This window comes from Globicephala melas, chromosome 10 (genome assembly GCF_963455315.2).
Source record: "Globicephala melas chromosome 10, mGloMel1.2, whole genome shotgun sequence".
NCBI lineage: Eukaryota > Metazoa > Chordata > Mammalia > Artiodactyla > Delphinidae > Globicephala > Globicephala melas.
The window spans coordinates 7411621-7696512 of record NC_083323.1 but is presented as its reverse complement, the minus strand read 5'-3'; the positions used below and the strand labels follow the sequence as shown (position 1 = coordinate 7696512).

General features: G+C 48.5%; 5 protein-coding genes, 2 non-coding genes and 2 pseudogenes across 12 annotated transcripts; 4 read left to right on the top strand and 5 right to left on the bottom strand.

Annotated features, from left to right (window-relative positions):
- Positions 1-20359: 20359 nt before the first annotated feature.
- On the bottom strand, positions 20360-20466 carry LOC115853089 (U6 spliceosomal RNA). The gene has a single exon (XR_004039409.1). It is a non-coding gene; the product is annotated as a U6 spliceosomal RNA (small nuclear RNA).
- A 31830-nt stretch (positions 20467-52296) lies between these two features.
- Positions 52297-126914, top strand: EP300 (E1A binding protein p300). The gene is made up of 31 exons (XM_030855846.3): positions 52297-53645; positions 75253-75890; positions 81962-82141; positions 83377-83638; positions 84979-85092; positions 86017-86262; positions 90456-90549; positions 91122-91259; positions 93480-93597; positions 94260-94434; positions 96833-96910; positions 97372-97481; positions 99116-99253; positions 99517-99954; positions 101386-101565; positions 101787-101931; positions 104026-104144; positions 105347-105586; positions 106008-106096; positions 108130-108210; positions 110117-110173; positions 110817-110894; positions 114314-114381; positions 115552-115702; positions 115820-115966; positions 116604-116717; positions 117686-117851; positions 118636-118800; positions 120433-120594; positions 123051-123332; positions 123600-126914. Exons 1-31 carry the CDS (start codon positions 53552-53554, stop codon positions 125787-125789), a joined length of 7257 nt encoding a protein of 2418 aa, XP_030711706.1. The 5' UTR covers positions 52297-53551; the 3' UTR covers positions 125790-126914.
- Positions 115291-115393, top strand: LOC115853104 (U6 spliceosomal RNA). Its single transcript, XR_004039421.1, has one exon. It is a non-coding gene; the product is annotated as a U6 spliceosomal RNA (small nuclear RNA).
- Positions 126915-136067: 9153 nt separating the features above from the next.
- Positions 136068-136660, bottom strand: LOC115852573 (glycine cleavage system H protein, mitochondrial-like; annotated as a pseudogene).
- Positions 136661-157423: 20763 nt separating this feature from the next.
- Positions 157424-175810, top strand: L3MBTL2 (L3MBTL histone methyl-lysine binding protein 2). Of its 5 annotated transcripts, none has more exons than XR_009565630.1 (17): positions 157424-157541; positions 159988-160216; positions 161685-161818; positions 163082-163205; positions 164018-164097; positions 165659-165776; positions 166177-166311; positions 166596-166684; positions 169263-169494; positions 169850-169926; positions 170113-170217; positions 170844-170991; positions 171393-171475; positions 171781-172015; positions 172212-172267; positions 172509-173550; positions 173988-174017. XR_009565630.1 is itself a non-coding variant. In XM_030855844.2 (17 exons), exons 1-17 carry the CDS (start codon positions 157518-157520, stop codon positions 174098-174100), a joined length of 2109 nt encoding a protein of 702 aa, XP_030711704.1. In that variant the 5' UTR covers positions 157424-157517; the 3' UTR covers positions 174101-175810. The 5 variants fall into 5 exon arrangements, 1 of the variants encoding a protein (XP_030711704.1); XR_009565631.1 differs by lacking the exon at positions 173988-174017 and having other exon boundaries at positions 172509-172574; positions 173434-173478; XM_030855844.2 differs by lacking the exon at positions 172212-172267 and having other exon boundaries at positions 172509-172574; positions 173434-173550; positions 173988-175810.
- CHADL (chondroadherin like) lies at positions 173412-188307 on the bottom strand. 2 transcript variants are annotated; one of them, XM_060306932.1, is made up of 6 exons: positions 183652-188307; positions 181980-182148; positions 179721-181415; positions 179027-179193; positions 178188-178386; positions 173412-173623 (listed from the first exon to the last, which is right to left on the bottom strand). In XM_060306932.1, the coding sequence occupies exons 1-6, from the start codon at positions 183792-183794 to the stop codon at positions 173597-173599; spliced, it is 2400 nt and encodes a 799-aa protein (XP_060162915.1). In that variant the 5' UTR covers positions 183795-188307; the 3' UTR covers positions 173412-173596. The 2 variants fall into 2 exon arrangements, with proteins under 2 accessions (XP_060162915.1, XP_060162913.1); XM_060306930.1 differs by lacking the exon at positions 173412-173623 and having other exon boundaries at positions 177594-178386.
- A 444-nt stretch (positions 188308-188751) lies between these two features.
- Positions 188752-215069, bottom strand: RANGAP1 (Ran GTPase activating protein 1). Its single transcript, XM_030855838.3, has 16 exons — positions 214351-215069; positions 212113-212262; positions 207813-207940; positions 204932-204991; positions 203343-203522; positions 200996-201130; positions 198900-199058; positions 197778-197891; positions 197313-197412; positions 197143-197227; positions 195934-196072; positions 194808-194927; positions 193084-193186; positions 192072-192160; positions 191680-191801; positions 188752-189663 (listed from the first exon to the last, which is right to left on the bottom strand). Exons 2-16 carry the CDS (start codon positions 212222-212224, stop codon positions 189594-189596), a joined length of 1716 nt encoding a protein of 571 aa, XP_030711698.1. The 5' UTR covers positions 212225-212262; positions 214351-215069; the 3' UTR covers positions 188752-189593.
- A 12049-nt stretch (positions 215070-227118) lies between these two features.
- On the top strand, positions 227119-280730 carry ZC3H7B (zinc finger CCCH-type containing 7B). The gene is made up of 23 exons (XM_030855837.2): positions 227119-227403; positions 247617-247675; positions 250825-250858; positions 250991-251188; positions 252017-252175; positions 254526-254606; positions 255433-255489; positions 260938-260980; positions 261629-261822; positions 262200-262521; positions 263378-263436; positions 264251-264350; positions 266159-266320; positions 267956-268161; positions 269176-269276; positions 270248-270429; positions 272736-272821; positions 276168-276301; positions 276411-276516; positions 276656-276764; positions 276996-277129; positions 277264-277427; positions 277788-280730. The coding sequence occupies exons 2-23, from the start codon at positions 247623-247625 to the stop codon at positions 278032-278034; spliced, it is 2931 nt and encodes a 976-aa protein (XP_030711697.1). The 5' UTR covers positions 227119-227403; positions 247617-247622; the 3' UTR covers positions 278035-280730.
- On the bottom strand, positions 244592-245665 carry LOC115853080 (large ribosomal subunit protein eL31-like; annotated as a pseudogene).
- Positions 280731-284892: the final 4162 nt, after the last annotated feature.

Here is a 284892-nt window from a genome sequence, read left to right as displayed (position 1 = left end):
GTTAATGGGAAATTAAAGCAACCCAAAAAGCAGGACCACTGAGAATTAAAACCATTTAGACATGAAGTTGCTTTTTGTTTTAATTGCTTTTAGGCCTGAAGTTTTAAGGCACTCTACCAGGTAGAGAACCCTAACTTGATGAAGTCCTGGCTGAGGGCAAAAGAAACAAAGTGGGTAGTGGAAGGAGGAATTAATAACTATTAACCTTGTGAGCAGTTACAGACCACATACAGAGGACTATAGCAGCTATACACTCCAGCTGTGCCTTTTAGAGATCATTCTGACATCCTCTCAGACGAGCAACTTCAAGATGATGTGGTAGGGCTTCCCTGGTGGCGCGGTGGTTGGGAGTCCGCCTGCCGATGCAGGAGACGCGGGTTCGTGCCCCGGTCCGGGAAGATCCCACATGCCGCAGAGTGGCTGGGCCCGTGAGCCATGGCCTCTGAACCTGCCCATCCGGAGCCTGTGCTCCGCAACGGGAGAGGCCACAGCAGTGAGAGGCCCGCGTACCGCAAAAAATAAAAAAAAGATGATGTGGTATATCGTAAGATCAATGTCCAGTTGATCAAGATTCTTTAGGACTATATGATGATAGAAAGCAGAAGAGTTAACGTAGCCCTGAGGTAAGACTGTGAGTGTGGCCGTCTGTCCATCACAGGTGAATGCAGTCTGCTTTGAGCCTCCTTCTTGCCCATTGAAAAGAATGCACTTGCCAGATCAATAGCTGCATACCAAGTGCCAGAGGCTGTGTTGCTGCTCTATTACACTAAAGATGCTACATCTGACACAGCAGCTGTGACTAGGGCTACCATTTGGTTATAATAATCCACTGTCATCTACCATGATCCATTTGGCTTTTACAAGGGCTAGACCAGTGAATTAAACAGGATACTAATCTCTACCATTCCACCTAGGATGCAGGAGTGCTTCTGATATATGATGTTGGCCAAGGAAAGAACTCCAACGGTTTCAGGGACTTCTCCTTGACTTTTCCAAACATAAGGGTCCTTATTCGCTAAGTCAAGGAATAAATGTGTGGGTTCTGCTGGCTAATAAGTATATCCATTCTGATTACTCACTCAAAGATTTGGGAAATGACCAGAGGAACATGACTCCAGGTATCACCAGCTTCCATATACCCCCATTCTAACAAGGGAGCCATGATGGTATTTGGGTCTCCTTGTGTCAGTGTCAGCTCAGACCCATATCTAAGAGCCCTCAGAAGATCTTGCCATTCCTCTGTTCCGTATTGTACAGTTACTCTGGTAAATGATTAAAAGTCCTTTTGGAGAAGCTATAGAAGTATATAAGTATATACTACTTGTTGTGGTATTGCAGGGTCCTTTCTTGAGGGGACTTGGCCTCGCCTTCATTTGATGGGTTCTGGGCATAAAAGCCAGCTAATGTCTGCTAAATAGGTGAGAGATTTAGACTTTTCCAGTGTAATGCCTGACATCAGCCATCTGCCAAAGCCATCAATCACCTCAAGATCTCTGCGTTAAAGGCCACCTGATTGCCATTCCCATTTTGCTCCCCATTACGGTCATTGTGCGTGTCTTGCCTCTGTTGATTAAGTGCTACCACTTGGCCTCTGCTATTTCAGAATCCTATCATGCATATTGGCACTAGGGAGCCCAGGTACACAGCTGCATCTTTTATGTAAACCCTGGCCCACAGAGAATGGCTACCATTGAGTTTCTCAACAATGTTGACCTCTCACTGGTACGTTCCATACTGCTTTAGTGAAGACAGTGTCTTCTAGAGATCATGGTCAGGTTCACTGGTTTAACGTAATCCATCCTAACATGCTTACCTCTCTCAGCTTTTGACCTTTTCCTCACACTGGTAAAGCAAGGCCAGCATTACCATCTAATTTTCTGTAGGACATCATTGTTTCTAGGCTTGAAGGGACCATTCCAAAGGGTACCAGAACTGGCTCCAGAAGTCCTTGCCAGAATATTAAATCCTGAATCATGAGAGGGTTCCCCTCACATCAATAAACTCTCCCCATTCCAGCCTTATAATTCCAGGCACCACCCTCCCTGGTCCACCACTAGCAGGATCCATTCCCAGGAATGTTCTTCTTGTTCCTGCTGGAAAATATTAGCCAGGTTCTGAAGCTCTTTGGGGAAAACTTGACCCTAGTTTTTGTCCTAGAATCCTTAAGGGCAGGAAAGGGCAGATCTCAAGGAGGACAAGTATCATCGTGTAAGACATCTGCCTCCAATGAAGCCTTTGCATGGTCTCCAGGTAATGGGAAGCTGATTTCTCCAGTGAAGGGGAGGGGCCGGTCCTGCTGTCCAGGGTGGTTATGGTGAATCTGGGTGCTTTAGGTTCTCAGCTGCATCTACTCAAATGTCACATCCAGGCCTCAGAGCCCCACTCCTTCCCTTTCCAGTCCCTAGCAGAGGAGACTTGCTGGGGCTGTGAGTTCAGCCTCCTTTGTAACTCATAAATAAAATCTTGGGCCTGATTTTCAGCCCTGTTTTTCCTCTGGCTACAGGAGATTAGGGTCTCTTTAGGTGTCACTATGGAGACTTTCTGGCTTTCACATTGTGCTCTGAGTTGATAGTGGACCGACTTGAGCCTATTGTTTTCTTCCTTCTGGGCGGCAGTTAAAAGAGCCAACCAGCCCCACAGTCCTTTTTTTTTTGGCGGGGGGTGCCGCACCACACAGCTTGTGGGATCTTAGTTCCCTGACCAGGGATTGAACCTGAGCCCTCAGCAGTGAGAGCTGAGAGTCCCTAACCACTGGACCACCAGGGAAGTCCCCCCACAATCCTTATAATAATCCATTACCCTCGTGTTTTTCAAGCGATAGCGTCGTTGCAGTTACCAGTGCAGCTTCTTCCACCTGAACCCCATCCCCATCTACCAAAGGTGAGAGTCTTAGTCATTGTGCTGGCCCAGCATGTTTCGGGTTATCACCATCCCACTCAACATCAGTAACAGGGTCCTCATTGCCATCTGACTGGAAAGTGATCCAATCCCAAAATCCCATTCTGAGAGCTTACTTCCTGGAGCCACTTCCGGTAACATCTTGTTTTAGATTCCATCAAATGCAGATTTAGCAGGGAGAAATTAATGGAGGAAATTAATTCCACAGATATTGAAGGACTGAAAAGGTGAGGGTGGAACACAGGTAACACTGAGATAGTAACTGCAGGAAACAGATACCTCCCCTGGGCCTGGGAGGACAAGGGCAAGGGCTGGGATTGTAGAATCTACCCGCCTGGAGGAGGGGCCCATGGAGCATGGAGTTGAGAGCAGGTAGCTTATTCTGAAAATGATTCCATGAAACCCCAGTAAGAGTAGTGGGAAAGGAAGACGGGGACGGTAAGGAAGCTGCTGTACAGGGGGTGTGGTTGATATATGGGGTGCGTTAATGAGTGGTTACCACTGTGGGCAACTAGGGCTCCATCGCAGACTCCCTCTGGGAGGTGTGCAGAGAAGTCCTCAGGATTGTCCTACGTTAGGATTAGGGAAGCATGGTATTTATCCACTAACTTCCAGGGCTGCCCTGGAAGTGTTAACGTCCTGGCACTTCCGTACTTCCCGCATTCTCACTGAGCATGTTCCTGTGCCCCTGAGAAAGTCCTTTAGGTAGAGAGTCTTGGGTGCTTGCACCAGGAAGCCTAGGGGTGCGTAGGAACAACGGGCGCTTTGAGGAAATGGGGGTGGGGTGCAGTGCCGTCATGATGGCTTCGCCGGAGTCCAAGCTCCATGGGCCCCTCTTCCCCTGCTCGCCGCAACTAGAGAAAGCCCGCGCAGCCACGAATACCCAACGCAACCATAAATTAATTAATTAATTTAAAAAGTATTTGGGAAGCACCAAGGCAGCATCTTGGTTGTGCCTGGTATGTGGATGGTTCCTGTCTTCCCTTCCAGGTTCTGTTTCATCTTCAACTTTATTCTGCAAACATTCTCCTGACCAGGGCAGTCCAGGCCCTGTGCTCAGAGGGGGCCATGCATGGATACGAGTCTACCTTCTGTCTCAAAAGAACTCTGATCTTGTTGTCTGAGCGTTGGGACTAGCTTGAACCTTTGTGGATATAGATTTTAGGAATCTTGGTACATCCTCTGCTCTGTTGATATTGAACTCTTCTGTGGTCTCAGACCTGCCATGCAGTTCCACACCTCAGAGCCTTTGCCTGTGATGTTCCTTTGCCCGGGAACGTGGTTCTCCTGTTCCGTCTTCCTGTCCTAACAAACTCCTGCCCTCCCTCAAGACCTAACTGAACTACTCCCTCTTCTTTCTCTGACTTCCCTATACAGGACTGTGGCTTCCTCCTTGGAATAAAAATATGCATAAACACATCTATTATGGCCTGTATTACAAATATTCTTTATAAATCTGTTTTTCTCCAGAGTCTGACCTCCTTTTGGGGCTCATTCATCCCCATATCTTCATTCATTAGTGCAACAAATCTTTTTTGAGTCCCTGCTCATCCCAGGCGTGGGAGCAGCTCAGTCAATGTCTGCTAAAGGGATGAATGAATTGGTGAGCCGTTGCTACCCCATGGATGCTGTGTTGCTAGGTGACAAACTCTAGTGATGATTAGAGAGGAGGGGGGTGATGCTGTTGTGTGAGATGAGAGTCTACACATCTTCCCTCAGGATCAGGGAAACTTCGTGGGTGGAATTTCCACACTTCAGCACTGCCAGCGTGGCAGGGGTGTGGCTGGGCTTCCGACAGCAATCTTCATTGTGCATGCGGAGAGGAAGGACAGGGGGAGGGAGTTGTGTTAGAATCTTTCCAGTATATAAGAGGCTATCTTTCCCGCATCCTTCAAGTTGAGAATCACTGAATTAAAAGCTTTCCAAATAAGAGTAATGAGGAAACTGAGAGGAGTGGATTCAATACAAGAGTCTACACAGCTGCCTGTGAGGACCAGACAGGAAAGTGTAAGTGGGAGCAGCTGATTGGAGGAGAATGAGGCTCATGCCTGGAAGGAGCACTGTTTCTCAGCACAGAGAGACAGTCACCTGGAGGAACTGTGGGCCCCGGTTTGCAAGGTCTTCCAACTTTTCAAGAGAGGCCCCCAAGTCCAGGTTTTAATATGAGATTTCCCAAGTTTTCAATGTTAAAAATAAATCTGGGGGGTTTCCCTGGTGGCGCAGTGGTTAAGAATCTGCCTGCGAGGGCTTCCCTGGTGGCGCAGTGGTTAAGAATCCGCCTGCCAATGCAGGGGACACGGGTTCGAGCTCTGGTCCGGGAAGGTCCCACATGCCACGGAGCAACTAAGCCCGTGGCCACAACTACTGAGCCTGCGCTCTAGAGCCCGTGAGCCACATCTACTAAAGCCCGTGTGCCTAGACCCCGTGCTCCACAACGAGAAGCCACAGCAATAAGAAGCCCGTGCACCACAACAAAGAGTAGCCCCTGCTCTCTGCATCTAGAGAAAGCCCGCACGCAGCAGAGAAGACCCAACGCAGCCAAAAAAACAAAACAAAACAGTAAATCCGGATTTTGCAAAGCCTGGGGTTTTCAGACTCAGTCTCCCCCTGGCCCAATACAGCTCTTTCCTCCAAGCCCCAGGCTGGAGAACACGTTCCCAGGGGACCCTTCCCTGGCATCACTGGCTCTTCTGTTCATTCAACATTAATTAAACCCCAGCTGGGTGCCAGGAGCTGCGTTTGGGGCTGAGAGGACATCGGTGGAGGAGTCTCTGCTCTCGTCAGCTTGCGTGTAACCCCACCGTTGCAGTGTCTCCTTTAATTTATTCTTCCTCTGGTTTGTTGGTTTCTGTGTCTACAACTGGCTCCCCCTCTATTCTGTGAGCATCATGAGGGCAGTAATAGCATTGTGTGTATCTCTGCATTTGGCGTATAAGAGAACAGTAGATGTTCACAAACGAAACCTCCAGGGAACACAGGCCTCAAGTAAAGGAGAGACAGTCCTGTGGATTTGGCAAACAGGTTAGGCAGGATCCAGAGGGCAGAGCTGGACCTTTATGAGAAGGAAGCATTTTGGTTTGGGACTCTGTGCTTCCACTGCAGGGGACCCGGGTTCGAGCCCTGGTTGGGGAACTAAGATCCCACAAGCTGCGGCAGGGCAAAAAAAAAAAAAAAAAAGGAAGCATTTCTAACAATGAGATGGGTGGCTGGCCTGGAGGGAGGTGAGAAGCTCATCATCCCTAGAGGTATCTGAACAGAGATGAGCTGACCGCCCACTAAAGATGCTGGAAAAAGGGGAACCACATTGGGTAAGAGGCTCTGCTAGATGGTTACCTGTTCCTTCTAGCTTCCTTGGTTTGAACGTTGCTGTTTCTGTAACATTTAACTGAGTAAACTACTCAGTTAGGCCACGGAGGCAGTCAAGTGGCTAGGAGCATGGGCTGTGCTTCCAGGCAGACCTGGGTTCAAATCCAGGCTGTGCCACTTTGCTGTGCAGCCATGGGCAGGATGCTTCACCCTCTCTGAGCACAAGTAATGTACTGTTCAGGGGTGCAGGATGCTTCTCACCTCTTCTCCCCTCCAGGGCTCCGACGCAATGACGCACTCCCACAGTGAGTCCAACACAACCAATTTCCCCTCCTGTTTTAGAAAAGAAGATCACTGATAAGCACCAAAGGAAGTAGTTAGCTTGCATCTGCAGGCTAATGTCTTGTGAAAAATCCCCGTCCTTCGGCGTTAGAATCACTGTTAGTATGGTGAAAGGGCCACACGCTATGGGACAAGTGTGTTGGAATTGAGTAGCTTGGAGACATAGCAGCTTTGGATCTTCTTTCCCTCTTGGCTCTGGGCCAGAGGTTCACAGCTGAATGGTGGTGGAACCTATATTACTTCAATCTTTAGTTTTTCTCTTAGTCTCTCTTTTCTGTAATTGCCAAACCCATATACCAGAATCTTCATAGGTTACTTTAGATAAAACACTCTATTGACTTAGGCAGTCTATAACTCCAATCCAGGGTGCTTAGTTAACTGTGTTGAGAATTCCCCTTTGGCCATGGGCCCATATTCCACCTTCCTACTCTCTCCTCCAGAAATAAAGACGGTTAGACCCAGGTGCGGCCTGACTCAACATTCCACCAGGTGTAGTAGAAAAGCTGCAAGTGCATGAGACCAGCCACCTGTCCCACACAGCTCGTCACAGGTAGAAAAGAAAGGGAATGGGCACCTGCCAATCATTTTAAAGGGACCCCGCCCACTAAGAAAATGATTGTCAAGCTCTGACTGTTGGGTTAGCTCCTCTCCCCTTAAGGAGGAGCAAGGAAGGGGCAGAAAGCCTGGAAGTGTTCTTTGGGGGCATTTGGGTGAAGTGCCCTCCTTTCCTGTGGAGGCAGCCGTGAGAGGAGGGGCTTGTAAACAGTCCTTCCCATACTTGCTGCGAGATCATCATCTCTACATCATCATGTAGATCATCATGTGACATCATCATGTAGAGGACTTAGCATGCTGCCTGGCACACGGTGAGCCTTCAAAAAATGTTCATTGGGGGCTTCCCTGGTGGCGCAGTGGTTGAGAGTCCGCCTGCCGATGCAGGGGACGCGGGTTCGTGCCCCGGTCCGGGAAGATCCCACATGCCACGGAGCGGCTGGGCCCGTGAGCCATGGCCGCTGAGCCTGCGCGTCCGGAGCCTGTGCTCCGCAACGGGAGAGGCCACAACAGTGAGAGGCCCGCATATCGCAAAAAAAAAAATTAATTGTAACAAATAGTATTAGCCAACAATTCTTCATAATCCAAATACGTATAAAAATATTCAAATGAAAATATTACCAATATAAAAAACAATAAATGAATAAGTTAACAGAGTCAAACTTCACTATCCATGTCAGGTACTATTATCTGCCCAAACAATAACAATCATGTGATAATAACAGCCCACATATACTGAGTACTTATGATGCATGTATCTTTATCATTCCCATTTTACAGATAAGAAGAATGAAGCTTAGGGGAAGTCAAGTAATACAGCCAAATTTCTGCTGCTAGTGAATTCGCATGTAATCTGGCTTCCGAACCATGCTCTTAAGCGCTGTACTCTACTGATTCACTTATGTTGGGGTGTTTCACTTATCCTGAGAATATACAGCAACTCTGGTAATTCCTATCATTGGTAACTCTGGAGCCCAGCCGGAAGATATACACCTGGGCTTCCCCTTGACTTGGTGTAGAAATTGGGTGATCAGATAACAGTGAAGCCCAGGGGAGGCATTGCTCTAGAAATGACTGGATGGCACAGGGTGGGCAAGGCTCTCCTTTTCCTGACTCTGCTTGTCCCTATTTCTCCTCACATGTTTGTCTCATTCCCTCTGGCCACAGCCAGACCCTCTCCATCTGGTGGGAAAGGCCACTGCTGGCAACCCCCAGCCTACAGCCTCAAAGATTACAACTGGAAAGGAGAACCCTGTTCCTCCTGGTGTTCCTAAGCCAGATGGACTGGAAAGAACTGATTGGCCAAGACTGGGCTACATGCCCCTTTGACCAGTCACTCTGGACTGAGATTGGCACCATTATTGTCCAAACCTTGACTACTGGGCCCAGACCCACAGTTAGGTGGTGGTCAAGTCCCTGGGAGTGACCATCCCACCATGGGATGGGGTAGGGTCAGTCTCCCAGCGGAAAGAGAGGTGCTAGGAAAACAAAAGCAGGCATTCACTACAAGGAGGCGGGCAAATAATGGATCATTTCGGCACACTGTGGTCGGTACCGGGTCCTGTGAGTTTGAACTCCAGGAAGCTGTTGTTCCTCACTGGGGTTGAAGGAAGCTGAGCTGGCTGATGTGGCCTGGCACCTGGGGTGGCATAGCCGAGCAGTGCTTCCCTGCTGTTCCCATTCTCCCCAGAGACCCACCTCCTCTGTGATTCCCCAGCTTCCCCCTCTTGGTGCAGGAAGAGGAGCAACAGATCAGACATAAGAACACTGAAATTTGTGTCTAGCTCTGCCATGCTGGCTGTGTGACCTTGGGCAGGTGGCATCAACAAGGGAGGGGCTTGTACAGCAAGCTGTGGAGAGCAACGCAAGAATGAAGGACCACCACTCGGCTCATGGCTGAGCCTCTCGTTGGACACACCATGCCTCCCTCCTTCTTACGCAGGCCCTTTCCTCTGGTGATCTCTGCATCTGTCTGATAGGCAAGGAGGAAGACAAGAGAGAAAGCATTCTACCTAGCAGTGTGAACCCAGACAGGCACTGGGTGGCCATTTCTATGTGCTTTTTTGAGGTAAAGAAGATCTAATGATAGAGTTTACAGAACACCAAATACAGCCCCAAACTCCTGCCACTTAAGCCAACCTAGGTGGACGAGTATCAGGAGACTAAACAGCTGTGTGGTTGCCTTGGCAACCACATTTGTTAGCCATTAAAACCTCAGAGCCACAACACAGAGAAAACTGCAACCTACCACCTGTTTGCACGTTGAAACCATCAAGCAGAGCCCTGGGTGTTCAGGGAGAGAACCTCTGGGAAGGAGCTGAGTGATTTCCCTTGATACGAGGAGCAGGGAGTGCTGAGCACCCATTCACCAGTGCAGCAAAGAAATAACCCCACGTGACAGCCTGGGCCCCTGCTCAGAGGGGCAGGTCACCTCACTCTGGGATACTGGGGACCGACAGGATTTCGTCTGTCTTGGCTGAACCCATCCAGGTGTGTAGGCAAGAGTTCAGACCTTCCTACACTACAATCAGGTCAGATGCCCTCGTGGACTTGCTGTGTCAGAATGACCAGAGCAATCTGGGGCATGAACCCGTGTCCCCCGCATCGGCAGGCAGACTCTCAACCACTGTGCCACCAGGGAAGCCCACCACCCACTTTTTAACTAGAAAATGCTCTATAACATGGAAGTGGGGACTCACCTATAATCACAACCACTTAATACAATGAGTTTTTCATGGTGCTGGGTTACCTTGTCCCCATATCATTTTGATGTCCGTCCATAGAGCAGATGAACCTTAACCGCTGGGTGGGAAGCCCCTTTCAGATCTGTCCCTGCCCACATCTGACATCAGTTCTGCTCTGTTTTATTCCAAGGCAAAGAGATCCTGCCTCGTCTGAATTCTGAGTTGGCTGTGGATGGGTGAAAACAATCAATTAAGGCCCTGCCATGTAGTTTGGGACGAGCCACTGTACACTGGACCCCAGAAATTCTTCCCCAAATATTCTGGCCCATAAATCAGATTATTGTTCAAGAGCTGTTATGATTTCATTTCTCTCCTTAGAATTAATTTTTTTTTATTTCTTGGTTTTCATTGTAAAATTAATATTACCTTACAGAAGAAAATTTGGTAACTCAACTGTACACTTTTTTGTGTATTTCCTTATAGTCTTTTTTCCCCTTTATTAGGTATATTTATTTTTTAAATATGATTTTACTCATATTGTTCGTGTAATTTTTTTTAATTAATTAATTTATTTTTATTTATGGCTGTGTTAGGTCTTCGTTTCTGTGTGCGGGCTTCCTCTAGTTGCGGCAAGTGGGGGCCCCTCTTCATCGCGGTGCGCGGGCCTCTCACTATCGCGGCCTCTCTTGTTGCGGAGCACAAGCTCCAGACGCGCAGGCTCAGTAATTGTGGCTCACGGGCCCAGTTGCTCCGTGGCATGTGGGATCTTCCCGGACCAGGGCTCGAACCCGTGTCCCCTGCATTGGCAGGTGGACTCTCAACCACTGCGCCACCAGGGAAGCCCGTTCGCGTAATTTTTTATTTTTCTTTTTTAACTTGGCATTATAAAAAAGCATTTTTACTTAGAAAAATAAGCCTTTTTGTAAAACAAGCTTTTACATACATAAGCATGTATAATGGCAGCCACTTCAATTTCACAACCATACTTTTAAAGGCAGCATAGGGAAAAAGTAATTCGTTTTCTCACAGTTTTATGCTATGTGAAGGAAAACTGCACTCACTTTTTATATTGATATTGAGGAGAAAGTCACACTAAAAAGTGTGTATATTCATTTAGTTTTTAAAGTGCTTACAAATAAAGTTTGTTTTAAATGAAACCTTTTTGCATCAAGTAGAGTGACATAATTTTTCATCCTTAATTTTAAATTATGGGAGACTTTCCCACCAAATGGAAAAGCAGCTGTGGTAGGTAATATATGAACAACGTACGCATATATAGTGTGTTTGTGTGTGCCCTTTATAACCACGAGTTAATTTTTTTTCAAATTAATTTTTTTATTGAAGTATAGTTGGTTTACAATGTTGTGTTAGTTTCAGGTGTACAGCAAAGTGATTCAGTCATACATACATTTTTTTTCAGGTTCTTTTCCCTCATAGGTTATTACAAAATATTGAATATAGTTCCCTGTGCTCTACAGTGGGTCCCTGTTGGTTATCTATTTTGTATATAGTAGTGCATACATGTTAATCCCAAACTCCTAATTTACCTCTCCCCCTGCCAGTAGCTACTTTTGCTATTTCATTTCCCTCTACTTCATGAGACAAACATTTTAATTACAATGATTGAATATTTATAAGTATTTAAAAGATATTTATTTGGGACTTCCCTGGTGGCGCAGTGGTTGAGAATCCACCTGCCAATGCAGGGGGCCCGGGTTCGAGCCCTGGTCCAGGAAGATCCCACATGGCACGGAGCAACTAAGCCCGTGCACCACAACTACTGAGCCTACGCTCTAGAGCCCGCGAGCCACAACTACTGAAGCCCGCACGCCTAGAGCCCGTGCTCCACAACAAGAGAAGCCACCGCAACAAGAGAAGCCCACACACCGCAACGAAGAGTAGCCCCGCTCGCCGGAACTGGAGAAGGCCACGCGCAGCAACGAAGACCCAATGAAGCCAAAAATAAATAATAAAATAAATTTATAAAAAGAGAAAAAACACGTGCATAGCCATTAGCTGTTTATAAAGTTCTTGAATGTGTGTGCTCCCTTCCGATTCTCACATCTTTCCATTTTAAAAAAAAAAGATATTTATTCGATATTAAGGTAAGATGCAATTTACAACATCAATGTAAGAATTTAATTTTTAAAATAGATTTGAAGGGTTTACTAATCAGAAATGATATGGCAATAGATGCAACAACTGAAAGTTAACAATTAGAGAACAGCATGATGGGATATCCACTATTTTGACAGCATGCTAAGTAGCCATTGCAAATGAGAATCATAAAGACAGTGTCGCAACATGAAAAACCACTCCTGCTACATTATGTGAAAAAGCAGAACAAGAAATTTCATGTGCCCCTATGATTGGTTAGCACAATGCCTAGCACTCAGGAAGTACTCACTACATATTATTAATTAGTTGTAATAATGTAAAACTATGTATATGCCCCTGGAAGAGACGATGAAAGGACCACACCAAAAATAACTGTGATTTTTGTGCTGAAGGGGTGTAATTTTTTTCACTCTGTAAATTATATTCTCCAAATAAAAATTTGACAATACAAAACCAACAACCCGATTTAAAATGGAATAGAAAAATGGACAGAGGATATGGATAGATGGTTCTCATAGTGAAAAAACGAATGATCCAAGCGAATGAAAAAATGTTCAGTCTGCCTCATAATAAGAGAAACATACGTCATAATTAGCCTGACATACGCTTTTGAAACTATCAGATCGGCACAGTCCAAAGAATTTGAAAACACTGTGTCGCAAGAGTAGAGGGAAACAGCTGCTCTCATACCTTGTTTATGAGACTGTAAGATGGCACAATTTATGGCTAGCAATTTAGCTATATTTACTAAAATTTTAAGTGGATGCACCCTTGATCCACTAATACAGCTTCTAGGAATTTATTCCACAATCTACTTACACTTTTGCCTAACAACATGAAAAAGTCTATATACTGCAGCATCGATCTAATATCAAATGCTAGAAACAGTCTAAATGTCCACTAATAGGGGATTTGCTTAAATAGTCCATACAAAGGATCACTCTATAGCCTTTAAAAGTGGGGTGGGGTGGGCAGGGGCTAAGGGTATTGAAATGAACAGGGTTCAGGGTGTGTTAATGAAGTGATGGGAACGAGGTGTAGAATGGTGTGTCCAGTGTGTTCCCTTTCTGTGAATAAGAAAGGAGCATGTTAATCAGGCACAGACGGTCTCCAGAAAGATGCACAGAAGTCTCTGCAATGGCACCTGGGCCAGAGTGGGACAGAGTCCCTAAGAATGGGAATGACACTTTGCATCATAAATCTTTTTTGTGACTTTTGAATTCTGTAGCTTTCGTACATATAACCAATTCAAAAACTAAAGTAACACCGTATTGATTTTTAAAATTTGAAAATGTTACCACTACTCTTTTTTAAAAAAAAACCATGATCCTCTAAAAGTTTTCTTAATCCAGGCTTGCAGAGGTCACCTGGTTCAGTGGAACAGAAGCGAGAGGGTTTTGAGGTCCCATTTCTGGATCAGCCTCTGACTCAGTGGGTCTCAGTGACTAGTTTCATTCTGAGCCTTCCTTTCTCATCAGTACAGCAGTGGAATTGGTTTAGGTAATCACTAAAGTCCCTTTCACCCTATTATGAGTACCTTTGAAAATATGTTTTACAAATAAGAAGATATCATTCACAAACATTTGTTAAAGCAAACATTTTATTGAAGTATATAGCACACAGGAAAGCACACAGATGGTAAGTGTCCAGCTTGGTGAATAAAGTGAACATACCCAGGTAACAACCCACACCTAGATGGATGGCAGAACATCACCCACACCCCCAGAAAGCCCTCCCAGTCACTACCGGGACCCAGGGCTACCATCCTCCCCACCCCACAGATTACTTTTGCCAGGGACAATTAAAAGCAAATCACTCCAGCACCTAAAACAACTGTTTCCACGTTTGCACTTTTCCTTCCATTCTTTTCAAGATGTAAACAAGTGGTGACGATTGCCAGAAGGCAGTTGACACCCACGTTTGTTTCCACCACCTGCCAATTCTTTGCCATGAGGAATCTAACGGCAGAGAATGGTTAATACTCTTCTCCTTTGCTCTGCCTATTACGATGTTAAAGGGAAAATGCCATTACAGACATTTCTAGACAAATCACACGGGAGCAAAGCAAACACGTGGATGAACGGTCTGGAATGCACCCTCATCAGATAATGGAAAAATCCAGGCTGTCTTCTGGTGCCCTGCACTAACATACCCCGGGGCGGGTGTCCTAGTCCCCCGGGCGGTGGTCCCCCTGCCTGTGCCCGGTGGCCGCCGGCGGGCAGCGCGGAGTGTGTGTTCTGCGCATTCGTGGAATCCGCGGGATTAGCTGGCTTCCCCTGCGCCCCGGTGTTCGCCGCCAGGACCGAGGCAAGACGCGCGCGAGGGGCCTCCGGCAGGAGACGCGGGGTCGCCGGTCCCCGCCAGCCCCACGGCGTGTGATCGAGTGACTTTCATATCAGACTTTCCAGTTCCCGTCTCGGCTTATACGCGTAGCCTCCCCCTGGACGTCCACATTGCTTCTGCTGTGCAGCGTCTGTTGTGTCGAAAGACCTCTGCGGATTTGACGAAAGTTTGCCCAGCAAGGCTACAAAGCCGCCACCCTTGGCTTGAATGGAATGGGTGGGGTGTGGGGGGAGGGGGGAGGGTTTCTGAGGCCCTGCCTGCGCCCCGCCCCGCTCCCACCCCCGGCAGCAGCCGCCAGCCGCGCTGGTCGGCTTGTGTCGTCAGTGATTTACGGCCCGCGGGGCCCAGCTGTTGGCGTGGACGCGGCAGCTGCCCAAGGTTAAGGGGGCCTTATGTGAGGTACTCGAGTCATGGGATGGCCTCAGAGCAGCTGTTCCCTCCCGAGGTCAAGGCGGTGATCATGTTGCCGATCTGCGAGCCAATACCAGCCAGGAAGAGGCTACAGGCCCCCCACCCGGCCACATGCACACACTGACCCCGCTCCAGCTAAGGCCCAGCGCTCTGCTCTGTCTCAGTCTTCTTGGTGGCGCGTTGATGCCGGGCTGGCTGAGCTGAGCGGCTGTTTAGGGGCCGGGGCCCAGCCCTGCGGGAAGATGGTTAGTGGGAGCTGCTCCCCGTGGTCCCCGATTGTCACCCAGCTCAGGCGTGCATCAAGGCAAGGGCTGAGAGCAGAAAGGAACATGCAGCTCTTCACGAAGCCCTTACTGTGTCCCAGCCCCCTGCCAAATGCTTTACTTGCATTTTGTCATCTAACTCTTGAAACAGTCCAGTGAGGTGGATTTGACTAATACACCCCGGAACCTCCTGAAAACTGAGGTTCAGAGAGGTTAAGGAAACTGGCCTAGATCACACAGCTAGCTGCCTGTCTTTGGAGCTGGAGCTTTTAACAACTAAAGTGCCCACTATGTGTCAGGCAGTTTGCACAGGGTACAGTATTCAATCTCCTCATCAACCCTAAAAGGCCATTCAGGAGTGAGGAAGCAGGCCCCGTGTCTTTCCTAAGGTCACTTAGGCAGTGAAGCAGCAGGGCTGAGATTGTCCTTGGCATGCTGAGCACCAAACTCTGCTCCTTTTCCTTCCCCTTCACCAAACTACACCCCCTGCTGCTTCAGGGAGGCTTCAGTGGGGCACACTGTGGACTTTTTGCCAAAGGGGGCAGACAGCTGGGGATGGGCCCTGCTTCCTGCTTGCACCTTCCTGCCCACTCCGCTGCCTGTGACCCACTTGGCCCCTCCCCCTTCTCAAAACACTCTCCTCTCTTGGCCTCAGCTAGTCCTCCTCAGCTTGTCCACATCACATGCATGTCTCCTACCCCACTGTCTGCTATTCGGCCTCCTTTCCTGAACCCCCCTCCTTTCCTCATTCCAGTGATGAAAGGTCCCAGGACTTGATCCTGAATCCTCTTACCCCTCTACTCATCTTTCCAGTAAGAGTTCTCCCATCCCTGTCTGTGGCCCAATAACTTCCAACTTATTTCTCCTGCTCCAGCCTCTCTTCTCCGGGGCACACCCGATTGCCTCCTTGACGTTTTTTTTGTTTTATTTTGTTTTTTTAAAATTTATTTATTTATGGTTGCATTGGGTCTTCGTTGCTGCACGCGGGCTTTCTCTGGTTGCGGCGAGCGGGGGCTACTCTTCGTTGTGGTGCGAGGGCTTATTGCGGTGGCTTCTCTTGTCGAGGAGCACAGGCTCTAGGCGCATGGGCTTCAGTAGTTGCAGCACGAGGGCTCAGTAGTTGTGGCTCATGGGCTCTAGAGCACGGGCTCAGTAGTTGTGGCGCACAGGCTTAGTTGCTCCGTAGCATGTGGGATCTTCCCAGACCGGGGCTCAAACGCATGTCCTGCATTGGCAGGCAGATTCTTAACCACTGTGCCACCGTGGAAGCCCGCCTCCTTGACATTTTTTAACAGCTATATTGCGATGTAATTCACATACCGTACAATTCATCCACTTAGAGTGTACAATTCTATGGCTTTCAGTATATCCACGGACTTGTGCAACCATCACCACTACAGTCAATTTTAGAACATTTTTACCACCCCCAAAAGAAACCCGGTACCCGTTAGCGGTCACTTCCTACTTCCCCCCAACTTCCACAGACCCTGGAAACCACTAATCTGATTTCTGTCTCTATGAATTTGCTTATTTCTGCACATTTCATAAAAATGGGATCATACAGGGAATTCCCTGGCGGTCCAGTGGTTAGGACTCCACACTTTCACTGCTGAGGGCCTGGGTTCAGTCCCTGGTCGGGGGACTAAGATCCCGCAAGCCATTTGGCACGGCCAAAAAAAAACAAAAAACAAGACAGGATCATACAATACATTACCTTTTGTGACTGTAGTGGTGTGGTTTTCTTTTTAACACCTATACTGGGGTATAATTGCTTTACCTTTGTGTTAGTTTCTGCTGTATAACAAAGTGAATCAGCTATACGTATACTTATATCCCCATATCTCGTCCCTCTTGCGTCTCCCTCCCACCCTCCCTATCCCACCCCTCTAGGTGGTCACAAAGCACCGAGGTGATCTCCCTGTGCTATGCGACTGCTTCCCACTAGCTATCTATTTCACATTTGGTAGTGTATATATGTCAATGCCACTGTCTCACTTCATCCCAGCTTACCCTTCGCCCTCCCCGTGTCCTTGAGTCCATTCTCTACAGTGGTGATGTTTTATGCTTTCAAGTTTAATCCAGGGCTTCCCTCGTAGCACAGTGGTTAAGAATCCGCCTGCCAAGCAGGGGGTTCAAGCCCTGGTCCGGGAAGATCCCACATGCCACAGAGTATCTAAGCCCACGAGCCACAACTACTGAGCCCACGTGCTGCAACTACTGAAGCCCGCACGCCTAGAGCCCCTTGCTCTGCAACAAGAGAGGCCACCACAATGACAGACCCATGCACCACAACGGAGAGTAGCCCCCACTCACCGCAACTAGAGAAAGCCCGCGCACAGCAACAAAGACCCAGCACAGCCAAAAATAAATTTAAAAAAAAAAGTTTCATCCATGTTGTAGTATGTATCAGTACCTCATTCCTTTCAATAGCCAAATAATATTCCACTGTATGGGTATACCACATTTTCTTTATCCTTTCATGCACTGGTGGACATTCATGTTGTTTCCACTTTTAGTTATTATGAATAAAGCTTCTGTGAATATTCATGTGTAAGTTTTTCTGTTGATGGATATTTTCATTTCTCTTGGATATATACCTAGGAGTGGAATTGCTGGGTCATATGGCAACTCTATGTTTAACTTTTTGAGGAACTGCTAAACTGTTTTCCACAGAGCTGCACTATTTTACACTCCTACCGTCAATGTATGAGGATTCCAACTTCTCCACAGCCTCACCAACACTTGTTATTGTCTATCTTTGATTATAGCCAACCTAGTGGGCATGAAGTAGTATCTTATTGTGGTTTTGATTTGCATTTCCCTGATGACTAATGATGTTGAAAATGTTTTCATGTGTTTATTGTTGATTTGTACATCTTCTTTAAACAAATATCTGTCCAAATCCTTTGCTCACTTTAAAGTTGAGTTATCTGTTCATTTATTATTGGGTTGTAAATGTTCTTTACATATTCTGGATACATGATTTGCAAATATTTTCTTCTATTCTGTGGAATACCTTTTCACTTTCTTTGTAGTGTCCTTTGAGACACAAAAGTTTTTACTTTTTTTTTGATGTATAGTTGATGTAAAATATTATATAAGTTTCAACTATAAACATAGTGATTCAAAATTTTAAAGGTTGTACTCTACTTATAGTTATTTTAAGGCTTTTAATTTAATTTAATTAATTAATTAATTTATTTTTGGCCACAACACGCAGCATGCAGGATCTTAGGTTCCCAACCAGGGATCGAACCCGTGCCCCCTGCAGTGAAAGCACAGAGTCTTAACCACTGGACCGCCAAGGAACTCCCAAGGGTTTTTAATTTTTGATGAGGTCCAATTTATTTATTTTCTTTTGGGTGTTGTGCTTTACGTGTTATACCTAAGAAACTGTTTCCTAACCCAAGGTCATGGAGATTTAGTCCTATGTTTTCTTCTGAGGGATTTTATAGTTTTTAGCTCTTACATTTAGGTTTATGATCCATTTTGAGTTAATTTTTGTGTATGGTGTGAGGTAGAGGTCCAGCTTCATTATTTTGCTTGTGCATTTCAGTTACCGCAGCAGAATTTCTTAAAAAGATTATTCTTTCCCTCATGAATGGTCTTGACACCCTTGTTGAAAATCAATTAACCATAAATGTACAGTTTATTTCTGAACTGTCAATTCTTGCCCAATGATCTATATGCCTTCGCTTATGCCAGTACCCTCTCAAGTTTTAAAATCAGAAAGTTTGAGTCCTCTAACTGTTTTCTTCTTTTTCAATATTGTTTTATCTATTCTGGGTCCCAGGCATTTTCATTTAAATATTAAGATCAGCTTACCAATTTCGCTTTAAAAAGCCAGCTGGAATCTTGGTGGAGATTGTATTGAATCTGCAAATTAATCAGTCAATCTTAAAATGTTAAGTCTTCTGATCTGTGAATACGTCTTTACATTTATTTACATCTGATCTTAATTCCTTCAACAATGTTTTGCTATTTCCATTGTACAAGTCTTACACATCTTTTTTTAAAGCTACAGCTAAGTATTTTATTCTTTTTGTTGCTATTTTAACTTGAATTGTTTTCTTAATTTCATTTTTGGAATGTTTATTGCTAGCATATAGAAATACAATTGATTTTCATATATTCATCTTGTATCTTGCAACCTTGTTGAACTCATTTATTACTTTTAATAGTTTTTTAGTGAGTTCTTTAGAATTTTCTGTACACAAGATCATGTCATTTTTAAATAGAGATTGTTTTACTTATTCCATTCTAATCTGGATGACTTTTTATTTATTTATTTCATGACCTATAGTTGATTTACAATGTGTTAATTTCTGCTGTACAGCAAAGTGATTCAGTTATACATATATATATTCTTTTTCATATTCTTTTCCATTATGGTTTATCACAAGATATTGAATATAGTTCCCTGTGCTATACAGTAGTACCTTGTTGTTTATCTATTCTATATATAATAGTTTGCATCTGCTAATCCCAAATTCCCAATCTATCCCTCCCCCACCCCCCACTTTGGCAACCACAAGTCTGTTCTCAATCTCTGTGAATCTGTTTCTGTTACGTAGATGAGTTCATTTGTGTCATATTTTAGATTCCACGTATAAGTGATATTATATGGTATTTGTCTTTCTCTTTTTGACTTACTTTGCTTAGTATCATAATCTCTAGGTCCATCTGTGTTGCTGTAAATGGCATTATTTCATTTTTTTTATGGTTGAGTAGTATTCCATTGTATATATGTACCATATCTTCTTCATCCATTCATCTGTCAATGGACATTTAGGTTGTTTCCATGTCTTGGCTATTGTGAATAGTGCTGCTATGAACACAGGGGTGCACATATCTTTTCTTTCCTTTTTTTTTTTTTTTTTTTTGCGGTACCCGGGCCTCTCACTGTTGTGGCCTCTCCCGTTGCAGAGCACAAACTCCGGACGCGCAGGCTTAGCGGCCATGGTTCACAGGCCCAGCCACTCCGCGGCATGTGTGATCTTCCCAGACCGGGGCATGAACCCGTGTCCCTTGCATCGGCAGGCGGACTCTCAACCACTGCGCCACCAGGGAAGCCCTGCACGTATCTTTTTGAAGTAGAGTTTTCTCCGGATACATGCCCAGGAGTGGGATTGCTGGATCACATGGCAACTCCATTTTTAGTTTTTTGAGGAACCTCCATACTGTTTTCCAGAGTGGCTGCATCAATTTACGTTCCCACTAACAATGTAGGAGGGTTCCCTTTTTTCCACACCCTCTCCAGCATTTGTTATTTGTAGATTTTTTTAATGATGGCCATTCTGACCAGTGTGAGGTGGTACCTCACTGTAGTTTTGATTTGAATTTCTCTAATAATTAAAAATATGGAATGCTTTGGGAATTCCCTGGCGATCCAGTGGTTAGGATTCCATGCTTTCACTGCCGAGGGCATGGCCAAAAAAATATATATATGTGGAACGTTTCACGAATTTGTGTGTCATCCTTGCGCAGGGGTCATACTAATCTTCTCTGTATTGTTCCAATTTTAGTATATGTGCTGCTGAAGCGAGTACCTGGATGACTTTTCTTTCTTTTTCTTGTCTGATTACCCTAGCTAGAACCTCCAAAACAACGTTTAATAGGAGGGATGACAGTGGACATCCTTGTCTTGCTCTTGATCTTAGGGGGATGTCATTCAGTCTTTCGCCATTAAGTTTGATTTTAATTATGGGTTTTTCATATATTCCCTTTATTAGGCTGCAGAAACTCCCTTCTATTCTTAGTTTGCTAAGTATTTTTATTATGAAACTGTGTTGGATTTTGTCAGATGCTTTTTTCTGCATCTTTTGAGATGATCAGATGGTCTTTGTCCTTTATTCTATGGATGTGATGTATTACGTTCATTGATTTTCAAACCCCCAAGACCATCTTCAGTATCAATGATTCATAAGAAGGACTCATAGGATTCAGTATGTAGTCATACTCACAGATAAGTTTTATTATATAGTGAAAGGACACAGAGCAAAATCAGCAAAGAGAAACAGCACAAGGGGCAAAGTCCGGAGGAAACCAACACAAGCTTCCAGAGTGCTCTCCCAGGGGAGTCAACATAGGACACGCCTAATCCCTCCAACAAGTCCTGACAACATGTGAAATATTGTCTACCACGGAAGCTCATTTGAAATTCAGTGTCCAGGGTTTTTAATAAAGGCTGGCCATATAGGCATCCTTTGTCTAGCATGTATCAAAATTCCAGACTCCCAGAAGGAAAGCAGGTATTTAGCATAAACCACATGATTTGTATAAATAGTGCAGGCATAGTGAGCTACTCTTACCAGTCCTTAAATTCACATTCCCAGATGCCAGCCAAGGGCCAACCTTGCAAGCAGGCATTTCTAAGGATAGCAGTCTCAAGCTCCACATGTTAATTTTTTTCTGCATAAGATATTAAACCAACCTTGTATTCCTGGGATAAATCCCACTTGTTCATGATGTAATGGTATAATTATATACCATGGTATAATTCTTTTTATATGTTTTTAATTTTTTTTTTATTGAAGTATAGTTGATTTACAATGTTGTACCAATTTCTGCTGTACAGCAAAGTGACTCAGTGATACACATATATTCATTTTTTCCTTTTTATATATTGTTGGATTCATTTTGCTAGTATTTTGTTCAGGATTTTTGTGTCTAAATTTGTAAGGGATGCTGGTCTGTTGTTTTCTTTCCTTGTGATGTCTTTGTCTGGTTTTGGTATCAGAGTAATACTGGCCTCATGCTGTGATTGGGAAGTTTTCCCTCTTCTTCTGTATTTGGAAGGGTTTGTGGAAGATTGGTGTACTAGTTTCCTTTTGCTGCTGTAACAAATTACCACAAACTTAGTGGCTTAAAATAACAAACTTATTCTCTTACAGTTCTGCAGATTCAACATCCAGAAATGACTCTAAAGTGAGAAATCAAGATGTAACAGGACTGGTTCCTTCTGGAAGCTCCAGGAGAGAATCTATCTGCTCCTTGCCTCTTCCAGCTTCTAGAAGCTTCTCGTGGCTATTTCCTCCATCCTCACAGCCAGCTGGGTAGTAGCTTCTTGTTTAGACTCTGCTTCCTTCTTCACATGGCATTCTAACCCTGACTTTTCCATCATCCCTCTTAGAAGGACCTTTGTCACTACATCAGGTCCACTCAGATAATCCGGGATGATCTCCCCATCTCAAGATTCTTAACTTAATCTCATGTGTAAAATCCCTTTGTCATATAAATTAACATTCCTAGATTCTTCCAATTGTGACAGACATGGGTATTTTGGGGAAGACATTATTCAACCTACCATAATTAGTATTAATTCTTCTTTGAATGTTTCATAGAATTCACCAGTGAAGCTATCTGGGACCAGACTTTTTTTGTGGGAAGTTTTTAATTATTAATTTGATGTCTTGTAATTCATGTTTTCAATTTCTTCTTGAGTCAGTTTTGATATTTGCGCTTTTCTAGAATTTGCCCATTTTATCTAAATTATCTAGTTTGTTGGAGTACAGTTGTTCATAGTATTCTTTTTTTTTCCTTATTTCTTTGGCTTTGTGGAGGTATAATTGACAAATCAAATTGTATACATTAAAAATATACAACATGGGACTTTCCTGGCGGTCCAGTGGTTAAGACTCCGTGTTTCCAATGCAGGGGGCACGGGTTCAATCCCTGGCTGGGGAACTAACCTCCCACATGCCTTGTGGTGTGGCAAAAAAATGGGGAAAAAGAAAAAGTATACAACATGATGATTTGACCTATGTATACTTTGTGAAATGATTACCACAATCAGGTTAATTAACACATCCATTACCTCAGTTACCTTTTTTTATGTGTGTGTGGTGAGGGTGCTTAAGATCTATTCTCTTAGCAAACTTCAAGTACACAGAACAATATCATTAGGCAGTTACCATTCTGTACATTAGATCCCCAGGGCTTATTCATCTTATAACTGAAGGCTTGTACCCTCTGATCAGCAGCTCCCCGTATGGTATCCTCTTATAATCTTTCCTATTTCTGTAAGTTTAGTATTAATGTCCTCTCTTTTATTTCTGATTTTAGTCATTTTAACCTTCTCTCCTTTTTTCTTGGTCAGTCTAACTAAAAGTTTATCACTTTTGTTGATCTTTTCAAGGAACCAACTTTGGGTTCTGTTGATGTTCGCTATTGTTTTTCTGCTCTTTGGTTCATTTGTTTCTGCTCTAGTCTTTATTATTTCCTTCCTTCTCCTTGCTTTGAGTTTTATTTGCTCTTTTTTTTCTAGTTCCTTAAGGCAGAAGTTTAAGTAATTGATTTGAGATCTTTCTTCTTTTTAAATATAGGCATTTACAGTTATAAATTTTGCCCTGAGCCCTGCTTTAGCTACATTGTGTACATTTTGGTTCTTGACATTTAAGAGGCAACGTTGTGTAGGGGTTAAGGTCATAAGACCGGGACCCACTCCCTGGGTTGAAATTCAGCTCTGCAACTTATTAGCTGCTTGGCCTTCGGCAAATGCCTCATCTGTAAAATGATATGATAATAATAGTAAATACCTCATAGAATTGTTGTAAGGATTCTATATGTATTAATATACTTAAAGGATGTAGGACAATGCCCAGAAAATAGAAAGCACTTAATAAGTGCTTTTTATTTATTCAAAATAATAAATAGTATTATTTATTCAGCAAATATTTATTGAATTCCCACTATGCAGCAGGCTCAGTTTTCGTCGGAATAGTAAACAAGACTAGGGTACTACTTTCCTGGCATATATGTTCCAGTTGGGAGAGGCAAACAGTAAATTAATTAATTAAGGGAAAGTGCTACATTGAGAAATAAAACAGGGTGATGTGCTACAGATAGGCTGAGGGACTCCTTCAGATTGAAAGAGGTGGTTTAGGGAAAGCCATATCCAAATGAAATCTCTCAAGGACAGAACCTGCCAAGCTGAAGAACAGGCTTACACAGAAGTCTCACAATAAGAACAAGAGTGGAAAGTTTGAGACCCCTCAGGAAGGCTGGAGACCCCTCAGGAAGGCTGGAATGTTTTAAACCCCCCAGGAAGGCTGGAGACAGGATAGAGGAAGAGTGGTGTCAGAGGAAGTCAGTCTGGGACTTTTTTTTTTTTTTTTTGGCTTGCAGGATCTTAGGTCCCCTACCAGGGATTGAACCCCTGCCCCCTGAAGTGGAAGCGCGGAGTCTTAACCACTGGACCGTCAGGGAAGTCCCCAGTCTAGGACTTTTAAATGACTTCATGGGATTCCAGAGTTCTGGCTGTTCCATAATTTTTAAAAATTTTTATTGAAGTATAGTTGATTTACAATGTTGTGTTTAATTTCTACTGTACAGCAAAGTGACTCAGTTATACATATATATATTCTTTTCCATTATGGTTTATCACAGGATATTGAATATAGTTCCTGGTGCTATACAGTAGGACCTAAATATTTGTCCATCCTATATATAATAGTTTGCATCTGCTAATCCCAAACTCCCAGTCCTTCACTCTGCCCACCTCCTTGGCAACCGCAAGTCTGTTCTCTATGTCTGTAAGACTGTTTCCATTTCATAGATATGCTCCTTCGTGTCATATTTTAGATTCCACATGTAGGTGATATCATATGGTATTTGTTTTTCTCTTTCTGACTTTGTTTAGTATGATAGTCTCTAGGTCCATCCATGTTTGCTGCAACCACAACTTTAAAATATTCTCTTATTGGAGGTTGCTTCCCAGTTTGTTGCTATTACAACAATGGCGGCACATCAGGTACATCTCTGTGCAGTCATGTGAGTCTCTCTTTAAGATAGATTCCTAGAGGTGAGGTTGTTGGGTTGCATTACTTTTTAATTGGAAACAATGTTATTAAAAGATAAATAAATGAGAGACCATACAATGAGGAATGGGACCCACTAGGGGCACCGCAGACACTTTCTAGAAGACTCTCATGTGCTGGGTAGTTAAGCCTTCAGGCAGCAAGGAGCTATTGAATAATAAATTAGAATTATCATTTATTGGGACTTCCCTGGTGGAGCAGTGGTTAAGAATCTGCTTGCCAATGCGGGGGACACGGGGTTCGATCCCTGGTCCGGGAAGATCCCCCATGCCACAGAGCAAATAAGCCCGTGCGCCACAACTACTAAGCCTGCACTCTGGAGCCCGCGAGCCACAACTACTGAAGCCCACGTGCCTAGAGCCCGAGCTCCGCAACAAGACAAGCCACTGCAATGAGAAGCCGCGCACCACAACGAAGAGTAGCCTCTGCTGGCCGCAACTAGAGAAAACCTGCGCGCAGCAACGAAGACCCAAAACAGCCACACAAAAAAAAGAAATTAGAATTATCATTTATTAAGAGCTTATCATCTGCCTGGCACTCTGCTTCCTTACATGCAAATTCATATTTCATCCTCGTAAAAATACTCTGCTATAATACTATTGGTATCCATCATTTTACAGCCAAGGAAACTAAGACTAAGTTAAAATAACTTGCCAACGAAAGTCGCACAGCTCATAAGTGGGGTAGCCTGGATTTGAACCTAGGAATCTTGACTCTACTTCTAAGTTTAAGCACTATATCCAGTGGTCAAAGAGGTGGAAATGGGTCAAATGCAGACCGAGAACAAGGTGTCTTCTTCTAGCCATGTGAGAATAGCTTTGAGAGTTTTGAAAGAAATCACTGGTTAAAAAATAAAGAAAGAATTGGTTATCCCTCATGATGCCTTGAATCTACACACGAATCCTATTAGTTGCCTTATAGCGAACATCCTCTCTCCTTTTTTCCTATTGGAATATCACTAAGTGGGCACACGGTCACCCAGAATGAAAATAACATCTCTCACCCTCCTTGCACTAGATGTGACCATGTGTCTAAACTCTTGCTGATGGGATACAAGTAGAAGTGTTATATGGCAGCTTCTAGGAACAGAAAATAAAAGACTGTTGGCGTACCCTTTGCCTACTTCTCCATCTTTTGACAAACTTCTTTCTCCCTGGTCTGCAGATATTAACTTGGTGCCTGAAGCTGAAGGCCACCCATCAGCAATGGAGGGTGACCCAGGGAGCTGGAAGCAGCTGAGCAGGGAATTTCGTGGAGTAGAGAGCTTCTATTCCTGCCCTGGGCTGCAGGCATCTGATATTTTCTATTCTATTCCACCTCATTAAAAAAAAGTTGGCTGTAACCCACTTGACTTCACAACACACTAATGGGTCACAAGTGCCGGCCGCCCTTGAAAGGCAGGTTCCAAATGGGGCAGGAATACTGGAGAACTGGTAGGGAATATTCAGTCATCGTGTGCATTGAGTGCTGTTTTCTGCTTTCAAGAGTCCTCAGAGAGCAGGGCACACACAAACAGAAGCGCTCCAGTCTTCAGCAGAGATAGAAAGGAATGTACTCTGCTGGCAGCCCCCAATCCAAATTGTCCAAGGGTTCCCTAACATGGAGACAATCGGGGCTGAAAGAAGCCCTCTGCTTTGGTATTTCAAACCTAGGCAATTATGAGGAGCGGCTTAGGAGCAGTAGTGAGAGATAAGGCTAACTTTCCCCCAGAGGCCAGGAGCCTGAAGGCAAAAAATGGGATTAAGGAATTTGCCTTCCCACCCTGTTTTAGAAGCATTGAAAGCGGCTGCCATTAAACTCAGCACAGAGGCTCATTTGTAGACCAAACTCTGCCGGCCTAAAAATTTTATCTAGGTGAGGTCTTTGACTGTGGTCATTTGCACATGAAGCAAATAGTCTGGAGGGCTGCTAAGTGTCCCCCCTTAACCGTGGGGGGATAGTTCCAAGACCCACAGTGGATGCCTGAAACCATGGCTAGTACTGAACACTATACATACTGTTTTTTCCAGCATCACTACTCTTGCTCTTTGGGGCCATTATTAAGTGAAATGAGAGTTACCTGAACACAAGCTCTGTGACACCACAGTAGTCGATCTGATCACCGAGAAGGCTACTAAATGTCTAAGGGGCGGGAAGTATATGCAGTGCGGATGCACTGGACAAACAGGTGATTCATGTCCCTGCAGGACAAAGGTACACTGGGCAGGGTTTCATCACACTACTCAGAACGGTGTGCAATTTAAAACTTATGAATTGTTTGTTTCCGGAATTTTCCATTTAATATTTTCGGATGGCATTTGACCTTGGCTAACAGAAACCAGGGAAAGTGCAAGTGAAACTAAAACCGTGGATAAGGGGGTGCTACTGTATTACCCAAGTAACCACCAGTTTGGCCTGAAAACATCTGTGACTACTCAACCCTGAAGCCATTCCCAGGCTACAAACCTGCACCAGAAGTGAAACAGGCACTGAAAACCTTGTGGCCCCAACAGGCATCTCCCCAACACCAACCTCTCCTGTGTCCTTGGGGGATAGTGGACATTTCTCTCATTTTCAGAACAGTCATTTTTATTGTGGTTACCTTGTTCCTACTCCACTAGTACATACCTAAAGACAGTTTGTCTTTTAGCTTATAGGTGGCACCTCTATCTGGACCCAGTGGGTAGTTATAGACTTAGGTTATAGACTTTGAGCTGAACACAGTGGGATTTGGGGAGTTTCTCTATTGGGGATCAGGTGAATGTGTTTCATAAGTGGAGAGAAGAATATATATAGGGTGACCATTTAATTTATCATCCAAACTAGGACACTTCTTTAAAAATTATTTTTAATATTATTTATTCATATGTTAATGAAATTACGTGTGCATGTTTATTTTAATAATATTATTTAGGTATCCTTGACATGTAAAAAACTGCACATGTTTAAAGTGTACAAATTGAAAAGTTTTGACATAGTATATACCTGTATATACCCATGAAACTGTCACCACAATCAAGATAATGAATTTATCCATCACTTCTGCCAAAGCTTCCGTGTGTTCCTTGGTTATCCTCCTCTCCTATCCTTCCTTGTACCCCCCAGCAGGCCACCACCAATCGACTTCTGTCACCATACAGTAGTGTGCACTTTCTAGAAAGTATGTGAATTCTATATAAATGTATATATAAATATAGCATAAATTATTTTATATGGCTTCTTTCACTCAACATAATTATTTTGAGATTCATCTATGTTATTGCAGGTATTGTGAGTGTATTCCTTTTTCTTACTGAAAAGTATTCCATTGTATACATATACCAGAGTTTGTTTATCCATTAACCTCTTTTTTTTTTTTTTTTTTTTCTGTGTTACGCGGGCCTCTCACTGTTGTGGCCTCTCCCGTTGCGGAGCACAGGCTCTGGACGCACAGGCTCAGCCGCCATGGCTCATGGGCCCAGCCGCTCCGCGGCATGTGGGATCCTCCCATACCGGGGCATGAACCCGTGTCCCCTGCATCAGCGGGCTGACTCTCAACCACTGCACCACCAGGGAAGCCCTCCATTAACCTCTTGATGTACATTTGGGTTGTTTCCAGTTTTTGGCTATTACAAAAAGCTGCTCTGAACTGTCAGTATTTGTATGGACATATATGCTTTCTTTTCTCTTGGGTAGATACCTTAAGGGTTTTTTTCACTTTTAATGGGACTTCCCTGGTGGCGCAGTGGTTAAGAATCTGCGTGCCAATGCAGGAGACACGGGTTCAGAGCCCTGGCCTGGGAAGATCCCACATGCCGTGGAGCCATTAAGCCTGTGCGCCACAACTACTGAGCCTGCGTTCTAGAGCCCGTGAGCCACAACTACTGAGCCCGCGTGCCACAACTACTGAAGCCCATGTGCCTAGAGCCCATGCTTCACGACAGAAGCCACCGCAATGAGAAACCCGTGCACCACAATGAAGAGTAGACCTTGCTCACCGCAACTAGAGAAAGCCCGCAAGCAGCAACGAAGACCCAAAGCAGCCAAGAATAAATAAATAAATAAATTTAAGAAAAAAATTGTGGTAAAATATACATAACATAAAATGTATCACTTTAAAAGTTTTTAAGTGTTCAGTGGCATTAAATATATTCACATTGTTGTGCTACCATCACTCTATCAATTTCCAGAACTTTTTCATCATCCCAGATAGAAACTCCTGTACCTATTAAACAATAACTTCCATTTCTCCCACTCCCCAGCCCTTGTAACCACTCTCTGTCTTTATGGATTTGCCTGTTCTAGGTAACTCATATAAATGGAATCATATAGCATTTGTCCTTTTGTGACTGGCTTCTTTCACTTAGCATAATGTTTTCAAGGTTCATCCATGTTGTAGCGTGTATCAGTATTTCATGCTTTTAGTGGCTGAATAGTATTCCATTGTATGTATAGTTCACATTTTGTTTATCCTTCTAGCTGTTGATGGACACTTGATTGTTTCTACCTTTTGGCTATTATGGATAATGCTGCTATGGACATGGGTGTACAGGTATCTGTTTAAGTCCCTGCATTCAATTCTTTGGGGTATATACCTAGAAGTAGAATTGCTGGATCATATGGTAATTTTATGTTTAACTTTTTGAGGAACCACCAAGCTTTTTCCTTTTTTTTTTTTTTTTTGACTTTTGAGTGAAAAGGAATTCTGTTAATAATTATATGGGATAACAGTGTAAACCGTGACTCTCCCATGCAAACTGGGATGTATGGTCATCTTTTGTATATATAGATGTAAGGATGGAATGTGGCAGAGAAAATTGTTTCCTTGTATATGTTCTCTACTTGGTCTGTAAAATTTAGGTGTGCATGTGTCTACTCAGAATGAAATTCATGTTTCCAAGGCTGCCTTGTGGCAAAGGTGTAGTTGTGTAAAAGTGCTCGCCAATGGGATATGTAAAGGCAGCTGAGGTTTCTGGGAAGGGTCCTTATAGGGACCTCCTCCTTCTCCCATTTCCTCCTTCTCCTGACTGGAATGGACGTGCTATGGCTGCTAGATCTCGGAACAGAGATAACTTAGGAAAGGAAGATGGATGGAGCAGAGCGGGTAGAAGGAGCCTGGGTCTCTGCTACCGGCTGGAATCACTAATGCCAACCATGAACTAACTACCTCTGGACTTCTACCAGAGGAAAAAATTAATTCTTGTTTTGTTTGTTTTGAGGTTTTCTGCTCCTAATTCTTACAGGGACTCTCAGTAGCTAGTCACTGATTGTTTTAATGCTCTAAATATGATAGTTACATATTACTGATCTTGGAGTTAAGTTTGTGGAAATCCAACCCATTGCCTTGCTTTCTTTGCTTTGCTCAACACTAGGCTATTTCAAGCTCCCTCACCCATCACACCTCCTCCCTCCTTTTCTCCTCGGCCTTTTGCTCCCCCTTCACGGCAAACAAAGCCCTCAGTCTGGACCCGCACTTCCAGCAGCTTGCTCTCACTGGGGCTGTAGAAGCTGGCGGTGTCCCGAAAGCTGCGGGAGCAGAGGCTCCTCCGGGTTCCCTCACCTGCTCCGCCCGGGGCTCTAACTCTGAAGCTCCTCCTGCCAGCTCTTCGCCATTAGTCCTTGGTCTCTTCATGCCATTAGTCCTTGGTCTCTTCATGCCGTCTCCTGTCACTGTTCACTCTTTGAAAACTCGGCATCTGGGCCCGGGGCAGGGGCAGACAATGGAAGGCAAAGGGGCCAGAGATCTGTGCTCATGGTTGACCAGGGGGTCCGGACGAAAGCCTCAGTTGTCATGAGGATCTCAGCACCTGGGCAATCTTAGTCGTTAACATCCCCTTCAGGGGATGTTACACACACCCACTCCCTCTGCCTTTCAGAAGCATTCAGCCTCCCCATCTGTCCACCCTGAATCTTTCTCCTTTCTCTCGGCCTCACCTTAATCACGCTGCTTTTCCTGCTGCGCTAGGGCCCACAGTCACTCTCTTGCACTATTTATTATCTCTCCAGCCTCACCGGCATCTCTGACTCCTTCCGTGCTCCCAACCCCCGCCCCTGCCTCCTGGAAGGCAGGAGTCAGCAGACTTTCTGTCAAGGACAAGATAGCAAATATTTTAGGCTTTGCGGGCCTTTCTTCCCTTGTAGCAAGAAAGCAGCCATAGACAATAGGTAAACGAATGGGTGGGGCTGTGTTCCAATAAAATTGTATTTACAAAAACTGGCAGCTCTTGTTTGCTGACCCCTGCTCTAGGGCATTATTCTGCCAGGCATTCCTGACTCCCTTCTGGATTTTTAATTTCCTTCTCTATGCCAATTTCTTCTCCACGTTCTACAAATATATTCAAGTATCTGCCTTTTTTTTTTAATGCTGTGGGTTTTATTGTTAGTTTGTTTTTATTTATTTTTATTTTTTATTTTTATTTTTGTGGCAGCATGTGGGATCTTAGTTCCCTAACCAGGGATCAAACCCACGCCCCCTGCAGTGGAAGCAGAGTCTTAACCACTGGACCGCCAGGGAAGCCCCAAGTGTCTGTCTCTTAATGGGAAAATAGCTGAAAGGAGAGAGAGGATGAGTCAAAGGTGAGGGAACACAGAACAGTTTGGGCTGAACTTAAAGGAGAGGGCAAGAGAATGAGAGTGATTTCAACGAACATACATCAAGTGTAAGTCCTTGGGGACTTCCCTGGTGGCGCAGTGGTTAAGAATCCACCTGTCAATGCAGGGGACACGGGTTCGAGTCCTGGTCCGGGAAGATCCCATGTGCTGCGGAGCAACTAAGCCCGTGCACCAAAACTACTGAGCCTGTGCTCTAGAGCCTGTGAGCCACAACTACTGAGCCCACGTGCCACAACTAAGGAAGCCCTAGGGCCCGTGCTCCGCAACAAGAGAAGCTGCTGCAACTAGAGGAAGCCCATGCACAGCAACAAAGACCCAACGCAGCCAAAAAAAAAAAAAGATAAATAAATAAATTTTTTAAAAAATAAGAGCAAGTCCTTGTAATGATCATATCTAAAGCATTGAAATAATAAGAAACCAGCCCTTTTACTAATTAGAGTAGTTTCCAGGGCCACACCAAAGAGAACGTGGATCACTTAGGATTAGGTTTGGCTGGCAGCAATTGGAAAATCCAAAATAACAATGACTTAAACAACATAAGAGTATTTCTTTCTCTAAATAAAAACTGAGAGACACACAGCACATGGAGGGAATGGTTCTCCACAATGACAGGGACCCTGGCTTCTTTTTCTATCCTTTTGCTGTGCCATTTACACCTTCCACTTCCAAGATCACCTCACAGTACAAGGTGGCTGCTTGAGTTCCAGCCACCATCTCTGTCTTCTAGCCATCAGGCAGAAGGAAAAGGTAAAGAGGTGAGCACATGCCCCCTGTGGTGGGCAGTCTCTATAATGACTCCCTGTTATCCCTGTCTCCCAGTATTCACATCTTTGTGTAACACCCTCTCCCTGAGCATGGGCTGGATTTACTTATTCACTTCTAGGGAAGGTAATACAGGAGAAGGGTAGAATATTACTTTCAAGATTATTTCATGAAAAGATGGTGGTTCTGTCTTGGGTGCTTTCTCTCTCTCCTTCTCTGGATGGCTCACTCTGAGGAAATCCAACTGCCGTGTTGTGAGGCTGTCTCATGCAGAGCCTAATTTGAGGGAATTTGGAAATGGATCTTTTTTTTTTCAATTTTTTTTTTTTTTTTTGGAAATGAAATTTTGAGGCCTGCCGATAGCCACATGAGTGAGCTCAGATGCAAATCCTTCTCCCCCCCTCCCCCCCCCCCAACCCTGGTAAAGTCTTGGGATGACTGCAGCCCCAGCTGATACCTTAATTGCAGCCTCTGAGAGAGAACCACCCAGCTAATTTGCTACTGGATTCCTAACCTACAGAAACTTCAAGAAACAAATGTTTCCGGCTTCCCTGGTGGCACAGTGGTTAAGAATCCGCCTGACAATGCAGGGGACACAGGTTCGAGCCCTGGTCCAGAAAGATCCCACATGCTGCGGAGCAACTAAGCCCATGCGCCACAACTACTGAGCCCATGCGCTGCAACTACTGAAGCTTGTGTGCCTAGAGCCCGTGCTCCGCAACAAGAGAAGCCACCACAATGAGAAGCCCACGCACCCCAACAAAGAGTAGCCCCTGCTCGCCACAACTAGAGAAAGCCTGCGTGCAGCAACAAAGACCCAATGCAGCCAAATCATGCTCAAATCACGGGTCTTTGGTGATTAATCTCCAGCCCCGCCCTTCTCCCCAGAAGTGGGTGGGTGAAGATGGAGTTGCAAGTTCCAACTCTCTAATCCCATGGCTGGCTCCTCTGGTAAGGGGCTACCCAAGCTTGGTGGGCTTCTGGTACCTCCTGAAGCTACCCAGGGGGCCCACCAAGAGTACATCATTAGCATAAACTCAGGTATGATTGAAAGGAGCTTATTATGAATAACAAAAGACACTCCTCTCCCCCCATCACTCAGGGTTTTAGGAATTCTGTGCCATGAACTGGAGACAAAGACCAAATATATATTTCTTATATCACAATATCACAGTCCCTTCTCCCTGTGTCCTCACATGGCCTTTTCTCTGTGTGCTCCAATCGCTGGTGTCTCTGCCTCTCCTCATTAGAAGGCTAGTCATATAGGATTAGGGCCCTACCCTAACAGCCTCATTTTAACTTAATCACCTCTTTAAAGAGCTTTTCTCTAAATAAGCTATATTCTGAGATACTGGGCATTGGGACTTTACAAATTTGGGGGGAACACAATTGACCCCATAACATCATCTTGCTCCAGAAATCTTCACCTTCATTTATGCATGATTCATTCAACAAACATGTACTGGACATATGTAGAGATGGCACTGAAAGGCTGCCTAGGGATAGAGAGTGGTATTAGGTGGCCAAGGTCTAAGTCTTGGGGAGCTGAGCACTTTTTTTTTTTAATTTATTTTGGCTGCGCCACGTGGCTTGCAGGATCTTAGTTCCCCGACCAGGGATCAAACCCAGGCCCCCTGCATTGGGAGAGCAGAGTCTTACCTACTGAACCATGAGGGAAGTCCCTCCACTCAGCATTTTGAAGGCAGAGGAGGGCCCAGAAAATGAGATTGGGGAGGAGTGAAGGGCTCCTTTTCTTTCAAGTGGATCCTCCCTCATGCTCTCCTCTGGATCTTCGGTCAGCCTCTTCCCTAAGCCCTTCCTCACTTTGAGCCCCATTCCTGCCTCTTGGGACTCCCCATCCCTCCAGGCATGAGAGTAGCTCTTCTGGTGTCACGTTCCAGTTGGATGTCAGTGGAACCTTCTTCTGCTTGGGTGTCTACTACTTTCCAAGGGGATTAAGGGTAGTGGGGGAGTGCTCTGGACTTTTAACAGGGATGTAAAATCTTAGGCCTTCAGCTGAATCTCTGTATCAGCCATAGCTGTAGCTGTTTCGCTCCTCAGTTACCAAACGGCAAACTCACCTTCTCACCACAGAATTCATTTCTTCCAACTCCATACTGTCTAGTCCAGTGAAAAACACGATTTCCTCTGATTGATATGATTTTGCCCTTTTCCCTAAGAAATGATAAAAATTCCTTAGCCTTTCTGTCCCCAAAACGCATTTGCTTTCCTCCTGGGGATTTTTTTCATAAAAATGATATATGATAACGCCTCCATCTGAGCTACCAGGGAAGGATAGCATCATTCTGGACTAGATCTCTGATTTCCCAAACTTCTCTTCTAATCTAGGGAGGGTTTTGTCCATTCTGCCATAGTATTTTTTTTAATATATTTATTTATTTATTTTTATTTTTGGCTGTGTTGGGTCTTCATTGCTGCGCGTGGGCTTTCTCTAGTTGCAGAGAGCGGGGGCTACTCTTCATTGCGGTGTGTGGGCTTCTCATTGCGGTGGCTTCTCTTGTTGTGGAGCACGAGCTCTAGGCGCGCAGGCTTCAGTAGTTGTGGCACATGGGCTCAGTAGTTGTGGCTCGCAGGCTCTAGAGCTCAGGCTCAGTAGTTGTGGCACACAGGCTTAGCTGCTCTGCAGCATGTGGGATCTTCCCGGACCAGGGCTTCAACTCATGTCCCCTGCATTGGCAGGCGGATTCTTAATCACTGCACCAACAGTGAAGCCCTCTGCCATAGTACTGAAACCAGAGAAGGGGTAGACACCAGGCCTAAGGATGTGGATGAGTTGTGTTCTGATGCTTTATCTTTGCTCTGTGCGGTAGGAAGCAAGGCCATCTACTGAGAGTAAAACGGGAAGGCAAAGGAGTACATAGTTTAGCAGGAAAAAAAAAAAAAAGAAAGATTAGCAATAGTCTTATGGAGACCTGGAGAGAGAGCTGACCAGAGATGCTTGGTAATACTCTCAGCATTGTTGAAGGTCCAGGGAGATGGGTGACCCTGAATTTTAAGCCAGACCAGTTTGCCCCTGCAGCATACAGCTGCCTAGATGCGCCACTGTCTCCTATTCCTGGCTAATAGCACTATTGTCCCCTAACAGGAAACCTCAAGCCCTCAAGGAGCCAGCCATTCAACCACCAACCTTACAGATTCAACTGCCTAAATATTCCTTAAATCCATCCCCTCTACCTTTTCTTTCATCGTATAACAGCTTCCTCATTGGAGTCTCTGCTTCTGTTCTTTCTTCACTCCGCCAGCCTATTACAGTAACTTTCAGATGCTTTCCAAATTCTCAAAAATTTGATTGTGTCACTCCCCTACTTAAAGCCCTCCACTGGTTCCCTGTCATCTGTGGGCTTCGTTCTAAGCGCAGCAGAAGCCACTGGAGGGCTTGGAGCAGTGATTTGATTCAATTAACGTGTTGAAAAGATCACTCTGGCTTCTGCGTGGAAGAACTACTTTGACAGGGGGCAAAAGTAGCAGCAGGAAGACCAGTGAATGCGTCTTCTTATGCAGGTGAAATGGTGGCTTAGACCACATGCTGGCAGTGGGGAAAGAGATAAGGGGAGAGATTTGAGATTTATTTTTAAAATAGAATTGATCACATTTGCCAATGGATTGGGTATAGATTGTGTGGGAGAGGGGGGTTTAGGAAAGACCCCTTACTTCCGGAGACTCGGAAGACCCCGAGTCCTTGGTGCCGGCAGCCCTTTGCCCTTCCCTTTCCCAAGTCATGCCTCTCAGTCTTGTCACTTCTCCACCATCATTGCCAGCTCCTTAAAGGATGTGATTCTTCAAGGCCTATGACTCTCTTCCACTCCAATTGTATCAGCTTTCTCTGGGAAAGCGCACTTACCCCTTAGCTTCTACTCTTAACTATATACTGACATTTTCCGAGTCTACATCTCCATTCATTTTGTGTGGTTTTTTTTTTGTTTGTTTTCTTTTGTTTTTGCGTTACGCAGGTCTCTCACTGTTGTGGCCTCTCCTGTTGCGGAGCACAGGCTCCGGACGCGCAGGCTCAGCGGCCATGGCTCACGGGCCCAGCTGCTCCACGGCATGTGGGATCTTCCCGGACCGGGGCACGAACCCGTGTCCCCTGCATCGGCAGGCGGACTCCCACGCACTGCGCCACCAGGGAAGCCCTACATCTCCATTCTTGACCCATTGTTTATCATGTTCCATACCAGCCTTTCTGTCCACAATAGGCACCTCAAATTGAACGTGTCCAAAATAGAACCTATTCTTTGACCCTCAAGAATGCCCCACTTTCTGTACTCTTTTTTCTTTTTAAATAAAATTTATTTATTTATTTATTTATTTAGGCTGCTTTTGTCCTTTGTTGCTGTGCGTGGCTTTTCTCTAGTTGCGGCGAGCGGGGGCTACTCTTTGTTGTGGTGCGCGGGCTTCTCACTGCAATGGCTTCTCTTGTTGCGGAGCACGGACTCTAGGCACGCGGGCTTCAGTAGTTGTGGCTCATGGGCTCTAGAGCGCAGGCTCAGTAGCTGTGGCGCACGGGCTTAGTTGCTCTGCGGCATGTGGGATCTTCCCGGACCAGGGCTCGAACCTGTGTTCCCTGCATTGGCAGGTGGATTCTTAAGCACTGCGCCACCAGGGAAGCCCTGTACTCTTGATCTCAATGCTTTCACCATCTCCAAATATTTCTCGCTCTCTACTAGTACATCATCATCTTCACCTTTCTCTCCATTAACCCCCATGTGCTGTGAGCCGACAAATTCCATGGTCTTCAAACATGTTTCTCACTCAGTCTTTCTATCCATTTCCAAAGCCACTGACTTACTTCAATTCCACATTATCTCTTGCTTGGATTATTCTTACCTCCATGAACCACTCATTCTCTAGCTTTTCCCTCTGCGTTTCTGATGCTTAGAATTCGTAATTCCCTGGGATTGCTCCACATATGGCTTGGTCAAGGTTCAGGTGGTATCACCAGGAACCAGTCTCATATCTTCTCCCTGTCCTGCTTCCTCTGTGCTGACTCTATTCCTAGGCTCTATTCCATTCCCGTGGTGCTGCCATAACTCTGGGCTTTCTCATTCAAGTCAGCAAATTAAAGACCTAAAATTGAGCCTCATTGGCTCTGATTGACCAGATTTGTGTCATGAACCCATCTTGAACTGATTATTGTGTTCAAGGGTACAGAATGTTATTATTGGCTTAAGACTAGGTCACATGCTCCACCCTTGGTAAGGGGCTGGAAGAAGTTTCACCCGAAGCATCACGGTTGAAAGTGGGGGAGGAATGGTTCCCTTAAAGCAGAACCAGGGTACCATTATCACAAGAAGGCAGATTTGATGTTGAGCATCATCCACTACAAGGTTCCTCTTCCTGTATCCCTTTTCTTACTGAGTGGTACCACCTTTGACTTAACCACCTGAGGTAATCCTTGGCACATCCAATCAAATCCACCAAATGACAAGATTCTAATCAATTTTTCCTTTCTGTCCTCAACAACAGGTTGCTATCAACTGTCTTATATGTTCACAATCATTCATTCCCTCCAACGCATAACAAATTTCCCTGGCCTACTGACTTTGGATTTTGCCACTTGATATGCTTTGGCCAGTGGGATTTAAGTGTATGTGACCTTTGTCACAACTGAGCAGAGCTTTAAACGCAATTGTGTGGCTTGACCGGGGGGCTTTTTCTCCAACCCTCTGCTATGAGAACAACATGTCTCAGAAGGTGGCTGTTCCTTCATCCCGGGTTCCAGAAAGAAAAGATTTGTGCAGCTGCATCTAGCAGAGGGATAGCCAACCTGCAACTTTCATGTTACATGAGGGAAAAATAAGTATATGTTGCCATACGCCATGAGATTTTTTTTTTTTCTTTTTTGCGGTACGCGGGCCTCTCACTGTTGTGGCCTCTCCCGTTGCGGAGCACAGGCTCCGGACGCGCAGGCTCAGCGGCCATGGCTCACGGGCCCAGCCTCCCCGCGGCACGTGGGATCTTCCCGGACCAGGTCATGAACCTGTGTCCCCTGCTTCGGCAGGCGGACTCTCAACCACTGCGCCACCAGGGAAGCCCTGCTATGAGATTTTAAAGTTGTTTGTTATGCAGCATAACTTAGAGAGAGCTGAGTAGTACATACACCTGAATTCAAGTCCTTATCATTTCTACCTGGATCACTATCACCATTCCCCACTCCCACCGCAGCATCCTCCCAGCTATCTTTCTTGCTGGGCATCTGGCCTCCTCCTGCCCATTCCCCACATTGCAGCCACAGGGATCTTTCTAAAGGGCAAATCTGATCACATAACCTCCCTGCTTACCTCCAAAGTTTTACCACTATTTTCAGGATAAAATTCAATCTCCTTCTTTAAGCACACCCCAGCTTTTTAGGAGCTTATCCAGATCTCCAGCCTTATCTACTTCCCTTCCCCACACAGGCACCCATTGCCCCAGTCTCACTTAATCCCATGAAGTTACTGAACGAAGCATTTTAAGTTAGTGGTACCTTCACCCACCCTGCTGGCTCTGCCTACAATGGTCTGCCTGTTACTCATCTAGGTGTCTCTTACTTGTTCATCAAGAAGTAATGAACCTCTAGCCATGTCTTCTGCTGCTTCTTCTGCTTCTTCGTCTTCTTTTTTTTTTTTTTCACCACGACGCACAGCTTGTGAGATCACAGTTCCCCAACCAGGGATTGAACCTGGCCATGAAAGTGCTGAGTCCTAACCACTAGACCACCAAGGAAACCCCTAGCCATGTCTTCTATTATGGAACCCCCTGCCCAAGGTGGATTTAGATCTCCTCTCCCTCCTCTGTGCTCCCACAGCACCCTGTGCCCACCTACTCCTCTTGTAACACGAGGTTCACTAATCTCACTCCTTCCTGGCCCCAAAGTCTCACGAGGTCAAGGACAGGGTCTGGTTTGTCTCTGTGTTCCCTGGGCTTGGTGATCCCTGGTACAAAGTGTGTAGTGATGCTTGGAAGATGATTAAATGATAACATGAACACATGTATTGGATTTTCTACTACGTATGTCCCCGTATCAGCCAATCTTCTACATTGCTACCAGAGTTACCTTCCTATAAACAAGATTGAATTATGTGACTTCCTTGCTAAAGAAAAAAACTGTACTGGCTCCTCTTTGCTCTTACTTAGTTTGTCTCCGTCTACTTTCATCCACTCCTTTGACCTCAGGCACTATTTGTATCCTGATGATACCCAAATTTCCAGCCCAGAACTTTCTCCAGTTTTATATGTAAAACTGCCTATTGTACTTAACCTACTCAGGTAGGGTCTTGCAGGGACCTTAACTTAGAAGAATAGATGTCCATTTTCTTCCTCAAACCTTCTTCTCTCAATAAATAGCGTCATCAGCCACTCATTTGCCCAAACCTGACACCTGGGAGCCACCCTTAAGAGATGGGTCGAGAGCATGAACTTGGCAGCCAGATATATGGCTTCAAATGCTGATTCTGCTACATAGTACCTATGTGACTTCAAGCAAGTTCCTTAACCTCCTTTAAATCTGTACACTCTCATCGTGGCAGACCTACCTCTCCAGATCACCGAGACGGCTGAATGACGGAGTCACGCCAAGTGCTGGGCAGGTACTACCGCGTGGTAAATCCTTACCAAATATTAGCCTTTATTGTTATACTGATCCTCTCTCTCCTTCACCCTGTCATCCAACCACCAGGACTGTAAATTCTATATTCTCAATATCTCTGGAATCTGTCCCATCCTTTCTATCCCCACGGCCACCATCTTGATCCAGCCACCTGTCCTCTATCACCTGATGACGGCAGAAGCTTCCTAACAAGTCTTCTGGACTCCACTCTTGTCCCCTTTCAATCCTTTCCCCATACTTCTACTGTGGCTTTTTCTGAAAACCAACTCTGCTCTTGTCAACTTCCTGCTGAGCTGAACTTCTTTCAGTTCCTCAAATGGACAGAGCTCTGCTCTCCCTCCATAAATGCTGTTTCCTCTGCTGGGGACTGTGGTCTCTGTAAGCCACCTCCACAGGCTGGCTCCCTCTTCTTTCTGCTCCTCACATAAACATCAGGCTGCCTGCTCACCTGCAAGGCTCTGTTAGACACCCCTGCTTTGTGTCACTTTCCTCCAAAGTGCCTCAATGTCCCCTATTATAGCACTCATCACATATCACCCCAATGATGGTTTCAGGGACAGTCACCCATCACTAGACGAGGAGCTCCACAAGGCAAAGTCTTTGTTTTGGTCACCACCATATCTCTAGGATTTAGCACAGAACTGGCCCATAATTGGAGCTCAATACATTTTAAAATTATTTAACTTACTTTTAGGTGATATGTGCACCTAGTAGAAAATCCAAAAGGTGCAAAGGGACATACAGTAAAAAAAAGTCTCTTTCCACCCTAATTCCCCAATCACCCACTATACCTATTTTCTTGAGGATCCTTTCAAGATATTCTTCGCAAATACAAGCATATGTGCATATATACTGTAGTATTATACACAGTATTCTACACCTGGCTATTTTCCTGCTTAACAATGTATCTTGAAAGATATTCCTTTTCAGCTTGTATAAATTTTTTAAAAATCTGCATGTTCCTTTGTAAAGATGCGTCATAAATTATTGAAGCAGTCCTTAGCTGCTAGGTATTTAAGTTGTTTTCAATCTTTTTCTATTATAACAATGTTACCCTGAATAACCTTGAATGTGTCATTTCACACATAAGCGAATACAGACCTTCCTCGACCTTAAGATGGGGTTATGTCCCTATAACCCATCATAAGTTGAAAATATTATAAGTCAAAAATGCATTCAAGGGACTTCCCTGGTGGCGCAGTGGTTAAGAATCCACCTGTCAATTCAGGGGACACGGGTTCGAGCCCTGGTCCAGGAAGATCCCACATGCCATGCAGCGACTAAGCCCATGCACTACAACTACTGAAGCCCCTGTGCCTAAAGCCCGTGCTCCACAACAAGAGAAGCTACGGCAATGAGAAGCCCATGCACTGCAACAAAGAGTAGCCCCCACTCGTCACAACTAGAGAAAGCCCACGTGCAGCAACGAAGACCCAACACAGCCAAAAATAAATAATAATAATAAAAAATAAATTTATTTTTAAAAATGCATTCAGTACATCTAAACCTACAACACATCAAGTTTAGCTGAGCCTACCTTAAACGTGCTCAGAACACTTACATTAGCCTACAGTTGGGCAAAATCATCTAACACAAAGCCTATTTGATAATAAAGTGTCGACTATCTCATGTCATTATATGAATACTGTACTGAAAGTGAAAAACAGAGTGGCTGTCTGGGTCCAGAATGGTTGTAGGTGTATTGGGTGTTTACCCTCATGATCACGTGGCTGCCTGGGAGCCATAGCTGCTGCCCTGCCCAGTGTCCCGAGAGAGCAATTCTCCCAAATACCACTAACTCGGGAAAAGATCCAAATTCAAAATTTGAAGTATGGTTTCTGCTGAATGAGTGTCACTTTCGCACCATCCTAAGGTTGAACCATCGTAAGTTGGGGAACAGCTGTATATCACAGGATAAATTCCTAGAAATGAAATGGCTGAGTCAAACCATACATACATTTCAAAGTGTGTTAGATGTGCCACGCTGATATCATAGAAGTTCACCCATTTACACACCCGTCTGTAATGTACTACTATACATTCTTCACATGGCAGCCAAGAATATCATCAAACTCCTTGATATTTGCCCAATCTGATAATAACAAAAAGAACGCCATCATAGTTTTATCATCTCTTTTCATAATTGAAGGTGAACATCCTATATACTTAAGATCCATTTGCAAAGTTAAAGGACAATGACGAAGTGGGAAATTACAAATCATCAATCAGACAAAGACAAACAAACCAACGGAAAATTGAACAAAAGCTTGAACTGGCACTCCATAAAAGAAGAACTCCTAATAGGCATTAAGGGAAATACAAATTAAAATCACACCAAGACTGCACTGCATTCCCACCAGAGTAGCTAAAATTAAGAAGTCTGACAATACCAAATGTCCTCAATGATGTGGAGCAATAGGAACTCTCATACACTGCTGGCAGGAGTATAAACTGATAAACTGCTCAGAAAAACTGAAGATATGAATGCCCTATATCCCAGAAATTCCAATCCTGGTATCTATACTCCTTGAGAAAGCCTTGCCCATGTATACCAGGAGTTATGTAAATGAATTTCAGAGCAGAATTGTTCCCAATGGAACAAAAATGTAAAATCTTAAATGTCCATCCATAGTAGAATGGAAAAATAAATTGTAGTTTGTTAAAAACAGTGGAAAACCATACAGCAATAGAATGAACAACTCACAACTTCATTCATCCTCATGGCCGAGGTGCATAAAAATGCAAGCTAGAGCTTCCCTGGTGGCGCAGTGGTTGAGAGTCCGCCTGCCGATGCAGGGGACACAGGTTCGTGCCCCGGTCCGGGAAGATCCCACATGCCGCGGAGCGGCTAGGCCCGTGAGCCATGGCCGCTGAGCCTGCGCGTCCGGAGCCTGTGCTCCGCAACGGGAGAGGCCACAACAGTGAGAGGCCCGCGTACCGCAAAAAAAAAAGCAAGCTAAATAAGTCACAAATGAAGAGCATGATTCTCCTTATATAAAGGTCAAAAATGGGTGGAACTAAACTACTGTACAGTGTCTGAGGATGCAAACATAGGAGGAAAAACTATATTAAATAGACTAGGAGGGGGACTTCCCTGGTGGTGCAATGGCTAAGAAGCCGCCTACCAGTGCACGGGACACAGGTTTGTTCCCTGGTCCGGGAAGATCCCACATGCCACAGAGCAACTAAGCCCATGCACCACAACTACTGAGCCTGTGCTCTAGAGCCCATGAGCCACAAGTACTGAGCCTGCGTGCCACAACTGCTGAAGCCCGGGCGCCTAGAGCCCGCGCTCCACAGCAAGAGAAGCCACTGCAATGAGAAGCCTGCGCACCGCAAGGAAGAGTAGTCCCCGCTCGCTGCAACTAGAGAAAGCCCACAAGCAGCAACGAAGACCCAACGCAGCCAAAAATAAATAAATTAAAAAAAAAAAAATAGACTAGGGGGACTTCCCTGGTGGCGCAGTGGTTGAGAATCTGCCTGCCAATTCAGGGGACACAGATTCGAGCCCTGGCCCGGGAAGATCCCACATGCCGTGGAGCAACTAAGCCCATGCACCACAATTACTGAGCCTGCGCTCTAGAGCCCGCAAGCCACAACTACTGAGCCCGCATGCCACAACTACTGAAGTCCGTGCGCCTAGAGCCTGTGCTCTGCAACAAGAGAAGCCACCACAATGAGAAGCCTGCGCACTGCAATGAAGAGTAACCCCTGCTCGCTGCAGCTAGAAAAAGCCCGTACGCAGCGATGAAGACCCAACGCAGCCAAAAATAAATAAATAAATAATATAAATTTATAAAATAAAATAAAAAGACTAGGGAATGATAATGACTGAAGTCAGTGTAGTGGTTACGTCCTCTGAGAAGCAAGGGGTTTGTGATAGGAGAGGCCACCCAGCCAGGGGTAGGGCTGCTAAGATACTGGCTTTATTTGATTTCATTACCTGGATGACGGTTTTACAGAGTGTTGGCTTTGTCTTTAAAATGTATGTATATGTTTCATACACTCCTCTGTGGGTATGATGTATTTCACAATATAAAAATAAAAATAAAGGTTCAGAATAGCATATGTATAATACCACTTAACTAAAAGAAAATAGTTTTAAAAAGGCAAAGAAATATACATTTGTTTCCTCATATGTGCACTGATTAGCTCTAGCTCTGGGAGCATACAGAAGAAACTGGTAACAAAGATTGTCACTGGGGGACAAGAGTAGGACGAAAAAGCTGTCTTTTACAGTGCTAAACCATGTTAATATATTACCTACTTAAAAATACATTTGCATGGGGAATTCCCTGGTGGTCCAGTGGTTACGATCCTCGCTTTCACTGCCGAGGATTCGGGAACTAAAAGCCCACAAGCCACCCAGAGGCTTAAATAAATAAATAAATACAAAAATACATACATACATACATTTGCATAAAAAAAAGTCCTGTTGGTATTTCCTTTCCTGTATTGTTTTAGTTTTCTACTGCTACATTACAAGTTACACAAATTTAGTGGCTTAAAACAACACATATATTTATTATCTCACAGTTTATGTGGGTCAGGAGTCCAGGCATAGCCTAGCTGGGTCCTTACTTCAGCGTCTCCCAGGGCCGCACAAAGTGTCGACTGGGCTACATTTTCATTGGGAGGCTCAAATGAGGAAGAATCTATTTCCAAGCTCATTCAGATGGTTGCAGAATTCATTTCCTTGTAGCTGTATGACTGACGCTCTGGCTTTGTGTTGGCTGATGGCCTCCTGCAGTTCCTCGAGACCACCCAGAGTCCCTTGCCAGGTGAGCTTCCTCAACGTGGCTGCTCTTGATACAGTCATACGTAACACAGCATGATCTGGGAGTGTCACCCCGTTACCTTTGCCATATTCTACTGGTTAGAAGTGAGCCACAGCTTCTGCCCACACTTCAGGGGAGGGAATTACACAGAGGCATGGACACCAGGAGGTGGGAATTATTGCGAGTCACCTTAAGGTTTGTCAGCCACAACTGTTTATTGCTTGGGGAGGGTTATTTGCCCAATGTTTTTCTACTTTTTTTTCCTTTATCTTTTCGCAAGAGCCCTGTGGATACGTTAACCCTTTGTTTGCCACATGAGGTGCCAATTCAAACAATTTTGATAAATTAATACATGACTTCACGAATCTCCTATTAGTTGCTCTACACACTTTTAGCTACGGCAACAGTGACTTCAGGCCTTTACAGAGTCTGTTTCCCTTACCTAGAAAGCTGAGTTGGGTCAAAGCACAGAATTTAATTAATGTTCAAGGATGAGTGAGAATATTGATTTGGACTTGACTTGAAGTTGCTCTGACTATGATTTATGCCAAGATGAGCCAAAGAAGTAGTGCAAAGAATAAACCTGCAATGAGGCTGCAGGTAGGAGAACACGGCAGGTATTTCACCTGAGTCTCATGGACGTGTACCTGAAGTCCTACAGAATGAGATATCTGTAGGTTGGCAGAGTGGGGGACACTGGGTTTGCTGCCTTGTCTGCCTCTAATGACCTCAACACCCCAAAACATCTTATGTCACCAGGTGATACATTCAGCTCCCCAGTAAGCCACTTTACCAGTGGCCATTGTCCAGCTTCTAAGCTTTATGTCTGCTGTGCCAGCTCTGGGCACTCTCCTCTTACCTGTGCCTAGACTACAGAGCCAAAGAGGAGCTGCTCAATTATTTCACAAAAGCCTCTCTTTTTTTTTTTTTTTTTTTTTAACAAAGATAACCACTCTGAATCATTCAAGACTCAGCTCCTCCTAGGCTGTCTCCTAGAGGGACATCACAACTTCCAGGCCAAGGTAGTCATACCATCAACTTTGTGAACCCCTGTGTTAGCCTTCACTACAGAGTATTGTAATTGATCTATTATATTCACATTTCTGTTTCTTTCACTCCATAGCAAGACCCTCCAGGGCAAGGACCGAGTTTGATTTCCCTAAAAACTGTACATCCAGCTGTCCATGGGAGATCTCCATATGGGTTCCCACAAGCACATCACCATGTCCAAAGCTGACCTCACCTGAAGCACCCCCTCTGAGTGTCTGTACAGCATCCAAGCCTCTTTCATTGCATCTTGTATGTTAGATTGTAGTTTCCTGTTCACAAAACTATCTCTCCCATTAAATAGTGAGCAACTGAGGGCAAAACCATGGGAATTTTATTTATCTTCCTATCCCTGGAGCCCAGCACAGTGCCTCCCATATAGGAGTTATTCAATAAATGGTCACTGAACTGAACTGGATATCTGTATCTTCAGGGCCAGGGGCCGTGCGGGAATCTTGAAAATGCTCAGGACACGTTTGTTACATTAGATTCTGGGAAAGGTGCTTCTCTCAGAGCCCTTTGCCCGCCCTCCTTCTCTAGCAGGCTTGGATTAACACTGAGAGCCAATAGTTTGTCACATAGCAACAATAGTAAAGAATGAGCTACTGCCGAATAGAGCAGAACCTTTTCTGCCGCAGACAGCAGAGCAGAGCTATTTTGAGATCTTTTAGGTAGCGTCACAGTCTGATAAACCCACACGTTTTGGTGATAGTTACACTCAACTTAGGAGTACAAGGCATTGAAAACATCTTATTTGTATATCTGTCTCTTTTGTCATCCTTTGGAGCTCCCTTTTAGAATACAAAGTAGCAAATTTTAGGTCATCGTTTTTCTTATTTTGCAGTCAATCAAATTTTTATTTGCAATACTACTAACATATTTTAATATTCCACTGAATTACTGTACAGATGTGCTAATTTATAGATCAAATGACCACAAAACCCAAACAAAAAATCAGGACTTAGGTCTCAGCCCAAACTTCCCAGCATGGCACACAGGGTCCTTTGTGGCCTGGCCAAGCCCACTTTTCTGGTATCCAATCCTTCCTGGCTGTTCTCATTAGCATATGCTCCAGCCTTGGTGAGCAGCGTAGAGGCACCAATGTGACAAGTGCTTTCACTCATGAATTAACCATCCTTGTTTGCCTTGAGAGAGCCCCTATCACTCTGTCCAGGAACTTTACCTCTATGAGTTTCTTTCCAACCAGATAGTGTGCCCAGAGGAGAGGAATAGTGTTTTTCCCATGTTGGAATTCACAATATCCAGCAAAGTGCTGGGCACAGAGAAGATGCTCAGTAAAGGTTGCTTCAGGGTATAAGGAACGCAAGTTCCTCAGTTACCTTAGACTATGCTCGTCCACTTCAGTCTTAATGGTGGGACACTGTGCCTAATGACATGGACAATTACAAGTTCTGTGGCTGCTTTTGTGGCTTTGGCACTCTGTCTTCTGATTTTATAGAAGAGATACTATGAGTGTGTGTTTATGTATAGAACTTTCTTCTTCCTTTATTCATTCATTCATTCATTCATTCAACAAACACTCATCGGCTATGAATTCTGTGGCAGTTCCTGTATGAGGTGCCGGAGATATGAGGAAGCTGCTTCCCACCCTAAGTGTTCAGTGCTAAGAGGCCTGTATGTGATGCTGGAAGACCTGAGCTCAAGCCTTCCCTCTGCCTCAGTTTGGGGTCTCATGAAGGACATTTTACTTGCTTTAGAGCCCCAGTTTCCCAGATCATTAATGAATACAAACATTCTCCTTCTGTTGTAATTATAAACAATCCAGGTCAAGACATTCAAGACTTCAGGAGAGAGGAAGATTGGCTGGCACCCTGATGGACAGAGAAAAAAGACCATCTCTTCTTCAAGGCCAGAAAATCCTTGTCACTGCAGAAAAACAGATGAGGATGGACAGGGAGACCCACCAACCCAGACCAGATTCACAAGTCAATGGTATCCATTAATTTGTTCAAGAAATTTGTGTTGAGTTCTAACTATGCATCAGGTCCTAAATTAGGAGCTGGGGAGAGAGAGATGGACTATATAGTCATCCTTCCTGCTGCCACAGGGAAAGGCCAACAGGGACTGTCACAGTGTGAAATGGGGGGCAGTTTAGAAGTGTAGGATGCTCACCATGGGAGGGCATGGGAGGAGTCGGTAACCTGGACTGGGGGGGGGGATGGGGGAGGACTTTCCAAGAAAAGGGATGTGTGAGCTGAGACCTGAAGGGTGATTGGGAATTAAGTGGGGAAAAGGGATGAGGGCGGTGAGTGTTTCAGACAGAAAGAACGTACGTGTGACTGTCCCAGGGACAGAGAAAGCATGGCACAACAGAATAAAAATAATTCCACTTGCCTGCAAGGAAGGAAGTTGAGAGGAATGAGACAGGTAGGCAAGGGCCATTTCTTGAACATGAAACTTTACCGTAACAGCAAAGAGGAACTATTGAAGGTTTTTGAAAAAACACTTTTTGGTTCTGATTTCACACACCACAAAATTCATAATGTAGAATGAAATCTCCCCAGATCATTGCTCTCACCCCGACACTGGTAACAGTTGGGTGCATATTCACTCTGTTTCTAACCCATTATTATTATTAATTACATTTGTAAAAATAGAGCCATTCTTTACTTGCTGTCCTATAATTTTCTCTTTGTCCTTAGCAATATATGGATATCTTTCTATGTTACTGCATATCTACCTACTAGTTTTTAAATGACTGCATAATATCCCATCATTGTAAAGCTGTTTGTTTTTTACTGTGGTAAAAAATATATATATACACATCTATATTTTAAAACAAAATGTATATATGAAACAAAATTTATCATTTTAACCATTTAAAAAATGTTTAAATAAACGTTGGTAAAATACACATAACAGGGGCTTCCCTGGTGGCGCAGTGGTTGAGAGTCTGCCTGCCGATGCAGGGGACGCGGGCTCGTGCCCAGGTCCGGGAAGATCCCACATGCCGCAGAGCGGCTAGGCCCGTGAGCCATGGCTGCTGAGCCTGCGCGTCCGGAGCCTGTGCTCCGCAACGGGAGAGGCCACAACAGTGAGAGTCCCGCGTACAGCAAAAAAAAGGAAAAAAAAAAAAAAAAGAACAGATCTTATTAAATGTGTGATATTAAAAAAATGTGGAGACTTCCCTTGTGGTCCAGTGGGTAAGACTCTGTGCTCCCACTGCAGGGGTACAGGGTTCAATCCCTGGTCAGGGTAAGATCCCGCATGCCGTGCAGCGCAGCCACAAAAAAAAAAAAGTGTTCTTGCAAATGTCGGCAACACTTTACAAGAGTATATAATATATAAATCAATAATTCCTTGTGAAGGATGTGCGGCCACTTTCACAATCCTGTCCATGTTCACATCTGCAGGAGCAACCCAAGTTCGTGAACCACTTTTCTCTTGATGACAGTGCTTTGGAAAAACTTTGCTGAGGCCACACCTATAAAAGGGTTTTTTTTGTTTTGTTGTGTTTTAAAGATTCATTTATTTATTTATTTTATTTTAAAATTTTTGGCTGCATTGGGTCTTCGTTGCTGCACGCGGGCTTTCTCTAGTTGTGGCGAGCGGGGGGCTACTCTTCATTGTGATGCGTGTGCTTCTCATTGTAGTGGCTTCTCTTGTCACGGAGCACGGGCTCTAGGAACGCGGGCTTCAGTAGTTGCGGCATGTGGGCTCAGTAGTTGTGGCTCACAGGCTCTAGAGTGCAGGCTCAGTAGTTGTGGCGCATGGGCTTAGTTGCTCCGCAGCATGTGGGATCTTCCTGGACCAGGGCTCAAACCTGTGTCCCCTGCATTGGTAGGCAGATTCTTAACCACTGCACCACCAGGGAAGAGCAAGAGTATTTTTTTTTTTTTAATTTTTGTGAATAGGCAATACTTGCACATGGTTCAACATCCTTGATTTGGAAGATAGTTCAGGAAGTAGAATCCACAGGACTTGACTGGGTGTGAGGAAGAAGGAATAGGGAGGACTATGTGGATTCATGGATGGTCCCCAGATATCCAGCTGGACAAATAGAGGGACATAGGAATAAGAAACACAAAACAAGAGGTATAGATCCTGGGGAAAGCGGGCAGGGATGAACTAAGGCTATCGTACCAGTGGGTCATATGGGTAGCATCTCGACCAGACGCAACTGATGGATTCACCCTGGGGTAATACCATTCTTCTCCTATTCTTGTGCCACTCTCTAGGGGTCTCCTTTTGGCAATCAGGGTACCTGGGAAGCTGGATTAGTGATTAGATGTTTCGAGGTGAACAGAGAATGACTTAAAGGAGTTGGACGACCCTGTGAGACGTTTCCTTCTGACTATGGAGAGGCCAGTGTGGTAGCCCAGGAGCAATCGCCAGGCTCTGGGCACTGCTAATCACTTTACATGCAGTGATCTCATTTTCATTCTCCTAGCAACTCTCTGAGTTAGGTAAGACCTTTTCCCTTTTAGAAGGAATGACCAGAAACAACTAAGGTGTATTGTGTACTTACTGTATGCCAGGCACTGTGTTAAGCATTATTCATGAATTATCCTGTTTAGTCTTCACAGCAGTAAAGTAGGTCTAATCAAGAAATCCATTTTCAAAAAAAGAAAAAAAGAAAAAAATCCATTTTCCCAATGAGGAGCCAAGTCACACAGCTGCCAAGTGACAGAGCCGGAATTTAAACCCAGTCCTGGCTGACTTCTCACCTGCCAGGCTCTACTGTCTGGTGTGTCTCCCTTCCCCACTCTCTCCCACCACCCAGCCACCGCACCGTTCTGAATGCTCTCTTCACCTACACGTAGCACTCCACAATTGATTAAATTTTCATTTGATTAGGCTAGATATAATCCAAGCTGAAGATTCAATTCTGTGTTTTTGAAAACATCTGCAGTTTCACCTTGATTGCCTTTTGTGTTGACAACATTCCTCCAGCTACTCCCAATAGGATTGACTTCAGTGTCAAACTCAGGGTAAAGCAGGAGTGCCATGCTTCAGAATTCCCCATTCACAGCAGGCAGAGCCTTCCCTTCCGGGCAGATCCATGGCCCCTGACTCCTCTCTGCAGAATTTTCTCATGAGATGTTCCTCAGATCTTCCTTGATAAGTTTCCTATACCTAGTCCCACAGTATTTGGGGCTAGATGGGCCACGGCTGTTTGAATGCTGTTTAGCCTCAAGCTGCATCCTCTGCAAAACTAGGCAAATCTTTTCCCAAAGGTCAAAAAATCAGATGAGCCACCTCCCACGAGGAAATTACAGGCAAAATTTCCAGGTGTTGTCCACATTTCTTTCCTCTGTCCTCTTGACTGTGAATGTGGGTATAAACTATTAAAGATAATTGAATCATTCCTGAAGGCCAGTTCTGACCTTAGCCCAACATGGTGAATCCATCCTGTAACAACTTTAAGGTTAGTCGGTACTGTCCTTTTCAATTTGCCTGGTTTTCCACTAAAGTTTGGGGTAAATTAGGCCTGAAATCACAGGACAGAATTCATCCTTGCTGGCAACCCGAGTTGCTTCATTAAGATTTTCACTCCTAGGTTTTTATTTATTCTCCTATTCATTCATTTAAAAGGCAATAAACAAAATCAACAAAAATCAAAGTATCCTGGACGACAAGTATACATCACCTAAGGACCATAAGATTTGAAATATGTTTAAAAGCTTTTAACTATCTCCATAGATACTGGTTTGGGGGTTTCCTTGGGGAGATCTTGCCACCAATTTACCCAAGGCCAAACACAGAGGAATCCTGTAACCTGTAGGAATGTGAAAGAATGCTGGCAAGGCCCTCCTCTGCAAAACTGTTATCACACACACCACATTTTATTTATATTCAAGCATTTTCCTTCATCGTTACATTTTTGCTTTTTTCCATCCTTACATTACCTTTAGCATAGTATGTTTTTGCTTTTTTCCCCTAATTACGTTATCTTTAAGGCACTGCCTAAACATGGTCTTTTTTTAAGCTGGTTTGAGAGTGGGTTAAAAGGAACACCCTAAAATGTCATCAGGTCCTGGATGTGGTTCACAAAAATAATTCAAGGCTCCTTTGGTGAGACTGCTAACTGGTAGGGGTAATGTGGATACACGGTGGGTAAGAAATGAATTTAGATCTGGTATTAAAACATCTTCCCACTGCTGTGATTTTTGTTTCCTGGTTATCAAAATAATATATATGTCCATTGTCAAAAAACTAAAATTAAGAGAAAAAGGAAACAACTCGTAATTGGTGTGATTTTTGGATGTGAGCCCTTCCCTTTGGGAAAGCGATGGAGAGGAACGCACTGTCTCTGGCCTGGAATACCGGGCGGCGGGGTTTCCCCTGCCTGGTAAATTCAACCGGCTTCGGAAGTCAGGCCGCCAAAGGGCCCGGGGCGCAGGGCCATCCCCATGGCGTTCCCATTCGGCCACCTGTGCGGCGACTTGTCGTCCTCCCCGAGTAGCTGCCAGCCCCGTCACCCCCAGTTCCCACCGATCTCCTACGCAGAGACCCAACCCAGACACAGTCCCCCGTAAGTGTCCACCGACTGAAAATAGATACCGAGCCCGCCCCTGACCCCCCCCTTCAAATCCTCCCCTTTAAAGGGAGCCACCGGGTGACGCCGGGGGAGTTTGCGGAAGCGCCAACCGCGTTGGGGCCTTGGGCGGATCCCGTGATTGGAGCCGGCCCCGCCCCCGGGTCCTCTTCCCCCATTGTGAGAGCGGCTCGGGCCCAGGCCCCGCCCACTGCCACCTCCCTCTGGAGGCCCAACCCCTCCCCTTTTTTTCACCCCCCCCCCTTGGCTCATTTCCGGCCGCCGCTGCTACCGCTAGCCTGTAAGGAGGATTCGGCAGAGGGAAGAAACAACAGCCGCCATCTTGTTTGTGTGCTAGGCTCGGGGGGAGAGAGGGCGAGAGGGAGCGGGCGAGAGTGGGCAAGCGGGGTGCCGGGCTGAGTGCGAACTGCGGGAGCGAGAGTTCGGAGGAGAGCCGGGACGGAGAGAGGCGGCAGGGGCCGAGACAGTGGCAGGGGGCCCGGGGCGCACGGGTTGAGGCGACCCCCAGCCCCCTTCCGCCGGCACACACCCCCACCGCGGCCCGGGAGCCGGGCCGGCGTCGACGCCTAGGGCGGACCATTACATAACCCCGCGCCCCGCGGCGCCTTCGCCCGCCGCCGAGGGCGGCCCCGAGCGGAGCCCCGGGGGGCGGGCGCTCCCGGCATCTGGCCGCCGGGGGTGGGGGCCGTAGCGGCGGCCGTATTTATTTATTTTCCGCGGGAGGGAGGGCGAAGGAGGAGAGCGCGGCGCGAGAGGAAGCCGCCTGCGCTGCCCGCCAGAGCGGGGCCTCCTCGGTGGCCTCGGCGTCGGCGCGGGCTGGCGGCGCTGCTCGGCCCGGCCCCCTCGGCCCTCTGCGCCGGCGAGCTCCGCGCCCGGCGTTCTCGCCGCGCCTCCGCCGCCCGCCGCGCGATGTGAGGCGGCGGCGCCAGCCTGGCTCTCGGCTCGGGCGAGCTCTCTGCGGCCATTAGTGGCCGGTGCGGCGGCGGCGCGGAGCGCGGCGGCAAGAGGAGGGTTCGGAGGGTGGGGGCTCAGGTCCGGGAGGGGGCACCGGGAGGAGGTGAGTGTCTCTCGTCGCCTCCTCCTCTCCCCCCTTTTCGCCCCCGCCTCCTTGTGGCGATGAGAAGGAGGAGGACAGCGCCGAGGAGGAAGAAGCTGATGGCGGCGGCGGAGCTCCGAGAGACCTCGGCTGGGCAGGGGCCGGCCGTGGCGGGCCGGGGACTGCGCCTCTAGAGCCGCGAGTTCTCGGGGATTCGCCGCAGCGGACGCGCTCGGCGCATTTGTGTGCCTGTGCCCTCCTCCGGGCCTGGGCTCAGGCCCGGCCCCTCGCACTTGCCCCTACCTTTTCTATCGAGCCCGCATCCCTCTTCAGCCACCGCGATCCGGCGAAGAGAAAAAGGAACTTCCCCCACCCCCTGCGGGGGCCGGCGGAGCCCCCCAAGCCCACCCCAGGGATCCGGGCGGGGACCCAGGCCTGAAGAAGAGATTTCCCGGGGATTCTCGTTTTCCTCGCCCGTATCTCCGAAAGAATTAAAAATGGCCGAGAATGTGGTGGAACCGGGGCCGCCTTCAGCCAAGCGGCCTAAACTCTCATCTCCGGCCCTCTCGGCGTCCGCCAGCGATGGCACAGGTTAGTCTTGGGAACCCTGGCCTTCCACCTCCTCCTTAATCTTTTCTCCTCGCAGCTTTATTCGTCCATATTTTCTTTCTCTCTCTTCCTAGTTCTCTGCCTCTTGATTGATTTTAAAGGTGTTTGAATGAACTGGTCGAAGGCGTCCAGTAGCCCAACCATTTTCTTTCCTTCTTAATACATTTATTGCAATACTATGTCATATCGCTGTGTGTTCTGGAATTAGAGGTATTGAGTGGTGCTGCAGAAATGGCCTTTATTGTTGTTCCCATTCAGTTTAATTTTGGAAATGCCAGTGCATTTGAGTGTAAGGGCCTTTTTTGCAATTTTACTTTTTCTGTTGTTGATAAATGAGGAATCGTGAATCCTTTCTTCCTGATCGTACTTGTCCCGTTTCCTCTGCTTTCTACTCTTCAAGAATTTCTCTTTACATGAGATTTTCTGTTGAGGATGAGGATATAAAAAAATCTTGGTTTTATTTATTTGTGTGTGTGTGATCCAGGATTTCAGGTTTGACGTGAAGTTAAACGTCAAACCCGAAATTTGGTATGAATTATTTTATCTACCATTCCCAGCTTTTTTGCCGACCCCCCACACCCCCATTTGCTTTAAAAATCAATATGGAGCGCTGTTCATTTTCCATCTCATTTCTTTGGTGCCAGACCAAAACGTCTGAAACTCTGGGGTTTTTAGGTTGGGAGAGAGGACAGAGGCATTTTCTTTGCAGTTTGCAGTTACTTTCTCTTTGGGGAGGGCTGGATGGGGGGCTAACAGATTTTATGGAGTTATGTACTTGGAAATCAAGATTAAAAGTTGAAAGAGTCCCGATCATGAACTGCAAACATGAACTGATAATACAAGAATTTTAAATGTGCAGTAGGTTTTGTATTTGTGTGTTTTGTCTTTTTTACACTTTAAACATATGTGGAGATCCAGATTTTAGTTTTAAAAAGCGCTTCAAATTTTTTACTTCACTCATTTGTGGACTAGCCCTTTTGTCAAGAGAAATTCGGGGAGACTTCTTTCCATCATTCCCTTCTTACAGTTAGTTTGATGCTATCCTGATGGCCACCGACCTTCTCTTTTGCTGTCTTAGTTGTTTGAGGTGCCAGGGTAATGAAGATGAAGAATGGCTGGCCATCTGACAGTCTACAAGATGTTCCCCCTTACTACGGAGCATCTCTTTAACTCCCTGAGAAAACAGGCTCAACGTCATTCCTCCATCTGCCAGTGAGAGTGCATAATGGAGTTAAATGTACCCTTTGAGTTTGTAGAGAACTTCTAAAGAAGCGTGGTTCTAAGTAGGCTCGTTTCTGTGGGTGAAAAACGTAAGGATATGGCAAATGCTTTGGATTCTTTGCTTTTATAAGAAAGCTGTATCGTGAGTTTAAGGTAACCTGCAAAGATTGAGGATTTTTGCAGAGTTCCTCTGCTTCAGGCTTGTAACGTTGGCAGTACATGAACTTTGATCTGTCCTCATTCCTTGAAGTTTCTGTAGTCTTCAGGGATTTTTTTTTAAAACCTGTGTTTTTTCCTCAGAATTCATACCCATATGGAGTATTGTATTCCTTTGTACTTACTAAAATGTCACTTGGTAGGACTTTTAGATCACCTTTAGACACATTTTTCACCTGTAGATTTTTGTTTTGTTTCTTTAGTTTTTGTGTAATATGGTAATGGATTTTACATTTGAGTTAGCCAGTGACTGGGAATATTGTAGAGAAAACTTTTTACTTGTACTGTTTTGATGACTCCTGATTTGAACAGTTTAGTCTTAGAGTAATGCAAGGTCTGAAAGGGAGGCTGTGCTCTCTTGTTCAGATATTTCTGTTCAGGTGCACTGCTGCAGTCTCCATATTTGATCTGTGTATTTGGTAACTTTAACTCATTTTGGTGCTGTCTCACCTGACTAATGCACAGGAACTGTTTTGCTACTTGAAATATCTTTGAATCATTGTAACAGTGCTAAATGTATCAAGTGGGTTTTTATAATATAAAACCCTCAGCACTGAGATTAATTCAGTCTTAGTCCTAAGAGTTTATCTTTCTCTAAATTTTGTGTAGGTTGTGTAGGTTGATTTTTCTGCCCCCAGGATTCTACTCCCCTTAAGATTCTACTCCAGGAATTCTTTGGTATCCAATTTTTAATGCTAACCAGTTTGGATTTTTTGATGGGGGAAGGGGAGAAATGAGTGTTAAGAATATACTGTCCCCCTGTGAACTTCAAGTTGGGCACCATTACATTTTGATTTTTATTTGCATCTAGCACTGTGTAGTATAAGTTTGCAGTCAACTTTTAACAGAGACTCTTCATTTTTTAAAACATTACATTTTAAACTTGTAATTTCTACATTTTTACTTCTGAGTTGCCGCATATTTTGTAAATGTGAATGTAAATTATTCCTTCGTACTTGATTAATTTTATTTAGAACTGTTCAAAATTATCCCAAAATGCTAGACTCCAGAAACTTTTTTTAAATGATTGAGGCTTGCAGTTTTAGTAGTGTAAGTGTACCTGCCAAGAGTGTTTGCATGTTCCAGTTTTATAGGAAAGAAAATTGGAACCCAGTTGGGTCGACATGCTAAACTAAAGTGTTACAAAACAAATTAGTACTTAAATCCCAAAATTTGATTTTCTAAGGTTATCCACTGATGCAGAATAAAAATGACTTATTTAATTTTCAAAGATTCTTCTAAAAATTTTCTAGGTTGATAAAAATAATTTGAATTACATTTAAGTTTTACATGTTAGAATGGGGAGAAAGACTTACCACTTTTGTATTTTTATGTTCCTGTTTCAATCTTTGCACTTGATACATTGAAAATACTATTTAACTTGGCATGGTTAGATCAAAACTGTTTGAGGAATCAAATGCCTTCCTGTCCTAACACCTCCATTACCACTCCATCATAAAAACCATTTGCAAAAATTTTTTGGTAAAATTATTGACCAGAATAGTTAATACATTGTCCTTCAAATATTTCTTGAACCTGTTTCTGATAATCACCTGTGTGATGGAATGATGAGGATGATATATTGCCTTCATTGCTCACAGGACATGTTTTGTCACTGCTTTGTGAACACTTGATGCTGTATGGGCTGAAAGAACAGACTCTGGAAAGAGGCGTGTCGGCATTAGGATCTGGCATATTTAGTAGGGTAAAAGATTCTTCTGGTCTTGGTATGGTTTTGTGGCCCTGCTGTGTACCCATGTGTCAAAATTGGCTTGGATTTTATGCCCGTTTTCATTTTGAAGGCACAGGGCAGATACATCTGCATTTTGACCCCTAGATTAGTGTACACAATAGATTTTTTTGTGACAGGAATTTTTTTTTAACATCTTTATTGGAGTATAATTGCTTTACAATGTTGTGTTAGTTTTTGCTGTATAACAAAGTGAATCAGCTATATGTATACATATATCCCCATATATCCTCCCTCTTGCGTCTCCCTCCCTATCCAACCCCTCTAGGTGGTCACAAAGCACCGAGCTGATCTCCCTGTGCAGTGCAGCTGCTTCCCACTAGCTATGTTTTACACTTTCAGAACCTTTTTTTTTAGATTCCATGTATATGTGTTAGCATATAGTATTTTTTCTTTCTGACTTACTTCACTCTGTATGACAGACTCTAGGTCCATCCACCTCACTACAAATATCTCAGTTTCATTTCTTTTTATGGCTGAGTGATATTCCATTGGCAAGGATTTTTTAAATGTCAGTTTTACTTTCTCAACACCATTGTGTCTTAGTGGTTTGTCATGTAACTAGAATATTTTTTTTTGGAGATCATTTCTTTGTTAGCTCTTAAACCTGTGATACTGTGTTTTAATTTTATTTTTCGGGCATCAGCGTTTACATGAGAGTTCTGCTTCTGAAGTTTTTGAGTTACTGCTCTTTGGTCCAGCGAGGTATTGCCGACCTCTCTGCTAAATTGCAAAACGTTTTACTAAGTGTCTCGAACTCTGGCAGTTGCTTACTCTCAAGGCTTTGTAAGTTCATTTATAGGGCTTCAAGAAAGCTATCTGTGGTGGATAGTAAGTTAAGGTGACTTGTTACGTTGTAAATCTTGTATGTGTTACAACAAGGGTTCCCTTTTTCAGCTGGAGTTCATATTCTGTTACAGAGGTAAGAAATGTATTCGCATGTCCAGTGATTGGATGATGGGGAGGGAGGAAAAGGTTTCTGCCTTGGTTGCGACATTGTTTTCTCTGTTTTACTTTGCTTTCTACCTTTTCCTTAGTCTATTCTATAAAGTGGGGGGGGGGGGGTAAAACGAGAAGTTGAAAATTAGTGCCTTGTGGTGTTTTTGTAAGGACATTAAGTGGTAAATAAGAAAGAAAACGAGTAAGAAGAATGTTGCAGATACAAGTGGAAGTGTAAAATGCTTCTTCCTGGTATATTTACAAAAACAATTCAAGAGTTATTCTGCCAGTTCTTACACCCAACAATTAATGGAAAAATAAGACAACTTGTTTTGTGTGTTTTTGAAATTTTAGGGTCCCTCTTTAGAGAATTTCTGAAGTTGAATTTTTTTTAGTGTGGCAAGCATTAGAGAAATTAATGGGCAAGTTGAAACTTAAATTATGCCACGTGTAAAATATTTAAAACATTGGCTTTTGCAGATGATTTTTTTTCATGAAATGGATGGTAATTTTCTTCTGAAATTTTAATGGTAAAATATTTTATTGCTCAGGTCTCAAAAAATGTTTAAGAGAATAAACATTGAGGTTTTAAGCCTCTTCTGAACAATTTGGATATCATTTGTTTTTAGATGTAGATCTTTTTGTTTTCTTTTTTAAGATTTTTTTGATGTGGACCATTTTTATTTTTTAATTTTATTTATTTATTTTTGGCTGCGTTGGATCTCTGTTGTTGCGCGCAGGCTTTCTCTAGTTGCTGCGAGTGGGGGCTGCTCTTCATGGCGGTGCGTGGGCTTCTCATTGCGGTGGCTTCTCTTGTCACAGAGCATGGGCTCTAGGCGCTCAGGCTTCAGTAGTTGTGGCACACGGGCTCAGTAGTTGTGGCACACAGGCTTAGTTGCTCTGCGGCATGTGGGATCTTCCCGGATCAGGAATCGAACTCGTGTCCCCTGCATTGGCAGGCAGATTCTTACCCACTGCACCACCAGGGAAGCCCGTGGACCATTTTTAAAGTCTTTATTGAATTTGTTACAGCATTGCTTCTGTTCTATGTTTTGGCTCTTTGGCCACGAGGCATGGGGGATCCTAACTCCCTGACCAGGGATCAAACCTGCACCCCCTGCATTGGAAGGTGAAGCCTCAACCACTGGACCGCCAGGGAAGTCCCTAGATGTAGATCTTTTTAAATAAATGCCCCAAAAGGCAATTAGGAGTAATTTAGTTGAGAGAGAGTATAAAATTTAAACTGCTGGAAAAAAGTGAGTGGTGAGAGAATTTGTTTTGGAGTCAGACTAGTAGAGTTAAAATCCCTGCCTTTATTACCTGTGAGCCTTGGGCCAGTTACTTAATCTCTCTGTCTCAGCTTCCTCACCTGTAGTACCCACCTTGTAGGATTGTGGTAAGGAATAGTAAATGAGAATTCTCTTTGTCAAATACTTAGGACAGTGTTTGCTGCAGCATAGTATGTTTTCATTAAGTGTTAACTGTTTTTAACTTTACTGCTAAATATATCCCAAAAAAGCAGTGCTGGATTTTTTTAATGGGTATACAGATAGATTGGGTAAAGAGAAAACAAAATGTGTGAAGTTGAGAGTGGTCTGAAAAGTAAGGCTTACAGAGCCTTACTTTTAAGGTGCAGAGTTAGCGTATACATCATCTATTCAAAGATTAAGTTTTTTGAGAGTATAAGAATATGGCAGCAGAGGTTAAAATAAAAGTATATATATTGTCACATAGGGGAATCTTGTATATGTAAGTAATTGAAATGAACATAAATATTTAAGGCATAATGAGAAATAAGATTGTTCTTATTGGAAATGATCAAGGTAAGAATGGCTTTTTTCTAAAGAATCATGTGGTTGAGCATTATTTTTTATTTATCTGGGTCTTTTTTTAATCATTTTATTTATTTTTGGCTGTGTTGGGTCTTCGTTGCTGTGCGCGGGCTTTCTCTAGTTGTGGCGAGTGTGGGCTGCTGTTCGTTGCGTTGTGCAGGCTTTTCGTTGCAGTGGCTTCTCTTGTTGCAGAGCTCGGGCTCTAGGCGCGGGCTTCAGTAGTTGTGGCATGCGGGCTCAGTAGTTGTGGGTTGCGGGCTCTAGAGTACAGGCTCAGCCCAGGCTTAGTTGCTCCGCAGCATGTGGAATCTTCCCGGACCAGGGCTAGAACCCGTGTCCCCTGCATTGGCAGGCGGATTCTTAACCACTGTGCCACCAGGGAAGTGCATTATCTGGGTCTTAAAAGAAGACTTTCTTAAAGGAGGAGGAAGAAAAGTAAAAGGGGCAATGCAGAGCTTTTCAATATTTTTTGACCACACCCAAGTAAGAACTACGTTTTACATGGAGAACCAGAGACCCTGTCTCAGGAAGTGAGCAAACAATATTTATCCTACCTAGCCTTACTACTTATAATATACTCTGATATTTTCTATTGCATTTCATGTTTTAAAAAGTGGTGGTCGTGGGCTTCCCTGGTGGTGCAGTGGTTGAGAGTCCGTCTGCCGATGTAGGGGACGCGGGTTCGTGCCCCGGTCCAGGAAGATCCCACGTGCCGTGGAGCGACTGGGTCCGTGAGCCATGGCTGCTGAGCCTGCGCGTCCGGAGCCTGTGCTCCGCAACAGGAGAGGCCACAGCAGTGAGAGGCCCGCGTACTGCAAAAAAAAAAAAAAAAAAAAGTGGTGGTTGTGACTCACTATATTGATTTCATGACCCACTATGGCTTGTGACTCACAATTTGAAAAATACTAGTTTAAAAGAGTTGACAAGCTGCCAGTTGTCCTGTACTGGACCAACGTCCTGTATTGGACCAACGTTTTCTGTATGCCCGGCATTTCATCTCAAAACAGGGAATACTCTGGTGATCCAGAAAGACGTGGGCCCTTCCTTCCTGGGGTTTGTAGATAAGGGGAAAGAACGACATTCAAGTCTGATGTGACCAGTGTTGTATATGTACAATGTACAGTGTTGTATTTGCACGGTGTACAGTGGGAGAAACGGGTACCTAACCTGTAGTTACTGTTGCTCTAGTGGCTTTTTTTGAGGAAATCGGTGTCTGATCTTGGGATTTGAAGGATAAAGGGTTTCTAAGAGTGAGCCCAGGTTGAAAACAAGAGATGGTCTGTCATGGAATCTGTAAATTTCGTCTATCTGGGGGATAGCAAGAAATATAACTGTAGAGGTGAGCAAGGGGCCAATCTTGCAGGATTTATTGGAGTTACTGCTTATTGGAGTTTAGATTTTTTTAGCTCTTTTAAATGGATGGACAGAATTGTACCTTAGATGATTGACTAAAGCGAGGAATGGTTTGGAAAGGAACAGGGGAAAATAGGCAGGGAGACCAGTGAGATGACTGTTTCAGAATTCCAGCTGTGATGAGGGTGGCCTGGATTAGTACACGGAAAGAAGTGAAAAGGTTTGAGAGAACATGGGTGGTCAGCAGAACTTGGGGATTAATTAATTAGTGTCAGAATATTGCCATAGAGGAATCAAGGGTAATTCCCAAGTTTCAAGCTTGGGTAGCAGAATTGGTGAGGATGTCATTTATTCAATACTTAGAGAAGTGTTTGTGTATGGATATGGATGGGGGGGGTTGTGATGAGTTAAATTTGCATATTTTGAAGTTGTGTGATTCTCCTGAATTGGGTAGTCACTATTTTCATTTGGAGCACCTTTCATTCGAGCCAAGAAACATTGACTACCCACCAAGTTTTAGGTATTTGGAATGTAAAGATGAATCAAGGTGCAGTTTCTGCTCTCAAAGCCTTTAGGATCTGGTGGAGTTGGTAGTACACGTATCCACACAGTTTTCCCATGAGTTATACTCTGATAAGGTTTTTTGTTGTTTTTGTTTGTTTGTTTTTTTGTGGTACGCGGGCCTCTCACTGTTGTGGCCTCTCCTGTTGCGGAGCACAGGCTCCGGACGTGCAGGCTCAGCGGCCATGGCTCACGGGCCTAGCCGCTCCGCGGCACGTGGGATCTTCCCGGACCGGGGCACAAACCCGTGTCCCCTGCATCAGCAGGCGGACTCTCAACCACTGCGCCACCAGGGAAGCCCTACTCTGATAAGTTTTAAATGTTTTAGATAAAGGCAGAGGATAGGGATTATTTCTGACAGGATGGGTTTGGAGTATTGGGGGAAAACTTCATATAGAAAATGTATATTAAAATGGGGGTAGGAGAGCATGACCTGCCTTTTCTTAGAAGTTGGGAATTACCTGGTGGTCCAGTGGTTAGAACTTTAACTGCCGAGGGCCCGGGTTCAGTCCCTCCTTGGGAACTAAGATTCCGCAAGCCATGCGGTACAGCCAAGACAAAAAAAGTAGGGGAAGTTGGAGTGGTATTTCAGGTGGAACAAATACAAGTGGTTTTTATGTGACTGGAACAGACCATACGGTGGAATGTTTTCATGGGAGACAGATGGAAAAGGATGTTAGGGTCCTAATATGGAAAGACAAATATGCTAAGGAATTTGACATTCATCTCACCATCTGGATAAAAATTTTATGAGAAGAGTGACATGGTCAGGGAAAGAGTAATGCTAGTGACACTGCACAGGATCAGTAGCAGGGAGGGAACCTAATGGCAGGAAGACTTAGGGTTTGTCATTTATCTCTTGAAATGCACTTATCATTTGTCTTTGAAGTTTTTGGTAAATTGTAGTTAACAAAGTGAACTGTTTATTTTCTTAAGATCCAAGTTTTGTTTACCAGTTGTCATGCATGTAGAAAATGTAGCAGATTTTTTTTAAAAGTCACGCTCCCCTTTCTCTTTACAGATATACAATTTCTAGGAGACTTTTTCTTTTTTTATCAGAAATGGTACGATAGTTTCACTATCTAGGATCCCCTATAGGCATTCCCTTGGAGCAAACCCCAATTAGGCAAACAAATCCAACCCTCACTGCAAAGCTTCTGTCAAAATGTTACTATACTCGGGCTTCTCCGGTGGCGCGGTGGTTAAGAATCTGCTTGCCAATGCAGGGGACACGGGTTCGAGCCTGGCCCGGGAAGATCCCACATGCTGCGGAGCAACTAAGCCCGTGCGCCACAACTACTGAGCCTGCTCTCTAGAGCCCATGAGTCACAACTGCTGAAGCCCACACGCCTAGAGCCTGTGTTCCACAACAAAAAGAAGCCACTGCAATGAGAAGTCTGCTCTCCGCAATGAAGAGTAGCACCCGCTGCCACAACTAGAGAAAGCCCGCGTGCAGCAACGAAGACCCAACACAGCCAAAAATCAACCAATTAATTAATTTTTTAAAATGCATATTTTGAAAATTAACCTGTACTTTTGCCCTTTGGCTCTATTAGCTTTCACAGTTCACCAGCTGCCAACATGCATAGCTATGTGATCCTGTGAAACTTAATATTGATTATCATCTTCGATCAAATTTGTATATAACCCACAGGTTGTTACCAGTTGTTTTTTGGTTTTGGTTTTTTTGGCTGCGTTGGGTCTTCGTTGCTGCGCGCAGGCTTTTCTCTAGTTGCAGCGAGTGGGGGCTACTCTTTGTTGCGGTGCGCGGGCTTCTCATTGTGGTGGCTTCTCTTGTTGCGGAGCACGGGCTCTAGGTGCACGGGCTTCAGTAGCTGTGGCTCGTGGGCTCTAGAGTGCAGGCTCAGTAGTTGTGGCACATGGGCTTAGTTGCTCCGTGGCATGTGGGATCTTCCCGGACCAGGGCTTGAACCCGTGTCCCTTGCATTGGCAGGTGGATTCTTAACCACTGTGCCACCAGGGAAGCCCTCGTTACATTTTCGTAGTGTCCTTCAAATTCAATATTGTAGTTTTAAGTGTTTATGCACCTTTACTTCCTTGATAGGTGGGTTTTTTATGATTAGGTTAATTCTGCTTCATCTACGGAGTATTAAATGCCATTTCTGAAATAAAGTACTGGATGAAAGTTAGGATGGTTATTTTAACCTGATAAGTTCATGAAATTTACAAAAACGCCTCATTTTAAAGGCCACGGTGTTTTAAAACGTCATACTTTGTTAAGCACCCAAAACAGCTGAGTTAATGTAAGAGTAGAAGTGCCCTAAACCAATAAGGAGAGATCTTTGTGAGATTGATAGTTTTCATGTCTAGCCAAACTGTTTTAAGAATTATTAGAGTTCTGTAGATTTGACTTTCATCTCTAATCCTTAGTTTTTTAAATCTCAGATCTCTGCCCACCTCATCACTCACCTGGCTCCCCCTCCTTTGAATTACTTCAGTTGCTGTGGCTCAGCTTGAGTTGTTCACCTGTCCTCCTTTTTTCCACTCTTCACTTGTCTAGTTCCTACTCGTCCTCTGGTCTCACCACTGGGATGAAAGAAAGGTTTTGAGATCTGGAATGTTCATTTTTTAAAAAGCATTTTTAATGCCACAGAGAAAACTAACTGAAAGGAGGAGAGTTGATGGATGAATTCTGTCTTTTAAGCAGATACTTGAGAATTGACTAGTTTTAGAATAATTCGTATGGGTATTTTGCTTAATGTACACAGTTTAAAACCCAACTGAGTTTTTATTTGAATTCAGCTTACCTGAAGTACAAAAATAAGCCTGTTTATTCAGCAAATAATGTTTGAGCCTTCTAAATGGGAAAAAAATTTGTAACTGAAAGAGGTACTGTTATGCAGTAGAATTAGATTTTTTTTTTTTTTTTTGGCGGTACGCGGGCCTCTCACTGTTGTGGCCTCTCCTGTTGCGGAGCACAGGCTCCAGACGCACAGGCTCAGCGGCCATGGCTCACAGGCCCAGCCGCTCCGTGGCACGTGGGATCTTCCCGGACCACGGCACGAACCCGTGTCCCATGCATCAGCAGACGGACTCTCAACCACTGCGCCACCAGGGAAGCCCTAGAATTAGATTTTGAGCCAAAATTATTTCAGTTCTGCATCCTAGTTTGTAACTTTTTAAAATCTTTTGTTTATACTCAGTGTAGTATTTGGGATTATATTGTTAGTAATCCTAATTTTGAAGGTTATACTTCACTTACATATTTCATGGTGGGGAACATTTGTGTAATTTCTCATGTATCGTGGAATTGTCTTGATCTTTTGATTTTTTTGGAAAGGCTAAGTGAGTTGAGTATTTATTTTACAAGAGATGATATAGCTAAATCTGCTGTGAAGACCACAGAACTAAGAAGACAACAAGGGTGACCTACAGAATCAGTATGTAATAATGAAAGGATGTTTTGACTCAATACTAGTTTCCCACATGCTCAATCCAAGTTCGTTTTTGTTTAAATTATCACATTTCTAATACACAGTTCATTGGATAAACCTAATGTATTATGCTAAACTTTTCAAATCAGATTTAATTCTGTCCTGTCAGTCACATTTCATGTCACCGTGTTTGGACTGAATGTACACTCAGATGAAGAAACTTTCCTTTTTTTTTCTTTTTTTGGCTGCTCTGCACTGCATGCAGGAGCTTAGTTTCCTGACCAGGGATCAAACCTGCGCCCCCCCTGCAGTAGGAGCAGAGTCTTAACCACTGGACCACCAGGGAAGTCCCGAAGAAACATTTTACTCAAAGTCATTTTGTATTTGAGCATCTGGGAACCATATATGGGAATTTGTCAATAAACTATTTGGTAGAAGTAGCCTGCCGATGATGTTAATTAGTTGATATTTTAGAAAGTAAGCAGGAAATGTCTTACTGGAGATAGTGTGAGTTTGTTCATTTCAAGTTGTTTCTGATACTGTCTTGAAATGTTTGTCATAGGATAGTTTAAAAGTAATGGGATAAATTTCAGATTTGTAAATGTCTAATCAAAGAGAAAGGGGGGGTCAGCAAATCAAATATGTAAGAACTCACCTTAATATCTAGAAGAAGTACTCGCTGTCATTTACTTTCTACTTCCTACTTCTCAGTCCATTGCAGTCTGGCTTTTGTTGTTACCTAGTTTACTAAATATCTCCTATTACCTATATTTAGTGAATTTTCTGCCGAGCATGGAACACCACTAACATTTCCTTTTGGAAACTGATTTCCAGGATTCCTGGTGGATGGGCTGGGGAATGTTGAATTTTAGCATCCTTTGCAGGTTAAGATCATGTCCCTTAAAAAAAAAAAAAAAAGATCATGTCCCTTAAATACTGGCATTTCCAGTGGTCCCTTTAATGTCTGATGGTGACTTAAGCTCCACATTTCTCTCTCACATTGCCATGTATTCCTCTGATTGCCCATATGGATAACTGTACTCTTAGGTTATCCAAGCCAGAAACTTAGGAGTCATTCTTTTTTTCTCTCCTTAACTCCCTAACTCTAGTCAGAGTCTTTTTTTTTTTTTTTTTTTTTGCGGTACGCGGGCCTCTCACTGTTGTGGCCTCTCCCGTTGCAGAGCACAGGCTCCAGATGCGCAGGCTCAGCGGCCATGGCTCACGGGCCCAGCCGCTCCGCGGCATGTGGGATCTTCCCGGACCGGGGCACGAACCCGTGTCCTCTGCATCGGCAGGCGGACTCTCAACCACTGTGCCACCAGGGAAGCCCTAGTCAGAGAGTCTTTTGATTGGCCTCTTTGATGCCTCTTTAGCAGCAGCCTCCTCACCAGTCTCCCTGACTCTAGATTTGTCTGTCCAATTTATTCTTCATCTTGTTTGTTTCAGTGGACTCTAATAAATGCAGATTTGTTCATATCATATTTCTGCTTAAAATTCTTTAGTAGATCAATTTTCTCTCTACAGTAAAAATCCCAAGCTATTATGTGTAGGACCCTCTAGGTTGCTTCTTTTATTTGTTGAACACGTAAATTTTATTCAACTGATCTGAACTAATCCCTATGAAGAGCAAGTTGAGATGGGGGCCTGAGAAGGTGATTTATTTGAACCTTTATTTTTTCCCTTTCCTTGAACAAAAAGGAAGAACCTGAGGAGCTTAGTAAGAGGGGTGGATTGAGGCTGGTCAGTACTAAAACCCACTGTTCAGTAGGATTTGTTTGAATTATGACATTTAAATTTCTAATTATTTTTCCCTTGCATCTTCATACATATTGCTTTTAATTTGAGACTTGCTTTTCTACTAGTTTTAGTCCATTGGGTTTTATTTGCTATTTATGACAAACTGGTTAAATACATAGTCTCTTATTTTTAGTAGCCTTTTTCCAATATGCTGCTCGTGAGCTTGCGGCCAGGTTTTTTTCTGGGAAGCCCCTTGCAGAAGGACCTAATGGGGAAAGATTGGAAATTTGATGGCTAAAATAAAATCCACATATTAGGTTTTTGAGCTTTAGTACTCTTAATCCTACCAGTATAGAATTGATTATTTACAGTTCGAGTAGTTTTTCTTAGTCTGGGAATACTTAAATTTTGTTTAAAAAATTGTTTTCTCAGTTTAAAAATGTTTAGAAAAGTTATAGTTCTCATAATGTTGAATAATCTAAAACAGCTGCTAAAAATGAAGTCTGTTTGCTTACTTACATAGAAAGAATATTCTGCTGGGATCCAGGGACTTTATAATAGAGTCCATACTCAATAACAAAATAGTACAATCTTAGGGAAGCTAGTGATGCATCAGTTACTGCATCTATAATATGAGAGAATCAGTAATTTTCAAACTTGGGCCCTCCCTGGGAGGGGCAGTGTTCTCAGAAGCCTGAGGAAAATCCATCTTCATTCTCCCAATTCCTCCTCACCCAATATGGTTCTGCTTTTTATTCTGTCTGTGTTTCCAAATAAACACTACTAGATGATCCTAAAGGATCCTTTGCTCTGTCCCACCTGGTGTATATAACTTTTAAAAAGGGGGTTAATAAATTTACACATTTTTTATAGATGCATAATTTATATGCTTTAGAATCTATTAAAATATTTAAGACCCATCTCATTGGTTCTTAAAACAACTCCATGAAGGAGGTAGAATAAGTTTTACTGCCTTCTGATAGAAGAAGTAACATGAGCTCACATTTGGAAAGTAACTGGTAAATGAAGTCAGCTTGTAGAATTGGGTGTAAATCCAGGTACTTGGACCCTTTGAGCTGTGCCAGGTTAGATACCAGTGATGGCTGATGGCATTTAGGAATCGTAAATGTCCAGAACTTCGAGGCACAATCATAACAGCTTAGGAGTGATAATGACAGTCAGTGATATCAAATGAAATAATAAGATCTGCTTAATCATGGGTCAAAGTATATATGATTTTTTTATATAATCTTCCAAATCTAATTAATATAGTCATTGAAAATTACAAGTTTTAAGGAAAGGTTAAGAGAACTTTTATAGATTTGTGAACTGCCAGTCAGATAAAAATAATTATAGTATGCAATTGCAGAATTGCTGGAAATGTTTATTATCAAATTTACTCCTTGAGCATGTGCTAGGTGCTATGGGAAATGTAAATATCTGTTAAATGAGACCCTTATCTTTCAAATACTTATGATTTACTAAAGAAGTAAGGTGCACACAAATACTTAGCTATAACAAAAGATAGAAGATACAAAGTGCATAGTTGAGGTTGTAACAAAGTGAGCCATCTTAGGAAACAGTATTTGAATCTGTCTTTGAGTTGAAACCTGAGTGGATCTTTTGTAGTGGACACTACAATTAAGTCTGTTGAAAATACAGAATTGCCATTAAAAAACAACCCTATAACCTTTATTGTCAGGGTCTACCAATGCCAGCCTTCCTGTCTGCTTCATAATGGAGCCTAACCTTGTAATGAGATGTTAAATGTTTTGCATAATAAACATGAAACAACAACCAAGTGCAGCAGATTTGGCTGTAGTACAGGTTAAATTAAAGTCCTCAAGACTAGAGCCTGGAGTAAGACTTTGGTATTACTGAAGTTGATTTTTCCTCAATGGACTCTATATATGTGGCTGTTAACTACTTCTGAAGTTGTTAGAGGATTAATGAGAATAATACAGTTATTGAGGAGCCACAGAGACAATGCCTGACACATTGAGAGTGCCTGAAAAAAATTTGTTCTTATTATTATGAGCTAGTCTTATCTCCTAATAGAGTGATGATTCCACTAAATAATAATAGAGGTAACATTTTCATAGTGCTTAATATATGCCAGGCACTGTTCCAATTACTTATATTAACTCATTGAATTCTCACAAATAACCTGTGAAGTGGGTACTTTTCCTGTTACACAGAGGTGGAAACTAGGTTCTTTAGAATCATCTTGTCTGGTTCTTTGAAAAACTGTTAGAATTGATTGATTGATTGATTGCCATGTTGGGTCTTCGTTGCTGCACGCGGGCTTTCTCTAGTTGAGGCAAGTGGGGGTGACTCTTTGTTGCGGTGCGCAGGCTTCTCATTGCAGTGGCTTCTCTTGTTGCGGAGCCCGGGCTCTAGACATGCAGGCTCAGTAGTTGTAGCTCGCAGGCTCTAGAATGCAGGCTCAGTAGTTGTGGTGCACAGGCTTAGTTGCTCCACAGCATGTGGGATCTTCCCGGACCAGGGATCGAACCCTTGTCGCCTGCATTGGCAGGGGGATGAATAACCACTGCACCACCAGGGAAGTCCAAACTGTTAGAATTTTGATTGGCATTGCATTGAATCTAGATCAATATTGGGGAAGCATTGAAGTCTTTATATAACATTGAGGGTTTGTATCCAGACACTTGTGATTTTGTGATGTTATTTTATTTATTTAGGTGGTCTTTTTTTGACTGCTTTGGGTCTTCATTGCTGCACGCAGGCTTTCTCTAGTTGTGGTGAACAGGGGCTGCTCTTTGTTTTGGTTTATCATTGCGGTGGTTTCTTTTGTTGCAGAGCACGGGGTCTAGGCACGCGGGCTTAGTTGCTCTGCGGCCTGTGGGATCTTCCTGGACCAGGGCTCGAACCCCTGTCCCCTGCATTGGCAGGCAGATTCTTAACCATTGCACCACCAGGGAAGTCCTGTTTAGATGGTCTTTAGTTTCACAGTTTACACATATTTTCTAATAACGTTGTCAGATCTTTTTTCCCCTATTGTGTTTTTAAAACTTATTTCTAATCATTTTTTGCTCATGTATAGAAGTGCAATTTAATTTGTCTGTATTTGTGGTATGTTCAATCACCTGGCTACGCTCTCACTATTTCTACTTCTTTGCCTTGGGTTTTCCATGTTGACAGTTATATCATTTGCATACAATAAGTTGTGTTTCTTCCTTTTCAATCTTGACTCATGAGTGTTTCTTATATTATTTCTTTGGCTAGAGACTCCAGTTCACACTGAATAGAAGTGGTTGTTATGGGTATCTTTGTCTTGTTTCGATGCTAAAGAGGCTACTTTTAATGTTGGTCCATTATCCATATTTGCTGTCAGTTTTTAGGTTTTGGAAGAGACCTTTTTATCAGTTTAAGGAAGTTCCCATCATTTTTTTTTTTTTGTCGGTACGCGGGCCTCTCACTGTTGTGGCCTCTCCTGTTGCGGAGCACAGGCTCCAGACGCACAGGCTCAGCGGCCATGGCTCATGGGCCCAGCCGCTCCGCGGCATGTGGGATCTTCCCGGACCAAGGCACAAATGCGTGTCCCCTGCATCAGCAGGCGGACTCTCAACCACTGCGCCACCAGGGAAGCCCCATCATTTTTTTTTGTTTGTTTTAATTTTTATTTTATATTGGAGTATAGTTGATTTACACTGTTGTGTTAGTTTCAGGTGTACAGCAAAGTGATTCAGTTATACATATACATATATCCTTCTTCCCATCCGTTTTTTTTTTTATTAATTAATTTATTTTTGGCTGCATTGGGTCTTCGTTGCTGCGCATGGACTTTCTCTAGTTGGAGTGACCAGGGGCTACTCTTCATTGCAGTGCACAGACTTCTTATCATTGTGGCTTCTCTTGTTGTGGAGCATGGGCTCAGTAGTTGCGGCTCTCAGGCTCGAGAGCGCAGGCTCAGTAGTTGCAGCCACGGAGCAACTAAGCCTGTGGCCGCAACTACTGAAGCACCCCTGTTCTAGGGACTGTGTGCCACAACTATTGAAGCAGCCCACGTGCCTAGAGCCTGTGCTCCACAGCAAGAAGAAGCCACCACAGTGAGAAACCTGTGCACCACAAGGAAGGGTAGCCCCTGGTCACTCCAACTAGAGAATAGAGAAAGTCCATGTGCAGCAATGAAGACCCAATGCAGCCACAAAAAAAAAAAAAAAATTGTGATTGGGTATTGACTTTTAGCCAGTGCTTTTATTATAGTCATTGAGATAGATATAATGTTTTCTTTCTCCTTTGTTACTACAGTGAATATGCTAAACCCTTCTTCTGGATTCCTGAGATGATCCCAGCTCGATCATGATATTACATCTATAAAACACTGATAAACTTGATTTGCTCTTCGTTTTTTTTTCTTTCTTTTTTTTCTTTTCTCTCTCTTTTTTTTTTTTTAAAGGATTCTTGCTTCTGTGTTCATGACTTCCTTTTCTTTTACTGGCCATATGTGGTTTTCAGAGTATTTCTATTTTCTAGAAGTGTTTGTATAAGCTTGAATTGTCTTTTCCTTGAAAGTTCAGTAGGACATGCCTGTAAAAATATCTAGTTCTGGTCTTAATGGGAAAAATTAACCAATAAGTCTTTAATAGTAATAGGATTATTCAGGTTTTCTCTGTCTCCTTTTAAAGTTTTTTAAATGAGATAATTCAATTTAGTAGAACAGTAGAAAGAACTCTTATGTGCCTATTACTACAAGTTACTGATCATTTTGTCCACCACCCCCCCACACACCCTTTTTTTTTCTGCTGGAGTTTTTAAAAGCAAATCCCGGACTTGTCATTTCAGTAGAAATACTTAAATATATGTCTCTTAGGACTTATTTTAACTTAACTATGCTATTGTCATACCTAACAAAATTAATAATTTCTTAATATTACCCACTATTCAGTCTGTATTATCCTGATTCTCTTAAAATGTATTTCCAGTTAGTTTGAATCAGGATCCAAACGAGGTATGTTTGGTTGTTGAATGATAACAGCTTCTCTCATTCTCTTTTTTTTTTCCTTCCCCCTTTTATGCCATTGATTTGTTGGAGAAGCTAGGACACTTATCCTATATAATTTCTTTTTAATTGAAGTTTATTGAGTATTTTATTTTATTTTATTTTTTATTTTTGCGGTACGCGGGCCTCTCATTGTTGTGGCCTCTCCCGACGCGCAGGCTCAGTGGCCATGGATCACGGGCCCAGCCACTCCGCAGCATGTGGGATCTTCCCGGACCGGGGCACGAAACCGTGTCCCCTGCATCGGCAGGCAGACTCTCAACCACTGTGCCACCAGGGAAGCCCTATTGAGTATTTTATGAGGAATTTATTCATTTTTCTTTCTTCAGTTTTTTTGTGTGAAATTGATTAGCAGGACCACTTTCTCTTTTTATTGTCTTTTTTCCTTAACTTTCCCAGAAGTTTATCTTTTATTAGTCTTTTCAAGGAACCAAATTCTGATCTTGTTAATAACCTCTCAGTTCTATCTCCATTTTTCTAGTTTTTTTAATTGCTTTTATATTTGATCATCTTCTTCTTACTGTTTTTTAACATAATAACTTGGATACTTGTTAATTTCAAGCTTTATTTTCTAACATAAACCTTTAAGTTTTGAAATGTAGTATTTTTATTATTTCTCAGTTTGTGATTTCTCCTTTATCACTTACGTATATGTGTATTTTGATTTTTGATTTTTGATTAATTTTTTAAATATTATTTATTTGGTTGCACTGGGTCTTAGTTGTGGCAGGTGGGCTTCTATAGTTGCAGCTCACCGGCTCCTTGGTTGTGGCATGTGGGCTCCTTAGTTGTTGTTTGTGAACTCTTAGTTGTGGCATGTATGTAGGATCTAGTTCCCTGACCAGGGATTGGACCCGGGCCCCCCCTGTGTTGGGAGCACAGAGTCTTAACCACTGTGCCACCAGGGAAGTCCCTGTGTATTTTTGATTTATTTTATTTTATTATTATTATTTTTTTCTTGGCTGTGCTGTATGGCTTGTGGGATTTTAGTTCCCTGACCAGGGATTGAACCCAGGCTCTCAGCAGTGAAAGCACAGAGTCCTAACCAATGGACTGCCAAGGAATACCCCATGTGTATTTTTTAAGTTTCTAAATAGGTAGAGATTATTTTTATTTTTTCCTAAATGTTTAACACTAAAAATATGCTGATGATGGAATGTTTCCTTGTATACTCCAGGGGGAAAGTAGAATGCAAAATTGCTTAAAAGTATATATGGGGACTTCCCTGGTGGCACAGTGGTTAAGAATCCGCCTGCCAATGCAGGGGACACAGGTTCGAGCCCTGGCCCGGGAAGATCCCACATGCTGCGGAGCAACTAAGCCTGTGTGCCACAACTATTGAGCCTGCGCTCTAGAGCCTGCGAACCACAACTACTGAGGCACGTACCACAACTACTGAAGCCCGCGCGCCTAGAGCCCGTGCTCAGTGATGAGAAGCCACCGCAATGAGAAGCCCACGCACCGCAACTAAGAGCAGCCCCCACTCGCCGCAACTAGAGAAAGCCTGTGTGCAGCAATGAAGACCCAACACAGCCAAAAATAAATAAATAAATAAATAATTTTATTTATTTATTTATTTATTTAAAAGTGTATATGATTCCAGTATTGTGAATTATGTAAATAGGAAATAATGAAGGAAATATATCATTATATTGATATTAAGCAGTTGCCTTTTGAGTAGTGATGTCAGGTAAATTTTATTTGAAACCTTATTCATATTCCACAACTATTCATAAGACATTTTATTTTTATGATGGAGGGGCACATGATTTTTCCAAAGGAATTGAATAATTCTGTAAAAATCTGGACTCTAAATCATGTCCTGAGATCCTGGGGTATAATTCAGTTCAACTAAAATATGACCAGTTGCTTATCTCTGTTGGGCATTAGGCAAGGAGTTGGTATGTAAGTGGTAAGACATGTTATTCCCGGAGTTACAGTCTGGGTGCATAGGTGGGGTGAGGGGTGGTGATGGGGAAGAGATAGCAGGAGAGGCGGAGAGAAATACAGACAACACATGTTAATTTCATTGCCATGATAGAATGCAAAAGAACAGGAAGGACACATAGAGGAAGAATTGCACTTATGAACCAAGGGTAATTGGACCAACACGATCATTATTAGAGTGGTATCTTGTCTTTGATGGATGGGTTATTTTTAATAGGATTATCAGTTGTAGATTCAAATATATTTAATTTTTAAATACCCAGAAGTGTCCTTTTAATGTTAAAACTACTTGGAGAATTAAAACTCAAAACATCTCAATCTGTATAATGAGTTAGTACTGTCAACAGGTCAACCAAGGGACAATTTTGCACCTCCAGGGAACATTTGGTGATATATGGAGACATTTTTGATGTCACAAATGGGTTAGAGCTACTACTGGTATTAAGAGGAGAGACCAGGGATTTGCTGAGTATCTTATAGTGCATAGGGCAATCTCCCCCTCTCCCCAAAGAATTATCCAGCCTAGAATGTTTAATAGTGCCAAGGATGAGAAACCTAGGTTAATCCATAATTTTTGCATCCTCTTTCTCAGGGATGGGGCAGAGGTGGAATGGTAGTGGTTTGTCAGTTGTTGAAGAATCTAGAGGCATGGTTTTGTATCCTGTTCAGCTAGATTTTGGTTAAGGAAAACTAATCTGTAGTCTGAAGTCAGGTCAAAGCAAATTCATTCAGCTTTGTAGCAGGCACTGTGTGATGGGAATTTGGTAAAGTGGTAAGCAGCTCCTGTCTTCCTGGAGCTTACACTGAATGGTTTACAAAGGGGAGATCTTTTTTATCAGTTGTCTTTTTTTATTATTATTATATTTTAAATCTTTTGTTCTGAATTTATTTTGTGTATAGATAAGTTATTTTAAGCTCTTCTAAGGAATTCTGGAATAGTATACACCTTTTTTTTTTTTAATCTATTTTTTATTGCTTTGGGTCTTCGTTGCTGTGCGTGGGCTTTCTCTGGTTGCGTCGAGCAGGGCTACTCTTTGTTGCGGTATGCGGGCCTCTCACTGTTGTGGCCTCTCCCGTTGCGGAGCACAGGCTCCAGACGCACAGGCTCAGTGGCCATGGCTCACGGGCCCAGCCCCTCCACAGCATGTGGGATCTTCCTGGACGGGGGCACGAACCCGTGTCCCCTGCATCGGCAGGCGGACTCTCGACCACCAGGGAAGCCCAGCAGGGGGATTCTTAACCACTGTGTCACCAGGGAAGTCTGGTACACAACTTAATTGTGTATCTTTTGCATGACTGTCAGTACAAACTTTTGGCAACTCATGTAATGGGTGTGTGTTCCCCCCATGTAAGATGTATTCCCCTTTTCTCTGGTCTTGTTTTAGGTACAGTCTATAAGTGTTCAAACTTGTTGGCATGACAATAATTTTTATATATTTATATATATATAAAACACCTTTTTTTAGTATAATATGAAAAACTAATAAAAATAGATAGTATTCCATGGAGTGAGGTTTAGAAATGATATTTAATGCTTATCAAGAACAAAGTATAGAGAACTTTGTAATTTTGACTCTGTCATACTTTAACCTTTATCTTTCCTCTTTGTTTTTAGATTTTGGCTCTCTATTTGACTTGGAGCACGACTTACCAGATGAATTAATCAACTCTACAGAATTGGGACTAACCAATGGTGGTGATATTAGTCAGCTTCAGACGAGCCTTGGCATGGTACAAGATGCAGCCTCTAAACATAAACAACTGTCAGAATTGCTACGTTCTGGTAGTTCCCCTAACCTCAACATGGGGGTTAGTGGCCCAGGCCAAGGCATGGCCAGCCAGGCCCAACAGAACAGTCCTGGATTAAGTTTGATAAATAGCATGGTCAAAAGCCCAATGGCACAGGCAGGCTTGACTTCTCCCAACATGGGGATGGGCACTAGTGGACCAAATCAGGGTCCCACACCATCTGCAACAGGTATGATGAACAGTCCAGTAAATCAGCCTGGCATGGGAATGAACACAGGGATGAATGCTGGCATGAATCCTGGAATGTTGACTGCAGGCAATGGACAAGGGATGATGCCTAATCAAGTCATGAACGGTTCAATTGGAGCAGGCCGGGGGCGACCTAATATGCAGTACCCAAACCCAGGCATGGGAAATGCTGGCAACTTAATGACTGAGCCACTGCAGCAAGGCTCTCCCCAGATGGGAGGACAAACAGGATTGAGAGGGCCCCAGCCTCTTAAGGTAAGTGCAGTTCTGGTTTCTGTGTACCGTCAGTATGTTTTTCAGTGCTCCAGTGATGGAGGAGGAGGGCTTGAGGTCAGTTATTCATTTATTCTTTACTGTTCATGTTTAATCTTCTTACATCATGTATCATTTCCCACATATTATATGCCAGGGATCTACTGTGTTGTCACAAGTTTTATGAAGCTCTTATATTAAATGTAAGTAATACTTTTTTTTTTTTTTTTACAAATGATTGCCAGCTAATTCCTGTTCCCTGTGGCACAAGTATTAGAATATTTTCATTTCATTTCTAATTCATCTCATTTTAGCCTTCATAGCCTTCCTTAAAAAAACACAACACAGTTTTGAGATAGCCAGCATTATATTATCTTCAGGTAGACTTTATTTGTCTACCTGAAGATTGCTTGGGATGTCCCTGTTTTTTAAGAGATGTGTTATTTTTTTTTCTTAACGGTTGATGGAAATTAAGATGCATTAGTTTACTATAAAGGCTCAACCAACATTCCAGGTCTTCCAGTTATCCTGATTTTGGCTGTTATTTGAAAGGTTTAGAGAAAAATAGGTTTTGTGTTTCATAGAGGGGCCATGCGGTGTGAATTGTTCTCTTGGCCTTCCCCATCCCTGGGCCTATCCTGAGTGCTGTGTTGGCTCTCTTGCTCCATCTTCTGTTCCCTGACCAGGGATCGAACCCATGCCCCCTGCAGTGGAAGCGCAGAGTCCTAACCACTGGACTGCCAGGGAAGTCCGAAAGCCTTTTCTTTTTTAAAAAGCCTACTTTCTTAGCCTTATTAAGTAGAGAATGCTAAATATATTTTTAAAAACCTTTTAAATGTGTACTCTGTATGTATAATTAAGATGTTATAAGCATATGTTGGATGTTTATTCCACCATATTTTTCATACACATTTTATTCCTTTTTCTTAAAATGGTATCACACTATGGTTGCCAGTGCCTGGCATGTAGTTAGTAAATACTTGTTGAATGAAAGAGATGGCTTCGCTTGGAAGGTGATACTAGAGATGGGAGAGATTTTCACAAGGAGTCAGGAGCAAGCTTGCTCTGTAAGAGGAATAATTTGAGCAGGCATTGGGACTTCTATATTCCTGAGAATAATGATGGTGAGAGTTCAAGGATGAAATGAAGACATACGGATGAATTGGGAGTGGGGGCACTGAGGTCACATGTAGATAAATGAAAGCCCTTAAATATTTTTTTTTGCTACAGGATAAAGAATATTGACATCTTGACTTAGGAAAAAATTCTGTTTGGCATCACTATCTACTCTATAGGTTCTCCCTTTCTGGCACTTTTATGTTGCTGTTTTGATGTGGTTTACTTAGAACACTTGGAGTGAGAACCAGAAACAAGAAGGTAGAATATTTATTAGGTACCTCTTCTAGATTTCTAGGAACCTGCCTGTGAAGAGTCCCTGCCCTCCTGATGTTTATATGGGGGGTGGGGGGGCAGGGATGACAGACATTGAAAGTTTCACTGATTGAACAAATATTTACTGAGTCCTAGCTTGCTTTTTTTTTTTTTTTTTTTTTTTTGCTGTACGCGGGCCTCTCACTGTTGTGGCCTCTCCCGTTGCGGAGCACAGGCTCCAGACGTGCAGGCTCAGTGGCCATGGCTCACAGGCCCAGCCGCTCCGTGGCATGTGGGATGTTCCCGGACCGGGGCACGAACCCATGTCCCCTGCATCGGCAGGCGGACTCTCAACCACTGCGCCACCAGGGAAGCCCCGAGTCCTAGCTTAGATGCTGAAGATAGAGCAGTGAATAAACTCACTTCATGGAACTTACTTTCTTTTTATATATATATATATAAATTTATTTTATTTATTTTTGGCCGCGTTGGGTCTTCATTGCTGCGTGCCGGCTTTCTCTAGTTGCAGCAAGCGGGGGCTACTCTTTGTTGCAGTGCGCGGGCTTCTCATTGCAGTGGCTTCTCTTGTTGCGGAGCACGGACTCTAGGCACATTGGGCTTCAGTAGTTGTGGCTCATGGGCTCTATAGAGTGCAGGCTCAGTAGTTGTGGCGCACGGGCTTAGTTGCTCTGCGGCATGTGGGATCTTCCCGGACCAGGGCTCGAACCCATGCCCCCTGCGTTGGCAGGCAGATTCTTAACCACTGCTGCACCAGGGAAGCCCGGAACTTACTTTCTAGTGTACACATAAGATATAAATTCATAGTGTTCCAGGTAAGTGCTGTGAAGAAAAATAAAGGAAGGAAAGGCACATTGGGAGAAGGCCTAGGTTGAGAGTGGGGCACTGTCCTACTTCTAATCTAAATCACAAATTTCTATATCAACATTGTTTCAGGGACTGTATATATAGCAGTAAATTAATCAGACAAAAATCCCTGTACCTGTGGAGCTTATATTTTCATGGAAAGGGGCAATTCAAATATAAAAACTTAATTATTAAAATATTTCCTTGTTTTAAATGAAACAAGGAAATCCCACCTATATTTTATATTTGAAAGTTGATGTAAATTGTTACTTTTGGAGCTCTTCTCTTAAAATTAACATCAGTTTGTGATGCGCTTTGGCATGTGATATTAAAGAGTGTTTAACCTATAAATTTTAAAGTAAGAGCAGTGATTGATATGTTGCATCTTTGTCTTTCTTGTGTGTTCTTGGATAGGCAAGGAGTGAAGCAGGTAGGAAGAGCCAGTTAAGAGGGTATTAAGTATAAGGCAGGGAGGAATAATCCATGTTGAGAGAGAAAAAGACAGATCTTAATGCCATATCCTGATGGGTTCTAAAGAGGAGGATCTTATTCCCAAATTTACGATCTAGATGGGTGTGGTTTTAGGTGTACAGTATCAATTTGAAAAATAGTCCCTGTGGGGTGATGACGCCCCCCTAAACTAAGGCAGTGGTATAAGAGTAATAGGACTGAGTCTAGAAAACGTTTAAGATTGGTTGTCAGTTCTGTTCTGAGAGATCCCTGTAGTCTTCCTTGTTTATCATTGTACGTGCTGCCCTGCCCCTGCCATGGTTAACATAGTGCCTGGCGAATGACTTGGATATAGATGTATTTATCAAATCTGATAGGCTGGAGGACATGTCAGGATGTTGTTTAATTTGTTATTATTTGGTGAATCACGGAGTCACATTTTCACATTTAGTATCGGTGTGCACTACTGTTGATGCCTGCAAGTCTTATTAAGGGATTTTTGTCCCTATGTTAAATGTTCCTAAACTGTTATATTTGTTGTATATTGGGCACTACTTTTTTACTTGTCAGTGTTTGGTACCATGGTGTGTCTTATGTGTTCCTGTGTTCCCTTTTAATGTATTGAACACTAAGAAACAACCTGTAGTGTCAGATTTATTTTTAAAGAAAGATAAAATAGTCCCCTGCAGGCCCTTTGGTTTTAGTTGCCTAGGACTGTGGCTTCCTGGTCCTCTGCCTTTTCAGTTTAGGTGGAGATCTGTATCGCTGCTGTTCAGATAGGTGGTAGTTAACTAGTTGGACATCTGGATCCCATTAGCTATAGAGAAGGGAACAAGATCAAATAACTAACTACAGTGTAGCAGAAATTAAGTACAGTATATTCCCTTCCTATTCTATTTCGTGGGGGAGTAGTGGGGGGTGGGTAAATAGAAAGGGTAGCGGTGGGGGGGGTTGGTTGCATTTCATTTTCTAACACTGACAGCAGAACTCTGAGGGAGATAGGTAAACAAAAAGCCTGAGAGAGTCTTTGTTGGTCAGAGTGACCAGAAGTGTCAGGAGTGAATTACTGCCAGCTGACCCGCAGTTAGTGCAATCTGTATATTTGAGACCGTAGTCTGCTACAGAGTGAACTTGGAGTTTCTAGGTAATGCATTGTGACTGAGGGAACAAGCAATGTCAGGAATTGGTTGAAACTCGGTTAGTGTAGGCAGTCAAGGCAATATCCATGTGAACAAATGTGTGAAGGACCAGATTCTACTAGGACGTGTTTGATGAAGGTATTAGCTTATTAACAGGAGACATCAAGGCATCTTACAAATCCCAGCATTTTATCTATATAAATTATGGACTCTTAAATGGCTTTCATTTTATGTCTACCATGAATTTCCATGCTAATCAGAAATACAAGTAAAATACTCCTCCAGGTGTAGGTGAGCATACTATTGGGACTATATTAGTATAAATATTAGTACTTTAAAAGCAATATGTAGGGCTTCCCTGGTGGCGCAGTGGTTGAGAGTCCGCCTGCTGATGCAGGGGACATGGGTTCGTACCCCAGTCCAGGAAGATCCCACATGCCGCGGAGCGGCTGGGCCCGTGAGCCATGGCCGCTGAGCCTGTGCGTCCGGAGCCTGTGCTCCGCAACAGGAGAGGCCACAACAGTGAGAGGCCCGCGTACCGCAAAAAAAAAAGCAATATGTAGCAGCAGCACTCCCAGCCACATTGGAAACTACCAAAAGAAACCTGAACTTTGCATTTAAGCCTGTTTTTGTATTTGATTTTCTGGCCAGATTCACGTAGGAAATTCCAGTTATTGGAGACTGAATAAATTTTTTACTCTGGATGCTTCCCATTCATGCTGCCTCATTTTTTTATGCTTTCACCCACACTATGCCACTTCCCTCAGTCTCGTTCCCTATCATCATTCCTGCCTCTTTGCGAATTTAATATTTTATTTCCTTTACAGGTTAGCATTCAGGAGTAAAAAATAGGAAAGGAGGGTGTGCCACTCAACTGCCTAGTTTTAGGGAAAGGGAAAATCTTAAGCAAATGCTGGCGATTCAAGAAGCATGATGCTCTCAGGTTTGCAAGTTAATGCGTATAGGAGATAGGATACCATGGAGAAGTAGTCAGTTCACATGAAGATCATGAAAGGTCTGGTATACCGTGGTTTTCCCCCTTTATGAGTAGAAACCAAGTGAGGACAGAAGGCAAGAAAACCTGTTAGTCACAGTCTACAAAAGCTGTGATGAAGAGCTTTGTATTAGGACAGTGACAGTGGGCATGTATACATGGGAATGATGGGGATTGGGTGGCTAGAGGCAGAATTTGAAGGACCCTTTGATAGAATTGGATCTCTCTGAGAAGGATATAGAAATCTAGTATGACTCCTTTTAATTGGACAGTAGCTGTAGTGTCATTAGTTTTCATTCTGAGTGCTTGCCTAGTAGGTGATGATTGACTTACAGTGGGGTCTTATGTGGAAGGATAGAATTGTAAGTTGCATCATTGTTATCAGTAAAACATTTGGTTTTTGAATAATTAATGCTCTGTTCAAGTTAATCATTATACAGTATGATGGTTCCACGTGGACTTACATAAACACAGGAAAAAACTTACTTTTTTTTCTTTTTTCTTTTTGGCCATACTGCACAGCATGTGGGATCTTAGTTCCACGACCAAGGATCGAACCTGTGCCCCCTTGCATTGGGAATGTGGAGTCCTAATCACTGGACTGCCAGGGAATTCCCGAAACTTACTTTTTAAAGTACATAGGGATTGCACATACACTCAGATTACTTTAAGAGCCAAGAAGGCAATTTAATAAAGCAGCTAGGTGTAAGACAGCAAGAAATGGTGCAGACTTTGAAGTTTGCATGCTATACCTAAAGGATTCAGATTGAAAAAGTTTTAAAATCACTGTTCAATCCTGTCCCTAAGTAAAAAAGTACATATCCCCCGAGGCTACCAATCTTCTACCTTTTATATAAACAAAATGCTGGAATAAGCATTTTGATATATCAAGTTCTCTAATATATTTAAGGATTAGATGGTTTATTGAGTTGAATTGAATTTATTAAGTTATAGTTTGCACCTTAAATGAAAGTTATTTAGTGCATTAAAAGTGGAGATGAATGGCAGAGCCTGCTTAGTAGATATAGCTAAATGAAGACGCTTATACATTTTTCTAAAACGTTTATCGCATATTTACAGCAAACAGCTCTAAATTTACTGTACCTCAGGCCCCTAGATTATAGTCTGTTTATGTATACAGAGAGTTTCTTTTAAAATTGTCTTTGTAAATTAGGAAGTGGAAAAGGAAAGGAAATAGTAATTTCCTATTAGTGTGGGGAATAAGATTTAATTTCTCTTCTGTTTCTTGTTCTTAGATGGGAATGCTGAACAACCCTAATCCTTACGGTTCACCATATACTCAGAATTCTGGACAGCAGATTGGAGCCAGTGGCCTTGGTCTACAGATTCCGACAAAGTCTGTACTACCAAATAGCTTATCTCCATTTGCAATGGACAAAAAGGCAGTTCCTCCTGGTGGAGGAATGCCCAACATGGTGGGTAGTAATCTGTTTACAAATTTGTCTTCCATCTGACACTTTAACAGAATTGTGTTAAACCTCTTATGTCTTCTATTATACTATACACACTAGGATGTAATGGATGGCCCCTGTGATTGAGGAAGCTTGTGCCTTCCTTCCATTTCACCTGGTGTTTTTTTACTTGCAGTATTGACCAGTAAGGATGTTGTCCAAATAGGAGCAAATGGGGCTGCTACACTGAAAGTTTTGGGGTCCTGCCATATGCAGCTTCTCCTTGTGAGCAATTCTTTTTGTAGGATACAAAAGTGGAACCTTTTTCCTCTTGGGAAGGACTCTCTGAAAAAGGATTCCAACTCTCAATCACCACATCTACTGATTTGTATCTGATGCTATAACACAGAAGTAACTTCCCTTTCAAAGTTACAGATTGTTTTTAACAGTGATTTTTGTTATGGTAAAATCTCCAAAGCTTCTAACGTTGCTATTTTTCTAAAGTAAAACTATCTCCATTTGTAAATGTGTCAGGTAGTCCATGTCCATCTTTGGAAATAATTGTCCTATAGGAATTTTATTTCCTTTTCAGATGTTTTAGGTTTTTTGCTTTGTGTCCCATAGTCATTGAATGCCTATATTTCAGATACTTCACTAAGTACTGGAGACAAAGATGAACAAAACATGTCATTTCTGCCTCCAGAAATGTTTACTTTTTTATTAGGAAAAACCAAATTTCTTCCAGGGTTTACAGAAACTAATTTTTCACCCACCTGAAAGGCCCCTGCCAGCTCTCCCAAGAAGCTCTTCACTATTCTTCAAAACCTAACTTGAACACGCTCTTCACAACAGATCCCTTCCTTTCCCCCCCTCGCACTGGAGTTTACCATGTCCTTCTCTTTCTGTTTTCAGAAGAGTTGCTTCAGAGCAACCAAATACAAATACACATTTTAAAAAAATTTTTATTGGAGTATAGTTGTTTTACAGTTGTCCTTCTCTTTCTTTTGCTCTCTGTATGTTATACATACTTTGATTATATTGCTTGCTAATATAGCAATTTGTTTTCTTGTTAAATTGAGCTTCTTGTTGGTAGAAGTCATCATTTATCGTAGAATCCCCTGTGTCAAAAAATTGGGTCTGGTACATGGTAGACTGTCCTTAAAGGTTTTCATTGAAAATCTCCAAGTCCGTATTTATTAAGGAGGTAGCAAACTATGACACCTAACATCAAATGCATCTTTATTGTTTTATCCCCTTAGGGCCAGCAGCAGACCCCGCAGGTCCAGCAGCCAGGCCTGGTGACTCCGGTGGCCCAAGGGATGGGTTCTGGAGCACACACAGCTGATCCAGAGAAGCGCAAGCTCATCCAGCAGCAGCTTGTTCTCCTTTTGCACGCTCACAAGTGCCAGCGGCGAGAGCAGGCCAATGGGGAAGTGAGGCAGTGCAACCTTCCCCACTGTCGTACAATGAAGAACGTCCTTAACCACATGACACACTGCCAGTCAGGCAAGTCCTGCCAAGGTGAGTGGGCTCAAAAGGTTTTTGTGCTCAGCAATTAATATTTTTTTTTACAGTTAGAGCTGATCACATTTTCTCTCTTCTCTTTTGAGACTCCTTACTGATAATGCCTTACTCTGTATTTAATTATGATAAAATTCAGAATCATTTTGTGAATGAGTATCTAGAGATGTGGTAGGAGAGGAAGTTTTAGATTCTTCCCTTTTGGGGTGATACTGACTTTTATTTGCCCCAGCATAGCTTTAAATATTATTGAGGGTTTGCTAACTATCATGTAGGCCAATACTAAAAGAATGTTACCCAACTTAGTACAATTTGTATGTTTATAGAGTCATTAGAAATCTGTGTGTTGTTTTTTTTTTAATTTTTTATTGGAGTATAGTTGATTTACAATGTTGTGTTAGTTTCTGCTGTACAGCAAAGTGAATCAGTTAAACATACACATATATCCACTCTTCTTTAGATTCTTTTCGCATACAGATCATTACAGAATATTGAGTAGAGTTCCCTGTGCTATATACTAGGTCCTTATTAGTTATCTATTTTATATATAGTAGTGTGTATATGTCGATCCCAATTTCCCAGTTTATCCCCCCCTCCCTTTCCCTCGTGGGAACCATAAGTTTGTTTTTTACACCTGTAACTCTATTTCTGTTTTGTAAATAAGTTAATTTGTACCATTTCTTTTTTTTAAGAGAAATCTGTTTTTATAGGTTTTTTTTAAATTTATTTATTTTTGGCTGTCTCGGGTCTTTGTTGCTGCACGGGGGCTTTCTCTAGTTGTGGTAGGTGGGGGCTACTCTTTGTTGTGGCACGCAGGCTTCTCATTGCAGTGGCTTCTCTTGTTGCGGAGCACAGGCTCTAGGCGCGTGGGCTTCAGTAGTTGTGGCTCACGGGCTCTAGAGCACAGGCTCAGTAGTTGTGGCGCACGGGCTTTGTTGCTCTGCAGCATGTGGGATCTTCCCGGACCAGGGATCGAACCCATGACCCCTGTATGGCAGGCGGATTCTTAACCACTGCGCCACCAGGGAAGTCCCCAGGTTTTTATAATGTAAAGTAGATTGCACAGCTTTGTGGTGAAAAATAGAGGCTCTGGAAGCCAGACCACTTGAGTTTGAATCCCACTTTGGGTGCTCTGTGACTTTGTACACATTACTTAACCAGTTTTTGCCTGTTTTCTCAACTATAAAGTGGGAGGATTAATAACTACCCTATAGAGGTGTTATGAATATGCAATGAGTTAATAGCATTTGTAGCACTCATTATGTGATCGATAAGTTAGCTAACAGTAATATAAAAATATAACCTGCATTTGAAAAAATAATCATTTTTCTTCTTTTTAGTGGCACACTGTGCATCTTCTCGACAAATCATTTCACACTGGAAGAATTGTACAAGGCATGATTGTCCTGTGTGTCTACCCCTTAAAAATGCTGGAGATAAGAGAAATCAACAGTGTAAGTGACTAAATCTTTTGAAGCTTTATATCAAAAGTATTCTTAGACTCACCAGCACAACTTGGTGAGATGGTAGAGTACCTCTTGATTGTGTGAAGTTCCTGTGACTGCCTAGTGCTATCACACTAGATTATTTCCACTTACCACTAACTTCATATTAATAAGGTTAGAATGGAAGTACTTATTACCTAAAATAAGATCCAGAAAGATCATTGCTTTGACATTGGGCAAGTTACTCTCTTATACCTGTGATATAAATATTTAGATAATTTGAAATTAATGTAAAAAGAAAGAATAAAGTTTGAGATTATTTTTAGAAGCCTGGGGTGATGAGCTTTTCTTAGAGGAAAGACAAGTCAAAAGTAGAAAGTGCAGCCACCACACCTCCTTTAGAAACAAAACATTTAGCATTTAGGATTGAAAGATAAATTTGGAACTGTATATATAGCATGTTTTTAAAAAGTAATTAAATTCCATAAATTAATGAAGAAATCATAAATAGCCCAGTAGAGAATTGGGACTAGGAAATAGTTCACTAGAGGGAGGAAATACCAAAAAGTTCCCTGTTAAATTAAGGAATGAAATAAAGTACCATTTCTCTCCTGTCACATTGATAGAAATGATGCTACCTGGTGTTGGCTTTTGTGTGGCTCTGAGGCATTTCATACACTCTGATGGGAATATTGATACAGCCTGTGGGAAGGCTTTTGGGTATTTTGGATCAAAAGCTTTTCATGCCAATGATCCCCTTTGACCAATCAGTTCTGCATCTAGAAATTTTTTCAAGGAAATAATGGGAAACAAGATGTGTGTATTTCATAATCACGTAACAATAATTTTGTGTTTAAAATTCACTCAGACATCCTAGTGTTTTCTTTCTCACCATCTTTAATGTTGTAATACTGTTTCTTTTGTTTTCTCTAGCAATTCTGACTGGAGCACCAGTTGGACTTGGAAATACTAGCTCTCTAGGGGTGGGTCAACAGTCTACTCCCAGCCTAAGCACTGTTAGTCAGATTGATCCCAGCTCTATAGAAAGGGCTTATGCAGCCCTTGGACTACCCTATCAAGTAAATCAGATGCCAACACAGCCCCAGGTGCAAGCAAAGAACCAGCAGAACCAGCAATCTGGACAGTCTCCCCAGGGGATGCGGCCCATGAGCAACATGAGTAAGTCTGTGTCCTCCTAGTGACAGATGTGATACCAGTTGTGTGTGTAAATACCATGTAATATGCAAGGTTAACTTCTTTGTTTATTTTAGTCTCTGTGTGTGTGTCTATCTCTTTTATTGTCTCTCTTTCTCTCCATGTCTCCCTCTCTTACTTTTTTTGTTACATGATTAATTTTTTGAAGTAACTTTTAAAAGATTATAGTGTAGAAATCCCCTTGTAATCCACATACCAGAGGCAACTGCTATTGGTTTATATCCTTCTTAATCCTGTTATACATATATTAGTTTATATTTCTAGAAGTGGGATCCCATGTGTTATAACAGACTTATTTCTTTACACAATGTGGACATCTTTCCGTTTCCATGCCTAATGTATCCTTTTTAATACTTGTATAGTATTTTGTCGCATAGAACAGTGTGTTACAGGTGGACATTTAAGTTTCCAAATTTTTTGATATTTTAAATGCCACAAAGAAACTGTTTTGGCTCGAAGTATTCTTTTGGTAGTATTCTTTTGATTTGAAATGTTTGGTTATTGTTAATATAGATTTCTGCATATCTGGCAGCAGTAGTCGTTTGCCTTTGAAATAGTTTATCAAATACACTTGTTCTCCTAACCTCTTCCTATAATAAAACTGAGAGGGAAGGGGAAGTGTGAGCAGTGTTTTAATATCCTGATTTGGGGGTAGTTTTTATTCTCTAATTGTATGGTAAAATAAAGGAGATTTGCCCTATGACTATCCATTTACTGTCAGGCAGTTGAACATCTAAGCAATTTTATATAAATTGTTAAATGCCCAGCACAGGTAAGCCCATAACTTTTAATTATTTGCCTCTTATTCTAAAATTGTTCTTGATGATGAAGTTCTTCTGTAATTAGACAACTGTCTAATTTGGAATAATCTACCATGCTTTTTCCTTTGAAACCCATTTTCATCCCTCTATTAGTAAGTGCAGTAGGCTTTAGTTTCTGCAAACTGTTTGATTCTCAATGAGAAAATTGGGCACGCTACTCTTGTAAGAATGTAAATCTTACTGATTTTTATTTTTAACTTAAGGAAATGTACACTATTTCATAACAAGCAATGCTAACTTGTTAAACAGTTATTGAGAAAGGAGTTTTAAAAACTGGACTAGAAACCGGAATGAAGAGCATTCCTGCCTTTTCAGGCTTGTTTTCAAGCTCTTATTTATTAAAAGAGAGATCTGAGGACTTCATTCCCCCCCCTTTTCCATCTCCTTCTCTCCCTCCCCCTCCCGTCCCCTCCCCTCCCCTCCCCTCCCCCTCCCTCCTCCCCTCCCCTCCCTCCCCCTCCCCTCCCCTCCCCTCCCCCTCCCCTCCCTCCCCTCCCTCCCCCTCCCCCTCCCTCCCCTCCCTCCCCCTCCCCCTCCCCCTCCTCCCCTCCCTCCCCCTCCTCCCCTCCCCCTCCCTCCTCCCCCCCCCTCCAACTTATGATTGCTTTTTTCCTCTCTCTTTCAAAGTTATGTAGAGTGCATCTTCCTTGAGCTTTAGGATCTTGACCCAATGCAGCTGTCTACCCCTGGCCTAGATTTTCATTTTTGTAATTGGTTGTTTCCCATTACTTTTTCAAGTTTCTGTGTATAATTACCAGTTTAGTTCTTGTCATCTTCTCTTGTATCATCTGTGTATTTGCATGTACATTTATATATACCCACAAGATTATTTGAAAGTTAACTAGCTTCTTGGATTTCTTTTTTCCCCTTTCTCAGTGTCTTTTTAAAAAATGTTTTAGGATTAAGATTAATCAGGTTTTTCCATTTCTTGTTATTGAGTTAACGGTGCCTTTTTGATAATAATCATCATTGTGAGCCAGTACTTTTAGAATACCTCAGATATTTCTTTGTTGTGTCAGAGCCCATCTTGAAAACTGGTGTAAAACAAACATAAAATGTCATCATGGTTTCTTTTCTTCAGGCACAAGCCAGATAGTCAAAGGCCTCCTTTGAAGTAATTTTTCCTTTTATACCAAAGTCCTGTAATGCAGGGACATTCTCAGAGTTATAAATTTTACGTACCTGTGAGTGACAAGGGCATTTGAATAAAAACAGCATTCACTTAGATGTGCTGTGTGCTGAAAAAAACATACTAAAGGGGGCATGATCCCTACTTTTGAAACATCTCTAGTTTGGATGGGCAGGTAAGTGACTAAATAGGCAAAATAACAAGATCTCTACTACGTGTATCAGGTTATAGAGACTCTGTAACAGGGAGGGCAAGAGGGAATCCACTCCAGAACTCCATATTAGAGCTTTTTACTGTAAGCCTTCCATGACCATATTTGACCACATTCTTAATCTTCTGGTTTCTATTGAATTCACTTATTCTGTAAAGATTGTGTTAGGGCTTAGAAAAAATACGTATTCTCCTATGGCTTAGGATTCCCCCTAGGGCTTTAAAATATACACACACACACACACACTCACTGAATATTAGGTGCCTTGAATTCTTTTTTTGTTCATTTTCTTTCTGACTTATTCTCTCAGTGCCAGTAGTGTCTTTCTTCCTACATTTTTGTATTCTCAAGTGAATGCTCACTCTTAGGGTCTTGAATGCGAACCTATATAAGGGTATCCTTCTCAAGTTATTATGGAGCCATTACTTGCAGTAATGGACCCGGATACTTCAGAGGGAATGTTTGGCTGTGTTTTCATGTGCCATCAGAAGGCAGTAAGATAAGCAAATTGATACATAGTGTAATCACTTTTTCTTTTACCTTCATATTCTTACGACCAGTAAAACAAATCTGTGTTAAGGGTACGTAATTTTTCTAAAAATGAGTATTCACACGTGGAGTGTTCATAGTGACAAGTAGACCACTACCAGCAACTACATTTTAGAGCCTGCCTTGATGATGTCAGAAGCAGAGTTCTGCCTAAGCATTTGGGAAGCATGATGAAAGAAGGCAACAGGATTTTTATTAGCCATTGTCTAGAAATCTAGTCAATTATTTTCATTTTACGGAAGTTTTTTCTTTTTTTTAATATCTTGGAGGGTATATTAATAAAATTGTATATCAGAAAAATTTTTAACCACACGAAAATCTGGTTTAGTGTAAATATTGTTTGTTTTTTTGTTTTTAAAGAAATAATATTCATTAAAATCATTAATCAAAAAAGTTAATATGTGTACATAGAGCTATTCAAGCCAATTTGAAGGAGTATTCAATTAAAAATGTTTAACCCAAACACTGTTTTTCATTCCCCTCCCTAGGGGTCATCATACATGTCCTTACATAGATTGTGCTTATGAAAGCACCTGCATATATTAATTCAGTTCCCTAAACAATTTTGGTTCTAGTTTTTTAGCTCCTTTTAACATCATTACTCTTATGTCTGTCCATACATATATAACTGTAAGACAATATCAAGTGGAAATCCTAAGTCAATGAATATATGCACGCATTTTTTCATTTGTTTAGCAGTTACCAGATAGCTCTCCCAAGAGTGGGTCAGTTTACACATCTGTGAATTTTTATTGAAAATGCTTCTTTTCCCAAACCTTTCTCAACACTTGGTATTCTCAGACTTTATAAAAAAGTTTTCACAGGAATTCCCTGGCCGTCCAGTGGTTAGGACTCCAGGCTTCCACTGCAGGGGGCACAGTTTCGATCCCTGGTTGGGTAACTAAGATCGCATAAGCCAGTAAGATCCCTCAAGCCGCACAGCCAAAAGAAAAAAAAAAGTTTTCATATTTTCGTACATGAAAAATATATTACTTTAAGTTTTACTTTAAATGCAGTTGAACATACTTGCATACTTTTAAAGCTGTTGTATTTCTTTTTTATGTAAATTGCCTATTCCTTTCCTCTTGGATTCTTCATCTTTTTCTCACTGGGTTGTAAAGGTACTTTGTGTATTAGCCTTTATATATGTGTTGCTAATTATATCGCAAATGATTGTTTATTATATACAATGCTAGCATTTTTTCCCCCGATTTGTCTTCTGTCTCTTGACTTTGTCTATGGTGATTATTTTACTTATTACTCAAATTTCTAAATGTCCTTAAGACTTCTGTTTTGGGTCTTACTTTAAAAGGATAAAAATTTCTGTGATATTTTCTTCTAGTACTTTCATAGCTTTTCCTTTTTCTTCATCCGTTTTTGTTGTTTTTATTGTTTTTATTGTTGCTGGTATTTAAAATACTCTGTCTTGCTTTTTGTTTTGACCTAGGTGCTAGTCCTATGGGAGTAAATGGAGGTGTAGGGGTTCAAACGTCGAATCTTCTTTCTGACTCGATGTTGCATTCAGCCATAAATTCTCAAAAGTAAGTTTTATCTTGGGTTGTGCCCTTTGTCAGATTTCAGACACTTGTTAGAATTCCTTGAGTTTTTTTAGTTTGCTTGATTTGAAGATATCCTTGATGAATGAAGACAAATAATATGTTTGAGTTTATTCTTTAGGCTCTCTATAACCTCTTTAGAAATTGTATCAATTATTTGGGGTAACTGACACCTTCCCACATACAGTAGAAAGTTCCAAATGCAGCTGCTTAAAAAACGAGTTTGCTCTATCCCAGTGTTAACAATTAATCCATTGCCCAGTGGATTCCCTGGGATAAGCTGTGTCAAAGTGACAACTTAGTCTTATAACACAAGACTTAGTCTTTTAAACACAAGACATCATCTACCCCTTCACACAAAGAAATGTTGTGGGTTTAACTCTTTTCCCTCACACAAGTACAAATACATACACACCATTTCCCCCAGACTTCTTTATGTGTAAATAGACTTGTCATAGTGTATTGGTCCTATTGCAGTCATCACTGTCAGCTCTACTTAAATGAGATCCTCCTTCTCCTACCCTTCTTCACTAAAACTATTTCACTCCTTTTAAAAGCCCAATGATGAGTGAAAATGCCAGTGTGGCCTCCCTGGGTCCTATGCCAACAGCAGCTCAACCATCCAGTACTGGAATTCGGAAACAATGGCATGAAGATATTACTCAGGATCTTCGAAATCATCTTGTTCACAAACTGTAAGATTGTCGGCTTGTCTTATTCATAAGGAGTTACCAGGTCAACATGCTACCAATCTGCCAGGCACTTAAACACAAGAGAAATATTACTGATTTTTCTATAGCCTGGCTGCTGCTGCTGCTACTTCTATGGCTTTCCTGCTTCCTATTCTCTGCTTCTCAACATTTTCACCATCATTTGTTAGGAGTTTTTCAGCCTTTAATGGTGTGTGAATGATTCCGCCTAGCAACAGTAATCAATATATATTAGTTAAAAGTTATTCATTTAGGGCTTAGGTGGTTGAGAGTCTGCCTGCCGATGCAGGGGACACGGATTTGAGCCCCAGTGCGGGAGGATCCCACATGCTGCGGAGCGGCTGGGCCCGTGAGCCATGGCCGCTGAGCCTGCGCGTCCGGAGCCTGTGCTCTGCAATGGGAGAGGCCACAACAGTGAGAGGCCCGCGTACCGCAAAAAAAAAAAAAAAAAAAAATTATTCATTTAATGCTATCTTAACAAAACTCATATTTTAAAAGAAAATCTAGGTCTTAGATCATTAGAATGGTAGAGGCAACACTGTCTTCTGTTGTTATCCTTGGTAAAGCTTTTATTATCTTGACAAATTGAATCTGTTTGGGTGGTCTCTCTGTGGTCTTCTGGTCCTCCAAATGTGCACATTGTAGTAGTATGTGAAATACCCCTGCACTGTTTGGTGTGAAGTTTATGTATGCCAGGCACACTGCCTCACAAGCACTGTCTTGTTGGATGAAAGAGGGGGAAGGCTTATAGAGTGGTAAAATGTAATGTGCCCAGTATCCTAAAGATAGAGCTCTGCCCTTACTGATTAGAGAGCTTATACTTCAAACAAAATGCAGCATTTTTTTTTTCTTGGAAGAATCAGTCTTTTTTCATTTCCCTTACACTTAATAGAGGGATCTCCTTCAATTCATCCAATTTTGTATTGGCTTAGAACCATGTGGTCTGTCTTTTATCTTCTTATTTTTATGTTACATTGGCCTACTAATTCAACTTGAGCTTCATTTAGGAGTTCTCAAATGATAGCATCAATAATGGAATTTGACACAAGGAGAAAACTCTGAGATTTTAATACTGAATTAATAAGGAATAACCAAAACAAACTTATCTTGTGATCACAATAGATTATTTAGGATTGATCATCTGACTTGATGTTAAGTGTTTATTATGTGCTTGCAAATTTTTTACTAATTCGGGTTTTCCATTTATTTCTTCTCCACTTGGTTATTTCAGGTATAATACACAACTGAACATGAGATGTCCAGATGATAAAATTAGTAGCTGACATCACATTTTGTCAACCTTCAGGAAAGTTAGTGCCAAGCATTTTGCAGGGAATTGCTAGAGAGCAAAAGACATTGAATTTAGCAGAATTATTATGCATTTTTGTTCCCTTCACTTCAAGTTTTTGATCATTTAAGATTTTGTAGAGATTATTCAGTTTTATTTTACTAAGCTGAATAAAGAGAGTAGAAGGATCTTAAGGCTGTTGGTACTTTGGCAAAGGTCAGGTTTTCTCACTTCCTTTATGCAAATAGCACAGTATAAGTTTTTTTTTTTTATTTTATTTGTTTATTTATTTATTTTTGGCTGTGTTGGGTCTTCATTGCTGTGCACGGGCTTTCTCTGGTTGCAGCGAGTGGGGGCTACTCTTCATTGAGGCGCATGGGCTTCTCATTGCAGTGGCTTCTCTTGTTATGGAGCACGGGCTCTAGGCACACGGACTTCAGTAGCTGCGGCACGTGGGCTCAGTAGTTGTGGCTCACGGGCTCTAGAGTGCAGGCTCAGTAGTTGTGGCGCACGGGCTTAGTTGCTCCGCAGCATGTGGGATCTTCCCGGACCAGGGCTCAAACCCGGGTCCCCTGCATTGGCAGGCGGATTCTTAACCACTGTACCACCAGGGAGGTCCCACAGTATAAGTTTCTTGCTCTACGTTAGAGTGACTGGGACCAGAAAGTATTTTTATGGAGTCATTTCTTAATTCTGATCAGGAAAACCCTTTCATTACCACAGAGAGACACTTTCATTTTGGTCAGTAATTTATATTTGAAGACATCTCATACCTCATTTTAAAATTTTACCTAAAGTGTTCGTTGTATGAAAATGAGTAAATACTAATCAGGAAGACATTTAAAATACTGTGTACTTATATGGTGAGTAAAAAAATGCTGACATGATATAATAGTAGAAGGATTTTCTATTCCTAGTGTTCAAGCCATATTTCCTACTCCGGATCCTGCTGCTTTAAAAGACAGACGGATGGAAAACCTGGTTGCATATGCCCGGAAAGTGGAAGGGGACATGTATGAATCTGCGAACAATCGAGTGAGCGTCTGTTTTTTTCTACTCAAGGCAAAAGTGGACCTCTTCTGGCTGTTTAGTTTATTCCTCTTAGTTGCACATACACGGAATACTATACTTTAGAGGACACCCTTTAGCCATCCTGTCTTACTCTCACTGTGGAGTCACGATAACAAAGCAGTTTTCTTAAAGTGTACGTCAAGAATCTTACATTTTTCCTCTTAATAATACAGTGCACTCATGTGGCACTTTATCTGGGTTGTCCTTCTGTCAGCTAAAAAGTGGTTGAGCTGTTACCAGCTCTGTGCTATTTTCACTAGAATATGGTGAATCAGCTGCTTAGTATTTTCATCTCAAGTAGTATTTCTGTATCAGTTGAACCTTCCTCCCTAAATTGGCACTTTTTCAAAATGTAGCATATTCTTCCCACATGCTGTAAATTGTAAACCTACTTTGAAAAGTCATGCTTTACTATGTAGGTTCATTATATAGCAGCTATTCATATGATCATTCCAAACATGAGCTCATATTTTTAATGTTGTAGGAAAGTAGATTAGATTTACTCTTCTCCGTTTTCATTTCTGCCTACCTTTTTAAATGAAGCTAATGTCTGTTCTTAGTTCATTTTTTGTTACCTGATGGTAGTCCCCCTTTTTTCCTCATCTCTATTTTCAAAATTCAAAAAGGCGGAATACTACCACCTGCTAGCTGAGAAGATCTATAAGATCCAGAAAGAACTGGAAGAAAAACGAAGAACTAGACTACAAAAACAGAACATGCTACCAAGTGCTGCAAGCATGGTGCCAGTTTCCATGAACCCAGGGCCTAACATGGGGCAGCCACAACCAGGAATGACTTCTAGTAAGTGCTTTTTATTATATTTATTTTGGGGAGAAACTGAAATAAAACGGTACCTAACCAAATTCACTAATTTGCATTAGCTTGTGTAACTATTCTTGAGCTTTCAAATGACTCTTTTTTGCCTTTTCAAAGAAAATAATTCATTCTCTAGTAAAAACAGTAAGCTGAACAGTATATTGAAATTTCTGGACATGACTTGACAATATGGCATCATTTTTAGTGCCAAAGATATTATTCTGTCATAGTGACACCTAGGAAGTGATAGTCCACAGGTTTTCACTGATTTGCATATGGTAGGCAGCCAGCCAATAGATGTAGACTGAGCAGGTTCAAATGCCTTACTGGCTTTGATACATCCTAAACAATATGTTACTTACGTTGTCACACTTTCTTCCTGACCCAATATGTTCAAAGTCTAAGAACTGTTTATTTTTTAGAAGCAGCATTTGAAATTCATCTTGACAGTTTCAGCCTTCTTGACCTAATGAATTAACTGGATAGCCAGGATGATCATGCATTCCATTATTCATTTATTGACTCATTACTAGGTTCCAAGCAGTGAAATATGGTGTGGGTACACAACGGTGAGGAAAAATACAGGCTACTTAAATGATGTGTGAAAGGCTATGATAGGGAAAACCTATGTTTCTTGAGTCAGGGAAAGCTGGCTACCTATAGATAGTGCCAAATGAGCCAGCAGGTACCAACTCTTAGGCCATTAGTGGATTATAAGTGGGCTGAGAAATTCACCCCCCACAGGCCTTGAAGTAGTCAAATGGAGAACTTTTAGCAGCCTCATTTGTTAACTGCAGTGTTGTGCTAGATATATTTTCTCATTGAGCCATGATGTGAAAAGAATTGAGAATAGCATTTCTGGCAGAGGGAACAGCATACACAGAGGCCCCACTAGCAAGGGAAAATGCAGGTATTTTTTGAGTAGGTACGAGAACAATTGTTCAGAAACAAAGTCAAGACTAGAGTTGTGGACACTGCCTCAGTGCTAATGGTTTGAACTAGGGCAGTAACTAAGATACAGAGACAAGTAGACAAATTTGAGATACTTGGGTGTGGTTGAATTTACTTGAATTCTTCAGAAATTTGAGCCAAGTTAAAAGTTTATCAGATGTTAAACTGTAGTGTTACGTTAAAATAAAGACAGGATGGTACTGGTGCAGTAGGGTAGGGATAAATATCAGTGGAACTGAATAGCCCTAAGTATGTGTTTATAGACTGAGATTCCTGTCTTACCCCATACACAGGAATTAATTGTAGAAGAATCCAAATTTTTTAAACTATAAACCAAAAAATCAAAAGTACTACAGAGAATACTGAAGCAAATATAAAATGAAATGAGAAAGGTCTCTAAAGTAAATACTACCTGGTAGCTTTTTTTTTTTTTAAATGAATTTATTTATTATATTATTTATTGTTTCTGGCTGCGTTGGGTCTTTGTTGCTGCTTCATTGCTTTTCTCTAGTTGCAGCGAGCGGGGGCCACTCCTCATTGCAGTGTGCAGGCTTCTCATTGCGGTGACTTCTCTTGTTGTGGAGCACAGGCTCTAGGCACACGGGCTTCAGTAGTTGTGGCACGCGGGCTCAGTAGCTGTGGCTCGAGGGCGCTAGAGCGCAGGCTCAGTAGTTGTGGCACACGGGCTCAGTTGCTCCACAGCATGTGGGATCTTCCCAGGCCAGGGCTCGAACCTGTGTTGCCTGCATCGGCAGGCGGATTCCCAACCACTGCGCCACCAAAGAAGCCCTACCTGGAAGCTTTAAAGAAAGAAGAAAAAAACGGAAGATACCATAAACATAATTAGTGAGCAAACCAAGGAAACTATTTTCATATTAAAGGTGCTAGTTTCCTTAATATACATTTAGAGTATATACATATGTATATTTTCATCATTCTTAGTTATTTCTATTTTTGTATTTGTTTTAAGAGCTGCGTGATGAGATAAAGTGCAGTGTAATATGTATTATTTAAAGTCAGTGTTCACAATGGGCTTGTATGCATAAAAACACATTATTGGGGTACACAGTCAAACTTGGTCACTGGATAGAATCTGTGGCTATTGTCTATAGAGGTATTCTTCATACCAATGAAATAATCAGGCTTGATCAAATAACAGCATATTAAATGCTGTATTAGTCTGTTTAAATATGAGCTTTTATATTATTGTCCTGTCAGTGCTGAAAGCACCCTGGTTCATAAAGAAATGTACTAAAACCATTTGGAGGCATTTTCTTGTGTTCCAGAAATAACATTTTCTTCAGGTTCCTGTCTACTTCATAGCTTTATTTTTTTGATATTCAGACTGAATTCTGTAAGTTATACTTTATTTTTTAAAGGGGAATGGCTGCCTAAAAGATGCATTTCTAACCATTTCTGTATTCCATTCTAGATGGCCCTCTACCTGATCCATCTATGATCCGTGGCAGTGTGCCAAACCAGATGATGCCTCGGATAACTCCACAACCTGGTAAATTATGAGGGAAATCGGTGTACTTAACCATGGCTTTTTTTTAACAGAGTTCCTAGTGTATTACAAGATTACACCTGCCGCAGGCCAGCAGCAGCTATCATAATTACCTGCCTGAGAAATCAGAAAGCCTTTTATTAGAGTGGGAGCCCAGGGAGGAAGGAAGGGTGAAGAGCAGATTGGCTGACAGGTCAAGGGGCAAAAGACATTAAATGATCAAGCATCCATTTAAAAACAACTAGCCAAGATGAAATTTATTCCAGATTGTAAAATTTGGTTCAGAGACCATACATTCATTAACAGTGCCCTTCTGTGGCTGCTGTGAATTAAACAGAGATTCACAGTTGGAAGCAGGTGCCTTTATTTGTCCTGATACAGTGACATAGAATCATAAATAAGAACTCTTTTATTCTCCAATTACATGAAGGTGTTCAGATCTAATATTTTACACTTACTCACAGGTTTGAATCAATTTGGCCAGATGAGTATGCCCCAGCCCCCTATTGGACCCCGGCAAACCTCTCCTCTTCAGCACCATGGACAGTTAGCTCAACCTGGAACTCTCAACCCGGTAAGTTTGACCTCAGTAATCTTTGGCCTTTACTTGACATTTTTAAAATCCTTTTTTCTTTCAGAGAACAAATTCTCACACTTGCTTAAACAGCTAACTATACATAATTAATTCTTAACACTGATTTTTTTCTATAATTCTGTTGTATTTACCCTTAATATAGACATGATTAAATAATTAAAACTAAACCATATACCACAATTAGGCAGAGAATACTAAAGTCCTTAATTTTCACCTACCTCTTTTACCTGTATGCGTTGTTTTTAGAAATTTATCCTACATAAATAATTCTTGAGATATTAAAAGGATATAATTTGAAGGGCTTCCCTGGTGGCACAGTGGTTGAGAGTCCGCCTGCTGATGCAGGGGACACGGGTTCGTGCCCCGGTCCGGGAAGATCCCACATTCTGTGGAGCAGCTAGGCCCGTGAGCCATGGCCGCTGAGCCTGCGCGTCCGGAGCCTGTGCTCTGCAACGGGAGAGGCCACAACAGTGAGAGGCCCGTGTCCCGAAAAAAAAAAAAAGATATAATTTGAAGAAAATGCATATTAAGGATGCTACGTTATGTACTGTGTTTTAGGAAAAGGCCATAGCCTGAATGTACTGTAAGGGATTATGTTTAAATTACAGTACATCTGTAAATTGGAATGCTTCATAAGCAATAATTTCAGAATTTATATGATGGCATGAAAGGTGTTTACAGCTTTAAGTGGGAAAATCAGGTGTCTAAAGTATATTTATTATAGAATCCTGTATCGTTAAGGACTTTCTTGATTATAATTTATATAAAATAAACACTAAAAGAAAGATTTCCTTCCAAATACTGTTCATATATAGTCACAGTACTAGAAAGCTTGTAGGAGCAGCCAGTCACCACTGCCTGGAGTCTCAGTGTTGAGTAGTCTGCATACTTTGACACAGTCATCTCTCTTCCGTAATGCCTCTCTTCCCCAAACACAGAACCTACCCAGGCAGGAAACTGTCAAGGGTGATGGAGGGGCAGTTGCCTGATTTTAGAGCGTGGAGAAGATGGCCTCTGAGCATCTCACTGCTCCTTGTGCAAATTCTAAACCTGTCATCCAGCTTTCAATATTGTCCCCAACCCTTACCCTGCCTCTCAGAGTTAGTTAGTACTATCAATTGTTAAGCCTCTTTGGAGTTGTCTAGCACCAGTCTGCTGTATTTAATGAGGGGTCTTATTCTTCATTTTAACCTATGAAACAAATACCTTTCTTAGACTTTGAAGTTCTTGGCCTTTGGTATCCATAATTACTCACTATGGAGTCTTATAGTTTGTGCTTTAACAATACCGCCTACGTAAGCAAAGACCTCATGAAATTGTGATTCGCTCTCCTCACTTATAAAACAAACGGAGTGTATAGGCAGTTACCTATGTGCCTCGTTCTCGATGCATTTGTGCAATTTCTTGACGGTGGGCTTAGGTAAGCTGTGAGGCTGTTCTCCATTATCTTGGCATGAGCGTCAGCTGTTGTAGCACCACTTTCTCCCTTTCCTACCCCACCCTCCCCATAGCAGAGCCAGAGCAATTGGTAATTCCAGCTATAGTAGAATAACTGAAAAAAAGCAATTTGGTGCTCTGTGTTTTTTTGTTTTTGTTTTTGTATGTGTGTACAGCCTATGGGCTATGGGCCTCGCATGCAGCAGCCTTCCAGCCAGAGCCAGTTCCTTCCTCAGACTCAGTTCTCAACACAGGGAATGAATGTAACAAATATGCCTTTGGCTCCGTCTGGCAGTCAAGCACCAGTGTCTCAAGTATGTCTCACAAATGGGTTTTTTTTTGTTGTTGTTTTTTTAAACTTGTTTCCGTGATTCCTGGAACTTCTTAATTTGGGTTTTTACAGAGAAGGGTGACAGCAAATAATGGGTGGAAATAGATGATTAAGCTTTTAATAAGAACAGTTATGGACATGGTATTCTGAACATGAAAGGATTACTAAGTCTACTTAATTACATACTGTATTGGTTGGATTTTCAATTCTGTTCTGAATTGCGTCTTATGTTTTTCATTTTAACAGGCACAAATGTCCAGTTCTTCCTGCCCTGTGAACTCTCCTATAATGCCTCCTGGGTCCCAAGGGAGCCACATTCACTGTGCCCCTCTCCCTCAACCAGCTCTGCATCAGAACTCACCCTCACCTGTACCTAGTCGTACCCCAACCCCTCACCACACTCCCCCAAGCATAGGGGCTCAGCAGCCACCAGCAACAGCAATTCCAGCCCCTGTTCCTACACCTCCAGCCATGCCACCTGGGCCACAGTCCCAGGCTCTACATCCTCCTCCAAGACAGACGCCTACACCGCCACCAACGCAACTTCCTCCCCAAGTGCAGCCTTCACTTCCTGCTGCTCCTTCAGTTGACCAGGCGCAGCAGCAGCCTCTGTCCCAGCAGAGTACAGCAGCCTCTGTGCCCACCCCGACGGCGCCACTGCTGCCTCCGCAGCCGGCAACTCCAGTAAGCAGAGACGGGGCTTTAAGCAGGATCGTGTCAGCTGTGCTGTAGTTTTACACTGCTTCTGTGCTGTTTCTTTATTCTTTTCTCCCTTTTTTTTTTTTTTTTTTTTTTTTTGGCCGCATTACATGGTTTGTGGGATCTTAGTTCCCCAACCAGGGATCCTGGCCCGGGCACACGGCAGTGACAGTGCCGAGTCCTAATCACTGGACCGCCGGGGAATTCTCTGTGCTGTTTCTCTTCTGTGTTGTTTCTTCTCTTATTGTTGTCTCCGCAGTTAGACTAGAATCTGTTTATAGTTACAGACCTTCTTTCTCTTTTTTTCTTGCTGTCGTACCTAACATAGGAGGAGCTCAAAAGATTTTGTTTAGATCGTATGTTGACCATGGTCATGTTGTATTACGAGGCTCGAAGGCATGTAAGGAGAGGTGACAAAGGGAGAGCATCGACAGTACATTTAATACCCCACGTGAATTTTACAGATATTTAAAGAATCTTTTCATACAGTCTGAACTGATGTACTCAAGAGCAAATGAACAAAATCATCGATTTATGAGTGTCTGTGGTACTAGCCAAAGTTAGAAAATTCATCATGTAAGAGATTAGAAAACTATGGGCCTGAAACAAACCGGTAGCTTCCTTGTGAAAGGCTTGTTATCTATATAGTAGAGATCCAAATGCACATTTAATACTTGCATTCTTACTAATAGAACTCTATGTGTCACAATCTAAAACTTTCTACTTGATCACTGATACTAATATTTCAGTTCTCTGTCATACTGGCAAGCTGAGGATCCCCATGAGTTATAGCTACTTCATAAAACGTTGCTTATCCATGACTGGTTCATCTTAGCTTCTGATATGTAAGGAAAAGCAGGATGCAGAAAGGAAACTTAATTCTATGTAGGATAGTTTCTGAAAATACTAATTTCTCATTATGAGATATCTTATTGGAAGACTTAGGGGAAAAACAGAGATTGCTAGTTATCCCATTAAAGTGTGATGATTCAAAACAGCTGCTTATTGTGGGAGTTCATAATATTCTCTCTACTTTCCTGTACATTGAAACCTTTTCTAATGAGAAGTTTAAAAGAAAAGATTGCCAGTCATCCTTGTTCTCTTTCCATTTTTCTATAAACATGAACTCCTCTGAGGTAGTCATTTCTGAAACACCCCTCCCAGGCACACTGCCACAGAATGAGTTACTGAAGAAACAGTTGCCTACTCTTTTATCTGCAACCAACCAACCTATATTTGCAAGTCCTCAGTCTCCTATTCTTGAGTGTAATTTACTTCAAGGGGGCGAAATAGGTTGAGTAAGTGAAAGCACCATCAGTGGGTGTAATGACACTAGCCTAAAGATAGGTAGTTAATCATGCCATCTTGTTGTGTGTAATAGGCAAACTTTTTGTTTTTCCCCCTCTTTCTACCCAGCTTTCCCAGCCAGCTGTAAGCATCGAAGGTCAGGTATCAAACCCTCCATCTACTAGTAGCACGGAAGTGAATTCTCAGGCCATTCCTGAGAAGCAGCCTTCACAGGAAGTGAAAATGGAGGCTAAAATGGAAGTGGATGCACCAGAACCAGCAGATACTCAGCCAGAGGATATTCCAGAGGTGAGAGTAGGGCAGTTACTGCTGTTTTTTGGTTAGGACCTCTGTCTAGGAACTCAAACATGTTACAGGAAAGTATTCTATAATTAGGTCTTATTTTATTGATTTCCATATGAAAAAGGGTCTTCAGCTACATCCACAGGGGAGAGTAAGTAAGATAATGATGTTATTGCTTCTCAGTTACATGTCTTTAGAAAACCAAAAATTCCTACCTTGCCTTTTAGACTAAAGCAGAAGACTGTAAAGTGGAACCTACAGAAACAGAAGAGAGAGGCACTGAATTAAAAACTGAAACAAAAGAGGAGGAAGACCAGCCAAGTACTTCAGCAGCCCAGTCATCTCCAGCCCCAGGACAGTCAAAAAAGAAGAGTGAGTCTCTTAGGCTCTGTGTTTGTGGAGACAGAGTAAAAACCAAAGACCTTAGTAGAGTGAGATTGGATTTCTTGGGCCTTGGAATTGAATTTTAATGTGATTTCATTAAGCTTGGAGCCCTTGGCCTGGTCTCTTCATTATTGCTAATGTTGGAGAAGAAATTTTCTTTCCTTTAGGTATATGTGCATCCTACAGTCACTGGGTGGCTAACAATTTCTCAAATTTATCTTTGTTAGAGGACAGAAATTATTAAATAATATTCTTGACTAAAATGCAGGAAATAATAGCAATAATAATATTTTTTGTTAACCTGCTGTGCGCCAGGCACTGTGCTACAACCTGCCGTGTCTCATCTAAGAACTTCACAGCCCCTCTGTGAGGTTACTGATCACTGTTTTACAGGCAGGAAAACTGAGGCTCAGCAAGGTCAAGTAACACTTCCCAGCTCACTCAGCCCAGGCAGGCTGATTCAGAGTCTCTGCTCTGAACCACGCTACTGAATATTAATGAGTCAAGCCAAGCAAGCAGCAATGCTTAGCAGAGAGTGTTAAACAATTCCCACAGAAATTAGTTTACTAACTAGTTTAGGACTGGAACTTCTCGTGGCTCTAGTGACCCCTTCAATGGCACAGGTAGGACTTATCTCAAAGAGGAATCTGCTGGCTCCTGAAGATGACGTATACAAAAGTGCTCCATGAATACAATATACTTTAAAATGATGGGGTTAAAAAATTATTTTCATTTAAAAATAAGGTTGTTGGGACTTCCCTGGCGGTCCTGTGGTTAAGGCTCCACGCTTCTACTGCAGGGGCATGGGTTTGATCCCCCGCGGGTCGGGGAAGTAAGATCCTGCATGTGCATGGCATGGCCAATGAATGAATGAATAAATGTTTGTTATACATGGAGATGTTATTTTGATCTAGGCTGCAACAAACCCAATCTTAATATTAGGAATCTGCTTTTAAAACAGCTAATCTCACAAATTTGCTCAAAGCACAACAAAGTATGAGACAAAGAAGATTCTCCCGTCTGTCTGATTTTTTTCATGTCAGCCCCCACCATGTGGTGAAAAAATACTCAAGGTACTGACAGATATACCCCCTTGAAGATTAAATTAATTTGTAAATAGAAGAAGTAATAAGGCCTCTCTGCTCAGACTGATTCAGAGCTCAAACTGGACCCTTAATGGCCAGCTTCTTAAATGGTAGTTTAAATTAATTCCATTTGGGACATGCCAGCAAATCTTTCCTGACTTTTGGGAGACATACTGAGAACACATTTGAGCATAATTTGATCAACTGAGTCCATCATTCTGGCAATAACAATTTAGTTCTTTCTTTAGACTGGAACCTAACATTTGCCATTAAAATAGTAAATACGTCTTCTGCTGAAGCTCTAAAACATCAAACATTTCAAAGGACTCTTGGCCTTCAGTGGCTCTGATTCCTTTGGCAATAAGACAATACCAGGTCTAATTTCTGACTTGTTACATGCTGATACCAGGAAGGAGGGCTTCTTCCGTTCTTGCTTCACAGCATCCCCCGCCTGTCGTATCTTTTGGAACATTCTGACAAGTCTTTTCATAAATTTTTGGAAGGCTTAGCATTGTTTCTACTTGGTCAAGACTATCTTAACTGGGTTTCTGACTGAGGAATTATCTGAGCCATGAAGGGTATTTAAAGGTGACTAGACAAGATGGATTTTTTTTTTTTTTTGCGGTACGCGGGCCTCTCACTGTTGTGGCCTCTCCCGTTGCAGAGCACAGGCTCCAGATGGGCAGGCTCAGCGGCCATGGCTCACGGGCCTAGCCACTCCACGGCATGTGGGGTCTTCCCGGACCGGGGCACGAACCCGTGTCCCCTGCATCGGCAGGCGGACTCTCAACCACTGCACCACCAGGGAAGCCCCTCGACAAGGTGTTATAAAGGATCTCTCTGAACCAGGAAATAGAAACACCCTTAGTGATATTTCATGGGGATAATGTAGAGAATTTTGTGTTTTCTGAGCCTTGAGATATATTTTATAGTTTTGACTTGAACCTTTTTTCCTCTTGCTTAATTGGTAACTAATTTCAAATATACTCTTCTTAAGTTTTCAAACCTGAAGAGTTACGACAGGCATTGATGCCAACATTGGAGGCACTTTACCGACAGGATCCAGAATCCCTTCCCTTTCGTCAACCTGTGGACCCCCAGCTTCTAGGAATCCCTGTAAGTATGTGGTGGTACTTCTCTTTTCTTTTAAAATTTGTTAACAGCTTTATTCGGATACAGTTCACATATTGTACAAATCACCCATTTAAAGTGCACAGTTTAATGGTTTTTGTGTATTAACAGAATTGTGCAGTTATCACCACAGTCAGTTTTGGATGATTTTCATCACCCCAAAAAAGAAACCCCATTTCCATAAGCAGTCACTCCCCATTTCCACCTACAGCCCCTACTACCAACCAACTGCTGGTCTGCCTTCTGCCTCTGTGGATTTGTCTCTTCTGGACATTTCATCAAAGAGAGTCTTACAGTATGTGGTTCTTTGTGACTGGATTCTTTCACTTAGCGTAATGTTTTCAAAGTTTGTCCATATTGTAGCACAAATCAATACTTCATTCCTTCTTACAGCCCAGCAATATTTCATCATATGGATGTGCATACATTCTCTTTATCCATTTATTAGTTGATAGACATGTGGGTTGTTTATACTTTTTGGCTGTTGGGGATAGCACACCTGTGAATGTTTACATACAAATTGGTGTGTGTATCTTTTTATTTCTCTGGGGTATATATCTAAGAGTGAGATTGCTGGATCATATGGTTTATTTATTTTTATCACTTGAGTAGCAGTAGTTCATGATAGGAAAGATAGATCCAAATTAGCTTCATCTGCTTTTAAAGTTGCCTTTATACACCAGGCTGCTGGGAGGTTTCATTTGAGTATTTTAAGTTGTATTGGATAAGTCATTGGAGTGCTTCGAGGGGCAAAAATCTGTTAGAATCTTTTTTTTTTTTTCCTATATTTTTCTGTGGCCTTAGACAGATCACCAATATTTTCTGGGCTTAGTTTCATCTGTAGGCTGCATCTAGTACTAAAATGTGAAGGGTCTTTGATTTCTTGGTGTTTTAAGTTGATCACACATGTACTATGGTAAAGTATCTAGAATCGCTCCTGTAGACGATCAGCTTGCTCCTACAAAATCCAGAGTAGTTGTTATTCTCTCTGCCCCTGGCTGCTTCATATCTCTGTAGACTAATGATTTAAAAAAGTGATGGGCATCGATCATTTCTTTGGAAATACAGACACATCAGAGACTCAACATTATCCAGAAAATTTATAATGATTATAGCAAGATATGCTGTGGACCTTGAATATAGTGAGACTTTTGGATAATGTTGTTTGGTGTCACTTGTCCTTCTAGGATTACTTTGATATTGTGAAGAGCCCCATGGATCTTTCTACTATCAAAAGGAAGTTAGACACTGGACAGTATCAGGAGCCCTGGCAGTATGTGGATGACATTTGGCTTATGTTCAACAATGCTTGGTTATATAATCGGAAAACATCACGGGTGTACAAATACTGCTCCAAGCTGTCTGAGGTCTTTGAACAAGAAATTGACCCAGTCATGCAAAGCCTTGGATACTGCTGTGGCAGAAAGGTAAGAAATGTTTGCACAGATAAGAACTGCATGGAAAACTTGCCAGTTAGAATCCTGAGTCATCAGATTGTAAGTTCATCTTGGATAGGGACTTGGTCGTATTTACCTGTGGTGCACGGGGCGTGGCATATACTAGTTTTCCTGTACATGGCAATTCACATTGAGCTCCTCTTGTCCTCTTCAGTTCTTTGGTAAATGGTGGAAGGATATGACTGTTAAGCTTACCTCAGAGTGGTGGAATAAAACAGTAGCGAACAAGATTAGTTTTAGTTCAGTGAACTGTCTTGGAAACTGAAATAACCCATTATAAGAGACATAATGAGAAGTAAGGCTTCACTAACTTCTGTTTCTGATTTACTTGCCAGTGTAAATATTTTAGCTTGCCCTTCAAACCATATTTAACAGATGGTTTCTTTTGCAGTTGGAGTTCTCTCCACAGACACTCTGTTGCTATGGCAAACAGTTATGCACAATCCCTCGTGATGCCACTTACTACAGTTACCAGAACAGGTAAGCTCGACCTGTGTGGACCATGGTCAGAGTGTCCGCGTGTCCAGGGAGTGCATGCGGATGGACCAGCACACATACAGTCATGGTTCATGTGTAACTTGCTTGAAAACAACTGTACAGCACAAGTTCTGGTATCAGTTTTCTGGGCCCTTATTTTTATAAGGCAGGAACCCAAGGCATTAAGAAGTTAAGCAACTTTATGAATTGGTGGCATACCTGGGATTACGTCCCAGGCCACATATTTTTTTCCCACTGTCCTTGTATAGCTCACCACAGCCTCAGGCAAAAACAAAAAAGTTTCAAACTAATTGATCTACTTCCCTGTGAAATTGCTGCCATCTATTGCCATTCCCAAAACCACCCAGAAAACTTTAACCAAAAGTTTCCTAGCCAGCTGTATCTTTTAGGAAATGTTTCCTTTTTGTGTGCAGCTGATACCTAAGTTTTTCTTGGAGTATGTAAAAACAAAGGATCCCAGGGTATTTGCTTTGCCTCTGTTGGGCACATTAAAGAGACCTCTGTACCAGACTGTTCCTTACAAAAATTTGCATATGACCATGGACGGTAGGCTTCTAATAAATTAGACACTTTTGCCTTATTTTCTCCTGCTCAAATAAGGGCTGTAATCACACAAATTGGATTTGCTAATCTATCTTAATCATGATTTGTCTCTTATTTTGTGTAATCAGCCAACAGTATAGCTGGCATGGGATGTAAATAAAAAAGCAAGGCTGGACAGTCAATACTTTGATGACCCAAACCCATGGTGGTCGTTTTTTGCTGAACTTGTGTGCTACAGATGTATTTCTAGCTTTGAAAAAGTCACTTAAGCTTTTTGTTTTATTTACAAAAAGTTAGGTGCACTCCCCTAATGCTTTGTAGTCATAAGAATCTATAGTGTTTTACTCCTTAAAACCTAGGAAAAGTGGGGGTTCAAGTTGTTCAAGAAAGCAAGTGACTGGGCTTCCCTGGTGGCACAGTGGTTGAGAGTCCGCCTGCCGAAGCAGGGGACACGGGTTCGTGCTCCGGTCTGGGAAGATCCCACGTGCCACGGAGCGGCTGGGCCCGTGAGCCATGGCCGCGGAGCCTGTGCGTCCGGAGCCTGTGCTCCGCAACGGGAGAGGCCAGAACAGTGAGAGGCCCGTGTACCGCCAAAAAAAAAAAAAAAAAAAAAAGCAAGTGACAGCTGGCATGCTGTAATCTCATGCTATAATCTTGGCATTTATGTACCTTTTTTGGATTTTAAGCACCAATCTACAGCGCCCAGGAATATATAATCATGTATCTGCATACACCACTGCCTTTTCCCTCTTAAACTATGTCAGTTGGTGGCTACAATCAGTGTTTAACTGCTTGTGCAGACTTTTTATTGTACTTATGTGGCTTCCTTGGGATCAAAAGGAAATTTGGGGTGTTTTTTCAAACCACAGTTGTTTCTAGATGATTGTTTCCTGGTACTGTATCCATAGTGGATTTTTTTCTTTGGAAGTGGGGAAGGTTTTTTCTTTGCTATGTTTAGGTAATAGAGTAGTAGTTCTTCTCTCCACAGTATATTTATCCTACTTTCGATTATTTGCATCAAGTAGCATAAATTACTAAAATGAAAGGCTGTAGGTCTGTGTGAGACTTGTTTGTTTTATTTGCTGTAATCATTTGCTACTTGTGATCCCATTGAGATATTTAATGCTAATCTGTGCTTTGCCTTGGCTTTCTGCTTTGTGTTGTCTTGTCTTGCTTTTATGTTTTTTGTTGTCCTGCAATCCCTCATTTCTTCGTTTGTTTTGTGTTTTTTTTTTTCTCCCTCATGCTTGTCGTTGTCTGCACTTGGCTTTGATTGCAAAAAAAAACCAAAAACAAAACCCAAACTGTGGTGCCCATAAATCTGCATCATTGAATGTCCTTGTCGCCGTTGATGACCTGCTCTCTGCTCCCGTCCCCCTCTTGGCCTGCTGTGATTGGTGGCTTCGTTGCTTGGCTTGGGCTGTGTTGTGTGAACGGAACAGTTCACCCCAGTATGGCCTTCTTGCCGACAGGTATCATTTCTGTGAGAAGTGTTTCAATGAAATCCAAGGGGAGAGCGTTTCTTTGGGGGATGACCCTTCCCAGCCTCAAACGTAAGTAACTATATTATTTTGGAAAGTATTCTCTTATTTCTCAGTTTGTTGTCAGGTGATTATGCTCAGGCTTCTAAGTGGTCTTGGGTTATGCTGTCCAGTATCGTATAGCCACAGGTAGCTATTTAGATTCAAATTAATTCAAAGTAAATAAAATTTAAAATTCCCAATTTCAGTTACTCAGTAGACAATCTGTGGCTAGTGGCTGCCATATTGGTCAGCACAGATAGAGAATATTTCCATCACAGCAGTGAGTTGTGTCGGTACTGATCTAGGGAATACATCAATATTGGATGGTCATTTCAGATATATTTCTTCTATAGGGAAATAATCAGCTTCTCCTAAAAAGTGAAAGGCTGTAGTGCAAGGGAACTTCATTGTTAACTGTTTTGAGTTTGAGAGGAATTGAACAAATATAACCACCTTACAGCCTTCTCATAAAGGTTAACGATACCAAAGTCATTATAATCGTCAGTGTCATTTAACATCATTAGGGGTTTAGGAGTTTGTGAGAGTGATTTATTAGAAAGAGACTTGGTTGGACATTCACAATCTCGCATGCTCTTGTGGTTTGGTAAATGCCAAGAAAAATTTTTAAACATAGCCTAAACTGCCTCATAGTACTTCTGATCTCTAAGATTTAGTTTACACACACAAATTTGGACTGTTTTAGGAAGAAAGAACTATTTGGTGTCCTTTTAATATTCTTCAGCTTCTTTTCCGGTTTAACCTATAATAAACAGTCAATTCAGAACATTTCCCCAAAAAGTATGGAATTGTTATGTTACGAGTAAAAACAGGGCTTCTGAGAAAAACTGGTTAGTGTTTTCAAATTGGGTTTTCAAGTTGTACTTTTTCTTCAGTCACCATTGACATATAATATAGTGGGGTCTGGTACTGGTCTTGGGGTAGATACTGGGTCCCCTTGAACCTTAAGAGATTTTTCTGACCTTGGCTAAACCAGGGAAGTCAGGTCTGATGCAGCAAAGGGAGGCAGCCTTACCATGGGTACTACTGAGTGGCTTACCACATGTTCTGTACCTTAGGACAGCACCACTCTGACTGTGAAGAGTGTAGAAACCCCTCTTGCAGTTCCTCAGGTCAGCAGTGAGCCTGGGAGTATGCGGTACTAACAAGTTCCCAAGTCCTTCTAGACTGCTGATCTTTAGAACACACTTTGGGTAGCAAGACCTTAGGCCAGGTAGCGATGAATCTCTAGCCTGTAACTAATAGAAAACAGTTTAAATGGGGAAATGTCCTCATTCCTCATTTTTGTGAGGTAGAGTCACAGTAGTCGAAGTTGGGCCCCCTGCAGTTTGTTCTAGGTGGAGAATAAGGCTGTTAGCTCCTGTATTTGTGAGGCTATGAGCAGTGTGGTAGGCTAGATTTCAGAGTAGGAGGCCATGTGGAAATTTTTTAATGAATAACCTGAAATATGTATTCTTAACATTGAAATTTTTTATTAATATAAAGAATTTGACTAGACTCCTGAAATTTTAGTATTTTTTATAAATAGTGGTTTAGCTCCCTCTATACACAGTATCTTTCATACGTAGCTCAGTCTAGGAACATTAAACTATTAGAAGGTGTAAATACCTAACACCAAGAGTAGTAGGCAAGATTTTAAAAGGAAAAGAAGAACAAATTCATGTTTTTAGTTCTTACTGGGTTCTCCTCTTCCTGTAAATGGGAACAGATTTACTATAAAGTCCTTTCCAAAAACATAGGCATGTAAATGTGCATTTTGTGGGAGCCAAGAATGTACTGTTGTATCCTTGGTATATTCTTAGATTTAAATAATCCACTTACAGGGTGGGGTTTTTGCCCTTTGGTAATTAGAACAGTAGTCAGACTGCTAATCTTTCTGTGTTGCTTGTTCTCATTGTGTCCCTCTTCTTTTCCTTAGTACAATAAATAAAGAACAATTTTCGAAGAGAAAAAATGACACTCTGGATCCTGAACTGTAAGTAGTTCCCCTTGAGTAGTCAGTACACTTTGATTTTCCTTCTTCCTTTCATTCTCTTGGTTTGCACAGCCAGTGAGATGATTCTGTATTCTTGGACTAAATCTATAACATACATCTAACAGAGATGGTAGAAGTGCTAAAATTTACATATGGTTAGTATTCATTTACATTTCACTAAATCTACCTAATATTTTGGTGTTTTATAGGCTTGAGTGAAGCACAAAGCTACCTCTGCTCAGTGCCATTATTCCAGCCCTGTTGTCCTCTGTATTTTCAAACCAGTTCATAATCCCCTCCTTTATAGTGAGGCCTTTCAGAAGTATTCAGAGGTACAGAGATGTACTGGTATTCTAGGTATTCCTGGAATGGATATGATGGTGTCAGACTCACTTGGAAGTTTAACCAGCAGTCATCTTGATCTTTCACTTTTTATTCCATAGTCACAGTTCATATTTAATGACTAAACTGCTTTTGAGATTTGCTCTACCTGTTACACTAAAGAGCTTTTAAAACCTATTCTTCAATTCTTTGGACGTGATTTTGGCTATCTTTTGAATTGTCAGAAATTGGGAAATATTGGAAGTTTTGATTTGGTTAAATTTTTGGATTTAATCTTGACATTTTGACTTTTCCTTTCCAGGTTTGTTGAATGTACGGAGTGTGGAAGAAAGATGCATCAGATCTGTGTCCTTCATCATGAGATCATCTGGCCATCTGGGTGAGACATCAGTATTTTCCCTAGACTTTTTCTTTGTTGTGAATTTTAGGAAGTTTGTCTTCTCTGCAATGATTATGTTTTATCTTCAAAGTTACTGTCTCTTGGAATTATTCTTTTTTTTGTTTATTTATTTTTGGCCGTGTTGGGTATTAGTAGCGGTGGGCGGGCTCTTTGCTGTGGCGTGCAGGCTTCTCTCTAGTTGTGGCTTAGTAGTTGCAGTGCACAAGCTCTCTAGTTGTGGCGCGCAGGCTTAGTTGCCCCACAGCACGTGGGATCTTAGTTCCCCAACCAGGGATCAAGCCCATGTCCCCTGTGTTGGAAGGCAGATTTTTTTTTTTTTTAATATTTATTTATTTATTTTATTTATTTATGGCTGTGTTGGGTCTTCATTGCTACGAGCGGGCTTTCTCTAGTTGCGGTAAGCGGGGGCTACTCTTGGTTGCGGTAAGCGGGGTTTACTCTCGGTTGTGGTGCATGGGGTTCTCATTGCGGTGGCTTCTCTTGTTGCAGAGCATGGGCTCTAGGTGAGCGGGCTCAGTAGTTGTGGCGTGCGGGCTTAGTTGCTCTGCGGCACGTGGGATCTTCCTGGACCAGGGCTCGAACCCGTGTCCCCTGCATTGGCAGGCGGATTCTTAACCACTGCGCCACCAGGGAAGTCCCTAGAATTATTCTGGTTTGGGAAAAGATCATTAAAATCCAGTTTTAAAATATTAAATAACCTAGAATCCAAAAATATAGATATTTCTCTTATTTGCATTGTTTTAATCCATATACAAATACTTTATTCTGTTTTAAATTCTTTAGTGGTCATTGTGCATCAAAAGTAAATACAAAAGATTTATCAGTAGAGGGTAACAGGAAGTCTGTAGCAGCTGGAAACCAGCAAGGAGATGTTAGACACAGTTAAACCTGCTAGATTTTGAACATTACTTACATTGTAGTAGAAAAACTAGACGGTATGGATAATGCAGGTTGCCAAGGAGCCACCCCAGTTTCTGCCTCTGAGAGAACATCGCACTGAACAGCATACTGAATGGTGACCATGGTTAGGTTTTTTTTTTTTTTTTTTGGCTGCGTTGGGTCTTTGTTGCCGTGCGCGGGCTTTCTCTAGTTGCGGCGAGGCAGGGGCTTCTTTTGTTGCGGAGCACAGACTCTAGGTACGCGGGCTTCAGTACTTGTGGCACATGGGCTCAGTTGTGGCTTGCAGGCTCAGTAGTTTTGTCGCACGGGCTTAGTTGCTCTGAGGCATATGGGATCTTCCCAGACCAGGGATCGAAGCTGTGTCCCCTGTGTTGGCAGACAGATTCTTAACCACTGTGCCACCAGGAGAGTCCCCCAAAAGATTTTAAATCAAATCCTAACCAGGGGACTTCTCTGGTGGCACAGTGGTTAAGAATCTGCCCACCAGTGCAGGGGACATGTGTTCAAGCCCTGGTCCTGAAAGATCCCACATGCCGTGGAGCAACTAAGCCCATGCACCACAACTACTGAGCCCACACGCCACAACTACTGAAGCCCGCACGCCTAGAGCCCATGCTCCGCAACAAGAGAAGCCACCGCAATGAGAAGCCCGTGCACCACAACGAAGAGCAGCCCCTGCTCGCCACAACTAGAGAAAGCCCACACACAGCAACGAAGACCGAACGCAGCCATAAATAAATAAATAAACAGGCAAGCAAGCAAACATAAAATCCTTTGGGGAGTTGGTTAATAGTTAACTAGGTGTTGTCCAGTGAAAGGCAAAGTTGCATGAAAATGACTAGATACAGACTTCAATGAACTAGGTATTCTTGGGCCTCGTGGTCTGTTTCTGAATATTCTCCACATATTTACCCAGGGTGCACATCATCAATGCCTTTCATGGGCAGTGAGTGGATTTTTGTCCATTGTGACACTTATGTGTTTACTGCTATGGGCTACCTCTCTTTGTCCAGGAATGGGGCTGATCCCAGCTCTGTTCCAAGGGAAGGGTTGGGGGAGTATCTGTGTATTAAATGACTCATTTGAATGGATATCTACTCTCTGCTCTTTTCCTGGACTGTTGTTGTTGTTGTTTTAAGAGCTTTATTTTCTAGGTTGCTTTCCCTCCAGTGACTTTTTTTTTTTAATATTCATTCATTCATTCATTTCTTTATTTGGCTACGCCGGGTCTTAGTTGTGGCATGTGGGATCTTTGTAGCGGCACACAAGAACTTTGGCTGCAGGATCTTTAGTTTCAGCGTGTGGGATCTAATTCCCTGACTAGGGATCGAACACGGGCCCTCTGCATTGGGATCGTGGAGTCTCAGCCACTGGACCACCAGGAAAGTCCCCTGGACTGACTGTTGATGCTAGTTCAGAGGTCACAGGAAAGAAGAGGCTAATTAACAAATTTCCAGAAAAAAACACTAAGGAAAAAGCGCAGTAGTTGATGTTTATATGGCTTGTCTTTAGATAGGCCTTTTTAGTGCTTTCCTTAATTAAGAGTGGGTAAGGATAATTAAGGGAGTTGCAATGATCCTTGCAACTGAAGGTCAGCCAGGCGTTGATGAGTACTTAAATTCTACTTATGCACATATCCTTATGTAATTGCAAAAACAAAGAGAATGTACATTTAAAATCTATTAGTGCTGGACTTCCCTGGCAGTCCAGTGGTTAAGACTCTGGGCTTCCAATGCAGGGGGCACAGGTTCAATCCCTGGTCAGGGAACTAAGATCCCACAGCATAGTCAAAAAATATTTTTTTAAAAAAATATTAGTGCTGCTTTCAAAACGTACTTATTTACATTCCCACCGGTAGCATGTAGACTTTTGCCAGTGTGATTGGCCATGACACAAATTTTCTGCTTTAATCTGTGATTCTTCAGCATCTTTGTGCGTGTATGCCAATTTATATGCCCTTCACATTTCTTCATGTCTTTTATCTATTTATCAGTTAGGTTTTTTATTTCTTTTTTTTTTTTTATTTTTGGCTGTGTTGGGTCTTCATTGCTGCGCGCGGGCTTTCTCTAGCTGTGGCAGCTGGGGGACTACTCTGCGGTGCGCAGGCTTCTCATTGCGGTGGCTTCTCTTGTTGCAGAGCACAGGCTCTAGGCGTGCGGGCTTCAGTAGTTGTGGCGCACGGGCTTAGTTGTTCTGCGGCATGTGGGATCTTCCCGGACCAGGTCTCAAACCTGTGTCCCCTGCATTGGCAGGCAGATTCTTAACCACTGCACCACCAGGGAAGCCCGCAATTAGGTTTTTTATCCTTTTTCTCTTAATGTTTTCTAAAAGCTCTGTGTATATTGGTTACATTAACTTTTTGTTGTATATTTAGAAATATTGCTCCCAGGTTGTCTTTTAAATTTCAACCTTACACATACATAAGATAGATTCTATAGCATACGTTACTTCAAGTGTTTCTCTAAGTTGTTTAAGCAAAGTCTTGGTTTACATTTTAGATTTGTCTGTGATGGCTGTTTAAAGAAGACTGCACGAACTAGAAAAGAAAATAAGTTTTCTGCTAAAAGTAAGTTTCATTCTTACAGGTAAAATTTGGCAAAGCTTCACTGAAGCATAGTTAAAAATAAACATCCAGAATGAATTATTTTGTTTCAACATTATTTGAAATTTTAAAAAAATTTTTTAATTAATTTATTTTTTGGCTGCATTGGGTCTTCGCTTCTGAGTGGGGGCCATTCTTCATTGTGGTGCGCAGGCTTCTCATTGCAGTGGCCTCTCCAGGCGCGCGGGCTTCAGTAGTTGTGGTTCACAGGCTCTAGAGCGCAGGCTCAGCAGTTGTGGTGCACGGGCTTAGTTGCTCCACGGCATGGGGGATCTTCCCGACCAGGGATCGAACCCGTGTCCCCTGCATTGGCAGGCAGATTCCTATCCACTGCGCCACCAGGGAAGCCCCTGTTTGAAATATTTAACCAAAGTTAAAACCAAATAATTTTTCCATGATGTACTTAAAGTTGAACTGTAATGTAGTTTTTGGTGTGAAAATCATTAGACCTAGTTATTTATAGGAAGGAGGATATATGTTTTTCTTGTTTCTGCACGTATCCTGATGGAGGCCAGATGTGGAAATACTTTCCCAGAATTGCCATCTCATGAATTCCCTCAAACTGATTCCCTCAGTTTTGTGTATACCCTTAGTCGGGACTGCATTTAGACCTGTCTGATCTTTTCAGTTGGGTGGGGATGGCAGTCAGTTTTAGTTTTGTAGAATGATGCCTTTGCAGTTTTTTGCTGATCTACAGGTTGCTTTTAATCCTCTGTAAAGCTTATCAAAGCACCCGACAGTTGTTTAATATTACTGCAATTGAGGCAAAGTGCATATGAGTGTTTGTTCTGTTTTTTGACTCTTCTGAAAAGGAAAATTTTTCAAAATAAAAAGTTGGGGAAAATAACATTTAAAAAGTATTAACTATCCTGCTTGCTTTAACTGCACATATACTGAAATCAGAATGATATAGAGATGATTAGCATGGCGCTCTGTAAGGATGATAGACTCGTAAAGGGTTCCACATTAAATCTTTTTTTTAAGTATTAACTAGATTGCTAACTTAACAAAATCTAGCAAGTAATCTTGTTAGTATTGAAAAAGCAGAAATGAGATTTGGTATTGAAACTTAAGACTGATAGTAATAAATTTGCACCTTAGATACTACTGAACTTTTAACTTTTAAATTCTTAGGGTTGCCATCTACCAGGCTTGGCACCTTTCTGGAGAATCGTGTGAATGACTTTCTGAGGCGACAAAATCACCCTGAGTCAGGAGAGGTCACCGTTAGAGTAGTTCATGCTTCTGACAAAACTGTGGAAGTCAAACCAGGCATGAAAGCAAGGTACCTCATAATTTCCCCTTTTCTTTGTGGATCCACAGTTGCTCCTACACAGTTACTGTTGATGAATCTAATCTGAATGAAACGTTGTGGTCTTTCCCTCCAACATGAATTGTATAGGTTTGTAGACAGTGGAGAGATGGCAGAATCCTTTCCATATCGAACGAAAGCCCTCTTTGCCTTTGAGGAGATTGATGGTGTTGACTTGTGTTTCTTTGGCATGCACGTTCAAGAGTATGGTTCTGACTGCCCCCCGCCGAACCAGAGGTAAGACTTTACTATGGCTACTTGCTAATTTGCGTGGGAGTTTGAAGTTATAGTAAGGTAAACAAGCATAATGGACAAGAAAATATTTGATGTGCTTGTTTTGGAAATGCAAGTTTTCAAGTGTGTAGTGTATTGAAGTAAAACAAAACTAGAAAATACTGCTCTTGTGTGGTCATAGTAATAGGGAAAGGGATGTGAACAGCAGCTTAAAACACAAAATGACGACTTTTCAGAAAATGTAATTAAGTTTAGGTTGTTTCAAGTACCTTGCTGAGATGTACGTGAAAGAATGTCATACAAATGAGGTAGAATATGGTTTAGAATTCTCCATTTCCAAAATAGTATAAAGGCCAGAATAAGAGTGCTGCCAGAATGTTTGGATTGCTCAATACTGACTGATTATACTGTGTCTCAGGCCCTGCTAGGTGCTGAGACTGTAATAGAGCCACAGGCCCACAAAACCCCCCGACGGGTTCACAATCTAGTCATTTACCTAAATAACTGTAATATTGTGTGATAAGCATTAAAAATGACAAGGTCAGCAAAGGGCACAGAAAAGAGAGAAGGTGTTTTTAGCCACATCAGTAGGAACTCGTTGCGTGACTTGACCTGGCTTCTTTCTCCTCGTTTGGTATAGGAGAGTTTACATATCATACCTGGACAGTGTTCATTTCTTCCGTCCTAAATGCTTGAGGACTGCAGTCTATCATGAAATTCTAATTGGGTATTTGGAATACGTCAAGAAATTAGGGTAAGCATAAAAACAAATGCAAAACAACTTGTTTAATTAGTTTTAAACTAATCACCACTGATATTATGGTGAGATATACATGCAAATATGTGACTTTTGGTCTTTTTTCCTCAACTTTGGCTTTCATCTAATGGAACTATAATTTGGAGACCCTTGGTTAATTTTGCCAGTGGGAAAGAAAATGGATATTTTGACCGTAGTTGCACCCATCCCAGATTTATTTTGTTCAGTTAAGCTATTAGGTACAGTTTGATTTGAAGGGCCAGAACCTTAACCTGCACTTGGTCCTTTTGCACCTGAGTATCAAAACCAAAATCACACTAAGGTCTGGGGATAAAAAAAAATTCATCAGACTGGTTCCTTACCTTCAAGGTATATATGTACTTGAGAATATTTAGCACCTCACCACCTCACCTTGCAGGTTATTCCTTTTAACAGTTTGCATTTCATTTAGCCCTCCTGCTGACATGGATTCATTTTCCTTTGCATTGTAGCTTTTGTTTGGTCTTTAAATGCAAATTTGGGATTTTTTTGATCCAGGGTTATGCCTAGTTCTGGCCTGGAAGACTTTTTTTTTTTTTTTTTGGCTGCGTTGGGTCTTCGTTGCTGCGACCGGGGGCTACTCTTGCGTTGCGGTGTCTAGACTTCTCATTACGGTGGCTTCTCTTGTTGCTATGCGCAGGCTCAGTAGTTGTGGCTCATGGGCTTAGTGGCTCCACGGCGTGTGGGATCTTTTAGGATCAGGGTTCGAACCCGCGTCCCCTGCATTTGCAGGCGGATTCTTAACCACTGTGCCACCAGGGAAGTCCCTGGCCTAAGACTTTTGGTCTGATGTGGATTGCACACTTCATGTTATCTCGGGGAAATTATTGGTTTCTGTACTGACTCCATTTTGTAGTTTAAAGTATAACATTCTTTCCAGGATGGGTGATCTTTCTCTTGAATGTTCCTTCTCTTTGTGTTGTTAGGTATACAACAGGGCATATTTGGGCATGCCCCCCAAGTGAAGGAGACGACTACATCTTCCATTGCCACCCCCCCGACCAGAAGATACCCAAGCCCAAGCGACTGCAGGAGTGGTACAAAAAGATGCTCGACAAGGCTGTATCCGAGCGAATTGTCCACGACTACAAGGTCAGGAGGTGGGGGGGATGATAGAACTGTGGCTTGACTAATCCTGCTGCTGTGTATTCTGCTCTTTTTACTATCTTAACAGAAATCTCCTGTTTGTTCTCCCTCTTCCATGTAATTTGTAAAATTAAGCTAATTTGATAGCGGGTGTTTTCTTTCCTGAATTACTAAGATGAGTGGATCTGGCAAAATATTTAATAGCCATTTGTGATTGTAGGGTATCCCATGTTAAGAAACTTGAACTACTAAATATCTTATCTGTTTTTACTCATGGGGAGGAAAACATGAAATGGGTGTTTTCCTAAGCAGCCCAGCGAATCATTCTTTAACCATGTGGTTTCCAGTAATTGTAATTGGGGTTGTTTTGAACATATTTCTCAGTAGGAACTGCTGATACTTCAAGGGTGTGTGCAAGGCGGGCGTGCCTCCTGTCGCACTGCGTTCTGTCTCAAGAGTGGTAGAAGCCACAGTGTGAATGATGCTGGCTTTGCCATTGTTCCTGACAGGATAGTTTGCCACTTGGTTATGTAAAGGCGGATAATTTCCCTGTCCTCGTGGGTAGAGGAAAGAGGAACCAGAAATACTGATTTCAGACCAGACCTTTCACTGTTTGTGACACTAAATGTCTCCCCGGACATCAGACTTGGGTATAAAATCTCTGCCATCTTCCAGAAGACACATCTGATTCTTCATGTTTCTTGCATCCGTTAGCTATGACTGCTTCTGTATAATAAACGTGTTTTTTTTTAATATATAAATTCCTATTTGTACACGGATATTTTCACAGGATATTTTTAAACAAGCTACTGAAGATCGATTAACAAGCGCGAAGGAATTGCCTTACTTTGAAGGTGATTTCTGGCCCAATGTACTGGAAGAGAGCATTAAGGAACTGGAACAGGAGGAGGAAGAGAGAAAGCGAGAGGAGAACACGAGCAACGAAAGCACAGATGTGAGGGCTTTGCATTTCCCTTTCCAGCCTCTACCTATTCTCATGTATAACCCAGAAGTGAGCTTAAGTTTTCAACATGGTCTTAAAGCTCTCAGCTCTTCAAGTTGGGCAAGAAATATTGGCGTAGATAAGTTACTGTGGTTCTAGTTGAGTGGTTTTAAGCCTTTTTTAGCATCAGACCTCTTTCTTTTAATATATAAATTGATTGATTGGCTGATTTTGGGTCTTCGTTGCTGTGCACGGGCTTTCTCTAGTTGTGGCGAGCAGGGGCTACTCTTTGTTACGGTGCATGGGCTTCTCATTGCGGTGGCTTCTCTTTGTTGCAGAGCACAGGCTCTAGGCACGTGGGCTGCAGTAGTTGTGGCTCGCAGGCTCAGTAATTGTGGCTCGCAGGCTCTAGAGCACAGGTTCAGTAGTTGTGGCGCACGGGCTTAGTTGCTCCGCGGCATGTGCGATCCTCCCAGACCAGGGCTCGAACACTTGTCCCCTGCACTGGCAGGCGGATTCTCAACCACTGTGCCACCAGGGAAGTCCCAGACCTCATTTTTTAAAAATATTTATTTATTTGGCTCCGCAGAGGCTTAGTTATGGCATGCGGGACCTACTTCCCTGACCAGGGATCGAACCCGGGCCCCCTGCATTGGGAGCACGGAATCCTAGCCATTGGACCACCGGGGAAGTACCAGACCTCATTTTTAAATGGAATCTTGGATTTCTAGTAATGGAAGACTGAGGAAATTACCCATCTAGAGCATGGGGTTCGTAAACTTTTTCTGCAGAGGTCTAGATTATGAATATTTTGGCCTTGCAGGTCATATATTGTCTCCAGCACATTCTTTTTTTTCTGTTTTTTCTTTTTTTCTTTAAACAACACTTTATAGATATAAAAACCATCATTCTTAGCCATACAAAAACAGGTCTGGGGGAAAAAAAAAAAAAAAAAAAAACAGGTCTGGGCCAGAGTTTGCCAGTCCCCAAACAGAACCTATGTTGTAGAAGGATCATCTGAGGAGCTTTTCCTTGTCATTTATTTCCCCATAGTTTATCTAGATTGCCCTTGCTGAGTCTGAACTATTAAAGTCACCCTTAAATAGTCTAATAAAAACCCTTTACAGCCTGCAGTTTAAACTCCTCGACTGAACGTTTTTCAAGTTTTTTTTTTAATAGTAGGCCCACAAAATTCTAGAAAGTGAGCAGAAGGAAATGTAGCCAAGGCCTTTGGCTCCCTGCTCCTGTGTGCACTTCACTACCCCACACTGCCACTCACTCCTTGTTCTTGTCCTCAAATCTGGGATAGCCTGGGTCCACCTGAGGTGTCTCCTTGGTCTGCGGGGTTCTTCTGGCCAAAAAGCTAAGGCTGCCATTGTCTTAACGAAGAGACATTAGTGGAGACATTCTTCACTGGGAGAAAATAAGTGCAAAAACGTTAGTAAACTTTAGTTTACTGTAAATAACAGCTTTAAAAAAGAGAGGAGGAATGAAGAGAGCAGATGGTGTAAGGTGGAAGGTTATGATCTCTAGTTTCAAAAATGGAGTCTTAAAAAAAAAAAATGGAGTCTTTTTACCATTATTTTTTCTTAAATCTCTTAACAAATAGTTAACATTTTCTCGTCCTCTTGTGCTAACCTGCAGGTGACAAAGGGAGACAGCAAAAATGCTAAAAAGAAGAATAATAAGAAAACTAGCAAAAACAAGAGCAGCCTGAGTAGGGGCAATAAGAAGAAGCCAGGCATGCCCAATGTATCCAATGACCTCTCGCAAAAACTGTATGCCACCATGGAGAAGCATAAAGAGGTAAGATATAGCCACCAAGCATGGAAAAGAACAGGGCAGGATTTCTCAAAAGCTCCCCACCGTGGTTGGTATTTATGACGTGAGCACCAGACCATTTGAAATTCAGAAGGAAGAAAATCATTTAAGGGGAAAGAAGGCAAAAAGAGGATGGCTAGAGTGGGTGCTGAGAATAGGAAACGTAAGCCGTCTTTGATTTGTAGCTGTTATAAAGCTAGATGGTGCTGGGAAAGTGTAAGCATAGTTTGTCTGACCCTGTTGTTTGTGATCCTTTTATGTTTGTATTTCTGTCCGTTGTTCAGGAGATTGGCTTGTTGGGTATCTTTATTGTTTTGTTTTAGACCAAGCTCCTTAGAACTCCATTTGGCCACTCCACTTTGTCTGTAATGGAACTTTGGCAAAATGAATGAATATTTGCCTTCCGGAAAGGGAACTGGGAAGTGTAGAGAATTGAAGAAAAGTTAAACTTTCATATATGCACCTGTAACACCTTCTCAGCAAAGTTAAAACTTTGAATTATTTCATTATTTAAATTGCTTTATTGTTGTAGGTAGCTTGGGAGTAAAACTGGGTGTGTTGGACTTTTTCTCCCCAACGTCATCATTGCTAAGATGAGGAGTCTTGAAGGGTAATTCATGTCAGTTTGTTGTTGTTGTTGTTTTTTAACATGTATGACTCTGTTCAGACATTATAGTCAAGTTCTTATAGGAAGAGGCCATTATGTGGAGAGGGGACTTGAAGTCTTGGTTTAAGGTGTGGATGCCTCACTTAGATAATGATTGTCAGCTGTTTTGAGCAATATATAGTGTCACAGAATTCTATCATAACAGCAGTTGGGGAAAGCCCTTAGAGTATGTCATAATAGGTGTGACTTAAGTTGTGGATACATCATCTGAAGAAGATGTGGGTAGTAGTCACCTGTTAGGAGTTAGAATCTAAGGTCGTCAATTTAGGTTAAATTCAAGTATTGTCTTAGCTCTAGGGTGACATACAGTGGAATCAGTCATAATGGTTGTTATTGGATGGTTGGCCATAGTGAAGATTTCCTAGGGAGTCACCAGATGGTTTTATCTGCCCCTCTTTTGAATGGGTTGCTGCAGACATTCCCTACTTGTTAGATCAGGCATTTTCAAAATGCTCTTCCTTGCTTTATGAGTGCTTTCTTTGAGCCACAATGTCACACCCAGTATTACAAGGTCACACACACATCACGGTCCTCCCTTGATGTTTTTAACTTTCGGCATCTGTTTTTATATGTCTTTAGTCAGTGTGTGCACTCTTGTCCTATGTTTTCTTTTTTTTGTTTTTTTCAAGTTTTTGTTTTTGGCCACACTGTGTGGCATGCAGGGTCTTAATAGCTCCCCGACCAGGGATCGAACCCACGCCCCCTGCAGTGGAAGCACGGAGTCTTAAGCACTGGACTGCCAGGCAAGTCCCTGTGTTCTTTTTCTAGACTCTTGTTTTATGCCAGCATTGCTGCCCAAGTATATAACAAATGTTACTGCCAGTTTGCACAGATTTTCAGCCTCTGAAAAACTGGTAGAATATAGTGGGCAATACAGCAGTTACAAGTTCTTGATCTCTTGAAGGTTCCATTTTACATTTTATTATTATATATATAATCCGAGCTTCCTCTTGCAGCCTTTACACCAGTGGTTATGGGAATTAATGGTGGTTGTGTGTCTTTAAACTTCAGTGAACAAACTTCAACTTTTGCTGTTTCTGTAGCAAGGATGAAGGAGGTTTTGCTTTTTTAATTTTCCCACCCCTACCAACTTTTTTTTTCCTCCAAACTTACAGGAAAGTTATATAGAAGGTGCCCTCCCATAGCCTTCACTTAGATTCACCAGCTGTTAACATTCTGCTACATTTTCTTTATCTTTATTGCAGCAAGTCCCTTCTAGGAAGGAGGGCGTTTTCTGTGTGAGCGCGCACAGAACCTCAGGAACCTCGCCCGCTGCTGCCGTCTCGGGCCTGCTTCTCCTGCTCCATGCCGAGTCGCCATGTTTTGGTTCCTGGCCTTACTTTCTTAACATGACATGGAAGACTCCAGCCCAATTGTTTATAGAATGTCCCTCAATTTGGATTTTTCTGTTTCCTTATGATTAGAGTCAGGTTAAATCATGGATTGTATCTTAAAGTAGACCACTTTGAGGCAGAATGTCCACTGTACGGTGCTGTACCCGACCAGTCTTCTTTTGAAAAAATTATTGAATGAGGTAGAAAACATAAGATGTAGATTCTTTAGGCCCATCGTAGACAAGTCCCAGAGAAGAGCACAGAGGTAGTGAAGCAGGAGAAAGAGGGCCATGTCGTGTAACCTTGCGAGGTGGTCATAAAACTAAGCCAGGTGTCCTGGCCCCCCAGGTGCACAGCCTGGCCCACCCGTCCGCGGCATCTGGTCCAGTGCCCCGTGGTGCTCTAGCGCCAGAGTCAGGATGAGACTGTCTGTTTTGCAGGTCTTCTTTGTGATCCGTCTCATCGCCGGCCCCGCCGCCAACTCCCTGCCTCCCATCGTTGATCCCGACCCCCTCATTCCCTGCGACCTGATGGACGGGCGGGATGCCTTTCTCACCCTCGCAAGGGACAAGCACCTGGAGTTCTCCTCACTCCGAAGAGCCCAGTGGTCCACCATGTGCATGCTGGTGGAGCTGCACACCCAGAGCCAGGACCGCTTCGTCTACACCTGCAACGAGTGCAAGCACCACGTGGAGACGCGCTGGCACTGCACCGTGTGCGAGGTAGGCCCCTGGCAGGGGAGGGGCGGGGGGCCTTCCAGGTGCCTGAGATGCGATTCAGACAGAGGTTATGCAGGCCTGGAGGGCCTTCCTGGGCTCCGGGGCCACTGGTGAGTAACCAGGACGGGGTGGGTGGGGCCTGGTCTCAAATCTGAGTAGTTGATTAGAGGCTTTCTCTAAAACGGGGCTTTTTAGCCCAAGCAGAGTATGTAACTACTTTTGAATGACTTTAATCCTGGAGAGTTGACCTGCACCTATGTCTTCCCCCAGGATTATGATTTGTGTATCACCTGCTATAACACTAAAAACCATGACCACAAAATGGAGAAACTCGGTCTCGGGTTAGATGACGAGAGCAACAACCAGCAGGCCGCGGCCACCCAGAGCCCGGGAGATTCCCGCCGCCTGAGCATCCAGCGGTGCATCCAGTCTCTGGTCCACGCCTGCCAGTGCCGAAATGCCAACTGCTCCCTGCCCTCCTGCCAGAAGATGAAGCGGGTTGTGCAGCACACCAAGGGCTGCAAGCGGAAGACCAACGGAGGGTGCCCCATCTGCAAGCAGCTCATCGCCCTCTGCTGCTACCACGCCAAGCACTGCCAGGAGAACAAGTGCCCCGTGCCCTTCTGCCTCAACATCAAGCAGAAGCTCCGGCAGCAGCAGCTACAGCACCGGCTCCAGCAAGCCCAGATGCTCCGCAGGAGGATGGCCAGCATGCAGCGGGCTGGCGTGGTGGGGCAGCAGCAGGGCCTGCCCTCCCCGACGCCTGCGACCCCGACCACGCCCACCGGCCAGCAGCCGACCACCCCGCAGACACCCCAGCCCCCCTCCCAGCCCCAGCCCACCCCTCCCGCCAGCATGCCGCCCTACTTGCCCAGGACTCAGGCTGCTGGCCCGGTGTCCCAGGGCAAGGCAGCCGGCCAGGTCACCCCCCCGACCCCTCCGCAGACTGCTCAGCCACCCCTCCCAGGACCCCCTCCTGCAGCGGTGGAAATGGCGATGCAGATTCAGAGGGCAGCCGAGACGCAGCGCCAGATGGCCCATGTGCAAATTTTTCAAAGGCCGATCCAGCACCAGATGCCCCAGATGACGCCGATGGCCCCCATGGGTATGAACGCACCCCCCATGGCCAGAGGTCCCGGCGGGCATTTGGAGCCAGGGGTGGGGCCCACAGGGATGCAGCAGCCACCACCATGGGCCCAAGGAGGATTGCCTCAGCCCCAGCACCTGCAGCCCGGGATGCCCAGGCCAGCCATGATGTCAGTGTCACAGCATGGTCAGCCCCTGAACATGGCTCCCCAACCGGGATTGGGCCAGGTAGGTGTGAGCCCTCTCAAACCGGGCACTGTGTCTCAACAAGCCTTACAAAACCTTCTGCGGACTCTCAGGTCTCCCAGCTCCCCCCTGCAGCAGCAACAGGTGCTTAGTATCCTTCACGCCAACCCCCAGCTGTTGGCTGCGTTCATCAAGCAGCGGGCTGCCAAGTACGCCAACTCCAATCCGCAGCCCCTCCCCGGGCAGCCCGGCGTGCCCCAGGGCCAGCCAGGGCTGCAGCCCCCCGCCATGCCGGGCCAGCAGGGGGTCCACTCCAGCCCCGCCATGCCGAACTTGAATCCCATGCAGGCGGGCGTCCAGAGGGCCGGCCTGCCACAGCAGCAAGCGCCACAGCAGCAGCTCCCGCCGCCCATGGGGGGGATGAGCCCCCAGGCTCAGCAGATGAGCATGAATCACAGCACCATGCCGGCGCAGTTCCGAGACATTCTGAGGCGGCAGCAGATGATGCAGCAGCAGCAGCAGCAGGGAGCGGGGCCAGGAGTCGGGCCTGGGCTGGCCAGCCACAGCCAGTTTCAGCCACCCCAGGGCCTGGGCTACCCTGCCCCCCAGCCGCCGCCGCCCCGGATGCAGCAGCACATGCAGCACCTGCAGCAAGGGAGCGGGGGCCAGCTGGGCCAGCTCCCCCAGGCCCTGGGGGCAGAGGCAGGAGCTGGCCTGCAGGCCTATCAGCAGCGACTCCTTCAGCAACAGATGGGGTCACCCGCTCAGCCCAACCCCATGAGCCCCCAGCAGCATATGCTCCCGAGTCAGGCTCAGTCCCCGCACCTTCCAGGCCAGCAGATCCCATCTCTCTCCAATCAAGTGCGGTCTCCCCAGCCTGTTCCTTCTCCGCGGCCACAGTCCCAGCCCCCCCACTCCAGTCCTTCCCCACGGATGCAGCCTCAGCCTTCTCCACACCACGTTTCCCCACAGACCAGTTCTCCACATCCTGGACTGGTCGCTGCCCAGGGCAACCCCATGGAACAAGGGCATTTTGCCAGCCCGGACCAGAATTCGATGCTCTCTCAGCTGACTAGCAATCCAGGCATGGCAAACCTCCATGGTGCCAGCGCCACGGACCTGGGACTCAGCACCGACAACTCAGACTTGAATTCAAACCTCTCACAGAGTACACTAGACATACACTAGAGACACCTTGTAGTATTTTGGGAGCAAAAAAATTATTTTCTCTTAAGACTTTTTGTACTGAAAACAATTTTTTTGAATCTTTCTTAGGCTAAAAGACAATTTTCCTTGGAACACACAAGAACTGCCGGTAGCTGTTTGTGGTTTAAAGCAAACATGCGAAATGAACCTGAGGGGTGATTGATAGAACACAAAGAATCTATTTTTGTTATGGCTGGTCCCCACCAGCCTGGTTTTTTTTTTCCTTGTGTGTTTGGTTCAAGTGTGCACTGGGAGGAGGCTGAGGTCTGTGAAGCCAACCACATGCTCCCGCCTTGCACCTCCAATAGGTTTTATTATTTTTTTTAAATTAATGAAAATATGTAATATTAATAGTTATTATTTACTGGTGCAGATGGTTGACATTCTTCCCTATTTTCCTCACTTTATGGAAGAGTTAAAAAAGAACATTTCTAAAACCAGAGGACAAAAGGGGTTAATGTTACTTTAAAATTACATTCTATATATATATAAATATATATAAATATATATTAAAATACCAATTTTTTTCTCTGGGTGCAAAGATGTTCATTCTTTTAAAAATGTTTAAAAAAAAAAAAAAGGAAAAAAAGTCCCCTCAAGTCAACTTTTGTGCTCCAGAAAATTTTCTATTCCGTAAGTCTGATCGTAAAAACTTCAAGTATTAAAGTAATTTGTACATGTAGAGAGAAAAATGACTTTTTCAAAATATACAGGGGCAGCTGCCAAATTGATGTATTATATATTGTGGTTCTGTTTCTTGAAAGAATTTTTTTCGTTATTTTTACATCTAACAAAGGAAAAAATTAAAAAGAGGGTAAGAAACAATTTCAGTGGGATGATTTTAACATGCAAAATGTCCCTGGGGTTTCTTCTTTGCTTGCTTTCTTCCTCCTTACCCTGTCCACCCCCAAAACACACACACACACACACACACACACACACACACTTTCTGTAAAACTTGAAAATAGAAAGCAAAAACCCTCAACTTGTAAATCATGAGATTAAAGTTGATTACTTATAAATATGAACTTTGGATCACTGTATAGACTGTTAAATTTGATTTCTTATTACCTATTGTTAAATAAACTGTGTGAGACAGACACCTGACTTTGTTTCACTTCTTGCATCTTTATCTTAGAATGCCTCAGTTTGCATGCTTGATGTGTAGGATTCAGGTTGGTGAGGGGGGGTGCAAGCACTAGCTTACAGCCCTCCCTAACTGTTACGTGAAGTGATTTTGTGATAAAATAGATTTTAAAAAACAGATTTTGGTAAATTTGTCCAAAGTTCAGGGGAAAACACAAATACCAGCTAAATGTTATCAATTGGAATTGATACTAATTAGCCTTTATCAGCTTGATACAGGTCCTTCTTCTGTGGTCCCCTGTGGATAACCTCATGGTCTTCCAATCACCCTCATCTTACAGGGCTAAGAATGAGCACCTAAGAGGGGTCATATCTGCCTAAGTCACAAGTAACTCCTTGAAAAAGCACTTGGAGCTGGGCTGACAGTACATCCCTATTCTCTGTTACACTTTGTTTTTGCTACCTGCCAGTCAGGAAATCGTCAGGGGAATGAGGCTGTAGGAAAGGAAACCGTGTGGAAATAAACCCAGGAGGCCGAGAGAGAAGACAACGCAGAGTCTGATACTGTGCTGGGCACTGAAGAGAGGTTACCAGTCCTCCCTCGAACTGAACATTACATCGGCTTTGAACAAGTTTGAAAACTCAGAAGAATACTGAGAGTGAGCTGCTCTGGCATCGTTCGGCAGGTCTTCCTTGTTACTGTCACGGAGCTTCTACACTGACTATGTTCGATCATCTGCTGAGGGCTAAAGAAGACTCTCTTCAAGTACCATAATTCAGACTCCTGTTTGTCCTTTCCACTATTTTACATTGTCTCAGGAAAAATAACCAGTACCTCCATGTGCGGTGAACCCGCACACTAAGCATTAATCGGCGCCCACCCCAGAAAATGTTAACAGGTGTCCACCTGCCTCAGGTCAGTGGTCCAGCAGATGTACGTGCAGCACCTGTGTCCTGTGCCAGGCCAGACAACACGCGTGGACAGGGTGCAGCCCTTCCCTCAGGCTAGCCAGCTCGAGATCTAGAAGAAAAGACAGAATGATGCTTAAACAAGATAAAACAGAAAAGTGTTCAGTGGTCTACGCAGGGGACACAGGCAGCAGGGGTAAAAGCTTCTGGCTGGTGGGAATCGGGAAGTTTTCCGGGAAGGGTAGCATGAAACTGGACCTTGTGGGGGAGATGAATGGGAAGCGGTGGAGAGGGGTGAGGAGGGACCCTGCCCAGAGGAGTGAAGAATCAGATCCTAGTGGGAAAACCAGCTTCAGGTCCACTTGACTGAGACCAGAGAGAAGATGCTGAGTGCCTGTTACAGAAAGGGCCCCATAATGGTCCCCACAACTAGGGGCCCAGGGTTGATCTGAGCCCTCAAAAGGGAAATAGTTAGGATTCTAACCCATTTCCAAGCAGTAAATTCCCAGCGTTCATAGTCCTAGGCTCTTTGGCTAAAGACAGCTGGACTGAAGTGTTAACGTTTTCACCCCAGTGTGGCAAGGAGAAAGTGGGGGCAGAAATTAAACGGGGAGGCGAAACAGGCTGTCCTCGCCAGGCCAGAGGCAGTGCTAAGGAGGGGGAAGATGTGAATTAATCCACAGTCAGGAATACAGGAAGGTGATTTCGATGTTTATGTGTATTTGAAAATTATCACAATGAAAAGTTCAGAAGCGCTAAAAGGAGCCCCAAGTTTCCAGTTGGGCTGTTTCTGAGACATCAGTCTAGGAAATGAGCCCAATGGGGGCCAAGCAGCAGCCAGGTGCTTTTTCATTTACTTAGCTCACTGAATCCTCAAAAACAGCTCCAAAGACTGACAAATGAGAAAAGGGCAGCTCAGATGTGTACTCAAGGTCACACAGCCAGAGAAAGCCAAAGGTCTGCTGGATTCCAAAGCCTGCCTTCCCCGTATCCTGGCGCTCTCTCACTGTACAGAAGCCCTTGTGACACAGGGCCCTATTCCAACCAAATTCAAAATACAGACTAAAAACTGAAAGGGGGAAAAAACAGGAATCATAAAGGTATGTTCCAGGCTTCTTTTCCAACCAAAGAACCTAATCTCTAGACAGATGGTTTTCCGAAATGTTATGTTCATGATGAAGTCACCCTGCTTAAACAGCACACAGGCCAGCATCAAAAAGAATAAAATGTTTAGGAATAAATTTAACAAAAGAAGTACAAGACTTGTACGTTGAAAACTATAGAACATAATTGAAAGAAATTAAACACCTAAATAAACAAAAAGACATCCTTGTCCACAGATCAGAAGACTGGGAAGGGACTTCCCTGGTGGCACAGTGGTTAAGAATCCGCCTGCCAATGCAGGGGACACCGGTTCGATCCCTGGTCTGGGAAGATCCCACATGCCATAGAGCAACCAAGCCCGTGCGCCACAACTACTGAACCTGCGTGCCAGAACTACTGAAGCCTGCACGCCTAGGGCCTGTGCTCCACAACAAGAAAAGTCACCGCAATGAGAAGCCCGCGCACCACAATGAAGAGTAGCCCCCACTCGCCACAACTAGAGAAAGCGCGTGTGCAGCAACGAAGACCCAACGCAGCCAAAAATAAGTTTATTTTTAAAAAAAGAAGACTGGGAAGATCTAACACTGTTAAGAAAGTACAGGCATGCTTTGTTTTTTTGTTTTTTGTTTTTTTTTGCTGCACCATGTGGCACGTGGGATCTTAGTTCCCTGACCAGCGATCGGACCTGAGTCCCTGGCATTGGAAGCACGGAGTCTTAACTGCTGGACCGCCAGGGAAGTCCCCTGCCTTGTTTTATTTTGCTTCACTTTATTGCACTTTGCAGATACTGGTGGTTTAGGGTTTTTTTTTTTTTGGCCACACTGACACGGGGTCTTAGTGTGGCATGTGGGATCAAACCCAGGCCCACTGCATTGGAAGCACTGAGTCTGAACCACTGGACAACCAGGGAAGTCCCTGACGTTTTTTCACAAACTGAAGGTTTGTGGCAACCATGCATCAAGCAAGTCTACCAGCACCATTTTTCCAACAGCATTTGCTTACTTAATTTCTGTGTGTCACATATTCGTAATTCTCCCAATATTTCAAACTTTTTCAGTATTATTATTTTTTCTATGGTGATCAGTGATCTTTGATGTTACTATTGTAACTGTCTTGGGAAACCACGAACTGCGCCCATCTAAGATGGCAAACTTGATCAATAAATGTATGTGATCTGACTGCTCCACAGACTGGCCGTTCCCCCGTCTCTCTCCCTCTCCTCAGGCCTCCCTATTCCTTGAGACACAACAATATTGAAATCAGGCCAATTAATAACCCTGCGATGGCCTCTGAGTGTTCAAGTGAAAGGAAGAGTCGCACATCTCTCACTTTAAATCAAAAGCTAGAAATGATTAAGCTTAGTGAGGAAGACATGCCAAAAACTAAGATTAGGCTGAAAGCTGGCCTCTTGCACCAAACAGACAAGTTGTGAATGCAAAGGAAAAATACTTGAAGGAAATTAAAAAGTGCTACTCCAAGGACTTCCCTGGTGGTCCAGTGGATAAGACTCTGCACTCCCAATGCAGGGGGCCTGGATTCAATCCCCAGTCGGGGAGCTAGATCCCACATGCATGCCGCAACTAAGACCTGACGCAGCCAAATAAATAAAATTTTTTTAAGTTCTACTCCAATGAACACACAAATGATAAGAAAGCGAAACAGCCTTATTACTGGTTTGAAAAAAAAAGTTAGTGATCTGGAAAGAAGATCAAATCAGCCACAACATTCCCTCAAGCCAAAGTCTAATCCAGAGCAAGATCCTAACGCTCTTTAATTCTAGGAAGGATGAGAGAGGTGTGAAAGCGGCAGAAGAAAAGTCCGAAGCTGGCAGAGGTTGGTTCATGAGGTTTAATGAAAAGAAGCCACCTCCATGGCATAAAAGTACAAGGTGAAACACCAAGCTGATGTAGAAGCTGCAGCAGGTTGCCCAGAAGACCTAGCTAAGATGATTAATGAAAATGGCTACACCCAACACTTTCAATGCAGATAAAACAGTCTGATATTGGATGAAGACACCATCTAGGATTTTCATAACTAAAGAGGAGAAGTCAGCAATGCCTGGCTTCACATCTTCAAAGGTCAAGCCGACTCCCTTGTCAGGGAATAACGCAGCCGATGACTTGAAGTTGAAGCCAATGCTCATTTACCATTCTGGATTTTCTAGGGCCCTTAAGAATTAGGCTAAATCTACTCTGCCTGTGCTCTATGCATGGAAAAACAAAGCCTGGGTGATAGCACATCTGTATACAACATAGTTTACTGAATATTTTAAGCCCACAGTTGAGACATACTGCTCAGAAAAAAGAACCCTTTCAAAATAGTACTGCTCATTGACCATGCACCTGGTCACCCAGGAGCTCTGATGGAGATGTAATGAGATTAACATCCTCATGCCTGCTAACACCCGTTCTGCAGCCTGTGGATCACGAAGTAATTTCTACTTTCAAATCTGATTTTTAGGAACTACATTTCATAAGGTTGTAGCTTCCATAGACAGTGATTCCTTTGATGGATCCAGGCAAGGTAAACTGAAAACCTTCTGGAAAGGATTCTCCACTCTAGCTGCCAATAAGATTCATGGCAAAAGGTCAAAATATCAACATTAACAGGAGTTTGGAAGAAACTGATTCCAACCCTCGTGGATGACTTTGAGGGTTCAAGACTTAAGTGGAGGGCTTCCCTGGTGGCGCAGTGGTTGAGAGTCAGCCTGCCGACGCAGGGGACACGGGTTCATGCCCCGGTCTGAGAAGATCCCACATGCCGCGGAGCGGCTGGGCCCGTAAGCCATGGCCGCTGAGCCTGCGCGTCCGGAGCCTGTGCTCTGCAACGGGACAGGCCACAACAGTGAGAGGCCCGCGTACCGCAAAAAAAAAAAAAAAAACTCAATGAAACAAGGCAAACAACTCAATTTTTCAAAATGAGTAAAAGATCTGGACCCTTCATCGAAAAAGGCATACAAATGGCAAATAAGCATAGGAAAAGAGATTCAACATCACTAGACATTAAGAAATGCAAATTAAAACCACAATGAGATCATCACTACACACCCATTAGAACGGAGCGGAAAAAATGGTAATACTAAGTGCTGGTGACAATGTGGAACAATTGGAACTTTCACACATTGGTGTGACAAAATGTACAACCACTACAAAAATCAGTTCGTCAAGTTTCTTGTAAGGTTAAACATACACTTATCTTATGACTCAGCAATCCTACTTCTAGATACTTACCCTAGAGAGAGGAAAACTTATGTTCACACAAAAACCTGTATGAGAATGTCTGCAGCAGCAGCATTATTCATTATCACCAAAAACTGGAAATTGGAATTCGTGTACTTTTTTCTCTCTCAAATATTTTTTAAATGTGGTAAAATATGCATAACATAAAATTAAACATCTTAACCATTTTTATGTGTTATCATTCAGTAGTGTTAGATACATTCACACGGTTGTGCACCCAACGTCCAGAACACACTTCATCTCGCAAATCTGAAACTTCTAGGGTTTTCATCTTTGGGGTTTTTTTGCCACAGCATGCAGCATGTGGAATCTTAGTTCCCCGACCAGGGATCGAACCCGAGCCCCCTGCATTGGAAGCGCAGAGTCCTAACCACTGGACCACCAGGGAAGTGCCCTGAAACTTTTAGTTTTTCGAAATACTGGATACTGTTTTCCACAGTGGCTGTTCCCCCATTTCACATTCCTAGTAGCAGCAAAAGCATTCTAATTTCTCCATAGTCTCGTCAACACTTGTTATTTTCCTTTTTTTTCTTTTTACTATTTTTATTTTGCACTATAAAAGACACTACCAACCAGTAACATACTGCTTTTCTTCACATTCAAAAAACACTTGTTATTTCCTCTTGCGGTTCTGATTTGCATTTCCCCTAAGGATGGTGTTGAGCACTCTTTCATGTGCTTGTGGCCATTTGTATATCTTCTTTGGAGAAATATCTATTCAAGTCTTCTGCCCATTTTTTTTTTAACTTTTTAAATTTTTTTATTTCTTGGCCGCAACACGCGGCTTGCTAGGGATCTTAGTTCCCCGACCAGGGATCGTAACTGTGCCCCCTGCAGTGGAAGTGTGGAGTCTTAACTACTGGACCGTCAGGGAAGTAAGTCCCTCCTTTGCTCATTTTTTAATCAGGCTAATTGGGGTTTTTTTGTTGAGTTGTAGGAGTTCTTTACATATTCTGAAATATTAATCCCTTATCAGATACATGATTTGAAAATATTTTCTCCCACTCCATAGGTTGCCTTTTCACCCTGTTGGTTGTGTCCTTTGATGAAAAGAAGTTTTTACTTTTGATGTAGTCCAGTTAATGGATTTTTACTTTTGTTGCCTGTGCTTTGGTGTTATATCCAAGAAATCACTGCTGAATCAATGTCATGAAGTTTTCTCCTGTTTTCTTCTAAGAGTTTTACAGTTTTAGTTGTTAGGTCTTTATAATTAGATCACTTAGGTATTTATAGTTACATCTCTGAGGTCTCTTAGTTCTTTCGTCCATTTTGAGTTAAATTTTGTATATGTAAAGGTAAGGGTCCAACTTCCTTTTTTTTTTTTTTTTTGGTATGTAGAGATCCAGTTTTCCCAGCACTACTTGTTTTTTCTTTTATTTATTTAAATTAATTTTTATTGGAGTACAGTTAATTTACAATACTGTGTTCCAGCACTATTTGTTGAAAAACCTTCTTTCCCCATAAAATGGTCTTAGCATCCTTGTTGAAACTCATATGATCATATTCAATACATGCATGGGTTTACTTCTGGGCTCTAGTCTGCCCTCTATTCTATTGGGGAGTGTCTAATGAGGATGGAGTTTCAGTTTGGGAAGATGAAAAAGTTCTGGAGATAGATGGTGGTGATGGTTGCACAATAATATGAAGGTACTTAATGGCACAGAACTGTACACTTTAAAATAGTAAATCTGGGGCTTCCCTGGTGGCTTAGTGGTTAAGAATCCACCTGCCAATGCAGGGGACATGGGTTCAAGCCCTGGACAAGGAAGATCCCACATGCCGCAGAGCAACCAAGCCCGTGCGCCACAGCTACTGAGCCTGCGCTCTAGAGCCCGCGAGCCACAACTACTGAACCCACGTGCCACAACTACTGAAGCCTGCGTGCCTAGAGCCCGTGCTCCGCAACAAAGAGAAGCCACTGCAATGAGAAGCCCGTGCACCGCAAGGAAGAGTAGCCCCCGCTCACCGCAACTAGAGAAAGTTCACTCACAGCAATGAAGACCCAATGCAGCCAAAACATAAATTAATTTAAAAAAATAAAATGGTAACTTTTTTAAATGGTAAATTTTATGTGTATTTTTGCCACAATTTTCAAAAATTTTAATGAAACAAAGACATTTTCAGAAAAGCAAAAGCTGGGATAATTTGTAACCAAGAGACCCTTACTCCAAGAAATGCTACAGAAAATTCTTCAGGCTGGAGGGAGAGATAACAATTCAGGTCCACAAAAAGGAAAGAAGCACATTGAAAATGGCAAAATGTGGGTAAATAAAAATACTACTGTTCTTTCTTTTCTTAAATTTTTTTAAAAAATCAATTGCCGGGCTTCCCTGCTGGCACAGTGGTTAAGAATCCACCTGCCAATGCAGGGAACACGGGTTCAAGCCCTGGTCCGGGAAGATCGCACATGCCTCAGAGCAACTAAGCCCGTGCGCCACAACTACTGAGACTGTGCTCTAGAGCCCACGAGCCACAACTACTGAGCCCGCATGCCACAACTACTGAGCCCGCATGCCACAACTACTGAAGCCCGCACACCTAGAGCCTATGCTCTGCACGCAACAAGAGAAGCCCCTGCAATGAGAAGCCCGCGCAACACAACGAAGAGTAGCCCCCGCACACCACAACTAGAGAAAGCCCCATGCACAGCAATGAAGACCCAATGCAGCCAAAATAAATTAATTTAAAAAAAAAAGTTTAAAAAAAAATCAATTGCCTTTTTAAAGTAAAAATAGTAGTGGATCACTAAGTTTATATCATTTATAGAAGTAAAATAAATGACAACAGTACAAAGGACAATAAAGGTGTAAATACAATGATACTGTTGTAAAGGTTTCGTTAAACGTGAATCAGCTGTGATGAATTAAGGACGGATACTGTAATCCCTAAAGTAACCACTTAAAAAATGATCAAAGAACTGGCTAAAAAGTCAATAGAAGAAAAAGAATGAATTACTTAAAAATAACTAACCCAAACAATCCAGGAATGGAGAAATAAAAGAACAAAAAACAGAGGGGACAAAAAGAAAACAAATATCAAGATGACAGACTGGAATCCAATCATATGAGTGATTACATTAAAGGTAAATGGAATAAGCATCCAATAAAACTGATGAATCTCTTGATTCATTAAAGAGAGAAAACATAAATCACCAACAACAGTAATGAAAAACAGGACATCTCTACAAAATCTACAGAATAAGATGAAATTATGAATAACCTTACGCCAATACGTTTAACAACTTAAATGTAATGGATAAATTTCTTGAAAAATATAATTTACCAAAACATACAAAAACATAAAATATATGAATAGTTCAAGATCTATAATAAAGAAATTGAATTCATAATTAACAACCTTCCCACTCGAAAACTCCAGGCCCAGATGCTTCATTGGTGATTACACCAATTTTTTTTTAAGAAGTTGAATATTTTATTATTAAACTGTTTCTTATTTTCCTGCAAGGCTGTTGCTTCACTGTATAAAAATAGCACCAGCAAACACAGTATATTGCAAAATTAAGACAGTAATGTTCTTCACTGGACACTCTACAACTAACAAACTTTTCTCCACTGTCATTTATTTCCAGTGGCAAGTTCATTGAGTATTTTGACCCAAATCCAGGGACGGCTGTAAGCAAGTTACAATATTATATAAGGTTAAGATAACAATGTTATCCTTGAATTACATAATTTTTGTAACTAGTTTTACCACAGATAATTTCAGGAATTCTGAGTATTATAACTGGAGACTAGCCTAAAAATCACAGGGTGTTGTGAAAAAGATGTATAGTGTTTATCTGAAATCATTAGGAAGTTAAGGGGTATTTTTTTCAGGCAACATTGTTGCAAGCAGTTTCTTTTGCTAAAAGTTGCTTTTTAAAAATCCACCACTAATTTAAGACAACTATGCTAGGTTAAGTTGTTTCAAACTAGTTTATTTAGGGGTTCCATTTTCACTCCTCAATAGATTTTATGTATTTCTCATATGCTTCTTCACTCATTAGTTCATCTAGTTCTGAAGGGTTACTGAGTGTCATCTTGATCAGCCAACCATCTTCATAACAAGATTTGTTGACAAGTCCTGGATTTTCTGCTAGAGCTTCATTAATTTCAGTTACTTCTCCTGAGAGAGGAGAATAGAGTTCACTAGCAGCTTTCACACTTTCCAAAGCACCAAATTCGTCTTGTTTGTTCAATTTTGTCCCAACTTCAGGCAGACTACGGTGAACAACATCTCCCAAAGCTTCCTGTGCAAAATTGCTGATTACCACTGTTCCAACACCGTTTTCTGTTGTTACCCATTCATGTTTGTCTGTGAATTTACGACCCGACAGCAGTGCGGGGCCGGTGCGCAGCGCCTGGACAGCGCCCACCCGCAGTCCCCAGGGCCGAGGCGGCAGGTCGCATTGGGCGCAGAGATGGCGCGCAGGCTGCAGACCGCGGCCCGCACGCTCCGCGCCACGCCACTCGCAGCGCCATGTTCGCAGGGGTGCAGAGGGTCTCCGCGCAGCATATAGAGCCACACCAAATATTTAAGGAAGATAAAACACCAATCTTACATAAACTCCTTCAAAAGTAGAAGAGGGGCTTCCCTGGTGGCACAGTGGTTGAGAGTCTGCCTGCCGATACAGGGGACATGGGTTCGTGCCCCGGTCCGGGAAGATCCCACATGCCGCGGAGCAGCTGGGCCCGTGAGCCATGGCCGCTGGGCCTGCGCGTCCGGAGCCTGTGCTCCGCAACGGGAGAGGCCACAGCAGTGAGAGGCCCGTGTACCGCAAAAAAATAATAATAAAATAAAAGGACTGAGAAGATCAAGTACTGTCAAGGACATGGAGCAACAGGAACGCTCACACATGGCTAGTGGGAATGTAAAATGCTATAAACACTTCGGCAGTTTCTTTCTTTCTAAAAGACACTTACCACACCACTCAGGACTCCCACTTCTAGATATTTACCCAACAGACAGAAAAACCTCTGTCCACACAAAGACCTTCATGTGAATGTTGGGGTTTTTTGGTTTGTTTTTCATTTCTTGGCTGCGCTGCACGTTTGTGGGATCTTAGTTCTCTGACCAGGGATCGAACCCAGGCCTTCGGCAGTGAAAGCGCCAAGTCCTAACTACTGGACTGCCAAGGGATTCCCTTTTATTTATTTATTTTTTAATTTATTTTTTAGTTTTAGACCTTCATGTGAATGTTGATAGCGTTATTCGTAATAGCCAAACCATGGAAACAGCCCAACAGATGGTGAGTATATAGCCAATCTGAGATCCATCCATTCAGTGCATCACTACTCAGCAATCAGAAGGAACAAACTATGATAAATATGACATGGCTGAACCTCAAAAGCGTTATGCTGAGTGAAAGAAGCCCAGGTTCAATCCCTGGTTGGGGAACTGAGATCTCGCAAGCCATGCGGCATGGCCAAAATTAAAAAAAAAAACAACAAAGAAAACCAAACCATTACAGTAACATACAGAGTATTTTCACTGCCCTAAAAATCCTCTGTGCTCTGTCTACTCATCCCTCGCTCCCCCCAACCCCTGGCAACCACTGACCCTTTTATTGTCTCCATAGCTTTGCCTTTTCCAGAATGTCATGTAGGTGGAATCACACAGTACGGAGACTTTTCAGATCGGTTTCTTTCACTAGGTAAAATGCATTTAAGATTCCTCCATGTCTTTTCATGGCTTGATAGCTCATTTATTTTTAGCACTGAATACTACTCCATTGTCCGGATGGACCACAGTTTGTTTATTCATTCACCTACTGAAGGAATCTTGGTTGCTTCTAAGTTTAGGCAATTATGAATAAAGTTGCTATAAACATCGTGTGCAGGTTTGTGTGTGAACATAAGTTTTCAACTCCTTTGTATAAATACCAAGGAGTGAAATTGCTGGATCATATGGTGAGATTATGCTTAGTTTTATGAGAAACCGCCAATCTGTCTTCCAAAGTGGCTGTACCATTTTGCATTCCCATCAGCAAAGTTCCTGTTGCTCTACAGCCTTGTCAGCATTTGGTGTTGTCAGTGTTCCAGATTTTAGCCATTCCAATAGGTGTGCAGTGGTATCTCATTGTTTTAATTTGCATTTTCCTGGTGACACAAGCTGTGGAACATCTCTTCATATGCTTACTTGCTATCTGTATATGTTCTTTGGAGAGATGTCTGTTAAGATCTTTGGCTCATTTTATAATCAGGTTATTTCCTTATTATTGCATTTTAAGAGTCCTTTGTATAATTTGGGTAACAGTCCTTTATCAAATATGTCTACAAATATTTTCTCCCAGCCTGTGGCTTATCTTTTCATTCTCCTGACAGCGCAGAAGTTTTTAATTTTAAAGAAGCCCAGCTTACCAGTTATTTCTTTCAAGGATCATGCTTTTGGTGTTATTTTTTTTTTTTTTTTTTTTTTTGCGGTACACAGGCCTCTCACTATTGGGGCCTCTCCCGTCACGGAGCACAGGCTCCGGAAGCGCAGGCTCAGCGGCCATGGCTCATGGGCCCAGCCGCTCCACAGCATGTGGGATCCTCCCGGACCGGGGCACGAACCCGTGTCCCCTGCATCGGCAGGAGGACTCTCAACCACTGCGCCACCAGGGAAGCCCTGGTGTTATATCTTGGAAGTCATTGCCAAGCCCAAGATCATCTAGATTTTCTCCTATGTTATCTTCTAGGAGTTTTTTTTGTTTGTTTTTATTTACTTTTGGCTGCATGGAGTCTTAGTTGTGGCACGCGGGATCTTTCGTTGCAGCGCACGGGCTCTTCGTTGGGGCGCGTGGGCTCCTCTCTAGTTGTGGCACATGGGCTTAGTTGCCCCGTGGCACGCGTGATCTTAGTTCCCTGACCAGGGATAGAACCCACGTCCCCTGCATTGGAAGGCGGATTCTTAACCACTGAACCACCAGGGAAGTCCCTTCCAGGAGTTTTATAGTTTTCTGTTTTACATTTAGGTCTATGATCCATTTTGAGCTCATCTTTCCAAACTGTGTATGGTCTGTCTAGATTCTTTTTTTTTGCATGTGATGTCCAGATGTTCCAGTATCATTTGTTGAAAAGACTATCTTTGGTCCATTGTATTGCCTTTGCTCCTTGGGCCAAGTATCATTTGACTATTTTTATATGGGTCTATTTCTGGGCTCTCCATTCTGTTTCATTGATCTGTCTATTCTTGAACCAATACTACGCTGTCTCGATTTACTGTAGCTTTATAGGAAGTCTTGAAGTTGGGTAGTGTCAGTCCTCCAACTTTGTTCTTTAATTTTGAGTTGGCTAATTCTGGATCTTTTGCCTCTCCCTACAAACTTTAGACTGAGTTTGTCAATATCCACAAAATAACTTAGTGGGATTTTGACTGGGATTGAATTGAATCTATAGATCACATTAGGAAGAACTGATATCATGACGTGATATCGTGAGTCTTCCTATCCATAAACAGGAAATAACTATTTAATCCTTCTTTGGTATCTTTCATCAGAGTTTTGTAGTTTTCCTCATGTAGGTCTTGTATGATATAAACTTTTAATACGCACACTCACGTATTCAGTATGGAGTTTGTCCATGTAATTGCCATCTGCCTTTGAGGTCAGGGCCATGTCTGCTTAAGTGGCAGATGGTGTGACAACATTTGTAGGTATGGACATCAGAAATGCTGATGAAGGGGAGGAGAATCTGACAGATTCCATTAGAATTTGGATTCTAATCCCAGCTCGACCACTAACTTGCTGTATGACCTCTGGCAAGAGATTTCCCCTTCTGGGCCTTAATGAGGGGGTTAGGCTACACCAGTGGATCCTGGGCTCAACTCCCAAATGCTTTTTCAGTAGGTTTGGGGAGCACCTGGAGAAGTCTGTATAATTAAAAACTTAACGCTGGTGTTTTTGATCTCCGGGATCCACTGACTCATTTGGAGTAAAGGTTCCCAAATTTCCGCCACTCACGTGCCTTTAGTGACTCAATAATTGCTTCATGATGCCCCTAGGCCTAAAGAAATACCTAATAGTTCTGTCATTAAGTAGATAAGCCCCAAAAAACTCATTATTTTTTAAAAAAATAAATGTATTTATTTATTTATGGCTGTGTTGGGTCTTCATTGCTGCGCACGAGCTTTCTTTAGTTGTGGTGAGTGGGGGCTACTCTTCGTTGCGGTGCGCGGACTTCTCATTGTCGTGGTTTCTCTTGTTGCGGAGCACGGGCTCTAGGCGCGCAGGCTTCAGTAGTTGTGGCACGTGGGCTCAGTAGTTGTGGCTTGTGGGCTCTAGAGCTCAGGCTCAGTAGTTGTGGCGCACGGGTTTAGTTGCTCCACGGCATGTGGGATCTTTCTGGACCAGGGCTCCAACCCATGTCCCTTGCATTAGCAGGCAGATTCTTAACCACTGCACCATCAGGGAAGCCCCAAACTCAGTAAGTGTTTATGTCCTAACAATTTAGTGCCTTTTGGGCGCCGCACACTGTCTCAAACCTCGAAATCAGACTGGACACCCCACTCTCTTTTCCTCTTCCATATTGACTTACACACGGTACTTGCTTTTTATCACAACAACCTCCAAAACCTCGGCTTGGCAAATATAAGACATTATCAGAAGGAATGCAGTGTGAGCCAACGCTGAAACTGCCTCAAGCCAGCAGTCTGTGCAGCATCAGGCGGCACTGTGTTACAGGCTGAATGGTGTCCCCTCTTCAAATTCATTCATGTTGAAGTCCTAACCCCCAGGACCTCCGACTATGACTGTATTTGGAGACAGGGCTATTAAGGAGGTAATTAAGGTAAAATGAGGTCATATGGGTGGGTCCTAATCCAATATGACTGGTGCCCTTATAAGAGGAGATTAGAACACGGATATGCCCACACAAAAGAAAGACCACTTCAGGTACAGCAAGAAGACAGCCATCTGCAAGCCAAAGAGAGAGGCTTTGGAAGAAATGAAACTTGCTGACACCTTGATCTTGGACTGCCAGCCTCCAGGACTGTGTTGTTGAAGCCATACAGTCCTGGTAATTTGTTAGGGGAGCCCGGCAAACCAACACACTAGGTTTCCTCTAAGATTTTAAAATATCCCTCAGCACCCCTGAGAGGTCCCTGCCATGCCTCAGAGCACCTCAACACATAGTTGCAGAACCACAGAGGGTCTTAAATATTCCCCACTCAAATCAGTAATTGCTAGGGTATAAGTCAGCTAGCAAAATTTCACTCAGCATATGTAAACATTTCTGCCCTAATCACACACCTGGCTCTTTGCTTCAGTAGACATCCATCATTTGGTCGAAGAGTCACCCTAGGCCAGTGATTTAGGAGGTCTTTGGAGTAGTCTGGGAGAAAGCCAGTCGTGAACTGGACCGGGATGGTAGCAGTGGGAATGCAGAAAAGTGGACATATCGGGATATGTTTTGTGGTGAGAAGTAGTTCAGTCAGAACTTGTAGATGGATCTGTGAGTGGGAGAGAGCAGAATCAAGGATAATTCCTAGGTTTTGGTTTATAATTAATTACATTTCTATTGTGACTACAATCTTTCATTCCACAATTTTTAGTGAGAGCCTGCTAAAAGCCACACTATGTCCAAGGTGTTGGGATACAGAAGTGGGAAAGACAACGTCCCTGCTTTCACTCGATTAGGAGAGTGGATGCTAAAGCCAGACTGCCTGGGTTCAAATTCCAGCTCTGTCACTTAGTAGCTGTGTGACTTTGGGCAAGTTACTTACCCTACCTAAGACTCAGTTTCCTTATCTGCACAATGGGGATAATAAAGGTATCCACCTCTTAGAACTGCTATAAGGATTTAAAGACTTAATATATTACAGCCCTTATAACAGTGCCTAACAAGAGTAAGTAGTCTATAAGTTTTAGCTATTACACCTCAGGGAACTTTTATCCTAGTGGAAGGAGACAGAAAACAAACAAACACTGAATATTACATTGTGGTAAGTTCAATGAAGAAAATCAAAAAGGGGGATGTGATAGAGAGCTTCATGAACTACTTTACCCTGGGGGCTCAGGAAAGGCCCTTCTGAGGAGATAACATTTAAACTGAGACCTAGGGGAATTCCCTGGTGATCCAGTGGTTAGGACTGTGCACTCTCACTGCCAGGGGCCCAGGTTCAATCCCTGGTCAGGGAACTAAGATCCCACAAGCCGTGCAGTGTGGCCAAAATTAATTAACTAATTAAAATAAAAAATAAACAAGCCAGTAGTGAAAATAAATTTGCTTTAAGAAATAAAATAAACTAAGACCTAAATGGTAAGAAGGAGCCAGACATGAGAATATTCAGGAAAAGAACATTCTAGAAAGAAAGAACAAAAGCAAATTCCCCAAGGAACAGATCTGGCATGTTCCAGCGACAGAAAGAAGGTCAGTAGGGCTGGAATTCAGTGAGAGGGGGAGAGAATGATGCAGAGTGAAGCTGGCAAGGCAGGCAGCTGACAGATCACGGAGAGGCCCTTACAGGTCAGCAGGGAATCAGAGTTTATTTCAGAGTAATGAGAGGGACTTCTCCAGTGGTCCAGTGGTTAAGACACCACGCTCCCAAGGCAGGGGGCCCTGGTTCCATCCCAGGTCAGGGAACTAGATCCCGCGTGCATACCGCAACTAAGAGTTTGCATGCTGGGCTTCCCTGGTGGCGCAGTGGTTGAGGGTCCGCCTGCCGATGCAGGGGACACAGGTTCGTGCCCCGGTCTGGGAAGATCCCACATGCCGCGGAGCGGCTGGGCCCGTGAGCCATGGCCGCGGAGCCTGCGTGTCCGGAGCCTGTGCTCCGCAACGGCAGAGGCCACAGCAGTGAGAGGCCCGCGTACCGCAAAAAAAATTAAATAAATAAAAATTAAAAAAAGAATTTGCATGCTGGAACCAAGACGTCTGCATGCCACAGCCAAGATCCCGCATGCCGCAACTAAGACCCAGCACAGACAAAATACATAAATAAATAAATATGTTTTTAAAAAAAGACTGATGAGGAGCAAGGGGGTGATTAAATGAGGAAGGCGGCGTGGTTCGACTTTTTTTTTTTTTTCCGACTTACTTTTTAAAGAGATCTGTCTGGCAGTTGTAAGAATAGGTTTTAGGGACAAGAGTCTACTATAGGACTTCAGGCAAGAAATGAGGGTGACTCCATCTGAGGGGAGGGACAGACGTAAGAGGACAGATCTGGGATGTGTCTTAGATGTAGAATCAACTAGACCTGCACTTCACACAAAGGTCCTGCTGTACGAAGCTCAGGACAGTCAGCCTCGTACTAGTCACAGGTGTTGACATGTGCAGCTTAGGTTCAGATGTGCAGCCTTAGGGCTTTAGATTCTGACAGTCGTGGATTTGAATTCTGGCTCCACCACTCAGCCACTGTGTGACCTTATACAAGCCATCTTCACAGCTTCCTCCCCTGTAGAAGGGGGATGGACAACAACACTTGTCTTAGGCGGAGCTGTGGAAGTTAAATGAGAGAACCCAGTCAGAGCACTTCGCACAGAATCTGACCACACAGCAAGAGCTCAGTGAATGTCAGCGGTTATCACTGCGCTCAGTTACTGGACATCTCCACACTCATTCCGATGAACCAACTGCAACTGTTCTTTGCCTGGCCTCCCTGCCTCCAGCTGCACCTGCTCCAATCCATCCTCACTCTGCTGTAGGACTTTACCTCGGACATAAACCAGTCATGTCACTCCCCTTTCAGAATCACTGCAACGGATCCCCTGCCTACAGACAAAACCCCAAAGTCTCAGAACAACACCCAAAGGCCCTGCGCACTCGGCACCCTGCCTGCCTCCCCATGACCTAGCCTACAGCCATGCTATATTATTTCAGTTCACCAAATAAACCACTGTTCCAACTTATCATGCTTTTGTCTATGCCAAAGTATTCTTACCCCCATGTACCTGTTAAACAATAACTCATCTGTCAAGACACAGCTTAAGTATCACTTATCCTGACACCTCCCTTCCCATCCACCAAGAACTGCTCTCTCCTCTCTATTACTACTGTAAATTGCACATAATTCCAATACTTCACTGATTGATCTATAACCTTCACCTGTGAAGTCGCAGAGGGCAGGCACCGAGAGCACCTCTGAAACCCCTGCACAGCACCATTCAGGAAACATCTAATGAATGGAGAACAATGCAGAAGGAGGAGACTTTTATGAATACACTTCTCCAGGGGAGTATGTTTAGTTCCTAGTTGGTGGTCTTCTTAGGGAGGCTTCACCCTGAGATGGTTAGGAAAAACGGCTCTGGAATTGGAAAGAAATGTGTTGGAACACACACAGTGAGGATGCTCCCACTGCACCCTCACTGTGCGACCCTGAATGCATTACTTAACCTAAGACTCATCTTAGGTCTTCATCTGTGTCTTCGTCTGTAAAATGGAATGATAATAACCTCACAGGGTTGCTGCAAAGAGCAAAAGAGACGTACGTAATGAGCTCAGTCAAGAGCCTGGCATCCATCGAGCACGCAGTGCAGAGTAGCTTTTAAAAAGTGCAAAAAATACAGCAGACCGCTAATAGTGATTATGGGGTGTGGGGGGACAGATTTTGAGGGGGGCTAAATTTCCATTTTATGTATTTTTATGTATTGTTTGAAAATCAGAAAAATAAAGAGATAGCAAAATTAATAATAAAAATTTTAAACAGGGGGATTTCCCTGGTGATCCAGTGGCTAAGACTCCAACGCTTCCACTGCAGGGGACTCAGGTTCAATCCCTGGTCGGGGAACTAAGATCCTGCAAGCCACGCTGGCACGGGAGAAGAATTTTAAAAATTTTAAAAATTAGGGACTTCCCTGGTGGCACAGTGGTTGAGAATCCGCCTGCCAATGCACGGGACACGGGTTCAATCCCTGGGCCCAGAAGATCTCACATGCCTCGGAGCAACTAAGCTCATGCACCACAACTACTAAGCCTGAGCTCTAGAGCCCACGAGCCACAACTACTGAGCCCGCATGCCAGAGCTACTGAAGCCCATGCGCCTAGAGCTTCTTGTGCTCCACAAGAGAAGCCACCGCAATGAGAAGCCCACTCACCACAACGAAGAGTCGCCCCCGCTCACCGCAGCTAGAGAAAGGCTGCATGCAGCAACGAAGACCCAACTCAACCATAAATAAATAAATTTTTAAAAATACAAACCAAAAAACAGATCCAAGCCTTCTACTCCATATCCATTGTTTTTTACATGCTCCCAAACCCTGGAAAGACGGGTCATGTTTAAGAGTAAGTATGGCCTAACACAACATTGAAAATCAACTATACTCCAATAAAAAAATAAATAAATAAAACGTGAGCAAAAAAACCAAAAGGCACCGCCAAAATCAGTAAGTCTGTCTGAAGTGCTTTGGTCAGCAGGGGGCTGGCACTGGGAGAAGAAAATGATTTCTTAGGAATCCTTTGCCCTAGACTGTCCATTCTAAACCACAAAGTAAGGAGACAGGTATCCGGGGCAGTAGCTCTGTTCGGTGATGAACACTATATAGATAACAAGAGTTTCTTCCAAGCCAGCAGCAGTCACAGACTTACATGCTTTCAGTGGCCAGATGTCAGCACAGATGCATGCATGCTGTAAACAGTGGGGACTGGCAAGCTGGAGAGGACAAATGCCGTCTAAAGGAAACAAAACTAGCAGCCCCAGCCAAGTGCTGCCCACTGTGTAGGCACCAGTGTCCCCACATATTCTAATTTTTTAAAAAAGAAAAGCTGGAAATCCAGATTATTTTTTGTAACATTTAAATATTACTTCAAAAAATTTTATAACCACAGTACCAGCCAAACAAAACACTTTTGCAGGCTGAATTCAGCACATAAGTTCCAGTTTGCACCACACTTTTCTACAGGATTTCTTAGGAAATTGAGGCTGGGGCAAACCATGGGAATGGGTACCTCCACCAAGGTCAGAGTCCTTCATCTTTGCCTGTGTGTGTACAAATGACTTAAGCCTGTCTGTCCCCATGTCTTTCTCAGTTAACAATAAAGCTGAGAGTCTTTTTTTTTTTTAACAAAGTATCTAAAACTTCACTCAACATGCTTCAGGGTAAAGAGAAAAAAGTAATTTCTACTTATTCTTCACAACCCAGCTCAGGTGATACCTTCCCCGGGAATCTGTCCCCTGATCCCTTAGCCCACCACGCCCTGTAGGACTACCTAACATTCCCTGAGCACTTACTGTGCCAGGTCCTGCCCAAAGATCTTTACCAGTAAAAACCCATCGAATCCTCTCAACATACCTGTGACTGCAGGTACTACTCCACACCCATTTTACATAAGATTAAGTAACCTGCCAGAGACCACTCCGTTTAGACAGAGCAGGGTCAGGACTTGGATGGGGAGCTCCTTGAGGACTAGTGTCTCATCTTAATCATTTTTGAATCCAGAGGGATAAGTACTTTGGCACTAAATGTTCACGAATGAACAGACAAATGGATCACTCCCCATCTGTATGTGTGGATACGGTAGGCTCTGAAGGGTGATCTTGACCACACAGGTATTTCTTCAACAACCTTTCTATGAGTCACACCTGTTGGGCTCTAGACATGGACAGATCATGGTTAGAAGGCTCAGTTTGGTGAGGGTACCAGGCGTGTAAATTTTTAATTTAAAATAATAGCAGTGTCACTTGGTTTGGCTTGCAAAAATCAGGGAAAGCTTCCTGGCAGAGGAAATGCTCAAGCTGAGTCTTGAAGGAAGAGAGTAACGTGTTTCCCAGGCAGATAAGGACAGAAAGGAGAGGCCAGCTGAGGGGCAGCATGTGCAAAGGCCTCGAGATGACCAAATCTTTATCCAAAGACCTGCAATCAGCCCAGAATGGCTCACATGCAAGGAACATGGTGGGCACATTGGGAGAGGCTGGAGGGTGGACATCTTCCAAGCATTCAGGGCCTTGACTGGGTAAGAGATGGGGAACAAAAAAGGGGTTTTATTTTTTTAACAGTTTTATTGAAGTATGATTTGCATGCTATAAAAATTCATCTCTTTTATGTGTGCAATTCAATGATTTTTAGTAAATTTAAAGAGTTGTATAACCATCCCCACAATCCAGTTTTAGATCTCAATTACCCCAAAAGACCCCTCCTGTCTGTTTGCAGTCAATGCCTGTTCCCACTTCCACCCCAGGCAACCACTGATCTACTTCTTGGCTGTACAAATGTCCAATAAACAACAAGGTCCTACTGTATAGCACAGGGAAATATACTCAATATCTTGTAATAATCTATAACGGAAAAGAATCTAAAAAAGAATAGATATACATGTGTATAACTGAATCACTCTGCTGTACACTTGAAACTAACACAACATTGTAAATCAATTATATTTCAATAAAAAAAATTTTTTTAAGTCTGGGATGAATAAAAACAACAACAAAAATATGTGCCTTTCCAGTAAAGGCAGAAAAAAAAATGACCTGATCAGATTTATATTTTTAAAACAACCTCTGAGTTGTGGAGGTTGGTTCGAGGAGGGTTAAGACTGAAGGCTGGGACTTCCCTGGTGGCCCAGTGGTTAAGAATCCGCCTGCCAACGCAGGGGACACGGGTTCGAGCCCTGGGCCGGGAAGATCCCACATGCCGCGGAGCAACTAAGCCCGTGCGCCACAACTACTGAGCCTGCGCTCTAGAACCTGCGAGCCACAACTACTGAAGCCTGCGCACCTAGAGACCGTGCTCTGCAACAAGAGAAGCCACTGCAATGAGAAGCCCGCGCACCACAACAAAGAGTAGCCCCTGCTCACCGCAACTAGAGAAAGCCTGCGCACAGCAACGAAGACCCAACGCAGCCAAAAATTTTAAAAAAAGACTGAAGGCTGCCTCTGTCACTATTTCCCTCAATGCTCAGATTTAAGCACCTGAAGGCAAAGGCCTTTTAACAAACTACCAATCACCTTTCTTACTGGACATGCTGGAATCTCCACCAGATGTTTTTTCATAAGTAACACCTAATTGGTCCAAGTGTCAGATCAGTGGTTAGTCCCACTAATCAATATTGAGTGCACTTATCACAGGAAACCAGTGACATTTTCAGATTTAATTATTGTCAGTGGAAGAATGTGCTCTTGCAATTCACCTTGTTTTGCACCACCGCTTTTGAGATGTCAGGATTGTATTAAAGGAATTACTGCTGTTGGCGTCTCCAGAGCACCACATTATATTTAGAAAGAGGGACTACAACACCACCATGGATTTATAAATGCTTATCTCCTGCCCTGTAGGAGTGGTTGGGCTTTTCTTTTTTTTTTTTTTTAAGGCTTGCTAGTTGATATTAAGGTGATCAGCTGAAATAGCAAAAAGCATGGTGGGTTGTCATGAGGATTCAATAAAATACTCAAAGGCACCTGGCAAAAGTAGCTTCTCATTAAATATTCACAGACTCTGAACCTGGATCGATCAACAATGGGAAAAGTGTGGTTTAGTGAAAAGTTTTTTCGGCACCAAGAGGGCTGGTTTACTTAACTTTCCTAAGCTTCACTCTCATTTCTAAAAGGATAAAAAAAAACCCTCCTGCCTTTTAAGTTTGTTGTGAGGAAAAACAAGGTTACATGATAGGTGATAAGACCTAGCCCAGAAAACACCTGACACACATCACAGACAGTAGAAAACACCTGGCCCCTCTTCCCTTTCACAGGCCAATGGGGACTGAACAAAAATAGCATCTCTCAGGGTACCTGTCAGTGTCTGTGGTGACGGACTGCCACCTGCCTAGACCTCACTGCATGTATTAGTAAATACACCCCTCAAAAATAGGCATTTGATAAGCGCCTGCCAATTTACTGTACCCCTAGAAATGGTATCACCAAATTAACTGCCATTATTCTACAAATAAACAGTTTCGGTTCCTTTAACTGAGATTTCAAAACCCCTACTTACGTTTCTCATGTTCCTTCCAGTAATTTGCTAGAAGGTGAACCTGTCAATAGGAAGGACACAAATTATTATGTATCACCAATGCCCTCAAAATAATTGTTGCTCAGAAAACCCAAAACATTCAGTTGGAATTTTCAGAATTCAGGCAACCCCCTATCCGACTACTTCCCAGTTTTGACTTTGCCTAAAGCACTCCTCGTAGTTGGTCCAACCCAAACCAGGAACCACTTAAAAAATAATAAGAGTTAAAACTGCTGCGGCCTGGTGATCTGGGTTGCTGGGACACAGTTGTTGGGAGCTGGGAAGGGGCAAGCAGACCCAGCCAAAGTATTGTTTTAAACTAACAGCTAGGAGCTCCGGTGAGGCCACAGGATGTTTCAGTTTCAGAGTTTTATGCTCATCCAAGGCAGTTATCCTACAAGCCATTGATTTATTCAACATTAATGCTCTGCCCCTGCCCCTGCTCTGATCTTATAAACTTCTCTAGGACACAATTTCTCCATCTATTGATAAAGGGAGGCTAATAAAAACACTCCCTTGGTGGGTTAATTGTGAGGCGTTATCTATGACAACGTATTTGAAAGTGCTCTACACTTTGCAAAGCACTACTCACATATTAGTTCTCAGTCTTCCTAAGTCCAGCTATTTTCACGTCGGAGGAAAGTATGGCCCTCAAAGATCAAACGACTTCCCAAGGTCTTACAGCGAACTGGGGCAGAGCTCGCTCAGTTATCTCCACCCATCAAACCTTCTCAATCTTCAAAGGCTGGTTCAAGAACGCGTTTTCCTCAGCCTAGCGCAGCCGGCAAGAGCCAAATGGCCCAGGTTCGCATCCCAGCTCTGCCTCTTTCACAATCCTAGGACACACGTGCGCCCTGTGTGCCAAGGCTGCCACCGCGTGAAGGAAAGGGTGGTGACGGCGCCTGGCCAGCCTGGGTGCTTAATAATGGCAGTTAGGCTCTGTCAGCCCAGTTATCACTCCCTTTCCTGTTTTCTCCCCGCGCTGGGGTTGCAATCAAGGCCGGGATAGTTTGAGGGCTCGCTGCGCGCCAGGCACTGTGCTCATTGCTCTGGCCGAGCGCAGCCCCTCCCCTCAGCCCAAGACAAAGGGGGGAGGGGGGGAGTCGCGCCGCCCCCTCCCCCCACGCTGGGCGCAGCCCGGGGGCGGACATCCCAGCTCTGTAGCCCCCAACTCAGTAGTTCTCCCGTCGACCCCAGCGCCCCCACCCTACACGGCGGTCACTGACGCCCCCAGACTGGACCCCGCTGTTCAGCGGTCCCAGCGAGCCCGCGCCGCTGCTCCCCGCACCAGCCGGGCTTGCACGGGTACGAGCTGCAGGATTCCAGCCGACGGGCGGCGGGGGCGGGGTGATGGAGGCGGGGGCCGCGCGCCGGGCGTGGGGGGCGTGCCCCGGGGCGGGGCGGGGCGGGGTGGCCAGCGGTTGGCGCTGGGAACCGGCGAGCGCCGCCCGGCCACGTGACCCACTGGCCCGCCCTGCCCCTCTGGGGATGGAGGCGCGGCAGTTATTGCGATCCCCTTTCACTTAGGCGGCATCCCCACCCCCTACCACCGGGGGAGCACCAGAGAGTCAGGAGCTAACCGTTATCATCCCATTTTGCAGATGAAGCGAAGAACTGAGGCCTTCCCAGAGTCATAGGTGGCCGACCGGGTGTCAAAGCGGTTAGCACCATGCCCCCCGCTTGTCGGGGCCGGAAAGCGTTGGTCTCCTTTCCTTTGGATTATGTTGGAATGGAAGCTCCAAGAGGGCAGGAACTGTGCCGTCCTCCCGTTTGCTGTTGTGTCCAGAGCACAGTAGGCACGCAGTAAATCATTTGAACAAATAACTCTTACTCTGGGGGCTTCCCTGGTGCCAATGCAGGGGACTCGGGTTTGAGCCCTGGTCAGGGAAGAGCCCACATGCCCGGAGCAACTAAGCCCGTGCGCCACAACTACTGAGCTTGCGCTGTAGAGCCCGTGTGCCACAAGCCCACGCACCTAGAGCCCGTGCTCGGCAACAAGACAAGCCACTGCAATGAGAAGCCCGCGCACCGCAACGAAGAGTAGCCGCTGCTCGCCACAACTAGAGAAAGCCCACGAGCAGCAACGAAGACCTAACGCAGACAAAAATAAATAAATTTTTTTTTAAAAAAAAAGGAAGAAAGAAGAAAACATTTTTCTCTATTAAAAAAAGATAAATAGGGCTTCCCTGGTGGCGCAGTGGTTGAGAGTCCGCCTGCCGATGCAGGGGACACGGGTTTGTGCCCCGGTCCTGGAAGATCCCATATGCCGCGGAGCGGCTGGGCCTGTGAGCCGTGGCCGCTGAGCTTGTGCGTCCGGAGCCTGTGCTCCGCGACGGGAGAGGCCACAGCAGTGAGAGGCCCGCGTACCGCAAGGAAAAAAAAAGAAAAAGATAAATAACTCTTACTCTGGCCCTTCCCTATCTCTCTAACCTCAACGTGAGTCGTCCTGCCCTCTCCCCAAAGATCTTATGAAATAACTGGGGGAAGGCCAGACAGGTGTGGTATGATACGGAAACGAGCACCCAGCCTGCACAGCACTGGTGCAGAGGAGTTAATCCAATTTACAGGATAGGTTAAGAGAGACCAGCTAGGAGGCTTCAGTGAAATCCAGAGCAGGGATGATAGTGGTCTGGGTTTAAGGGGTGGCAGTAGGGATAGAAAGAAGAGGAAATATCTGAGATAGGTTTTGGAGAATTATAGGGATTTGCTGACGGATTGAAAGTAAGCGATAAAGATGGAATCAAGAGGAAGTTCCTGAGTGACTGATGGTGCTGAGTACTGAAATGGGGAAAACTAGAAGAGAAATAGGTTTGGGGTAAGGGAATAAAGTGTTCTGTTTTGCAGTTTACGATGTAAGTTATCTCTACAGATGGATATGAGTCTGCAACTCAGAGGACAAACACACAGGCTGAAGATTGGAATCCGGTGCATATAAATGGCATTTACAGCATTAAGAATGAAAGACATCAGGCTTCCCTGGTGGCGCAGCATCCGCCTGCCAATGCAGGGGAGATGGGTTCGAGCCCTGGTCCTGGCAGATCCCACGTGCCGCAGAGCAACTAAGCCCATGCGCCACAACTACAGAGCCTGCGCTCTAGAACCCACGAGCCACAGCTACTGAGCTCGTGTGCCACAACTACTGGAGCCCACGCACTTAGAGCCCGTGCTCCACAACAAGAGAAGCCACCGCAATGAGAGGCCCGGGCATGACAACAAAGAGTGGCGCCCACTCTCCGCAGCTAGAGAAAACCCGCACGCAGCAAGGAAGACCCAATGCAGCCAAAAATAAATTAAATAAATTTAAAAAAGAATGAAAGACATCACCTTCAGTGAGAAGTAAAGAGAAAAGAAGCAGGTCCAGGACAGAGCCCTGGAGATCACCATTCCTTAGGGTTGAGGTAGAAGAGGAAGGCCCTGCAAAGGAGAGAGGATTGGCCAGAGGGGCAGGAAGAAAACCAAGAGGGACCCAGAAAGGACAGTGTTTCAGGAAGCATGGAGTCATCAGTTATGTCAAATGCCACTGAGAGAAGAAAGATGTGGCTCTACATCAGAGAAGCTGTACTTGAACTTGCCAGAGTGCTTTTGGTGGAGTGTGGGGACAGGTGTCGAAGTGAGGAGAAGACGAAGTGGAGGTAGTGTGTGCAGACAATTCTTTCAAGACATTGGGGGGTGGAATAGCACCGTGGCCAGGGACAGAGGAGGTGATTTCAAGGGATTTATTTGTATAGAATGGGTGACATATGAGCACATTTGTGCTGTTAACTGGGATCTGACAGTGAGAGATTAATGATCCCAGAGAGACAGGGACAGTGACTCACAGAGGGAAGCCCCCCCAAAAGAAGGGAGTATATGAGGTTGTGTGTAAAGGCATGGCTCAGACCAGCCCAAAAGCGTAACTTTGCAACAGCTCAGACCCAAGGCCCAGGAGCTCCACTGCAGAAGGAACAGCCACACTGTTTCAGGGTGGCCACTGTTGCTTAGCAACCTGTGTTTAATAAGATGTTTCAACTGAATTCCTAATTAACCGCCATTTCAACTTATGCTAACAGTTTCTGTCACTGTGGGGTCCTGCCTCAGCTTCCTTCCCTCCCCCAAAGCCTGGTAATTTTGTTTCTTTTGTTGAAATGTGTGAAACTGGAAAGCTCCAGTTTCCGCTTTCCTCTACTGTTAACGATATATGCATTGAGATGTGAAAAATAATACATCACAGAGAAGATGGATTTAGGGACTCTCATTCTATCTTAAAGGGAGGTTGTCAAAAATTGCAGGATTTACATCTCCAGGTCAGGGCTCTCTGGTGAGCTCCAGCTGCCTTCTTGCCCTCTTGGAGGCATGCTAGACCAAGCAGAATTCTTAATTCCCTCTACTCAGCCACCCAAACTCCCTTACTCCTTGCACAGTTTTTAACCACTACAGAACATGGTCCCACCGTCTACCCATCTGACAGGTTTGCCCAGGGTCCTTCTGGATTCCTCCTCTTCCAAACCTACTCCATACAATTAATTACTGCCTCCAACATATTTCTCAAATTCTTCTACTTTTCTGCATGCCTTCTAAGTCTGCCTTGGTCCAAGCCACCATCGTCCTTCCCCTGGATCAGTCCAGGAGCCTTCTAATAACTGGTCTCCCTGCTGCTTCTCTTGACCCACCTCCAATCCATTCTCCACACAGCACCCAGCGAGTGAGCTCTTAAAACATCATCTGAACCATTTACTCCCCTCCTTAAAACCTTTAAAGCTTTCCCATTATATTCTCCTGCCAACTGGAGCTGTTCACGTCCCGCTCTAAATTCTGTGTCTGTGCCTGGAATGACCTTTCCCCAGCAACTCTCTTCTCCTAACTGGCTCCTTCTCATCCTGCAAGTAAGGCCTTCTCCCCACACCCCCTCTGCAGGTGCTCACTTCCCTATTCTCCATCACAGTGCCCTGCTAATTTCCTTCTCAGTTGGAACTAGATGTTTGTTCAGTTTCCACTATCTCCCTGCAGGAGGCAGTAAACTCCATGAGGACAGAGCTGTTCACCTCTTTCTCCTCAAGTGTCCAGTGTGGTCCCAGGCACAGAGTAGGCACTAAATAAGTATATGATGAATAAGCTGATTTGTTTGCCAGGAGCAGATTCTCTGTCTGTGAGATTCACGGCTGTGCATTTATAAAATTATAAAAGTTTAAGCAACTCACAGAAGATATTCTTCTAGGTAGGTTTACTCCTCTAGTTGCTGCCACCTAGCATCTAATAGGATGATAATAACTACCATTTACTCTTCCCTGTATGTGGCAGGCACTGCACATTTATTATTTCTAATTCTTACAAAAACCCAATGAGGTGGTCTTACTCCTATTTTACAAATTAAAACTCCGGGCTGTATATTCGAAAAAAAACGAAAACACTAATTCAAGAAGGTACATGCACCCCAACGTTCATCACAGCATTATTTACAATAGCCAAGAAATGGAAGCAACCTAATTATCCAGCAACAGATAAATGGATAAAGAAGATGGGGTATATGTATACAATGGAATATGACCCAGGCATAAAAAAGAATGAAATTTTGCAATTTGCAATGATATGGACGGACTTGGAGGGTATTATGCTAAGTGAAATAAGTCAGACAGAGAAAAACAAATACTGTATGATATCACTTATATATGGAATCTAAAAAATAAACTAGTGAATACAACAAAAAAGAAAGAGACTCGGGGGACTTCACTGGTGGTGCAGTGGTTAAGAATCCGCCTGCCAAAGCAGGGGACACGGGTTCAAGCCCTGGTCCAGGAAGATCCCACGTGCCGCGGAGCAACTAAGCCCATGCGCCACAACTACTGAGCCTGTGCTCTAGAACCCGCGAGCCACAACTACTGAAGCCCACGCTCTAGGGCCTGTGCTTCGCAACAAGAGAAGCCACCGCAATGAGAAGCACACACAGCGCAACGAAGAGTAGCCCCCGCTCGCCACAACTAGAGGAAGCCCGCGTGCAGCAACGAAGACCCAACACAGTCAAAAGTAAATAAATAAATTTATTTAAAAAAAAAGGGGGGGGGCTTCCCTGGTGGCGCAGTGGTTGAGAGTCTGCCTGCCGATGCGGGGGACACGGGTTCGTGCCCTGGTCCGGGAAGATCCCACATGCTGTGGAGGGGCTGGGCCCGTGAGCCATGGCTGCTGAGCCTGCATGTCCGGAGCCTGTGCTCCGCAACGGGAGAGGCCACAACAGTGAGAGGCCCGCAAGAAAGAGACTCAGATATAGAGAAAAAACTAGTGGTTACAAGTGGGGAGAAGAAAGGGGGGGAGGGGCAAACTACTATGTACAGATAAATAAGCTACAAGGATATATTGTATAATATAGGAAATTAGCCAATATTTTGTAATAACTATAAATGGAATATAACCTCTGAAAATTGTGAATTACTATGTCATACATCTGAAAATTATATAACATTGTACGTCAACTATACCTCAATTTAAAAAAATTCTTTGATGAAGAAACAGGGAGAAAAAAGCAGCAGCCTGTTGTAATCCTTGAAGTCTCATTAACTAGCTCTTTAGTCTTTGAGCACTTAGTGTATGCTAGGCTCTGTTCTTGGCTCTGGAAATACAGCAGAGAACAAGACAGACTTAAGTCCCAGTCCTCATGAGGCTTACATTCCAGTGGCAGGAGATAGGCAATAAACAAGTAAACTAATGAATGAGAGCATTTCAGACAGAAACAAGTGCTACAAAGGACTGTAAAATGGGAGAAGAGATACAGAGTGAGGGGAGGGAACAACTACTTTAAATAAGGTCCCAGACGAGGTGACTTTGAGCTGAAATCTAAAAAGATGAAGATCCATCCATGAGAAAAGCCATGGAAAGAATATTGCATACAAGTGGAACAGCAAGTGTAAAGGCCCTGAGGCCAACTCAAGCTTGGCAGTCAAAAACAGAAAGAAGAGGTGAGTGGATGGATGCAGCGAAAGGTAGAGAGGATGGTACAAGAGGAGGTTGAAAAGAAAGCTGGGGCCAGGTTATTGTCGATTGTTTGGATTTCATTCAAAGTGCAAGGGGAAGCTATTAGGGGTTTTAAGCAAGAGAATGAACATGATCTGGTTTGTGATTTTAAAAGATCACCTGCCTGGATTAAAGCAGATAAAGATTCAAACTAAGAAACTAGTAGGAGGGCTGCTGCAGTGGACCAGTGGCTTGTATTAGGGTGGTAGAGGTGGAGAAATACAGGATACATTTTGGAGGTAGAAGAACCAACAGGGACTTCCCTGGTGATCCAGTGGTTAAGACTCCACGCTCCCAATTCAGGGGGCCCGGGTTCTATCCCTGGTCAGGGAACTAGATCCCACATGCCACAACTAAAGATCCGCATGCCATAATGAAGATCCAGCGTGCCGCAACTAAGACCCGGTGCACCCAAATAAATAAATATTTTTTAAAAAGAACCAACAGTTTTTGTGGATAGCACAGATATGGGGTTGGAGGTAGAAAGTGTTGAAGAAAAGAAAGAAATCAGGAAAGACTTTCACATATATCTGGTGGACCTCAAATTTAGAAACATATTTAATATATGTTGAGTCCCACTTACTACAGTTAGATTCTCAGTTAGAGTACAGCACAGGGAAAGAATTTGGACTAAATCTTAAAGTCCAATCCTGTGTGATGTTAGTGTCTAAACCCAAAGAGCCACCGTTTCCTCATCGTCCTCTTTTTTTTTTTTTTTTTTCCCTTTTTGGCCGCACTGTAGAATGTGGAACTTCCTGTACCAGGGATCGAACCCGTATCCCTGCAGTGGAAGCAGAGAGTCTTAGCCACTGGCCACCAGGGAAGTCCATCCTCATCTTTAAAAGGGTGATTGCTTATCCCTGATTTGAGATGTTTGTAAAGCTCTACGACAGCACCTAGAACTCCGAGTGTGTAAGGAGGTTGTGGGAAATCCAAGAGGAAAGAGGCAGAGAGCCACGTATCTGAGTTTTTTTTTCAGGAGATGGTGATGTAAGAGGGAGTTTTGCAGGATTTTGAGCATGCGGCACATTTACAGCATTGGGCATAAGAGTATTCCAGTTTCTGCCTGAACCGGAAAAGAGTCTCTCTGCTAGCATCCCCGCCCTAGGGCACCTTAAATTTCTGATCAGGAAGAGTCCGAGGTTATTCCTGGCGCCTGGACAGTACCTATCTTAGGTATTCAATAACGTTAATGAAGAATGGAGTTGGAGTGATAGCAAGAGGTTGGCGTGGAGAAACGAGAACAGTCCGCGCGAGCCGCCGCAGCTCTAGGGCCGGGGGAATTTTCAGGTCGCTATAGCAACGCCCCCCTTCAAGCGCACCCAAGGGGGAACTACAAGTCCCATAAGGTCCGCGGCTTCCCCCTCTCCCGGGGAGGAGGGGCACAGGGGAGCGCCGAACCGGCTTTACCTCTTTCCTGCAGCGTGATTGGTCCGGGGCTCTGGGAGGCGGCCAATGAGTGCGCTCGCGGAGAGCAGCGAGGCCAATATGGCTTCCTGCACCTGGTGACGGTTGAAGAAACTGTTAGGTCTCATGGAGAAGCCCCGGGGCGTCGAGGTGAGAGGGAGAGGAATTCTCGTGACTGGGAAAGGGAACCCCGAGAGCCCTGCTCGGTGGGCCCTTCTTTAGGCCTTTGAGCGACGCCTGGAGGGTGGAGGGTGGAAGGATGGATAAACAGGTAGTTAGGCTGAGCAGGGCCCGAGGCGATTGGCGTTGCTTTTTGCTCCGGTTCTGCTGGGGCCGAGTAGTTGAGGGAGGAACAGCCTCCCTGGCCTGGGGAAGGGGAATTGGGTTCAGAATCTGAGAGCTCCTGAATCTTCCTCCTCCTCCTTGTCTCATGGTGGTGTCCTTTATGGACTGTGAGGCCTGTCACATCCTGGTGGGAAGTAAGGGATGATTAAAGTTTAATAAACCCTCCGTGTCCGGAGCGTTCACATGCATTATCTCCCAGTATACTCAACAGCCCAGTGTCTCGTTTTTGTGGTTCAGGTAGCTGAGGCCTGGTGGGGTGGTGCGACTCCCCAGGAGGGTCACAGGACTGTAAAGTGAAGGAGATGGGCACTAAGTCCGTCAAGTTCCAAAACTCTACCAGGTTTGCTTTTTCCACTCTACCACCACCTGTAACCCACGCATCCTTTAATCATTCGGCTTCTGGTCACCTTATATTTGAATTTCCTTTCTAGCACATTTGCATGTGTAGTTTGTAAATGTAAAGTGGAATCGCTCAAAAACTCTATAAGGGTAAAGGAAAAGAATCATACAGTGGAGAGTGAGAATGACAGCTCACAGTTTTAGAGCTGTCACTCACTGCTGGAAGTGGAACTAGGCTTTGCATGTCAGCAGTCCTCTAGAGGGCTTGTTACTATCTCCATTGTACTGATGGAGAAACCAGGAGCAGTAAGGTTAAATATCTTGCACAAAATCACACAGGTAATAAGTGGAAGATCCTGGATTCAAACTCAGGTGTACCTGTTTTGAGAGCCCATGCTTTTTTTTTTTTTTTTTTTTGGTGGTACGCGGGCCTCTCACTGCTGTGGCGTCTCCTGCTGCGGAGCACAGGCTCCGGACCCGCAGGCTCAGCGGCCATGGCTCACGGGCCCAGCCGCTCCGCGGCATGTGGGATCTTCCCGGACCGGGGCACGAACCCGCGTCCCCTGCATTGGCAGGCGGACTCTCAACCTCTGCGCCACAAGGGAAGCCCGAGAGCCCATGCTTTTAACCAGTAATAATCGCCAACATTTACTGAGCACATGCTGTGTGCAACTCACTGCTCTGAGCGCCTTGCCCGTATTAACCCTTCCTTCTCCCCCAAAGCCTATGTAATAGGTGGAATGGTCCTCATTTACAGGTGCGGAAATTGAGGCATTGAGATTGACCTGCTGCAGGTCATACGGTAGGGGTGGTAGTAACTAGTAAGCAGTGGGGATGGTGCTGGAGCCCTGGCCTAGAGCCCAAATTCTTCACACCTTTTCTGCAACATGCCAGGTAGAGTTATATACAGTATCTCATTTACATTCCACCTCCTGGAGCCAAATATTTTTCTTGTTTTATAGATGAGAAAATTGAGACCCAGAGAGGTTAAATGACCTGCCCAAGGACCCACAGCTAGTTAGGATCAGAGCTGAGTCCAAAGCTATTGTATATACCACAGTGCTATAGCCAGCGTGTCATTAGCCTCTGATATCCTCTTTAGGGCAGTCTGGGCCCCAAATTAACTTTTGTCTGACTTACGTTGTTTTTGAGTTGAAATTACTTTGGTGTACATATGCGGAAGGGGGAAGAATGAGTTTCTAAAATACATCTTCCCCAGAAAGTCTTCATGAGGCACTTTGCTTAGGATATTTTCACATCAGTGTATTCTGTTTGAATTATGGTAAAATGTCATCACTTATAAATCCACAGAGGGACCTTGGTGAATTCCTAATACATGTTTTCTGTCTTGCTAAGTTATTCTTTTTTTTTTTATTTTTGGCTTCATTGGGTCTTCACTGCTGAGCGCTGGCTTTCTCTAGTTGCGGCGAGTGGGGGCTACTCTTCGTTGTGGTGCCCAGGCTTCTCATTGTGGCGGCTTCTCTTATTGCGGAGCACGGGCTCTAGGCGCGCGGGCTTCAGTAGTTGTGGCACGTGGGCTCAGTAGCTGTGGCTCACGGGCTCTAGAGCACAGGCTCAGTAGTTATGGCGCACGGGCTTAGTTGCTCTGCGGCATGTGGGATCTTCCTGGACTAGGGCTCGAACCCATGTCCCCTTCATTGGCAGGCGGATTCTTAACCACTATACCGCTAGGGAAGCCCCTAAGGTATTCTTTTGATTTGCAGTTGAGAAATGTATAAACAAGAGTAGTGATCCAGGTGTTTGCAGAAGGAGTATTTGATTCTGCCTGCCACTTGGCCCAAAAGTGTTGACTTGACCAAGAACTGGAAAGGGAGTTGATAGCAGATCTGCAGCTTCCCTTCCCATACACTAAGCCAACCATAATTCCTTCTGCCTGCTTTTGTGTCACTAGGAGACTTCAGAACCAATGGAGGAGGAAGATGATGACTTGGAGCTCTTTGGTGGCTACGACAGTTTCCGGAGTTATAACAGCAGTGCGGGCAGTGAGAGCAGCTCCTACCTCGAGGAGTCAAGTGAAGCAGAAAATGAGGATCGGGAAGCAGGGGAGCTGCCCACCTCCCCCTTGCATTTGCTTAGCCCTGGGACTCCCCGCTCCGTGGATGGCAGTGGTTCTGAGCCAGGTGCCTTCAGAGTGTCCCCTGAAGAGGGGGAGGTTTCAGAGGCTGTGGAGGAAGAGGGGGATATAGGCCAGGTGGGCGAGCTGTCCAGGTGTGAAGGGCCCTTTGATCTGATGTCTAAGGCCCTAGGAGAGAGCAGAGGCACCCCAAGTATCCCCAAGGGTCATTTCCTCTGCTGCAGTCTGATTTCAAATTGTGATTTCATTCTTTCTTATAATTAGTATTTATTCAGCACATATTAGATGCCAGTCATTAACATGGTGCTGCTTTTGCGATTGTCCTGTTCTCTAGATATTGAGAATATAGGACACCTAAAGTGATCTGGTTACTATCTGGGAAGGGACAAGAAATAGCCTGTGGGTTGGAAGTGAGAGGGGGGAAAATACAGAATAAAGTGACCTCCGGGTTAGAGGGTTAGGGTAGGGGTGGGCAGGTGAGAATCCCTGTGAATCATCTGGAAGACAGTTGGCTTCAGAGATGTGATGCTTACACAGCTCCTGGACCCCTGTGCCAGGGCCTCCAGTGTGGGGACGCCTGTGATAATGGGGAGGCTAGATGGTCTGTGATGACATTTCTGTCCCCTGGTCCCTTCACTCTTTAGGAGAGGAGAATCTAATACTCTTTGCCACTTGTTTCCTTTCCATTCATCCTGTCTTCTCTTCCTTTCTCCCCTTTCTTTTATCTTTCTCCCTTCTATCTTCTTCTAACCATTCTCTTAGAATCTTAGAACTTTAGAACTGGAACGAACTATTAGAGACCATCCAGTCCAGGGGTGCTATCGCCTGGCTGCACATTAGAATCACCTGGGGAACTCTGAACGAACCACAGATGCCTGTGTCCCACCACAGACCAGTTAATTAGAATCAGGCTTGGGCATTTTTTTTTTTCTGCGGTATGCGGGCCTCTCCCGTTGCGGAGCACAGGCTCCGGACGCGCGGGCGCAGCGGCCATGGCCCATGGGCCTAGCCGCTCCGCGGCATGTGGGATCCTCCCGACCAGGGCACGAACCCGTGTCCCCTGCATCAGCAGGCGGACTGTCAACCACTGCGCCACCAGGGAAACCCAGGCTTGGGCATTTTTAAATGCTCCTCAAGTGACTCTGATGTGATATCAGGGATGAAACATTGATCTAGTTCAGTCTCTTTATAGATGAGAGGAAAATAGGCCCACGGAAGTTAAATGATATGGGTACGTTTTTTCTTCTCATTTTCCTCTTTGCAAACTTTCCAACACTCACCTGTTTCCCCAGTCATCCTCATGGATTTTCCTTAGCCCCACCATTGACACATATAGCCAAGGGGTGCTAAGGAGCTTTAGGTGTATACACCCAAACCTTCTATTCCAGTTCTGTCAGCCTTAGGGGGCCTGGGACTCACCTGATTAATGCAGTGCCCCAGGTTTTGAAGGGCCCATCATTTTGTTTGATTTGGAGTGACGATCAAGGGAGTCATGTGCTAAGTTCTCTTCCTAGCTGTCTGTGAGATGTGTGGTATCGTGGGTACGAGGGAAGCCTTCTTCTCCAAGACCAAGAGATTCTGCAGCGTCTCCTGTTCTAGGAGCTACTCCTCCAACTCCAAGAAAGCCAGTATCTTGGCTAGATTACAGGTGAGAGGCCATCACTTGGAAGACCCTTCCTGGGGCCGTGGGTGCTGAGACAGGAACAATCAGCAGACTGGCCTTGTGTTTTCACAGCACCGGTTCTCAAACTTGACTGCACGTTGGGGTCACCTGCAAACCTTAAAAAATATTGATGCTTGGGTCTTACTCGCAAAGATTCTGATTTAATTGGGGCTGAGTGTAGCCTGGACACAGGGTCTTTAATGAGCTCCCGAGGTGATTGTCCTGTGAAGCGTGAGGGTCGCAGTGCCTGCTCTTCTGCTTAGTGCCTCATACACTCTATCTCTCTCTTTGTGAGACAGTTACTATTATGTCCCTCATTTTGCAGATTTTAGTCAAGGCATAGAAAAGTCCTTCTCAGTGAGCTAATAATGGTATTGTTTATAACTGTAGTTTGGGGATACTTGCTATGGGCTTGGCACTCTCAGTCCAACCAGTGATCCCTAAAAAATGAATTTTTAAAGATTCCGATTTTAAGAGCTCAAAAATTTTTACTAACTTACTTAGAGGTACACAAATAAAATTGAAGAGCCAGGGTTTGGACCCAGGTCTCTGGAATTTAAACCCAAATTAAAAAAAAAAATTTTGGCCACGCCTCACAGCTTGCAAGATCTCAGTTCCCCAACCAGAGATTGAACCAGTGAAAGCGCCAAACCCTAACCACTAGACTGCCAGGGAACTCCCTCAATCCACATTTCTATCTCACCGATCTCTTTAATAAATTCTCTGGGCCTTTCTGATCAGTACTTAAGTTACAAATTACAGACCAGATCAGTGGCCTTTCACTTTGGGGGACGATGCCTTTGAGCACCCGATAAGCTATGGACTCTCTCTAGAACATTCATGTATGTTCTAGAGCGAGTCCATGGTTCAGTTCACGAGCCCTTTGAAGCCCATTCTCTGCCATAAATTTGTAGGAGCACCAAAGGAAGGAGATGGCTGAGAGTTGACGACACCAAGAAGAGGTTCCTGGCAGAGGCGGGGCTTAAAAGATAGTAAAAGTGCCCCTCCCTGCGTGTGGCTCTGCCAATCCCCACCCCCCCCCCTCCAGGTGAACAATAGCCAAGTGTGGGCAACCCCCATCCTTGCAGCTCCCCTCTGAGCTAAGCATTATCATTGTTATCATCTTGATTTACAAATGAAGAAACTGAAGTCCCAAAGAGGTTAACTGGACTGATGCCTGATTTAAACCTGTCCAAATCCAGAGCCTTGTTCTTAGCCTTTAGGCTACACACGCTCTCCTCCCTCCAGGGAAAACCACCTACCAAGAAGGCCAAAGTCCTGCACAAAGCTGCCTGGTCTGCCAAAATTGGAGCCTTCCTCCATTCCCAAGGGACAGGACAACTCGCAGATGGGACACCAACAGGGCAGGACGGTAAGACTGCAGGGACCGGTGCTCAGGAAGCAGGTTGGGTGCAGTGCCAGGACTGGGGTGGCCTCCCAGGGAGCGAGGATTGGAGGAGGTGGCCAGCTAGAAAGTGCCGGCCCGGGCTGGCTTCGGATTGTATCTTCCTCACCTGGTAATTGTGAAATTACCCCAGAAGATCCCTCAATCACTCTTAAATTGCCAAGACCCCTACTCTTGATAATTTAAAAGCCGAGGATTAGCTGCTTTTGTTTTGCATTGCCTTTAGCTCTCTGGCTTCTGTTTCCCTGGGGCAGTGGAGACCCAGATCTTGTTTGAAGAAGGGTGATGGGATAAGGGAGGAACCTTTCTTTCTGAGCTCGTGTAGCTATTTCTGAGCAAATGTAGGCATGAAGCGACTGCGCTAGATGGTCTGAGTTTCTGACCGACTGTGCTAGATGGTCTGAGTTTCTGACCGATATTGAGCCCCCAGGCTCAAGGGTTGGAGGGGCCTAGGTGTGTGCACCTCCCATCATTTAGATTGGCTGTGGCCAATGAGAGGTTGGGGGCGGTCTGAGGAATTTAAGCCCAAGGGTCTTTGAATTTCCGTCTTTCTCTGGGGAAGGAAGACCAGACATATTTCCCTCTGAGTGTTTCCTCTACTCCTGAGAGTCTGGCAGCCTTTGGATAAGGCCCTCCGCCGTCCTGATGGCCGCTGCTGGGGCAGGTATGGGGTGAGGAGGGGACCTGCTGCCCCCGCCCCTCCGGCCCGGGGTCCTGGAATGGCTGCTGCCGGAGCTCCCAGCTTCGACCCTTTAACCCTCTCTATCTTTGCCCCGCAGCGCTGGTCTTGGGTTTCGACTGGGGGAAGTTCCTGAAGGATCACAGTTACAAGGCTGCTCCTGTCAGCTGCTTTAAACACGTGAGTGCCCTGGGGATGAGGGGAGGACGGGCAGGGTCCTGAGTGCTGCCACCATCTCACCCACCTGCCTCGCAACGTCGGCACCGGGAGAGAACAGGGTGAGGTCTGGGTGCTCGAAGCCCAGCTCTGCCGCTCCCTCCAGCTTACCTTTCTGTCCACTTTTTCAGAAAGTCCTCCCACAGACCCTCAATGCGAGCTTCTAGCCCCTCGGAGGTTCCCCACTTCGCTTATTTACATAATGGCACTTTGTGCTTTGATATCCAGAAGCAAACTTTGTCCTTTTCCTTTTCCTTTCCTTTCTCCTTTTCCCCCATTTTTAGTGCTTTCCCGTTGAAAGCTTGGTGCTGTGAACTGCCCTGGGCCCCTTGGTTCCCGGGAGGCCAATGTGGATGCCTCCTGGAGCCCCTTCTTCTAAAGGCTCCCCGACTCCCTGTCACTGAGAAACAGCAAAGGCTGAGACCTGGAGGGCTGGGCTTGGAGCCGAAGAACTTAGCAGGCAGGCCTGAGCGGTGGTCTCCTGCAGGCGCAGAGAGAAACCGAGGGAGCTCTCTTGTCTTTCAAGCCAATTTCCTAAACCTGGGAAATCCAGGAGGAGGCCTCTTTAAACCCACTTCCTAGCCTCTAATTTCTGAGCTGCTACTGAACTCTGGGGAGGTGCTGATCAGGAAGAGGTTGGCACTCGGTGCAGCTTAACTCCTCCTCTCCTGTCTGGTTGCTAGTGAAGGTGCACGTCTTTTCCAGTGGGGGGAGCTCTTTATTTCCTGAATTCTCTAGCAGTTCAGGCATTTCATTGCGGGGAGTTGCATCATACTTGCACTAATATATCTGCCTCGATATGCTCTGTAAAAAGCCCACCTGAACGTGCCTGAGCAGTATAACTGTTTCTGGGTTCTGTGATGAACCCAGTCCCTCCGGCCAGGGAGATGGAATGGGATACACTGATTGGCTGAAACCAGGGCTGAGAAGGAAAAAAGGAGAATCTCCCTAAAGGAGAACCAAAGTGCCACTGGCAGCAAAGTAAGGATTAGATACTGGGGAGGCAGCCCCAAGCAGTCCAGTGCTGTCGGGGGCATGTTAACAGGAGGAGGAGAGATGGAGAAAGGACGTGCCAGAGCGGTGGGTGGGCAGCCGGCTCTGTGAGAGCCAGCCTGGCGACAGCTGCAAGAGCAGGGGTCGTGGTCCTAACGGCCCAGGTGGAGTGATGACTGGAAGAGGTGCTATGTGTGCCGAGAATGGCGCCTGGCACGTGGTGAGGGTGAGAAACTGCTAGGCGTCGTGACTGTCACGCAGGCTGGCGCAGCCATGGTGTGCCCGCGAGGATAGCAGCCAGGAGCGGCCCTGGAGAGCTTAGCACCCAGGACCATCTGACTCTGGGTCTCTGCCCAGCCCCGCCACCACGTCTTGCCCGTCTCTTCATCCCTGGTCCCCGGCCTGGCCTTCCGCACACAAGGAGTGAGGGGCAATGCTGAGGGGCGAAGGGGGAAGGACGCAGACTCTCGCGAGGCCCCTCAGCCAGCTGCTCTCCTCTGCCAGCCCAGGTGGCTCACTGTCCCCCTTACAGGTCCCACTCTATGACCAGTGGGAGGATGTGATGAAGGGGATGAAGGTGGAGGTGCTCAACAGCGATGCTGTGCTCCCCAGCCGTGTGTACTGGATCGCCTCGGTCATCCAGGCAGCAGGTGGGTGTTCCTCCGGCCGAGGCAGGGTCGGGCTGGGCAGTGACATCTCCAGATGGACAGGCAGTGGTGGAGCAGAAATCAGCTTCATAAAACAAACACAAAAACCCGCCTGTTGGAGTTTTTGCCTCCCTTCTTGCTGTTCTTTTATCTTGCCTACCTTAGAGGGGACCACAGGGCTTGGCGAGTTTGGAAACTCCCATCTTTTAAGTTCATTCCAGGGTTGATCAGGCTATAGAAAATTATTCTCCCTCCTGTGCTGTACTGCTTTCCGAGTACGTGGCATGGGTTTGTTTTTACTCTGGCTGTTGTGGAAGGAGTTCTTGAAGTAGGCAGCACAAGTCCTGTTTAGGCTGGAGAAGAGCGAAGGCCTAAGAGCACACCGCTCCCTCCTCCTTCTCAGGGTACCGGGTGCTGCTCCGGTATGAAGGCTTTGAAAACGACGCCAGCCATGACTTCTGGTGCAACCTGGGGACTGTGGATGTCCACCCCATCGGCTGGTGCGCCATCAACAGCAAGATCCTGGTGCCCCCGCGGAGTGAGTCGATGAGAACGTTCCCTGTCCTGGTTCCTGCGGGGCCCTTGGGAGCAGTTAGACCAGAACAGGGCCCACCTGCCTCCTTGCTTCCTGTCCTGCCTTGTTCCAGAGGCCCTGTGGCAGGTCCAAGTTGGGGGAGTCCGGTTTTATAAGATGGTGATTGCTGGCCTGAAAAGGCAGAAATAAGTTATTTAGGCCCCTCTGCTGCTCTCTGGGGCAGCTTTGGTGCCCCATCAGTGGGAGTGTTGTCAGTCTGTACTCAGGGTTCTGCTCTGTCTCTGCAGCCATCCATGCCAAGTTCACCGATTGGAAGGGCTACCTCATGAAACGGTTGGTGGGCTCCAGGACGCTTCCCGTGGATTTCCATATCAAGGTCTGGCAGTGAGCCCTGTGGGTCTCCTAACTGATCTCCTTCCTGCCCCTATCCCGTTTGATCTGTCCTTTGTGCTGTTCACTGGAGTATTTTTTCTAAGACTCCCTTGCTTAGCAATCTTAGCGGCTCCAGATTTCCTACGGATGGATGGTGGGTGTCGTCTGCCTTCCCAGCCTAATAGCCTCCTCCCTGCTCAGACGCATTGATCATGTTGCTTTGTCTGCCATTTCTTCTCCTAGATCCTTACCTTTGCTCATAGCATTTTCAGGAGCGTTCATTCAATAGATTTTATTAAGTACTTGTTGTATACAAGGCACTGGAAATATGGAGAATGTGGACCCTGCCATCTGGGACCGTCCAGTCTGGCACAGGAAATTAAGTCACACCCATGAAGAATATAAAATAGCCTTGATTTTGTACCAGAGATGTGCCTCAAAATCATCTGTGTGGCATTGAATTTTAAAAAATTATTTAGTTCTTTAACATAAAAAATCATACACATGGTAAAAATTCAAAGGGATCACAAGGATATGCAGTGGAGACTTAGTCTCCTCCCCCTTTGTGTGCCAGGCCTGCTGTTGTGCGGCTCGCTCACATAGGTGCCTGGGCCACATCTAGGGTCTCTGGGGCCCCTGACCCGGATGCCCACACGTGTTGTTCTCATGTTGCTTGGGTAAGCATCACAGCAGCGAGCCAAGGGGATGCAGGGCAGGTACCACCGTGACATGTGGTTGAACTGGCCTTGTGGCCTCAGGACGAGCAGGTGTTGAGGGAGGCTTTGTGGAGAAGATGGCATTTGAATTCTACCTTGATGGGTAGGATGTGGGCGGGCATGGAAGCCAGCGGTGGAAAATCAGATGGGAGGGTAGTTGGGGCCATCTCACCCAAGGCCCCGGATGCCTGGTGAGAACATTGGCGCCGTGGGCCTTAGCTGGTCTTCAATGAGTAATGGTTTCAGGCACCTCAAAAACAGTTTTTCCCTTATTTGAACATACTGGGTAGTGCTCATTTGCTCTTCATCTCTCTATATTTTGTTAATTATCATAGTCTTTTCCCCAAAACTGCAAGCTTTTTCTCCTATATTTCCCATAGTACCTTGCACAGTGGACAGGGTTGGCGACTGAAGATGAGCTGGCCCTAGCGTTAGGATGAGGCAAGTGGCTGTGTGCAGGCCACCAGGAGTGTCAAGGTGGCCTCATCTCTGCTTAAATTAAAAAGAGCTTGATTCTGGGTGGCAGAGCAGGGCTCTGCGTGAACAGTCGGCAAGCACACACTAGCTGTCACATGCCCAGTCCCTGCAGGGCATGCGTGCAAAAGCAGCTGCCTCTGAAGATTGGGGGGTGGAGAGGATGGGGGGGTGGGTCTGTAGAGGGAGCTCAAGTCCAAATCCAATCCCTATATGGTAATCCAGTCCCGCATCTCCGTGCCTAGTTCTGTGCTTGGAGCTGAGAATGTACAATAGAAATGACTCAAACCTAGCTTCTGCCTTTACAGACCTTGAGTTCCAGCGTGTGACCTTAAACAAAGGAGGGCAATAAAGCGTTGTCGGGTCGTGGGCTGCACCAGTGGGCACAGAGGAAAGGAGCTTGTCAGGAAAGGCCAGCGGCGGGGAGGCGGCCCAGAGGGACCCCAGCCCAGTTCTCGCCCTGTGTCTCTCCCTCTGCTAAATAGGCCTGGTATATTCCAGCCCTTGAGCTGAGGGTGAAAGATCTGTGTCCTGGTGGCTGCTTTGTGACCCTTGGGCCGCTCCCCCTCCTGGTGGGATTTGGAATAGCACCGCTTAGCCCCCCGTCACGTGGAGACTGGGATGCTTCTCCCTGAGCCCGCAGTGCCCTGGTACTGGAAAAGCCCTACAGAGCTTACGTAACCATCCTCTACCCCCGGCAGGACAGCACCAAAGTCACAGCAGACAAAGAATCTCCCGTCTCCTCACCCAGGCCCCGCCACCAGGGCTCTAGAGCAGCTTGTGGACATCTTGGTCACTGTCCTTTGCTGTGTCAGAGGGGCAGGCATCACTACTGAGGTGCTATGAGAGCCGTTCAGAGCTGCAGCGCAGAGGGGCTGGAGCTGAAATTAGATGTATGGAGGCGAGGGGCACTCAGTTCCCTAAACGTGAGGCTTGTATGTGCCGTCAGTGGGGGCCAGCAGGTAGAGGGGAGCGGGGTGCCCGTGTGGTCAGAGTGCAGATCCCTGAAAGAGCACAAAGCTGGACACCAGAGCCAGATCTGCGGCCCAGCTCTGCCACTCACGAGCCCGTGTGACTCTGGGTAAGTCACGTGACCTCTCTGGGGCACCTGTTTCCTTAGTCTGAAAAGCGTTCTGTAATACCCATCATAATGACTTACTGGCATTTTGGTGCACATGTAAAAATCATATCATCAGTATCATCCCAGGGACTTGAGAGCCAGGGTTGAACCTGGCGGGACAGGAGGGCTCATCTACCTGCTTCCTGACGCAGTGTGTGCGGTGCTTCCACTCCACCTTCCCCATCCTCTGATTACTCTTAAGGGACAGAACAGGAAGGTGGGTGGGAGGGTCCACATGACCCCAGCAGGCCTGTGTCCTGATGTCATTGCAGATGGTGGAGAGCATGAAGTACCCCTTTCGGCAGGGCATGCGGCTGGAGGTGGTGGACAAGTCCCAGGTGTCACGGACCCGCATGGCTGTGGTGGACACGGTAATCGGGGGTCGCCTACGGCTTCTCTACGAGGATGGCGACAGCGATGATGACTTCTGGTGCCACATGTGGAGCCCCCTGATCCACCCAGTGGGTTGGTCAAGGCGTGTCGGCCATGGCATCAAGCTGTCAGGTTAGCAGAAGTCCCTGGCCAGCGAGGGCACATCTCTACACCCCACAACCATGCTGCACGGTAGAGGCGATCATCTCTACCATGCGGATGGCAGGACTTGACCAAGTATCCCGAGAGGTTGAGTGCCTTGACTGAGGATGCTCAGGTTGAAGTGTTAAAAACTGGTTTGAAACTAGAGGCTACAGGCCACATCCTTTCCATGTGATGTGGGAAGAGTCTGGGTCCTAAGGGCTGAATAGTTCCTACAGAGACCTTCTGGTCTAGGGGGCACATTTCTGGGGGAGGCGTGGAGATGGCCCTGTTAGCAGCTTCACCTTCCTTTTCTCCCTTCCTCCCTCTGCCATTTCCCTAAAAGAGAGGCGCAGCGACATGGCCCACCATCCCACTTTCCGGAAGATCTACTGTGATGCTGTTCCTTATCTGTTCAAGAAGGTGAGGCACAGCCCTTGGGCACTGTCCCCTTGGCCACAGGTCCACTCCAGGCCTGCGGACCCCAGCTCTTCCCTGGGATGTCCCTTTCTCTCCCCACTTCCTTCCCAGGCCGATGGCAGATGAGGCCTGCTTTCCCACCTTCCCTGGGCCAGCCCGGAGATTCCCCAAGTGCCCCGTTCCTTTAAGGTTCGAGCTGTCTACACGGAAGGCGGTTGGTTTGAGGAGGGGATGAAACTGGAAGCCATTGACCCCCTGAATCTGGGCAACATCTGCGTGGCAACCATCTGCAAGGTGAGCCTGGGGGAGCCTCCAGTATGGCTTTCTGCGGGCATGGAGGTGGCAGAGCTTCCCAGTTCTCGCTGCTCCTGGGCTACCTGCTTTCGTGTCAGGGTCAGAATCTGCTTTCGTGTCGGGGTCAGAGGTGCGTTGGACAGGTGCTTACTGAACACCTGGCCTGAGCCTGTCCTGGGTCAGGTGTAGGCTTCCCTGCTGCCACATGCCACCTCCTTTGAGTGCTGACCTAGCCAAGCCATAGCCGGGCTGACTTCACTGCAAACCTCTCTTACTGCTGCAGCCTGAAGAGCCAACAGCCACCCTTCGGCCCTCCAGGGGGTTTTGCCGATTTATCCATCCAGCAGATCTCCAGGCTGGGCCCGTGTGTTCACTGAGAACACACTGACAAGAAGACAGATGCAGTTCCTGCTGGCACAGCATGTGCTATCTAGTGAGGAGGCTAAATGATCTCACGAGTGTGGGTTACACCAGTGCTGAGTGCTCTGAAGCAGCTCGGGGAAGGCTGAGAACCAGCTCTGGTTGGATCCATCCACCTTGCATCCCCATTGTATCACCTCACCCTGGGATGGGGGTGCAGTTCAGGATACCATGTTCTGTCTGCCCTCCTCCCCTCCACCTGCTAGGTCCTCCTGGATGGCTACCTGATGATCTGTGTGGACGGGGGGCCCTCCACAGATGGCTCAGACTGGTTCTGTTATCATGCCTCTTCCCACGCCATCTTCCCAGCCACCTTCTGCCAGAAGAATGACATTGAGCTCACACCCCCAAAAGGCAAGACAAGCCTTACAGTTGGGAGGAGCAGGGTGGGGCCACTGGCCCCAATTCCTGGCCAAGCCAGACCCCTGGAGTTTGAAGTCTGTGAGTGGATTGGAGAGGTGACAGAGCTACCCAGGGTCACCACTAGCCCATACTCTGGGCTGGCTCGGCCCCATGGCTGGTATGTGGCTCGGTGAGCAGAGCTCCCACTTGTCCCTTTGGTCAGTGAACAACTTGTGCAACAGGACCATGGTCCTAGAGCAGGTACCAGCCTGGGGAGGAGGGAAGAAGGCTGCTGGGGAGACTCCGGGGGGGTCCTGACTGAGCTGCAGGCGCCCCTTTGGCGCTGGGAGACCTTCCGGGACTCCCTCCCGCTTCCCTTCCCCCCTCCTCACCTACACTTCCCACTCCTACAGGGTATGAGGCTCACACTTTCAGCTGGGAGACCTACTTGGAGAAGACCAAGGCGAAAGCAGCTCCGTCAAGGCTCTTCAACACGGTGAGGAGGCCAGTCCTGCCCACCGCCCGCAGCGGCAATCCCAGCCCTGCTCTTTTCTTGAGTCTTTGCTACTGAGGTCCGCCCCTTCAGGGGAGAAGTCCCAAGCTCTGACCTGGGCGCTGTGCCGAACAGTTCAGCTGGTCCCTTTCCCAAAAGGGCCAGTGCCTGGGAACAAAATGCAGTGGGATCACTGGTCAGAGGAACCTCCCCCCGCAGGCATGCTCAGCCCTGCTCCCTCCCCCAGGTGTGCCCCACTGGGGCAGGGCCCCAGCTGGCTTGGTCATTGCCTTTGTTCCCCCTCCCAGGACTGCCCCAACCATGGTTTCAAGGTGGGCATGAAGCTGGAGGCCGTGGACCTCATGGAGCCCCGGCTCATCTGTGTGGCCACTGTGAAGCGGGTGGTGCACCGTCTCCTCAGCATCCACTTTGATGGCTGGGACAGCGAGTATGACCAGTGGGTAGACTGTGAGTCCCCGGACATCTACCCCGTCGGCTGGTGTGAGCTCACCGGCTACCAGCTCCAGCCGCCCGTGGCCACAGGTCTGGGCTCTCACAGCCCTAAGGGGCTCTTGACTTTCCTCTTCTTCTTCCTTCCTGCCAACCACGCCCCCGCCCCACGCCCACCTCGTTCTTTGGCATGAGATCGAGAATCTCCTGGACCACTTCTAAGAAAAGAGTGGCCCTTGTCTCCCTCCCTGTCCTGACTTCTCTGTCTCCCTCTCCCTCTGGCCTGCAGAGCTCCTTCCTTGACCTTGCCCACTCTGTCATATGCTCGTGCCCTTGTGCACCCAGGTAAACTCCCTAGGTCCCTCCGAGAGCCCTGGTGATGAGGGTGGGAAGAAGGGACAGCTGTTGTCCAGTCCCTCTCTGCAGCCCCCTCCCCATTCTCATTGCCCAGCTCTGGCTTTCCTTCTGGGGGCGTCCCCTGTGTCCGGGAGGCCGGTGAGGGGCGGACAGGCATCTTGGGGTGTGCCTACAGCCTGTGTCCTCTCAGAACTCTCTCCTCACCTCTTCTCCATACTTTCAACAACAGAGCCCACCACGCCTCTGAAAGCCAAAGAGGCCACGAAGAAGAAAAAGAAACAGTTTGGGAAGAAAAGTAAGTGATGCTCTAAAGCTACCTGGGATCAGCTGAGCCTGTGTCCCTGGGAGTGGAGGTGGGGTGTCGCCACCTAAGTCGCGCTCTTCATGGTCCCGCCCTCTCCTTCACCCCTTGCCCCACGGGCCCAGCCATCAATCACCCTGTGTCTTCAGGGACCCAGAGCGTAAGTCTTCCATCTCTGGCAATGGTCAGGATACCAAGGAAAAGAGACAAGAGACTATTTGGGGTGTAGGGAGGCCATGTGTAGAGGCCATGCTTGAAAGTAAAAGGTACGAAAGGAAACGGGTGGAAGCTGCTCCCTGAGGCTGTCGTTGTTCCCTCATGACCCTCAGGGAGTGGGAGGAAGGGCGGCCACTGATCTTGGGGACCTCTCCACAGACAGGCCCATTCTCAGCAGGCCCCAAGCTGAGCTGCAGGCCAGTGCGGTGAGGTGGGCTTCCTGACGTGGTATCATGCAGAGGAGAGGATGTCCTGAAGGGAACAGGGAGGAAACAGTGTGGTCCCGAGGCAGGATTAAGATGCTGTGAGGGTGTGGAGGCGACCAAGCGGCAGGACCCTGTGCCGTTCAAAATGTAAGGCTGGGAATCACACTTCAGACATGAAGAAAGCGAGGATCCGAAAAGGGAAGCTTAACCATGGCGGCGAGTGGGGGGAGGTGGGTGTCAGTCCCTTGCTGGCGGCAGCCTCTGAGCCGGAGGCACACAGCCCTGGGGGCTGAGGTCAGAGTTGGGGCCTCTGTCCTCCCAAACTGGCGCTTTCCCCTCTGCTGTGCTGCCTGACCACTGGGCAAGACCCAGCCTGCGTGCGCCACGTGGATGCATCCCTACCCCAGATTTAATTCTGTGTTTATTCAAAGGAAAAAGAATACCACCAACCAAGACCCGGCCCCTCAGACAGGGGTCCAAGAAGCCCCTGCTGGAGGACGACCTGCAGGCGGCAGAGAAGATCTCGTCGGAGCCCGTTCCTGATGAAAGTAAGAGCCTCCCACGCGGGGTCGAGGTTGGGGGCGGCTCCGGTGCTCAGAGGCCGACCCCCTCCTTCCCCACCTGGGCACAGAAGAGTAGAGTCAAGTTTGAAGGGAAGTTTCTGGGCACCAAGCAACCCTTCTCAGACCACTGGGCCTGGAGGGCTTCCCAGACACCCACCCCCAGCTCTGAATGGAGCCGAGCGTCTCGCATGGCCCTCTCCACCTCATGTGCTTGGCAGGGTGGGCAGCCTGCCCGGCTGGGGTGACGGGACCCTAGGCCTTCTGTGCTGCCTGCCCCCACAGAGGGGGAAGGGGCTCCCCTTGCCATGTCCTGAGGGCCCGTCCGTAGGAAGCCTGATTTCTTCCCCAGATCCTGAGGCCACGCCCTTCCCGGAGTTACAGGCACACTCTCTTCTCCCTGTCCCCCACCTCTTCCTCCTCAGTCATTACCGTGCGTGTAAAGGAAGAGCATCTCGACGTGGCCACGCCTGACAAGGCCCCAAGTCCAGAGCTGCCCGTTCCCATCGAGAACATCAAACAGGAGACAGACGACTGAGACTTCCTCGTTGCTGCCCAGCCGCCCAGCTGGCAGCCAGCCCAGGGCGCCTCGACTGCCAGCACCCCTCCACCCCACTTTCCTCTGGAGACTGAGCCTTTCTGCATGAATGCCGCCTGGTGCTGTGGGCGCTGGGCAGCGAACGAACACCCAGGGTCTCCCGGACCCGCCCTGTCGCCTCTGCCCCCTCCCTGGCAAGGCCGGCATGACTAGGGCTGCTGAGACCCACAGACTCGCCTGTGAGCAGCTCCCTCTCCAGCTGGAGTTCCCGAAGCTCTTCCTTACCAGCCTCCATCCACACCCACCGTGTCCCTCAACTGCCAGGGGTGAGGGGCCGCACACTGGAGGACAAGTTGGTTGGTGGCGGGGGTGAGCTCAGCGCGCCTCTGTGTGTGTGTGTGTGTATGAGCACACCCAGCATGCGTGTGTGTGTGTGTGTGTACGAGCACATTCAGCATGTGTGTGTCTGTGTGTGTGTATGTGTGTTCGAGCACACACGTCCCCTGAGAGGGAGGCTGCCACCAGCATTGAACTTAACCCGCTCTGGAGCCCAGGGGGGCTAGGACCTGTCCTTTTCATTCTCCTGTTAACCAGGGACGGGTCTGGCCCTGCCAGAAAGTCACAGGGCTGCGACAGAGTTGGGTGGTCAGCCCTGCTGGCTGAGGTGGCCCTGGAGGAACTCCTGGAGGAAGGGACACACTTCCTGGCTCGTTTTCCTCACTGTTCGTGTCCTTAACTCTGTAACATGTTTTGAATCTCCTTCTCTCTAAAGTACCTTCTAGAAGTTCATCTAGCATCTGCCCAAATTTCAGCTGCTTTTTTTTCCCCAGTTAGTCTCCTTTGAAACTGTCTCCTCCCTCTGATCCATCCTCTCTTCAAGAGACCCTCTTCCTGGAACCTAAGGTGATGGCAGGTGCTGTCCTCAGCCCTTTTCTTTCCTTCTACATGTTTGGGTAGTGACGGCACGGCAGGGTGGGTCCCTGTGTCACCCCTTTAAGGGCTGCAGCTGTGCCGGGCGGGTATCTGGCTTCCTGGACTGTCAGGTGCTTGCCAGATGGGGTGCTGACCGTGGATGTGCTCAGGACCCAGCTGTTGGGTGTCATCCCAGAGATGGGGTGACCAGCCCAAGGGGAGCTGATTTCCTGTCAATTCAAAGAGAACTTGATCCTTTCTCCTTTTCTAAAGACACTCTGCAGGCCCACATGGTATAGAAACCAGGCCCAGAAAGCACCCTCTTGCAGCCTGAATTCCCCAAAACATTACTAGGTGTGTGTGGAACACAGTGATGACCAAGGACGGGGCAGGTCCCAGGAAAGAGGGACCATGCCTGACCCCACCCCCATCTCACACACACCAGACTTGAGTGGTGATGGGTCAGTCAGTGGCATCAGCTCCCAGGGGAGGAAGGTGGCATGTGTGTGCACTTCAGCTCTGCCTTTGTTGAGGGTAAACTGCTCAGCTGAGAATAATTCATCGTCCCTGATGCTCTTGCCGTTAATGGATCCAGTTCTGACTGAAGAGCTTCTAGGAAAACAGGACTTGTATGGCATTTTGGCCTTCGGTTGCTTCTTCCTGAATGGAGAAGTGAAATCTACAGGTGCCGTGAGCACGACAGGCAGAGCTGGAGGGCACGATTAGCTGCCGTTGCGGCCCTGGACTGGCCTCCCATACTTAACTTGCATGAGACAATTGAATCTCTTTTTTGCTGAAGTCCAATTTGTCAGTGTTCTGTTCTTAGAGCTAGAGTGCGTTCTGATATGCCACCCGACGGTGTCAGTTATGAAAATTGGGTGAGTTCACACATGAAGAGTGCAGAACACAAGTGTCATCTGTCATCTCCGGAGCTCCCCGTCTCCATAGCAACAACATGCTATATTCTCCTTATGTTTCAGCCATTCCCCTCCCAAAACCACAGGTTCCAGAAAGCCCAAGTATGTGACAAAGTGTACATAACGTGTTGCTGGGACCTAGAGGTTAATTTGTTACAGATGGAAGTGTTGACCTCTGGGACATAATAGCTCAAGGCACAGAATGAACCTTGTTCCTCAATTGCCCTTGGATGGAACCAGGTCTTGAAGTCTCACAGCAGCGGGGCCACCTGATGGCTGGGAAATATCCTCAAGAACAGAGCCACTTCCACTCCCTGCTCCCACTGCTTGACAGCCTGCAGCAGCTCCCTGGTGCAGATTAGGCCACGTGCAAACACCTTCCTTTACCATCACCCCCATCTGGATCCTCAGCTCTGCTTGAGGGACGGGAAGCAAGGGCACTACCATTTGTGATAGCCCGATATGACAGGCACTAGTGTACAGGCGTTCACACGGCTCGCTTCATCTTCACAGTAATCCCGTGAGGACACGCTGACTCATTTTACGCATAAGAGACAGAGGACTCGTTAAAGTTCAGTAACTTGGTGGCTTGACAACTGTTAAATGACAGCAGTGGGAGCAAGCCCAGGCTCGTCTGCCAGGTGCTTTCGGCCAGGCAAGTCCCCCAGCCCAGAACACCCTGCCAGGGCTCAGGGCCCTTATCCTTCTTTGATGCCTTGGTATTCCCGGGAGGAAGCTGCCACTTTCAACAAAGTAAAAACAAAAAGCCTGCTGGTGGCGTATCTCCGTGTCAGAAAGGGTGGTTGGATGGGGTGGTCCGCGAGGCCCCATTCCTGTCGCAGCTACAAAATGTGGGATTGGCGTGAGGGTCTTTTAATGAGAGTCCAGACCTGGAGGTGAACCCGTCGGGGCTGCTGCTCCCGAGTCGAGCTCAGCATCCACGCCGGTGCCGTTCATCACGACTCCCGGCAGAAAGCGCCGCCCGAGTGTTCGCCGAGCATGGCCGCCGTCACTGACCCTGGCTCCAGGGCTCGCTTCTAAGGCCGAATGCTCACCCTCAGCCTGGGGTCTTTTTAGGGGTTCTTCCTCACGCCCAGCCGACCTCCACAAAGAACAGTTTCGGGTTGAATTAAGTCCCCACGAAAAAGATACACCTCAGAATAAGGCCTTATTTCGAAATAGGGTCTTCACAGAGGTGATCCAGTTACAATGAGGTCATTAGGGTGGGCCCTGATCTAATGACTCGTGTCCTCATAAAAAGGGGGAATTTGGACACATCCAGCAGGAAGACGATGTGCAGAGACATGGGAAGACATCGTGTGACAGTGGAGGCAGGGACGGGGCTTGTGCTGCCACAGCCAAGGAACGTCTGGGGCCCGCGGAGGCTGGACGGGGCACGGAAGGACCCTCCCCTCGAGGCCTCAGAGGAAGCACAGCCCCGCCAGCACTCTGATTCCAGGCTTCTAACCTCCACATCAGTGAGACAATACATTTCTGTGGTTCTGAGCCACCCAGCTTGTGGTAGTTTGTGGTACTGCAGCCCTAGGGAACTGATACAAACACCATCTGATGGTCCCTAGGTGCCCCAACTCTTCAAGCTGCAGGTCCAGAAGCAGGCAGAGCCCTCTCCCCTCCTTCCCAGAGCCCACCCTGTTCTGGTCACGGCTTTCCTCTAAGGTCTGCCTCCCCTACATCCCCTCACCACCCAGCACGGGTCGCCACGTGGAGGGGTGCCCATGTCCTGCGCACTCTTCTCTGATGAGCTGCGAGATTTTGCTACAACTGAGCGTTCCAGTGTGAATGGGTTTGTCCGGACAGCAAATGTAATGTCAAGGGGGTGATGGAGTCCGACCCGTGGCACCAACCACACACCTGCACTCCTGCTCTTCCCGCCCCAGGGATGAGCGAGGCCCCCGAGATCAGGTGGGGACAGGCTGAATCAATGGCAATCCAGCAGTAACAGTCACTGTGGGGTTCTCATGGATACCCAGGGTCCTGGGATGCTGCAGCTTAATCGGAAAGGCCATTGTCCCGTGGGATGAAACAGTCATTTCCTTACAAACCCACTCTGGGCTTAGCCCAGAGGTGGAGGAGGTACGGAGAGGGGGATAGACATTTTTTAACGGAAGCAACAGGGTCATTACCCAGATCTAGAACCTCACGAAATTGGGACCAAGACAAGTCAGATCCCTGCTACCCCAGGGGCTTTAAAACCTGACCCACCCAGCGAGGCCTCCCTGCACCTGCCCCCAACCAACCTTGTTCGCTCCCTGCCGTCTTCCCTTCATGGGGGTCCTCTGGGCACTAGGCCTGGGGGCCGGCGTCCGCTTGGCCTTCCCGGCAGCCCAGCCCGGGCAGGCTTCAAAGACAGCAGCTGCAGCCTTCACACTCTGGCCACGGGCACTGGGAGGGGCGGCACAGGTGGCCCCCACGTGCAGGTTCAGCCCAGTGAGCCACCTGAGGAGAAAAGGGGGTTCGGGGAAGCCACTGTGCTGAGCTTTCCTGAGGAGAGCGAAGAGGTCCTCAGTGATGCGGGGGCAGTGGGACTCGGCCACTCACCAATTATGTGACCCTGAGCAAGTCATTTCAACCTTCAATCCCCTCCCTGTAACAGGGGGCCAGTAATAAACAGTTCCAGAGGGCTGAAGACCCAGACGCTGTTCAATCTAGATAAGCTATCTAATTTAATGTAATTCTTACGACCACCACCAGGAGGTGGATGCAATCGCTATCATCCCCTTTCCAGATGAGGGGCCAGCACGGAGAGGCCACATGGCTCACAGGTAGATGGTCAGTCACAGAGGTGGATTTGAGCCCAGGTCACCAGACTCCACGGTTCTTGTTGCTTTCTTAGGCAGTGACGTAAAGTGCTCTCACACATTTACTAGGTCCCACCCCACTAGGCTGGGCAGATTTCATTCCCACTTTATAGATGAGGGAACAGGGGCTCAGAGAAGCCCACCCAAGCCCCGTGGATGTCTGGCTCCCCCAGGAAGGGTAGCTGGCCCTGGAAGGATCCTCGCCCGCCAGAGGTGCTCAGATGGCACCAGGGCTTGACTGAGAGCAGCTGCTGGGGCATTCAGTTGGGGGTGCTTACCTGTGAAGTGGGAGCAGCTGGCAGTCACAGTGGAAGGGATTGCCACTGAGGTCGATGAGCTCAAGCTGGCTGAGACCAGGCAGGGCGGGCAGGGCCTGCAGCTGATTCTTTTGCAGATGTAGGCTCTGGAGCCGAGGCCCCAGGCCCAAGAAGGCCCCCGGAGAAATCTGCAAGAAGGCGCCAGGCCCTGGTGTGAGCTCCTGCCAGGCCTGTCCCACCCCCAGGCCTGGGAGGGAGCCTCATGCTCCCCGTGCAGAAGGGGAGTAGAGAGCCCAAGATGGGCAGGAAGGGCAGTGCTGGGGTGGAAACCCAGGTTTTGCCAAAGCACGTGCCCTTTGCAAGTCACACAGACCCCCAGTCCATGGTTCTTTCTGCTATGCCTGGACCCCCGCATATTGGCAAAGCTCTGCCCACAAAGTGTGCAACAGCAGGTAACCCCACGGATCCACGTTCCGCCCTCCTCCAGGCCTCGGCAGTGCCCTCCCTGCCAAGCCGCTCCGTGTGGCACAGCGTTCCTCCTGGTCTGTGGCCCACACCTGAGCTCCCTGGGGCAGGCGCAGGGTCGGGCTCATCTCAGGGACCCCACGCCCAGCCTCGGGCCTGGCACTGCAGGGGCGGCAGTGTTGGTTGAGTGAACGCAAGCTGCGTAGACCCTCGTGCTGCCTCCCCTCACCCCTGTTCCCCCTGTGCCCACCTGCTCCAGGCCACTGCTGTTCAGGAAAAGGTGTTGCAGCGAGCGGCCCACGGGCCAGAAGGCCCCATCTTGCAGGGCCCTGAGCGGGTTCCCCGAGAGCTGCAGCTCCAGGAGGGCAGGCAGCCCCTCCAGGGCCGCAGTGGGCACCTCTCGCAGCTGGTTCCTGTCCAGGTGCAGCTTCTCCAGCTCCTGAGCGGGGCCCAGTGCCCCGGGGGACACTTGGGTGATGCGGTTCCCACTCAGGTAGAGCCAGCGCAAGGCCCGCATGCCTGCCAGGTCCCCCAGTGCCAGGCGGTCCAGAGCGTTTTCCTGCAAGTGCAGGGAGAAGAGGCTGGGCAGGGCGCGCAGGGCGGCCACTGGCACCTGCAGGAAGCGGTTGCGCTCCAGGTACAGGTAGCCCAGGCAGGGCGCCCCTTCGAGGGAGGCAGCGCTGAGGCTGGAGAGCGAGTTGTCCGAGAGGTAGAGGTAGAGCAGGCTGCCCAGCCCCGCCAGGGCGCCTGCTTCCAGCTCTGTGATGCCGCAGTGCTGCAGGTGCAGCGACACCAGCTGGCCCAGGCCCGGGAAGGCCTCTCGGGGCACCAAGGGGAAGTGGTTCTGCCTCAGGTCCAGGAGCTGGGTGTCGTTGGGGAAGCCGCGGGGCACGACCTGCAGGCCGCGGTCCTCACAGCTGCTGTGCCGGGACTCAGGGGCGCACACGCAGGCGCGAGGGCAGGGCCTGGCCGCCCCAGCCTTCTCCTTGGAGGTGCCGTCAGGGACACGGGGCCGCGCGGCCGCCACCTCCTCCTCTTCCTCCTCCGCCCCGACTCCGGGGCAGCGCAGGTCCGAGGGCCGCAGGGCGTCCAGGGCCTCACCGCGCAGGCGCCGCGGCTCCCCGCACGCGCCGTCCGAGCGCACGCGCGCACGCGCCAACCACTGGAGCAGGGGCCGAGCCCGGCAGTCGCACCGCAGTGGGTTCCCCTGCAGCCGCAGCCGGCGCAGCTGACCCGGGCCCTGCAGCGGCTGCAGGGCATCCAGCTGGTTCCCACGGAGGTCCAGGGTGTGCAGGCGGGGGCAGTGGGCAAAGGCCCTGGGGTCCAGGGCCTGCAGGGCCCCGTGGTCCAGCCTCAACTCCCGCAGGCCGGGCAGCACCAGCCCGTCCTCCTCGCCCGTGTAGGTGAAGGGGTTGTGGCCCAGCTCGAGGCGGGCCAGGCCGCGGGCCTGGGACAAGGTCGCCCCGGGCAGGGACTGCAGCTCATTGTGGTGCAGGCTGAGGCGGCGCAGGGCGGGCAGGCCGGCCAGGGCCTCGGGGGCCAGCACGCTGAGCGCGTTGTGGGACAGCTGCAGCCAGCGGGCGCGCACCAGCCCCTGGAAGGCCATGGCGGGCAGGTAGACGAGGGCGTTGTGGGCCAGATTCAGCGTGGCCAGCGCGCCCAGCGCCCCAAACGTCCCCGGCCGCAGCTCCTCCAGCAGGTTCCCCTCCAGCTCCAGCCGCCGCAGCGAGCCTAGCCCGTCCAGCGCCTCCTGGGGCAGCGCGTTCAGGCGGTTGGAGGCCAGGTTGAGGAGGAGCAGGCGGCCCAGGCCTCGGAAGGCACCCTCGGCCACCAGCTCCACCTGGCAGTGCCGCAGGTCCAGGTGTGTCAGGTAAGGCAGGTCCCGGAAGGCAGCTGGGGGGATCAGCTTCAGCATGTTGCCCTGGAGGTCCAGCCGCTGGGTCAGCTGAGCAGGGAGAGGTAGGGGAGGCTGAGCGGCACCAGGACCACGGCCTGTGCCCCTTGCTTACCCTGGCCTTTGCACGTGCTGTTCCCTCACCTGGAACACTCTCTTCCCCCTCACGTTTCCTTCATTCTCTTCATCCTGCTCCCTGACACCTCCTCCTGGAAGCCTTCCTCCCCAGCCGCCTGGGTATCCCCTAGTCTAGCACTTTTCACATTGAATTGTCACTGCCCCTTTACTTTCACTCTTTTCCTCTAGCTCTTGACTCCATAGGACAGAGACCATACCTTAGTCCAGTATATCCCCAGTTCTCTGCCACAGGGCCTGTAATTAACTCAATGCTGTATCTATATAGGTCACCTAACTTGTTCCAATTGCATAGCATTTTAAATAGACTGTCTCCCTGTTGTTGGTTATTATCATTCCCATTTTACAGATGTGAAGACTGAGGCTCAGAGAGGGAAAGTGACTTGCCAAGGCCTCCCAGCCCGGCAATGGCAGATCCACTGGTGCCAGCCCGGGCTCCTCCTGCTGTCCCCCCCCCCAACCCCATCTTGTCCTGCTGACCTCAGGGATGGCATTCGGCACCTCGGTGAGGTTCTGGTGCCGGCAGGCCACATGCCGCCTGGAATTGTCGCAGACGCAGGTCTGTGGGCAGCGCTGGGCAGCTGCATGCCAGGTTGGCCCCAGTGGCAGCAGCAGAGGAAGCAGCAGCACCATGGAGACACTCTGGGGCCTGGCAGAGAGAAGAAGGGTCAGGTGTTCACAGAAGCAAGGGTCCCACACTGTCCACTCACTGAGCCCCAGCTCTTGTCCCAGAGCCCCTCAGATGTCTTCCTCCTTTGGCCCCAGGGAAGCTGTCATTACCCTGAGCCTCCAACCCCTCCCCAGAGCATAGATTGCATTGTTATCCCTGTTTTATACCAGAGGAAACAGGCTCAGAAAGGCAACCTGGCAAGTCCCTTTGATTGTCTGCCAGTGGCTCAGTGAGGCCTTTCCGAATGCAGTTCAGAGGTGTGCCCAGGCTGTGCAGAAGCCCCCGGGTCCAGGGGGAGTTGTGTCCTCCCAGGGTGAGGTTGGCGGTGGAGAGAGAATCAGCCGTTCCTCAGACGGAAGTGGCATCAGCACCATGGTGGCAGGGAGCGTAATGGCACCCACCTCGAGAAGACAGCCTGGCAGCCGGAGGGGAGGACCCAGGGCTGGCACAACTTGGGAGACCAGGTGTCGTGGGATCCGAAAGCCCTGAGGAGCCTTAATGGCTGGTCAGAGCCACTCTGACAGGCAAGCAAGGGGCTCCGACTTCTCTCTTGTTTATTCGTCTGTTGTCCTCTCTTCATCTTAGTGCCACCCCGCTGGCCTGGCCTGGGATGGGGGGAACTGCGGGTATGGCCTTGGGGCTGTGCTTTGGGCAAGGTCTGTCCACTTTCCTGTCTGTCCATCCACTCCCCGTCTACCCAATACCCAGCTGGACCCCTTTACCTCACAACTACCGCCTGCCTCTCCACAGGGAGGGCCGCGCCACGGTGGCACTCCTGGCTTCCCCACTTCCGCTCACCACCAACCAAAGGGAACTTTCCAAGATACAGATGGGCCCTGACACCCCTGGCTGAAATCCCTCCAGCCTCTCCTCACTGCCTTTGCTGGGAAATCCTGACTCCTGATTCCCCAGCTGGTACCCGCTCAGACCCTTCAGTGTCACCCCGGGCTCCCCCACCATCAGCACGCAAAGCAGCTCCCTCCTCTCTGCCTCACCAGCTTTTCCCTCTGTCCTCAGCTCTCTGAGCAACCCTTCCTGATCCCTGGGCTGACTCCCACCCTGAGCCTCCCGTGTTCCACTCACTGGGTTGGCTGTCACCATGCGGTTTTCAGTTTCCTTGGGGTCCCAGGGTCCAGCCCGGCCTTGGGGCTGGTGGCATCCTGTAGAGCTGTAGTGAGGCTGAGGCTCAGGGCAGGTCGGGGGTGTGGGGACAGATCCCTGAGGGACAAGCGTCCAGGCCTCAGGCCTGCCTAGCGCTCAGACAGGCTCCTGGAGGACTAGCCCAGGGGAGCTCCTGGGAGCGGCCACGTTTACCGTCTTCCTCGGAACCCATTTCGGAGAGACCCTTGGAGAATCTCTGCCCCGGGAGATCCCAGAGCCCCTGTCCCCCAGCCCCTGAGAGGCCCAGAGAGGGGCAGGGGTTTGCCTGGAGGCACTCAGCTTCTCTAACCCACCTTGCCACCGCAGGGCCCAAAGACTCACCCCGCCATGCCGATCGCACGGCCAGTCCAGCCTGGAAATGCAGCACAGGGGAAGGCTGGCAACGGTCCCTGCCTGGACGCCAGCGGGAGCCCCCCTCCCAGCCCGCAGACCTGGCAGCGGGGACAGGGCTGAATGGGAGGCATTGTGAGGTGAGTGAGGGGCGGGCATGGCAGGAGCAGCGGCTGAAGTTGCAGGGCTTCTTGCTCAGAATCCTGGCCCAGGCCTGAGACCCGAGTCCCTGGACCGGCCGAGCAGGGAGGGGCCTCAAGGGGCTGGCCAGTGGGTCCCAGACCTAGGCTTCCTCCGGCTGTGTCCCTGGGCAGGGCTGCACCTCACCGAGCCTCAGTTTCCTACTCTGTGAAAAGACAGAGTATCAGTAACTAGCTCATAGGGTTGCTCTGGGGGTTAAGGTAGGCACCTGGCACATAGTAGGTGCTCAAGAACAGTTAACTCTGCCCTGTTTGTGCTTATAATACATTTACATACATCGTTTAGCACTGTACATAAATTATTCTGTAAATCTGTTTTTTTTTCACTCAACATCAGGGAACTATCTAAATTGATTCTTCTTAGTTATATTCATTCATTTTGACTTGTATAGTATTCCACTGTATAAGTGTATCAACTTATTCATTAATCTTGGACGTTTAGGTTGCGTCCAATTTTGTTATTACAGTGTTGCAAAGAATACCTAAATACTTATCTTCCTGGGGACATGTGCATTTTTTAAAAAAATGAAATAGTTCATCTAGACCATAGCAAACATTTAAAACCTTTATGTATGCTATGATTTTTCAGATCCTATGATACTTTAGATCTGTGTTTCTGGTGGAAATGCAGCTTTCATTACTGTTTTTTGGCTTTAAAAACAACAAACAAACAAGAAATAGTGTCACACCACACACAGACTTTTTATTAACATTTATTTGGCTGCGCCGGGTCCTAGTTTCGGCATGTGGGATCTAGTTCCCTGACCAGGGATCAAACCTAGGCCCCCTGTATTGGGAACGCGGAGTCTTAACCACTGGACCACCAGGGAAGTCCTCACACACAGACTTCTGCATGTGCTTTATTTCGCTCAGCAAATTCTATCAACAGTATTGCACAGTGTGCATCCTTTTTTTTACCCCCCATATTTGTTTATTTATTTGGCTGTGTTGGGTCTTTGTTGCGGCACACGGGATCTTCGTTGCAGCACGTGGTCTTCTGTCTAGTTGCGGCCCGCGAGTGCTCAGTAGTTGCGGCATGCGGGCTTAGTTGCCCCGAGGCATGTGGGATCTTAGTTCCCTGACCAGGGATCGAACCCTGCGTCCCCTGCATTGGAAGGTGGATTCTTAACCACTGGACCACCAGGGAAGTCCCCAGTGTTTATCCTTTTATGTCTGGCTTTTTTTTTTTTTTTTTGGCTTTGTTGGGTCTTTGTTGCTGTGCGCGGGCTTTCTCTAGTTGCAGCGAGCGGGGGCTACTCTTCGTTGCGGTGCACAGGCTTCTCATTGTGGTGGCTTCTCTTGTCGCGGAGCATGGGCTCTAGGTGCGCGGACTTCAGTAGTTGTGGCATGCGGGTGCTAGAGCGCAGGCTCAGTAGTTGTGGCGCACTGGCTTAGTTGCTCCGCGGCACATGGGATCTTCCCGGACCAGGGCTTGAACCCGTGTCCCCTGCATTGGCAGGCGGATTCTTAACCACTGTGCCACCAGGGAAGCCCTGTCTGGCTTTTTTTAATCAGTATTATTTTAGTGAGATTCACCTATGGTGCATATTGTAAAAATTCGTTCATTTTTATATAGTAATTCCAGCATTCCCTTCTATAAATATTCCACAACAGCGGCATGGGACAGAGGCAGGAGCGCAATCTGCCCCAGACGCAGGTAATAAGGAGGTGTAGTCTCATTCTCTCTCCTCCCTTTCTACCCAGAGGCAACCACTTTCATGAAGTAGTATAATTTTACGATATAGGGCATTAATTTTTTTAAATGCATCAAACAGTGCATATTATTTTGCAAACTTGTTTCTTTCACTCAGCAGTGTTTTTTGAAGATTTACTCAGTGGATACAGGTAGCTTCTGCATCCGGTTTACTCATTGTAACTGCTACATGAGATCTCACTGCATGCACGTGCCATCATCTAACTATTCTACTTACGGACATTTGGTTATTTCTTAATTTCCTGGTATCCCTCATCAGGCTGCTGTTGTACATGTCTCCTTGTGTACACATACAAGTTTCTCTCAAGTAGATCCTTAGAAATGGAATTTGGGGTCACGGGCTACGTGCATTTTCAGCTTTCTCAGTACCTGCCAAATTGCTGTCTATAGTGGCTTTTAGTAGTTTGACATCCCTCCAGCAACGTGTAAGACGTGCCAGATTCACCTCTTTCCTGGTGTCACCTCTTTTAATCGTATTTGCCAGTCTGGTCTGAAATGGTATTATCTGTGGTTGTATTTCACATTTCCTTATTTTCCAGTAAAGTTGAACATAATTCCTTTTTTTTTTTTAATTAATTAATTAATTTTTGGCTGTGTTGGGTCTTCGTTGCTGTGCACGGGCTACCTCTAGTTGCGGCGAGCGGCAGCTACTCTTTATTGCGGTGCGCGGGCTTCTCATTGTGGTGGCTTCTCTTGTCATGGACCACGGGCTCTAGGCGCGCGGGCTTCAGTAGTTGTGGCACGTGGGCTCAGTAGTCGTGACTCGCAGGCTCTAGAGCGCAGGCTCAGTAGTTGTGGCACACGGGCTTAGTTGCTCCGCGGCATGTGGGATCTTCCCGGGCCAGGGCTCGAACCCGTGTCCCTTGCATTGGCAGGTAGATTCTTAACCATTGTGCCACCAGGGAAGCCCGAACATAATTTCTTTTTGCTCTTCAGGTCTCCTCTTCTGTGAACTGCCTGTTTATACCCTTTGCCCAGTTTTCAACTGGATGTATATTCTCAACATGAATCCTTGTTATATATGTCGCAATGTCTTTCTACTCTCTCACCTTGTCGGTAACTTTTACAGTATTTTTGGTCATTGTTTTTCACTTTTTATTTTGAAATAGGCAAGTTTTCTTATGGCTTGTGCTTTTTGTGTCAAGAAATGCTCTCCTGTGTTTAATTTTCCTTTAAAAAATATGGCTCCTTAGGCAAACGGATTTAGATCACTTAGAATCTTGGTGCACAACGGTGGCCTAACTGTGCTTCCACCCCGTCCTGTCCCCTGCCCTCCCCAGACTAACTCCTGTCGTGAAAGCTGGGTTTGTCACACGCATACACACGCCCACACGTTCCATTTACTGGCTTTTGAACTAAGGGCGTTAGACAGATTTTCTTCACTCGACGTCACTACTGATCCATCCACGGCGTGCACGGTGCGTGCCGAGCCGCAGTGGATGCACTGTCACTGCTGTGTAACGTTGCATTGTGCGGCTTGGCTCCTGATCCATTTTCCTGATGGCCTGTGGGTAACTTCTAGGTTCCTGCCATCAAACAGTGCTGCTAGGAGTGCCTTCTGCCATGCTTCCTGGGGGTTTTCCAGTCTGAGCTTTTAGAATGGAGTTGATAAGTTTGTGAGCTCCTGGCCCATAGCTGAGCTCCTTTTAGTGGGAATAGCCTGGTGCTGAGCAGGCCTTCCTATGTGGGGGTCACAGGCTGCCCAGGCAAAGGCATCTGTGATCTTGCAGACCCCAAATCACGGTGCTCAGGGACCTGGAGCCTGTGTAATCTTAGGGTTGGCGTTTGAGTCTGGGGGGAAATTTCCTTTCTCAGTAAGCAGCAAGTAGAGGCCCCCAGGCCCTTCCCTGCACCTGGAGCTGCTCTGAAGGGCTGAGCAGGGGCGGGGCACCCTCCTCAGTCCCTGGGTCCCAGGAGTCAGGCACTGCCGACCTGTTGTGAGGTTAAGGAAACGAGATCTGTGCTGCTTCTCTCAGTCTGATCTGAAGCTTGGACCCGCATTAGCTAGGAAGGAACAAGGGCCAGCCCCGGGTGGCCTGGAGGGAAGGAACACCCAGGCCAGAAAACCTTGGACAGACCCCTATTCGGCTCCAAGCTGCAGTTTCTCCGTCTCTCAAATATCACCTGTGAAAAGTCCTGTTTGAACCTCAAGACTCAGCTCTCGCACCCGTCACTCTTGAAGGCTTCTCTGACCTCACTGCCCACAGTTCCCACTCTGGACCACACATGGTCTCCTGCACCAGGCTGGGAGCTCTCCGAGGGCTGCACCTGCAGCCCCAGAGCTCAAAACAGGGCCAGACAAGGAGATGGGGGTGGAGTTGGTCGGACCTCCACCTGCTTTATCAGCTGGGAGGAGGGGAGGGCAAGGGCCTGGGCATCGCTTCTGCCACCCGGCCTAGAAAGATGCTGGAGTAGTCCGTGGCCAATAAAGACACACTGCCCCCTAAAAAACGTCGGAGGGACCTCTCTGCTCCTGTGCCTGCTGTCTAGGAGGGGCAGTAAGAAGTGCTGGGCTATCCTCACACCGCTGTGGCAGCCGGAGGAGAGGACCCCAGGGGTGGTGCCCTCCACTCTGGGCCCCGTGGCAGCTTCCCAGGCAGGCCCAGGGGCCCCTGCCTGTGCAGCCAGCAGGGCCTGTGGCAAACTCTGGACACCGTCCAGCTCAGCCAGGCCCACCAATGGGGCAATGAAGGGGCCAGTGGAGCAGCAGCCCAGAGGTCGGGTAAAGGGTGAAGTGGGGCCAGGCAGGTGAGACAGGCCGCAACTCAGATCCTCCCCTGCCCGGAGCAGGAGTCCCACCACCCTCCCCGACCCCTATGGGTCGCTGCCCCTCCTGGGTACCACCCGCCCAGCTGTCCCATGGGAGCCGGCATGCCCACAACAGAGGAAGCATCCAGGTCTGCCCCAGGTCATGACACAGGGCTGGCCTGGCGGCTCTTCTGCAAGATGGACTGCCCCCCTACTACAGACCAAGATGGGGTCACAGTGGCCATGCTGAGGTGGGACCCCAGGCACCAAGACCTTGAGAACAGCCCACTTTAGGTGAAAAGCTTCTCAAGTCTCCGCTGCTGCTACACATGACTTTATTTGTGAAGCCCCGGGCACAGCCCAGACACACAAAGAGCATGAGAGGAAGCAAGGTGTCACAGGGCATGCCCAGCCCCCACCCGGCCCCTGCCCCAGATCCTTAAGGGTGCCCAAGATGCAGCTCAGGCATCAGTGGGCCCTGGCCCTGCCCCCCCAGGCTGGAGAACAGGTTTGGGCCTGCCCAGATGCCCCCTCCAGCTCAGCACGCAGGCCTGTCACAGACACTTCCGCAGCCAGAGAAGGGCCCACCGGGCACAGAGCCGGCACCGTCCAGGCAAGTCCAGCGCCTAGACCCTAGCGTCTGCCCACTGGCTTCTCTTCCTGTCCACACGGTGTGGGTGCCAGGGTCTTGCCCTCTGCTCGCGGCCCCACGCACAGCAGTCTCTGGCCCTCGGGCTGAGGGCTCAGCACAGCGTGGGTGGATGGTAGGAAGAGTGGCAGCTGCAGGACCGGGACTTGGCAACAGGAAGCAGAGGCAGCCATCGGGTGAGCAGCCCCAGGCAGGGCAGGAAACACCCAGCCACAACACGGAGGGAACAGCACACGGACAGCAACACCCCAGGCTTTGGTGCAGCCCCAGAGGATAAGGAAGGCGAGGTGGGTGGGGACAGCCACCAGGGCCTGGCGCCTGCGGCACAGATGAGCAGAGCGTCCTCAGATGGCGGTGAGTTTAATGGCAGAGCAGCCTGCAGCCCTTCCGCCTGGGGGCCAGCTCCCCTCCAGCGGGACCAGGGCCAGGCCAGCAGGGAGACGTTAAAAATGCGAACCCCGACACGAAGCACACACCTGCACATACGCCGCACCAACACACGTACTCAGGAGACACGACACACGCGACAAAGACCCTCCCTGCTGCTGGCCAGAGTCCTTCCTCTGAGTCCCTTCCCAGGGCACCGGTCCAGGCCGAGGGATGGGGAGAGACCAGATTACGTCTAGACCTTGTAGAGCGTCTGCAGTAGATTGTGGCGGGCAAAGGAGCAGGATTCCAGGGCGCCATTGGGCCTGCGGGGAAAGAAGGGTCAGCAGGTGGGGCGGGCACCTCTGGGGGCCAGGAAGCTCAGGCTACAGCAGGGCCAGTTTCCCCCGTGAAGATGGAGTGGGGGCCGTTTCTGAGGTCAAAATATACACCCGACTCCATCGTTCTCATTTTCACAGTGACTTTGCAAGGGAGACGGTAGCTCCCACCTTCTGCAGGTGGGGGTAGGTGGGGCTAAGAGGGGCGGGTGATACACCCGAGGCCACATGGCCTAGAGCTGGCCAGAATACAGGCCCGCCGAGCCGGCAGGGAACCTGGGCCTCTGCTCTCCACCAGACAGGCTCTCCGAGGCCTCTCCAGTGTGCACAGGGCCAGGGAGCCCTCAGCAGCCGCTAGTGCACATATAAGAGTGGACCACAGGAGTCCCACCTGGGCCCCTACGAGTAACAGGTTACCATCAAGATCATTAGTCTCACTGCAGAGAAAGAAACTGGTGAAAGATGCTCAGGGGGATGGGTGAGCCTGTGGTGCAGCCAGGACCGAAGCCCACAGACACCTTACCTGGTCCCGTCCAGGCTTGGATCCCAGACCACTGGGCTGGGACTTGAGGGAAGGGGGCATGCATATCACTCCACCGTCGCTCAATCACCCCCAAGGCCTGGGGGCAGCTCTTACCAAGCCCCCCTCTTTTAAAGTGGAATAGACTGAGGCCTGCACTGGAAGGCAGGCAACAAGCCAGGAGGAGGCAGCCTGTCAACTGACCATCAAGGGCGAGGGTGTCCATGCCCAGCCCAAGGGCCACACAGGGGATGATGGGAATGCAGAGCGAACAGTCCCAACCAGGGGTTGGAAGGAGACAGAGGGAGCCGGGCTTCGTCAGGGGTTGGCAGGCGGGGGCTAGGGCCACCACGTGGGGACACCCCAGACAGTCCGAGCGAAGGCCCACGGGTTGAGGCAACATCTCCTGCAGAGGGAACAGGTGTGGGGAGAGTGCACCTCGCTGCGGGGAGGCCAGGCTGCAGCCAGCACGAGATCCAGGACCAGGGTTTGGACTTGCCCTGGACTCCAGCAGAGGAGCAGCTGCAGTGCAAGGGGCGGTTTGGGTGGGGGGAGTGTGGTGGCAGAGAGGGGGGCAGACACGGCGAGGGAGTCAGGCCCAACTAAGGAGGCGCTGCTATGCACACGGAACTAAGAGATGTCAGGTGGCAAAGAGGCCGAGGTGCCAACTAGGTCCTGGGGGACCGGCGCATGCTCCTCACCCCCCACCCCAGGCGGGCTGCCCCACGACACTTCGTCCCACGCTCTAAGCACCCTGACTGATGGTCTGGACCCGCCAGTGTTACATGTCCCCCAGGGTGCGGGCACCTCCTTTCTCCTACACCCCCTCCCACTTTCCCCCAAGGCGACAACCTCACCCACCCCTTGGTTGGGCAAATGGGGAGACTGAGGCCTGGGGATGGCCGGACGTCAGCTGGGGGCCACGCAGGGCCTCAGTGAGGATGGGGACAAGCCTCCCAACCCGCCCCTGAGGGGCCCTGAGGTCTGGAGGCTCCTTCCTACTCGACTGTGGCCAGCGCCCCACCTTTCCCAGGACGCTCCAGGAGGAGGCCAAGGTTTCGTGTGTCTGGGCACTTGACGTCCCCAGGAGAGGGGCCTGCGGCTGTGGAAGGCCGAATGGGCAGACCCCTTTGGCCTAGGTAGCTGGGGGAACGAACACAGAACTGCTCCCAGAGACGCTGCCGGGTACAGGACCTGGGGCAGCAGCACGACCGTGGGCCAACACCTCCTTTGACCCGGAGCTCGCTTCCTCGTCTGCAAGATGGGGCCAGTGCACATCCCCTGTCTCTCTCAGGGAGACACTGTCCCCGAGCCCTGTGTCCTCAGCTGGGCACAGGGGTGGTGAGACTTAAACACAGATGCCGAGAGCCCGAGAGGTGTGAGGGCCTCTGACACGCCCCAGTCACCAGGCCAGGGAAGCCTCAGCTGACCAGAGGCCTGCACGCGTGGTCACCGGCCGCGTGAGCTGACGAGGGCACACTCACTTGGTCACGAATGCCAGCAGCAGAGGGGCAAGGGCCTTGGGGAAGTACTCCTGCTGCACCATGTGATTCAATGCCATCAGGGGGCCGTACAGGTTGGCAATGGCCTTGATCTTGTCTTCACTCTGCAAGGGGAACACACAGCAGAAGGCAGCGTGAGCTTCAAAAGGTCACCTGGGGGACCCCAGGTCTCCACCACCTGGCCCCTGCTGACAGCCCCACGGCCAAGGTCAAGCTGAATCCTAAATCCTGTCACGAAGGCCGAGGCTGCTTAAGCAGACCCAGGCCTGGGGCCAGTGTGGGTGACAGGCCCCGGCAGGACTCGAGGTGCGGGATGCTGCTGCCTTTGGTGCACCCCCGCCCCCCCCCCGGGGCCCGCGCTCCTTCCAGCGCACCTTGAGCAGCCCCATGTGGATGAGGAGCCTGGTGAGGAAGGCATTGGAGTTGAAGGAGGATGAGCTGAAGGCCTTCTTCATCAAGGTATCTGCAAGGCAGAAGCAGCAAAGAGGCCTAAGGGCCCGCAGCCCCTGAGCACACAGGCTGGGCCCTGTCTCCTGCGCTCATCAGGAGGTGAACACGGGGGGTGGGATGTGGACACAGGTGGCAGACTGAGGGGACAGCTAGCACCAGGCGAAGGGCTCAACCTGCCAGCTGTGATACCTTGGCCCTTCTCTGTCCTGGCCTCACAGATAAGACGGGCTTGGGCAGAGATTAAGTGAGGCAGGTCACCGCTGGGGGAGGTTTCAGCCATTCTGGGGGTGGGGGAGGCATGGCCAAGGGCCCGCAGGGACCGCCTGGGCCCCTGCCTCCGAGCGAGCGAGGCTGTTCTGGGAAACCGAATTCAGGTAACCCGTTCCCACAAACGCCCACGGTGCGGCGGGGCTCTCAGGGAGCAGACACGGAGACTCCCACCCCCACCCCACCCAGCCTCCCCTCCCATGGACCCTCCCGTCTCAGTGTCACCGACAACCCTGGAGAAAGCCTCCCAAGTGTTTCCACTCCCTTCTACCTTTTCCCTTCCCCCTCTGCCTGGCCCAACCTGGCCACACTAGAGATCCTGGGAAGCCTTGGGAAAGATGCGGGGAAAGCAGGGGAACCTCCAGGTGGAGGGGACTGTGTGTGCACAGCCTCAGAGGTGGGGACAAGGGCTCGGCTCTCATCACCCCTCCTCCGAGAGGTCCGACCTTCCTGCGGTGGGCGCCACCTGGCCCGAGTTCTCACCGTATAGAACTGTATGGCTTTGGGAAAGGCCTCAGTTTCCCCAACTGCAAAAAGCAGAGAGGCGAGCACCCGGCCGGCTCTAAGGCAAGAACCCAGTGGAAGAGCAGGTGAGAGGAGAATGTTCCGACCCGAGCCCCGGGGGCAGCGAAAGGCAGGAGCCATCCGGGCCCCACCCACCCCACGCACCTACTGCATCCTGCACCGCCGACCTCACTGTGGCTTCGTCCTTGAACACGGAGGACACCTTCAGGAAGGCAGAGACCACCTTCTCCGGATCAGATGTGTCAGTCTGAGGACACAGGAGACAATGGCTGGTCACCAGGGGTGAGAGCCCCAGGGCCTTGGCACACAGTGGGGATGTGCCTGTGGCTAGAGGAGGCCTTGGCAAGAAATGGGCCTTCAATAGGCAAGGACAGGTCCTGCCTCGCCCCACGCTGTCTCCTCAGAGCCTGCACGGGCCCGGCCACAGCAGGTGTGCACACACACTGAGAGAATTCACGTTAAAAATCATTATCCCTGTGACCCGGAGATCCCCTTCCTGCAATCTAACCTGATGAAATAATCCAGAATGCAAACGATACTTAACACACAAGGAAACTGACCTCAATTTCCCTGACGACGGAGAAAAGTGGAAAGAATGTGAATCCACAGAAACAGTGGATGGCTTAAGTGCTACATCCACTCACTGAGATACAGGGCACGAGAAGAGTTTTACTGACACAGGAAAATGATGAATGGTATTAAGTGAAAAGGTGGGCCACATGGAGGTTTGCATCATATAATCTCATTTATCATGGGGGAAAAAAATAAGAGTACAGAAAAATATAAACGGGGGATAAAAAGCAAAAATATCAAGGCAGCTCTGCGAGTGGCCCCTTTTATTTCTCTGCATAGACATACCTCAGAGATACTGCGGGTGTGGCTCCAGACCACAGCAATAAAGCAAATACCGCAACAAAGCGAGTCATGTGAATTTTCTGGTATCCTAGTGCATTGTTTAAGTCTGTTAAGTGTGCAACAGCATCAAGTCTAAAAAAGCCACATACATGATTTAAAAAGCACTGTATTACTAAAACATGCTGTCATCTGAGCCTTCAGCAAGTCATAATCTTTTTGTTGGTGGAGGGTATGAAATACTGTGAGAATTACCAAAATGTGACGTTATCTAGAGACATAAAGTGAGCAAATGCTGTTGGAACAATGGCCCCAATAGACGTGCTCGACACAGGGAAGCCACAAACCTTCAATTTGCAAAAAACGCAGTAACCGTGAAGCACAGTAAAACAAGACGTGCCTGTTTTTATCATTTAACCTCTGTAAGCCTCAGTTTTCTCGTCGGTAAAATAAGAGTGGAAGGGTCTACACTCCGGTTGCCAAGAAGGTTAGATAAAATCATGCCCAAGTATTCAGAGCAGCAGCCAGCAGACAGGAGGTGCTCGATAACTGTCTCCGAATGAACGAAGTAACAACCCAACCAACGAACAAGTGAGGCTGGAGCAAGAACGCAAGTAGACCGGGACCTGCACAGGGGCCGGGGGCGGGACAGCTGTTCTAGAAGCAGCTGGTCCTGCAGAACACACAGAGGGAAGCCTAGGTGCGTGTGCTCACATGAGAGTCCTGGGAAGATTCCCGAATTCCAGTCATCACTGAGGTGCCACAGGCTTACCCTTCCTCGCAGCCCAAGTGTGTTCGCAGTGGGCGCAGACATCTGCAACCACTGGTCACACCCATTTACACGTGTGTGTGTGTGTGTGTGTGTGTGTGTCTTACAAAAAAACAACACGTGGTAGTCCCCGCCCCCCACATCGACAGTGCCCCGCCCCCCCAAATCCCGTGCTCTGCCTGAACCTTTGCTCTGGCAGCTCCGGAAGCCAAGGCCGGAACAGGTCTGGTGTCGGAAGTGCTGTTACCTGTTGGGCTATCAGCACGGAACTCTTGGGCCCGAGGCGCAGCAGCTTCTCCGGGGAGGGGAAGGCCAGGAAGGTGGAGACGTCTGCAGGAGGCGGGGAGGACAGGACAGGAGCTGGTTCCTGGGGGACAGGTGGCACAGGTGGCTCTGTAGAGGTCCAGATCCAGACTCCTTACCCAGAACATATGCCCCTCATGCAGGCCAGTCAAGGCTCAGAGTCCAGAATTCCCCAAAGTTCCCCAAGGGTGGGGTGCCCACAGATGCTGGCCCTGGTCGGCTCCTTGTGTAAGAGCCTCTGGGGTCGGGGCAAGCCACCTCCCTCAGACTCCAAGAGCCTGGTGCAGCCAAGTGGATCCTCGCCATGACGTGTGATGCTGCAGAAGCGACTCCAGGGCTAAAGTGGCCTCACCAGGAACTAGAGCCTCAGGCCGGGTAAGCACTGCTGGCGAGCACCAGAGGTGCCCAAAGAACCAAAGATGCCCAGCCATTTCTGGAACTGCTTCCATAAAACTGGACAATAAGCCAAATTCAACAGCTGCTGAATCTGTCCAACCCAAAGTCCTCCCAAAGCTCTATTTGGGAACCTCTGAGGGAACAGACGTAGCAGCCCTGAGTCCACCAGCCTCCCGGCCAGGAAAGGAACACCAAGTGTCCAAGCTGAGTCACCAAGCCAGCCAGTCTCTGGAATGGGGGCCATCCTTATGGGTCACCAAGATGAGTAGGAAAAAAAACTTCTAGTTATGCTTGTTTTTTACCCTATTCTTTTAGAAATACTTACATACCCCCAGCACAGTGGAAAATCCTGTATAACTTTACAGTTGGCCCTCTGTATCCGCGGATTCAACCAGCTGAGGATCCTGCAGCACTGCAGTATACAATTACTGACTGCGTGTAACGTAGCAGCGTCACGTGTGTTATAATTTGTAGATGAATAAACACATCTAGACTGAGGTACGTACAAATACAACTACGTTGGGATGATTTCCTCTTTCCACAAAGAGTGTGCAGTCAAAACTAGTTTGCAGTCACTGCCTAAGAGGATCCCACACCCATGACCCCCGTGAAAAACGTCTCAAGATTTCATGCTCGGGGGACCAGGGCTCTGATATGGCAACCACGGGACTCACCCCACCGTCAGGATCCAGCATCTTCCTGGGCGGTGCGGTCGGCCGCTCCCTTCGCTCTCCCGGCTGTGGCTCCTCCTCCTCCTCCTCCTCCTCATCCTCGTCCTCGTCCTCGTCCTCGTCATCCTCACCCTCATCATCACTGCAGAGGACAGGGTTGGCTAAAGCAGACCCTCCCTGCCCAGTGGCCCACGATGGCTCCGAGAACCCAAAGGCCCCAGCTGGGCAGGAGCCTGCACAGGGCGAGGGGCGCAGCTGCCGCCAGGGTGGGGACACGTAGAGTCACCAGGGAGCCCATCCCTCCTTGCTCATCACCCAGGGAAGCCCACGCTGCAGACAAGGAAGACCTCAATCTCGTCCCTGTCCCAAAGGAACCCACGGCCCCACTGGGGAGACAGAGAAGATGAAGAACACCGCCTGTCACAGCTGCGGCCCAGGGCCTGGCAGGAATACTGCCCAGGCTGAGACGCCCAGGACTGTGCTACCCACATCTTGCTGACCACAGGAAGCTATGGTTAAGGGCGAAGGAGGGGTCTGCCCTGCCTCTGAGGAAGGCTGTTCCATGTCCTCTGGACTGGGAGCCCCTTGAGCCCACCTTGGCATAGCTCCTAGCAGCGGCACTGGGCCTGGCCCTGAGGGACACAACCGACGACCTGACAAGTGAATGAAGCCAATGCAGAGACTGGAGAGGCAGGCGGAGATGGGTGCTGAGGGCTGAACCAACTCCCATCCCGATCGAGGAGGCAGCCCCCCACCACCCCACCCCCGGCCTCTGTGAACCCAGGAAGCCCCACTCGCCTGCATCAATCTCCTCCTACAGTCAAGCTCTAAGGCTGGTTTCAGGAACAATGCCGAGCCCCCCCGACCACTACCCACGCGTCACTACGTCACTGCTGCCCCACCTTGCCCGTCACATCACCTTGATGATCAAAGGTCATCCCTTCAGAGGCCTCCCCAACTCACCCACTCCAAAGGGTGACCGATCTCAGCCCCCATTTGTCCCTTTGCTGAACATGTGATAACTTGATTATTCTGTCTCACTCCTTGATCCCTCGCCCGTGGCAATGAGGTCTCGTGAGTCAGAAACCTTGGCTGTCTTACTGTCATATCCCTAATGCCCAACACAGTGCCTGGCACATCACAGGGACTCAACCAACGTTTACTGAATGAATAAAAGTAGTAACAAAGGAGCCACTAATCCAGATTCCCCACCTGAGGGACGCCAGCACCTTGGCCATGTTGAAGCCATCCAGCACTTCCTGGAGCTGCTCACAGCCTTCTTCTCCCAGGTTGTTGCCTGCTCGCAGGGGAGGGAACAGAGGGTCAGGCCGGGGGCTGGGGCCCGCCCGGCAGGCCTGGGCCGAGGCCACCACCCCTATTACCATTGAGGTCCAGTTTCTCCAGCTCCACCTTGTCAGCCACGGCCTCAGCAACAGACAGAGCAGCATCCCTCTTGATTTCACCAAATGACAAGTTCAGCTCCTAAAAAATAATGGGAAGGGGTAGAGGCGGATGATAGAAACACGGGCCGGGAGGCCTGCCACTACCCTGAAGCCTCCGTTTCCCGCTAGTTAGGGTGCAGTATACTTCTGCTATATTGCAATGACCCGTACCACTCTCCTCCTCCTTTTTGAAAAATGAGAGACTGCAGCTCAAGAGGGGTGAAGAGACGTGCACGGAGTCACAGGCGGAGGGTGTAGAAGAAGTGGGCTATCAACCCAGGCCACCTGCCTTTGAAGGCTACAACCCTGCCACCTCCCCCCACAGCTGCTCTGCCCGCGCAGCTGTCACCCCGAGCGTGGGGGAGCCTGGACCCCGGAGGGAGGAGGCAGCCAGCCAGCCAGCACCTTCAGCTTCGGCAGGCCCCCGTGGACGGCGTCTGCGATGGCGACGGCGCCCTTGGAGCGCACCAGGCAGTCCCCGAAGTTGATCACCTCCACCTGCCGCAAGGCCTTCAGCGTCTGCGGGAAGTGAGGACCAGGGTGAGGGCCCTCCTCGAGCTGGTGCCACACCCCATATTGGTCATCACACCCTGTCCCTCCTGTATCCAGTCTGGGGGACTCATCAGCTCTTCTTGTTGCCCCCAGGTGGCCTCCTGGCCTCCGGCTAAGCCCCGTTCGTGGCTCCCTGTTACTCACAGGAGCACGTCTCAAGGAGTCAGCAAGGCCACAAGGACTTGCCTTCCCCCTCCAGCTCCTCCAGCCCTCCAACACACCTCGAACCCTGGCCTGTTCACACCAGGCCCAATGGAGCACGGCTCCTGCCATCTCTGGGCCTCCCCACGTGCTGCTGACCCCTCTGCCTGAAACACCCCTCCCGCCCTCCTTGTCCAGACAAAGTCCACTTGTCCTGGAGAACTTGGCCAAAATGTGACCTCCTCCAGGAAGCCTGCCCTGCGTCTGACTGGAACTTCCTGTGTGCTCCCCAACCCTTGCACACGTCTCTGCTAACACCCCACGGCAGGCCTACTAGACTCCTGTGGGGTCATGGGACACCCAGCCAGCCACTGTGCTCACGGCCCTGTGCTGTTGCCGATTAGCTACTTCCTCCCCTCCTCGAATTAGGGCTCCTTGAAGGCAGAGTCTTTGACTCAACTGTGTGTGGCCTGCACTTAGGACAGGGATGGGCGCTAGACAGGGGCTCAATCAACAGCTGACGAAAGAATCAGTGAGGAAACAGGCTGAAGCAGCCTCCAAGAGGCCTCTGAGAACAAAACCAGCGCCGACAGCCAGGGTTGCATGAAGGCAGCTTAGGATGTGGTGGTATGGACACGCAGAGCTGCCCAAAAGGGCACAGGCTAGCTTGTGACATACGCCCCGCTCTGGAGATGTTCACATGGCTGAACCCATGGGATACACACCAAGTGGGCGGGTAGGAGGGAGAGCAGCCACCTGCTGATGGGTCCACCACAAAGGCAGCAGCCAGACCCAGTCTCCGGGGCCTGCTCTGGCCCGGCCGCACCCCCTCACCTTGGCCATGGCCACGGCACCCTTCTCAGTGAAGGTGTTGTCGTTCAGGTTGATGACCCGCAGCAGGGGGTTGATGGCGAACGCCTGGGCCAGGGCAGTGACACCAGGGTGATTGATCCCGTTCTGCGGCATGTGGACCTCCTCCAGAGTCCCGATGATCTGCGAGGAGCAGGAGGGAGACAGGTGGGCCCCCAAGGAAGGGGGACAGCCCCAGGCAGGAAGGCAGCACTACACATCAGACACCAGAGGGACCTGCCCGTTTGGGGCCCGTTCAGGGCATGACCGCTTCCGCCTCTCCACAACTTCACAAGGGAGACCGACCTGGGATTAGGATCACCACTAGACAAGAGATGACCAGGCATCAGAGGGGCTACGTAACCTGCCCAGGGTCACACAGCTCTGAGCACAGGTGTCTTCGTCTGGTACCTTCTGCACTGTGGGGACCCTGGGCTCTGGCCTGACAGTCAGCCCTGGCTCTACTCTATATAACATAGCTCTGCTTGGCCTTTCTCTCTTGGGGCCCTACTGCCTTATTTGCACAATATAACTGGCATCCCACACACCACCTCCTTTTCTGGGGGCGAGGAGGGTCTTTCGTCTCTCACTCTGGCTTTGGACGCCTCCCTTTCTCTGCCTGGAACTCTGTCTCCTTATGTTGTTGGCATTTTCCTGACAGGCCGACTCCTCATGCATTCAGCAGCTCTCATTTTGGATGCCTCCTCCCTCCAGGGAGACTTCCTGGATCAACCCCCCAGCACAATCCAGGGCTCTTCCTCTCTGCCCCCAGAGCACCTCATCCTTCCTCTGTCATGGCGCTCATCACTCTGGAGTAGCGAAGCCACCTTCTCGTCTGCACCCCAACAGCCCCCAAGAGCTCTAGGAGAGGCCCACGTCCCAATCGCCACTGCTACCCAGGACTGAGGACAGGCGGGCATAACTCTGTACCCAGGCGCCTTCTGTTGTCTCTGGGCGCCCAGCACAGTGTGGGGGTTCACAAATAAATACAGGCAGCCCAACTGAGGCACATTCCAAGTCAGGGCCTCTTAATATTTTCTGTGCCATGGACCCGTCGGGCAATCTGGGAAAGCCCCAGGGCTCCCCTCCTCAGGATGATTTTAAATTTTAAGTTAAATTATATAGAATAACAAATTCATTCGGAAGACAATTATCAAAATACTAAGAGAAGCTGCCCAAATGTGTGCTGTAGTAATCTATGTACCTCTTAAGGCAATGAATAACAAGACCTAGGTGTACCATCACTGTGATCCTAATGTACGAGAAACAAAATTTCTATCTATCTCTAACAGCGATCACTTGACAGGAAAGTATCTGTGATTTCTCCTGGTAACAAAGTTACAGGAATTTCTAAAGCTGCTGAGGTTTACTGTCTATATTCACAGCGGAAGGTAACACTGTATTTAACTCTGGTAGTGATAACAATCATGCAATTTCCCCCCAGCCATGTTCAAAGACGCCCTGAATTCTACCCACAGACAAGTGGGATCCCATGGACCCAAGTTAAGCACCCCCCCTCTGCTTCTAAGAGCACCGAGGACGCCTGCTGAACGATGTACCCCGTCCCAGCACATGGAGGACAGCGACCAAGGGAAGGGGTGCAGAGAGGGCGTAATCTTTAATGTCACCGTGTCTATGAGGTGACCAGGCCACTCCAGCTACAGAGGAAGAGGCAGAAGCCCCTTGCAGCCAGGGGTCCAGTAAGACACAAGGCCCTTCTCCCCTGCAACGTCCGCTCTCTTGAGGCAGGTGGAGTGCCGGAAGCAACAGGACCACGGGGGATGCTGCTGTGGCCTGAGCATGGTTAATGCTGCTAGAATATCGTCTGCCAAAGGAAATGCTTAAATTAAGAGAAGTAGGAGACAGACCCCCAATTTCCTAGCCCATGGGGCAGGTGCAGCCCTCTCACTAGCAGAGACTCAGCAGTGTCCTGGGCCCGCTGGGAGGAGCAAGGGCAAAGCAGAGGGAGCAGCGGGGACAAGGACATCCAGGGGCGTCTCATCCAGCCGCGGCTCCTGCTCCCGCCCTCCCCGCTGGCTCAAGGGCAAGTCTGATGGGCTCCACGGGCAGAAACCACTCACCCCAAAAGCCTCTGCTAAGGCAGTGGCTCCGTCGTTCTCCAGACGGTTTCTGCCAGCCATGAAGACCTTCAGGGCCAGCGGCTTGCCTTGGGCACTGGACTTCCGATGACACTCAGTCAGAGCTGCTGCCAGGATCTGGGGGGGAAAGGCAAGGGGCCCGGGCCTAAGGCAGGAGGCCCTGGTCTTCAACAAGCCATGAAACCCAAGGGTGGTGGACACGGGGACGAAGAGCTGTTCAGCAGCACAGCATCATACCTCACCCACACCCAGCACCCTGCAGGGACAAGGGCTTTGACATCCACCACCGTGTCTGCATGTCTCGTCACCCCATGGGGTTTAGCCCCACAGCAGAGATGGGGAGCCTGAACCCGGGAGAAGGGAGACACCAACACTGAGTGGCCAACCTTAAGACAGGTCCTGGGGAAGGGGCCTCACAGCTCGCTTTACTGTCAGAAGCCCTGTCAGGTGGGGACCATCGCGATTCCCACTCTCCAGCTGAAGAAGCTCAGGCTCAGAGAGCGACAGAAACTCTCCTACATTCACTAAGTGGCAGACTCTGCACAGAACCCAAATCTTCCGGATCTTCCAGCATCTCTTCCACGCTCCACGATGCCTAAGGGGAGCCGGCGGAGGAGAGCAGGGCCCCGCCGCACCCATCTGACACATGCCCGTGCTCAGGCCAGCCACACGGCAGGGGTCAGCTGCTGGGGGTGAAACCCTAAAATCTGGTTTGCCCTGACCTTGGGGTGGTGCCAGGAGGTAGCCTCTCTCCCGTGACACCAACAGAGCAGGAGTTTAAAATGCTGTCGGTTGCTAGGTTGGAACTGGAGAGACCAGGGTAAATAAGACATCGAAGATTCAGGGGAAGTGCAGCAGAAGAGAGGTAACGTTTAGAGCACCTACTAGGTCTGGAGCACTCTCGGCAAAGGTACTTTCATGCCTTGTTTCAACCTGAAGACGGGCCTGGGAGGCAGGTGGAACTGGCCTTACTCTATGACAAGGAAGCCGAGGCTCAGGGGGAGGCACATGAACTGGCTGAGCTCCCAGAGCAAATACGCGGAGGAGCTGTGACCGGCAGCTGGGTCAGTTTGCCTGCACGCAGCTCTGTTCTTGGGGCACGTACAGGACACGGGACACCACCAGCCTGACTCCGTGATGGTGGTGGGTCACGCGTGTGCTCAGGGCAGAGACCGCCAACTTCTGCTGTAGACCAGCCTCAAGGAATCTTTGCAGAGGTGGCTCTCCCAGCACATCCCACTCTGGGCTGGGCTGGACCTGTCTTCAGTGCTGATGCAAACATTTTTATGTCTTAACACATACAGCCTATTGTCCCCTAGACTGGAGGAGCGCTGGCTGAGATGGGTGCACGAGCATGACCTGCCCTCCCTCCTGCGGGCAGGAGACAGGCCGTCTGCAGGGGTGGCCCCTCTGGCTCCTCAGCCTGGGCCACCGCGAGCATCACGTAGGTGGCTCCTCTTGCTGCTCTGACCAGCCGTGTGGATGCAGGTTCAAATCCCACATCCGTCCCATGCTAGGTACATCATCTGGGGTGCTCAACCCAACATCGCTAAGCTCAAGTGTAGTTATCCGAAAACATGGGGACAGCGTCACCCACCTTTCAGTAAGGGCGAGAGAATTAAGGTAATACATCTTCAAAGAGAAGATGTCTCCGTTCGCTGTCTGTTCCTATGTCCTGGCCCTTTGCTCCTTTTGGTCAGAACGTGAGGGAAGGAGGATGGGAATGCAGATTGGTGCTCAGCCTTTCTAGAATCTAGGCCTAAAGCAGCCAGAATGGACCAAGAAGAGAATAAACAGGGCTGGCCTCCCTAGGTGCCTTTCTACATGGACCAGCCTGACTTGCTGGCAGGATGGGGGAGGCACCCTGGGCAAGGTCCTAGCCAGGAACAAAGGTGAGCTGTGCCCAGGCCTCCCAGAGTGGTTTCTCTTTCTGGGCTCCCTCTCCCACGTGCACACGCCAGGCCTTACATGGCTCTGCCAGCTGTTCTGAGGGCACAGCAGGTCTAGTGATGCCCAAGCCCTGCATTCTGCAGAGCCAGCAGGTCGGAGTACGTATGCAATACTGCCTATGTGTTGCCAAGGCAACACAAGAACTGAGGATGGTTGCTTGGCAACCCCACACTCACAGATTCCATCTCCTCTCCCCACTGGCCACAGGCTGCTGCCTTTGAGGCCCTTCTCCTTTGAAGAGAAAAACAACAGGCCAACCATCCCAGACAGTGGGTGGCCAAGGGCACATACTTCAGATGGACACAAATGTAGCAGGGGACTGGGCAGGGAGGGAGGCGGAGGACAATGGGGATGCGGGGAAGGGGGCTGCCGCACCCACCTTGCCGCCACCGACACCCATGCCACAGTTGTTGAGCTTGAGTTCGTGCAGGGTGAAGCAGGTGGAGCTCTTGAGCAGGGCCTCGAAGCCTCGCACGCCGTCGGGCCCGAACGCGTTGTCACTCAGGTCCAGCTCCACCAGCTGGGCCCCGGCTGTGATGAGTCCCTCCCCGAGTGAGATCTGGGCACAGAGGGAGCTCATGTCCGTTTCACAGACACGGACAAGGTGCTGCGTCTATGCCAGGCCCCCCCTGCCCTCAGAGGGCATCCAGGCTGGTGGGGAACTGGCAGAGACACAGACCATTTCATTATAGAGCTGATCATGTTATATCAGACTGAAAACCCTGCAGAAGGCTCTTAAATCACCCAAATCAATTTATTTAACCTGCCCTCTAACCCCAGCTTCCCCTGGTTCTCGTCCATCCTTTGAGGCTGGTATCTAACTGGAGCAGCTCTCCAGGGGCTTCCTAAATCCCCCACCCAGGGAGCCCGCCCTCCAGGGCCTCCATGGGGACACCTGTCACAACCTGGATGACCCTTAACTGTCTGCCGGACTGAACTGCTTTGGAAATGAGGTTGGTGCCCAGGCATCTCAGGAGCACCAGTGCCGGCTAGATAAATGGAGGCCTGAGAAGGCAGCGCCGGCACATGGACAATCGTGCCAACAACTGACCACGAACCTCGCCCCAAGGACACTCTGGGCTAGGAGGATACACTGAGAGGCTGCCCGCTGCTAGCCCCGCCCCCTTCCCTTGAGCCATGTTCTGTCCTGTGACCCCTCCTATCCTTCCCACAAGTGCGCCTGTGCACACACAGGCTGGGAGCTCCACCCAAGAGGGGCTGAGCCCCAGGAATGGGGAAATGGAAAACAGGCAGAGGGAAGCCACCCACGATGAGAACCAAAGCAAAAAGAGTGGTATCAAATGTAAAATAGATAGCTAGTGGGAAGCAGCTGCATAGCACAGGGAGATCAGCTCGGTGGTCTGTGACCACCTAGAGGGGTGGGATAGGGAGGGAGGGTGGGTGGGAGGGAGAAGCAAGAGGGAGGAGATATGGGGATATATGTATATGTATAACTGATTCACTTTGTTATAAAGTAGAAACTAACACACCATTGTAAACAATTATACTCCAATAAAGGTGTTAAAAAATAAAAAGAGTGGTATCGGAGAAAGGGAAGGACCGGAGGGAGACAGGACAGCCAAGGCAGCCTGTGTGCAGAATGAGGTCGAGAGGGACCACAGGGTGCAGGGGAGGGAGGGGCCAGGACGAGAGGGGTAATCACGTAGGGAGTAAGATCCATGCTGCTTGCGGGCGAAACCACTAAGCTCAAGAGTGAACCCTGGGAAGTGTCTGCTGTACTTCCTGTCACCGGGCCGCCCGGTCTCACAGGGACTCTGAGTCCTCACTTCCTGGCTCCTGCTCGTCAGGACACAGGCGGAGGCTGTGCTCGCCTGGCTGCCTTTTCAGCATCTCAGGCACCCACAGGGCACTCAGTCTCCGGAAAGAAGAGGCCGTGAGACAAAGTCCTGGGAAGTGCTAAAGGGGTCCCTGCAGCCGGCGGCACGAGCAGAGGCCCCATTCACTCACCAGGGCAGGTGGGATCTCAGACCGCAGCCTTCCCGTGAACATGTCGCTCCAGTGGCATCGCTTTGGAAAGAGGAAGAAAAGAGTTAGCTGAAACCCTTGGAGGTGGCCTTCGGGCAGCCCCTTGTCTCCATAGACTTGGATTACTGAGCACAACAAGACTGCTGAATTGGGGTGAAAAGTGGGACCAGCTCTGACCGAAGCTAATAGGACCTGGCAGCCCCTAAGGACCATGGGGGAATCAGCAGAAGTGTCAGGAAAACGTGCCATCTGTCCAACCCTCTGGTTCTCCAAGAGGGAAATCAGGCTGAGAGGGAAGGGACTGGCCCCAGGCCCGCTGGCAGGGCAGTGGCAGGACCAGGACCAAGACACTAGACTCTTGGCCCACTACTTCTCCCCAGTGCTAGTTTCCCACACTGTGTGGGCCACAGCGACATGATTTTGGGCAGTGGAGGAACAGAAAGGAAACAATACAGGATCCAGCAGTGAGGAAGTTACTCTTTTTTTAAAATATTAATTTATTTATTTATCTTTTTTTGGGCTGCACTGGGTCTTTGTTGCCGCGCGTGGGCTTTCTCTAGTTGCAGTGAGCAGGGGCTACTCTTGTGTTGCGGTGCGTGGGCTTCTCAACGCGGTGGCTTCTCTTGTTGTGGTGCGCGGGTTTCAGTAGTTGTGGCACATGGGCTTAGTTGCTTCGCAGCATGTGGGATCTTTCAGGACCAGGGCTCGAACCCGTGTCCCCTGCATTTGCAGGCGGATTCTTTTTTTTTGCGGTACGCGGGCCTCTCACTGCTGTGGCCTCTCCCGTTGCAGAGCACAGGCTCTGGACGCGCAGGCTCAGCGGCCATGGCTCACGGGACCAGCCGCTCCGCGGCATGTGGGATCCTCCCGGACCAGGGCACGAACCCACAACCCCTGCATCGGCAGGCGGACTCTCAACCACTGTGCCACCAGGGAAGCCCTGCAGGCGGATTCTTAATGACTGCGCCACCAGGGAAGTCCCGGAAGTTACTCTCTTTTCAAGTCTCTTTTCAACCCTCCTGACCACCTCTAGAAGGAAGGCTCGGTTTGGGGCCGGTGGGTCTCACCCACCTCCCCACTTCCAGCTCATCTGCCTTTCTAACGAAGGGAGAGCAGGCTTCAGGCTCAGAGTCTCTGGATGGCAATGGCCTCAAACTAGAATTGAATAACACTCTTTTATTTCCTTTATGGTAAGGGATGCCATTTTCCAGTTATAGAAGGGATCATGTTTGCTTTTAAATTACTTCAAAATGAGCTGATTTAAAGGAAATATTAAGTAAATGTCACAAAGGTAGTGGCCACGTGACTGGGTCATGTATCATGCTGGCCAGCAGAGTTGAGGCTCCAAGCACACAGCCCTACTCTCTAACTCTGGTTGCTGTGTCCACCAAAATATCAACTCTGGCAGCTCTAGCCTTTCCTGGGCCAAACCTGGAAATGATGGGACACAGGACAAGCAACTTTCCCCTGAAACCCAGTCCTTAAAATGTATGAACTAAACCCAACCTTAAGTACAAGAGAAGTTGATTTTTGCAGTAGAATTCTCACATCCTCCAATAATGCAAATCACTAACATACCGAGAGGCATTCTATATGGGTCTGCTCAGTGAGTTACACCTGCACACAGGTGCGCAGGGTCAGAACAGGTAGCCACAGCCTGAGCCCCTCCCAACAGACAGTGGCATCTCATCCTGAAGCTTCCCCAACCCAACTCTGATGGGCTGAGGTCAGCATGGGGCTCTGGGGCACAAGGCTGGCTTCTAGTCCTGCCTTAGCTGATGCAGGCCTGCCACTCCCTGTCTCTGACCCTTTGTATCTTATCTTTGAAATAGGCTTTAGGCCTCAATGATCTCCAAGTGGGCAGCAGAGCAGTCAAGAGACTGGGATGGTATCTGGGCTGCAATCCTGAGATGTGTGACCCTGGGCCACACTTTCCTCATCTGTCAAGACCTAACTTGTGCACGTGCTGCAAGAGTGGAAATAGCAACTTATCTCGTATCAGTACTGTGGCCAGAACAGCACCGGTGTCAAGGGCAGCTCTGGCCCTGCCGCTGCTCCCACCCTGGGCTCCTTCCAGCACTGAAGCAGGCTTGAGACACTACATGGGGCGATTCAAGGCCCTGGGTCTACACAGGGTGACAAGATGCATGCGGTATTCCCGCGGCTCAAGCTCTCTCACTACATGAGCCTGCATGTGGCCACCATGGCAACATCTCAGGGAGGAAAAACTTCTTTGCATAAAGGAGCCCAGTTTCAGAGCTGAGTCCAATGCAAGGCCTCATAATGCAGCAAATAAGGTGGTGGCGCTGGGGCTTGAACCTAGGTCCTTGGATGCCAAAGCTCAGCTGCTGCGGCCTCCATGCCCGGGCCACCTCTCCTCCGTTCCTGTCCTTCACAGGTCACTGAGGAGAGCTGAGTTCTTTCATAGGAAAATGTCCCAGCTTATGCTCAGGACAGGAGGCCCTGGGCAGGAGAGCAGAGACAGTCCTGACTTGGCTGTCTGTTAACCTGACCGTGATCTTCCTGAGGGAAACAAACATTAAGGGTCACTCTGACAACGAGCTCGGGGCCCTCCCTGGACAAATCCGCTCCGTTTCCTCTCATGGCCCAGGCCCTGTACGCCTCCCCTTTCAGAAAGCACAGCTGTACCACGGAAGGCGCATCCGACTTGGAAACGGGAATACGGCTCAGCCACTGACCAGTGGCAAGACCCTGGGCTGTTTCCTCAGCTCCCCTGAGCCTCAGTTCCCTTAACTCACAAAATGGACTTGAGTCGCCTTAAGGGTTAATGACATCGGCCGTGGGGCTGTGAGCGGAGGCTTGTCCCCAACCAGTCTGGGCCTACTCGCCCTGCAGACCTCACCTTCAACTCCGACTTCTTCTCCAAGGCCTTGGCGATGACCCTGGCTGCTTCCACGCCCACCGTGTTGCCCTCCAGGCGCAAGGCCTCTAAGCCGTCGAAATCTTCAATCTCCTTAATCACGTCTTTGGCTGCCCAGGACCAAAAAAACAGAACCTTAGACTTCTGGAGCCACGAACGGCAGAGGCAGGAGCTGAGGCCCAGCGACTACCTCGTCACTCACAACTCCAAGGGCTACGGTGCACCTACTGGGTGCCAGACCCTGGCTCACCAGGGAGACTTGGACCGGCTCACAGTCTAGCAGGGGACATGGCTACACAGAAAATCCCTCTCTAATGAGTGTTAAAACAAGGTAGGCATGAAAGGCTTGGGAGGCAAGGGAAAAGGGGAACTGGCTGGTTTGGGTGAAGAAGGTGCTAGGCACACCTTGTGGGTTGTGTGTGCGTAGCCTGCCAAGAAGGGGAGTACACCAGGCCAAGCAGGGAAACGGCACAAGTCAGAGGCCAGCAGGCACAATGGCACACGTGCTTTCATGGTGAAATGACTCGCGTGTGGGGTGCTCACTACTGTTCTGTTTCATTATGATGAAAAATTCCATACAACCTAAATGTCCATCAGCAGAGGACAGGTTAATTCACTGGGATACGTGATATAAATAGTTACACTGATGTCCTTATGAATGGCGACACAGGTGATTACCTGACTTGGAAAATAATCATGTTATAGTGGTAAGTGAAAAATTAGGTTATCCAGTGGTGTTTGGTCTGATCACACTTTTAAAATGTTGTATGCATTCTCTCTCACACGCACACACTGAGGTCCAGAAACCAAATGTTAAAGGGGTTATTTCCAGGTGGTGGGATTCTGAGTGAATCTGTGTTTTTCCAGCACCTGCTCAATATATTCTCAATGCATCAGGTTAGAAAGCAGCTTTTAAAGTATCTGTAATTATGATCTCAATTATTTTAAGAAAAAAAAGAGGAACTCAGCTATGTGTTTAGAAAAAAAACAAAAGACCAGAAAAAATGCATGAAAATTAAAAGTAGTTATATCCCTGGGCTGTGTTATCATGAAGATATGGTTCTTTTTCCGTCTTTCGATGCTTCCGTATTCTATAATGAGCATGTATTAATTTCACAATCTGAAAAAAGCACGCAGTTTACACGAAAGACAAATCTAGTTTGGCTGGCACAGGATGGAGCGGGTGACGTGGTAGGGAAGAGACAGAGGAGTGTGAGAGAAGAGAAGAACACACAACCGGAGGGCTGTCGGAAAGCTTGTGACTTGCAGCCCATAAGGGGCTCCCTGAGAAGCCTCCACACGCGCCTCCCTCCCCTCGCCTCCCGTGCAGCAGCACTTCCTCAGGAACCCTTGCTACTGGCCAATAACCGGGCTTCACAGCCTCTGATGTCTCATGTGCAGCCTGCTACAATTTTACACTCATCTGAATAGTTACTTTTTATTTTTTTATTTTTTTTAGTTCCCCCGACCAGGAGTTGAACCCACCCAGGCCCTCAGCAGTGAAAGCGTGGAGGCCAACCAGGGAACTCCCGTGACTTGATCGTTATACCATCTTCCTTACTGGGTCATGAGTTTGTGGAGAAAGGGACTCGCTTTGCCTCTGCTCACTACCACCACATCTAAAGGTAGTTACTGTTGGGTCTAGTCTACAGCTGAGTGAACTGAGACACAGAGAGAGTATGCAAATACCTACTAAGGTCACACGGACAGACGGCAGTGACCAGCACTCGTTTCACAACAAGAAAGACTGGACAGGTATGAGACTCCCATTTTCTAGAAAGGAAAGCTGAGGCTCCACGGAATGAAACCACCCTGCCCAGGAGTTCAGGGAAAACGGCAGAGCTGAGCTTCAGACTGGTTTTCCAAAGCTGAACCTACGTGCTGCTCCCCAAAGCCTTGCTTCTGCACAACCAAGGACTTCATGCAGGGCCCTGGTGGAGAAGTCCCCGAACCTCTCTCCATACTCTGGAGCTGCAATTCCAGAGCTCCAGATGCCCAGGCCTCCCCTGCAGCTGGCACTTGGGGCAAGGGCTGGCATGGCCTCTCAGCCCTTTGGAAGATTTGCTCCAAAAGGAAGTCCCCCTAACATCCAGGGAATGGCCAGGTCACCAGGAGAAAGGATGGCTGCTCAAGGGAATGTTTATACCGTTCTTAGAAGGAAGGCAACAGAGATGCCAGGGCCCCAAGGGGAGCCGTGTAAGTGACACAGGTACAGAGATCCGAAGGTACTGCACTTGCCACAAGTTTAGCCTGGGGAGAGTCACAAGTACAGAGTGAGCGTGGAAGGAAAAGCACCAAAATGGGAAGAGCAGGTACAGGAGAGGGTGGGGGTCACAGCTGAGTTGCCCCTCTCACTTGATATTCAACCCATACCTCTGTTTAAACTCAAAAACAGGTGAGGGATGGGCCCCAACCATCCCTGAATAACCACCGACTGTCATGAGGCTGCATGGAAGGGATCTGTCTTTTCAGCCTCTACTGCCTCACAAAGTAACAAGTTCCAGGTACTCTGCTATGTAAGGCAGCAAGAACTTTCTTTGATCCTTAAATGACTTACTAGGGAGAGAAAAGGCCCTTGTTCTAATCATCAGCTTCACGGCCTCCCCTCACAGGCCCCTACCCTCCCTGGACCTCACCCGCTCACTCCCAGCCCAGATAGAGGCCCTTTCTGGGCCCACGATTAGGCCACCAGGCACCTCAGTACAGCATTCAAGGGCCTCTGCCCTGGTGAGATGAGATTCTGACTTCTCTTCTCTCAAGCCCACCCTATGTGTCTCAGCTCCTGGGTCAACTCACGTGCAGTGCCCTTCCTCCTTCAAACACCCACCTCATCCATAGAATGACTTCCTGTGCCCTTCTAAGCTAAAAGAGATCCCTTTCCTCGACGTCACTTCCCAGAGCTTTCTCTTCATGTCTCTCCGAGCACGTTTCATCTTCTCCCTCCTGTTAGTTGTCTGGGTACCTCATTCCTATTCCAGGTAAGGAGCTCCTGAGACGCCATGGCTATAAGCTGGCCATCCCTGATGACCTCCAAAATGGGAGGCAGCATATCCAGCCTGAGCTAGTGAAGTCATTATGTGCATGGATTTTAGGACCAGACAAACCTGAACTTTCTTCCCAGCTCCACTACTTCTAGCTGGGCCTTAGGAATGTCCTATCACCTCCCTAAGCCTCAATTTCCCAATCTGCAATATGGGATGAAATCTACCTCAAGGCCTTTTGGGGGGGATAAATTGAGATACTCTTTGTATGGCACTTAAGACTGCCTGACATAGTGTTAATGACAGCATTTAATAGCAAATTCATGCTTACTGAGCTGAGCTGAACATCTACTGAGAAATACCAGAACAGGGATTCAGCTGGACCTCTGATAAAATCCCAGCTCTGCTATTTACCAGCTGTATGACCTTGGGTAAGTTACTGAAGTCCCCCAAGTCCTTTTCTCCTTATTTATAAAATGGCAACATTTTTACCTCCCTCCCTCAGGGATGATGCAAGGATCAAAAGTGACAAAGCACAGGGAGAAACTCTAAATTTTAAGGCCCTACAGAGACATTAGGAACGTGCATCACCACACTTCCAGCAACCCAAGGAAGGACTCAAGCAGTCTCTGACCTGGCAGAGGGGAGCACGCCTGCCTGCACACCATGACAACCAGGCAAGTCCAGACCAGTTTCCCTGGTTGGGCCAGAACCTCAAGAGGCCTTACAAGTACTGATGTAGGTGCCTTTGCTTCCAGATGCCAGGGTATTCAGGGTTGATCAGTGCCAGCCATGCCTTGGCCAGGGATGGTGAGACAGGGTCTGCCTTCCGACTCCTCGTTCTCTCCAGTCCTAATGCCTGTTCAGTCAGGAGCATCCATCCCTCTCCCAGGGCCCTTCAGCTGCATGGACTAGACCTCCCAAGAGGGCCTGGATTGTTGTTTTAATGCATCTGCATGAGGGCCTCAGCTCTGGGGAAGGTAACAACTATTCCCAGACCAGCTCTGGATCTTGGGGGTGAAGGTGGGGCTGGATCTGAAGTAAGAAGTCAGGGCTGTATCTCGGGACTGCCGCTAACTGTGGTCCCTCATTGCCTACCATCCCTTCCAAGAGATAAAGGGGCCCTTCCCACCTTGCCAGCCTGAGCTGTCACCAGCAGGGATGCCTACCGTGTGCTCATGGGCAAATCATCTTTGAGCCTCACTGTGCTAGGACAAATCGTGTGATAATGAAGCTAAACCGGCCTGACAAGTGGGAACAGTAAGCGCTCACTCGCTGGGCCAGTCTGCACGGGAACTCACCATCTTCTGCAGTGTTGAGTTTGAGGCTCTTGCCCTTGAAACTCAGCTGTCCCCCGGCCACCTGGGTTTTGGCTAGCGTCTCTGCCAGCTTGGCAATGTCTTCAGAGGCCATGCTGGCCACGCTGGTGGGCTCCCCTGGAAATCTGCAACCTGAGGAGGTCAAAGTTCATTAAGAGACAGGATTCTCCGGGTGCCTCCGGGTTGGGGAGGGCAAGGTAGGACATCAGCCATTTCAGCTACCTGACCCCACCTCCCCCTGCTAAGGAAATCCCAAGCCCTAAACCACTGGGAGAAATGAAAATAGCATTTGGGAAAGAACAGTTCTAAAAAGGTGGAGGTTTCAGCCTCTGAGGAGTTACCATCCGACTACAAGTCCTCCTCTGCCCAACTGCCCCAGCTGGGACACCAAGCAAAGCCATGTGAGTTGACTATTTCCTGGGTCCCCAGTGAATGGCAGTCAAGTCCCAGTCTGATGGCTACAAAGAGTCTACCCAAAGCACACACAGCTGCCTGATCATCTTGGCTGCTCTCTGTCTGAGAGTCCCATTCCTCAAACAGGACATGGATGGCTATGGGATCCAGGTCATCCATCCCAAAGAATGCCCCACCACCTACGGTGGCATGACTCTCTGGGTGTGGGGCACGAGGGTCAGCCCACTGTACGTCTGGTTTCAGCCTTGGCCAGGAGACTGGACAGCCCATGGTGGCCAGACTTCAGGGGTTCCTAGGAGACCAGAAGTCTCGACATCACAACAGCCACCATCACAACAGACCAAGGACAGAGTTGCTGAAAAAAGGAGCTTCCAGCCTGGAGTTCAGCAGACTGGAGTTCAGCAGACTGGCAGAAAGCATCACTACATTTCCCCAAAGAGGAATGACAGGTAATCAGGGAAGAACGAGGATATGTAGTGTCTCAGATAGTGATAAGAAAAAAATAAACAGGGAAAGGGGTAAGGAGTTTTCTTGTTTTTCTTGGGGGAGGGCTGCCATCTAAAATAGAATGGTTAGAGAAGGTATTATTAATAAAAAACCAAAGACTTGAAGGATATCAGGGATTGGGTCATGCAGATATCTGGGGGAAGAGCATTCTTACAAAGGAAGCAGCCAACGCAAAGGTTCTTGTGGGGGAAGAGGGGTGATTAGAGAAAGTGCAAGGAGGCCAGCTGGGCGGGAGCACAGACAGGGAGGGAGAGAAGAGGTAAGAGATGAGGAAAGAGAGTCAACAAGAGGCCCGAGTCACAAAGGCCATTTTAAGAACTGTGGCTTTTACTCTGAGTGACAAAGAGAGCCATTGGAGGGTTTCTAGCAGAAGAGAGACTGTGATCTGACGTATGTTTTGACAGGATCACTCTATCTGCTGCATGAGGCAGGGCATTTCGAAGCTGCTCCAACAATGAATGAGGGGATGAAACTGAATATAAAATAGCCTCAACCCCCCCCACTTGAGTTATGGAATGGGACAATTTAAGGTTAGAAAAATGGTGGTGAGGCCTCCAGATGGAATAGAAACACAAAACTTCTCAGCTGAAAGAGGGTCCATTTCTCAGTCCAGTACATACATACACACACACACACACACACACAAACACACCATCCACTATAAACACTAGGAAATTGAAGCACACAGTGGTGAACTGGTTGGTCCAAGGTCTGCAAAGGACCAGCGGCAAAGCACAGACGAACGGCAATTACACACGCTCCTCTCCATTCCGCGTAGGAGCGTCGCAGATTTTCCTAGGTGCACATCCACGGCTGCTGCCAAGCGTCAGCAGAGACTCACGCTGGTCCGGGGCCTGCGGCGCCAGCCCAGGCCCTCCGCGGGTGTGGGCCTATTGGGAGGCGGCAGCGGGGGAGCGATGCGCGAGTACGGGCCGCAAATGACAGCCACGCTGTACGGGAACCCCATCCCGGATCCCAGGCAGACGCGCACCGCCCCCAGATGACACCGACGCTAACAGGAGACGCCACTGCTGGCAGCTGCGGGCTGGGCGGCCAGGGTGGGCCTGACGCCCTCTCTAAGCCTCAGTCTCCCCACTTGTGAAAAGGGCCAACGCCCCCCAACTCCCTCACTCCCACCCCCATCGCGCTCTGCCATCGAGGGCACAGGGGAGAAGGCGGAGGGGGCACGCACAGAGTGCTCGGGGCCACCACACCTTCCTCGTCCAGTTCCAGGGCCGCGCCGCCCCCCGCCCCAATCCCAGGCAGGTGACAAGAAAAGGAAAGGGACCCCGACCTTACCGTAAACAGGCGGCGCCGCCGCGTGGGTCGACCGGAGCGCGTACGTCGGTCCGGCGGGGCGGGGACTGATTTAGGGTCCGGGTCAGGTCAGGTGGGGGTCGCCGCCTCCAGTCCAGCGGCCCCGATGCCCAGCCCACTTGTCCGTCAGCTCTCCGAGCGGTTCTCGCCGCTCGAGCCTCCAACACCACCTGCTCCCCGCACGGCGGCAGATGATGGCGGAGGAGGAGGATTTTGAAAGCCGGCAGTTTCTTTCCTTCGATTTGATTTGTTGGAGGCCAAGGCCGGCTTCCCTTTCCCTCGCGCGCGTGGCCTATCGGGTATGACAGTCCAGTTCTCCGGCGCGGGGCGCGGCAGGACGCCGAAGGACCGCGCGCTTGAACTATCACTCCCGTGATGCACCGCATCCTAGAGCGCCTCGGCTCGTCCCTCTTTGCCCTCCCTTTTCGGCTTCTGGTTCTTTCTCTGAGAGGCCACTGGGCGGTGTTTAGCCGCGAGCTCCTAGGGCGACTACAGTTCCCTAAACGCCTTGCGTCCCGACCGCCTCAGCCCTTCCGGAAAGGTTCACGTTCACGTAACTTTATTGACAAAGGGAGGTACTGCCGTAGGCTCGCGCTACATCGATTCGGCAAGAACTAGGTGTCCATTTCCTAAAGGGAAAGCCTCGCCTATTTTGTCCCATGAAATTGGAAGGACGTTCGAGGATTTCACATAAATAGCCCCAAATTGCTTGATAATTAAAAAGGGGGGGGAGGGGGGAAATAGTAACTCTATAGTAGAGAAACTGCCACACCACCTTAACTAAGTGGTCCACATTAACGTCAATAACGGGACAAACTGACATCCATCGCACACCTCCCGCTGTGATGTACTGAGAAGGATCACCATCCATTCAGCAACGCATAAAATTAATCGTGAGGAAACATCAGACATACCCAACTGAGGGACATGCTACAGAATAACGTGTTTGTGCTCTTCCAAAAATGTTTGTGTCATGAAAGACAAAGAAAAGCTGAGGAACTGTGGCAGATTAACGGAGAGTAAAAAGACACGATGATTAAATGCAATACGTGGTCCTGGCTAGGATCTTGGGGGTGGGGATGGGGGGGAATTACTATAGAGGGCAATATTGAGACAGCAAAATTTGTATGTTGGATCATAGCATTGTATCCACATTAGACTTGAATTTTTTTTTTTTGGCTGTGTTGGGTCTTTGTTGCTGAGCGCAGGCTTTCTCTAGTTGTGGCGAGTGGAGGCTACTCTTCCTTGTGGTGTGCGGGCTTCTCATTGCGGTGGCTTCTCTTGTTGTAGAGCACAGGCTCTAGGCGCACAGGCTTCAGTAGCTGCAGCACGTGGGCTCAGTAGTTGTGGCACACGGGCTTAGTTGCCCCACAGCATGTGGGATCTTCCCGGACCAGGGCTTTAACCCGTGTACCCTGAATTGGCAGGCGGATTCTTGATCACTGCGCCACTGGGGAAGTCCCTGTTTTTTTTTTTTGTTTTTATATTGTACTGGGTTATGTAAGAGACTGCCCTTGTTCTTGGGAAATATATGCTGAAATAATTAGGAGCATGATGTCTGCAACCTACTCTCAAATGGCTCCAAAAAATGTGTATATACATATATATACACATATATATGGCAAGAGACTGCAAATGTGGCAAAACGTTAACAGTAAGTAAATCTGGGGACTTCCCTGGTGGTCCAGTGGTAAAGAATCCTCCTTCCAATGCAGGGGACGCGGGTTCGATCCCTGGTCGGGGATCTAAGGGCACAGATGCCATGGGGCAACTAAGCCTGTGTGCCACAACTCTGGAGCCCGCGCACCTCAACTAGAGAGCCCATGTGGCGCAAACTACAGCCCATGCGCTCTGGAGCCCGCACGCCACAAGTAAGGAGAGAAAACCCACACGCCACAACTAGAGAGAAGCCCCTGCGCCACAAGGTAGAGCCCACACGCTGCAACAAAAGATCCCACATGCCGCAATGAAGATCCTGCATACTGCAACTAAGACCCCACGCAGCCAAAAAGTAAAAAATAAATAAATAAAATAAGTAAATCTGGGCGAAGGGTCTCTGAAGTTCTTTGAACTTTTTTGCCACTTTTCTCTAGATTCAAATTTTTTAAAGTAACAGAACACAAACAGCTTTTCTTTTTTTCTTTTCACAAAGAACTTTTTAACCACTATGTAAATAACATATGTTCATTATAAACACTTCAAGTAACACAGAACAGGATAAAGAGAAAGGTAAACATTACCCAAGAAACTCTAGCTCCCAGACATAATCACCCTCAACATATGCAGCTTTCTTTTCCAAAGTTACCTCTCACAACTCAGCCCACACACGTGTTGTTGCTTTACCTGCAATTCAGGGTTAAATATGTGCCAGATCCTTCCACATACAACTAATTTAATCTCTACAAAGGAAGTGGGCCTCATTGCCACCCTTCCCAGCAGAGGTGAGACACTGAAGCTCCAGACCCTGGTTCACACAACTACTGAGATGTGGATCCTCTTTCCACCCTCCCTCTCCTTCTCTGCCTGCAAGGCCCGCCTCCTCCAGGAGGAGGTTGCCACCTCCTCCAGGAGGATTTTCTGCAGAGCAAGCTGCAAGCCCCCAGAGCAGTCGGTCTGAGAGCTTTCTCACAGAGTTAACAGTCCTCTTAGCAGCTTCCTGGAGAGCCTCTGGGCAGGTACTGTTTCTATGTGAGCAGCATCCTCTTGGGGCCTGGCCTATCATAGATGCTTCAGGTTTCCTCATTTGAACTGGATTCCAGTCAGGGTCACGGGGTGTTTCCTTAAAATGAACCATCATCTGAGAAGGCTGAAAAGCTTCCACTTAGGCCTGATGCTATTCCTGTGCTGATTCCAGCTAGGACTGATCAAATCAGTCTGAATTTTCCTCGGGGTGATCCTCAGCCCCTCCCTTTTCCAGTTTTACTCTCTGAGACGTTTCTCTGATGGACACCTCCCAAAGGGAAGAGAGAGGTGGGCGGCAGAACATCTTAGGCGAGCATCCTTTCCTCCTCCTCTGGGTGATGGATCATAAGGTTTTCACAACTGCAAGAGAATTCTTAGCAGAAACTCAATGGCCTTCAAAGCCCCGGGAAGTAATAGGAGGTAACAGGGGTCCATTGGGGCTTGTGGAGAACCGGCGTGTAGGTGTTCTGCCTGCAGGTGTTCACATTCAAAGCTAAAAATCACAAACCCAGGCCCTTAGCAAAGAGATTCTGTTTGTTACTCTCTCAAACCCCTTTAAAATGGGGAGAGGGCTTCCCCGGTGGCGCAGTGGTTGAGAATCTGCCTGCCAATGCAGGGGACACGGGTTCGAGCCCTGGTCTGGGAAGATCTCACATGCCGCGGAGCAACTAGGCCCGTGAGCCACAACTACTGAGCCTGCGCCTCTGGAGCTTGTGAGCAACAAGAGAGGCCGCGACAGTGAGAGGCCCGCGCACCACGATGAAGAGTGGCCCCCACTCGCCACAACTAGAGAAAGCCCACGCACAGAAACGAAGACCCAACACAGCCAAAATAAATAAATAAATAAAATGGGGAGACTAGGGTTTAAAAAAGGAGAAGGGGGTTTGCACAGTGAGTCTGAAGAGTCCAGAACCATCAGTGTTTCCAATCAACACATTTGTCGTCATCTTTCTCTCTCTCCCTCCCTTTCTCCAACTCTCTCTCAAGTTACCACCTGAGAGCTAGTCTGTTTGCCTGGCCCCGAGAAATGAAATCAAAGCTTTTGACAGACAGATAGAACCATCTTAGGCCATCCCTCTCCTCTTTTCAACAGATGGAGAACTGAAGCCCAGAGAGGTCAAGTAACCTGCCCGAATTACACAGTAATTTAGACAAGAGATAGTAGAACCAGATCTCCAGGGTTCTTTTCAATACACATGCAAAACAAGTCAGTTTGTGAGTGTGAGGTGAGAATAAGGGGAGAGTGGATATTCCAGACCTCTTTCTCTCTCTATTGTGCAGCGGTTTTTATTGTTTTCTTTCTTTCTTCCTTCCTTCCTTTCTTCTTTCTTTCTTTTAATGTTTTGAAGAGAAAAGCAGACTGCCTCTGATTAGTTTGGTTTACTTTAACTGAGTGTTTTAAATTCCATTCTTGTGCCTGAAAACAAACTTAATTGCCAATTGTAAATGGAATAAACGATATTTATTCTGGTTTCCTGTAGAGCTACCAAGGCTGCAGACTTGCCATTTAGTCAGATCAAAAACAAATGCCGGAACTATGTCAGACACGTGAGGAATGTAGAGAGAAAGTCCCAAGATCCAACTGGATGCTGGCCTTGGGCCCCGGGGGAGAGGCAGGTGGGCCTGGCCTACCCATATTGCTGGAGAGCCTGCCCCCTCCCCTTGTTAAAGATAACTCAAACCACATTCCCCCCTGGGTTCAAGCCCAGGGCTCCCTTAACTATTTTTTTTAACCTCGATAAACAACCATACTTAAAAGAATTCATTCACTCCATTACTCCATAACTACTGGATAACTACTCCAGTAGTTACCTACTATGTACAAGGCACTGTTCCAGAATCCAGTGTTGAATAAGATAGAAAAGGATGGTGTCTGGGGAGGAGCTTAAATTTGGGTCTAACGTGTATGAAGGGTTTCCTGGTACCAAATCCTTTTGGTAGATTATATTTCCTTTTAATAATTCTTTTGTTCCAAAATGGAAATTATTTCAGTTTTTAAATGAAAACTGACAGCAATTTTAAAAATTAGTACAAATGCAAAAGAGCATAAAGAAGAAAGTTAAAAATTACCTGTTTCGTTTTTAACAAAAATGTTATGTAGATTGATGAGTGGATGGATGGATGGAAGGATAAATATATGATAAAGCAAATACAGCAAAATCTTAACAAATGTAGCATAATATAGGGCTGTACAGTTCTTTCAATTTTCTGAATGCTTGAGGGACTTCCTGTGGTGCTCTAAGGACAATGGTGCTTCAAGGACATAGGACGACCCTGCCTGAAAAAGTATCAGCGTTACACCCGCTACTGGACTCTTAATCGCCATCCCCACCACCATGTTGCGATGGTTACGAAATTCCTCAGCCCACTTGGGCAACGGGACCTGTCCCAAATACGGAAAGTCATCTGCCCTGTCCCACTCTTACCCTATAGAAGGAAGGTGTATGTGCCTCGACCAATCAGTAAACAGAATTACACCTCGTACCATTCCTTTGTTTTCTGGCCATAAAAACTGATCAATAGCACATGTCCGGGCTCCATTCTCCCAGACTACAAGGTAGTCGGCCCGCTGTTCTGGCAGCGACCCTTCCCGCTAATAAATTCTATCTTCTTTACATTCTGCCTTGTGTCTGGAAATTCTTTTCCAACCCACGTGCGGACCACGACATTTGGTAGCCTGTACAGGGACCTCCAGGGGGGTCTCTTTCCCCACCTCCTCTCCTCATTCCTTGGGACTCTCTGTGAACAGGCAAGCTGCCGTGATGAAAACAACAGAGGAACTCCGGCCAGGGCCACATCCTGGCGTGTTCCGAAGGCTCCACGGCTCGCTTCGCCCCAGTAACTGCCGCCCAGACGGCTGAGGATCCCTCTGTCTTCCTCCCGACTGCGGACTAGGCCGATTGGTATCGTGCGGGGACGGGTCAGGCATTGAAAAGCCGTTAGGGCGCCTGCCGCTTGAAGACTCCCGTGAAAGGATAAGGGGGTCACGGAACGGACCAGGCTGTTAGAGCGTCCACTCCCGTCAAGACGACTTCCGTGCAATGCGAGGCACACCGTGGACGAAGCAAAGCACAAAGCCCACAGTCCCTTGGCCACCGCCTCCTCGGTAGGGTTAGAAGGCGGAATCCCTAGTCCTCTTTTCTGTCTCTTCTGCTTCTTTCTCCTCAGCTCGGACTGACTCCAGAGGACCTCACTGCCTCTAGATTGTCCTGGGAGAGCTCCTTCCCATCCCTGAGAATTTTCTATCGGTGAGTCAATTCCCAGCTGGTTTCCGGGAATTCCCCTCTCTGGTCATTGGTGCCTTCGTCGCACTGAGGCTAAGAATGGGTTCAGAGACGTCTACTCCCTTAGACTCACCTCTTGGTTGTATTCTCAGGAATTGGAAGGAATTTGACTCAGACAATCTCAAGAAGAAGAGGCTCATTTCCTTTTGTAACACGGCTTGGCCCCAGTACAAACTGAGGCACCAAGAACAATGGCTTCTTAACGGGACCCTAAATTACAACACAGTCCTCCAAATAGTTGGAAACTAGGAAAGGATTCCGAGGTTCCATCCGTGCTGGCCTTCACGGTCAGAATCTGAGCCTGAGGGACTCCTGTCGCACGTGTCTCTCCATTGCCGCTTTAATGCCTCATCCTCCCACCCTCCTCCTCCAGCTTCACTACTTCGTCCCTCCCCATCTCCCCCTCCACCAGGTATCTTGGATGAGCCTTCTTGTCCCTGGTCTCACCAGTCTCCTCCTCGACTTTCTCCCCAACCCCTACCTCCATACCCAGAAGCAGACCTTCCCTCCACTCCCCACACTCGGTCACAAGCAGCCCAAAACTCAGCATCTGGTCCCAATATGCTTCCCCTACGAGAGGTCGCTGATGGAGACCTAGGTACTATCAGGGTTCATGTCCCCTTCCCCATGTCTGATCTCTCTCATATCCAAGGGAAACTGTGCTCCTTCAGCCAGGACCCCTCCACCTTCATCAGGGAATTCCAGGCCCTAACTATAGCCTTTGACTTAACCTGGCCAGATATTCATGTGGTCCTAGCTACATGCTGCATCATGAAGAAAAGGCCAGGATCGAGGCCGCGGCTCAGGCCTGGGCAGATAAGGCACACGCCCGAAATCCTAATGAGAACCAAGCAGGGGCGGAGGCAGTCCCAAGGGCAGACCCAGGATGGAGACACCAGGCAGATGAAAATAGGCCAGCAGGAGGGCTCACTAGGAGAAACTACGTGATTACCTGTCTACCAGAAGGTATGAAAAAGGCAATCATCAAACCTGATTATAATAAACTCAGAGAAGTTACATAGGAACGCTCTGAGAATCCGGCCCCTTTTCAGGCCCGATGAGCAGAGGCTATGAGGAAATACACCAACCAAGACCCTGAGACCCCTAAGGGTCAGGCTATACTTGTAGTTCACTTTATAAGCCAGGCATCCCCAAGCATAAGACAGAAATTACAGAAACTAGAGCAAGGGCCACAGACCCCATTTCCTGCTCTACTTGACACGGCCTTTAAGGTCTTTAACAATAGGGAGGAGGCTTCTAGGAAAGAAGAGAACAAAGAGAGGAAGAAAAGTTAAAACGACACGCTCAGTATATGGCTCTTACCATTGCTCAGTCCCTCCCAAAACAGACCCACGGGAGCCCCTCTCCCGTCTCAGAAACCACCGCTGAGCTGCTACCAGTGCGGTCAGCAGGGGCACAGAGTCAGGAACGGCCCACCACCCGATACCCTGTGCCCTTACTGTCACCAAAAGGGCCAGTGGAAGACAAGTTGTCCCTGCCGCCCTCAAGCGGGGAGGCCAACGCCGCGACCACCCAACACTCGGGGCATTTTGGGTCCCAGCCCCCTGGGCCAAGGTCAAGGCCAATTGCCCCTGTTGGTGGTAATTGACTAGCAGGGGCAAGAACCGGACTGCGCTCTAGATCTGGGGCTCCTGGGTGCGGATGACTGACGGTGCGCACGGCTCAATCTATAGGCGCCTATGTTCCCCATAAGACCTGAGGAGCCCCGGGTAACCCTGGATGTGGCAGGGGCTACTATAACCTTTCTAACTGACACAGGGGCTACTTGGCCCTGACCTCCTTCTCTGGTCCCACTTGCTGTTCCTCAATCCTCTTAATGGGAGTAGATGGAAAGCCCTCATATGGCCATTTTACACCTCCCTTACCCTGTTCCCTTGAAAATACTCTATTCACCCATTCTTTCCTAGTTCTCCTGGCCTGTCCAATACCCCTGTTAGGCCGGAACCTTTTAACAAAACTTGAAGCTACTTTATCATTTACGCCGGTAAATATGGCTTTAATAGCCACTGCGAAGCTTACTCTAGCTAAAATCCCACCCCATATCCTTCACCAAGTTCCCCTGGAGGTACCTCCATTGCCTGACAGCTCTCTCTTGAACTCACACAACAGACTGCCTGCCTAGCAGCCCAAATTAACACCCGGCAAGAACAAATAAATTCTCTAGCAGGAGTGGTTTTACAAAATAGAAGAGCTCTGGACCTCCTAACAGCTAATCAAGGAGGGACCTGTGCAATGTTAAAGGAGGATTGCTGTTTTTTTGTCAACCAGTCGGGCAAGGTCCAGACCAATCTTCGAGCAATTATTGAAAGAGCTAATGGATTCTACAGGGAAGCAGTCTCAGGGGGACTCGACTGGTGGGACTTCAAGACTAATATCTGGTCCTGGTTCTCTTGGCTAACCCCTTTCCTAGGTCCTATAGTAGCCTTTCTACTTCTCCTAATCTTCAGGCCATGTATTTTTAACCTCCTTGTTAAGTTTGTCCCTTCCAGAATACCACAAATAAACCTCCAAATGGTGATGCAACAAGAATACCGGCCAGACAACACTTGTACAACCCTTGAACAAGCTGCCATCACTTTCCATGGGGCCCGCACTCCTCCCTAGATAAACCCTGACAGAGAGCAGGCAACCGGAACCCACGGCCCCACGATGCCCCCGCTCAGCAGGAAGCAGCCAGAGAGAGTTTGTCGCCCCTTCTCCTCACAAAGGGGTTCCCGAATGCCTGAGAGGGAATTAGGCAGTTAGGTAGACATGAGCAGGGTATCCATTAGGGCCAAGGAATTGGACCTATAAATAAAGAGAGGGGGGAATGTGGTGCTCCAAGGACAATGGTGCTTCAAGGACAAAGGACGACCCTGCCTGAAAAAGTGTCAGCGTTACACACTCTACCGGATTCTTAATCAATCGCGCTCCCCACCACCATGTTGCGATGGTTACGAAATCTGGAGCCCACCTGGGCAACGGGACCTGTCCCAAATAAGGAAAGGCATCTGCCCTGTCCCACTCTTACCCTGTAGAAGGAAGGTGTATGTGCCTCGACCAATCAGTAAACAAAATTACACCTCGGACCATTCCTTTGTTTTCTGGCTATAAAAACTGATCAATAGCACATGCTCGGGCTCCTCTCTCCCAGACTACAAGGAAGTCGGCCCGCTGTTCTGGCAGCGACCCTTCCCGCTAATAAATTCTATCTTCTTTACATTCTGCCTTGTGTCTGGAAATTCTTTTCCAACCCGTGTTCAGACCACCACACTTCCCTGGTGGTCCAGTGGTAAAGAATCCGCCTTCCAATTCAGGGGACACGGGTTCAATCCCTGGTCAGGGAACTAAGATCCCACATGCCGAGGGGCAACTAAGCCCACGCACCTCAACGAGAGAGCCCGCGTGCCACAAACCACAGAGCCCACATGCCTGGAGCCCGCGCGCCACAACTAGAGGAGAAGAGAACCCACGCGCCACAACTAGAGAGAAGCCAGCACACCACAGCGAAGATCCGCCGCAGCCAAAAATAAATTGAATAAATAAATAAATAAATAAATGTGCTTTCCTCTAAAAAAAAATCTTCTGTATGCTTGAACATTTTCAAGCATACTGGGGACAAATGTGACTATGTTTTATCACCTGCATTTCATCCACTGTATTATAACCTATCTTAGCTTCTAGGCTTATGGGTCCACCCCTCTCTTTTTTTTAAAATCACCTTCACCTTTGAGAATCTGAATTCTATGGACCGTTCCCCAGAAGAATGCATTATTTATTTATTATTTATTTAACCACACATTTATCAATGCTTTGCATGCAGGAACTCACTTAATCCTCTTAGTAACCCTATGGGGAAAGTACTCATTATCCCCAACCTGAGCCTAAAATGGTGCATTTTATCTTCAAGGTCTTTCCCTAAACCCCAAGACGCCTTGCTGGAGGACTGGGACCTGGGACTGTGCTGGAGCTGTGGGGAAAGGGGTTTATTTGCAGTCCCAGGACCTCATGTGGGGCCTGGCAATGAATGTTTTTGAGTGAGTGAATGAACACTGTACATGGTTGCACTTAAGACTGCCATGTACTCAGGCTCTTCCCAGGGGATAAGAAGGCATCTCTGGGGTCCAAGCCATGGCAGGCCTAAGCTTGGAGGTGCTTGCTGGAGAAGGGGTAACTGAATGATGTACCTGTCAGTTCCTCAAAGGTCAGAGCATGAGTGTCCACCTCCCATTCTCCAGCGACCCGCTCCTGTGACAGGCTCTTGGGGGTAACCAGTGATACATCCAGATTTAAGATATCCACATCACGATGCTGTGGTCTTACAGGGGGATGAGGCTGGGACTGAATTCTGTCTCTACCTCTTTCTTAGTCAGTTAACTGCTTTGTGTCTGTTTCTTCACCCTGAAACAGGTAAAAACAATCCCTACCTTACAGGGTTTTGGGGAGGGTAAGAGAATCAACATGTGCAAAGTGCTTGACTCATAAGTAAATAAAAAGTGGTGGCTGTTACTGCTATTTCAGCTTTAATGTGGGGACATAGGGCAACCTGTTGGTGCCACCTTTGGGGCCTTTCTCTCCAAAGTACCACCACCTCTGGTTGGGGTCTTGTAAGGGCCCAATTACCATCTCAGGCAACTCAGATAGTTTAACTAGTTGATACCAAATTCAAGAGATGAAGGCAGAGAGGGGAGGGCTGGTGTCCAGCTGAATCCTCCTTAAATGATGGACAGTCCTCATTTCTTTTTTTTTTTTTTTTTTTTTAGTTTCAGCATGTGGGATCTGGTTCCCTGACCAGGGATTGAACCCAGGCCCCCTGCACTGGGAGCGTGAAGCCTTAGCCACTGGACCACCAGGGAAGTCCCTCCAGTCCTTTTTTAAGGATATGTGTTATTCCACTGGCAGCCTGGGATGGTGGAATCACCACACCTTTTACCAGCTAGTTCATTTGAGACAAGATGCAGTAGTCCAACTGGCCTCAACAGCTTCATCCATAAAATGGGAGTGATAATAACAATGGAACCTAATCTGATAAATTGTCATGAGTGTTTCACTATAAATTGTACAGGAGGTATGGAAACGAACATTTATTCATACCCGTGGGCTAGGCACTATACTATATGCTTTACAGCTATTATTTAATTGTAGTCCTTGAAACAAAATTTATGTTGATTAGGTTTTTCTCATCCTTATCTTACCAATGAGGAGACTAATGCTGCAAAATTGCCTGGGGTCAGACAGCTAGCACGTGGCAGAGCTGGGACTCCAACAGACCTTGGTCTTTCTCATGCTGCCTCAGTGACAGCCCCACCGTACCACCCAGGCTCCCTAAATTGCCAGGCTCATCCTGTGTATGCCTTTAGCCCACGATCTTGGGACTATTACAGTGACCTAGCCGTGCTTGTCAGAAATACTAAATCAGAATCTCTGGGAGTTCCCTGGTGGCTTAGTGGCTAAGATTCTGGGCTTTCACCACCGTGGCCTGGGTTCAATCCCTGGTTGGGGAACTGAGAGCCTGCAAACCGCAGGGTGGCCAAAAAAAAAAATCTCTGAGGTGGTGGGAGGGGTTAAAGGTTTTCATTTTAAACAAGGCCCTCCTCGCAGTGAGTCAGAAGGCCACTGGACTCTGCTTTTCGTTTCTGGACATAAATGTCCATCACCCTTATGCCAGAGGCTGCCTTTTTGTTTATTAATCTTAGAGTAGTGAGGGGAGAGATGGCACCCACAGAAGGAAGAGTTTGAGAAATTCCAGCGGTGCAGGTGCTTTTCACCCCTCTTTCAAGGCTCCCTTATGGTAGTGAAAAGTGTGAGAGGCCATGTAAAGCATACAAGCTCTGGAGTCAGAACTGCCCCCTTGGACAAGTTGCTTAATCTCTGAGCCTCAGTTTTCCATTTGTAAAACAGGCATGCTAAAACCAATCTCCCAGGATTATTGTGAGAATTAAATAGGCAAACTGTGCCAGTTTCTGGTCCCTCCTAGCATTTACCACAGCGTGTTTAAAATTTATCTCAGCGATGCATCTCCAGTCCCTAAGATTTTCTGGCACAAATGTGGAAAAGATAGCATTTGTAAAGATAAAATCTTTACAAATCTCACAGCTAATCCTCAATAAATAAATTAATATATATATACACACACATATATAGGTACACATATAGGCATATATATAAGTATATATATGTACTTATATACACATATACATACATATGTGTGTGTGTGCATGCAAAATGAAGAGGGTAGAGAACTCTCAGGAATCCACGGGGCAGGTGGGATGACACCGTATTTGGAATCCGAAGCTCTGGATTCAAATCCAACCTGGACCTGGCCAGCTCTGTGTCAGTGCCAGGGATGCTGACAGCCAGTTTCTCCTTTGGTGATCTCCCCTTACCTTCTGGGTCTTCTAAGCAGCCTCAAATCCTTTCGGGAAAGATCCCATACATACAGCAACTAGTCGAGGGAGGTCCTGATTCCTCTCTGAGCCTTTGGTCCTTATCCTTGAAAAGGTCACAAGGCATCTAGGGTTTTGGAGCGCCTTCATTGAAAGCATCTGGAAACCCCGGGGGGCTCTTTACACACATGAGGAAGGGCGGAGGCGCTGAGTTAGAACAGCATCAGCCCAGAAATGCAGAATTGCCAAAAGAAAAGCCCCAAGAGGGAAGGACACTTTCTAAGAAGATAAAGGTGAATTCCAGGCATGAGCTTTCCAAGGGGAAGGGGGACTTCCCCGCCCCCTCCGCCCCCAGGTGCTCAGCCCGCGCCGCCCACCCCCGGCGCCCGGCTAGGGGAGCCGCGCTCTAGGACCCGAGGAGGAAGAACTGCTGGGAGACGGTGCCTCCAGCGGGTGCTGCCGCGAGCGGCCGGCCGAGGGGGCTGGAAATGAAAGTAAAGCTCTCCGGAGCCACATGGACGGAGCTGCCGGGGCGGCGGCGCCGGGAGCAGGATGCTGCCGCCCGTAATTAAATAGCATTTACTCTTATTATTACTAATAATAATAACGTAATCATACCTCTAGTCATAGCATACCATTTATCGGGCTCGGCGCAGGCCCGCGGGGAGCGCAGCCCGGCCGAGGTGAGTGCTGCGCGCGGCCCGAGCCCCGCGGGGCAGAGGCCGGGGCCCGACCGCGAACCGGCGGCCGGCTCTGGAGGGCTCGGGGCGCCCGGGGGCCGCGCCGGGCTGGGAGGAGGTGCGGAAAGCCCTGGCCAGGCCGGAGCTGCGCGGGGACACCCGGAGAGTGCATTTTGCAAAAACGAATAGTCCCCCAACCCCCCTTTCCTTCTTTTTGGGGCTCCCCCTCCCGGCCCCCGTGCCCTGCCCCAAAGTTTCAAAGTTATTGTGCTGCCGGGGGCACCTGCCGCTGGGAGATTTGGCTGCCTCTACAACCCCCCGAGGGGTGTCTTGGAACTAATTGCGTGGGGGGCTCTCTCCTGGGCGTCCGAAGCTTTGGGGTGTGCGGATGCTTTGCCGGTTCCCGCGATGGGGTTCGAGGCGATTGGCGGGGGCGTCGCTGGCAACGCGCCCCTTCCTTTTGTGTGCGCCTTGGCCCCGCAGCGCCGGGAGTTGGAGGGACCGCAGCCGCCGACGGGCCGCCCCTGCCGGCTGCGGCGGCCACGCGAGCCCGGGGATCCGGGGCCTGCGGCCCGGCCCGGGGGAGAGGGCGGCAGGAAAGGGGGGCGCGGTCTGGGGGGTGCATTTCCGGTCGCGGGATCAGTCCCTGGGCTCAGGCCTGCGAGGGGTCCGTCGTCTTACCAGGGGCGCACAGGGGCTGCGGGGGACAGCTCCAGCGCCTGGGGGGCGCCCCCGGGAGATGAGTGCACGGGAGCCACCCACCCCGGCCTCGGACTCCCCTCCTGCCCTCCGCGGGCCTCAGGGACTCCTCCCGGCCTGCTCCTTCCTTTCCCCGATTTCCTCTTAAAATCTGTCTGGCTCGGATATTTATAAGGTGCCCGGTTTGGGGGTCTTTCACAGAGACAAAGCAGTATTCCCAGGGGAAAAAAATCAGGATTCACTCTGATAGACTCTGATGGGTGTGATACCTACATGGCATTAATGGGTAAGAATAGGGGCTGGAGAAGGAATGGAGGGGCTGGAGAAGGGGCCTGGGCCCGGAGTGAGGGACTGTGGTGTCCACATCAGCTTTGTCAGGGATTTCATTTCTCTGGGATTGCTTACTGGGACTTTTGTTTCCTGGGTACAAGACTTTGAACTCCAACTTCTTAGCATTTTCCTCAGTGCCTGCAGTTCATCCAGTCCCATGAAAACAGCAGAATGCAGATCCTTGGATTTTCACACAAATGTGATAATTATAGTACATTTAGCAGCTAGTGGACACAAAATTCCAGCAGAATCTTTAATGCTACTACCAAGACTTAGATCCCCTCTCCCCCCACATACTACCATACCCACCTTGGTCATCTTTCCCCATTTTCACTTTCCGTGGAAATTGGACTGCAAGCTAGAAATGATGCCCAGCCAATCGCAGTTGGAATAGGTTTGTGGTGTGGGCTTCCTTGAGCTGGGAAGGAGAAACCTGTGTCCAGGAGGGCTGAGATCTGAAGGTAGGAGAGAGGTTTTGTGAGCCCTGAGCTGGGACGAGGTTCCACGGATGCTGTGAATTCTAGGCTGTTGGCTTTTTGTTTAGGATGAACAGTTAAGAATGTGGGTTTGGGTGGATTATTTGGGGCTAAGAGCTGGGCTCTTGAGTCTTAGGTATAGGAAAGTTGAGGCATCAGTAGGTTTGGATTTGAAAATCTGAAAATAATAATTCCTTAAATAGCACTTTTTAGTTTATAACAAAAGGGCTTTCACATATGCTGGCTCATCTGTCCTCCATAGCAACCATGTCAGCTCGACATTTTTCAGTCCTCATTTTCCAGATGAGAAACCTGAGGCTTAGAGAGCTGAAGGTTCTCCCTGGAAGGTCACATAACAGAGGTAGGATTCCCACCTGGTTTTCTGCCTCCAAATCTTCACCTTCTCCCAGAGTCCTGGCTACCTTAGCAAGTTACTTTTCAAGCGCTTCTTGTGAGCACAGTGCGATGCTGTGGGGCAGGCTTGGGTTGAGTTTGCCACTTAGAGGCTGGTTGGGAAGAGAAAGTTAACTAGCGAACCAATGAGAGAACAAGGAAATGGGCAATACTAGGGTCAATGCGGTGGGAGTGGAGAGAAGAGAGAGCTCTCAGGTAACCTGGAAAAGTTAGGGAAGGCTTCCTTCAGCAAGTGGGTCTTGAGCTTGAAAGAATGGGGATGCTTGGCTGGGGTGGAGAAGAGGTAGGGGATTCTGGGCTCACCACAATTGCTTCCGCTCTGGGAGGTTGACGAACATTCTGGCTAATTCTTACAGTGGCTCCTTGAGGGGTGAGCATTATTATCTCCATCTCACAGCTGAACACACTGAGGAACACATGATTTATGTGGCTGGCCCAAGATCACCTGGCTGGATTTGAAGCCAGTCCCGGGTGACTGTTAAGTGTGCTGCATGGCGTCAGAATTGGACCACCTCCATCCCAAATATGTAGACAAGAACAGAGACCAGGACAGTTTGAACTGGCAAATGTTCCGGGGGTGGGGGCTTAAGCTAAAATGTCAGCAGGCTCCCCAAGGCCAGGGAGTTTTAATGAACCAGCCCTGTGCCCCATGGCCTCGCAGGTACTCTCAGGAGGTTTCTGGAAGCCTGACTGCAGAAGGCAGAATGATGGTGGAAGGAAGACTGAGCCCTGAGTGTGGAGATCCGAGTTCAGTTCCTAGTGCCTGCCAGTGCCTGGCTTGACGCCACGGAGGAGCCTGTGGCTTGGAAAGGAGAAAGATATAGATGATTAACCTGAGCTTCCCGAGGACAGGAACTGGATCTGATTCACCCTCTGTGTCCCAGGCCCCCGTGGAGGTGCCAGGAGGACGCATTCAGCCATTTTGTTGTCAAATTGAATTATGTCCCAGTGTAGAGGAAGAAGATTTCTTTTGCCCTGGGGGGTGGAAGGTCTTCTGAGAAGAAGTGCCATTTAAATATTTGAAAGATGGGTTGAGGGCTTCCCTGGTGGCGCAGTGGTTAAGAATCCGCCTGCCAATGCAGGGGACACGGGTTCAATCCCTGGTTGGGAAGATCCCACGTGCCGTGGAGCAACTAAGCCCGTGCGCCACAACTACTGAGCCTGCGCTCTAGAGCCCGCGAGCCACAACTACTGAAGCCCACGCGCCTGGAGCCCGTGCTCCGCAATAAGAGAAGCCACCGCAATGAGAAGACTGCGCACCACAACAAAGAGTAGCCCCTGCTCGCCGCAACTAGAGAAAGCCTGCGTGCAGCAACGAAGACCCAACACAGCCAAAAATAAATAAATACAATAAATTTTTTTAAAAATTAAAAAAAAAAAAGAAAGATGGGTTGAGAAAGGCCAGAGAAAGGGCATTCTAAGGAGAGGCACTGAGCTGGACAAAGGCACGGTGGTGTGAAGTAAGAACAGGCAGATCATCTGGTACAGCCACGGTGCAGGTGGCAGGTGTGAATTCAGGTTCATGTCAGGCTCTGCCACTGTGGTCCCTTGGGTTCTCCAGGCCCAGGTTTCCTTTTCCGAAAATGAGCCCTGAGGTTTGATGATGTTTGGTGGTAACCTCTGGGAGGAGCCCAAGTGCCCGGGGATCGGGACAGGAGACTCAGATGAGAGGAACTAGAGGGGTTTAAAATTTTTTAGTAACTTAACAAACACCAATCCAGCAATTAGCTAGTGGCCAGCTCTCATGAGTGGTTTCTCCTAGATGCGCTTATCCAATCTTTATGATAGCCCTATAGGTGGGCGCTATAATTGTCCCCATTTTACAGATGAAGAAACTGTGGCACAGAGAGGTTAAGTGACATCGTGTAAGTGACAGAGCTGGAGGGCAAACCCGGGCAGTTTGGCTCTTGAGCTGGCCCAGTGGAGGACTAGGTAAGGCTGGGAGGGAGGGAGGCAGGAGGCTGACGGGGCTGGTGGTGGTAAGGTGAGACAGCAGAAGGTGGAGGTATCCTCTGAGGAAGTCTGGCTGCAGCCTCAACTGGAGCCTCAGCTGGGGTTGATGAAGTGACTGCTACGTGTCAGCTCCCAGGAGTCTCCACAGAAGCCAGTTCCTTTCATCACATTTAATGGCCCATAGAAAACAGGCTCGTTTTCCTTTCTCTGTCATCACCAGCTATGGGGCTCCTTCCCACCTTATTTATTTCTCCTAGTAAGTCTGTTTCTTTGCAGGCGCCCTGATGGCTTCTGCAGGTGTGTTAGCGCTGTTTCCCCATCAGGCTGTGGAGGCCCAGAGGGAAGGGGCGGCAGCATTTCTGCATCCAGGAGACATCTCTAGTTGACTTCAGTTCCGCGGCAATTCCCGAGCCCCGAATCAGAGGCTGAGACCCAGGCCTGATGGTGACAGTGGCAGTAGCGACAGCAGCCACCATGTCTGGAATGCGGCCGTGTGCCGGCCCTGTGCTTGTGCTTTCTCTTACTGAATCCACTTAATGACTCTTTTGAGGCAGGAACAACTCTTAACAGCCCCATTTTGCAGATGGGGAGACTGAGGTTCCAAGATCACACAGCTGAGGTAGAGCAGGGGGTCAGAGGGAGCCAAGCCTGCTGGACTCCTGAGTCCGAGGTCTTAGCCGTCCTGCAGGAGAGATGCTGTCAAGCTATTTCAGTCTCCATGGAGCTCTTTTCTTATCTGTCTGGAAACCCTAATGATCTAACATTTGTATCGTGCTTTTGCCCACAGTCTCTCATTAATCCTCATGATAATCTTTCAAGGTGAAAGAGGTCTCTCTTTTTCAGAAGAAACCCGAGGGGCCCCCCACCCCTCAGTTCTTCCTGTCTTGTCCACATCATGACTCAGAGAGGGAACCGGGTATCAGATTCCCTGACGCTGAGAGCTGGGGTCAGCCAGCGAGAATCCGTCGAGCGCTTCCTTGAGGGCTGCGGGCAAGGTCGAGGCTCTGACCCTTCCGGGCTTTTCAGAGGCTCATCTAAGCTCTTGTTCTCTGGAGCATTCGTGTCATACCCTGTCCCTTTGCAGGCAGAGGAGCACAGGGCAGGGAGTCCAAAGTCCTGCCTTTCGTTCAGTCCCAGCACACACTTGCTGCGTGAGTTGGGGCACCATCATCCTGTCATTCCTGGCCTCAGTCTCCTGTTCTGAAAAATGGCCTTGCTGATTCAGTCCTGTCTGCCTCAGGTTTGCTCTGAAACTTAAATGAAGGAACTTTGAAAGCTATAAAGACCACCCGGTGTGAGGGCATGGTTGTGATTGCCATGAACATTTAATAACATCCAGAGTGTTTCTGAATCTTCTTCTCCACGGCTCACCTTGATCCAGGCCTGGATGACTGCAGTAGCCTCCTAACTAATCTGACACCTTCCCCTCTTGTCGTCCGTCCTCAACACAGCAGCCAAGTGGATCTTCTCAAGAGCGAGACCCTGTCACTCCTCTGCTGAAAACCTTCCAGTGGTTTCCTGGCACACATAGAGCACAGTGCTGGCTCTCCAGCTTGGCCCGTGTGTAGCTCTCTGACCAGCCTCAGCCTGTCCCTTGCCCCTTCCTTCCTGCTTGGCCTGCCCTCACTTCAGTACTGCAGCCTCATTGGCCTTCTGTCTTTTCCTTGAATATTCTAAGTTTGTTCCCACCTCAGGGCCATTGTCTTCGCCATAGCCTGTGCCAGGTGTGCCCTTACCCCCCTCCCACGTTCCTGTGACTGGATCCTAATTGTCCCTTTTAAATGCCACCTCCTTGGAAGGGCCTTCGCTAAGCTCCCAGCCCACCCCCCTCTCCATCGTTCCCTGCCACGTTTCCTATTTTAGTTTCTTTGTAACTCCTTTTTTTTTTTTTTTTTTTTTTTTTTTTGTGGTTTGCGGGCCTCTCACTGTAGTGGCCTCTCCCGCTGCGGAGCACAGGCTCCGGACGTGCAGGCTCAGCGGCCATAGCCCACGGGCCCAGCCGCTCCGCGGCATGTGGGATCTTCCTGGACTGGGGCATGAACCCGTGTCCCCTGCATCGGCAGGCGGACTCCCAACCACTGCGCCACCAGGGAAGCCCTCTTTGTAACTCTTAACTGTATCATTACTTGTGCATTTAACACTGGCCTTTTTATTTGTCTTGCTGTGCATGGACCACAAGCTGTCCAAGGCCAGGGACTTCATTAACCTTGTTCTCCCAGCATCTGGCAGAGCCCATTGCACACAAAGGTGTCCGGTGGTTATTTGTTGAGTAAATGAATAATAGTAGCAGGGTGGTCCAGAGCAGCCCTTGCCAGAAAAGAGTGGCCTAGAAGGAAACTGCAAAGAAATTGGGGTTGACTGATTGAAAAGTACTTACAGGATAATTTTGAAAGTTGCCAAGTATTCTCTGATGGTGCCCAGTTCAGCAGAAACACAAATTTCTGACCTCCTCTGGGTGTGTGTGTGTGTGTGTGTGTGTGTAGGCGGAGGGGACTATGTAAATCTGCAAAATAGTCTTGGAAGGTGGATATCATTAGCTCCATCTTGTAAATGACAAAAAAGAGGCTCAGGCTGATTCCCTGAAAGCTAGCGTGGGACAGGGCTGGGACTGGAACCGGCTCAGGGCCCTCTGCAGAGCAGCCCATGAAACTCTTGGTGCCCAGGTGGGGATTTCTCCGCCCATGAACAGGAGCAGTGACTTCAAATTGCTCAAAGAAAAGAAAAAGAGTGGTAACCAGTCACTCTGAGCTCTGGACTCTGGGCAAGCTCTGTTTTTTTTTTTCATTTTTATTTTTTAACAGTGAGCTTCTGTTACTTTTCTATTATATATATAAAAGAGTTACTGTTTAAATGTCTCACTTTAGCAGCCTAGCAGGTGGGTCTTGGAGGTGGAGAAGCAGGAGTAGAGCTTGGGCCCCTGGAGAAAGATGTGGGTTTGAACCCTTCTGTGCAGTTGGGCCCTTAGGTTGTTGCGAACAAGAAAGACAAGATGAAGAAAGTAAAAGCCTCTTTGGGGGACTTCCCTGGTGGCACTGGGGTACTTCCCTGGTGGCACAGTGGTTGAGAATCCGCCTGCCAATGCAGTGGACACGGGTTCGAGCCCTGGTCCGGGAAAATCCCACATGCCGCAGAGCAACTAAGCCCGTGCGCCACAACTACTGAGCCTGCGCTCTAGAGCCCACGAGCCACAACTACTGAGCCCGCATGCCACAACTACTGAAGCCCCTGTGCCTAGAGCCCGTGCTCGGCAACAAGACAAGCCACTGCAATGAGAAGCCCGCACACCGCAACGAAGAGTAGCCCCTGCTCCCTGCAACCAGAGAAAACCCGCATGCGGCAACAAAGACCCAACACAGCCAAAAATAAATAACAAAAAAAAAAAGCCCTTTGGAACCAGAATGCTGTGGGAGGGTGGAGATTACGCTTTGCAGCTGACTCTTAGTTTGGCTTATAGTGGGGCCGTGGAGGGGGCCTGGGGGAAGTTTCTTGAACTTTGGTTTCTATTCAAGGTGGCCAGTTAAAAGAAACAAACTGCAGGTTGCTGAGTCCTGCGGGTATCCATTGCGTGTTCATTTCTGGACAGATGTTCCTGGCGGAGCCTGGAGGTGCCAGTACCTGCAGCCTCCTCCCATGCAGCAGTGTGGCCTTGGGCAAGTCACAGATCCCGCCAAGCCTCATTTAAAAAAAAAAAAAAAAAAGACTTTATTTTTGCAAGTCTCGCTTTTTGGTGGAAAGTGGGGATAATAGCACCTACTTTTGAGATTACTGTAGGGATAAATAACCTGATTCCTGAGAGCAGGACTTCCCAAGCACCTCTGTACTGCAGACTTATCAGGCAGCCTGGGGAAGCCCATGCATGCCTTCTCAGAATACTCTTTTTTTTTCTTTTTTTTTTTTTTGCGGTACGCGGGCCTCTCACTGTTGTGGCCTCTCCCGTTGCGGAGCACAGGCTCCGGACGCACAGGCTCAGCGGCCATGGCTCATGGGCCCAGCCGCTCCGTGGCATGTGGGATCTTCCCGGACCGGGGCATGAACCCATGTCCCCTGCATCGGCAGGCGGACTCTCAACCACTGCGCCACCAGGGAAGCCCCTCAGAATACTCTTTTTAAATGCATAAAGTAACATACACAGGATTACAAAGGAAACCAATTCTCTTGAACTACAGCTGGGCTTTTACATCAATGCACTAAAAAATAAGATCTGCAGTGAGTCTAATGTAACTACTGTAATTTTGAAGTTGTGGTGAGCGTGAACAATATTTTGTTGTGTCCGCAGTAGCTGAAATTTGACAGGGAAAAAGCTGTAATTTCTTGTGCTGACACTACTGAGTGTATTGCCTACATTCATAATCGAGTGGAATGTTAAATATCAGGTAGGAGTTAGTGAAAAAAGTTGCAAATGTTTTCCCAGACCCCTGAAGAAAGGTCACATACCCCTGAATTCTCTCCCTGGGCCCCAGGTTCAAAACCCCTGCCATAGAAGGTGCTTCACGCCCAGCAGGTAGCCTCCAGAAGTGAGCTGAGACCCCTCCCTGACCTCCTTGGAGCAGAGGGTCCTCGGGCTCCATGCAGACCCAGAAAGCTGATGAGTGAGGTCGGGGACTGTGAAATTAAAGCCTTCCTGGTCTCTCGGAGTAAGCCATCGAGGGCCTGGTGAGTCAGGAGAAGTGCCAGGCGTGGAGATGACGTAAGCTCAGGTGGTGTTCATGCTGTGCGTGGCCCGTCTGCAGGCTGCACTGGGGCAGGTGAGTGCTCGGGGTGGGGTGGCAGGGTGCAGTGTGGGTCTAGGCTGAAGGCGGCCTGTGGGGGTGAGGGAGCACTTTTGAGTCAGGAGGTGACACTGTGTGGTCTCCAGAGTCCAACTACCAGAGTTCAAAGCCCAGCTCTGTCACTTAGTAACGAACCCTGGCCGGTCACTTCACCTCTTTGTGCCTTGGTTTCCTCATCTGTAAAATGAGGATGATAGTAGTACTTTCTTAAGGGGTGTTATGAGGATTAAGTATTATACTTAAAGCTCTTAGAATAATACCTGGTAAGAGAAAGTGCTTAATAAATGATGACTGAGGGATTTCCCTGGCGGTCCAGTGGTTAGGACTCCATGCTGTCACTGCCCAAGGGCCCGGGTTCCATCCCTGGTTGGGGAACTAAGATCCCGCAGGCCACGCGGTATGCCAAAAAAAAAAAAAAAAAGATTACTGAAACCCACATCTTCACTGTTATTCTAGGATTTATGAGACTCCACTTACTCAGAATATGTTTCTTTGTGCTGCTCAGAGATGAATCAGACCCAGCTTCTGGCTTCAAGGAGCTCCTAGTTTAGGGAGAGAATGGGAACATTAACTAGGATCGGTGCAGTGCTTGTGAGCTTGGGGTGCTGTGCAAAGGTGGGGTTTGGGGAAGGAAGGCTTCCTGGTAGAGGAGCCACCTCAGCTGAGCTTTTTTTTTTTTTAATTTGTTAATCCTCTTATTTATTTATTTTTTGGCTGCATTGGGTCTTCGTTGCTGCGTGGTCTCTCTCTAGTTGCGGCGAGCGGTGTCTACTCTTTGTTGCGGCGCGTGAGCTTCTCATTGCGGTGGCTTTTGTTGTGGAGCACAGGCTCTAGGCACGCGGTCTTCAGTAGTTGTGGCTCGTGGGCTCAGTAGTTGTGGCTCACGGGGTCTAGAGCACAGTCTCAGTAGTTGTGGTACACGGGCTTAGTGGCTCCATGGCATGTGCGATCTTCCCGGACCAGGGCTCGAACCCGTGTCCCCTGCGTTGGCAGGCGGATTCTTAACTACTGCGCCACCAGGGCAGCCCTCAGCTGAGCTTTAAAGAAGCACTGGGCATTAGGGTTGTTCCAGGAAGAGCGGGCAGCTTGAACGGGAAGCTGGATGCTCCAAAGTTGCTGGAGTGTCACATTCCAGGCCTGGCCATGGGTGGGTGCTGTGTGACCTGGGTGAGCAGCTTGACCTTTGTCCTCCTGGTAGTGGGTGTCATGCAAGGTTTGGTTTGTTTTCTAACTTTCTTCACAGGAAGTTACAAAAATGGTAACAAAGAGTTCCCTTCACCCAGCTTCCCTTGATGGTGATATACAGCCAATATACATGATCAAAACCGGAAAACTGGCATCGGTACATTAGTGGACTACAGAGCTTATTCACTTTCCGCCTTTTCTTAAACCTACATTCATTTGTGCGTGTGCAGGCACCTGGGAGGGTTTTGATGTCGCACGGGGGAGTGACGTTGACATGTATGTCGGATACCCCTGACCACCAAATGGCAGCAGATTGGAGGGAGCTCGACGGAGGCTGCTGGCCAGAGATGATGAGGGCCTGCTAGTGGAGATGATGGGAGAAGAGTGAAGAAGTGTTTGGGAGGTGAGGGTGGAAGGAACTGGAGAGTGAGAACAGGATGACGGTTGGATCTAGGACTAGAGTTGGGGAACAATGGCGGAGGAGCAGGATTAGGGGAGAAGCTGCTGAGTTAAGTTTGGGATGTGTTGAGTGAGAAGAACACCCAGCCCAACTGGGATGGGCGCCAGGGAGGACTTTCTGGACACGGAGGCATCCAAGCTGGGTCTTAAAGGATGAGTAGGAGTTGGCTGGGGGCGGGCTGGGGAGGATGAGGGCGTTCCACGTAGAGGGTTCAGGATGAGGAAAGGCACAGAGGTCCTCAACAGTCTGGGGATTGGACATCTGGGTAAGCGCTTCCCAGAAGGTAAGAGATGTGAATCTGAAATACTGGGGAGGGGGTGAGCCTGGTGGGAGGAATAGATTTGTGAGTCACTGACATGACTCATGAGATCATGAAATGCAAGAGCTCATCTGGGGAGAGCATGTCAAGTGAGGAGAGCACCGTCCCTTAACTGGAAGATCTGGGCAGAGGAGTGGAGGACCAGCAGACGCAGCCAGGGGTCCTAGAAAAGGCCAGTAAAAAGCTGTGCCCCACTGGACTCAGCAGCTCGGAGGCCCCTGGGACGGGGAGGACCCTTGGCAGGCACCCTCAGTGGAGTGGGCATGGGCTTGCTGGGAGTAGGAAGTGAGGATGTGGGAACAGCATAGACAACCCTTTCACGAAATGTGACCAAGAGGCGGAAGGGATAAATTGGGAGATTGGCACTGACATATACACGCTACTGTATATAAAATAGGTAACTAAGAAGAACCTGCTGTACAGCACAGGGAACTCCCCTCAATACTCTGTAATGGCCTATATGGGAAAAGAATCTTAAAAAAAAAAAAAATTTCCACTCAGGAAATGTTAATATTATTACCTGATTGTGAATTTATCTCGGTCTCAGTTTTGCTCATTTATGTATTCAACACTCATTCATTCTTATCTAGGTAATGCTTGGATTGGGTGAGTTGATACACATTCATCCATTTCTTTTTCATCCAAACCACCATTTCCTGAGCACCTCCTCTGTGTCAAGCATGGGCCAGACGTTGAGATTTTGGAGGGGCTAGCACAGTCCCTGCCTGGTCTGATGAAGATCTGAGTCTTTAAAATTCTGTCATCTTCAAACCCTTCTCCAAAATGGAAAAAACAATGTGTTTCCTTCATGGTTCTCAGGTCAATGGTTTGGTCTTTTTCTTGGGAAGAACAGTCCATGGACATTTTGGCAGTCCTGGAGCACTGGGCTTAAAATCAGGCTACTGGTTCCCATTTGGCCCCTGTCCTACTGTTGGCCTGATGTCAGTCATCTCATTTTGTATTTTAGATTACAAGGCTAATACTTGCTCTCTGCAAAAAGTCCAGACCATGGTGAGGTATATAAAGCAGAAAGGAAAGTGGTCTGTTGCCTCTTGGCAGATCCCAGGTCCCAGAGAGAACCAGTTAAATTGGAGAATATTCTCTCACACAGAGGTAATCATACAACCCAGAATGTTCTGAAATCTGCTTTTTTCCTTTCTCAACCACGTACAGAGACATCTCCATGACAGTACATATAGATTCAATAGCTGCATTGTATTCCATAATGCAAGTGATTGATTAAGCTATTCTCTACTGGTGGACATTAAGGTTGCTTCTAGTTTTTTTCTCTTTAAAAAAAAAAGAAAAAGAATCCCTGGGGACTTCCCTGGTGGTCCAGGGGTTAAGACTCCGTGCTCCCAATGCAGCGGCCCGGGTTTGATCGCTGGTCAGGGAACTAGATCCGCATGCCTGCAACTAAGAGCCTGCATGCCGTAACTAAAAATTCCGCATGCTTAAACTAAAAGGTCCCGCACGCGTCAACGAAGATTCTGCACGCAGCAGTGAAGATCCTGAGTGCCGCAGCTAAGGCCCAGTGCAGCCAAATAAATAAATAAATATATTTTTAAAATCCCTGTACAAATATAATTTGAGGGCTTGTACAAGGATTTTGGTAGGTTAAATTCTTGGAAGATAAATTTCTGGGTCAAAGGGAAAGGGCATTTTATCATTTGGAAGGCTTTTGGCTGCAAGTAACAGAATTCCTTCCTCAAAATGGAGTTTATTAAAATCTCAAGTGATAAATGAGGGGGAGCAGTTCATTGAGTCAGTTTATTAAACACCTTTGGGCAGTCTTTCTTCTCTGCCATCTTCTTACTACGCTTTGCCATACAGCAGCAGGAAAAGGGATTATTTCTCCTGTCCCATTTTAAGTGTGAGGGAAGTCTTTCCCAGAAGCCCCTTAGCTGATTTCCTCTCCTTCCTATTGGCCAGGGTGATGTCACATGCCCTCGTCCAAGCCAGTCCTGGCGAGGAAAAGGACTGTTACGATTGGTTTAGCCCAGTGCAGCTTCACCGAGGTACCTGGGAAAGCAACAGTATTGGGGCAGTGCCAGGGAGGAGGAAGGGGAGCTGGCTGGTGGGTAGGCAGCTTGCTCATTTTGGTAGACGTTGCTTCACAGACACCATCAGTTCACACACTCACTGTATTGGCAGTGTTGGAGAGTGCCCATTCCTCTGCCTCATCGACCTGGCTCTCTTCTCTCATTAGCCTCATGAGTGAAAAGTGTCGTCTTGTTGTTTTAACATGTGGTTCTGTCATCAGTGAGTTTCTTTTCCTTTTTTTTGGCTGTGCCATGCAGCTTGTGGGATCTTAGTTCCCCAACCAGGGATCGAACCCAGGCCCCTAGCAGTGAAAGCACTGAGTCCTAACCACTGGACTGCCAGGGAATTCCCTGAGGATCGTTTATTTTTTTAAAATAAATTTATTTATTTATTTTTATTTATTTTTGGCTGCATTCAGTCTTCGTTGCTGTGCACAGGCTTTCTCTAGTCGTGGCGAGTGGGGGCTACTCTTCATTGCAGTGCACGGGCTTCTCATAGCAGTTGCTTCTCTTGTTGCAGAGCACGGGCTCTAGGCACGCAGGCTTCAGTAATTGTGGCACACAGGCTCAGTAGTTGTGGCTCGCGGGCTCTAGAGCACAGGCTCAGTAGTTGTGGCACACGGGCTTTGTTGCTCCGCGGCATGTGGGATCTTCCTGGACCAGGGATCGAACCCCTGTCCCCTGCGTTGGCAGGCGGATTCTTAACCACTGCGCCACCAGGGAAGTCTCCTCGAGTAACTTTTCTTAATGAATTATATTTCCTGTGAATTTCCTGTTCATGTTCTTTGCCCATCTTTTAAAGTAATCATAATGATTATAAAATAAAAATAGTTGATATTAAATGTTTATCTTGTGTCAGACATCTTATTGAACCTTCACATCACCCCTTTACAGTAGATATTACTTTTCCTGTTTTAGAGGCGAGGGAAGTGAGACACCGAGAAATTAAGCAGCTTGTATGCAGCTAATAGGGAACAGATTTTGGAGTTGAACCCAGGTGTGCACCTGGGTGTGAGGTCAGGTACCATGCTGATACATTGAGGGAATCATTTTCTGTTGGCTCTAATTCACAGCTGTATTTCTGAGAAGAGCCCATTTGAGGCAGATCCATCTTGAAATTCCTAAATTATAAGAACCTGGACCCAGGGTTGGGGGACTGCCCAGCTTGGCGGTGGGAGTCTCTTTTCTGTAAAAAGGAATGAGATTTGTTTGGCTTACATGCTCCTTGCTCCTCCACCAAGTGCCCTATCTGAGTCGTGCCTGACCCTCAAGGAACTCGCCTCCCTCTTTAGCTGAGAACACATGATCTTTTTTAACCACTGTCTTAGTCTGCTCTGGCTGCTATAACAAAGTGTCATAGACTGGGCATCTTAAACGACAGAAATTTATTTTCTCGCAGTTTTGGAGGGTGGACGACCCAGATCAAGGTGCTGGCGGATTTGGTTTCTAGTGAGAGCTCTCTTGTGCTTGCAGACAGCTGGCTGCCTTCTCACTGTGGCCTCATCTGGCCTTTCCTTGGTGATGCCTGCTTGCGGGGAGAGGGAGGGAGAACTCTCTGGTGTCTCTTCTAATAAAGACACTAATCCTAGCAGATCAGGACCCTACCCTTATAACCCCATTTAACCTTAATTACCTCCTTTGAGGCCCTATTTCCAAACAGTCACATTGGGGGTTAGGGCTTCCAACATAAGGTTTTCGGGGGGACACAAACATTCCATCTATCAATTCTGCCCTTGCCCCCCCCCCACCAAATTCATGTTCTATCACATGCAAAATGGATTCATTCCATCCCGACAGCGCCCGAATTCTTAACTAATTCCAGCATCAAGTCTCAAGTTCAGAGTCTCATCTGAATCCGATACGGTTAAGACTGGAGGTGTGATTCATCCTGAAGCAGGATTCCTCTCCAGCTGTGAACTTATGACACCAGACAAGTTAGAAGGTTTCAAAATACAGTGGTGGGACAGGCATGGGATAGACGTTTCCATTCCAAAAGGGATTCATCGGAAAGAGGAAAGAGGTCACAGGTTCCATCCAGGCAAGTCCAAAGCCCAATGGGGCAAATTCCATTCGATTTTCAGGCTGGAGAAGCATCTTTGGCTTGATGCTCCCCCTTCCCGGCCCACTGGGGCACAGCATCACCCCCACAGCTCTTCCAGCACTTTGCCCCCCAAGGCTCTGGGTCTGTTGAAAAGGAGGCAGTAGCCCCACCCTTTGAAACCAAGGAGGCAGCCCTGATGATCTCTGAATTATCTTTGGGGTTATATTTCCCTTTTCTTAAAGGATAGAGCATGTTTGCAGCCAAATGGCTCTATGATCCTGTCCTGTAGAATTCCTTCCAGAAGTCCTGCAGCCTTCCTGCATTCCGTCATCCAGCCTTCTCTGTCCCCTTTAGTTCAAACTGGAATTATTTCTGCTGGTATAATCCCATCTCTGTTTCCGACTTCTGCTGATGGCTGATTTGATGCATACTGATCTCCTTACCACACGGTTGTTCAGCCACACCCTAGGTGTTCTCTTCAGAACACTCCTTCTCATTTTTTGCAATATGGATAAGCTGAGAATGTTCTGATTCTTCAAGTTCTGGTTCCTTTTGTTAAACGATTCCTTCTTCAATTCATCTCTCTTCTCTCGTGTTTTACCGTAAGCGGTAAGGAGGACTCATGCCACAACTCCCATACCTGGCTTAGAAAGCTCCTCTGCTAAATATTGTTTCATCGCTTGCAAAGTCTACCTTCCACCGAACGCTAGAACACTATTCGGCCAAGTCCTTTGCCACTTTCTAACAAGGATCACCTTTCCTCCAGTTTCCAATAACCTGTCCTTCATTTTCATCTGCGGTCTCACCAGAATTGCCTTAGTGTCCGTATTTTTACCAACAGTCCTTTCATGGCAGTCTGGGGGTTTTTCTAGCATGTACCTCAAAACTCCTTCAGCCTCTACTCATCGTCCAGCTCCAAAGCCACTTTTGTATTTTTACTGTTTTTATTTTTACTGTATTTCTACTGTTTGTTATAGCAGCACCCCACTTCTCAATACCAAAATCTGTATTCGTCTAGCCAGGCTACCAGAAGAAATTTCTGGATCAGAGCCCTACCCTCGTGACCACATTTAACCTGAATTACTTCCTCAGAGGCCCCTTCTCCAAGTACAGTCACACTAGGGGTTAGGGCTTCAACATATTAATTTACTGGGGACACAAACATTTAATTCATAACAACCACCTATAAAAATGTTCTTCCCAGGGCAGGGAAACTGAGGAAAAGGGAGGCGTGTGGGGCATTAGGTGACTGGCAGTTTTGCTAATGAGATGAAATCTATTTGCCAGCCCTGGCCTGGGAACTTTACACTCAATAAAATGAATCTAGAGTGGTCGATATATAGATCCTGGAACAGGAAATTGAGAGAAACATATTTTTGTGTGGGAGCCTTCCCCCTAGTCACTCCACAGACACATCTGCCTTCTGTGGGACACAAGCGCTCACGGACACCAAGCACAGGCTCAGGTGCCTGGGAAGTTTGCTGAGCGGTTCCGCCTCTACTGTGCCTTTGAGGGGGGAGGGCAGCAGTGTCTTTACCAACCTAAAGTCAGCAGTTGTAGGCCTTGTGAGCCGTCTGAGCCTCACTCTCCCCATCTCTCAAATGTGGGTCCCAGCATGGTCCAGCCCACAGTCAGGATCAGATAAAATGTGGAAGATGACAGTGATTTCATAAACCATCACATGCAGCCCACCAGAAGGCCTGCCCTCCCTGACACCAAGGAGCCAACTCCTACTCAACCTTCAAAACCCAATTCAGACGTTGCCCCTTTTGAGGAGCTTCCACTTTCTTTGTGCCTCATCCCAGCCTGTTTACCACAGGAGCCTGGTTTGGGGTACAGCTGCTGGGATATCTTTGTATGCCTCTAACTAGGTTGTAAGGCCTGAGTAGGGAAGGCACCCTGGCCTTCTCATCTGCATGTAATGGACATATGGCAAACGTTGACTTGAATGTCCAGCACAGGAATTTTGATCTAATAGCCACCATTTATTAAGTGTCTGGTATACCAGGCCCTGAAATGAGTGCCTTCTATGTATTAATCCTGTTGATGGGTGCTAGTTGTAATCTCCAATTTACCCAGCAGGAAACTGCCCCTCGGGGGATCCGAACCCCTCTCCATAGCCCACGTCCATGGCTGCACAGCTCCTTTGGGATTTTGGTGGTTAGAGAAGTGGATTCACGCCCACCGGGTGAGGAGCCTTCTTCATGCTGCCTGGGGCAGAGAATGCTTATTCCCCGGCATGGACTTCAGTCTTATCAGGAATTACCACTGGGATGGTCACAGGCAGCATTTGTTTCTGTTTGCTCAGACCTCAGGGCCTAGAGAACTGACTCAGACATGCGTCTGACCACTGAGGTTTTCTGAGAGGACTTTGGGCTGAACGGGGCCGGGGGTTGGGGGTGAGGGAGCGTAATAGGTCAGGTGTTCCCACGAGGCATGGGCTGGTGTGGGGAATTTGTGTGTGTGTGTGTGTGGTTCTGTAACTTTATTGGACGATCACCAGTTAGTTCTCATCCACATTAACTGTAGATTTTTTTAAAGTGGTGACAGGTACCTCAGTAACCAACTTACAGAGTTGGTTTGGTGACTCTTCACTATGTTTTCTGGACAACCACACACGGATACGGTATGGGACATTCCTTGTTCCTCTGGCCTAGACAGTTTTGTTGAGCCTGGTGTCAATGCGTCCATCTGGAGTTCCCATCTTCTTTGTGGAAGATTTCTGGATTTCTTTGAGTGCCCGAGGGGCGCGCTTCTTGAAACCCACCCCATGGATGTGCCTGTGAATGTTGACAGTATTCTCTGGTCGCTACCTCGTTGATGGTGGACCAGCCCTTCTTCTTCTCGCCACCCTTCTTTGCGGGAGCCGTCCTGCCGGGCCGGGGTTGGAAAAGATGGTGTGGGGAGCTGGACCAGCTGGAAAGGTAAAGAGAGGCTCCGGGCTGGATAGGACAGAGTCTGATTTGTGGTTTGAAAGACCCCTGTGATGACCTTGAGGAGATGGGGGCAGTGAGGAGGCTGGTCCTTGTCTGGGGCAGGTGGTGTGGAGGGAATGGGCGTGGCAGCTGTGGCTACACCTGTGTGTGACGGCCAGCGGCACCTTCCCCCATCCCACAGCTCCCCTGCCGGTGCCGGGCCTCCCTGTGTGGTGATCGGTGCACCCTTGTCTTCCCCACCTGAAGACCCTCTCTTCCAGGGCAAGGACTGGGCCTGACCCCAGGTCCCCAGGAAATAGGGTGAATGAGTGTGTGATGGTCGTGTCGACGGGACCAGGAGCGGCTCCATGGAGGAGCCAGGCTTTGAAGGATGGATGGAATTTCGTTCACAGGATTGAGAGGAGCATGGCTGCACAGGTGGAAGGAACTGCAGAGGCGCAGGCTAGGAGACAGGAAAGCCCAGCAGCCTGTTCCGGCTGGAAGCCTGCGTGGGGCATGGGCGTGAGGATGATGAGAGCTTGTGTCACAGACAGGGACACTGAGGACAGAGAGACCGACCAAGAGACCTGCTCGGCGAGGCACAGGCGGCCCAGGGCCACTGCAGCCTGCCTCCTGCAGGAGAACAGGATCTTTGTGTCCATCCCAGGAGACACTTGCAGAGGTTTTGGCAGGAGGGAGGGGCGGTGCTGGAGGACACACACTTCCGCGGTTGTCGGACTGTTGCTCTGAGCCAGGCGCTCTGCACGAGTCTAACCTCTCAGGACAGCCAATGCGGTGGGAGTGCCATCAGCCCCACTTTCCCCATCAGGAATATGACTGAGGTCCAAAGTCACATTGTGTGCACATGCTGGCCTTCACACCCAGGTCTGAGTCCAGAGCCCTGGCCCAAGGCCCTGGCAGGGCAAGCAGGCGTGTAGTGAGCCCTTGCCAGTGGCCCTGGCCCTGCCTGGGGTGGGGAGCTGCTGTGCGCGACAGTGTTCTGGGAGCCTGAAGACGCAGTGTGGCTCTACCCATCCTGGGAAGGACAAGCGGGAGGAGGGAGGTTCTGGTGGCCTGAGCTCTTGGCTCCCATACTCTCGTCTCCTTGGAGCCTCACGGACACCCTGCTGGCCCCGGGCCACACGGCGTCTCACAGCTCAGAGTGTGGGGCAGGATGTGGCCCTTGACAAGCTGGGTTCCAGCCCTGTTTGCCCGCTCACTGGTCGAGTGACCTTGGGAAAGAGAGTTCACTTCTTCGTGCCCCACTTTCCTCATCTGTAAAACGGGCTTAGTGACCCCTGACTGCTTACCTTATGCGAAGACAACGTTGTAGAACCCAGGTGGCAATAAAGGACAAGGAAGTAGAGAATTTTTGGAAGGTGTCAATTGGATACACTTGCTGCCTCCCCAAAGTAGCTGGTGTTTTTCACACCTTTTTACACCTCTTTGCCAGTGAGGCAGTGAGGATCCACTCCCTGTGTCCGCATACCGGCCCTCTGTGGATGCTGTGCGGGGGCCGAGGTACAAAGCGTCCCCCAGTCCCGGGCTGGGCAGTCCCACCTCCCGGCCTTGCCCGTATCCTCTTGCAGTAACGGTTTGATGGGGCAGAGCATGGAAAGGGCCCATGAATGGCTGGGGCAGAAGGTGCTGGCCAGCTGGGCCGTGGGCACCCCAGCCTCAGATTCTGACCCGGGGAAGGCCCAGCCCCCTCCTGGCTGTCACTGCGTGGGACCAGCTGACCTCCATGGTTGCAGGGAAGGGGAGCCAGGTGGGCTGTCTGTATCTGGCCATGAGCTCCCAGCTCCCGGGGGCTCACCCTGGAGGTACCAGACCCCTAGCTGCTCTGTCTGAGCCTCCCTTCTCCTTAAGCACCCCCGCCTTCAGTTTTCACTCCCTTCATCTCCGGAGCACATCCCTGTACGAGTTCAGTGCCTTTCACTTGCTGTGCAACTTTGGGCCATCCCTCAGCCTTGCTGAGGCTCCGTCTCCCTCATCCGTAACGTGGGGAATTCCCTCCACCTCGCCGAGATGGTGCAGGTACCGGGCCACCCCGGCCTGGTGCAGTGGGGGCCAGCCAGCTCATGAAGGGGGCTCCCTGAGCTTTGGTTTCCTCCTTGGTAAAATGGGGACAAAATGACACTCGCCTCATGGCAGATTCAGTGAGACCCTCGTACAGAGTGCCTGGCCCACGTGTGGTGCTACATTGTAGCTGTGATCATCGGCATTGTTTTTCTGTGTCTCTTCTCCCCAAACTGTGCTTAGTGGTGAAACAAGGTTTCTCCCTTGAACTTGAGGGTATCCCGTGCAGTATTGCAGCCCCAGCCATGCATGGGAAAGGGCAGGTGGCCTCCAAGCAGGCTGGGCCCATCAAAGTCACTGTGCAAACTCAGGGTCCAGTGGGATGTGGGTGTGGAGGGCAGAGCTGTGTACCTGGTTCAGACACTTTGTGTAGACCTCGAGACAGGTCACTGCCCTCGGGGACACTCCTGCCACCCGCCCTGGCACCTGTGAGGTGGGGTGAGCACGGGAGTGAGGGAGCACACGTTGGGGGCTTGGGGGTTGGACGGTGACTGGCCCCCGCTGACTGCCTGATGGACTGTGTTCTCTCCCCAGAGACTGATGGAGAGGCAGAGACGGAAAGCGGACATCGAGAAGGGGCTGCAGTTCATTCAGTGAGTGTGTGGTGGGCCCGGCTGGGCAGGGTCCTCTGAGGCATCCCCAGAGCACGCGCTCTCAGGCTGCCTGTGTGTTGGGGAGCGGGGAGGTGGGACAGGCTGGGAAGGGGCTGGCATGGCAGGGGCCGGAGTTACCCCTAACCCTGAGCCGTGAACCTGCCCCGCACATCTGCGCTCCCTGGCCCTGGTTACCCTTTGGTCTCATCTGGCATATCCTTTTACTCTCCGCCTCCATGCCTGCTCCTACGCTCCCTGTTAATTCTCTTGCTTGTCTGTGCACATCTTATAATAAATCCCTAGTTCTTGCTTACTGAGCATGTCTTTCTGGCTCCGTGCTGGGCCCTTCACATCCGTCATCTCTCTAATCTTCACAGCAGCCCAGTAAAGCAGGTGGTCTTGTCTCCGTTTTGCAGATGAGAAAACTGAGGCTCAGAGAGGTTAAGAAACGTGTTTACAGTCACACAGCTATTAAATGACGGAATTCTAACCTGGGTCTCGCTGTCTCCAAGCCCACCTCTCTTTGCATTATTTGCCCCCTGTACCCACATGCCGTGTTTGTTTTTTCATCTTTTTCTTTACACGTAAAATATTTTTACTCACCCTTTTCTTTTCTCTCTCTGAAATGGACCCTCAGAGGCGTGTTTATCGTGGTGCTAATGAAGCATAAGCTCCTGGCCCCTCGCTTGCGCGGGTCCTTTCTGAAGCCCCGAAAGGCTCCCTAAGCAATTCTTTGTTTCTCATTTTGTGTTCTTTTTCTTAAGTACGACTCCCCACAGAACTGGGATTTGCATCTACACACCCTCATATACTCCCCAATTTTGTTCTCTCATAGAGACCTGCAAAACGCGACCTGCCTTTACACACACACACACACACACACACACACACACACACACACACACACACACACACACACGGTCTGCTCCTGTTTATATTCACACACCACGCTCTCCCTCAGCTTGCAGCACAGCCACTTTTCCTGGCTCCGGCCGGCTCAGAGCTGCCCTTCACTGGGGGTTCTTCTTCCATGTGGGCAAGGGCTTTGATTTTGGGAAAGTGCCTGAGTTTTATTCAGAGGCCGGTCTGGTGAACAAGGCAAGCCTTGGGAATTCTGTCTTTTTAAAAAATTTTTACTTTACATTGGAGTATAGTTGATTAACAATGTTGTGTTAGTTTCAGATGTACAGCAAAGTGATTCAGTTATACATATACAAGTATCTATTCATTTTCAACTTCCTTTCCCATTTAGGTTATTACAGAGCAGAGTTCCCTGTCCTATACAGTAGGTCCTTGTTGGTTATTTATTTTAAGAATTCTGTGGGTTTTTTTAGTAAATTTATTTATTTTTATTTGTTTGTTTTTGGCTGCATTGGGTCTTTGTTGCTGCACATGGGCTTTCTCTAGTTGCGGTGAGCGGGGGCTGCTCTTTGTTGCGGAGCACAGGCTCTAGGCATGCAGGCTTCAGTAGTTGTGGCACGTGGGCTCAGTAGTTGTGGCTCACGGGCTCTAGAGCACAGGCTCAGTAGTTGTGGCGCACGGGCTTAGTTGCTCCGCAGCCTGTGGGATTTTCCCAGACCAGGGATCGATTCTGTGTCCCCTGCATTGGCAGGCAGATTCTTAACCACTGCGCCACCAGGGAAGTCCCAAGAATTCTGTTTTTAAGTCACTGATTTTTGCGGAGCTGGAACTGTGAGCCCCAGACCTAGATCCACATCCCAGTGTCCCTGCTTCCTGGTGGTCTCAGTGCCTGAGAAATGGAGATGATGCCACTTCCCTCCCAGGGTCGTTGTGCTTGGGATAAATGTTAGCCTTGTGTCCTCCTTCCCCTTCCCAAAGGGGAGCTCTGAGAAGGTTTAGCAACAGGCTTCTTGGGAACCCGTAGGTTGGTCTCCTGAGGGACTGCTTTGCAGCATACATAGTAGGACCTGCTCCTTTAAAAATGACTGTTTCCTCACGTACCGACTTCATGTGCTTAGCAAACGTTTATTAGGCACCTCTGGGCACAGAGCACCGTAGGAGCCATAAAGTGGTCTGGACAGGTGGGTGGATGGCTTGTGTAGAGCCTTAAACACCAGGATGAGGCGACCTTGAGGACGGGGTATGACCTATTGAAGACGAAGCTGATGCTGGAAGAGGAGAGGCTGGAGGTGGGAGACCAGTTAGGAGGAGAGTGGTGGGGCCAGTGCTGGGGCAGGAGGGCCGGGCCCTGGTCTCTGATGGTGGGAGGCAAGTGAGAGGGCGGGTGACTGGCCCCGCAGTCATAATCAGGGACACCTCCTCCCACACACACAGGGGACCTCCGGCATCTCCTCTCACCACTTGTCACTTACTAGCTTAGGCTGCTCTTTTTCGCCCAGGTGTTCGCGGTGGCTCCGGGCAACAGAAAGAGCCCCAGCCCTGCCCTCTGGCCCTGGCTCTGATCTGCTCTGTGACCTTGGGCAAGTCACTGCCCCTCTCTGAATGTCTGTTTTCCCCTCTGTGACATGAGAGACCAGAAGACAAACCCCAGCTCCCTTCCAGCCCTGCCATTTAGCCTCAGAGATGTGCGTCAAGGCTCCTGGGCTGACGCTTTCTTCTGTACTGAGCTGGCATTGCTTTGGCCATGGGCAGGAGAGGGTGCATAAGACCCCATCTGCTTTTCTGAGTCTGGCATAAGGGGTGAGGTTCTGAGTGCCGGGCCTTGGCTGGGGTTGTGTGGGTTTTGCGGGCAGGGACACAAGTGCAGAGACTCCCAAACTAAGGGGCCCTGAGGTGGACTTTGGGTGCCACCCAAGGGCCTGCAGTTGCAGGTTTGGTCTGGGGGGACATGGTCGTTCCCAAGGGCTGGTTTCTTAGGCAGAGGACAGCCAGCTGGAGCTGGAGCACTCTCTCAGCATCTGCACCTGGGAAAGCCTGGCTGCCAGGCCCTGGGGCAAACACAAGACCTTCATCCAATCTTCCGTCGGAAACAGAGGGCCAGCATGGTGTTGATTTAAGGAGAAAAAACTGCTATCCCCTGACCCCAGTCCACAAGGTGATGTCTGAGGTCCGAGCTGGGGAGCCGGCTCTAGGCACAGTCTCTAGTCTGAGGCTCTGGCTCCTGGGCCTCCGGGAGGCTGGGAACTCTGGGCCCACCCAGAACTTGCGTCCTTCTCCTTTTCCTATAGGTCGACCCTACCCCTGAAGCAAGAAGAATATGAGGTGAGCTTCAGGGGCTGGGCTGGGGGAAGGTGAAGGGCGGAGTGTCCCTGGCGGGGGGCTGGGGGCCCGGGTGCCAGGGCTGGGGCTGAGTGGAGAAGGCCCCCTGAGCCACCCTGCACCCTGCCCCGGCAGGCCTTTCTGCTCAAGCTGGTGCAGAACCTGTTTGCTGAGGGCAATGACCTGTTCCGAGAGAAGGACTACAAGCAGGCACTGGTGCAGTACGTGGAGGGGCTGAACGTGGCCGACTACGCCGCCTCTGACCAGGTGGCCCTGCCCCGGGAGCTGCTGTGCAAACTGCACGTCAACAGGGCCGCCTGCTACTTCACCATGGTGAGCTCCTCTCCTGCACCCGCTGCCCTGACTGGGCCCCCGCCGCCGTGAGCCTCTGCGGCTCCACCGTCCGCTCCCGTGGCTCTCGACCCCAGCGCACAACAGACACACCTGGAGAGCTTTTACAGGGCTAATACCTAATAAAAAAAGGTTTACATGACATTGGTGCCCAAGCCCTCCCCCAGATGAGTTAAGTTAGACTCTCGGGGTGGCCTGGGCCCTGGCAGGAGTCTGTGGGCCGTCAGGGCAGAGGGCTGCTGCCCTCATCGTGTCCACCGCCTCTTTCTGCAAACCTCTCCTGCCCCTGCCCCTGGGTGCCTGCCCCCCTTACGCCCTCAACCTTACTCCTCTCTCCCGACTTCCAGCTTCCTCCTCCTTCGCTCCTCCCTCAGTCTCCAGCCTCCTCCCCCTCTCTGTCCTCGCTCACTGACTCAGTCATTCCCTGACCCTGTGGGAGCCCTGCCGTGGGCTCTGCAGAGGATCCAGCCCGTTCTGGATAAACGGGTCTGCCCGATGCCCGTTCCCACCGTTCTGCACGCTGAGCTGCCTTCCGGATTTCGGTCCGTGGTCTGCTGAGTGACCGGGCTCATCACTGTACGGTTTAAAGGCCTTTCCCCTCCATGTCCTGCCAGTGCCCCACAGCAGCCCCTTCAGCTGGACACACGGGTGCCCTCGACTGAGCCTGAACGCCAGAGCTGTTTCCCGGAGCTCTCCAGCCCCTCCCTGATACCCTCCTCCTCTGCAGGGAAGGGAGGCTGGTCCTCAGTCCAGGGGGAGGCAGGAGGCTGGGGGAGGGAGGGTAACAGGCTGACCGCTCCTCTCTGGCAGGGCCTGTATGAGAAGGCGCTGGAGGACAGCGAGAAGGCACTGGGCCTGGACGGAGACAACATCCGGGCGCTGTTCCGCAAGGCGCGGGCCCTGACCGAGCTGGGGCGCCACAAGGAGGCCTACGCGTGCAGCAGCCGGTGCTCCCTGGCCCTGCCCCACGTGAGTGCGGCCCTGCAGCCTTGCCCGCAGAGGCCAGGCTCCCAGCCTTCTGCACTGCCCTCTCTGGGGCCAGGCACCACACCTCTCTGAGCCTCACTTTCCTCCGCTGAGACACTGATATTAACACCAGGCGTTGCTAAAAATACAGTGTGTATTGACCTACTTAATCCTTGTGACAATCCTTAGAGATAGAGATAGACACTATTATTATCCCCATTTTAAAGATGAGGAGACAGAGGCACAGAGAGAAAGAAACTTACCCAGGATCCCGGCTAGTGGGTGGCAGAGCCGAGACTTGAACCCAGGCAGTCTGACTCTTAACTTCCACACTCTGAGAGTACAGGGTTGCAGTGGGCACCAAACGGGGTGCCACACGTGCGGGGACCTGATGTCCAGGCTGTCATCAGGTGGGGACAGTCAATGGGAAAAAAAACAATCGAGGGTCTTGCTTGCCCCAGCCCACACACAGCTGGACACACAGCCCCCCATTCATTCGTCAGCTTAACAACTGTTTACTAAGTGCCCACGGAGTGCCCAGATCTGTGCCTGTCAGGGACCCACAGTCTATTGGGAGACAAATGGAGACAAGCCTAGGGTCTAGGCCTGGCTTCACTACAGAGCCCTGGCATGATCTCAGACAAAGCACCGCCCCTCTCTGCACAGCAGTTCCACATCTATAAAGTGCCCTTCCTACTTTATCTCTGAAATAATGGGTGTGAAAGGGCTTGGAGAAGGGTAAATGCTGCCCAGGAAGGGCTGAGAGAGTTCAGGAGTGGTCAGGATCCTGGAGGGCTCCCTGGAGGACGCAGGGCTTGAGTGGGGCTGGAAGAAGCAATTTGGGTGGGCAAAGCAGAAAGGCTGTATGCACAGTGATCAAGGATGTCAGTTGCAGAGAACTGGCCTGTGTTTGGGTTCTAATCTTGAGTCTGCCACCTACTAGCTCTGTGACCTTGGACACACAGTTTAGCCCCTCTGAATCTTAGTTTGCACCCCTATAAAGTGGGGGTGGTAACATACCATGCATCATAGGGCTGTGCTGAGGATGGAATCAGAAAATCACACAGGGCAGTTGGCACAGTGGCTGGACACAGTAAGTGTTCAGAACATTCACTGGTATTATACTTTCTATTTATTATTCTTGCTTCTCCAATTAAGTTTACTTCACAATTGAGAACCTCTCTTATGACCCAGCGCCCAACCTGTACGACATTCTCCAGCATCTGAAGCAGGTCCACATCTGGGTCCCATGACTACCCACTTGTTGGGGGACAGGGTGGCTCTCACCCCACTGTACAGGTCAGGGAGCTGGGCCCCGCGAGGGCCGGTAACTCCCCTGAGAAAAGTATCCAAACAAGGACTTCTGGCTTCGAGTTGGAGAATTCCCCCACTTTCCAGTCCTTATGGGTAAACACTGACTGGGCCCTGCTCCTTGCTGGGCATCAGGACCAGAGGTGACCCAGACCCTGGACTCTAGGAGTTCGTCGGTGAGGTGGGGAGGTCGACGAAGGTACAGGATCCCCGTTGTCCCTTTGTAGCCCGGACTGCAGTCAGTTTCTCTGTTTACTGATTGGTCTCCCCACTAGACTGGAGCCTCTGTGAGGCCTGGGCCCCGTCTGCCCTGTGGTTGTGGTGTCCCCGGCCCCTAGCTTGTGGCTGGCACACAGCACACAGAAAGTAGTACAGACCTGGAGGGAGGAAGGAATGCAGGTTCTGTAACAGCACCAACCATGGGCCAGGCGCGTTCTAGACTTCACACGGCCTTGCTCCTTTGGGCCTGTGTTCCATCCCTGTGACCTCACTTGCAGACAGTTCCAAGACATTTTTTGGTGAAAGAAGCAAGTTGTAGAACAAATAATAGGTATGATATGATCTCACTTATATTAAAAAAAAGAAAAAAAAACCCACAAAGCAAAACTAAGCATCCTTTGTCGTCCATATGCGCGTACACAGCAGCACTGTTAGCTGTGCTCCCCCTGGGGAGGAGCCTAGGGTGAGGGTGGGGCTGATCCAGGGAAGCAGTTGCTCTTCCTCTAACATTTCAGCCTTCTACAGTGACACTGTTACTTGACGAATTGTGGAAACAAAAGGAAAATATTGAAATAAAACCCCCAAATTATTCCTGTCCACTCCCCACAACACAAGGAAAAACAGAAGCACGGGTTCCTGGCCCCAGCCCTACCACGCACTGGCTGTGTGACTGGGGCAGCCCACGTCCCCTCCCAGGGTCCTGCTTCCTTATCCATAACCTGGGGTAACAGGGACCCCCCCTTGCAGGGCTGCACAGGTGTCCGGAGCACAGCTCGTGAGTCAGGGCGGACTAACCACCCTACCCTGTGTCTTTCCTTCCCAGGATGAGAGTGTAACTCACCTTGGTCAGGAGCTGGCTCAGAAGCTTGGGCTGCGAGTTCGGAAGGCGTATAAGAGGCCCCAGGTAGGCGGGCCCTGGGCGCTGGGGCCTGGGCGGGGATGGAGATGGGGAGACCTGAAGAGGGTGACCAGGAGCCTTTGGGAGATGTGCATGAGGGGGCCGGGGCCAGGACAGGACAGAGGGGGTGACAGCAGGTGTTCATCCCTGTGTTGGCTGAAAGCCCTGGGACGACTTCCAGAACCTTTTGGCAAAGGAAAGGACAGCCAAAGCTTCTAGCTCACCTTAGACACCAGCCGTGCAAACCCTCTCCGTCCCCTGCCCTGGCCGATTTCAACACCCTGGAGGTGGCCTCCGTTGAAGCTGGCGTCCTTTAGCCTCGTGTTCTCAAATCACCCCTGTGTGGTGCATATTTGAAATGTTGGTACCTGTTTGGCTCGTTCAGATCCACGTGCATTCATCTGGCTCCTGCATTTGGCCAGGAAGCTGCACGCCGGGGAGGGTATGGCTCTAGAGTCTCTGCCGTGACCTTGAGCAAGTTAGTTCTTCTCTCTCCACCCTCTTCTCCGCATCTGGGATGTGGGGGAAATTATGCCCGCCTCAGAGGGCTCCTGGGGGATCAAAGGGAGAGAGGTTTGAGGTGGTGCCTGGCACAGTGCCGGGCTCACAGTGGGAGCGTGTACGTGGAAGTCCTCTGCCCAGGCCATGGTTGCAGGGAGAAAACGCCTGAATCTGACCCAGGTGACTCCCTGCAGGCCTGGGGGCAGGGAGCTCAGAGGGCACCACGGACCCCACCCGCCTGGTTGGGGCTCCTCTGCTGCCCCGGCTGGTGGGACCGTGAGCACATTCGCAGAATCGTCATCTCTTCCCACATCTCTCCAATCTCTGGCAGGAATTGGAAACCTTTTCTCTGCTCAGTAACGGCACTGCGGCTGGTGTGGCAGATCAGGTAGGATGGAGACCAGGACCCCGAGCCTCCCTCCCCCACCCCAACCCGCCCCAGGACCAACCTATCTTGGTTCAACCATCATGAGAGCTTTGGGTTCATTCTCTGGGATATAAATGACCGCAGGCAGCAGGGCCAGAGGTATCACACTGAAGGGTTGGGCTCAATCTGTCCTTGTCCCCACTGCTGCAAGGCAGGCCCCTGCCTTGGGAAGAGGGGTGAGTGACAGCTTGGGCCCAGGCCAGGGTCTTGAGGGAAGTCCTGGGACCCACAGCACCTCCACGTCCCAAGAGGGGCCTCCTGTGACCACAGGGGCAAAGTATGGGGATGAGCTGTGGCTGCCGGTGCTGGGAGTGGTCACGCAGGGGGACCGTCGGGGTACCCTCACTCGTGGACCCCTGAGAAAGAAAACAAATGGCAGCAGGCAGGGTGGGAGTAGGAAGGAGGGAGAAAGGCAGTTGAGACCAGACCACCAGGCCTCGTCCTGGTTGGGGGCGGGAGTGGCAGGGCCCAGCACACACATCACACCCCACCGCCCGCCATACAGGGACTGCTCAGGTGGACTTGGGAAGGGACAGGCCGGAAGAGCGTGGATGGCGGCTGGTGCCCTGCCTCTTCGTTGTACGTAAGGGGAGAGTGAGGCACGAGAGTGAGGAGGGGACTTGGCCAGTGTCACACAGTTGGCCCCCGTCCCCCAGAGCATGACAACACTTTCATTCATTCACTCAACAGACTCCCAGGGGACCACTTCTTGCCCCTGAGCTGCCACTGGGCCAGAGCTGAGTTAGGCGTGTCCTGGCCCCTGGGGCCTACCAGGCTGCAAGGGAGGCAGATGTGGACCTGCCTGTGTAGCAGTCACGATGGTTTGTAACCAAAAATCATTAGGCCTGGCACCTACTGGGTCCTCAAAAAAATAAAATTAAGTGAATGTCTGAGTCTGTTCAGGCTACTGTAACAAGATGCCGGGAATTCCCTGGCAGTCCGGTGGTTAGGACTCAGCGCTCTCACTTCTGGGACCTGGGTTCGATCCCTGGTCGGGGCACTAAGATCCCGCAAGCCGTGAGGGGCAGCCAAAAAAAAAAAAAAAGCCATGTATTGGGTGACTTATAAACAAAAGAAATTTGTTACTCACAGTTCTGGAGACTGGGAAGTCCAAGATCAAGGTGCTGGCAGATTCGATGTCTAGAGAGGACCCACGTCCCGGTTCATAGATGGTCTTCTAGTTGTAACCTCACATGAGGGGCGGAAGGGATCTCTCTGGGGTTTCTCTTATAAGGGCCATAATCTCATTCATGAGGGCTCCACTCTTATGACCTAATCACCTCCCGAAGGCCACACCTCCTAATACCATAATTTTGGGGGTTAGGATTTCAACATATGAATTTCTGGGGGACAGACATTCAGACCATAGCAGTGAGTGAATGAATACATAATCGCAAATAATTTCACAATGCCTGGAGGGAGGTGCTGTTTACCCACTATTACAAAGGAGAAACTGAGGCGTAGAGAAGTTAGGAGACTTGTCTGAGTTGGTCCAGTATGTGCCAGGCACTGAGCTGGGGCCTGGGTACGTACGTGCTGAATAAAACAAACATGCTCCCTGCCCTCGAAGAGCTCACAGTCCAGGGCAGATGGACACTAGCCGTTTCTGGTTACAAACCATGAGGAGAGCTCTAGAGGCAGAGGGTGGGGAGCTGTGGGCCACTGGGCCTGGGAGGCCTGATTTAGACTGGGCATCAGCAATCTGTAAGCTGAGACCCGAAGTCGAGAGTAGGGCAGGGGCAGGGTGTGTGGGTAGAACAATTCCAGAGGGCAAGGTGTGTACAAAGGCCCTGAGGCTGGGAGGAGCTCAGAGTATAGGAGGGACCAAGTGGAGGGGGCCCAGTGGGGCTGGAACAGTGGATAGAAGCCACAGTACCTAGTCCCTGGTGAGGTCTTCATCGTAAGAGTGTTGGGAAAGCACTGAAGGCGGATAGCACTGATTTCATTCATTCATTCAGAAGATATTTATTGAGTGCTTCTGTGTGCCCGTCATAGAATTGATCTAGGCACTGGGGACACAGCAGAGGGAGAAACAGCCAAAGAGCCCCACCCTCATAAAACTTGGTCTAACTGGGGGAGACAAACAAAAAGTGGTAAACAAAAAGTGACCAGTGCCTTGGAGAAGGGAGCTGGGGAGGCCAGGCTATTGGTGGGGGGTGGGTGGGTTGCAGGGTTTTTAAATTTTATTTATTTATTTATTTTAAACCTAACTTTTTTTTTTTAAGATTTTTTTTTTATTTGGACCATTTCTAAAGTCTTTATTGAATTCGTTACAATATTGCTTCTGTTTTATGTTTTGGTTTTTTGGCCGTGAGGCATGTGGGCTCTTAGCTCCCCAACAAGGGATCGAACCCCCACCCCCTGCACTGGGAGGCAAAGTCTCAACCACTGGACCGCCAGGGAAGTCCCTGGGTTGCAGTTTTAAACAGTAAATAGTGAGAGGGCGATACTTGAGCAAAGACCCAAAGGAGATGAGAAGTGAACTATGAGGAGGTCTGGGGGACCAGGCAGAGGGAACAGCCAGTGCAAAGGCCCTGAGGCAGGAGTGTGCCTAGTGTGTGCGAAGAACAGCCAGGAAGCCAGCATGGCTGGAGGGGGCTGTGCAGGGCTCCTCTTCCCTCCTGCCAGTGGTGCTGGGGAGGCAGGGAGTCATCCAGGCAGATCCTATCCAGAGTTCCCAGATCTCGGGCTCCTGCCTCATTCCTGGAGCCAGAGAAACTAGGGCTCCCTTTTGTTTTCTGCTGATAGTGGCACGATTGTGCATTATAGGGCAACTCTGGGGGGACCCTGGCTGGGTACGTTATGGGGTATCCCCGTTCCTTCCTTCTCTTCCCACAGTGACTGCCCTGGTTCAGGTCACATCCCACTCTTCCAGGTCGTGGCTGGCCTCCCCTTCTGGGGGAGTGTCTGGACTGTCTGGACTCTTCCTCCTGTCCCCCAACACTGCTGCTGGATGAACTCCGACAGCCTGGCCTCGTGGGGCTCTCCCCAGCTTAGAAACCCTCAGTGGTTGTAAATTAAAATATCTGAGGGACTTCCCTGCTGGTCCAGTGGTTAAGACTCTGCACGCTTTCACTGCCCGGGTTCAACCCCTGGCTGGGGAACTAAGATCCAACAAGCCGCACAGTGCAGCCGAATAAATAAACAAATAAATAATAAAGTATCTGGGCTTCCCTGGTGGCGCAGTGGTTGGGAGTCCGCCTGCCGATGCAGGGGACACGGGTTCGTGCCCCGGTCCGGGAAGATCCCACATGCCGCGGAGCAGCTGGGCCCGTGAGCCATGGCCGCTGAGCCTGTGTGTCCGGAGCCTGTGCTCCGCAACGGGAGAGGCCACAACAGTGAGAGGCCCGCGTACAGCAAAAAATAAATAAATAAATAATAATAATAAAGTATCTGTTTAAAAGTACTGTTATTAATCACATCCGGATACTGTAGCCTGACATTCAGGCCACTCTATGGTCTGCTTCCAACGTCCCTCTCTGTCCTCACCATCGTCTCCTCATGCGCCAGACGATGTGTGCACACCCATCCCCTTGGCTCCGTAGTGAGCTCACTTGAGAGCGGAGACTTGGGGGTCCTCTCACTGATGGCGTGACCTAGAGGAAATGACGTCATGTCCTAGCCTTAGGTCCCCTCTGTACAAGGGAGATGACAGTTGTGCCCGGTTCCCAGGGTGGTTGTGCGGATGGGATAAGGGCGGTGGTGCCCGAGGCAAGGCCAGTCCTCGCACCCCTTCCCTCCAGCCAGCTCACAGGTCTCTTCCGGGACCAGGGACAGGGAGCCTGCCTGCCGGTCCTTGCGGGCAGCGAGGGGGTGCGTAGTGTGTCAGCTGCTCATCACAGCAAGCAGAGTGGCACTGGGCACGTACAGCAGGTGCTCGGAAGATCTTTGTTGAATGACTAAATGACCATGGCCAAAGGGCCACAGCAGATGTGGGTGGAATGCCCAGCTCCACAAGGGCCAACCCTCGGTGTCCACGGAGTCTGCAGCCAGGGGACCACAGATGGTGCCGTGCGTGGCAGTGGGTCTGCCTGCCAATGCCGGGGACACGGGTTCGTGCCCCGGTCCGGGAAGATCCCACATGCCGCGGAGCGGCTGGGCCCGTGAGCCATGGCTGCTGAGCCTGCGTGTCTGGAGCCTGTGCTCCGCAACGGGAGAGGCCACACCAGTGAGAGGCCCGCGTACCGCAAAAAAAAAGAAAAAAAAAAGGAGGGCTGTGAGTTCTAGAACCAGACAGAGCCTGAGGCAGCCTTGGCTTCAGTCTCACCTTGGATGTCACAGAGCCAGGCTGGCAGGATTGGGGCAGGTGGAGAGGAGGGAGCAGCTCGCACAAAGGCATGCAGGCAGGTGGGGAAGTGCACGCCACAACCCAGAGCTAGACACGAGCCAGGCGAGTCCACTCGGGCCAAATGTGGAGGCCGGTGAACGAGAACACTAGTTCACCCAGGCCAGCCTCCTGGTGGCTTGGATTTAAAATTCGATGCTACACGTTTAACAAACACAGCACTTCCTGTGTGTCAGGCACAGTTCTAAGCTCTGTACAAATGTCAAGTGATCTCATCCTTTTTTTAAAAGAATTATTTATTTATTTATGGCTGTGTTGAGTCTTCGTTGCTGTGCGCGGGCTTTCTCTAGTTGCGGCGAGCAGGGGCTACTCCTTGGTGCAGTGCACGGGCTTCTCATTGCGGTGGCTTCTCTTTGTTGTGGAGCACGGGCTCTAGGCGCACGGGCTTCAGTAGTTGTGGCACGTGGGCTCAGTAGTTGTGGCGCACGGGCCTAGTTGCTCTGCGGCACGTGGGGTCTTCCTGGACCAGGGCTCGAACCCATGTCCCCTGCATTGGCAGGCGGATTCTTAACCACTGTGCCACCAGGGAAGTCCCGATCTCATCCTTTTTACAGTAGAAGGAGGTGGATGACTGTATCATCCTCACTTTACAGATAAGGAAATGGGCCCAGAGGGGATGAGGAGCTTGGCAAGGCCATAGGGCGAGCTTGGGCCCAGCTTTCCCTCCAACAGAAGGTCCACGGGTGGCAGTGGGATCCCACCTGGGCTGGCTCAGCCTGGGGCTGTAACTGGGGGAGGGGACCCTGGTGATCCAGGAGCGGCACTTGCAGCTTTGAGCTGCGAACTCTCCCTGCCTGGAACATGCGTGGAGGGCTCTGTACAACACCTCCCTTGACGGGTGAGGAAACGGAGCTCAGAGGTTATATCCCTTCCCCTGAGGGCATTCCGGCAAGGGGCAGATGCGAGGCTTGTCTGACCCACTCCCCCTGCCTCTGGCCTGTGCCCATCCAGCCCCCTGGTTAATTAGCATCAGCAGTAGTCACTTGGGGAGGGGCCTTGAGGGCCGGGCACCGTGGCCTTCCCAGCCTGTGTCTGTCTGACCTGCCCTGTCCTCTTCTCCACAGGGATCTTCCAATGGATTGGGGTCCATAGATGACATCGAAACAGGTAGTGTCCCTGACCTGAGGGGACGGGGTGGAGATGGGCCCTGGGGAGAGCTCAGCCCCTCCCTGCCAAGACCCCGGGAGGTCAGATGGGTCAAGCACCTGCCATCCCCGGCCCTGTAGACAGGGCTCCTGGGGGCTCCCTGCCCTGGGGACTACCTGAAACATGAAAGAATAGTGGGTTCAGGAAAACAGACTCCCCTGCAGGGCGGGGAGAGCGTCCCTCCAGCCTGGGAGGGTGAGGGGCTGCCTCAGTGGGGTAGCAGTGGCCCTACCCCCTGCCGGGAGTCCACCTTTCCCCAAGTCCTCCTCTCCCTTTCTCTTCCTCACTGGCTTCCAGGAGGGGTCACATTTTAAAAGTGTCCTTGAGAGAGGGCATTGCATACCCCAGAGGTGGACTATTCAGGCACTGACCAGGCCCATCAGAGGAACACTGCAGAACGAAAAGGCCCCTCTCCCACCCCATGGGGCCTCCCTTCGCTACGGCCTAGCCTCCCCCGATGGGGTCAGGCCAGCAGGGCAGGCAGGGCTCCTGGCGGAAGCCAGGGAAAGGGGGGAAGGTGTTGGAGGCGGACCTCAGGCCCTAGGACACCACCCCCAACTCCCACCAAGCAGGACCCCCTGCAGCTACTGAGCCCACCCCCATCCACAGACTGCTACATGGACCTGCGAGGCTCCCCGGCCCCCCTCCCCTCCCCACCCCCCATGCCCCTCTTCCCTCACGTTCTGGACCTGCTGGCCCCCCTGGACAGCAGCAGCGGGGCCCTCCCCGGCACCGAGAGTCTGGATGACTTCTCCGATGGGGACGTCTTCGGTCCGGAGCTGGACACCCTCCTGGACTCGCTGGTGAGCCGTGCTGCCCCCTCCTCTTCCCAGAACCCTTCTCCCCGCCGGGACCCCATCACATCCATCCTCACGTCCTGTGTCAGGGGGAGGGAAGGCCCCATCTCACGTCGCAGTTGCAGAAACTGAGGCCTCGGGGGTAGGGGAGGGACTCGCTCTGGATAGAAACACAAAAGTGCAGAACGTGGGTCCAGAAGGGACTGTAAAGATCCCTGTGGCTCCACCTGTGGGACAGGTGGGGACTGAGGCCACCAGGCGGGGGCGGGGGGGGCGAGGTGGGCGGGGCGAGGTGAGGTGGGGAGCCTCACCTGGGCCTGCCCAAGCCTGGGCACTCGCGTTCTCCAGCCCCTCCCACTCCTCCCTCTGTTCCCACCTTGCAGTCTCTGGTGCAGGGCGGCCTGCCTGGCAGCGGCGTGCCCAGCGAGTTGCCCCAGCTGATACCCGTGTTCCCCGGCGGGACCCCGCTGCTGCCACCTGTGGTGGGCGGCTCCATCCCCGTCTCCAGCCCACTGCCCCCTGCCTCCTTCGGCCTCGTCATGGACCCCTCCAAGAAGCTGGCTGCCTCGGTGCTGGATGCCCTCGACCCGCCAGGCTCGGCGCTGGACTCCCTGGACCTGCTGCCGTACTCAGAGACCCGACTGGACACCCTCGACAGCTTCGGGTCGACCCGTGGCTCCCTGGACAAGCCCAGCTCCTTCATGGGTGAGGCCTGGAGGGGCACGCTCACCCCCACCCCCTGTGCAGTTGGGACTATAACTCTTGTTCTGCCTCGTGGTCTGGGGCCACGTCTTCCGGCTTTGTGTCTCCTGCAGTGCTCAGCACAGCACGGGGCTGAGGCCTGAGGGGCTGCGTGTCTTGTTCAAGGTCAAAGAGCAGGGCTGGGGTAGTCCAGGATTCCAGGCTCGCAGTGTGGTGCTCTTCACCCAGCCTTCCAGGGCCCTGGGTTCACCAGATGGGTGCGCGGATGGTCCTGAGGCTGGGGGAGGGGGTGCCAGGTCGTGGGCCCCTCCAGCACCGCTCTGGCCTAGGGACCCCGTGAGGAAACAGACCCGCCTGGGCCTCTGCAGGGTCGGCCTTCCGACAGTCGGACCTCGCTCAGGGCGCTCACTGCCGAGTGGGGTGCGTGGGGCTGCAGGGGGCACAGATGGGCTTCACAGAGACTTCCTGGAGGAGGTGATAGCTGAGCAGGGTCATGTGCTGGCAGAGGAAGCAGTGCGACACAGGCCTAGCAATAGAGGGCCTGGCGGATGAGCAGAGGAGCTGGCCGGAGGGGGAGTGGGTTGGGGGCCTTGAAGGCCTGAGGCTAGTCTCACCGGACCCGCGAGCCAAGCTGAGGAGCTCGGGCTTTCTCCCGGGGGCTATGGGGGTGCAGAAGGTGTAAGCACAGGGTGGACACGCCCAGGCTGAGACATTTCTCTGTCCCCGGGCGGTGGCCCAAATGGGAGAGGATGTGTGGCCTGGATGGCTTCTCCTAGTTAGAAATACGGAAGAGAAAGTCCTCGGAGGGTCCTTCTGCCCTTCAGAGCAGGGCAGGTGACCCCTGTGTCTTCTTGCCCAGAGGAAGCCGACTCCCAGGACCATCGTCCCCTGAGCGGTACTCAGAGACCAGCCCCCTCGGTGAGTGACTCGGTGAGAATCGGTGCGCAGGTACCTCGTGCTCTCCGGGGGACGGAGGGGAAGTGGTTGTGGTCTCCAGAGTCAGGGGTGAGCCCTCAGCGTGGGATAAGGTGCTGCATCCCCCAAGGAGGCCAAGAGCGGACTGGCCAGAGATGGTCTCTTCCCAGCCCTTCCAAATCCTTCCTGGCCCAGCCATGTGCTGGGAGGGTGAGCAGAGGGTACCACCCGCCCTTGTCTGGCCAAATCGGACATCAAGGCTCAGAGGAGTTAAGTAACCTCTCCAGGGTCAGTAACATCCGCGGTCTCAGGACTCAGCCAGGTTTGAGTTGAGGAGAGCGCTTGACCAGGGCTTAGGCGGCCTGTACTCTGGCCTTGGCCTAGACACTAGCTGTGTGGCCCTGGGGAAGCCACCTAACCTCTCTGAGTTTTGCCGTCTTCCCCATCTGTTGATGCCTTGGGGGCTTCGGAGAAAGGATGGGAGTGGGGGAGGGCCTGTGCTTAGGCCCCAATCAGGGCCACTCCTGCTTCTCCACTTTCATGTTGGGTTTTAACTCAAGGAAAGATTCTGGGCCAAGGTCACTGTCACCCGTGCATCGCCACTAGGCTGATCTAATCCTGCTGGATTCTTGGATCATGTTACAAGGGGCTGCCCAGCTGGGAGGGTGGAGGAAGAGGGAGGGTCCTGGGCTGCAGTTCTGCTCTTGGGTGGGATTGGGGGATGTCACAGTGCCCCCCAGCCTCTGGTGCCCAGGCTGGTTCTGGTGGCACCGGCCATCGTCCAGCGCCCCAAATGGCCAACCTCCCCCTGTCACAGCCAGAGCCTTCCATGCCCAACACCGCCTTGCTCATCAAGAACCCCTTGGCTGCCACCCACGAGTTCAAGCAGGCGTGCCAGCTCTGCTACCCCAAAACAGGTAAGGTCACACCTTCATACTCCACCCCTCTGCCCAGAGATGCTGGGAATCTCAGGAGTGTAGAATCCCAGAATGACAGAATCCCAGTGTACCAGTCAGAGATAAGCATGGGAAGACAGAAGCCCCACCAGCTACTCCGAGCAGACAGGGATGTCATGTGGGAGGCGGCGACTTTGAAAACTGCCAGAAAGCCTAGAGGAGTGGAAGCCCAGAGATTCCACCGGGCCTTTGGGCTACTTCTCCACAAGCTGAAGCCCAGAAGCCAGGGTCCGCCGCTCTCACACAGAGCCCAGGGGGCTGCCGGGATTGCTGGCCAGCATCACGGCCACCCCACAGCCCAGAGGCTGAGGAAGACAGGGTCCAGCTGGCTGCTGCGAAAACACATCTGCCGAGGAAAGGCGGCCTGCACCTCTGTGCACATCCTCTCCGTCCACCTCTTGCTGGGTGAATTCAAACCTTGCCTAGAACGCAGAGGGCAGAGGAGTCTGGGAAATGTACTTCCTAGGCTTCCAGCCCTCAAATCCAAGGGAGACTGTAGGAGCAATTCAAAGTAGATGCCCAGTGTTGGTAGACACTTTTCAGCACACCTAGAATTTCAGAATTCTAGAATCATCTTTTTTTTTTTTTCGAATTTATTTTTTTTGGCTGCGTTGGGTCTTTGTTGCTGTGCGCGGGCTTTATCTAGTTGCAGAGAGCGGGGGCTACTCTTCATTGTGGTGCGCGGGCTTCTCATTGCGGTGGCTTCTCTTGTTGCGGAGCACGGGCTGTAGGCTTGTGGGCTCAGTAGTTGTGGCTCACGGGCTCTAGCGCGCAGGCTCAGTAGTTGTGGCGCACGGGCTTAGTTGCTTCGCGACATGTGGGATCCTCCCGGACCAGGGCTCGAACCTGTGTCCCCCGCATTGGCAGACGGATTCTTAACCACTGCGCCACCAGGGAAGTCCCAGAATTTCAGAATTCTAGACTCTAAGACTTGCAGTATTTCATTTGCCAGAATCCCATAGTTCCGACATTTTAGAATATTCTCTTGGTATCTCAGGGTTACAGATCTTACCAGTCTAGAGTTCTCCCTCTCAGAGGTGCTGACGTTGACAGGACACGCATGTCACACGCATGTCACCCCTGACAGAGCCGTCCTGCCAAAGCCCGCGGCCCCGTGCGGATGGGCAGCAGAGCGCCGTCTCGCTGGGTGGCTATGCCCGTGAGGAAGTTTCTTCCTTGCAGACCACACCAGCCTCCCCGATCCGCACGCCCACTGCTCGCTGCCCCCTGTGCTGGGGAAGCAGAGCCGCTGCACACCTGGTGCTGGCCCAGCCACGTCACGTGGGTCCCCACAAGGGACCTTGGTCCTCTTGGTCTCTTTGGAGAGACCCCCCCACCCCATTGTTGGGGAGAGGAGGCCTTTGGTCAGAAGATTTGAGAGCACCAGGGAAGAGGTACAGGAGCAGGGGAAGGAGGCTGAGTCTGGCAGCGCTTTTCCGGGGCAGGAAAAGACAGGGACAGAGCCTGCTCTCTGCCAGGCACTGTCTTCATCATTTGTTCTAAAGAAACACTGAAGTGGTCAGGCTCACTATAGAGTCGGGGTGGTGGTGGAAAGGGGGTGGGTGCTGAAAAGGGGCTCCCCTCTGCCCAAGCCCCCTGTCCCCAGGGAGCATATGGCAGGGAAGAGATGGCAGGAGCTGGCGGGAGGCCCAGGGGAAGGAGGCGGGCTTTTAGGCAGCAGGGCGGCCAGTCCCCATTGCTCGGGCCCGTTGGCTGTCACCCTTCAGTTCTGCTTCCGGAACCAGTCCCTGTCCTCCCTGCCCCCACAGGCCCCAGGGCGGGCGACTACACCTACCGTGAGGGCCTTGAGCACAAGTGCAAGCGGGACATCCTGCTCGGCCGCCTCCGGAGCTCCGAGGACCAGACCTGGAAGCGGATCCGGCCCCGGCCAACCAAGACCAGCTTCGTGGGCTCCTACTACCTGTGCAAAGGTGGGTGGGCTGCAGCAGGGGCAGGTGGCACGGCCCAGGCCCAGCTTCTCACGCCCGGCCGCAGCTCTGCTTCTCATCACAGGCAGACAGGTAGACAGACAGGTGTGGTCCATGAAGGAGGGAGTCCCATCTCAGATCGAGCAGCTCCTGCCCTGACCAGCTCCACAGACAGGTGGGAGTGTTTGGATGTTACGCTCAAGCTGGGGCCTCACCAGCAGAATGCGCTCCCGGGTGCAAGGCTCAGGTGGTTCACGGAGAGCTAGTTTCTGTTACACTGCAGGGTCCCAAAGGGCTGTTGGAAGGATATGGAGAGAGAATCCATGTAAATCACTGGGGACTGGCCCACAGTGAGGGCTTGATAAATACTAGCTTTTAAAATTTAATAGGTTGTTGTCATTTTCCTCACTTCTGGCTCATGTCATTTGGTTGACATTTAGTGGACATTTGGCAGGTACCTCATTTGCTTTCTTCTACTCCCCAACCAAGCATCTCGGTGCAGTCTGCACAGCAGGACATAAACAGTCTTGATACTGTTAAGTGTTCTATAGTGTCGCCCTTCTGTACCCACCATCACACATCCTCATGACAGCTCTGGGTGAGGAAGGAGACTTTGGGAGTCCGCTCCAGGCTCCGCCTTTGTCCCCCGACCCAGCCCGTGGCAGTAGCCCACCCAGGCTTTCTGGATCAGCTCTTTGTCTGCCCAGGTGGATCTTAAAGACTTGTCATTTCTGAGCTCGCAGGCCCCCGCCAGCCATGCCCTGGCCAGCGTGGATGGAGTCCCAATTCTACGAGGCCTACAAGTCCCCGTCTGCCCTAAGCATTCCCCAGATACGCTGAACCCTGACTCCTTTGCACATGCTGTGCCCTTTGAACTTGGTCATCCTCTGCTCCTCCTTCAAGCAGCACCTGGATCTTGGGAAGCCCTTCCCTGCAGACCTCCCCACTGGGTGTGGAGCTGGTCGCAGTGCAGAGCAGTCTGTAAGGTCACCTGGCCATCCGGCCTGCTTGTCCTCGTGTGCCTGCAAGCTTGGCAGGGGGCTGGAATGGGGCAGACTTAGAAAGAGGGTGAGGGAGGGAGAAAAAGAAAGAAAAACAGTTCCCACCCCCAGGAAATGGCGGGTCTCTGAATTATAAACCTGCTGCCTTCCCTGCTCCCTGGCCCCCAGGAGTTTTATTTATTGTTTCACTTAATCCACACAACAACCGTGTTCTCTGTTTATGGACAGACAGCTAAGGCTCAGGAATAACGGGATCCCAGCCCAAGTCTGCTGGACCCCAAGGCCCATGCCTTCCTGAACCAGTGGTATATTTTCCTGGTGCAGAATAATAATAATAATGATAAAACGGCTTGTATATGTCTACAAAGCCCTTTTCCCACCTGTCGTCTTGCCTGACCCATACCAGGCAGCCTTGTGGGGTGGTGGAGCCACGGCGACCGCCATGCTTTGCACGGGAAGGTGCAGATCTGGCCCCCACACCCAAGTGTAGAACAAAGAAGGGCCTGGCCTGGGAAGCGCTTTCCCTGAGCTCCGCCGCTCCACCCCTGCCAAGCCTTCCTGCTCCGCAGGCCCCACCGGGGGTGCTGTGGGCTGCCATCCCGCCTGGCGGAACGTGTGTCCTGTTGCCTCTTTGCAGACATGATTAACAAGCAGGACTGTAAGTACGGGGATAACTGCACCTTCGCCTACCATCAGGAGGAGATCGACGTGTGGACGGAGGAGCGGAAGGGCACCCTCAACCGCGACCTGCTCTTCGACCCGCTGGGGGGCGTCAAGCGCGGCAGCCTCACCATCGCCAAGCTCCTCAAGGAGCACCAGGGCATCTTCACGTTCCTCTGTGAGGTACCGGCCCCTCCACGGTCGATTCACAGACGGGGCTGCGGAGGGGCTCCCGCAGGCTCCACTGTGGACTCTCGGCCCTGGGACCCACGGGTTTTGGAGGCCTGACCTTAGAATCCACAGGTCCTGGGAGTTTCAGAAAGTTAGACCCATATGCTCACATCGCGCTAGAGCCCAGATCCTATCCAGTCCCCTCATTGTTCGGAGCTGGAAACTGAGGCCAGAAAGAGAAGTAACCACATCTGCTCTTTGCTTCCTGCCGTCGTAGGCCAGACTCAGGTGCTCTAGGAGCTCATCCCGACCCGCCCCATGCCCCCTCGTCCAGCTGTGCTGGCTTCAGTGCCCACTGCACCTTTCCGCCCACTTCCCTGCCTGTGTCCACGCTGTGCCCTCTCCGTGGGGTGCCCTCCCTGTGTGTCTACGTCTTGGACCCTCTGAGGCTCAGCTCTGATCCCAGCAGCCCCACCAAGCTGTTCATTTCCTCCCCAAAGCTGTCTCGGAAGACGCTGCTGGCCCCCTGCCTCCCCACCCAGGCATAGTGTGATGAGGGCAGGGACGGTGTCAGGTCCATCTCCATGAAGTGAGGGTGCTGGGTCCAGGTTGCTGGCAGGGTTTGGTGCTGCTTGGCCAGCCCCCATCCATCACACAGCCGGCGCTTCCCTCCGACTCTTAGAGCAGGTGGGCTGCCCTCTCCCTTTAGGGGATCACAGCCCACAGCCTGGTGGCTGCCTATACTTTACAAAGGACCTGAAGTTATATTAGATCTTTTTCCAGCTTCACAGTGAAGCTGTGGGACAGAGCAGGTGTGGTTTTCCCCAGGTTACAGTTGAGGAAACTGAGACTCAGAGATATGGAGTAACCCCTGCCCCAGGCGTTTGGAGTGGTGGGATCAGAGAGGTGGGGACCACAGACCCTGGGATTCCCGTCCTCACTCCCCTGACGCAGGGCAGGGCTTGCAGGGACCCTGTCCCTCCTGGGTGGCCGTGCTGGATCCCAGCCCACCCCCTCCCTGGGCAGATCTGCTTTGACAGTAAACCCCGGATCATCAGCAAAGGCACGAAGGACTCTCCGTCTGTCTGCTCCAACCTGGCCGCCAAGCATAGCTTCTATAACAACAAGTGAGTGGGACCCACAGCCGGACCCGTGGCCAGGCCTGGGGTGGGGCGGGTGCAGAGTCCCCCTGGGGAGCAGAGGGTGGGCCTAGGATGTCAAGGCAAGGGGTAGGATTTGGGACTCAGGTCCAGCATCCACCTGGAAAGGACAGAACCACATTTATTGAGCATCTTCTATATTCCAAGCATTCTGTTGGGTATTTTAATGATCTCGGCAGTCCCATGGGGAAGAGTGTCTCTGAGGAACAGATGAGAAAGCTGAGGCTTGGAAGCAGCTTACTCCGCCGGCAGGTGGGAGCCACATCCCTGACTCCCATCCAGCACCCTCCACTGTCCCGGCATGGGTGTTGGACAGGGAGTGGGAGGGGCTGGGTGGGCTCCAGCACCCACCTGCGCTCCCTCTGACTCCCCTTGGCTGTGCCCCAGCATGGCTGATGGAGCCCCGGCCCTGAGGTCAGACAGAGTTGGGTCCAAATCCCAGCTTGGACAATGGTCTGTTTTATGTCCTCTGGCCACTGTGACCCTTGGTTTCCTCATCCATAAAGTGAATGATGATCCCAGTCTCCTAGGGTTGCTATGAAGGTAATTACAATTCCCAGCCCAGAGGAGATAACTCAATTATTATTCCTCCGGGTGCAGGACCAGCTCTGGAGCATCGAGCTGGGGAACCTGAGAGAGATGCCCCCTTCTCCCAGCCTCGCAGCAGGTGGGGTCTGGTGCCCTCCTCCTGCTGGCAGCTGCGGCTTTGAGCTGTCCGCAGGTCGAGGCCAGGAGAGGGGCACACAGCTGAGGCCCAAACCAGAACTGCCTGAGCGTAGGACCCCCACCTCTTCCCTCCTGTGCCAGCAGTTAATAGGCGGAGGCACCCACGGAGGAGCCCCTTCCGTGGGTGAACGCCACTGACCCTGGGGAGGGGGCCCCGACCGGGAATGGGCGGCATGCGGACTGCATTGTGCGCCCCCCATCCCGCCCGCCAGGTGCCTGGTGCACATCGTCCGCTCCACCTCCCTCAAGTACTCCAAGGTCCGCCAGTTCCAGGAGCACTTCCAGTTCGACGTGTGCCGCCACGAGGTGCGCTACGGCTGCCTGCGGGAGGACAGCTGCCACTTCGCCCACAGCTTCATAGAGCTCAAAGTCTGGCTGCTGCAGCAGTACTCAGGTGAGGGCGAGGGGCTGCACAGTTCAGAGGAGGGCAGTGCCGGGCTGTGGGGCTGCAGAGGAGCCGGTGCTTCCTGGACGTCACAGGATGCGCAGGCTCTGCATCAGGGAGCTTGCGGGCCCAGAAGACCCTGGGTTTCTCCCTGTGTGGCACTGCCACGGGGACACGTGGGGAGAAGGGCAGGGAGGCAGAGCCCCGCGGGCCACCTGGGGGATCTGGTCATCAGCGGCCCCTCACTGAGCCTCCACTGGTCCTCTGTGAGGGGGTGATGTCAGCTCGGCCTCAGGAATGAGGAGGTGGAAAGCGGCTCGCTTTCTTGCTCACCTAATGGGACTCCCTGAGCACCTGCACTGTCAGGGGCTTGAGCAAAAACGAGTCGGGGCCCTGGTGTGTGTACGCGAGGGCAAGGCAGACAGTCTGACGGGGAGGTACCAGGCCCTACGTCCATCTGCTCTGGGGTGCACACTGTGCCCCACGCCTGTCATCGTCTGCCTAGCGGCATTGTTGTGTGTGTGTGTAACATAAAATAATGGCGTGTCTAACAATCGTTGTCTTCTTCGAGCTGATGAAATAGGGTGATAGAATTTCAGATGTGCATCAGTTCTGTGAAGAAAGTAAAGCAAGCAATAGGATGGAGAGGGACTCGGGGAGGGGGCATTTGGGATAAGATAGTCTGGGAAGGCCTCTCAGAGGAGGTGACATTTGAGCAAGGAAGGGCAGGGAGAGCATTCCAGGCAGAGGGAACAGCAAGACTGGAGGCCCTGAGGCAGCAGCAAGCTTGGTACAGAAGGAAGGATGTCCTTCTGTATGTGGGGATGTGAGGGCAGAGCAGCTTACCCCTGGGGGGCAGGGGGGCGTGTCAGAGATGAGGCCTAAGAGGTTGGCAGGGACCTGAGTGTGAAAAAACCTCTAGATGGTACATAGAAATAGTTGGGGTTGTTCTAAATACGGTGTGCAGGGCTTCCCTGGTGGTGCAGTGGTTGAGAGTCCGCCTGCCGATGCGGGGGACACGGGTTCGTGCCCCGGTCCGGGAGGATCCCACGTGCTGCGGAGCGGCTGGGCCCGTGAGCTGTGGCCGCTGAGCCTGCGCATCCGGAGCCTGTGCTCCACAACGGGAGAGGCCCATGTACCGCAAAAAAAATAAATAAATACGGTGTGCAGGGTTTGGGGGTAGGGGTTGAGTAGGTGGAGTTGTATGACCTGATCGGTGTCTTGAAGAAGTTGCTCTGGCTGCTGCGTGGAGAAGTCAGGGGCCAAGGGCAGATGGAGGGAGACCTGGGAGGGTGTGGCTCAAGTCAGGGTGGCAGCGGGTGGAAGTGGTAGAAGTGATGAGATTCTGGGTGTGTTTTGATGGTGGAGCCAACGGGAGCTGATGGACCAGATATGAAGTATGAGACGAAGGACGGCATCTGGTGGACCGCAGTGGGGTTGCCGTGTTCTGAGGAGGGGAGGCTGCAGGAGGAACAGGTTGGGGGGATCACATCAGGGCTCGTGTGGGACGTGGGGAGTCTGAGCTGCCTGTTGGACTTCAAGTGGAGAGGTTGAGCAGGCAGCCACGTGGGGGGGTCTGCAAGGTCATGGGAGAGCCCTGGGCTAGAGGTACATCCATCAGCAAGAGGATGGATGTCAAGCACATGCCTGGCCCAGAGTAAGCCCCTGATGGCGAGTGGCCACGGGGCAGCAGTAACCATAGGACAGGCCGAAACTAAATCAGCTCTGGAAGAGGGACTAGAAGGCCGTAAGGGGTCGGGAGGAGGGTGGGCCTCATGGAAGAGGTGGGCGCAGTGTCCACAGTCAGATTGGGAGGGTCTGGGCCACAAGGTTTGGGTATTTGCCCTTTGCCGACTGGCAGTGAAGGGCCCTGGCCCCTCGGTGATCTGGGGAGCCGGGCCGGGCCGGGCCGGGCACAGAGCCTTAAGAACCAGCACGCTAGAGGCTGCCAAGCAGGGGTCAGGCTTGAGGCCCCACTGAGGGAGGCGGAGGCCAAGGGAGGGGGCTGAGCAGCTGGCCCGAGGGACAGGGCCACTGGCGTGGGTGCGGAGAGGCCCCTGCCATGCTGCCGAGCCCACATCTTGCTCCTGCATTTTATTCTCTGTGTGAGCCTGGAGCAGGCCTCTGTTCCCAACTGCAGATGAACCAACAGGTCCAGACAGGATGAGTGGTTTCCCTGTTCCCCTCATCTTTCCGCGGCCTAACTGGGGAGTGGGGCTCCTCCCTGGGCCTGGGGTGGCACCAGCACCTTGCAGACCCCCTGCCTTTCTCCTCACTGAGCTCCAGGGACGCTGTGTCTGCTCCCCCCTCACCAGGCATGACCCACGAAGACATTGTCCAGGAATCCAAGAAATACTGGCAGCAGGTGGAGGCACACGCAGGGAAGGCCAGCAGCAGCTTGGTAAGACCCCGGGCTGGCCGCGGGGGTGAGGTCAGCCCCCACGAGGGCCATCCCCCATCCCTTTACCTGGACATAATTTATTCACCAGGAAATTGTAGGAGAGTATGAAGAATTTGTGTATACCTTTTTCTGGATTCCCCAGATGTTAACATTTTACTGCTTTCCACACTCACTTTGTCCTGTGTGTATGCGTGTGTACGTACACACATACACATTTATTTACAGAAATATACTTTTCTGAACCACTAGGGAGTAAGTTGTAGACATGATGCCCCATTACCCCTAAAAACTTTAGTGTAAAAATAAGGACTTCCCTGACCGTCCAGTGGTTAAGACACCACGCTTCCAATGCAGGGTGCGCAGGTTCGATCCCCGGTCGGGGAACAAAGATCCCACATGGCCAAAAAATAAATAAATAAGTAAGTAAATATAAGGACACTTTCTTACATAATAACCACAGTACAGTTATCAACATCACAAAATTCACATTGGTGGACTTATCCAAATCATGGTGTGCTATTATTCAGATTTTGTGAATCCTCCCCAAATCCCAGCAACACACTGCATTCATTTGTAGTGTCTTTAATCGCCTTTAATCTAGAGCAGTTCCTCAGTCTTTCTTTGTCTTTCGTGACATTGGCATTTTTGAAGAGGCAGTTGTTTTGTAAAAGGCCCATCCCTTTGGGATTGTCTGATGGGGCAGGCACAGTCATCTCCATCTGTCCCTTCACCAGCGATACCTTGGTAACTTGATTAAAGGTGCCTCCACAGTAAAGCTTTCTCTACTATGAAGTTACCCTTTCCTCCTTTGTAATTAATGAATATCTTCCAGGGAGGTCCTTGGAGACCATGTAAATGTCCTGGTATTCCTCAACCTTTTCCATCACTGCTTGTATCACCTCCCACCCCTCTGGATCCTCACCCTGGTCCTGAGGACGTGAGCTGGGGCGCAGTAGCGTTTGCAGGCGGGAAGACTGAGGCTCAGAACACGCTAGAGACTTGCCCGGCGCGCACGGAGCGGAGATCCCGGGTTCTCTGACAGCTTGTCTAGAGCTCGCTCAGCTCCCTCCCCACCTGCACCATCCCCATCACCCCTAGGGTTCCTCATGTGAAATGGGGATCATAACCCTGCCTGCCCCCTCCTGGGGCGGGTGTGAGGCTCACAGGAGCTGGCTACAGCTTGCCGAGTCCCTGCTCTGCACGGGGCCCCCGTCGTCCCTGATCCTCACACCCTCCCCAGGAGGTGGGGATCCCTGTAACTTTAGGTGACAGTGGGAATGGAAGGGTGGTCTCAGGGCCCAGGAGACAGTGAATGTGAGGTGAGGCCTCTCGCCATCCACACACGAGGGATGACGCCCTCACCATGCCAGGCCCACGCACTGGCCACCTTGGGAGAAGCCTGGGCCTCTGGTCCCTCTTGAGGCCTGCCTGGGTGTGGCAGTGAGCCAGGGAGCAGCGCAGGCTGGCCGGTGGGGTAGGCCTGGGCGAGTCTGGCAGACAGGGCTGCCCGGCCCCCTTGGCCTTCCCCCTGTCTCCCTACCCACTTCGTTCCTGGTCCTTTTTCTTCTCCCCTCTTCCTAGTTGCTCCTGTCCTCTGCCCCTCTCCTGTTCAGTCCTCTTCCCCAACCACCACATGGTTTATTTTTGCTCCTGGCCAGGAGCCTGGCTGGGAAGCAGTGTGGGGCTCAGGCTGGACCTGCAGCGTCATCTGCTAAAGAGAGAACACTGAGTCTTCACCACCTCCTATCCCCCTGACCCCCCTGCATCCTGCCCACCCAAGATGCCACTGTCAGGCCTGGCTCAGGAATGGGACTTCTGTGCCGGACCTGGCTGTGGCCCAGGCATGAGGCATCTTGCTTGCTTGCCGTCAGAGGGTGGGGCCCGTGGCCGTGTGAGGCCAAGGACAGGGTGCCAGGGTAGAAGCTGCTCATGCCTGGTGCCCATGGTGCAGCTGTGCCGTCCTACAGAAAAGCATGAGCCCCTGCCTCGCACCAGGTCCCTATCCTCGGGCCACTTACCCGTGGCGGGGTTAGTAACCTCTCTGAGCCTCTGCTTCTGCTCAGTCAAATGGGAATGACCCCTACCGCCCCCAGGGCTGTCGAGTCTGTGCAGTTGTGAAAAGGAAGCTCAGTGGACCGGCATGGCTATTCCCTAGAGCAGTGGCTAAACCACAGCACCCCTCCGGACCCCACTTACCTCACCCGTGAAATGGGCCTTCTTACGCTTCTGTGAGAATCGGTGGAACATCTAGAAGTCTATAGTGACACGGATAAGCCTCCTGTCTGCTTTAGCCAGACCGTGTCCCAGTTACAGAGGCAGGATTTTACTTTGTTGTCTGGATGTGTATTATCCTGGGGCTGAGCCAGGCCGCAAGTCTCCCAGCCAGGGGTCAATCGGCACCCAACAAAGTGAGAGCCCCCTGCTGCTCAGGGGAGGCCCTGGGCTAGGCAGTGCCGAGGACACAGGTACTCCTGTGTCAGAGGAGGAAGAGCGGAGGGGTAACTCCACATCTAAGGCTCCAGGGAGGATGGGAAGGCTCTAGCTAGCAGGAGGGACAGCAGGGTGGCCAGCACAGCTGGGCGAGGGGGTTGCAGGTGGCAGGAGACAAGGCTGGGTGGGCACTTTTTCTGCCTCTCACCCCCCCCCCTTTCCCAGGCAGGGGTGCAGAAGAGCAGGCCCTCCTGCCTGCAGAGGAAGGGCTGAGGCAGAGGACGGGGAGTGAACATGGTGGGGTCTTCGAGAGTCCAGGGCTGCCCAGATGTCTGTCCCACCACCTGAGGCAGCCTCCTCCATCCCCACCCTCTGCGGGTGCATCCCACCTTCTAGGCTCTGCTCTCCACCAGGCCTGGCCCTCATAACTAGATGAGTCAGTCAACATAAGGTAATTCAGGTACTATGGGGGCCCATAGGATGGGCAGCTGCCACCTAGGAGAGCTTCAGGGAAAGCTTCCTGAAGGAGGTAGTGCCTGAGCTGGGTTTTGAAAGTTTTCAGAACAAGCCTGATGAAGAATGGAGAAGGGCATTCCTGGCGGAGGGAACAGCATGTGCAAAAGCAGGGAGATGTGAGGTCGAATGCTGTGCCCAGGGACACGCCAGCAGCTCCAGCAAGCAGGCCCGTGGGAGATAGCCAGTTACGGCAGAGAGCGCTCCATCAGGAGTCCCAGGCCTGGCTCCCACCCTGAGAGGCCATAGGCCTGGAGTTAGGGGGTCGCTTCCCACCACCGAGTGGTAATGGACCAGCCCACAAGGCTCCAGGTGGCCCTGATGCTCCCGGAGGCCACCTGCATATCAGACCCCGGGGCCTCAGCCTGGTGCCTGCGGCTTCATCAGCGCTTCTCCTCCGCAGGGTGCCCCGCGGACCCATGGGCCTAGCACCTTTGACCTGCAGATGAAGTTTGTGTGTGGCCAGTGCTGGAGGAACGGGCAGGTGGTGGAGCCTGACAAGGACCTCAAGTACTGCAGCGCCAAGGCCCGGCACTGGTGAGCCAGGTGCCGGGCGGGGGCACGGGCAGGGTGGGGACCACCTAAGCACCACAGGCGAGGAAGCCGGGCTCTCTGTGGAGGTCACACAGCCCGCTCTATCCTGCAGCTGGACCAAGGAGCGGCGGGTCCTCCTGGTGATGTCCAAGGCCAAGAGGAAGTGGGTGTCGGTGAGGCCGCTGCCGTCCATTCGCAACTTCCCACAGCAATACGATGTGAGCGCCAGGGTGGGATGCAGGGTGGCAGCGGGACCTCGGATATGGGGCCGTGGGGCCCCAGGAGGGCTTGCCCGCTGGCGGGGCAGTGACACAGTCCGGCGGGACTCAGCAGGGTCTCCCCATGCCTGCCCTGCAGCTCTGCATCCATGCGCAGAACGGCCGCAAGTGCCAGTACGTGGGGAACTGTTCCTTCGCGCACAGCCCGGAGGAGAGGGACATGTGGACGTTCATGAAGGAGAACAAGAGTGAGTGGGCAGGGCGGGGCTGACCCGGACACCCGCCTCGTCGGCAGGCCCAAGCGCACCTGCTGAGCCTCGCTTGGCCACCCGGGCCCCACTCCGGCTGCACCGGGCTGAGCCCTCTCTGGGTCTCCAGTTGACCGGGCAGCCCAGCAGCAGGGGTCCCACAGGGGTCGTGGGACAGAGTAGAGGGAGAATCCCCTCTCACCAGGCCCTGCATCCCCTATTGCCCACCAGTCCTGGACATGCAACAGACCTATGACATGTGGCTGAAGAAGCACAACCCAGGGAAGCCGGGGGAAGGGACGCCCATCAGCTCTCGGGAGGGGGAGAAGCAGATCCAGATGCCCACGGACTACGCCGACATCATGGTAACACCCCATCCCCTGGGGGCCCTGGTCCGAGCCTGACCTGGAGCGGCTGTGCGGAGGGGCTCAGCCTCCCTGGGGGAAGTGGTCCCGGCACAGGTGGGAGGAGCAGGCGCCCACGGTGGCTGTGTCCCCAGATGGGTTACCACTGCTGGCTCTGCGGCAAGAACAGCAACAGCAAGAAGCAGTGGCAGCAGCACATCCAGTCTGAGAAGCACAAGGAGAAGGTCTTCACGTCTGACAGCGACGCTAGTGGCTGGGCCTACCGCTTCCCCATGGGCGAGTTCCGGCTCTGCGAAAGGTGCCCCCGGGAGGGCAGGGCCGGGCGGGCTGTGGGGTGGCCTGAAAAGGCGGAGGCCACGGCCAGCTCTGGCTCCACTTGGCCTGGAGGTGGCATAAGGCGGGGTGGGGATGTCCAGAAAGACAGCTGCTCCTGGGTGTGAGGACCCAGGAGTGGGGCGGAGTGGCGTTGGAGGTGGGGACCCGTCCCCTGCAGCCGGGCATCAGATCCTCGGGAAGGCCAGGCCACGCCCGCTTTCCCCGGGCCTGATGCTGCATGGGGAGAGGCTTGTCGGGGGAGGCGGAGTGGCCGCCCCCATGTCCGGCAGCCCGTGGAGGAAAGGGCACAGGGCTCGGGCAGTGAGCCTCCTGCCGCCCACAGGCTCCAGAAGGGCAAGGCCTGCCCGGACGGGGACAAGTGCCGCTGCGCTCACGGGCAGGAGGAGCTCAACGAGTGGCTGGACCGGCGCGAGGTGCTGAAGCAGAAGCTGGCCAAGGCCCGCAAGGACATGCTTCTGTGCCCACGGGATGACGACTTTGGAAAATACAACTTCCTGCTGCAGGAGGACGGGAATGCCACTGGTGCCGCCCCAGAAGCCCCTGCTGCTGCCTCCGTCACTGGGGAGTAGACCAGCTCCTGGCCGTGGGTGAAGTCCTAGGATCGGGGGCAGGGGTGGGCACGGAGCGCCTGATAGGAGGGCCGGGGCAGGCCAGGGCTGGGGCTGGGGCCCCCAGCCATCCTCTCTGCCCCCACTGCCCCAGTGCATACCCAGGTGCACGAGCTGCAGCCCCACTCGGTCCCAGGGTCCTCATCCTGCTGAAGCCCTGGGCAGGTCCTCCCCTCCCCCACCCCGGCTCTCCTGGTTGCGGAGGGAGGGGCCTGGTTGACCCCTCCAGCTTCAGCCTACAGCTTTAACTTCCGTCTACTCCTAAAGGGGGCCCAGCGCTCAGGGCTGGGGAGCGTGGGGTCCCCACTTGAATCTGCAGCAGAAGGGTCCTTCCCCCTGCCCCACCCTCACCCCTCCCCACCTCCCCTGGGGGCAGATCAGGATAGAACAGAGGGCAGGAGGCCCCACCCAGCTTTAAAATGCAGCCCCAGGTTGGACTGGGGATACTGTACAAGTCACTTACCCTCTGGGGCCTCAGTTTCCCCTCTGGTTGGAAGAGTGGGAGGGGCTGGGCTACATGATCTCTGGAGCCTGACCAAGGAGCGTGGCTCTCTGGTGAGACCACCAGCCCAGCCCCTCTCCTTTGTGGGCCGCTGAATGTAGATTGTAGGTCGTCAGAGGCTTCAGAGATGACCCAGCCCAGACCCCCATTTTGCAGATAGAAAAACAGGCCTAGAAGGAAGGAGTTCTCTACCCAGCATCTCCAGCCCACAGCACGGTAGAGCTCGAATGCAAACTGCGGTCACAAGACTCAGGGCCAGTTATCAGCTGGAGCCTCCAGGCTCTTGGCAGGGATGTGACAGTCTCTGAATCAGCTGGGATCCCGGCAGCACCGCCCAGGGGTTGGTTGTGTCAGCGCCCTGTAGAGGGACAGTCCCCTCTGAGGATGGTCCTAAGGAGTATAGCAGCAAAGGTCACTTCCCCACGGCCGCTCCCGGAGAGGTGGTACCTGGCAGGGCACCCGTGGGCTCAGGTTCTGCACGAGGTACTGGGGGGATTGGGAGGGTGGGCGGTCAGGGGACATGGAGAGAAGGGAGACTTGACCGTGGGCAGCACGGGCTACTCCAGGATCGGACCCAGCCCCTCTTTCTTGGGGACTCAGAAGAGTCCTTTCCCTTTCTCCCCTAGACCCAGACATACAATTAGGACCATCCATCCCAGCCCCTCCCTGGTCCCGACCCTGCCAGCTGCCTGGGACCCCAGTTGACCCCCAACCCCTGCCCCCCCCAGCCCTCTCCCATCCCTGTCGTCTGACGTGTCTGCGTGCACCCCCTCCTCTCCATCCCACCCCTTGTGGGCAGACCCAGCCTCCCCTGGTTCCCTAGACATTCCAGAACACCCCACACCATTGGCACAAGGGGTGGGGCCCCCCGGAAGGAGCTGGGGATCGAGGCTGGAGTTGGTGGGAGGGTGAGACAGAGAGAATGGAATACCTTTATTTCTCCTTAAAGAAGCATTTCGAGTGTGCGTTGAGATGATGGCGGGCACCCTGGGCCGCAGAGAACCCTGTTCTTCTCGCTGCCACTGCCCAACCTTTTCCTGATAATTGTGGCATGCATCCTTTCCTCTCCCTGCCCCTTCCCCCAGCAGGCCAGCACTGCGGAGTTTGGGTGCTGGTGGTGTGGCTGGAGGGGAGGAGAGACCCAAGGTGGGGCCTGTGGCCGTGAATGTTGATGACACTTGTTTTCCCTGATCCGTGCTGTTGCAGTCTGTCGTCACCAGCCTTGTTTTTAGTGTGTATATATGTCGCCCCCGTGATGCATATATACACAGGTATTAAATATATCGCTCTATATAATATTACATATGTGTGTGGTATCCAAGGAATCACTTCTAATGAGGGCTAAAGATAAAGAATTTGGCCGGAAAATGCAGCCATCCTGGCATAATGAGGAGGGACTTTCAGGGTCATCATGCCATTTGCAAGGACTGAGGGACTGGAGCGAGGGGTCAGAGGTGATATGGGCAGCGGGGGCAGAAGCGGCCCCTGCCTGGGCCCAGCTCCGCCTGATGGCGTCCAGACCACCCCAGCCTAGTGGGGAGAGAGCACGAGTGCTCGGGGAAGGAAAAGGATTGGTTTTTGTCTCCCACCCAAAAGAATAGGATTAGAATCCAGATTTTTCTTCTCCATCCTGTTATCCCTGCAGGGGCCTTGGGATGTGGTGCTCCCTGGCTTGGCCAGAGCTGGCTCCCCCGCAGGCTTGGAAGAAAGCGAGGGGCAGGCGGGGAGTAGGAAGTAGAGGCGTGGCACAGCACACTTCGAATGATGAGTGTGATTATTTCACTTGTGACTCGGAGAGGCTCAGAGAGTTGGATCGGGCCTGTGCCCCATGGCGGCAGGCAGGGACAAGACATCACGGCAAATATGGTGAGGGGGGACAGGCACCCTTGATGTGAGTGTCCCTTTGGGATGGGGCAAAGAGGGATGCTGCGTTTCTCAGCTGGGCAGTGATAAATTTAATGGTCCTTTAAAAATGTCTGTGTATTAAAAAATTTAAGAATACCACACTTTAATATTAAATATTCATAAGGTCTAGTATCTTGATAATAATGTAGATGTTTTAATAACAATTTTTGTCCTTCTTAAAATAAAATGAAAGAAACTTCCTTCTTTTAGCCTTTGTTCTAGAAAATAAACGTGTGCACTTTGACCTCTGTCCCTGAGGTGTTGCTCCTGTTCCTTGCTTCCCGGCACTTGTGCCCAGGGACCTGGGCCTCTCTTTACTCATGGGGCAGAGCTGGCTGGCGCAGGGCATGCCCCAAGGCAGACATTCCGAGGGGTGAGGGGCAGAAGGTCTGTGTCCTTGTGTAAACAGGGCAGCCCAGCTGACCCCAGCTCACGCCGTGCCTCACTGGCAGGGACAAGTTGTGCTCTGCACAGGTGGCCCCGGTGGTCAGGGGGCTCATGGCCTTCCGTGTGGGGCTTTCCACCTGTACCCACACTTCCCTGCTTTTACTGTGTGCACTGTCCTGGGTTCCAGAGGGCTGTCTCTGTGCCCTTTCTGGGTATGGCTTTTCCAGAAAGGTAGGGGGCTATGACATGCTTTGGAATGTGATCCCAACTGCAACTTGGACTCCTCTGGGCCTGAGGGAGATCCAAGTCACATGGGCCCAGCTTCCTCCTCCTTAAAAGAGAGCATATTAGATCAGGGATTTTCAATCAGGGACACTTGTATCTGCTAGAGACACTTTTTTTTTTTTTTTTTTTTGGCTGCGTGGCATGCGGGATCTTAGTTCCCCAACCAGGGATCGAACCCGCGCCCCCTGCTGTGGAAGCCTAGAGTCTTAACCGCTGGACCACCAGGGAAGTCCCTGGAGGCACCTTTTCAAATCTCTTGGATTGTGTGCGGTGACAGTGATGGAGGGGGTCCTGATGGGAGGGGCTGCACACGTTTAAGAGTAAGCTCTCGCCAGACAACTTCATACTACAGTATGCAGTGACCCCAGGAACAGAGGTCCAAGGCCTGTGAATTCTCTCGGGACAGGGAATCATTTGGGCCGGCTACGCGGTAGGGGCTCAAATACTTGATAAATGACCAGATGAGTAACAGGAGCAGCCGACTTGATTGAGCACCTTCTGTGCGCCAGGCATGATGGATGCCGCAAGTCTGTCTCCATAGCAACCTGTACATTTGGTGTCCACATCTTGGCCCACAGAGGTTCAGTGAAGGTTCCAAGGACCCTCAGAAAGGAGACAAAATAGATCCAGAACACTGGGAACTGGGTGATCGGCAAGGTTCCCTTCAGCGCTGACGTTCCAGGGTTCTTCGCAACCCTGGCTGCACCGTGAAAAACCAGAGGGGCATGGCAAGGCCCAGCTCCCAGAAGAAAATGCAGACCCATCCTCAGGCTGAAGAGATTGTAAACCTGCGTCAGGACCTCCCTTAAACTTGGAAAATCAAAGAAAAAGATAAGCAGTACTTCAGTGAACCTAATGGACTAAACTCTTAAATTCTCATAAATTCCCCTAAATTCTCTTCTAGTTCTCTTTTAGCTCAGGCTGGTAAGCACTAACTGAGCACTTGCCCCATATCAGATCCTGGGGATACAAGATTACAGACAAAACGTGGCCTTCCTTGAATCCAGTCTGCCAGGGGAGATGGCTCTGCATGGAAGAGTGTAGGATGATGTGACAGGCACCGTGGTGGGAGATGCCAGGTGCCATGGAAGGCAACTCATCCAAGCTGGGGAGCTGGGGAGGGCTTCCTGGAGGAGGTGAACCTGGATTTGAGCCTTAAGAAGATGGTTGGATCATTGTAAGCCATGTGTACTTACTGTTCTGCACCTTTTCTTTTCTCTGAAGTGTATTTCACACGTGCATCTCCACGCCCCAGTGTATCCTAGATATTTACGGTCAATGGTTTCATTCATCAAGGTGCCAGGTTGGCTTGAGAAGCCCGCAGTTATTGAATGTGGGCCCATTTCTGGTCTTTGGTCCTGTGATTAGGGGCTGCCATGAGCACCACCACTCCCGTGGCGCCGCAGCTCCTCCTCTCTGCCTCTGAGGAAGCTGCTTCTGACAGGTGGGGTGACAGGCAGAGGTGGAGATGGGGGCAGCTCTGCATCTCTCTAGAGAAAGCCCCAGAGGCCTCTGCCGGAAACTGCATCCGCATATAGCCCCCACCAGGGGAGCCATCTACAGCAGACATTAGACCTCTGAGGCAGGAAACCCAAGGAGTACAGGCAATCCCAACATGCCTGCCATGCGGGCCCCTCCGGATGTCTCCAGGCTTGTTTGTGGCCGCCCCTCTCCCTATCTCTGCCCTCCCCAGCCGCTTGACCCAGCGTCCTGCTGATGTGGCCCCTGTATGAGCCATAGGTGATGCTGCCAGCTGGACACCCTAGCTGCAGAGTGCGGGGTGCCACGTGGGCTGACTTTCAGTGGCATGAAAATTCCCTAAGGCGAGGGACTTGCCTGGCCAGGTCTGTTATTTAGCTTTGAATTCCTTACAAGGTCTAGGCTGGTGCCAGGTATGCAGTGAGCAATCAGTCAGAGTCTTAGAGCCTTCGTACGTTCATACGTTGGAAGGGGTCTGACAGGAACAAATCTCCGAGAATGAAATGTCATGCGGCAGGTGGGTGTATTTGAGACACATTGGGGACCTCCTGTTGCCTCTGAAATCGTGCTCTGTGGGCGCCTGCCCACTCCACCTTTGGGGTAAGCCAGTCTCGAACACAAAAGTGTTTTGGGGCCAAGGAATGGTTAATGCACTGGCCCAGCCTCAGCCCCAGCCTGCGAGCCACAGGTCAACTTAGGACAGCCTGCGCGCCAGGTCCTCCGCACCTTTGCTGTCCCCCACTGCCAGGGCCCCCAGTTTCACAGAGGCAAAGGGCACTGGAAGGATAAATAAGAAATCAGTTATGAGGAAGGGGAACGAGGAGGAGGGACATGGATAGAAATGACATTTCTGAAGTATACCTTTATCAGGGACTTCCCTGGTGGCACACTGGTTAGGAATCCGCCTGCCAATGCAGGGGACAGGGGTTCGAGCCCTGGTCCGGGAAGATCCCACATGCCGCAGAGCAACTAAGCCCGTGCAACACAACTACTGAGCCTGTGCTCTAAAGCCCACGAGCCACAGCTACTGAGCCCTTGTGCTGCAACTACTGAAGCCCGTGCGCCTAGAGCCCGTGCTCTGTAACAAGAGAAGCCACCGCAATGAGAAGCCCACGCGCTGCAACTAGAGAAAGCCTCAGCAACAGAAAAAAAACCCAACGCAGCCAAAAATAACAAGTATACCTTTATCAAAAGTTTTGAGCTTTGAGCCATATACTGTTTTTTGTATTCAAAACTTGAAATTAATTTTTAATTAATTTGGGAAAAGAACATGGTTTGGGGAGGACTATTAGGGTGGCAAAGTGGGTAATTGGAGGATAAGCTGGGGCTGTTGGGAAGAGGAGAGGCTAGAGGGCGTCCTGAAGTATTTGCTGTTTGTGCAAAATGGAATTTTAGAAAGCGGGGAAAGACTACATAGAAATCAGCTGTGGTGCAGGACCCAAATGCTTACTGCCTCCAACCTGGAGCATCAGAGACAGAACCAGAGCTGAAAGGAACCTTGGAGGTCGCAACATTCAGTGGTTTTGGAACTGAGACCCAGCAGCTTGTTCTAGATGCCACATCACTGCGTGGAGAGGTGGAGCCAATGCCCCCTCCCCCACCCCACCCCCAGCCCCAGCCGGCCAAGGCAGGTGTTGATCTTTGTGGAGGGCGACATACAGAACTTTGGCTTCAACCACACGTTCAAGTTAAGTGGCCTGGGGATCTCCGAGGCCAGTGTCCTGGTGAGAGGGCCAGGGAGGGGACTACAGCAAACAGCCAATAGCCACCAAGCTCCCCAGGCTGGGACACAGGCTGGGACACAGGCTGGGACACAGGCTGGGAAGCAGGACCTCGCCCAGGACAAGCCTGAGCCCGGTTGACAGAGCTGTCCCCCTTCAGTGGTGCCTGCTCTGCCTGCCCTCCAGCACCTGTCCGCTAGGCACCTGCCTCTTCTCCCCGTCCCCGAAGACCAAAGGAACCCCAGGCTGCAGGTTTGTCACTCCCCTTAGAAGAGCAGGCTTCAGGCTCTGCAGATGGTGTAAAGCCCCAATGACGCATGCCACATGCACACCGTATGCCTGGGAGGGCACGTGTGCATGCATAGCATATGGACCAGCATCAAAACATGCCAACAACCCCTCGAGACTCACAAGCCCACAGGTAGGTGCGTGACGCCCACTCATGTGCCTGTGAGTGCCCACACAGTACATCCTTGTGCTGAGCTGCCTGCTGCCGGGGTCTCGGGGCCCAGCCCGGGCTGGTTTCCTCGGCAGGCCCTG

Coding starts and splice junctions, on each gene's coding strand:
- CHADL (XM_060306930.1), bottom strand. CDS start 183,794: ATGCCTCCCATTCAGCCCTGTCCCCGCTGCCAGGTCTGCGGGCTGGGA. Junction 182,149..183,651: donor CGTGCGATCGGCATGGCGGG/GTGAGTCTTTGG, acceptor TCTCTCTGCCAG/GCCCCAGAGTGTCTCCATGG. Junction 181,416..181,979: donor TGCCGAATGCCATCCCTGAG/GTCAGCAGGACA, acceptor CTCCCTGCTCAG/CTGACCCAGCGGCTGGACCT.
- EP300 (XM_030855846.3), top strand. CDS start 53,552: ATGGCCGAGAATGTGGTGGAACCGGGGCCGCCTTCAGCCAAGCGGCCT. Junction 116,718..117,685: donor GAATACGTCAAGAAATTAGG/GTAAGCATAAAA, acceptor TTGTGTTGTTAG/GTATACAACAGGGCATATTT. Junction 117,852..118,635: donor GAATTGTCCACGACTACAAG/GTCAGGAGGTGG, acceptor ATATTTTCACAG/GATATTTTTAAACAAGCTAC.
- RANGAP1 (XM_030855838.3), bottom strand. CDS start 212,224: ATGGCCTCTGAAGACATTGCCAAGCTGGCAGAGACGCTAGCCAAAACC. Junction 204,992..207,812: donor AGAAGAAGTCGGAGTTGAAG/GTGAGGTCTGCA, acceptor CTCTTTCCAAAG/CGATGCCACTGGAGCGACAT. Junction 197,892..198,899: donor GTGCCGTGGCCATGGCCAAG/GTGAGGGGGTGC, acceptor CACTTCCCGCAG/ACGCTGAAGGCCTTGCGGCA.
- L3MBTL2 (XM_030855844.2), top strand. CDS start 157,518: ATGGAGAAGCCCCGGGGCGTCGAG. Junction 169,927..170,112: donor TTCCTTATCTGTTCAAGAAG/GTGAGGCACAGC, acceptor CGTTCCTTTAAG/GTTCGAGCTGTCTACACGGA. Junction 171,476..171,780: donor CGTCAAGGCTCTTCAACACG/GTGAGGAGGCCA, acceptor TCCCCCTCCCAG/GACTGCCCCAACCATGGTTT.
- ZC3H7B (XM_030855837.2), top strand. CDS start 247,623: ATGGAGAGGCAGAGACGGAAAGCGGACATCGAGAAGGGGCTGCAGTTC. Junction 262,522..263,377: donor CAAGCCCAGCTCCTTCATGG/GTGAGGCCTGGA, acceptor CTTCTTGCCCAG/AGGAAGCCGACTCCCAGGAC. Junction 272,822..276,167: donor GGAAGGCCAGCAGCAGCTTG/GTAAGACCCCGG, acceptor TCTCCTCCGCAG/GGTGCCCCGCGGACCCATGG.